Source organism: Lissotriton helveticus, chromosome 8, assembly GCF_964261635.1.
Source record: "Lissotriton helveticus chromosome 8, aLisHel1.1, whole genome shotgun sequence".
NCBI classification, from domain to species: Eukaryota; Metazoa; Chordata; class Amphibia; order Caudata; family Salamandridae; genus Lissotriton; species Lissotriton helveticus.
Genome location: NC_136069.1, coordinates 256,569,413 through 256,857,770, shown reverse-complemented (window position 1 = coordinate 256,857,770; position 288,358 = coordinate 256,569,413). Strand labels below are relative to the sequence as shown.

The 288,358-nt window shown below is 46.4% G+C and overlaps 1 protein-coding gene across 2 annotated transcripts; it reads left to right on the top strand.

Annotated features, from left to right (window-relative positions):
* Window positions 1-63,307: 63,307 nt before the first annotated feature.
* On the top strand, window positions 63,308-195,441 carry DCUN1D5 (defective in cullin neddylation 1 domain containing 5). Of its 2 annotated transcripts, none has more exons than XM_078657017.1 (9): window positions 63,308-63,683; window positions 89,855-89,976; window positions 96,844-96,932; window positions 120,862-120,932; window positions 121,325-121,416; window positions 128,980-129,088; window positions 129,167-129,271; window positions 191,704-191,806; window positions 195,093-195,441. In XM_078657017.1, exons 2-9 carry the CDS (start codon window positions 89,906-89,908, stop codon window positions 195,146-195,148), a joined length of 696 nt encoding a protein of 231 aa, XP_078513143.1. In that variant the 5' UTR covers window positions 63,308-63,683; window positions 89,855-89,905; the 3' UTR covers window positions 195,149-195,441. The 2 variants fall into 2 exon arrangements, with proteins under 2 accessions (XP_078513143.1, XP_078513144.1); XM_078657018.1 differs by lacking the exon at window positions 63,308-63,683 and adding an exon at window positions 63,946-63,967.
* The last annotated feature ends 92,917 nt before the right edge of the window (window positions 195,442-288,358 follow it).

The following is a 288,358-nucleotide window of genomic DNA, read 5'->3' as shown; positions in this document are numbered from 1 at the left end:
GGAACAGCTTTAGTTTTAAAGACATCTTGCACTAAACAAGTAAAAACATAATAAACTCTCTGCAGATTTCAAAAAAGTGTATTTTATTAACATGCATGAGCATTTTACCTTAGTAGATCAGATTGTATTACTACATTTAGAGGCATTTATTGGGAGTAATATTTTATGAACATCATCTAAGAAACATTCATGCAATCCCCAGTTAAGAGAACCATGCCTTTAGTGAACCAAGAGGCAAGTCCTTTGTCAGGTGTGCCTTGTGTGTCTCCTTGGTTGTTATATAATTGAAATACCATTATAGTTTATTAAATAAAACAAAAGAGAAGGTTTTGTATAGCACACATCCTGAACTTGTATAAGAGGCTCTCTTTTTTTATCGCGGGGACTCAAGATGGCGGACTTAAGACGCCACGGAGAAGCAGCGGCTAGTTGGCGCTCCCTACCTTTGACCAGCATGAAAGAATTTCGAATGCAGGCAACCCGATTGTAGCTGCCCCGGACTCAATCGTGAACTGTTCCACCTCAGTGAGCGGAAAGCGGAGAGCGGTGTGTGGTGTGCGGAGCTGAGCGGCGAGCTGAGCAGAGACGGAGACTGAGAAAAACGGATGCAGCGGCTGTTACGGTGTTGCTCCCTGATCGCCCGGCATTCCATTTCGCGGCTGATCGTGGGTTCGGCGCTTGGCTGGTCTGGGCTAGGGCTTGGGATCGTATCTCAGCAGTAACCCGCACAGGTGCGCTCGGAATTGCAGGAGACGAAGAGGTCGGCGTTTCGCACCGGGCGGATGATGGCGCCTAAAAATGTACCAAGATCTACACGGGCAACCAAGAACTCGGTGCTGGATGTGCCGGTGCCCTCACCTGTCTTGGACCCTGGGAGCATCACTCTGCAGGCTGCTGTAGGATCGCTGCAGGCGACAAAGGAGGTACTTTTACCTTTGGATGCACCTGGTGCGGGAAAACCGGTTCTCCGCCCGCCCGTTTTGACAGTGCCCGCTCCTGGTGAGCGGAAAGTGAAGGTACAGGGAAATGCTACTAGGGAAACCCCTGAGGAGGTGATAGCACTAGAAGTGGGTCGTGTTGATTTACTATCCCCCGGGCAGGGATCAGAGATGGGGGAGCACGGTATAATTATGACTCCCACTGATGTTTCGGAGGAGGATGTCACTGTGGCTGGACTATTGGGAAGCATACAGGATGCGAATACAGTCGCAAATGTTACTACTACCATAAATCTACAATTGGAGGAAGAAGCAGTAGGGGGGGAAGGGGTATCAAACGATGAGTATGAAGATGATGATAACTACTGAGACTGGTTCCCCATTAGGTACAGCTAAATATGTGGCGAAAAGGAGAGAAAAGGCAAAGCCAAAGTTAAAAAATAAAAATAAGAAGGGAAAAGGCCTAAGCCCTGGTCACACAGGGGTTCCCCCACTAATCTCTGCTCCTCCCGCAAAAAAATTCTTACTGGTGGAGAAAAGTCCCCTAAGGAAATGGATCCAAGCCTAGGGACTGGTAAAGAGTATGAAGCTAAGGTTATCTGGCACCAGTCCGCCTGATCAGGATGATTCTCAGGTACTTGCCGGATTACCAGTAAACGTTTTACCTACTGTAGGTCAGATGCATTCTATTGCTACAGACTTTGCTCCTATAACGTTATCCCCGGAACTGATCCTTGAAGCTAAGCACCCAGAAATGGGCACACCAACAGAGGCTGTCCCCTCGGATACCTTAATGTCTAATGATCTTATATATGTTGCAGAGTCAATACCTTTAACCCCACCTATGTTATCAGCCCCTATCGGATATTTAATATCTGTAAAAACGACTGGATTAACATCAATGGGAGAGCAGGGATCCGCTAACTCATCTTTTGACATTATCCTGCAAACATTGACGAACCATCGGAAAGAAGCTCAAGAACATTTTCTGTTGTTACGGGACGATAACACTAAATTACAGAGCAGTTTACAGGACATTACCCTCAAGATTGGGGGGCTTTCTCAAGAAATAGATGAGTTACAGCAGCGGGTGGGCAAGGTGGAAGAGGGATCGACACAAACAGAATCAGTTATTAGCAGGGGTGGTGGGTGAGATTTTAAAGTGGTGGGGCGCAAAGTGATTTGCATACAGCACCGTAGCGAGCGACCGCAGCGAGCGACCCCGAACCCCAAAAAGGGAGTTTGGGAGGGTTACCCCCCCCAAGAAAATTTTGGAAAAAAAAAAGAAAAATCGTGCATTTTCAAGCAAATTTGAGAAAGCAGGAAGGTTAATAAAGCAATTGTGAAAGTGCAGTTATTACATTAATAGATGGCATAACATAGGTAGCTGCTTATTCAGTATAACCACAGAGCTTCATACATTCCGTCCTATTATGCTCAGGTGCTGAATTCAGACTATAAGACTTTCATGGAAATCTCAGCTCTAAGAGTAGAAGAAGTTGCACAGCAGTGTAATGGTTGCCAGGCTCGTTCCGCAGGAGCGTCAGGAACTTGAAGAAAAGTCCACAGTCTTCCCCTACGGCCTTCCGACAAAATGACTGCTAAAATACAGCCGTACTGCCTCCTGCCTCTCTGTGCCATAGTGGTTGCTGGAGGCACTGAAAGAGACACTGCTTGAGGGCCTGGAGAGTGACCAGATACATAGCCCTAACTCCCTTGTGGGGACTTGAAAGACGCAGCATGAATGCTCTATTTTCTAACTGGTAATCCCATAACGCCGATTTTACCTCCAACAGACCAAAAACCCAAAAGAGAAATGGCACAGCCAGTGTACCCAGAGAAGCAGGGCCCCAACCGAGGAAATTACCAAAATAACAAATCCCAAGTCAGCAGAAACACAAATCCACAGCCAAAAGCACATGGACATAAAAGCTGCCACTGCCAAGATGGACAATAGGGCAGCAGAATGAAGACCGGCCAGCAAAGCAGGCATATTTCAGCCAAAGCAGTTCATAGTATACATATGAAGTGAACTAACTGTGAAGTGAACCACCTGCAAGTGAAGTGACGAGTTCAAGGAAAGGCCTGGCCTGCTCCCTGCCTTGAGCAATGAATCATGCAGTCGGCCGTGTGCAACTGCAAGCACAATGCACCGCCCGGGTCAGGACTAGCCTAGGAGGCTGGAATGGCGGGGCCGAACAGGGTCTTCGGGTCTTCTATTTATTTATGCGTTTTTATATAGCGCAGACTTTACCCAAAGGCGGCAGAGCGCTTCACAATAGGAACAGTAATGAAACATGAGGAGAAAATTACAAGTGAACAAATTACAAAAGCAAATGTTAAGTTACAAGAGGCAAAAATGACAATTGTGAGCAAACAAAATACATGAGGTTGCACACGGTGCATTACAGGAGGAAAAAGTGACATGTGTGCACACAAGTCCTTAAAAGATCCCTGAATTTAGCCAGCATGCATTATCTGTTTTGGTCACTGCAGCACACAACACGACCCTTAGAAGCTGCGTGGAAGACGTGGGTTGTCAGACCTACTCACTGAGAATATCCTCCACTGTCACCAAGCCCCGCGCTCTTTGAGGGCGTTGCTGTCAGACCTCTGGCTTTCTCTCCCTGCGACCATCAGGCTTTACCCTGTCTAGTCGCTGCCTCCCATTTCCCCACCCTGCAATGTTATTTCTGGGCTTAGCGCTGGGACACCCCGATGCTGGGGTAGCCATGCGCTTTACAAATCTAGTAACATAACATGCCATGGTCATTATGAAAGCTTTCCGGGCAGTGTGTACTGAATGATGCTTCGTGAACACTCGATAAGGTGGTAGCTGGGGCATTATGGAATATTGCACAGTGTACTATGATTAAAGCTCCAAGTTTTCCATTTTTACTGATTTTTACAGATAAATACCGACAGAAAACCACCTATTTTCCAGTCCGTATTTATTTTTAGATACAGATAAATACAGGTAATAGGTATTCTTTTGAGCGATACTCGCTACTGTCAATCATGAGTGCTAGGACAATAGCTGTACAGGTTGAGAGGCATGGAAGCTAAAATATCTTTAATATTTTCCAATGAAGCTGAAACAACTGCAGCAGTGCCGCTGTCTGCGCTGCTCTGCAATGCAAATGGTTTCAAATGATTATGGTACTGTAAACAGCTAAAATCCATTAGACATTCAAACATGAGTAAATAAATGTGAAAATATACCCACTACAGCGTCATTTTTTACACTAAGCACAAACTAAACATGGACAAATACAGATAAAATCGACCAAAAATATGGATAAATACAGACTGAAATGTAAACAAAACACCCTGAAACCAGGAGCCCTTATTATGATGCCAGCATTAATATTTTGTGCATACTTACCAGACTAAGTACTATAAAATGCGCTTTTCCCTAAAGTACCGACCCAAACATGCTTGGGAAGAAAAATACTCCCCTCTCCCCCTTCTAAATAATGTGGTCTTCGTTTCCAACCAGATTCAGACCAGAGCAATGAACTGTTTTCGTCTAGATGTGGTGGAAGGTCCATAGGGAGAACTCCCCCCCCCCCCTCCAAAGGCAGTAAGTTTCAACCCTCCAAAGTTTTGATCTGTGCTGCTGGGATCACAGTCCTCGTCCGTATCATTTGCCATTTAGAGCCTCGTTGGGACTGTCCTGGAAGAGGCGTCAGTACTGAACGTGCCCCATGAAAGAAACCATCACAGCCGTCAGAATTCATCTGGTGCGATAAGCGGCTCCTTTTACAACTTTTTGCAGAATGAAAAGTGGATTCTGTTGCTTCTAACAGCAAAAACCGTGTTTCATTAATTTGCAGTCACTTCCTCTCTTAAGTTCCAGTTTGTACCGCTTTTGGCCGCCATAAGTATGGCAGGGTATGCTCAGACGTGAGTCCCTTACTCACTTTGCCACTGGATTCAAGCAAGCCGGGCTGAAGACGGCTGGAATGCCAGAAACCGGTCCTCGGAAGCTTGTTTCCGGTCCAGGGAAGACATGGCTTGGCAGTTCGGGCTGGACTGTTCCCATGAGGCACAGGGTCAGACTGATTTGCATATAGACATGTCTGAACTGGGGTGGCAGAGTGGGCTAAAGAACGGTGATGGATTAAACCCAGATCTTTTGACTGGGTGTGAGTGTTTGATTGATTCAGATGCTCCGTCCATCACCACCCCCTTTTGTACCTCTTTTGGCCGCCATAAGTGTGGCAGGGTATGCTCAGACGTGAGTCCCTTGCTCACTTTGCCACTGGATTCAAGCAAGCCGGGCTGAAGACGGCTGGAATGCCAGAAACCGGTCCTCGGAAGCTTGTTTCCGGTCCAGGGAAGACATGGCTTGGCAGTTCGGGCTGGACTGTTCCCATGAGGCACAGGGTCAGACTGATTTGCATATAGACATGTCTGAACTGGGGTGGCAGAGTGGGCTAAAGAACGGTGATGGATTAAACCCAGATCTTTTGACTGGGTGTGAGTGTTTGATTGATTCAGATGCTCCGTCCATCACCACCCCCTTTTGTACCGACATTTAACAGCGCAGGGGAACCAAACATTATAACACCCAGTAATTAATGGGTGTAATAACATTCACATAACGTGTAACTCGGATCTCTGGGCAGACAGGGGTTCTAATTATCTGGGCCACTTGTAATGAGGGGGTAAAGTGCGACAAGTCTCTTTGTTAAACTGTATTTAAATCCAAAACATTTTGTACGAATATTATTGACCTAAAGTGCTGCAAAATGGAACATCTGTCAGTAATGTCCCAAACATCTGCATGGGGGAGCAGGCAGCGACCTCGTAGTCTAGAGTGTCTTTAAGTAATGCCAGTGTTGGCTAGCTTTCATGGCACAATATTCTTTAAAGTTCAAAATGTACTGGCAATCATAACCCACTAAGGAACAGGCCACATGTTCTATGGTGGACGGAGTGAAGGGCTGGGCCACAGTGATCTTTGGAACCCTAGCTAAATATCATCAACCAATTACATCGGAGCAGGAGAAGATGTTTAACCACTAAAACTGCATGCACAGGTCCGCCACAACTCATTTGAACAACTCTGGGTCATTGGGCTTTGCAAATACTGTTTAAAAATGTCTACACTTTCATTCAAAGTACACAATACAAACAAACATACATTTCAAAATCTGAAAAAAAACAACAGAAGCAGTCTGCAGATGGTCAAAACTTCATTCCAAGCAGCTGGAATCACCCACTGGCTAATAACGAAAAGATGCAAAGTCAAGGATTCACCTCTTCCCTTGACCAGAGACTGTCATGGCAACAAACAAACATTGTCGTTCAACTTTTTCTCCATCCCGCTCTTCCAAAAAATTTGAGTGAACTTTCAGGCGTGACAATTTGTTTCTCCTCTTTATATACTCGTCGCAGCAGGTCTCTTAGTAGGGGCCGCCGCCTGATATACTCACTCACTCTCACTCACCAGCTAAAAAGAAGAAGTCAGTCAATATACTGGACGGCCCACGGGTCGAGCTGCCGGAAAGAAAGACAACGACGAACAGGCAGCAAAAGGAATAGGCAGCAAAAGGCTGCCGGCGGTGATGCGCACACAGTACTGTCTCCACTCCACACGAGCAGCACAAAAGTCGACTCACTCCACACACAAGTCGGACTAGTGAACCTTTACTGCGGCGCTTACCGGATCCAACGTACGACGACAGCAGCGCCGCGCGCCAATGGCCAATCACTGCATGACTACAAGAAGTCAGATACAGTGATTGGCCATTGTGCACTGCGGCTGAGCCACCCACGCGCGGCATCCAATATGGATTGCCCCTGCTCTGCGGCGCGGTGACCAGCCAATCCTGGCGCTGCATGCAGCGCCAGGATTGGCTTGGAGGGCACACTAACTGCTCGCCCTGTCGCCCTTTTAACGCATGGGCTGCCGCACGCGAATAAACCTGCACCCCCCCTAGTCACTATAATGTGGGGCAGCCTAATATGCGCATGCTCGGGCAAGTTTCTGCCCCAAGCTGTGATGCGCGTTCTGACTCGTCTCGTCTTGACTGACTCTCCACTCGTCGCCTGTCAATCACTCACACCAGCCCCGCAGCCCGCCCCCCTGCGCACTCCCGTTTCAGTCGGGTGCTGCCGGGCGTCGCTCGTAAAAATATCATGATGAGAAAAGGAGTCAGGAACATTTATTTAAATTATTTACTTGGCAGCCGCGGGTCCATGTGCTAGTGGGGCTACGCCCCTACGCCCCAATGGACGCACCGCGGCTGGTTATTAGCCAGCATAATGCCCAGCTTATAACTTTACAATTGAAAGTTGAGGATTTGGAAAATCGTCAACGACGATCCAATCTGAGACTCTTTGGTATACCAGAGGGGGCCGTGGGGCGGACCCTAGGGCATTTGTTGTGACCTTACTCCAGAAGGCTTTTACAGACCTGTCTGATTGGGATTGGGACTCCCAACTTCAGAGAGCACATAGGTTACCTTTAGTTTTGAGGAATAAACAGAGCAAATTCCCCCGGCCTTTCCTTATACATTTTGGGAATTTCCTTTTAAGACAGGCAGTCTCTTTAAAAGCTAGACCAAACACTCCTGTCATTGTAGGGACCTGGTCCTTCTTTGTTAAATCGGATCTTAGCAAGGCCACCATGGATAGACGCTGGCAATTGCGTAAATTAATTGATCCGTTTAAATCCTTGGGCGCCCAAGTGTTCTTACAGGAACCTGCTCGCCTAAAAGTTATCAAAGGAGGACATACATTTCTTTTTGTGGATGTAAAGGAAGCCGAGAGGGTATTAAGCACATTTTCTTGAACTAAATAGCTAGATAGCTAGGGAAAATGTATTGCTCTGGCTTATATACACTCTTAGAGATTCTCTCTCTTCTTTTTTTTTTTTTAAGGTTGTCTCTCTTTTTTCTTTTTTAATTGTTTAGGAAAGCTGGTCACGGGTAGGTCGAGCCGATGCTGCTTCTCCAGTTAGCTGCCAATACTTTGGCAGTAGGACCTGGGGGCTGCCCCTTTTGAGGGAGGGGAGGGAGCTGGGTGTGAGGGGGGTGGGGTTGTGGGGGGGGCAGGGTGATGGGGTTTACTTTGGAAAAAGGCTCTCAGGATGGAAGGTTTTTCTTTGAAAATGATTGAGGGAGGATTGTATAAAGGAATATTACAGAATGAAAAGATTAATTTGATTCCTAATTGTACATGTCACTACTATTAAAATGCCTAGCATGGAATGTTGCCGGACTTAACAATAAAAGCAAAAGACGTCTGGTTAGGGAAGAACTAGCACTGTATAAACCTCATCTTGTCTTTTTATCAGAAACTCATACTGCTTATAAGGATAAAAAGATTTTGGGACATTTGGGATATGAGGTTATAATCTGCTCTAATTATAATGCTTCTATAAGGGGGGTCGCCATTCTTAAAGACACTCGTTTCAAGACTGAAATTTGTAAATCCATATGTGACAAGAGGGGTCGGTGGGCTATTACTCAATTAATAATAGAGAAACGTAAATTTGTTTTTTGTGTGGTTTACGGATCTAATACTGATGAAGCCTTTATCTTTGACCAACTGAATATAGAACTGCTGGGATGGGAGGGAGAATTAGTGATGATGGGTGATTTTAATTGCATTATGAATTATCAACTTGATACTACCAGGCGAGATGCCTTTCAACGTATGCGACGAACTCGGGCTGCTATTCTCGAAATAGGACGCATCCACGATGTTAAGGGCGTCTGGCGTAGTATTTATCCTGATGCACCTGGTTATACATACTATTCGGCCCCTCATAGACTCTGTTCACGCATTGATATGGTTTGGTCATCAAACACTCTTCTGAATTCTTGTTTTATAGAACTTCTCCCTCGTGTCACATCAGATCATAACCCTATCCTATTCTCATTTAATATTGAGCACAATCATCCTACACCTCGGGCATTTTCTTTCCCTGGACACTTGCTTACTAACACTTTATTTATAACTCAACTTAAGGCACATATTTTAGACTTCATTGAGCTCAACATTAATTCTACCACATGTATTACAGTGTGGGATGCCTGTAATGCAAGTATACGGGGGTTCACTCAGCAATTTCTTTTTAGACAGAATTTCAAATCTCGGGAAAAGGATAAATTGCTGATTAGTGAGATCCTATCGGCTGAGCGTATGTTGGCTGAGGCACTTAGGTTATGCTCGCCTAATGCCTTTGAATTAGGATTTCAACTAGGGAGGTTAAAAACGACTCTTAAGACCATTTTTTGGGAAAAAAGCAGCATAAAACTGAATAAATATCATATCACTCATTATGAGAGTGGGGACAAAATTGGGAAACTATTAGCCTATAAGGTGGCGGATGAGAAAGCTAACACCCGGATCAAAAAACTGATTGGCCCAAATAATACTATATACGAAGAACCATTACAGATATTGGATCAATTCTCTAAATGTTATCAGAAATTATACACCCCTGAAACTTACCCGACATTGACCTGCATTCAGGATTATTTATCTGATAACACTCCAGGTAACTTAGATCTACCTGAGCTACACCAGCTATCTGATCATATTAACCAGTTAGAGATTAGGCAGGCAATTTGTGCTTTGCCTTCTGGAAAAGCGTCTGGGGAAGACGCTATACCCCTTGAAATTTATAAGATCTGTATTGAAGAAATATTACCTCTTTTTTATCAAGTTGTTAACTTTATTGGTGATAACGGAAAAGCTCCCAGGTCTTGGAACGTGGTTAAACTGGTTTTCTTTTTAAAGAAAGATAAGCCAGCAGAGGACTGTGGTTCATACCGTCCTATTTCGTTAGTTAATGCTGGCGCTAAGGTTTTTGCCAACGTTTTGGCTACTCTTTTGGCTCCGCTCATCACTAAAATAGTCAACCCGCAACAACATGGGTTTGTAACAGTTAGAGACACTACAGCTCATATTAATATGGCCATTATTGCTTTTGATATTGCAGAGACCGAACCCACCCCGCTCGGTATGATTTTGCTGGATGCAGAAAAGGCTTTTGTCCGAGTGGGGTGGGATTACCTATGGCAAGTAATGACTAAATTTGGCTTTAGTGGAAAAATTTTAAGCTGGATGCAGTCATTGTATGATAACCCAACCGCGAAAGTATGCTATGTGGGTCTGACTTCTTCTAGTTTCTCCATATCACGGGGCACTCGTCAGGGGTTTCCTCTGTCACCACTTTTGTTTGCTTTATCCATGGAACGTTTTCTTTATGCTTTACAGTCACAATCTGATATCATTCCCTTTAAGCGGGTCCTCATTTATTGAAGAATACGGCATATGCCGATGACATAGCCATATTTTCTACGGATGTTTTAAAGGCATTAAAGGGAATCATTGGTGAAGCAAGCAGATTCGGAGATGTCTCTGGCTACAAACTAAACTTAAACAAAACCCAAATTATTGCCAATTACAAACCGGCAACAGTAATATCTGGACTGTGTAAGACAGCTACATATTTAGGGGTAAGAATCTCAGCCAAAATTAAAGATATAATAACAATCAATTATGATGCTCTCGTTAAAACTACGATAATGATGCTAAAAAAATGGCATAAAATTCCCCTTAATATTATAGGTAAGATCAATCTGATCAAAATGAAAATACTACCTAAATTTCTTTATTTATTTCGCTCTATCCCTCTGTCATTGAGTAATTCTTTTTTCAAGAAGCTGGACGGAATTTTTAGCAGCTTCATCTGGGGTTATTGTAAAGCCCGGCGGTCTATGGAGCTGCTGAGGATGGTGGGCTGAATTTCCCAGACTTTAAGTTATCTTTTTGGGCAACTTTCTTAGGACGCTTGCGGGGCTTACTTGGTACTGATAATAAACCTTATTTTTTTATCTTCATGCTAAATATAGACTCTAATTTATTTTTGTTAAGGACTAACGACCCTAATTATTTCAAAAGAGTGACATTTAAGACGGTTAAGGATTTAGTCAAAATCTGGCGCAACATTTTGGTTTTTTGTCACACTTCCTTTTATCATCCTAAACTCTTATTATGGGGGAATCCTGGTCTTCCTGGAATATTCAATGATGGGGGAACTAATAGTTGGGGCATATGTGGTATAAAAACACTTGGGGACTTATATGGGGCTCAGGGTTTTTTGAGTTTTGAGTCACTAAAGGTTATATATAAGGTCACTGAACTAATGAGGTTTAAATATATACAGATGTATGATTTTTTTATTCGGAAAATGAAACTTTTTGAGTTATCGGACTCAGATATTTGGGATTATCTGTATTCTGAAAAGAATAAATCTTTAATTAGCATTGGATATAAAGGATTCGGGATGTATAAGGTAGCTGACTGCTCCAAGCTAGCTGTAAAGTGGAGCCAAATGTTGGGGACTAATACTACCCCGATTATGATTAGTCAATCTCTTCGGAATAGCAATAGCTCCACTTCTTCTTCTAGCTTGAGGCTTCAGCAATTTAAAACTACTTGTATGTTGTATCACACTCCCGAAAAGATCTCAAAATGGTCAATAAATGTCTTATATACTGAACGAACTAAATGCCCCAAGTGCGCTTTGGCCGCAGCGAATCTGGAACATATGTTATTTTCGTGTCCTAAGTTATCTGAATTTTGGACGGCCTTAGACAAAGTAATGAAACAAAAATTAACACATCCCCCGTCTCTCATGGCATCTTTAATCTTACTGGATATTTGCTCTGTTAATATGCCCCAACAAACCTTAATCACGATTATGTTGTCATGTGCTAAGCTAATAATCGCCCATGCATGGATTTCTCCCATTCCTCCATATATCATGGAATGGTGGTCTCTCCTTAACGAAATTTATGTGATGGAAAATGCTCTGGCCAAACAAAGAGGCACAAAATCGCTAATGAAAGTTGAGAAAATTTGGGACTCCTTTTTGTAAGTGGAATCTTGTAAGTGTCCTAATTGTTGTTATCATCTGTAACATCTGATTTTGTTATTTGGCTTCTGTGTTCGGATTTATATGTATGAACTTTGTACCAAAAGTGACTTTTATTCTGTCTCCCTCTTCTTGTGCTAATTCCCTTTTTGTTATGTGTATCTTCTGATCCATTAGATGCAATAAAAAATAAAAAAAGAGGCTCTCTTTTGTGGATATGAAGAAATGGGAGGCAAATTGAAATTAACCAATTGCCTAGGATCGCACAATTTCGTTAAGTAGGAAAGCCAGGACTGATACCAGGTTTTCTGGCTTCACATTTCGTAATTCTGCCACCAGATGAGTATCTCTTTCCCTCTCACATTTTACATTAGAAGTTAATGCTTTGACTTTAATTTTTAATTCTTGGTGCATGAGAATAGAGCGTTTGTGACATATAGAAGTCACATAAAGGCTTGGTTTGTTGTCCACACCATGCATCTGCTTCACGTCCCCCTATACCCACCTTTCATCTCCCTGACCCTTGCATTGCTGGCATCGGTATTGCCCAAGGGCATGCCACAGACAGTACTTTGTGGCCCCTGGGGAAATGTTTGCGAGTACCCATGTTCTAGGCAAAAAGAGGATGTTCCAGACTGTCTCTCTGTAACAGGATCTTTGTGTGTACCAATTGCCATGTTCTTCTGCAATCTATGAGGCTTTTCCCACCCATCAGTTTAGTCTCAGGATGTCTCCCGAGGCTGGAAAAAGTGTGACTTTCCATCTCTGATACTACTGAGTTTGTCCATGAACAGTAGCATTTATTTTGCGTTCTGATCATTTAGACATCTTTTCACTGCATCAAGGGATTTCATGTGTGCTGCACCCAATGCATGTATTCAGGAACAATCTGTATCGATAGACCTTCAAACTGGGCTACAACTTTCCTCTTAAGCTCTGTAAATTGGTCTCATGAGCCCTATAGTTCAAGAAATTGGTTATAATTGCAGGAGGCGGGGCATCCAGCCTCGGCTGGGGTGCAAGGGCTCTATGCACTCTTTCATTGTGAATAGTTTTTAGAGACCCCTCGATTGCAGGGTTTCAAGGAATCACTATTTTAAAAAATATTCAACTGAGAGGCCCTCATAGTGCTCCGAAAAGTCAAGAAATCAAAGTGTAGGTTATGATGATGGTACTTTCCATCAGCCTCTTCAACTCATGCCTCCAGTGTATGGTTAGAATCCTAGAATCTAAATATTGTATCATGCAGTTCTTGCACCTGGGACATAATAGTCTCAACTGTTTTTTCTACGGGCTTTGTCACGTTAGGTATTTTTCAGAGTTCAGGTCTGATGACGTTTATCTCCATTGAAATAGTATCCATGTTGTGTTCTACTGAAGTACACAAGTCTTTGATCGCAGATAACATTTCTGCTGGGGGCGGCTCTAGGAAAGGCCCCCTTTTTCTTGGGAGCACAGTGTAAGAGGATCATCGTGCCTGTCTCTGAGTCACAGCGTAATGGAGAATCAAGACACATAAGTTCACAAAGCAGAAACCACGCACAATATACCCAAACTATATGGAATGACAATGACAGTCCATAATGGTTACACCATTTCCCCTATATTAGGCCATGAGCCACACAAACTGGCTTTTCCTGAGGTGGACACCAGTCTAGCCCCTTGCGGCAGTACCTGAAAGTCAGTGGAGCTTGCTGCTTCCAGGCACGGGCTAGGTCCCTCTTTGCGACCAAACAAGCCAGCCCCAAGAAGGCCCACTCCGCCCAGGGGCCCTCAAAGTCCTCCACCAATCCTAACAGTACATTACGAGAGGTGACTTCCACTGTGCCGCCCAGGACAGAAGAAAGCTCTCAACCTATTCCCTCCCAATAGGGCCTCAACACTGGACAGTCTCATGCCATATGGAAAAAATCCACTGCCGGCAGTGCACACCTCGCACACACAGCAGGGGCGTCAGGAGTTAAGCTCTGAAAACGCTGGGGGTGTGGTATGGTGCGTGTACATAATTAAATTGGACCATACACAGTCACGCTGAAATTGACAACTCACGGGGTACCATGCAAGCCACCCTCCATTCATCTTCATCCAGGTCTCTCACTCGCACCTCCCATCGCTGCTTAGCACGTTCAAGGCCATCAGAGGTGTGGATGACCAGCGAACGATAACCTTGGAGATGATTCCTGTAGGAAGCTGGCTCTGTATATACTATATCAAATAAAGGTGTAGTATGCACAGAGTCCAGGGGGAATCCCCAGAGGTATAGCAGAGGCTATATTAGGTAAATGCTAACAGCTCTCTTTGTGGTAGTGTGGGCGAGTAGTTAGGCTTATACAGAGGTTGGGTTAAGCATTTATTATATTCACCCAATCAAAGCTGATAGCACTCACTCAGAGACAGAATCCAGACCAATTAGGTAAGTATAAAAAAGGTATACTTATGTTTCATTTTATAACCAAGCAGGACTTGGCACAGATAAGTAAAATATAATTTCAAATACCACACTGTTAAAGGAAATGCAGTTATGCTAGAAATTGCAATTGTTACAGGTTTGTATATGCTTTTGTAAACAGTTGAAATTACACAGAAATTACTTTTCATTAATCTTGAATTCGTTTTTGATTACTTTGATTAATGGGGTTGGTATGCCTAGATACCACACCTTGGGATCTCTCAATACAAGGTAAGCACAACTTTTTATACTTTGCAATTGAGTTCTGTTTTCTCCATACAACAACAGTTCAACACTTAGAACATTTTAGGGCCAAAATCTCATTACATGGGTTCCTATAGGGAAAAAGTGTTATAGGTTTCACAGGTAAGTACACGACTTATGAGGGTAAGTTGTGGGGGTTAGGACCAAGGTTCCCCAAGTTCTAGATGTGCACTCGAGTTGCACCACCAGCAGCACTGGGGAGGCCGGGTGCTGAGTGCAGGGGCCCAATGTTAGCCAATGGGCCTAAGGGGGCCTTCGGTTAGGGACTGCTTACGTGCAGGCAACTATAGTGTGGGAGCAAATATCCTGGGGTTAAGGTCAGCACAGCTAACAACAAAACGAGGAGTGGAGGGTCTAAGGGAAGTTTAAAGACCAAGCCCAGGTTATCATCCCCTAATGACCAACCTATAAAACTCAATAAACCTGGGGGTCTGACAAAGAGTAAAGAGGAACTCAAAACAACTAAGATTTAAAGCCTCAGTAGGTGCAAGGTTAAGATACCTTTCAATCTTAGTGGTGCTACTAAAAAAACCAACACATGTAACCACCAGCAAACGTAGGTGAAACCTAATGTCTAGAGATGGATTCCCATCAAAAGTTTTAGCAGTGCTCTAGTTGTTATCATCTGGTCATCCTAAGGTAGGGATAGGTAGTCTCTAGAGCATCGAGACATATCCAACTCCCACCTTAACAGACTGGGTAACAGCCCACAGTTACTTGTAGACCAAGTGTTAGAACACTGATTGGGAAAGTGCAGTGCAAAAAATAATAATAATACCGTGAGTGTGTGACTAATATTAAAAATAGAATAGAAGACTTACAAAAACTACTTTAATGGTTGAAAGTCTCTTTCTCAATTAAAAACAAGAACAGCGCAAATCAGCAGTTTTAACAAATAGCTGCACATGGGCCGACATGTTTCTGCCTAAAAAGGGGGAAAAAAACTCCCAAGGCTTTCCTCAGGGCCTCTGTTCTGATAAGTTCTTTGTCACTGCAAGTAAGTGTTAACTACCAAACCATATACAAACTGTGAATAAGTCAAATCATAAAGGATATCAATTAAAGTTCCTCCATGTCAAATGGTTTAAAATTCACCTACAATAAAAAGATGAATGAAAGTGGTATAAATATATTGATTATCTTGTAACACTAAAAAATGTTTTTACAAAGTAACAGCCGTTACTACTCACCCATAATGACAGGGGATATAGCCTCACCTCACCTGGACCTAACTCAGGATGAAGGAGGCCACGCACTGTAGGAAATAAGTAAGGATGCTTAGTGTTAGTGGAAGGCAGGAACTTATCATTACCTTTCCTCAACCACAATACACCCTATATTGTGCTTAACCCACAGCACTCTCATTACTCAACTCACTGGAAGCGGCTCACCCTCCCGTGGCCTAAGTATAGACACCATCATTAGATGTTACTTATTTAGAGATTCATAGAGAGAGCAGACCTCCTCTTACATACCGCTCTCTCTAGACCTCTTCATGCCCAAAAGGTAAGACCGTTCCTTACCTCTCCGTCGTTACCCCGGACTAAGCCTGAGTAAGGGGGAGGCAACGCGGTAGAGGAGGCGGGTCACATAAGTAGGCGATGGCAAAATGGGCGTTACTCACTTGTGGAGTAGCCCGTATTCTGCGGTGCGTTTGATGGAGTGTTTCAAAATGATGATCGTAAATGTCTCAAGTCACTAGCACCATCTGGTGTATAATTCCGTAGAAAAGAAAGTTTAAACTAATTTCTTTAGACCACGAAACAGCGTACACCATAACATCCCGGGCACTATCTCATAGCGTGTTCTCGCGATAGTATCGCGGAAAAAGAACTACCGAATGACGTCATAATGGACGGAAATGTAGTTCAATGGTGTCGAATCAGTACTCTATGCAGTGGTATAAAAGAGTAGCTTGCAACTCACCAAATAATATTGAAATCAATATTAATAATAGCTGAAACGAACTCAAGGCTTACGCTGAGTAACATCGATGTGTAGCTCCAACATAGATATTAACTCAGAAATTACCGGCGTCTTCTCGCGGGAAATACAGCGAGACAAAACGAACTACAAGATGATGTCATAATGGCCAAAGTAGTAGTTCAATATGTTTAAGGATACAGTTATCGGTCATTATGGCTTAGTTAAACATGCCACTAATCTATATAAAATGTCACAATTACAGACACGTGTATTTTAAGCTCATATCTCATTAAACAAGCACTGTCCCCAAGCATTAAATTTCATCTTGTACTGCAATCAATGTATAGCTCAACCAGATATAGTTGTTATGTAACTACTGCTAAGGTAACGCGATCTGGAGATTTACAGTGTGGTCCCAGGGATATCGTCATTTAGTCCTCGAGTTTCAGTGGATAATTTAAATATCCATTTCTGTTCCTTTGCAAAAAGGTATTTTGATACATCCCTAATATGAGATGGAATATAGGGTTTTTCCAGAACCGTCCACTGAAAATCAGTCTCACTATGATTGTGTTCAAGGAAATGTTTTGTCAACTTAGAGATATTTCTTTTGCATCTAAAAGCACTTTTGTGCTCTAGCATTCTGGTACGTACCTTTCTAGTGGTCATGCCTACGTATTTTTCTAGGCAAGGACATGTCAGCAAGTATATTAAATGCGAACTGTTACAATTGGAAAACTCTTTCAAGATCCAAGGGCGATTAGTTCCTATCTCTATTTGAGTGACCTTTGATGTTTGCGGGCAAACGGAACAATTACCACATGGATGGTGTCCTATTACAGCCGATAGGTCCCATAGTGTCCCCACTGCTCTCTTAGGGGTTTCCCTCGGTCTGGTATGTACTAGACGGTCCCTCAGACTAGTGGATCTTTTAAAGGCAAACAAAGGTTGTTCGATTCTCTCATTCCCACAGTTAAGAACTCGCCAATGATGACGTACAATGCGCTGAACCTGGTTAGATTTAGTATCGAACGTGCTAACAAAGGTTAAGCGTTCTAGTGGAGCCTTTGGACCTCTCACTTCCAAAAGAGCCTCACGATGATTATTTGCCGCTCTTTTCCAAGACCTTTTAATCAGTTGTTTAGGATAATGTCTGGCTGAGAGCTGAATGGACAGACTCTCTGCATGTTTGTCAAAAGTAGTGAGGGAGGAACAATTACGCCGCACTCTGAGAAACTGCCCGTATGGCAAATTGTCTCTTAAGGCTTTAGGGTGTTGGCTTTCATATAGCAGAAGTGAGTTCCTGACCATTGGTTTTTTGTACAACTCAGTTTGCAAGCCTGTAGGGGTCACAAAAATGGAAGGATATTCTCTCTTTGCTGCTCTCCATGGTGAATCTAAGGAACTGGTTGCATGAATTGAGCCATACCTGGAACGATATTATTGATTCCATATCACCTCGCCATACGACGAGGATATCATCAATATATCGCTTCCACCATTTTATATGTGAGTAAAATGGATTAGTGGTGGTAAGGACATGACCTTGCTCGAATGTATGGACATAGAGATTTGCTAGGCTCGGAGCAAAAATGCTTCTCATGCTTGTCCCTGACACCTGCAAATAGATGGTGTTTTCATACTTGAAGAAGTTCTCTTTCATCGCAATTCTTGCTAATGCCATGATGAAAGGAACTGGCGTAATAGTCCCCAAATTAGTGCCCTCCAGAATGGAAGTTATAGTTTCTAGAGTCTTATCCTGGGGGATAGAGGTATAGAGAGACTCGACATCAAGTGAGACCAGAAAGTCTGTCTCTACATTGAAGTCGATCTCAGGAATTACCCTCAGGACATCGTTAGTGTCTTTCAAGTAGGTGGGCATGGTATGCACCAAAGGTCTTAAGAAGAAGTCTACAAAAGCAGAAAGAGGCTCCAGGAGTGAGCCTTGACCAGAAATTATAGGTCTGCCTGGAGGTGGTCTAAGGGCCTTATGGACTTTGGGCAGAGTATAGAAATAGGGCACTATAGGATTCTGAGCTTGCAGAAAAAGTGCCTCTTGCCCAGTAATCCACCCTTCATTCAGTGCTTCTTCTGTCAATTCTCTAATCTCAACTGTGAGTCTCTCGGTGGGGTCAGTGGTTAGGGGGACATAAGAATAATGTCCCTTAGCTGTCGAATGCATATCTCTCGATAAGTTTCTGTGTCTTGAATCACTATGGAGCCCCCTTTGTCAGCGGGCTTGATGGTGATCAGAGGATCTTGAGCCAGGGATTGAAGGGCCTGTTCTTCCAATCTAGATAGGTTCTTAAAAGTACCAGTCTGTCTGGTCCATAATTTTTCCACATCGTCCTTTACAGCCTTCTCAAAAGTCGCCACCTGCGGTGGTACAGTATGTACAGGAGGAAGGAAGGTGGATTTAGTTCTTAACCCTGTATTGTTAACCAGCTCTGTGTTGTCAATATTAGTTTTGTCTCTGAAGAAGTAGTGTAAATGCAATTTTCGGAAAAATTGCGCTAGTTCAACCTGTAATCTGAAAGGGTCGCCATTATTGGTAATGACGTACCCTAGACCTTTGTTCAAGACTACCTCTTTGATGGTTGACAGAGTTTTTTTACTAAGATTGATGACTAAACTGGGTTCAGAGTTTTCACTCACTCGCGAGGGGTCCCCCGCGTGTTGCTGCGTGTCCCCGAGTGAGGCCCTGATGTGTCTTCCCAGTGTACCTGAGGTTGGGTGTTTCTTCTTTTGCCTCTTGATCTGCGTTGGCCAAACCCTAAAAAAGGCTGGCCATTAAAATTCTGGTAACCTCCAAAGGGAGCCATGGGTGGCTGAAGAGGGTATTGGAAGTTACCTGGCGGGCCCCAAGGGGATGGAGGCCACCATGGCTGAGATTGTGAATGCTGTTGTTGTCCTCTGTAGTTCTGGTAACGATTGGAGCGCCCTTGTCCTCTGCCTGTGTATGATGAGGGACCTGCGTTGTCAGAATCACTCCCAGAGTCTGTACTCGAACCAGAATAGTTGGAGCCATAGGCCCTGCCATTATTACGAAACTCAGGTGCCTTATAAGAGTCACTTGTATAAGGGTACACTCTCTCCATTTTGAATTTATCCAGATCTTTCTTGAATTTTTCAATTTTTGTATGTAAAATGGAGTCCTTGAAGTCCTTGTTGTTTTTGTTGGACTCATCTAATTATTTTTTAAATAAGGCAGGTGTAATAGTGGTCCTTATCTGTCCTTCAAGGACCTGGATCTCAATGAGGATAGCATCCGCTATCCTTTTGGCGGTGCTAATAAAGAGGATTAGCCAATCTCTCGTGCATCGCCATGCAATCAGGGACCAGTCCGTGAGGAATAGTTTATCTGTCAGAAAAAGGCGAGGAGCATTAGTCACAATCAGTCCTGGTGGGGCCTAGCTAGCTCTTAAGTATTCTGCCATAATTATCCCATGCGTTGTAGTACGGGAGTAAGATTTTTTCAACGTCAGTACCTTAGCCCATTCATCCACTGACCCTGTGGAGGGTGCGGAAACTGATTCTAAAACACTCGGCATATTGTCGAGTATGGATTGAAACATTGCATCGTCATATGCCAGACCTGGACGTTCAGCCATGTCGGTAAGATGATGTCCTTTGTTAGGCATACCAGAAAGGGAGCCACAACAGGAGCTGGAAACAAGAGTAAGAAGTGATTTCTAATTCAACCTAGTGTAATTAGACCAAACTACCTATAAAGTATAGTTGAACATTTGACCCGCAGCAGACAGCTGCTCTAACAAGCTAACAACAAAACGAGGAGTGGAGGGTCTAAGGGAAGTTTAAAGACCAAGCCCAGGTTATCATCCCCTAATGACCAACCTATAAAACTCAATAAACCTGGGGGTCTGACAAAGAGTAAAGAGGTACTCAAAACAACTAAGATTTAAAGCCTCAGTAGGTGCAAGGTTAAGATACCTTCCAATCTTAGAGGTGTTACTAAAAAACCAACACATGTAACCATCAGCAAACGTAGGTGAAACCCAATGTCTAGAGATGGATTCCCATCAAAAGTTTTAGTAGTGCTCTAGTTGTTATCATCTGGTCATCCTAAGGTAGGGATAGGTAGTCTCTAGAGCATCGAGACATATCCAACTCCCACCTTAACAGACTGGGTAACAGCCCACAGTTACTTGTAGACCAAGTGTTAGAACCTTATTTATTTATTTATTTGTCATTTTTAAAGCGCGGCGAATACCCGTAGGCGTCTCGGCGCTGGCTGAGGGCATAGGTCAACATCCAGGAGAACCAACAGAACCTTCCTAACTATTGATCAAACAACCAAGTCTTAAGTTGTTTACGGAATATTAGCAGGGATGGGCTAGTCCTGATATGAGAGGGTAGGGAATTCCAGAGTTTTGGGGCGGCAACCAAAAAGCGTCTGTCGCCCCAGGTGACTGTTCTAGTGCGTGGTACTACTAAATGATTGTGATGGGTGGAGCGGAGAGAACGAGTTGGTATGTAACGTACAAGATTATGTTTGAGAAAGTGGGGGCCATGATTGTTAAGTGCCTTGTAGACAATACACAGCGATTTGAACTTAATTCGACTGCGTATCGGGAGCCAATGAAGTTTCCTGATGGTGTTGGAAACAGGTGCAAACTTGGGAAGTCCCGAAAGCAGCCGGGCTGCTGCGTTTTGAATTGACTGCATCTTGTTTGTCACTCGATTTTGGGCATGTAGGAATAGGGCGTTGCAATAATCCAAGGCGGACAGCACCAATGAACTGATCAGGGTTTTCCTGGCTGAGTCCGGTAGAAAAGGTAGAATTTTCCTTATCATTTTAAGTTTCATGTGAGCCGTGGCTGCAATTTTGTTAGCATGCGCCATGAAATTGAGACCCACATCGAAGGTGACGCCAAGATTCCTAACTTTAAGAGCTGGGCTGGGAGGCGTTCCAAACGATGTTGGCCACCAAACTGATGACCAGCCAGGAGAAAGGTGACCGAAAATGACCACTTCGGTCTTTTCTGAATTAAGCTTAAGACAGTTGGTGGCCATCCAGTCACCTATGGCCACCATCCCTCTTGTGAAACGTGTGGCCACCTCCTCACCGTCCCCTTTAATCGCCAATACCAATTGGGTGTCATCGGCATAGGAGGTTAGGCTCATCCCAAATGCTTTGATGACAATAGCAAGGTCCGACACATAGATATTAAACAGTGTCGGACTTAGGGATGAGCCTTGCGGAACCCCACAAGGCAGTGACACCTTAGAAGATTGGTATGGTCCTAGGGATACCGCCTGCGTTCTGTCAGCCAGAAACGACACAATTAGATCCAGCGCAGTTTTCTGGACACCCATCCGTCCGACCCGGTCGGCCAAGATCTTATGGTCGACCGTGTCGAAGGCCGCAGAGAGGTCCAGCATGACCAGAACTGCTGTCCCCCCCTGATCCCGTATGGCTCTGATGTCATCAGCCGCTTTTAGGAGGGCGGTTTCCGTGCCGTGGCATTTACGGAATCCAAACTGGGTGTTATCGAGCAGCTGATTTTGCTCTACAAAGTCCGACAGCTGCTGATTCATGGCTTTTTCTACGACTTTGGCCAAAAACGGGAGACTGGCAATAGGCCTGTAGTTTTTTAAGTCATCTTTATTAAGGTTGACTTTTTTTAATAATGGTTTTACCAGCGTATGTTTCAGTGAGTCGGGAAAAATCCCGGAACTGAACATGACGTTACAGACCGAAGTGATGGCCGGAATCAATGTGTCCATGACTGGGGCAAGAACTTTAAGCGGGCAAGGATCCAGTGCTGAACCGGTTTTAATCCTAGAGATAATGATCTTTGTCTGATCCATAGAGAGGTTGGCAAAGCGTGTCAACGAATTATCCAGCGGGGGAAGGGAGGGGGACCGATGACTGGTTTTAGTGTTCAGGGCAAAGGCCTGATAAATGTCATTTACTTTTGTAAAGAAGAAATTGGATAGGGCATCGCACAGATGTTGTGAAGGGGGAGGTGTGAGATCCTGCATGCTGCCAGAGAGGAGCTTGGTGATGTCAAATAACTCTTTACTTGAGTTTTTTGCCTTTTCAATTTGTTCGGCGTAATAAGTTCTTTTCGCCTCTGCAATCATCTGTTTATACTGAGCGAGTGATTCCTTGTATATTATTTTGCTATCAGTGTCGTACAGCTTTCGCCAATGTCTTTCCCTGTGTTTATTAAGTTGTTTCTGCTTTTTTAATTCCTCGGAGAACCATGGTGCACTGGGGGACGTTCGGTTCCGGGAAATAGTTTTTGAGGGAACTAACTGGTGTGTGGCCTGACTAAGCCAATTATGGAACTGATTTGTCGCAAGAATGGGGTCATCTGACAACGAAGGCAGTGTTCTATCCAGACGTGTTTTCAGTTCTCCCTTATTTATGTCATTCCAAGCCTTCACCGATTTGGGGGTATGGTCAAGGAGTCTAGTCTTGGAGCTGTCAGGAATAACTAGCTTACTTAAAATGGCATGGTGATCCGTCCATGGAATGGGGAGAACAGCTGAGATGTGTAGCATCTTTGTATTGGTAAATATGCCATCCAATGTATGACCAGCCTCATGAGTAGGGGCGGAGACCAGTTGTTGCAGACCTAACGTTTCCATGTCAGCCATAAGACATGTTGTGTCGACGTCACTGCCTGATTCAAGGTGGAAATTAAAATCCCCTAGCACTGTAAAGGAGTCTTCAAGTGCTATGGATTCTAGTATCGACCCCAGACTGAGTAGAAAAGGGGCACGGGCTCCTGGTGGACGATATATCAGCACACCTTTAAAATTGAGAAGGGCGGTGAAGTTGATACCGAACATTATCGCTTCACATGAGGTGGATGGTATAGAGGAAGTCCTAATCGGCAAATTATCTCTGGTGATAATGGCAATCCCACCTCCCCGCTGGCCTATTCTATCCTGCCTATGTATCGTATACCCACTCGGGACCGCTATGACCAAATCTGGGTCAGATGCCCCGTCCGTCCATGTTTCCGTAATGAACAGTGCGTCCAGGTCAAAATCTGTTATTAAATCAGCGATTTCCTGCTTATGTCTACACATGGAGCGGGCATTAATGAGCGCTAAATGAAAAGTAGCAGCGGGAGAGGTCACATTCATCAAAGAGTTGATCTTGGTGTCAAGAATCGGTATCCTAGAGGTGCAGTGCGGGCAGATGAAGAGAGAGGGCGCATGACAGTGAATATATGGGTCATATTTGTGACAACACTTACTTCCTAAAGGACGAAGTGCTCTTAGGGATGAAGGCGGATAGACCAGTCTTGATAATTGGGCAGGGGGTGTGGCAGGAGGCACGGATCTGGCTCAGACGGGCGCAGACGGGCTGGACTTTGGCGCGACTTCGGCGCGCATCCGGCGCGCCCGCTGCGCCAGCCCGCTGCGCCGTCTGGTATTGGTGCACATTTATAGGCGGCTGAGGAGGGTAGGAGGCAGCCAGCGACTAGAGCGCTGCCCTGCCTTCCTCCAAGATGGCGGCCGTCTATCGCCCCAGCACCTGAATCGGCTGGGCGAGAGAGAACGGCGTGAGCAAGGCAGAGGTAAGCGCTATGAGCGCTCGAGGGAAAGTACACAAAGGTCCTGCACAATTTAAAAGTTAATTTCAGCAATAAGCAGAATTATACAAAACACGTTACAAAATGTGCAAAATAGCAAGAAGCAGCCTTGATTAGGAAAGTGCAGTGCAAAAAATAATAATAATACCGTGAGTGTGTGACTAATATTTAAAATAGAATAGAAGACTTACAAAAACTACTTTAATGGTTGAAAGTCTCTTTCTCAATTAAAAACAAGAACAGCGCAAATCAGCAGTTTTAACAAATAGCTGCACATGGGCCGACATGTTTCTGCCTAAAAAGGGGGAAAAAAACTCCCAAGGCTTTCCTCAGGGCCTCTGTTCTGATAAGTTCTTTGTCACTGCAAGTAAGTGTTAACTACCAAACCATATACAAACTGTGAATAAGTCAAATCATAAAGGATATCAATTAAAGTTCCTCCATGTCAAATGGTTTAAAATTCACCTACAATAAAAAGATGAATGAAAGTGGTATAAATATATTGATTATCTTGTAACACTAAAAAATGTTTTTACAAAGTAACAGCCGTTACTACTCACCCATAATGACAGGGGATATAGCCTCACCTCACCTGGACCTAACTCAGGATGAAGGAGGCCACGCACTGTGGGAAATAAGTAAGGATGCTTAGTGTTAGTGGAAGGCAGGAACTTATCATTACCTTTCCTCAACCACAATACACCCTATATTGTGCTTAACCCACAGCACTCTCATTACTCAACTCACTGGAAGCGGCTCACCCTCCCGTGGCCTAAGTATAGACACCATCATTAGATGTTACTTATTTAGAGATTCATAGAGAGAGCAGACCTCCTCTTACATACCGCTCTCTCTAGACCTCTTCCTGCCCAAAAGGTAAGACCGTTCCTTATCTCTCCGTCGTTACCCCGGACTAAGCCTGAGTAAGGGGGAGGCAACGCGGTAGAGGAGGCGGGTCACATAAGTAGGCGATGGCAAAATGGGCGTTACTCACTTGTGGAGTAGCCCGTATTCTGCGGTGCGTTTGATGGAGTGTTTCAAAATGATGATCGTAAATGTCTCGAGTCACTAGCACCATCTGGTGTATAATTCCGTAGAAAAGAAAGTTTAAACTAATTTCTTTAGACCACGAAAACAGCGTACACCATAACATCCCGGGCACTATCTCATAGCGTGTTCTCGCGATAGTATCGCGGAAAAAGAACTACCGAATGACGTCATAATGGACGGAAATGTAGTTCGATGGTGTCGAATCAGTACTCTATGCAGTGGTATAAAAGAGTAGCTGGCAACTCACCAAATAACATTGAAATCAATATTAATAATAGCTGAAACGAACTCAAGGCTTACGCTGAGTAACATCGATGTGTAGCTCCTACATAGATATTAACTCAGAAATTACCGGCGTCTTCTCGCGGGAAATACAGCGAGACAAAACGAACTACAAGATGATGTCATAATGGCCAAAGTAGTAGTTCAATATGTTTAAGGATACAGTTATCGGTCATTATGGCTTAGTTAAACATGCCACTAATCTATATAAGATGTCACAATTACAGACACGTGTATTTTAAGCTCATATCTCATTAAACAAGCACTGTCCCCAAGCATTAAATTTCATCTTGTACTGCAATCAATGTATAGCTCAACCAGATATAGTTGTTATGTAACTACTGCTAAGGTAACGCGATCTGGAGATTTACAGTGTGGTCCCAGGGATATCGTCATTTAGTCCTCGAGTGTCAGTGGATAATTTAAATATCCATTTCTGTTCCTTTGCAAAAAGGTATTTTGATACATCCCTAATATGAGATGGAATATAGTGTTTTTCCAGAACCGTCCACTGAAAATCAGTCTCACTATGATTGTGTTCAAGGAAATGTTTTGTCAACTTAGAGATATTTCTTTTGCATCTAAAAGCACTTTTGTGCTCTAGCATTCTGGTACGTACCTTTCTAGTGGTCATGCCTACGTATTTTTCTAGGCAAGGACATGTCAGCAAGTATATTAAATGCGAACTGTTACAATTGGAAAACTCTTTCAAGATCCAAGGGCGATTAGTTCCTATCTCTATTTGAGTGACCTTTGATGTTTGCGGGCAAACGGAACAATTACCACATGGATGGTGTCCTATTACAGCCGATAGGTCCCATAGTGTCCCCACTGCTCTCTTAGGGGTTTCCCTCGGTCTGGTATGTACTAGACGGTCCCTCAGACTAGTGGATCTTTTAAAGGCAAACAAAGGTTGTTCGATTCTCTCATTCCCACAGTTGAGAACTCGCCAATGATGACGTACAATGCGCTGAACCTGGTTAGATTTAGTATCGAACGTGCTAACAAAGGTTAAGCGTTCTAGTGGAGCCTTTGGACCTCTCACTTCCAAAAGAGCCTCACGATGATTATTTGCCGCTCTTTTCCAAGACCTTTTAATCAGTTGTTTAGGATAATGTCTGGCTGATAGCTGAATGGACAGACTCTCTGCATGTTTGTCAAAAGTAGTGAGGGAGGAACAATTACGCCGCACTCTGAGAAACTGCCCGTGTGGCAAATTGTATCTTAAGGCTTTAGGGTGTTGGCTTTCATATAGCAGAAGTGAGTTCCTGGCCATTGGTTTTTTGTACAACTCAGTTTGTAACCCTGTAGAGGTCACAAAAAAGGAGAGGTCCAAGAAGGATATTCTCTCTTTGCTGCTCTCCATGGTGAATCTAAGGAACTGGTTGCATGAATTGAGCCATACCTGGAACGATATCATTGATTCCATATCACCTCGCCATACCACAAGGATATCATCAATATATCGCTTCCACCATTTTATATGTTAGTAAAATGGATTAGTGGTGGTGAGGACATGTCCTTGCTCGAATGTATGGACATAGAGATTTGCTAGGCTCGGAGCAAAAATGCTTCCCATGCTTGTCCCTGACACCTGCAAATAGATGGTGTTTTCATACTTGAAGAAGTTCTCTTTCATCGCAATTCTTGCTAATGCCATGATGAAAGGAACTGGCGTAATAGTCTCCAAATTAGTGCCCTCCAGAATGGAAGTTATAGTTTCTAGAGTCTCATCCTGGGGTATGGAGGTATAGAGAGACTCGACATCAAGTGAGACCAGAAAGTCTGTCTCTACATTGAAGTCGATCTCAGGAATTACCCTCAGGACATCGCTAGTGTCTTTCAAGTAGGTGGGCATGGTCTGCACCAAAGGTCTTAAGAAGAAGTCTACAAAAGCAGAAAGAGGCTCCAGGAGTGAGCCTTGACCAGAAATTATAGGTCTGCCTGGAGGTGGTCTAAGGGCCTTATGGACTCTGGGTAGAGTATAGAAATAGGGCACTATAGGAATCTGAGCTTGCAGAAAAAGTGTCTCTTGGCCAGTAATCCACCCTTCATTCAGTGCTTCTTCTGTCATATCTCTAATCTCAACTGTGAGTCTCTCGGTGGGGTCAGTGGTTAGGGGGACATAAGAATTAATGTCCCTTAGCTGTCAAATGCATTCCTCTCGATAAGTTTCTGTGTCTTGAATCACTATGGAGCCCCCTTTGTCAGCAGGCTTGATGGTGATCAGAGGATCTTGAGCCAGGGATTGAAGGGCCTGTTCTTCCAATCTAGATAGGTTCTTAAAAGTACCAGTCTGTCTGGTCCATAATTTTTCCACATCGTCCTTTACAGCCTTCTCAAAAGTCGCCACCTGCGGTGGTACAGAATGTACTGGAGGAAGGAAGGTGGATTTAGTTCTTAACCCTGTATTGTTAACCAGCTCTGTGTTGTCAATATTAGTTTTGTCTCTGAAGAAGAAGTGTAAACGCAATTTTCGGAAAAATTGCACTAGTTCAACCTGTAATCTGAAAGGGTCGCCATTATTGGTAATGACGTACCCTAGACCTTTGTTCAAGACTACCTCTTCGATGGTTGACAGAGTTTTTTTTACTAAGATTGATGACTAAACTGGGTTCAGAGTTTTCACTCACTCGCGAGGGGTCCCCCGCGTCGGCCCATGTGCAGCTATTTGTTAAAACTGCTGATTTGCGCTGTTCTTGTTTTTAATTGAGAAAGAGACTTTCAACCATTCTTGTAGTTTTTGTAAGTCTTCTATTCTATTTTTAATATTAGTCACACACTCACGGTATTATTATTATTTTTTGCACTGCACTTTCCCAATCAGTGTTCTAACACTTGGTCTACAAGTAACTGTGGGCTGTTACCCAGTCTGTTAAGGTGGGAGTTGGATATGTCTCGATGCTCTAGAGACTACCTATCCCTACCTTAGGATGACCAGATGATAACAACTAGAGCACTACTAAAACGTTTGATGGGAATCCATCTCTAGACATTGGGTTTCACCTACGTTTGCTGGTGGTTACATGTGTTGGTTTTTTTAGTAACACTTCTAAGATTGAAAGGTATCTTAACCTTGCACCTACTGAGGCTTTAAATCTTAGTTGTTTTGAGTACCTCTTTACTCTTTATCTGACCCCCAGGTTTATTGAGTTTTATAGGTTTGTCATTAGGGAATGATAACCTGGGCTTGGTCTTTAAACTTCGCTTAGACCCTCCACTCCTCGTTTTGTTGTTAGCTTGTTAGAGCAGCTGTCGGCTGCGGGTCAAATGTTCAACTACACTTTATAGGTAGTTTGGTCTAATTACACTAGCTGGAAATAGAAATCACTTCTTACTCTTGTTTCCAGCTCCTGTTTTGGCTCCCTTTCTGGCGTGCCTAACAAAGGACATCATCTTACAGACATGGCTGAACGTCCAGGTCTGGCATATGACGATGCAATGTTTCAATCCATACTCGACAATATGCCGAGTGTTTTAGAATCAGTTTCCGCATCCTCCACAGGGTCAGTGGATGAATGGGCTAAGGTACTGACGTTGAAAAAATCTTACTCCCGTACTGCAACGCATGGGATAATTATGGCAGAATACTTAAGAGCTAGCTGTGCCCCACCAGGACTGATTGTGACTAATGCTCCTCGCATTTTTCTGACAGATAAACTATTCCTCAAGGACTGGTCCCTGATTGCATGGCAATGCACGAGAGATTGGCTAATCCTCATTATTAGCACCGCCAAGAGGATAGCGGATGCTATCCTCATTGAGATCCAGGTCCTTGAAGGACAGATAAGGACCACTATTACACCTGCCTTATTTAAAAAAACAATTAGATGAGTCTAACAAAAACAACAAGGACTTCAAGGACTCCATTTTACATACAAAAATTGAAAAATTCAAGAAAGATCTGGATAAATTCAAAATGGAGAGAGTGTACCCTTATACAAGTGACTCTTATAAGGCACCTGAGTTTCGTAATAATGGCAGGGCCTATGGCTCCAACTATTCTGGTTCAAGTACAGACTCTGGGAGTGATTCTGACAACGCAGGTCCCTCATCATACACATGCAGAGGACAAAGGCGCTGCAATCGTTACCAGAACTACAGAGGACAACAACAGCATTCACAATCTCAGCCATGGTGGCCTCCATCCCCTTGGGGCCCGCCAGGTAACTTCCAATACCCTCTTCAGCCACCCATGGCTCCCTTTGGAGGTTACCAGAATTTTAATGGCCAGCCTTTTTTAGGGTTTGGCCAACGCAGATCAAGAGGCAAAAGAAGAAACACTCAACCTCAGGTACACTGGGAAGACACATCAGGGCCTCACTCGGGGACACGCAGCAACACGCGGGGGACCCCTCGCGAGTGAGTGAAAACTCTGAACACAGTTTAGTCATCAATCTTAGTAAAAAAACTCTGTCAACCATCGAAGAGGTAGTCTTGAACAAAGGTCTAGGGTACATCATTACCAATAATGGTGACCCTTTCAGATTACAGGTTGAACTAGCGCAATTTTTCCGAAAATTGCGTTTACACTACTTCTTCAGAGACAAAACTAATATTTTTTTATTTTTTTTATTGTTCAAACTGTTGTATTGCAAGTTTAATTCGATACACCGCTTCTTTGCCTACAACCCAGAGGCCGGCAGCACATCAGTAACAGCGCATGATTGGTATTAAACAATGTAACACAGCCTCTATACCGACAACCCGGAGGTCCGGTGGCGGTCTGCACAATGCAATGCAACGTTTCGTGTAACTAGGGCTTGTTAATATTGAACATATCAGCACAGTATGACATTTTCTATTGACTTATATAAAACCATTTTAACCCTCTTTTAACCTTATAACTATCACTGCTTCACAACATTCTCACTCCTTTCGTGTGCTTTGTTCTTTGTCAGATTATTCGGTCACGGTATCTCCCCGCTCCCTCTAGTTCACTCAGCACTCCCCAACATTTTCTGCATCTGTCTGCTGTCCACCCTGTACATAGGCAACCAGGTACATCCAGTAGTCACGGGGTCTAGAGCCTGCAGGTAGTTCCTCCTCATATGTATTCAGTGTGTCTTTGCAGTATGTGAGATCTGACAGCCAATCTTTTAGCTTGGGGCATCTCCTGCCTCCCCAATGTAGCGAGACCCTACGTTTAGCCATCAGTAATGCGATCACACAGTATTTACGCTTGGTCGCGCGTAATGTCGGAACCAGACCCAGTAAACACGTTTTCACTGAGCACTCTACAGTTGTGCCCAACATAACACTCAGTGCATCCGTGACTTCCTTCCAGTAGTTCTCTACCCTAGGGCAGCTCCATGCGAGATGTATAAAATCAGCATTGTCTAATCTGCATCTCCTACACTTAGAGTCGTCCCGCAAACCATAGCGATGTAACCTGCTCGGTGTATAATATACTTGATGCAGATATTTATAATGGATTAGTCTCAAGTTGCCATTTGGGGTCAGCATATCTGTAAGCATACATGCCCTAGACCACTCTTCAACTGAAAGTGGATCATGCATTACCTCATTCCATTTAAGTCTCATGGTGTCTGTGTCGTTTGCTATGTCGTCCTGCAACCTGGAATATAGCCGAGAGACCATATGAGATGCTGTGGGTGCCGTTAGAAGATATTGCAATGTGGTCATTTGTTCAGGTTCCTCGGGATACATGTTGAACAGTGAACGCATTGCCCTCTGTAACCTGTAATATGTGAATGTGAATAGTGCCGTCTGATTACTTATATAGGTCAACGTCTCAAGTTTTTTGAATTGCCCGTCCTCATAGAGATCCCCCATTTTACCTATGCCCGCCTGTTGTAGCAGTGTCATGCCTACTGTGTCTTGTGTAACTGAAAGATCTGGGTAATGTGCTAGGGGCAGGTCCGGTGCATACAATGGGAGTTTGTTCGCTTTTCTACCCATCAGGTGCCATGCTGTGTTAGTAGTATCAATCGTGTTTATGTCCCGTGCATGTAGCGGTGGGCGTTTGTGTGGAAGTATCGCCGCTAACGGAATGGGGAGTGCGTCTCCTGTTTCTATCGCCACGTGTGACATGAATGGTATCTCGTGGTACCAGAAGAACGCAAATTGCGCTTGTGCGCACAGGTAGTAGAGATAAAAGTCTGGTACCTTGAAGCCGCCTTTAGCGTATGGTAATGTGAGTGTACGAAGACGCAGTCTGGCCGTCTTCCCCGCCCAAATAAGATTCAGAACCAATCGATTGATATTACGGAATACTTCCGCTGGCGGTTTAATGGGGATATTATTAAATAAGTAAAGGAACTTGGGCAGCAGTACCATTTTCACTATGGCAGTCCTGTCTGCAAGGGAAAGAGGTAGTTTGTTCCATCTGTTTATTTTCTCCTCCAATTCCAATATCACCCTCCCATAATTTGTACGAATGACCAATTCAGGATCTCGGTGGAACCAGATGCCTAGGTATCTTGTGGGTTCCTCTCGCCATTCTAATGGGTAATCTAATTGGAATGGTACTGTGCTATCTGACAGCGCCAATATTTGGGATTTATTCCAATTGATTTGCAAGCCAGAGTGCTAGCCAAATTTAATATACTCTCTCATCAGAGGGTTGAGGTTTTGAGCGGGGTCTCTCACATACAGCACCATATCGTCCGCGTAGAGCGATATGTGCAGGGGCCTCGTGGGAAATTGAAGGGCCGAATAGTGGTGGTGTTGTCTGATTTTACATGCCAGAGGCTCCAGCACTAGTGTGAATAGTAGGGGGGACAAGGGGCACCCCTGTCTAGTCCCTCTGCGTATCTCTATGGGGTTCGATATGTAACCATTGACTCTTATTCTCGCCGACAGCCCAACATAGAGCATCGTCATCCACTGAGTAAACATCACAGGAAAGCCCATGCACCTCAAAACAGCGTGTAAGTAATCCCATTCGATTGTGTCAAAAGCTTTCGCGGCGTCCAGTAGGATCGCCGCGGCCTTAGTTTCCGGCGTCAAGTAATGTGAGAGGGCAAACAGCGTTCTTGTATTGTGCATTGTCGACCGCTCAGGTATGAAGCCCGCTTGGTCCGGTCGTACCAATGACGGCATCAGAGGTTTAAGACGTGTGGCCAGTAAGCTGGTAAGTATCTTAGCGTCTACATTAATGAGCGATAAAGGTCTATAGGAGTCGCATAGATCTGGGTCCTTTCCGGGTTTGAGCAGTGCTATCAGCATTGCCTCCCGAAGGGTAGCCGGGAGGATTTGCTTCTCATGTGCCTCACCATACATCCTCACCAAATGCGGGGCCAATTGGTCCACAAATGCCTTGTAGAATTCCCCCGTGAAGCCATCCGGCCCTGGCGCCTTACCGTTAGGTAGAGCTTTAATTACCTCGGTTACTTCCTCAATCGTGACCGGTCTGGACAAGTATGCTCTATGCCCATCCGAAAGCCATGGGAGTTCCACATCAGCCATGTATGTTAATACATCTTCAGGTGGCACGCAGAGGTTCGAGTCGTATAGACGGCCATACGTCTTGCGGAATTCCTCCAATATTCCCTGCATGTCGTATCTATTCGTCCCCGTGTCGTCACGGATCGTGTTAATGTGCTGTGGAGCGTGACCTGTACATATTTTTTGCGCTAGTGCTCTACCTGGCCTTCCCCCCTCACCATATGCTCTAGCCACTCCTCGTTGTGATATGTATTTAAGTTCTGAGTTGGCGTACTCCTGGTGTTCAGTCAGCACCTGTTTGATAGTCCCTAGTATGGTGATGTCTTGAGTACGTTCGTATTGGAGCTCAAGGTCTTTCAATTTAGACTCTCTAGTTTGTATCTGTTGTCTAATGTCTTTCAGGATCCCTGCTGTCGTGCTGATGCATCTCCCCCTAATCGTGGCTTTAAATGCTTCCCACAGTACCCCTTTGTCATCGGTTGTTGGTGCATTTATGTCAAAATATTCTGCAATAGCTTCGTGTATGGTGTCAGTGAACACCGTATCCAGGAGTGCCTTTGCATTAAAGCGCCATGCGAAGGGTGGAGGGGTGTAATGAGGCAGTGTTAGAGATAGTAATACTGGGTTGTGGTCTGACAGTGTGCGTGGGAGGCGCAGGATATCAGACGTCCACAAGGACACATCCCCAGAGCCCAACCAATAATCAAGCCTCGACCAACTATTATGCATTGTCGATACATGAGTAGCTGCTGTGAGTCCGGGGTTACGAGTTCTCCAGATATCATGTAAGCGTAGCTCTTCTATCGCATCAGTGAATGCCACACGTGCCTGCCTGTGTGTCTCAGTGGTATTTGGCGATCTGTCTACCCCATCTTGCAAGGCGATGTTGAAATCTCCACCCCATAACAAATGTGGAATGTGTAGGTCAGAGATTATGTGCCATAATTTAGTGAAAAAACCGGGATCATCTGTGTTTGGCCCATACGTGTTAATTAAAGCTACAGATTGCTGTCTGATCCGACCAATCACTATAACAAATCTGCCTTCTGGATCTTTGATCGCCTTAGCCACTTGAAAATTGAGCCCCTTTCTAATGAAAATGCTGACGCCTCTGGCATACGAGGAGTAATTAGAGCTGTGAGTGGATTCCGCCCATCTACTCCCTATTGCCGTTGTGGAATGCGCTGCGATGTGCGTTTCCTGGAGGAAAGCAATATCTATTTTGTGCCTGGTAAGGTACGTGAAGATTAGACGTATTTTCTTGGGTTGATTCATACCCCTAACATTCCAGGTGAGAAGATTTAGGGTAGCGTCTCTTATATTGTCAGTGTGTGTCCCTGGTGCAGTACAGACTCTCAACGCTATGAAGCACATTTGGGGTGCCGTGTAGTTCCATATCTGTAAGCAGGGAACCTACCAATTTTAAAAGATAGCACATTTCGGAGTTTGCAATGTTTTTCAGATACAGTGATGTATAACAAAATTCCCCAACTGTTTCACTGTTCCCCCCTCCCACTTCAGCAACCCAACCATGCCAAAGCCATAAACCCAACTCAGTTAAACTACAAAACAAACGTATGTTGGGGGACACCCGGGTAGGGGGTCCACTAGGTGCACACATCTCCATCCACATGGTGGATGTGGATAGGTAGACTACCTCATTTGTCGTAACGTATTCTTAATGACAATAACCCATATTTGCTGCTGAGTACCTGCTGTACCTTCCTCAGATGCGATTGGGCCCACTTCCCACTTCCTACTGTTACATGCTCAAAACACGGCCATCAAGACCAGTCCAGTCATCAATTCACCCAAGCAGTCATGGTAATTGTTCAGTATCAATCAGAGTTTCTACACAGGTTCGGTTGGGCCAGAATCGTGACTGCTGTTGGAGCCAGAAAAATCCCACCCGTCCCCGTACCATCCTGCTCACCTCCAGAATACCAATGCGCCATCCACACCGTTACCTGTGCATTACAGGGGCTACATCTTCGCAGTCTCTCGGGCGGGTGGCGCCGTACCCAAATCAATGTACCTTAGCAACTCCGCAGGACCTCTCAGCTTTCGTCGTCCTCCTGCAGGTCTCGCTCCGGTGACTTCCGCCGCCGAATCAGTTTTTTGATGAATTCATGAGCCGCCTGAGGGGTTGCCAAAACCGTTGATCTCCCGTCCTGGTTTACCTTGAGTTTTGCAGGGTAGAGCATGGAGTAGTCCACGCCTAACTCTCTGAGCTTCTTTTTTGCCGATTGGAACTCCTTTCGGGCCAGTTGCACAGCCACAGTATGGTCCGGGTAAAAGTCGAGCTTATTCCCTTGGTGGGTAATTACACCCTGTTCACGCGCTTTACGTAGGACCATGTCTCTGTCTCTGTAATTCAACAGATGTGCTATTATGATGCGGGGAGGCGCCCCTGGTTTCGGGGGTGGCGCCAGGGAACGATGAGCCCTCTCCACCAGGAACACCTGTGAGAATGCTTCCGCACCAAAGAGTTCTTTCAGCAGATTCTCCATGTACAGTTCCATCTTACCAGTGTTGGTCGTCTCCGGAAGTCCCGCTACGCGGATGTTGTTGCGGCGGGACCTCGCTTCCAAATCCTCCATCTTGTTGCGTAACGTGTTTATCACTTTCTCCATGGTGGCACATGTTTTTGTGTTAGTGCTAGAGACATCCTCCACTGCCGATATCCTAGTTTCCGCCTCGACTAGTCGTTCCCCATGTTTGTCCATTTTAGCCGCCATACTGTCAACTCTCTGCGTAAGAGTATCCAATTTTCCATTCATTTCCTGTAGGCTGCGCTGAATGGCCCTCAGCACCCCTTCCATTCCGGTGCCCTCCACCATCTCATGCTCAGTCTCCGTTTCGGAGCCACCAGTCGTGCCTTTGGTTTGCTTTTTTGCTTCAAACTGTAGCTTGGTCTGCTGTTTTTCCGGTTTGCCCATTTCGCCAGTTATGTCAGGGGAACCCCGGTTACCACGTGGTTGGCTGAGAGCGGCGTGTGCCTTTCTCGTTACCGTCGACATCCGTTGGTTGTGGTGCGCATCAGTATCCGGGGATGCAACTCTGCAACCTCCGTGTCAGTGTCCGTTATAAGTGCGCTGAGCAGTCTGTTCCCCACTGTAGTGCTGTGCTCCGATGTTGTTTGTGTACTGGAGCTCCAAGGTAACCCCGGTCTTCACTCTGCCATCCCCGGCCAATGCGTGTCCACAAGGTTCTTTGCTGGAGTGACAATGTGATCAGATACGTCCGTCTCCTTCCCTAGCTGGTAGCGTTATGCCTGCCGCGCGTGGCGTGTGTCCATTGTGTTGTCCTCGGGTATTTGCCGCTATTAGAAACATCCAGGCTGGCCCATGCTCCTCTATGGTACCATTCTCCTGCTGCTGTCGCTATCCCTCGCTAGCGAGATCGCGCCACAACTGCTCTGCTCTTGCTCTCCTCTGTATTGCTTTAGACCTCAGCCTCCACTTCGTAGCTGCAGGGGCTCGCAGACCTGTGCCCTCGCGCCCTCAGCGTGTGCGTTTGAGCAAGCCTGCTTCCTACTCCTCCACCTCCCTCGCGCAAAAACACGGTTGGCACCCACAGACGTCTCATTAGGGGTCAGAGGAGAGTGTTGAATGCGCGATGGGCTGCAGCGCGCCTCACCCGGTGACGTGAGTCGAGAGGGCCGTACAAACGGTGCGTTGATCGGGCATTTGCTTATTGCGCCGGTATGCGTTTCACGCAGTCCACCATTTTGCGCTCCGTGGAACGCACAGCATATTTACTCACTATCGGCTATATAGTTTGCCGCTTTGCGAGATATCCGATCTGCACGCTTGTTGGCCCCTACTCCGCCGTCGCCACATGTCCGAGGGTCACAGATGATGGCCCAGGGGCGTCCGTGCGAGCAGCTCCTTCAAACTGCAGTCGCCGCCATTTTGGCCGATCGTCCACTGTCCGCTCACTTTTCCCCCCGGTTCTTGGTCATTCCGGGTCGTGTAGCCTTCGGAAATCCTCGCTCGGTGGTCCTCAGATATTCTGACAGCCCTTGCTGTAAAAATTCAGCATTTTAGGGTCATTGGCACAGCGCTATTTCTCCCGGTAGTCTCCCGTCCGGCGGAGCCGACTTAGGCGCCAGCCATCCCGCAGTGCGCCCTCTAGCGCCCTCGACAAAACTAATATTGACAACACAGAGCCGGTTAACAATACAGGGTTAAGAACTAAATCCACCTTCCTTCCTCCAGTACATTCTGTACCACCGCAGGTGGCGACTTTTGAGAAGGCTGTAAAGGACGATGTGGAAAAATTATGGACCAGACAGACTGGTACTTTTAAGAACCTACCTAGATTGGAAGAACAGGCCCTTCAATCCCTGGTTCAAGATCCTCTGATCACCATCAAGCCCGCTGACAAAGGGGGCTCCATAGTGATTCAAGACACAGAAACTTATCGAGAGATATGCATTCGACAGCTAAGGGACATTAATTCTTATGTCCCCCTAACCACTGACCCCACCGAGAGACTCACAGTTGAGATTAGAGATATGACAGAAGAAGCACTGAATGAAGGGTGGATTACTGGCCAAGAGGCACTTTTTCTGCAAGCTCAGAATCCTATAGTGCCCTATTTCTATACTCTGCCCAAAGTCCATAAGGCCCTTAGACCACCTCCAGGCAGACCTATAATTTCTGGTCAAGGCTCACTCCTGGAGCCTCTTTCTGCTTTTGTAGACTTCTTCTTAAGACCTTTGGTGCAGACCATGCCCACCTACTTGAAAGACACTAACGATGTACTGAGGGTAATTCCTGAGATGGACTTCAATGTAGAGACAGACTTTCTGGTCTCACTTGATGTCGAGTCTCTCTATACCTCCATCCCCCAGGATGAGACTCTAGAAACTATAACTTCCATTCTGGAGGGCACTAATTTGGAGACTATTACGCCAGTTCCTTTCATCATGGCATTAGCAAGAATTGTGATGAAAGAGAACTTCTTCAAGTATGAAAACACCATCTATTTGCAGGTGTCAGGGACAAGCATGGGAAGCATTTTTGCTCCGAGCCTAGCAAATCTCTATGTCCATACATTCGAGCAAGGACATGTCCTCACCACCACTAATCCATTTTACTCACATATAAAATGGTGGAAGCGATATATTGATGATATCCTCGTGGTATGGCGAGGTGATATGGAATCAATGATATCGTTCCAGGTATGGCTCAATTCATGCAACCAGTTCCTTAGATTCACCATGGAGAGCAGCAAAGAGAGAATATCCTTCTTGGACCTCTCCATTTTTGTGACCCCTACAGGCTTACAAACTGAGTTGTACAAAAAACCAATGGCCAGGAACTCACTTCTGCTATATGAAAGCCAACACCCTAAAGCCTTAAGAGACAATTTGCCATACGGGCAGTTTCACAGAGTGCGGCGTAATTGTTCCTCCCTCACTACTTTTGACAAACATGCAGAGAGCCTGTCCATTCAGCTATCAGACAGACATTATCCTAAACAACTGATTAAAAGGTCTTGGAAAAGAGCGGCAAATAATCATCGTGAGGCTCTTTTGCAAGTGAGAGGTCCAAAGGCTCCACTAGAACGCTTAACCTTTGCTAGTACGTTCGATACTAAATCTAACCAGGTTCAGCGCATTGTACGTCATCATTGGCGAGTTCTCAACTGTGGGAATGAGAGAATCGAACAACCTTTGTTTGCCTTTAAAAGATCCACTAGTCTGAGGGACCGTCTAGTACATACCAGACCAAGGGAAACCCCTAAGAGAGCAGTGGGGACACTATGGGACCTAGCGGCTATAATAGGACACCATCCATGTGGTAATTGTTCCGTTTGCCCGCAAACATCAAAGGTCACTCAAATAGAGATAGGAACTAATCGCCCTTGGATCTTGAAAGAGTTTTCCAATTGTAACAGTTTGCATTTAATATACTTGCTGACATGTCCTTGTCTAGAAAAATACGTAGGCATGACCACTAGAAAGGTACGTACCAGAATGCTAGAGCACAAAAGTGCTTTTAGATGCAATGCAAAAGAAATATCTCTAAGTTGACAAAACATTTCCTTGAACACAATCATAGTGAGACTGATTTTCAGTGGACGGTTCTGGAAAAACCCTATATTCCATCTCATATTAGGGATGTATCAAAATACCTTTTTGCAAAGGAACAGAAATGGATATTTAAATCATCCACTGACACTCGGGGACTAAATGAGGATATCCCTTGGACCACACTGTAAATCTCCAGATCGCGTTACCTTAGCAGTAGTTACATAGCAACTATATCTGGTTGAGCCATACATTGATTGCTGTACAAGATGAAATGTAATGCTTGGGGACAGTGCTTGTTTAATGAGATATGAGCTTAAAATACATGTGTCTGTAATTGTGACATCTTATATAGATTAGTGGTATGTTTAACTAAGCCATAATGACCGATAACTGTATCCTTAAACAGATTGAACTACTACTTTGGCCATTATGACATCATCCTGTAGTTCGTTTTGTCTCGCTGTATTTCCCGCGAGAAGACGCCGGTAATTTCTGAGTTAATATCTATGTAGGAGCTACACATCGATGTTACTCAGCGTAAGCCTTGAGTTCGTTTCAGCTATTATTAATATTGATTTCAATGTTATTTGGTGAGTTGCCAGCTACTCTTTTATACCACTGCATAGAGTACTGATTCGACACCATTGAACTACATTTCCGTCCATTATGACGTCATTCGGTAGTTCTTTATCCGCGATACTATCGCGAGAACACGCTATGAGATAGTGCCCGGGATGTTATGGTGTACGCTGTTTTCGTGGTCTAAAGAAATTAGTTTAAACTTTCTTTTCTACGGAATTATACACCAGATGGTGCCAGTGACTCGAGACATTTATGATCATCGTTTTGAAACACTCCATCAAACGCACCGCAGAATACGGGCTACTCCACAAGTGAGTAACGCCCATTTTGCCATCGCCTACTTATGTGACCCGCCTCCTCTACCGCGTTGCCTCCCCCTTACTCAGGCTTAGTCCGGGGTAATGATGGAGAGGTAAGGAACGGTCTTACCTTTTGGGCATGAAGAGGTCTAGAGAGAGCGGTATGTAAGAGGAGGTCTGCTCTCTCTATGAATTTCTAAATAAGTAACATCTAATGATGGTGTCTATACTTAGGTCACGGGAGGGTGAGCCGCTTCCAGTGAGTTGAGTAATGAGAGTGCTGTGGGTTAAGCACAATATAGGGTGTATTGTGGTTGAGGAAAGGTAATGATAAGTTCCTGCCTTCCACTAACACTAAGCATCCTTACTTATTTCCTACAGTGCGTGGCCTCCTTCATCCTGAGTTAGGTCCAGGTGAGGTGAGGCTATATCCCCTGTCATTATGGGTGAGTAGTAACGGCTGTTACTTTGTAAAAAAATTTTATAGTGTTACAAGATAATCAATATATTTATATCACTTTCATTCATCTTTTTATTGTAGGTGAATTTTAAACCATTTGACATGGAGGAACTATAATTGATATCCTTTATGATTTGACTTATTCATAGTTTGTATATTGTTTGGTAGTTAACACTTACTTGCAGTGAGAAAGAACTTATTAGAACAGAGGCTCTGAGGAAAGCCTTGGGAGTTTTTTTCCCCCTTTTTAGGTAGAAACGTGTCGGCCCATGTGCAGCTATTTGTTAAAACTGCTGATTTGCGCTGTTCTTGTTTTAAATTGAGAAACAGACTTTCAACCATTAAAGTAGTTTTTGTAAGTCTTCTATTCTATTTTTAATATTAGTCACACACTCACGGTATTATTATTATTTTTTGCACTGCACTTTCCCAATCAGTGTTCTAACACTTGGTCTACAAGTAACTGTGGGCTGTTACCCAGTCTGTTAAGGTGGGAGTTGGCTATGTCTCGATGCTCTAGAGACTACCTATCCCTACCTTAGGATGACCAGATGATAACAACTAGAGCACTACTAAAACCTTTGATGGGAATCCATCTATAGACATTGGGTTTCACCTACGTTTGCTGGTGGTTACATGTGTTGTTTTTTTTAGTAACACCTCTAAGATTGAAAGGTATCTTAACCTTGCACCTACTTAGGCTTTAAATCTTAGTTGTTTTGAGTACCTCTTTACTCTTTATCAGACCCCCAGGTTTATTGAGTTTTATTTGTTAAGGTCAGCACTGCAGGGGCCAACGACCAACACAGGAGTTGCACCACCAGTAGTGACCATTCATCCTAGTCAGGGTAAGGGGGGATACACTAGTAAAATAACCCCTGCTCACACCCTTGGTAGCTTGGCACGAGCAGACAGGCTTCTCTCAGAGGCAATGTGTAAAGCATTTGTGTTCACATACAGTAATACAATGAAAACACTACAATTGGACACCACAGCAGTTTAGAATAATACGTAATCTTTATCTAAACCAAACAAGACCAAAACGACAAAAATCCACAATACAGTAATCAAAATATGACTTTTTAAAGGTAGAAACAAATCTGTCCATAGCAAACTATAGTTGTGACACTTTCAACACAAAGTACCTTGGATCGGTCACAATCGCAAACATAACCAGCCACAGGGAGGGTGATGCATCTGCCTTACGCCCAATGAAGATGATGCTTTGGTTCCTTAATAAAGGGGAGGTGATGCATCAGTTTCTTACTGTGCGGGAAGAATATGCATCAGTTTCTTACTGCAGCCCCGGCATTCTTGTAGACTAGGCACCGTGGTGCGATGCGTGAGCATCAGGGATGCATCGGTTCTCAATGCAGCTGCAGCAACGGCGCTGCGTTGGTTACTCCAGCCACAGTCCTACGATGCCTCGGTTCTTGCAGCCACACAGCAAGGCCTGCGTCAGAATTGGTGTGGAGATCTCGGACTTTGGAGATGGTGCACGGCAGGCGATGTGTCAGTTTCTTTGGCGATGTGTCGGAAACAGGTGCTGATGCATCATGCTTCAATCAATCAGGTGTTTGTTAAGCGCGACTACTCACTCCTAAGGGTCTCAAGGTGCTGGTGGGGGTTTCGCAGGTTTCAGTCCATCAAGGAGGGGGTCAGTTGAAGAGCCATGTTTTGAGATTTCTTGAGAAGATGGGGAGCAATGATTTCTGTCCGAGGTGAAGAGGAAGGTCGTTCCAGGCTCTGGCCATGAGGAAGGAGGAGGAAGAGCGGCCTCCCGATCTGATCTTTCTGGTGCGGGGGACCACAGTGTAGGAGAGCTGGGCAGATTGTAAGGTCCTTTGAGGTGCGTGGAATTTGAGTCGGCTGTTCAGGTATGCTGGTTCAGTGTCGTGGAGGGCCTTTTTTAATGTAGGTGAGCATCTTGAAGGTGACTCTAGCTTCAATGGGGAGCCAGTGGAGTGTGCACAGGTGCTGGGTGGTGTGGCAGTGTCTTGGCAGGTTGAGGACCAGTCTTGCGGCGGTGTTTTGGATGTTCTGTAACTTGCTTCTCATAGTTGCATAACTTTTCCAGCTCCCAACAGCAGGTGGCAGGACGGGTCAAGCAGCGCCTACTATCACCAACAAAACTACACTTCCCATGATCCTTGCCCGGAAGGAAGTATTTCAGGCATGAACGCGCATCGGCTGATGCGCGTTATTCAGGGCATTGCTGATTCGTTGTGGACGTGTTCCTTATTTTCGACTCTTCGGTTCCTTGGAGCAAGTGTGGAGGTAGATTACCGGCATAAGTGGATCTTCTTTCCGGTAAGAGGAGTTCCTTGCATTCAGGTGAGCTGAGCGCGGTGGGAGTGGCCACGCGTTACTGTTGCACTTGTGTATTTACTTTTGGGAGTTTAAGCGCAGCGCGGTGGGGGTCACAACCGCGCGCTGCCGTTAATCGTATTTGGATTTTCCTGGGATTTAAGGCGGAGCGCGGTGGTGGTCACAACCACCCGCTGCCGTTAATCGTATTTGGATTCTCCTGGGATTTAAGGCGGAGCGCGGTGGTGGCCTCAACCACGCGCTGCCGTGTTTGATATTGTGTTTACTAAAGCGGAGCACGGTGGTGGTCGCAACCACGCGCTACCGTTCTGAATTACTTTCTGTATTTTCCCAGAGTGCGGTAGTGGTCGCAACTATGCGCTACAGGGATTATGCTGTGATGTGACTTTTGTTTGCATCCTGGACTTACAGCATACAGGGTTCCTATTGAAACTGCCTATTTACTTCCTTTGATCAGTTATACTTTTCTGATATTGTGCATTTGGGAATTGAATAAGGGACCTTGAACAATACTCAGATACTTTCTCCTATTTTGGGTTGTTGGTATGAAAGGATTTATAGTTTGCTCATTTACTAGAAACCCACCTTTATTGGAGAACTTTCATTCTCACTGTGGTATGTGTTAGGCAGAAGCAAATAACATACAATACATGTCCAGGGTATAATTATTTGCGATGCATTGATCTATCGCTTCATTCAGGTGTGCGAGGAAGAGAGAGACGTTTGACTGCAATGAGAAGTCATGTTATGTTTATTATCCCAAGCAGGTATATACTGATCTAGTGAGACCTAATGAGAGTAGCTTTACTTGTCAGGCTTTATTTATATTTTGTTCTTTTGTTGTTTCATGTTCCCTTCCATGCAGTCCCTTCCCTTCCCTTTCCCTCGCCTGATAGTTCGAACCCCCTGTGTCTGTTTGCAGCGTGTTGGTAATATCAGGAGGTGGACCATTACTTGTGGCAACCGGATCCTGCAGAGTAACCCCTGACAGCAGGAACAACCACCAGAGGCCCAACACAATCAAAGGCACCTCTTGGCAGGTCAGAACTCACAGCAAGGAAGTTCAGGGGAGCTTGTGGTGAAGTTTGTGTATCCCTGAGACTTCAAAACAGGAGGCAAGCTCTACTTCCAGCCCTTTGAGATCTTACTCAAGCAGGAGAAACAGCACACAGCAAAGTTTGTATCCTCTACTTGGCAGAAACAGCCACTACAGGCTAACCCCAGACAGCACACAGCAAAGGGTCAATACTTCTCCTTCAGTTTCCTCAGCTCTTCTCCTTGGCAGAGGTTCCCCTTGAATTCCAGAAGTGACCTAAAAGTCTGAGGTCTGAGCTCCACTTTTTATAGCACAAATTACTTTGTTCTCTGGTGGCAGAGAAGCTCTTTGCCCAGCCAAAACCAGTTATGTCCTCTCTGGTACAGCTTACTGGCAGGAAGTGGAGACAGCATTGTCCAAGGCAGACCAGGCCTATTCAGGTGTGAAAGAAATCTCCTCCCCCTACTCTGAATGCAACCCAGGTCTATTTAGCCCAGCCTTGCCTCGCCCTGGAAAAACAGGACACACCTCACCTACCCCAGGTGGCTGTCTGAACAGAATGAGAGAATGTGGCATGACAGCTAGGGCGGTCAACCTCGAATCTGGGGAACCGGGTGCGAGTCTCGCAGGGACGCTCAACATTCTGTGATTCTGGGCAAATCACTTAATCGCCCTCTGACCATCTGTAATGTAACTAGAACTCACGTAAAGCGCTCTGATACCTTTGGGTCTAGTTTGCGCTATATAAAACTCCACAAAAAACACAGGGGCCAACAACCAGCACAGGAGCAACACCACCAGCAGCACTGGGGCGGCCGGGTGCAGAGTGCAAAATGGACATCTGGGAACCTGTGCTTTGCAATGTAGACCTTTCGTTCTGTGAAGTTGTTGCGGGCTCAGGCAGGGAGACTTCCTGAAGGCAACCACCAGCTGGAGAGGTAAGTTGGGCTCTTGGGGGATGCCTGGATACCATCGGTTGGGCCTCCCAAGGTCGTGGGGAGTTGGGCGCAGGAGTGTCTTCTGACATTGGGTTTTCCTACCAGCTCCTGTCGTGGTTTGGGGGACCCTTCAGGTTGAGGCTCCAGGCGTACTCTTGAGGGAGGTTGGTGAATCACCAGATCCTAGGTCAGGATCGCTGGGGAGAGCTCCTTGTGGTGTTGGGCCACTTGAGCTCGGGCAGTGGGTATCGGAAGCAGAATGGTGCAGAATCACAGAGTCGCAAGAATCCGGATTCTGGAGGGGAGTGTTTGTTTGAGCAAATCTGGTGCTCATGGGAGACAGAGTCTGTAAGAGGGTCACAGGGCAGGTACTCCGGTCTCTGGGGGTTGCTGGCTGCTAGACTCGCCGGGGTTCTTGCTGTAGGCAGGTCGTGGGGCTGGGCCGAGGCAGTTTGTGTCCTCTTTTTCTTCCTGGGTGAGCACGGCTCTTAGGTCCTTCTTCCTCGAATCTGAAAATGCAATGTTCAGGGTTGACCCTAAATACTAAAATTAGGGGTGTTAAAGGGGTGTGGAGGTCGGGACCAATGGGTCCCTTCCTTGGGGTGGGTACCCCCCTATTATGCCACCCTCCAGTGGGAGGGGGCATGAGCCTCTTCCTAATTGGCTGAGTCCCCTCACCTTCAAGATAGAGGGGACTGAGATGTGAGCTTCACCTCGCCTCCCTCACCTGAGGGGTGGGGTTGGCAAAGGTGGGCACACCTCTCTTCCTAGCTTGGATTTCCCACCGATTCTCCTGCCCAAAGTGGGTGCGAGAACCGGTGGGAGCCAGTTACTGGGGACAGCAAAAGGCCGGGACAACTTCCAAAGGCGGCAGGCCTTTGAAGCTTTCCCTTTCATGAACCCAGCCAATCCGAGGGAGGAAGCCTGACACCTTTGCCCAGAATGGGCTTTGTTTCTGGACCCAGAGAGCGGAGGCTATCTACCCAGGGGTTCACAAACCTGTCTGGTGGTGGCAAACGGTGGGCAGCCATTCAGGAAACACACCAGGGTTGGTAAATTTTCAGGGGGCATCTCTAAGATGCCCTATGAGTGCATTTTACATTAAATCCCAAAATGGCATCAGTGTGGGTTTAAAGTTCTGAGACGTTTGCTACCAACTTCCCAGTTTTTAGAAAAGCAATTATGGAACTTTAGAATTTGTAATGACCAACTCCCAGCCCATATACTCTTTATGGATTTACTACACTTACAATGTCAACAAATGAACTTAAGACACTTTAGGGGTACAGGGCTCATGCCTATGTGCCCTCACCTCTGGGCTTGTGTACCCTGCTAGGGGAGTGACTTACCCAGGCCTCAGGCAGTGGAATGCAGGAATGGCACACAAGGACCTGTGCCATTTCGACTCTTCACTTTTTCTCTGCACCAAAACATGCAGTCTGCAGCAGCAGTGTGTGGGTTAAGGTGCAAACCTTAGATGCCTTCCTTGGTCACAGTGCCCTTGATACCCATGGTACCTTTTCCAAGGGGCTTACCTGTGGCCAGGGATGTTCCAATTGTGGCTCCAAAGGTACAGTCTTTGGAAAGAACCCAGGGAACCTTATTGGCAGGGACCCAAGGCACATCAAGTCAGGTTGCATCAAATGTCAGGCAAAAAGAGGGGTATAACCAGGCAAAAGGGGGACCTTTCCCGCAGTTCCTATACCCGGAGCCCAAAGAAAATCTTCGCTTCGAGCGGACTGTATTCTTGAAGGGATGTGCCTGGGAAAGCATGACCCCGCAAGAAGTGGCGTAGTTGGAAATACTGACAAAACTGAGAGTTGTGAAGGGAATAAGGAGTCTGCAAATCCTGAAACGTCTTGAGGTAGTCCCCTCTAAAGACATCTCCCAGGTAAAAGATCCCAATCCTGTCCCAGGGGGCAAAGCCCACCAGAGTCTAGAGCTGACACAGCCATGTTCTTCGCCACAAAGGTGTCAGCTCGGTGAGCCAATTCTCCCTGCCGATGAGCCAGAGGGCCGCCCTCTGGTGGGTAAGAGACACCCACTTACAAGAGGGCAGTGTGGTGGGCAAACGCGCTCCATACAGGAGATCAAGCAGACCATCCAAGCTCAGGAAATACATTTTCAAGTGGTATGCCTGGTCGTCCCACCCACCTGTAAACCATTCATTAAACGGTACCAAGTGCGCTGCAAGGCAGTAAAGATATATGTCCAATAGACCGAGACCACCATCAAAGGGGTAATCGTGCAGTGTCGGAAAATCCCCCCTGAGCCTGCCACCCACCCGCAAAAAGTTGGTGATCTTGGCGTTCAAAAGAATAAAACCATTTGCGAGGGGTGGGGGTAGTTACCCAGAACATATAAACAAAGCAGCAGGCACACCATCTTAAAGATGGCAGTACACCCCATAGGATTCAACAGAAGAGTCGCCCGCTGATAGGTTGTCCTCAAGCATTGGGGTCAGCACATGGAATTCAGGCCCGGACTGGTGAGTCCGGGCACCGGGCAATCCCCCGGTCGGCTGGAGGGGGGTGGGGGCCGGTTTTCAGAAAGGGGGCCGGTTTTGTGGCTGGGGGCCAGGCCCGGACTGGTGAGTCCGGGCACCGGGCAATCCCCCGGTCGGCTGGAGGGGGGTGGGGCCGGTTTTCGGAAAGGGGGCCGGTTTTGTGGCTGGGGGCCGATTTTCAGTCCGACCGTGACGGTCGGACTGAAAATCGGCCTCCAGGCAGTGCAGGCACAACAGCGTCACTCACTTAGTTCAGGGAGGGAGGAGAAGTTAGTCAACATCCAGGTCTAGGTATCGTGTACTCGTGTTGATGTCTGAGACTGAGACTCTCACTCACTCTCTCAGACTTCCAACTAACTTTCGATTCCGAAGCAGGCCTGCACCGAAGCGCCAGCTAGCCTGATTGACCGTTGCAACCTAATTTACCGACGTTTCAGGGAGGCGGAGGAGGAGGTGCCTGTGCGCAGCGCGCAGACTTAAGCCCTGTCTTCTCCTCTGCCGCGTCTGCGCGCCTGTCTAGGGTGCTGGTGTAATTCCCCCGCATGCGCATTGGGCATTAAATGCGCGTGACTGGCTGCCTGGGAGTGACGAGAGGACGAGCAGAGAGAGGTGCGCACGGTACTTGAAGCGGCCATAATTTTATTCAGCGCCATAGCCTGCAGCCCGACCCCCCTGTGTGCTGTGTGTCTGCCCACCAACAGCAGTCAGCAGTCAGCAGGCCTGAGGTGAGTGAGTGACAGGCCTGGTGAGCGAGTCCGTTTTTCCGCCCCGAGCCGAGAGGTTATATAAAAAGGTACATTGTGATTTTATTTTGTCTGCGATCCGCTATTTGCATTTCTAATTGAAAGAAGTACGACAAGACTATGTTACATAGTCAAGTCGCGCTGCTTCTTTCAATTAACAAGCATTGGAAATGCAATAGGTCTCGCAATAACGCAAGTCTGAACTATTAGCATTGTAAATGATAATGCCCTTTATTTTTGCGTTCTGGTTTTTGGAACATAAATAAAAGGCTTTGTCATTTACAAGGCCTATAGCTCAAATTTGCGTTAAAACGAGACCTATTGCATTGCAATGGTGGTGGTGCTGCTGAGTTTTCTCTGAATCTGCACTCTGAATCTGCACTCTGAATCTGCACCCACAATCTGCACCCACAATCTGCACTCTGAATCTGCACTCTGAATCTGCACTCTGAATCTGCACTCTGAATCTGCACTCTGAATCTTCACCCACAATCTGCACCCACAATCTGCACCCACAATCTGCACCAATCTGCACCCACAATCTGCACCCACAATCTGCACTCTGAATCTGCACTCTGAATCTGCACTCTGAATCTGCACCCTGAATCTGCACCCTGAATCTGCACCCACAATCTGCACCCACAATCTGCACCCACAATCTGCACCCACAATCTGCACCCACAATCTGCACCCTGAATCTGCACCCTGAATCTGCACCCTGAATCTGCACCCTGAATCTGCACCCACAATCTGCACCCACAATCTGCACCCACAATCTGCACCCACAATCTGCACTCTGAATCTGCACCCACAATCTGCACCCACAATCTGCACCCACAATCTGCACTCTGAATCTGCACCCACAATCTGCACCCACAATCTGCACCCTGAATCTGCACCCTGAATCTGCACCCTGAATCTGCACCCTGAATCTGCACCCACAATCTGCACCCACAATCTGCACCCACAATGTGTGAGTGGCGTTGCGTGGATGAGTGGGGTTGCGTGTGTGAGTGGGGTTGCGTGTGTGAGTGGCGTTGCATGTGTGAGTGGCGTTGCGTGTGTGAGTGGTGTTGCGTGTGTGAGTGGCGTTGCGTGTGTGAGTGGCGTTGCGTGTGTGAGTGGCATTGCGTGTGTGAGTGGCGTTGCGTGGGTGAGTTGTGTTGCGTGTGTGAGTGGCGTTGAGTGTGTGAGTGGCGTTGCGTGGATGAGTGGGGTTGCGTGGATGAGTGGGGTTGCGTGGATGAGTGGGGTTGCGTGGATGAGTTGCGTTGCGTGTGTGAGTGGTGTTGCTTGGGTGAGTGGCGTTGCGTGGGTGAGTGTGGTGTTGCGTGGATGATAGTGGGCTTGCGTGGGTGTGAGTGGCGTTGCGTGTCTGTAAGTGTTGCTGTGTGGGTGAAAGTGGCACAGAGCCTTTGATGTGGCCTGGCGCAGGAGAAATGCTGCTGCTGCTAATTAAATACAAGAGCGGCCGGGAAGCGGCCGGGAAACACAAGTACGGCCGGCCACATAATTAGGGGAGGAGAAGCCGCACAGCACACGCTGGGAGAAGCCCTTTGATGTGCTGTGCGGCCGCGATGCGCGCTCTGTGCTGGGGGAGGGCCATTAGCCTGAACTCACGGCAAGATCAAACGAAGGGTGGGAGGGACATTGAGGAACAGATGGCCATGAAAGTGTATGGGCCAAAAGCGCGTGCCTGTGGCCACGTGCACTCGAAGAAAACGCCACGAAAAAAAGCGGTGGTTTGACAATCAGTTCGAGCACTTGAATTCTCGCCATTTCCCATTCCTTCGGAATGGTAAAGGACGAGACCTAAAAATGCAATTATCGGATCGCAGACAAAATCCCACACAAGCTGTAACTAAGCCTAAAAAAAAACGGAAGCACTGCCACTGCCCACTGAGAAATGCATAATGCATTTCTCAGTGGGTAGTGGTGGCAGTGCTTCCGTTTTTTTGAGGCTTAGTTACAGCTTGTGTTATTATGCATACCAGCCCTCTGCCACTTAGATTGATGCCTGGCCTTCATATCGCGAGAGGTCACCTTGGAAGACGCTGACGGAGTGGGGAAGGTGTTAGCAATTTATTTCTGCTGGAAGGGGTAACGTCAAAACGATTGCTTGTAAATGAGTCTTTTGACATTCGTCACAATAAATGGCTAGCCAGCCACCTGCTACTATACTGTTCTGCTTCCAAAGATTATAATGTAGACAAATTATAGGTAGAACAGGATAACGCATTGTCTGTGGGGAGAGGCCGGGTATATTTTGGCTTGCCCTACTCTGCGGCCACGTAGCTCAAGGCCCACGGGGCTAGTGATTTTACAAAGCTAGTCCAGTGATTAGAGCGAAAATATATCTTCATATTATATCAACTAAATCATCTCAGTTGCGCCTCATGCAGACCTCTGTGGGAATTTTTATGAAAGGTTTACAGACTTGAGGGTGTTGGAGGCCTGTGTGCCAACTTGTCTAACCAATTGTAAAGCGCTCTGAAACCCTACTAGGGTCTAGTCCGCGCTATATAAAACTTTATAAATGAAAAACCTGTTGGCAATTTTACTGCAGGTCACCTCCTAACAAGGGAAACATGAAGATAGTAGATGACCTCAGTAATAGGTCAGCAAATTTGCAGCAAATCTTCAATCGTATAATTTTCATTACTGCAACTGGTATACGTCACAATATTGCAGCTTTCGATGTACATGGGAAGTTATGCGTTGTTACAGTGTTCCTACATGTTATACTGCAACTGCTGCTGCACACTTATCAGCTTTTTTCTGGTGCAAGTGGGCACAGATAGCCACGCATCTACATTTAGCACACTTTTCCTGCCTCCAGATCTTCTTTACATGGGGGCCCTGGGGTCAGTGAAAAGGAGAGACTCTGTCTCTGGTAACTCAAAATTCCCCTAATTAAACCCATCTTTGTGATGGTGGGTTGGCGCTGCAGACACAATCAGGATGCTAAACCAAGCTAGACTAAGAATGTCTGCATATCCTCTTCCTCATAATCAGGACAGGATGATGTTACGCAATCCTGGGTGCAATTATTTCATCCAACTATAAGCACAATTATCTTTGGAGAAATCAAAATAATGCACCCTTAACTTGTCTTCTTCTATTACAGTTAGTAAAATTGTTTACTTTCCAATCACTAGCCACTGCTGGGGAAAATCGAAGACACATGCTTTACCCAAAAGTGCACAGAGGGCCTGCAATGAGGCTTTTTGAACTACATTTCCCAGAGGACATGGCAGGGAGGGGATGGAATGCATGCAGGCACTGCAGCTACTCAGAACTGCCAAGCCTTTTGCATAGCTGTCAAGGTTTCAGATTGGTAGGAGTGTCATTTTTGTAATTTCAGAGAAACTTTGAGTGACATTTCAACTACTATGAGTGACAATTGCTCGCAAGCAAAACCAAGCAATGAAGACACAGGAAACATATAAATATCAGAAGTTATACCACTCATTTGAGCAACATGAAACTCTAATAGCTTTAAAGTGTTGCAAAGCTCCAGAAACTGAAATACATTAATCGGAGAAAGACTGCGTGACTGCAGTACTTAGTAACAGAGGGCATGCCATGCAGGCACTGCAGCTGCTCAGAACTGCCAAGCCTTTTGTGTGTTAAATTAAAAGGATGCCACCTTGGTTTGGGCCATACAAACATACCTCTGTGCTGGACATTTGAGCTCTCCCACGTCTGCATCTGGTGTGTCTTCCCGTCTTATAACTTCTCCATGATGTGGCCCAAGACACTGCCTGCAGAGGTGCCCCTGAAATGCAGTAAGTGGAGAAAACCGGCGCTAGCAGTTTAAACCACGGCAACAGGCTTTAGACACTGTGAAGTGCAGAGGATTAGAATATTGGAGGCATGGGGCAACAATGAGCCTGCAGTGTCATGTACTCTGGAAGGAAGGCTCAGGTAATGAGCCTCCTTGGTTCAGTGCGTCCCGCGCTGTCCTGATCAAGGGTGCCCACAAGTCACATCGCCCCAATTCGGTTATTATGAAAGTGCTGCTGTGAAAGACTTAACTAGGGATAAATAAGAGGTTTTTATGATGTGCACTCTGAGCGCTGCTGCTTGATATTGTACCCTGTAAAGGGAGGAGTGTGGGCTGGCAACAGGGGATAGATTCAAGGATGGGCAACCAACCAGATGAAACAAGCTACAATGCTACAACTGCGGCTCCGGGCCTCAGCTCTAGAGGATCCATCCCACAGCAGCATTGCAGTTCAAAGGGACCCTGAACGTAGGCAAAACACAGACAAACACAGGAGTTGTATTGTGCCTCAGGTGTCGCCCACTCGCATGGCACAATACAACTCCTTAATACATCTGTGCCAAACCATCGCATTCAGTATTCATACCTGTCGCATCCCCTGCACTCACCGCGCCAAGCCAGCCTTCTTCATGATGATCCTCGTAACCAGCATGATTAGGATGACCAACTGGCATGAGTGCAAATTCAGGACGGCGAGTGTAAACATTCAGGACAAAGGGTCAAGATTCAGGACAAAAATTCAGGACAGAATGTCAAAATTCAGTACAAATCTTTGGTGCAAAAGGTACGTTTTACATACACATCAGAGGAGGTCCCGCAATAATATATAAGTAAATTGACAACCTACATAAGTTCAAGTCAAAATATGTTTGTATTAGGTTGAGACAATTGTGGATTTCAAAGTTTTTCACGCAATTTAGAGCAAATGTGTAAGTCTTTTGTGGTATTTCAAATGTTCATGGTCTATTTATATGGTCACTGTGCTGGTTTGTCTATATGTAGCATTAGTGAATTTGTCAAGGGTATCCCATGTGTTTCCAATACATATAACAAGTCTAGCATTTTTCGGTTGCATTGTAGATGCTGCTTCTCTTAACTGCAATTTTTTTCTTTTTCTCAGTCCCAGTTATTGTTTGTTACTATACTTTTTGGCCATGCATGCACTCTCCTCAGATCATCACTTTGAATAGCTCCTATTTATTTGCGCTGTATTATTTAGCATTCTCCTTCAACCTTCTCAATAAGGCCCGAACAGTGAATCTCCATGTTGGGATCTTAGTTCTGCCTTGTGCCTGACTTTTACCATACCTCTGGTCTGGAATGGGACAGCTGGAATTTGGCCTAATATGCAGACTCTTCATATTTAAATAGGAAGTCCTTCGTAATAATGATGTATTCCAGGTAATTAGGAGTGCCATCTATTCACAAATATTAACAGGTTGTTGTACCCTTCAGAAGTGTATCACACTTATTTTATCCATATTCTGCTACAAAGGACTCACCACCCCTGGCTTAGCGCTGTCTCTTGGTGGAATATTCCAGCCCCATGTCTGTCCAGAACAAAACCTGTATTTCCCACCTACACCAGTTTTGTTTCTATATAAAACATGATAATCTAGAATTGATTCCCAAAAAGGCTAGCATCTACATTCGGCACATACAACTTAATGAGACATATTTCCTGACCGCCTAACGTCCCAGTAGATATCGGCCCTTCGTGTCTACCTTACCCTCTCTCATCTGCAGCGAAACTAGGGCAGCCACATGTAAGTACACCATATGCTTAACTAGAGAAAGTCCCAACATGCACTAAATGTTCCCATTTTTTGCGCACTTTACCTATTTCCGCTAGAGGTATATTCTTCTCTTGTAACACTGGGATTACGATTCCTTTTGTTTTCTGGTAATATTGCACCCTTGTGCCTTTTTGTGTAGCTAATCGTACCCTTGACATTATGTGCAACGGTCTTCCATGTATTCCTTTTGCCACTGACCTGATCCCTACTTTCCATCTCCCTTGGCCAAACATGATGCCCCCGCATGATATCCACACCTGTTATAATCTCCTTGGACCTTTCTTTGCCCAAAACTCCAGAAAAAAATGCCCCCTTACACAAACACAGACACACAGGCAACCAACCACAGCCTATTCTACAACTCTGGTGCAACTTGTAACAGCATGTCAACAATAGTGCATAGAAAGTAGTCCCATTGTTTGCACATTGTCTTGTACACTTTTTCCTCTGAACCTTTGCACAATTGTTTGAAGTTCAGTGTGTTTTTAAATGTCTTTATGCTATTTTATATGAAGAATAAATTGGTTATATTTACATTCATGTTTCATGCTCGACATTTCATTTTTTTGTGTTCTCTGTAGGAATGTCTGTGATTTATGACTGGGTATCCTGGTGCTCTATAAGGTCATTATTTACTATGCTTTAAAAGTTAATACAATCTAATATGTAATGAGAAATGTGTTGAAAAATGCTTTGTTTTGGCCTTTCTGTCTCCCAAATTTTCTTGGGGTGGGAGAAGTTCAACTCCCCAAACTCACCCTGGTAGTGGTTGCTCACTGCGCTTGCTCGCTACACACCGTTTGGGGGCTGGTCTCACTTTGTTCTCTCTGATTCACTACTTGTGTCTATTTTTGGTGCGCTCTAAAAGAATGCCTATGGGTACATATGACTGGGTGGGTAACCTGATGTTCTTTAAGGTCATCATCTACTATTTTCTGTGCTTTGAAAGTTGATACAATTTGAATATGTAATCAAAAATGTGCTGTAAAATTCACCATTTTGGTCTGTTGTTTTCCAAAATTTTCAAGGGGGGAGATCCCCCCCAAACCCCCCTAGTGGCGGTCGGGCTCGCTCGCTGCGCTCACTCGCTGCGCGCCGGACGGGGGCTGGTTTGCCAAAATTTGCCAGGGCTGCTTTCAGTTCCCAGTCCGGCCCTGCTGGGGGCCGATTTTCAGTCCGACCGTGACGGTCGGACTGAAAATCGGCCTCCAGGCAGTGCAGGCACAACAGCATCACTCACTTAGTTCAGGGAGGGAGGAGAAGTTAGTCAACATCCAGGTCTAGGTGTCGTGTACTCGTGTTGATGTCTGAGACTGAGACTCTCACTCACTCTCTCAGACTTCCAACTAACTTTCGATTCCGAAGCAGGCCTGCACCGAAGCGCCAGCTAGCCTGATTGACCGGTGCAGACTGCAGTGCTGAATCTGCGTTGCAACCTAATTTACCGACGTTTCAGGGAGGCGGAGGAGGAGGTGCCTGTGCGCAGCGCGCAGAATTAAGCCCTGTCTCCTCCTCTGCCGCGTCTGCGCGCCTGTCTAGGGTGCTGGTGTAATTCCCCCGCATGCGCATTGGACATTAAATGCGCGTGACTGGCTGCCTGGGAGTGACGAGAGGACGAGCAGAGAGAGGTGCGCACGGTACTTGAAGTGGGCAAGTGGCCATAATTTTATTCAGCGCCACAGCCTGCAGCCCGACCCCCCTGTGTGCTGTGTGTCTGCCCACCAACAGCAGTCAGCAGTCAGCAGGCCTGAGGTGAGTGAGTGACAGGCCTGGTGAGCGAGTCCGTTTTTCCGCCCCGAGCCGAGAGGTTATATAAAAAGGTACATTGTGATTTTATTTTGTCTGCGATCCGCTATTTCCATTTCTAATTGAAAGAAGTACGACGAGACTATGTTACATAGTCAAGTCGCGCTGCTTCTTTCAATTAAAAATCCAATTATCGGATCGCAGACAAAATCCCACACAAGCTGTAACTAAGCCTAAAAAAAAACGGAAGCACTGCCACTGCCCACTGAGAAATGCATAATGCATTTCTCAGTGGGTAGTGGTGGCAGTGCTTCCGTTTTTTTGAGGCTTAGTTACAGCTTGTGTTATTATGCATACCAGCCCTCTGCCACTTAGATTGATGCCTGGCCTTCATATCGTGAGAGGTCACCTTGGAAGACGCTGACGGAGTGGGGAAGGTGTTAGCAATTTATTTCTGCTGGAAGGGGTAACGTCGAAACGATTGCTTGTAAATGAGTCTTTTGACATTCGTCACAATAAATGGCTAGCCAGCCACCTGCTACTATACTGTTCTGCTTCCAAAGATTATAATGTAGACAAATTATAGGTAGAACAGGATAACGCATTGTCTGTGGGGAGAGGCCGGGTATATTTTGGCTTGCCCTACTCTGCGGCCACGTAGCTCAAGGCCCACGGGGCTAGTGATTTTACAAAGCTTGTCCAGTGATTAGAGCGAAAATATATCTTCATATTATATCAACTAAATCATCTCAGTTGCGCCTCATGCAGACCTCTGTGGGAATTTTTATGAAAGGTTTACAGACTTGAGGGTGTTGGAGGCCTGTGTGCCAACTTGTCTAACCAATTGTAAAGCCCTCTGAAACCCTACTAGGGTCTAGTCCGCGCTATATAAAACTTTATAAATGAAAAACCTGTTGGCAATTTTACTGCAGGTCACCTCCTAACAAGGGAAACATGAAGATAGTAGATGACCTCAGTAATAGGTCAGCAAATTTGCAGCAAATCTTCAATAGTATAATTTTCATTACTGCAACTGGTATACGTCACAATATTGCAGCTTTAGATGTACATGGGAAGTTATGCGTTGTTACAGTGTTCCTACATGTTATACTGCAACTGCTGCTGCACACTTATCAGCTTTTTTCTGGTGCAAGTGGGCACAGATAGCCACGCATCTACATTTAGCACACTTTTCCTGCCTCCAGATCTTCTTTACATGGGGGCCCTGGGGTCAGTGAAAAGGAGAGACTCTTTCTCTGGTTACTCAAAATTCCCCTAATTAAACCCATCTTTGTGATGGTGGGTTGGCGCTGCAGACACAATCAGGATGCTAAACCAAGCTAGACTAAGAATGTCTGCATATCCTCTTCCTCATAATCAGGACAGGATGATGTTACCCAATCCTGGGTGCAATTATTTCATCCAACTATAAGCACAATTATCTTTGGAGAAATCAAAATAATGCACCCTTAACTTGTCTTCTTCTATTACAGTTAGTAAAATTGTTTACTTTCCAATCACTAGCCACTGCTGGGGAAAATCGAAGACACATGCTTTACCCAAAAGTGCACAGAGGGCCTGCAATGAGGCTTTTTGAACTACATTTCCCAGAGGACATGGCAGGGAGGGGATGGAATGCATGCAGGCACTGCAGCTACTCAGAACTGCCAAGCCTTTTGCATAGCTGTCAAGGTTTCAGATTGGTAGGAGTGTCATTTTTGTAATTTCAGAGAAACTTTGAGTGACATTTCAACTACTATGAGTGACAATTGCTCGCAAGCAAAACCAAGCAATGAAGACACAGGAAACATATAAATATCAGAAGTTATACCACTCATTTGAGCAACATGAAACTCTAATAGCTTTAAAGTGTTGCAAAGCTCCAGAAACTGAAATACATTAATCGGAGAAAGACTGCGTGACTGCAGTACTTAGTAACAGAGGGCATGCCATGCAGGCACTGCAGCTGCTCAGAACTGCCAAGCCTTTTGTGTGTTAAATTAAAAGGATGCCACCTTGGTTTGGGCCATACAAACATACCTCTGTGCTGGACATTTGAGCTCTCGCACGTCTGCATCTGGTGTGTCTTCCCGTCTTATAACTTCTCCATGATGTGGCCCAAGACACTGCCTGCAGAGGTGCCCCTGAAATGCAGTAAGTGGAGGAAACCGGCGCTAGCAGTTTAAACCACGGCAAGAGGCTTTAGACACTGTGAGGTGCAGAGGATTAGAATATTGGAGGCATGGGGCAACAATGAGCCTGCAGTGTCATGTACTCTGGAAGGAAGGCTCAGGTAATGAGCCTCCTTGGTTCAGTGCGTCCCGCGCTGTCCTGATCAAGGGTGCCCACAAGTCACATCGCCCCAATTCGGTTATTATGAAAGTGCTGCTGTGAAAGACTTAACTAGGGATAAATAAGACGTTTTTATGATGTGCACTCTGAGCGCTGCTGCTTGATATTGTACCCTGTAAAGGGAGGAGTGTGGGCTGGCAACAGGGGATAGATTCAAGGATGGGCAACCAACCAGATGAAACAAGCTACAATGCTACAACTGCGGCTCCAGGCCTCAGCTCTAGAGGATCCATCCCACAGCAGCATCGCAGTTCAAAGGGACCCTGAACGTAGGCAAAACACAGACAAACACAGGAGTTGTATTGTGCCTCAGGTGTCGCCCACTCGCATGGCACAATACAACTCCTTAATACATCTGTGCCAAACCATCGCCATGAGTATTCACACCTGTCCCATCCCCTGCACTCACCGCGCCAAGCCAGCCTTCTTCATGATGATCCTCGTAACCAGCATGATTAGGATGACCAACTGGCATGGGTGCAAATTCAGGACGGCGAGTGTAAACATTCAGGACAAAGGGTCAAGATTCAGGACAAAAATTCAGGACAGAATGTCAAAATTCAGTACAAATCTTTGGTGCAAAAGGTACGTTTTACATACACATCAGAGGAGGTCCCGCAATACTATATAAGTAAATTGACAACCTACATAAGTTCAAGTCAAAATATGTTTGTATTAGGTTGAGACAATTGTGGATTTCAAAGTTTTTCACGCAATTTAGAGCAAATGTGTAAGTCTTTTGTGGTATTTCATATGTTCATGGTCTATTTATATGGTCACTGTGCTGGTTTGTCTCTATGTAGCATTAGTGAATTTGTCAAGGGTATCCCATGTGTTTCCAATACATATAACAAGTCTAGCATTTTTCGGTTGCATTGTAGATGCTGCTTCTCTTAACTGCAATTTTTTTCTTTTTCTCAGTCCCAGTTATTGTTTGTTACTATACTTTTTGGCCATGCATGCACTCTCCTCAGATCATCACTTTGAATAGCTCCTATTTATTTGCGCTGTATTATTTAGCATTCTCCTTCAACCTTCTCAATAAGGCCCGAACAGTGAATCTCCATGTTGGGATCTTAGTTCTGCCTTGTGCCTGACTTTTACCATACCTCTGGTCTGGAATGGGACAGCTGGAATTTGGCCTAATATGCAGACTCTTCATATTTAAATAGGAAGTCCTTCGTAATAATGATGTATTCCAGGTAATTAGGAGTGCCATCTATTCACAAATATTAACAGGTTGTTGTACCCTTCAGAAGTGTATCACACTTATTTTATCCATATTCTGCTACAAAGGACTCACCACCCCTGGCTTAGCGCTGTCTCTTGGTGGAATATTCCAGCCCCATGTCTGTCCAGAACAAAACCTGTATTTCCCACCTACACCAGTTTTGTTTCTATATAAAACATGATAATCTAGAATTGATTCCCAAAAAGGCTAGCATCTACATTCGGCACATACAACTTAATGAGACATATTTCCTGACCGCCTAACGTCCCAGTAGATATTGGCCCTTCGTGTCTACCTTACCCTCTCTCATCTGCAGCGAAACTAGGGCAGCCACATGTAAGTACACCATATGCTTAACTAGAGAAAGTCCCAACATGCACTAAATGTTCCCATTTTTTGCGCACTTTATCTATTTCCGCTAGAGGTATATTCTTCTCTTGTAACACTGGGATTACGATTCCTTTTGTTTTCTGGTAATATTGCACCCTTGTGCCTTTTTGTGTAGCTAATCGTACCCTTGACATTATGTGCAACGGTCTTCCATGTATTCCTTTTGCCACTGACCTGATCCCTACTTTCCATCTCCCTTGGCCAAACATGATGCCCCCGCATGATATCCACACCTGTTATAATCTCCTTGGACCTTTCTTTGCCCAAAACTCCAGAAAAAAATGCCCCCTTACACACACACAGACACACAGGCAACCAACCACAGCCTATTCTACAACTCGGGTGCAACTTGTAACAGCATGTCAACAATAGTGCATAGAAAGTAGTCCCATTGTTTGCACATTGTCTTGTACACGTTTTCCTCTGAACCTTTGCACAATTGTTTGAAGTTCAGTGTGTTTTTAAATGTCTTTATGCTATTTTATATGAAGAATAAATTGGTTATATTTAAATTCATGTTTCATGCTCGACATTTCATTTTTTTGTGTTCTCTGTAGGAATGTCTGTGATTTATGACTGGGTATCCTCGTGCTCTATAAGGTCATTATTTACTATGCATTAAAAGTTAATACAATCTAATATGTAATGAGAAATGTGTTGAAAAATGCTTTGTTTTGGCCTTTCTGTCTCCCAAATTTTCTTGGGGTGGGAGAAGTTCAACTCCCCAAACTCACCCTGGTAGTGGTTGCTCACTGCGCTTGCTCGCTACACACCGTTTGGGGGCTGGTCTCACTTTGTTCTCTCTGATTCACTACTTGTGTCTATTTTTGGTGCGCTCTAAAAGAATGCCTATGGGTACATATGACTGGGTGGGTAACCTGATGTTCTTTAAGGTCATCATCTACTATTTTCTGTGCTTTGAAAGTTGATACAATTTGAATATGTAATCAAAAATGTGCTGTAAAATTCACCATTTTGGTCTGTTGTTTTCCAAAATTTTCTTGGGGGGAAAACCCCCCCAAACCCCCCTAGTGGCGGTCGGGCTCGCTCGCTGCGCTCACTCGCTGCGTGCCGGACGGGGGCTGGTTTGCCAAAATTTGCCAGGGCTGCTTTCAGTTCCCAGTCCGGCCCTGATGGAATTTAGGATTCCATGCCAGGTCTAAAAAAAAAGGGAACATATGAATCCCTAAATATTTGAAGGAGTTGCGCCGGATGAGAATGTTGGGGCACCACACCCGTCCCGAAGCATTTCCCCTCACCTCCACTAGGCAAGGTGTACTGGAGAATCTTACTCAACTACGTGGGTCTCCTTGGCTTATCCAATTTCTTGGCAACAACCTACATGGGCCCAATCAGCAAGAACAGGGAGAATAGCTACACATTTGCTCTTATTAGCATTTTAACAATGGCTGCATTGGGTTATCCAGCATTTGTGCTGTGCCATTATCCACTCCAATATGTCAGCAGTTCAGAGGTAATTTCTGCTGCACCATGACAAACACACCTCAAGGTATTGCAGCAGTAGGGTCTGTCCTCAGGTGGTGCAAATTGTGATGACTCCATGGCGCAGACTAGACAGTTCTGAAGCCACTTAACAAGCACCTATCAAGAGGCTGGTATGCCCCCTATAAATTGCTGTCACATCATGATGCATATGTGCATATCAGTATTGATGAAGCGCGTGTACACGTCATTGCGCTGTGGTGGCTATATTTTTTTTGCCAATATTCTTTTGCAGTGGCAAGCAAGCATTTTTAAGACTGGCCTTTGAGATAGCTTTAACTGTCTCTCCAGACTTTTGTTTTTCCAAAAAGTCAAACATACTATACATATAGAGAAGGGCTTTTGGTCAATGGGCATCACCCATTGGTCTGTTGAATTGTCATTCATATTTTGCTTCCACCTGCTTACAGCATACTGAATAGGGTAGCAGGTGAGCTGATTCTCCTATTGACTCCCTGCACTTTGAGTGACTACATAAAGCGTGTGGACTTTGTTCACATTGGTCTAAAAATAGTTACTTTCTCTTCAATGGTATAGCTGGTTTAAAGTGTGCGTTATTTTTTTTAGATCAACTTTAAATGCTGGCTACTTATGTTGCCTGCATTTTGGTGAGTTATTGTCAGTCTCCTTTTTAAAGTTTGGTAACATTACAGAGGCTTGAAATTTGAGTGTTTGGTTTGGTGGTGATTTATTCTTGTCTTCTTGGCAAATAATGATAATAATAAAATGCATGTCACAACTAAAAGGACTGTTATTTTAAAAAAAATTGTAAAACAGACACGTCAATGAATGTTTGTAATGTAAACAAGCATTTGCAATGCAACAGGTCTAGCAATTACATGAGTTTCAGCTCTTGGCATTGTAAATGACAATGCCTTTTATTTAGTTTTTTCAAACGTAAATAAAAAGCATTGTCATTACAATGCCAATTGCTTAAACTTGCGGAACTGCTAGACCTATTGCACTGAAAATGCTTTTTTTTTTTTTAATCACAACCAGGAGTGAATTATTGAGTCCTCATGTCCTGAGCAGATGACGACTAGCGTCAGTTTTGAAGGGTGGCGGTGGCGGTGGCAAAATCCCAAAGAGAGAACAGGATTCAATCTAGAACCTTGCTCTTGTAAAAGAGAAAGCCATCTAAGAGTGACAAGAAGAACGCTTGATTACTTGTGTGAATCATATATCAGACAGACACACACTGCAAGAATTCAAGTGACTGAGAAGACCTTGCACACCACTATGCGACGATCAGGAACCCTGAGATGGGTCATTAGGGTCTGACACTGGGAGAACGAAGGGAGTGAAGGCTCAGTGACAGTGCAAGTCATGCTCTGAGGGAAAACCAAGGTGACTGATATTCATGCGATACGCACATAGCAGGCATAAACCCAGGGCATCCTTGAGGTACACTGAGAGATGTGTGGTGCCCATTCAGCCCTAGAATCAGCTGGTGCCGGTGGTGATAACGGAGACAGAAGAATACAGGTTTGGTTATTTATTCCCCTCCCTCCTCAGTCACAATTTGGGACGCCTGTCTCAGCTAGCACTGAAAACACAGATTTTCCTGTTATCTGATTAAACTAGAGATGATCCCGCAACCATGCTCCGTGCTTACACAATCGTCTGTGGTGTTTGGAGGGAGGGGTGTACGGCGAGGGACCGAAGGGGAAGAGGTATGAATGAGCTCAGGAATGTCAGAACAGCGATTGCAACTCAATATAAGAGTTAATTGGTTTTGCGTCCCTTTTAATAGAGACACAATCGCTCCTTTGAAAAGGAAGATTTTCTGTGGAGGGGAGGAGGGGCCAGGCTTCCATTGTGCCGCTGCCTCAACTGCCAGATGCTGATAGCGTACTTACATTTTTAAGGTTTATAAAACCAGGCACTATGTCCCTGAAGCGTGTGCCGCACTCAGTATTAAAGTTTAAAAAAACAAACAGAGCGCAGTGTCCCTGCAGCAGGCGACGCACTCAGTAGTTAAGTTACAAATAAAGAAATAAAACAAAATAAAGCAGCCGCCATTGTCCCCATCAGTGTCAATAACAAAAATAGTGCTCACTCACAATATAAAGTCTGTGTAACGTGCTAAGTAAAAGGTCCAGTCCTTGTGGGCGGAAACAAATGGAGACAAGGCGGTAACAAGGAGGGACTAACAAGCCTCATAATGAATCGGAAGCCAGTATTACAAAGTACAATGACTCCAGCCAATGAAAAATATGGGAGAAGAGTGGGCGAGGCTTCCACAGCATACTCTACTACCGCATGCCTTACAGAGCGAGCAGCGCATACGCACTGCTGCTAGCCTCGACCTAAAAATTATATTACAAGCATATGGCAGCCAAGTTCAGGTGGCTGCGTGGCTTATTTCTACTTTATTTTTAGCATTGTTCGCATTAAAAAAAACATAACCATCACACCAGAAAAAGCCAGACCTATTGACTTTGCCAATTGCTCGATTCTTTTGTGGATGTCAAACAGTATTGCAAGGAAAGGTGTGACCTATTGGCTCTGTGAAAGCTTGTTGAATGTTTGTGGTTCGAGAATAAGAGTTTTGCACAACGCAACCCTCATTGACCGCCGAAGACTGTCGATTGTACATCTTTTTGTCCAACAACATGGCACACAATGATGACGCATTGACTTAACGAGTTAGTACTCCAGCTCTTCTTGAACTTCTGCGACATGTGTTAGTCCTTTTGTTATGACAATGGCAGCTTAGGAAGGGGAGGCGAAAGCTCTTGGTACGTCTTCTGTTTTCATAGCCACAGAGGGTCACTGGGCTCTCTGACGCACTACGTTTCCTCTTGTGCTAGACTCCAGCCTGTACGCGCGCAACCCCGAGTCTGCAGTTAGCGGCCATCTTTGCTGGAGCCGGTCGGTAGCCGCTGAGGCGGAGCCGGGGTTGCGGGACAGGCAGCAGACAGAGCTGGGGGCACGCTCCTTACCGGCCTTGCCATCGCCACCCTGGCTAGCCGTGAGTGCCGCTGCTTGAGTGTCAGGCCGCTCCTTGGCGGGCTGTCTAGCGGTCTGGATCCAGTACACCCTGGCTATGCGTATCCACCGGCCCCACACAACGCCTGCCAGGAGCCGCTAGGGGAATCCCCGGCGGCTGCCTCCCTTCCAGGATCTCGAGCGGCCCTGTCCGACCTGGTGAGTGTTCATTTGGCTCTGGTGCATGGCGTCATGTGTGTGTGATGCTGTACCGGCTTCTGATGTCATTTCCGTGTCTGACGTCACCAGCGCAGTGGCGTGCTGCGGCAATAGGCTGATTAACATTTACTCTTGCTTTCTCTTGGATGAGCTTTCTCTTGTCTTAAGTTGGTTGTTTGATTCCTGACTCTGGCTAGAGGTCTCCTAGGTGCTAATGCACTGTGACATTCCGTGGCCGTCGCAGGATGCCGCTTACGTGACTGTAATGCAACAAGTAATCACAGGTACGTGTAATACGTCTGGTGGTGTTGACTACGTTTTTTCTCGGCCTCAGGAAGTGACGCCTCTGTCGTGATTTTCATGACTGCATTAAAGGTGCTGTGGGTGCCTCCCCGTTCCTCTTAACCTATTCATGCGGATTGCAAGGGAACCAGAAAGTGCACTTTTGTCAAACAACGCTGTCCTGGTAACGAAAGCTATGTACGCATGTTGGCCGTAGTCTCGTGAGTCGACTGGCGAGTGAGTGTTAAAAGACTTCCCCCAGCTGGCGGTAGAACCCACAGAAATGTTCGGCTGTTCGGCTATGAAATATGTTGCTTCTCGACAACGAATGGGCGATCGCACTCGTCCTGGTACCCTAACTAACCACCCTTTGCCTGGTGGTCTATTTATCACGGAAAGATGGTTGTATTCGTATCTACATCTAGCTCCAATTCAGTACTTAATGACGATGCTCTTTTGACGCCCAAACGTAACCTCTACACTTTACATACAGAATCTTATCACCGAAATTCATATATATATTTTTTAATTTATTATTAGTATCGCATAGATTCCGTTTTCAAATCTATTTCTGTACACGTTTGCCGGAGTGCAGGCTAGTCCTTAATTATTCTAGAACGTTTCAGATTTTTTAAATATATGGAAAAACGAGCGCAATGGCTGAAATTGATTAGGAATGGTAACACATCAAAAAACATACCCGTGAACCACTAACTGTAATGTAATCTTCTCTTTATTACCTATGCAGTCCTAATCTTCAAGTTAAGTACCTGTCAAACCTGGGTGTAATATCGTTTCCTTCTTATAACTTCAGTTCTTTAAACACCTGTTTCTAGGTCGCAAGTAAAGCCTTCTGCAGCCAAATGTGCTTATTTTGTATGAATTCAGATTTATTTTTGATCATATGAAAACTTTATATTTATGAAGAGGAACCACCATGGTAATATTTTGCTACTTTATTTATAAGCCCCATGTGCCTACAGACTGTGGGTGCAAAGGTGGGGGTATTATGGGCTGAGTGGGGGACCTGGGTCGCAAGAGGTTAATCAAGGTAGTGGGTATAGATTAGGACAAAGAGAACTTATGGGCACAGGAGGGTTCTTTGGGAGTACCAGAGGGAACATCGCTGGAGAGGACGGGGAAAAAGAGTGAATGAGAGGTAAAGGGTCCAGGGATGAGGGAATCTGTTTGCCCTAATAGGGGCATGGGAAGCATGGGCATTGGGTCAGCAAGTCACAGATTGATTCTCAAGCCCAGCGGGAGATGAGGACTCTAGAGTGGATGGGTTTAAGTAAGAGTTTAATGCATTGTGCTATATGTTCAATGCCAAACATGGCTTAGCGCCTCCATAATGCAGGGACTGGTTGGTTACTCCTATTCCCCTAATCGTCTCCCTAGAGATCTTTGAGCATTGCGCTATTTTCCATACCCAGTATTTGTTTGATTTGTATGAACTGCTGCTCCTTTGCCTACGAGTTCTTGAACTCTTGGACTGCCTGTCTTAGGAACTGCAATTCCTTACTTGCTTTTCGCAAGAACTTGAAGCCCTGAATGTGGCTGACCCGGGGACAACATATCTGCTTCTATTCTGTGCCGGGAAAACTCTTAGGGTAGCTGTGCGCACTACAAATCTTTCAAAATAAAATAAATTTGTCAAGCAAGAAGGGGTGGTAGGTGGATGTATGATTTTTTTGTTCACCACCTTCTTGAGGATAAGGAAGTTCTCAGCCTCTATTGCTAGTTTGTCGTTCGAGGATTGCATTCAAATGTTACTATTGTATAGAGATATGGTAACGTTACCCTGCAGCAGGGCGAAGGAGAGACCGATAATCTGAGAACACGAGGTGTTTTCCTGGTGTAGGTGATTTGAAGCATGGAATATATGATAGTCTTCCTTTGTGCACGTCTTTTTGATGTCGAAATTAGGTAAATAGTTAATGTACTCTTGCTAAACATAAGTATGGATCTGACATGAGTGTTTCAGGGTGAGTTTTGAGTGTTTTTGATGCAGTTTTGGAGAGATTGGGAGGGTATTTAATGGTGAAGCCATTGAGACCTGTAGATTCTAATTTTATGTCCATTGTTTGATGAGAGAAGGGATCCCAGATAAGTGAATGGGTCCATCCAAACGTAGGGCTAAATGAGCAAGTGGGGTGGGGTCTTTTAAAACTATCTCCAACATCATAAGGTCAAGGAGAGTGTAGCAATTGGGGTGGTCAGATACTTCTGCCTCATGACCCATGAGACTGAATGTTGGTCTATCTGACAGTGACATCCACAAACTCTTCCTCTTACTCCCACATGAAAGATACTAATAAGACGCATTGATATCATATCCAAACCATTCTGGCTAACCCTTACAGAGAACCTAGCTACAATCACAGGGCTGTAAACCGCTACAACCTCAACTGTATTAACATCTCTCGGGCTGCCACTGTCCACAGCAATAGCCAACTGAAATGCTTACTCCTTAACTGTAAATCGGCTAGTAAACATGCACCCGATATTTATGACCTCATCCTCATACATGAGCTCGATATAGTTATCCTCACGGAAACTTGGTTAAACAGCTCATCTCCTCCAATTAACAGACTTACTAGCCCCCCCACTTCCCCAAGTCACAGCATCATTCAACTAGATCTAAGAAACCTAGTGGGGGAATAGCCTGCATGTACTGCAAAACATTCTGTGTTTGTCACAAACTGCCACCCTGTCTGCCTGTGAATATCTTTGCATCAACATCGTTGGCAACACTAGTCTCATTTGCAAACTACATACACTCCATCACCCTTCTGAAGACAGTCTGCCATTCATTGAACAAATCATGGAAGTCATCACAACTAACGATGACCCTCCAGTGGCCCAGATCTTCCTTGGGGTCTTTTATCTCCACCGGAATGACCATGCAACAAACCGACTTAAATCCTTTCTATCAGACCACGAGTTGACCCAAATCTCTGACAGCCCTTCTCACAACAAGGGTGAGACATTGGACCTTATCATTTCTACAATGGACATCCATCACATTGGAGTCCATTATCCCCTGCGACTGGACAGACCATTACTGTACCACCATCTTCATCAATGGGGAGGTGACCCTGAAGAGCACTCCACCTTAGAAAACAAAACAATGGAAAAGGAGTCTTTGAAACCTAAATCCTAATGACTTATCTACCTGCTGTAACAACACCTTGACTACTCAGATGGACATGGTAGATGTCTATGACCACACAGAGTTATACAATACATCCATTTTGGATTTCCTTGACTCTGTCACCCCCTTCGCCAAAAAACATCCACCAAAGACTCTAAACCTTAGTTCAATGACAACTTCAACTCTGAAAGATGCAATATACAATTAGCAGAAAGAGCTTGGAGATCCGTGCCATTCATTGAATACCTAAAACGCTTAAAATAGTAAGGAACACCTACAACAGAAAAATCTAAAATGTGAAGGCCATCTTCTTTAGAACCCAGCTAAACCAAGCCAGAAATAGACCTCAAAAACGTTTTGAAATAGTCAAGCAACAATCGCTCAACATACCAAATCCGCTTGGCTTTGGGTCCGCGACTCTACCAAACTGTGAGACGTTGGCTTCCTTCTTCTTGGGAAAAACTAAAACCATTGGAAATTATCTACAATCAGCGAGGGCACCACTTCCTGTTACCTCACACCTCTTTCCACTTATTCCCAGGCCACTGAGCGGGTTTGTCCCCCTGGTCAGATCCCCAAAAACAATGCCTCCTGGCACACTTTTATACCCCTCAATGAAAGTGACCTTTATAACATTCTTTTAGCTTTAAACCCATCTAATCACTTAATTAACCCGTTGTCTCCGATCTTTAAGGAGATCACAGCATCTTTCTCACCTTCTGGTCTAAGATTAATGCCTCACAACGGCAAGGCACTATTAGCCATTCTAAAAACAACCTAGTGCAGATTGTTCAGATCTTAACTTTCACCCTATCTCTAACATTCCCACTATGGCGATACGTCTGGAAAAATGTGTCCAGATCCAACTTTACAACCACATAGATAACGTTCAACTGCTTAACCAACACCAGTCTGTCTTCCGTCAAGATTGCAGCACTGAATGGACACTCACACACATTGTGGATGACATATTAAATTTTTTGGACCTAAATGAATCGTGTCTTCTGATACTACTTGACTTATCCTATGCTTTCAACACTGTTAAAAATGACAGTCTGTTGAACTTACTTTAATGGAGGATGGGCTTATCAGGACCTGAGCTGCAACGGTTCACTTCATTCCTCCATAACAGAACCCATAGAGTCAAGGCAAATCAATCCATTTCTTAGCCTTCTGTAGTCACCCTTGGTGTTCCAAAGGGATCTGCCCTTTCACCCATTCTCTGTAATTTATTCTTGGAATCTCTAGCAGACGCCTAGAAATCTGGCAGCATTCATTATCGCATGTATTCAGATGACACTCGATTTGTATTTGAAAATCTCCTCCCCAGAAGACATAATTTCCCTCAAATCTACTTTACAAAACACTCACCATTGGCTCACTGGCAAACATCTCAAGCTCAACACTGCCAAAGCGGAATTCCTCCTCATTACTCCTCCGAACCACTGTCCCAAGATCCTTTAGATGAAGCAACTGACAGTCCTCAACTGTTCTCCTCACATTATTGACTCTGCTAGATCCTTGGGAAGTACACTAGACATACCTAAATATGCAGGATTACATCTGTACTACCACCAAAGGAGGGAATTACTAAATGAGCATTTTAAGGAAACTTAAACCCTTCCTCCCACAGGATGACCTTAAGTTTGAGGACCGAGCTCTGTTGCCCAGGCTGGACTATGGAAGTACCACCCTATGGGGCTTACCTAGATAACGGGTGGCCCCTCTAAGGGCCTCCCTTAATGCTGCTGCCAGACTTGTCTCTGGAGAAAAATAAATCGCATCTCCCGGGCTCTAAATTTCCTGAACTGGCTCCCTTATAAGGCAAGAATACAACTAAAGATTGTGTGCATGACTCCTAAAGCTCAACATTTCAAGACTCCCAGATATTTGGCACAAAAGTTATTGGGGGGGTTGGGGTTTGCAGGTCCTCAAGGAGGGCTAGCTCCCTGCTACTGAAACCAGATTTTCCACAAAAAGTAAACATGCTACAGAGCTTTCTCGGGTGTCGCCCTGAAGATTTGGAACTCTCTGCTGCTGTATATCCGCCTAAGTTCGTCTACTGCCTCCTTCAGAAAATAAGTGATAACACTTCTGATGAACAAGTTTTTGCCCTAAGATAACACTTTTTTGTTGTATTGATTGTATACCTGCCTGTGACTCATTTATTGATTTTGACTACTACATAGGTGTCCCCTATAGAGGTCAAGCTTACTATTTTGTTTATCCTCGGTGTTTGTTCTCCGTTCATATATGTGGCTAGATTTTGTTTTCACTTCAATATCCTGCTTTCTTTTCTTGTACAGTGCTCTGATACCCTCTAGGGACATTTTTGTGCCCTCTAGGGACATTTTCGTGCTATAGAAAACTTTATAAAAGAATAAGTGCTTGGAATAACAAACTCTTTGCTAGGTCAGTTGCCTCTCCCTGTTCACTAAGCTCACCCTGTACAAGAACCTCGTCACGTTTATCAGCAGTACTTCACTCTTTGTAGAAATTCCTCTCCAATTCCACGGCTTTTGGACTAACGCACGTTTTCTACGATGAGTATTATGGGAAGTTTAAAAAAATTGTTGTTTTTTTTTTAGATCACTTCCATTGCGTTACATTGATCATTATATCCATAGTATGTTGTATCATTGGAAGAAGTAGGTGAAAGTGGTGGAAGCAAATAATGTTCAGTCTCTTAACCAGTTGATGGTGGCTGAGTGTATTTCACTCGGGCAGTATTTGTCTGTTTTGAAAACGGGAGAGCCAGAAAAACTATTGAGAGACAAGTGAAGAGAGATTAACCAGGGTCTGAAGGAACTTGGTTCCAAGTCCAAGGGGAGAGAGTTACCTTCTAAATAGTAGTGGAAGGGCCAGATTTGATTGACAAGATTTTGGCAAGGATAAAAGCCTAATGGGAGCTAGGTTACTAATTCGGCCAGGAGGCGGTTACCTCCATGCCAAGTTGGTGACTTGTTTTAAGTGCCATGGGGAGCGATGTTACAAGAACTATTTTTAACAGCAGCAAGTATGATAGGCAGTATGCTATCCTTGGGTAGGTACCAGTAAAGGCTGTATATCTGTGTACATTTGGGAGGGCGATATTCTGAAGCATAGTTACCCAAATACCATGGGGTTTCTTCTGGAGATGGGTGTTAATGGAAGGAAGGTTCCTGCCGTTATGTATACTGTGCTTAAAGAACTATGGTTTAGAGGAAGTATCTCTAACCTGAGGAGGTTCTGCATGGTTCCACCGATTGCAGACTAGTGGAGACTACATGGTGTACCTTGCTTGCCTGGGTTGAAGCAGAATTCAATGCCAAGATAACTGTGGGAAGAAACATGGTACTAGATGCCTTAGGAGCTGACTTGATAGCAACTGGGTTAATCCCTGGGATAGTGGCCTACATTTCGTGGACCACATCAGCTGTGCTTTCTAGGGCTCAGGCTGCACATTAATGCCAGATGGAAGCTGCAAGCAGCTGTGCAGGGATTGATGGAGGCTAATATAGAAGACACTAGTCATGATGCCCTTGACTTATGTTCTAGGCAGTGAGGAGGGTGACGTACCCTGAGGAAAACTGTGTGTTGGGTTTGTGTCGCTTCCAGAACTTCAGGGTTTGTTAACTGATGGAAGAACGTGCTGGTAAGAGTTTTGCTTGGTGCAAGTTGAGAACATACTCTTGCGGTACTTAGGAAGAAAGCGCAGGATCAGGTCAGGAAGACTTGCTTGGCAAACATGTGGTCTTGGAGCATGGACTGCTGTAAACTAAGCCTCGGAATCCTTTCACGGGTACCAGCAAGAGGCTGGAGGTTTCTGTAGTGCACAGGAATTTCATGTCACTGCCACATGAGATTCCCATAGCGAGGCATTTGTGCATTGAAACACCCTGGACAGGTTGCACCCTCTGTGCCGAGTGGTTCTGTAGACCCTATTCCTCTTGCCAAGTGAGTTGTAAGATGGGAAGGCACATCACAGTTGGTGCTGCTGCCTTTAGTGGGTGTTCTGTTTGAGCAGTTGGGCCATTGACATCCTTGGGTAGTTACGAGGATATTCGTCCGATTTAAAGTCTCAATTTGCAAGATGGACATTTCTGACAGAAAAATGTATTCCATCTCATAAATGAGAGATGGTGTAACATACAACTCTCAGAGCACACTGCCTGGAGACCAGTGGATTGTTGGAATGATTTAACAAGACCCTTGATAGCATGGCTGGTACATAACCTGAGAACCACAGGAGTAAGTGGTTTTTTTTTTCGTTTTTTTTTCTGCTGTCTCATTTATCTTCAGTTTGATTCTACACGACTGTATGTAATTCAGCTACTTGAACAGTTTCTATTTAGCTATCCTGTCTGTGCTCCAGTGACTTTGGCCCAAGGTTGTTGGGCATAAACTCCTGAGTCCCCTACGAAGGAAGCGGATTGCATGATTGGCCTCCGAAATCTGATGGTTCAGTACCTGGGTAAGTTTAATAAAACCTTCAAGCTAACCAGTAGCTGATGGAGAATTAAGATCAGAAATAAACTCTGACTGGGTACCAGGATAGACTGGACGTACTGCTGTTAGACTACTTCACACCAAACTTTGGTTGCCAAATAGTATCGACCTTACATACTTTTAGCCAGAAAGGAGGCAAGATGGATTTTTTCTGAGAAAGCGGACCGTATAGGCCTGAAAGACTCCACTGAATGGAATAAAATTGGTAGACAATGAAGCAATTCTATACAGTCGGGTGCATGTCTTGGGTGACTGAGGGGCCTAGATATCCCGTAGCTATCACTGTCTTCAACCTTGATGTGAGATAACAATAACTGGCTTTGAGGTTCTGTTATCGACATGAGGCGTCTGTGGGTGAGCTTCTAGCACCTTCATACAGGGTATATTGTACATATGTTTCCCCCTGTTTTCTTAAGTCCACTTGAGTATACGACTACGAGTACAGTAAAGAAAAAGCCTAAGTATTTTTCTAAGTGACAGATATTTTGAAAAACGATTAGTAGTGGTAACATTACAATGCAGGGTGCAATGAGCATGGGGTTTCCGTTTTTTCATTTTCCCTCCAGTATACGAGTCTGTAAGTATTGAAGTAGTGAAAGGATTTTGTATTTGAAAAATATTCAGTATTGGTAATTATATCCTATTAGTACTTCGATTACTCCTTGGAATAAACCTGCTGTGATTAAATATTTTGAAGACCTGTATAGGCTTAAAATAAGTGGTTCTGCTTGTATAGTTTAAAATATAGCAGGCATCCCTAGGGTGAATATGCAATTTCACTCCACTCAAATATGGCCACCCTGTAATAACGCAACGTGATGGGACCAGGAAGGAAACTGGGGGCGGTGGCTTCCGGTACACATGGACCCTTGGGTGAGGGCAGGGTTTAAATTCTTAGCGCCCACGTCCCTTGGAGAGCTTCTGGATGGATTTTGAGACTTCCAGCTATATGCGGTAGCTGTAAGGGTTTGAAAGCGGGAGTTGGTCTTGAGTGCAGGGGTGTGGATGAGGATGCTTGCTCTGTTTAAGCCCCCACAGCTCTAGTCATCTGGAAAATCTGGTTTGTTCATAGTTGCTGGAAGGTATGGGAGAGGCACATAGGATTACGAGGGTGTATAGTAGTTGTGTATGGGTGGGTTTTAACTGTACAAAGAGCGGAAAATGGCAAACAAAAAACGTTGGCAATACACTTGAGAGGATCTTAAACTGGGCCACATAATAAGTGCATTTTTATTCTCGCAATTTGGGCTATAACTAACAAGCATGTAATTTTAGATGACGCTGACTGTAGTAGTCGTTACCGGGATACACGACCAGTCGGCACGTGATCCCTTGAAGAGTAGGTTGCAGGTATGAAGGAAAACAGCAACCACTCGTTAACAATGCATACGATTGAGCAGTTTTGAGATAACCCGCAAGTGCATTTGAAAGTATGGTGATCTTTACAATTGGCACGTCCTTCTTTTTAATGTCCTATAACCACAGGTCTGGTGTGAGTCAAGTGAGGTGAATACTGGTTACCCTGTCAGCCCTGATGAAGTTGCATAAATAGGCGGCAACAAAATGTCTGCTTTTGGTTTATGAAAATGGCTGAAAATAAACAATTTTTTAAATTGAGGACGCTCACAGCATCAAATAAAATTAAATTCAGCAAGTGAGTTGTACCTCATTTTAATTTTGAGAATTTCATTTCTTTTCTCACGGGGACCAGCGGGCACTTGAGTGACATAAGCACTGACAGTACACACGTTCGTTCAGTTTTTAGGTCTCGCGACCTATCGATATGCGCATCGAGCGGAGCGAGAATTCAAGCGGCGAAAACATCATGAAACCACCAGCTTTTTGCTGGCGTTTTCATGGCGTTTTCATGCAGTTCATGTGAACCACGTGTTCAAACACGAACGCGCATCAGCCTCCCTCCCATTTGCCGCACAGCACATCAAAGGGCTTCGCCCAGCGTGCGCTCTGCGGCTTCTCGGCTTCTCCTCCCCTAATTAGTCATTTTCGCATTTCTCCTCCCCCTCCCCTTCTCTGCCTTCCTTTCCCGGCGCACGCATTAACATGACCTTTTTGCCGTTTACATTCTTTCCCGTCTCTTCCTCTTTCACACAAGTTCCTCCCTCTTCTTTCTCCTCTGAGGTCTCATGATGTTGGAATTTATTTCCATGTTGCATGTATTCGTCGCTACTGAAAGGCAGAGGTGTGACAGGCCCCTCCCTCGCATGTGCCATTGTTCAAAGTGTGTAATTGCACCCTCTTCGTTTTCAGATTTCAGCCATCTTATTTCAGCGTCGTATACGAGGGACACCACACACCTATGTAGTCTTAATCGAAACTTGGCGCATATTCCATTTTTGGCACCTGAGTGAAATTCACGGCGGGCGTGATACTCTGATATTTTCAGAACGTGCCACGGTTTACTTTGAACATCAGGGTGTCATTCGACAGAGGGACTTGCATATAATCCAAATTTTTTAGGTCTATTTTTGTGATTGTGTTGATTTTGTGGACCTTTTACAACTCGCAAAAAACAATCGTGTTCTGTGCTAGTAACACCTGCTGGCTCACAGGTCTCAGGCTGAAACACTGATCCAATTTACCCGAGTCCCGCCGGCTGTGCAGAGGGGTGTACACTGGCCGTGCACCTCCGGTGTTCCAAACCCGTGGGATACATTTAAGACTTCAGTTCCACGGAGCACAACGGTATATACGCCCGTCAACCGACCTAAATTATTTTAATGTTGACAATGGCTGGCGCTGCCTTGCTAAAGGCTTTAAATAGCAGACGAGGCTATTACCAGGTTTAATTATACGCGTGGGAACTGTGGAAAGGTACCTGCAGGTTTAATTGGCGCGCAAACCGTTTGTAGACTCGAACTGCAACAATAAAATCGCACTAGGCAATTTTGGGTCGTGACCAGCATCAGTTACCTAACCCTCTTCTCGGGGTAGACTCGGAGGGAGGATTGTCATTCTTCTAGTGCTCGCAAAATTCAGTGTCCGCCCACGTTGTCTTTATTAATACATTTTATTGCACGTTTTTGCTACATGCTCAAAATCCGCGGAACTCGGTTAATTAATTCCCCTGGCGTTGTTGGACAAATTACAACAGAATGCACAGAGGCTTCATCTTTTAAATGCATCAAATGCGACCGGGTAGATGTAATCCACGCTAACTCCATAAACGCTTCTCTTTAGTTGGCAGTTGATCCTTTTCGTGTTCTATTTCAGACATTTGAATATTTCTTCGTATTTTCTGTTGGTTTTGTCTTCGGTATTAGTCGTATCCCTTCGGGTAATTGAATATGTGAACATTAGTAATGTTCTTCTTAATAAAATGTAGTAAAATATCCAACAATCCTCTATATAGCTGCGTTTGTCGGTAGTTCCAGAAAAAAAACCAAGCATTGGCATTGCCAATTGGTCTCGCTTGTGGGACCTTATAAGTATTTAGTTTTGCAGCACAATATCCGATTATGCAACAAGGATATTGTGCTGCAAAACTAAATACTTATAAGGTCCCACAAGCGAGACCTATTGGCAATGCCAATGCTTGTTTCTTCTCTCACCTCTGAACACTATGAAAAAGTACACCTTTGTTTTTCTTTCTGGGTAAGAAAGGGGCCTATGATAAGTGGGTGAGCTAGTGAGTTCCAACCAACAAGCCTCCCTTGGTGTTACTACCCTGAGACACTTTCTTACTTTTCCCACACTTTTTCACAAACTTTGTATTGACACACATTTTTTTTCTTCTTTTTTGAGGTGTGGTGTATTGACTTTTTTTCGAAATTGAACAATTTGATACTAGACTAATGGTAATGTGCGGTGCCTTGGAGGAAGTTTTAAAATTTCTTATAAACTCCTCGGATGCCTTCTGAATAGATTTAGTTGTTCAGAATTGGTCAGGTCTACTTTTGTTTGTAGACTGAGTGGGGGGTGACCTGACTGTATACCCCCTTGTGCTTATCCTTTACAAACTGCCTACCCAAGGTGACCAGGCATCACGTGAAGGAGTTTCCCACTATCTACTGGAAGAAACTGTGGGTCTGCCTTGGTAAAAGAGCTTACCTTGCCTACTGAGAAGATGGATGGTGTTGTCCCTGCAGGAAGAGTCTGTTCAGAAAAAGCCAAGCTGCACCTACTTGATGGACGAGCTTCCATGGTAGACTTTCTTCCTGAAGAAATAACCAGCTTGTATCAAGAGCATTAGCTCCCTGTTGCTATGGCGGTGTCCCAGTAACAGTCATCATGTCATGAGGCGTTTCTTATCCTCCTCAAGGTTATGTGCTGCACTTTTTTTTACAAAACTGGTAAATACATGAATTTACTGTATTGAATATTTGAATGTCTGGATGTTAATGTAGGAATTAGTCTTATTGTTTTTAGACCTGTTTATCTTCCTTTGTACTTGACCTTTTTTGAGGGGTTTATAGCCGTAGGATTCCTAAAGGTCTTCATAAGGAGAACATGTTAATTGCTTTGATGCACATTAATTTGCTTCACAAACTACATCATTCTAAGTAATGCCACGTTTTGAGGTAACTGTATTTTTCTAAACTCTGTGGTACAACATCTGGCGCACAGCACAGCAACAGATGGCTAGGGACTGCAGCTTCTGGCAAGCATGGATAGCCAAGAGGCGTTCAAGATTTCTGTGGTGCCTGTCATTGTTATGCTGCTGATGCAAATGCCAAACTCCTCAATCTCTACTATGCAGCCTACCCATGGCCCTGGTACTTGCCTCTATTGAGTGGAGCACAGTGACTTGTTTTTTCTTAGTCTATTCTGCCATGAACTATAGCCTTGGGTTCAATCCACCCTCCATTCCACCTTTCCCCATCTCCTGCTATCAGATCCTAGGCCCTAGTGGGTGAGATGATTATGGGATAAAAATACCCAGCTAGCATTGGTCCTTGAGTCCCTTCCAAAAATGCAATTATATAGTTTTACGCCAGACAGTTAGCTGAACTCCCTGGTTGATGGCTTCGCGTTATACCTGCAGTGTTTTAGACCCTGACTCTATGGATTTCTCAAGCCTCCACTGACTTGAGATCTGCAGACTGTTGTCACAATGGGCATTACTCTGTTCCTCAAATGTCTTCAGTTTAGAAGGGTGGGAAGAGTACATAAATGCAGTTTTTTTTTAAATGTATTACTTTTTAGCTTTAGCATAGTACAATACTTTTCCATTGATGAGTCTTCCCATTAGGCCTACTTTGATACATATCCCAGATCGAGATTCCATTTCTCGTGGGTAACCTAGTGTACCCTTGAAGTAATTTTATGGAGTCCCGCCTCAGGAGGCAGTGTGGAAATGTAGGCGATATTTAGTGGTTTGAATTGTTTAAGCTGTGCAGCTGTATACATGTTTTTATAACGTTCTGCGTGCCTTAAAGTAATTTTAGTAATATTTTCAGAAACCTTTAAGTGATTCTTAACTTTGGTAAGCCCACAGGAGCTGCCACCTGTCTTTAAGGTTCCTTTTTTCTTTATCATGGAAGGTGTGGGAACCCACTGTATGACTTTGCACCCAGGAGCTGTGTGCACTTTTTAATGCATATAGTTCTGTGCATATAGGGCTATGGCCGTTGCTAGAATACTATTGTACTTGTGAAAGATGACTGCCTAGTATTGTCCTCCCACCCTCTCCACCTTCAACCAATGCTGCCCTTTTATCCACAACCAGAGATGCAGAGCTTTTCCCTAACATAACTTTGTTCTCAGAATTTTTAAACAAGCATTGGCATAGCTAATAGGTCTCACCTTTGGGACCACATTAGTGTTTAGCCATGCAACAGTTGATGCTGTTGCACCAAGGATATTGTACTGCATAACTAAATACTTATAAGGTCCCAAAAGCGAGACCTATTGGCTATGTCAATGGTTGTTTGGTAATTTTGTAGTAGGAGAGTGCCTCTTGTTCTGTGGGTCATATAAAAAGCATGGTTTATAGTTTTAAGGGCAAACAAATTCTGATGTAAAAAGACATTCCAGATGTCTTGTTAGAGAAATTAACCCAGCTAAGTTGACGAAGAATAACTTGTTCAAACAAATAGTTGTAAAGCCGTGGGTGCTACAGAATTGTCTCATGTTTCAGAATGCATTAGGCATCCATGACTGGGTTAGGAGAGCCGTGCTACCACCAAAGAGGACCGACCAGTGTAGTTGCTGACCAACAACCCAGTTATGCTTTCTAAATTTTCCCTGGGCCTGTATGAATGAATGAATGAAGAGGTGAAGATTGCAAGGTATGAAGCCCTGCTTTCAACCATCAGCTCACGAAAGGTTCAGACAAATGCTGCAGTCCTCCTACTCCATGGTCTCACCACATAGCTGGAAACCTTAAGATTTGAGTCATCCTGTGATGTGCATAGGGATGCTGCTTCACAGTTGGTATTGCATCATCTTTTCTCAGAGCACATCCCTTTTCTTTTATAGACATGATCAGACAAGATCACTCTGGGTAGGAGTCCCCTAAACAGTAAGACCAGTGTAATTGTGCGCATTTTTGCGTTCGGCTTGTCGCACAAAATTCTTGAAATTATGCCCTTGTGCCATCATAGCAACATTTTAGAGTGGGATTACAGAAAGAACGCGACCACCCAGATCACAAACTACGGAGGTTTGTGGGACTAGTGGCTTTGGACCCATTTCGCACAAAAATATAACCATAAATGCCAGATCCGCTTTGTATCGAATTTCGTGTAATTACGAGAGGAAGCGGTGGCTAATTGTGCACATTTGGGATACCGCTACTTAAGTATTATAACCCTAGAGTAAGGACTCCATGTGAAGCTGAGAACTGAAATGTACTTGCATTACACACAATAAATTAAGCTCACATGACCACTTTATAAATAGTGCCTTAAATGCGCAACCCATTAAATCATGATTGGAATTCTCAAAAAATAATTCCCTTGCATGGATTCGTACCTGCTTTCCCAGTTCCCGCGCACATTTAAGTTGACATAAGGATAGGCCACCTTGGGAGTTATTAGTACAAACCACACACATTTGGCACCCCCAAGCGGCTGGTTTTATTCGATGTACACCGTACAAGCAATAAACAATGAAAAGCCAGCTTTTACCTTATGGTAGGGCGCGATAATTGCAAACGCCGCTGCTCGCTCCCGCAAGGTAAACGCCGCACATGCACGAGGGCTCATTGGGAATAATGCAGTACATGCACGAGTTTCCTAAAAAGCCCTGAGCGATCCCAAGAGGTCCTCTCCTAAGCAAAGCTTGTGCGCTGCATAGGCGAGACCTAAACATTACATACATATTGAATGCAACACTACGCAAAAATAAAATGACTGACATACCTGAGGCTTATTCATCTGCCCAGTCTATCTTTCTTTTAGTATCCACATAATTAATCATCTTTTTCCTGGTACTCCCCCCTCAAACCCCCCCCCCCCCCCCCCCCCCCACACCCTATATCTGCTTATGGCTGCTACTCAGTCCAAGATTTCCCCGGACAGATGACTGTAGTTTCATAAAGTAACTTGCTAAGATTAGGTTGGTAACATGATACATTTTTGTTCTTTTTATGTGACTGACAAGTCAACAGGAAATATTTGCACGTGTGAAACTGGGTTGTTGGTCTTATAAGTGGACTTAACCTTGAGCGCCTGCTTTCACACCTGTAACTGCCTTATCATAAATGTAATCTTCCTGTCTGGATGTATAGAATGAAAAACCAAAGGGGATGATGGACGGAGCGTTGACAATACAAACACTCACCCCCAGTCAACTGATCTGGGTTTAATCCATCACCGTTCTTTAGCTCACTCCGCCACCCCAGTTAAGACATGGCCATATGCCTCATGGGAACAGTCCAGCCCGAACTGCCAAGCCATGTCTTCCCTGGACCGGAATCCAGCTTCCCAGGACGGCTGTAATGCCAGAAACCGGTCCTGGGAAGCTTGATTCCGGTCCAGGGAAGACATGGCTTGGCAGTTCGGGCTGGACTGTTCCCATGAGGCACAGGGTCAGACTGATTTGCATATGGCCATGTCTGAACTGGGGTTGCGGAGTGAGCTAAAGAACGGTGATGGATTAAACCCAGATCAGTTGACTGGGGGTGAGTGTTTGTATTGTCAACGCTCCGTCCATCACCACTTTGGTTTTTCTTGGATGTATATATTTCGTGGTTATATATATATATCAGACTAAAGAGACAAATATTTGTAGTTAGTGGTGGATGTTTGGTAACCTCCCGCCCCCAACCTGGCCGAATAGCATGAGTGTTTGCCCATTGCTTAAAGGAAAGAGTGGCTGTTAGCCCATGCTTTGCCTGCGGGTTCAGGGTTGGTGGGAATGTGTTTTTGCCTCCTTTTGCATAAAAGTTGAAGTCTATTTTCGTAGGACTCCTACCTTCTTTGGAGGAGGAGTAGGACAACTGTCAGTTAGTTGCCCTTGTTCCATGTTCTCAGTTAACATGCATCGAAACGGCTATTCTACATAACAACAACAAAAATTGGTGTCCTGGATGAGCGAGGCATTAGTTAGCCGCCTGGTTCTTTTTTTTGGAATTCCTTTCAAGGTGGTGGGTCTAGCCAAGGCAGTAGGTGGTGAGTTGCCAAATTCTCTATCACTCAAGCCCTGGGCAAGGGCAAAGATGTGCGCAAAATCTCCCACATCATCATTTTGAGCATGGCATGATGTGCTTCATCCAACACATATGGCCCCTTGGACAAGGGGGCAGTTGCTCAAAATACCACCTCTTCCAAGGTGGGGGGGCTATAAAATCCCTGCTGCCCTCACATGAGTGATGCAGGGGCATGAAATATCCCCAACCTTAGGCAAGTTGTGGAGCTACACAATTCTCCCCTTAGGAAAGGTAGAATTAGATTGGGCCATAGCCAATAATTCTTTGGCTACTCAGCAAGGTCAGAGAGAGTTTTATTCTCTCACTTTTTACCCTGCAAGGTACTTCTTTTGCCCCACCATCCAATCTTAAATGCGGTCTTTAGTTTCTTTTGCCTGTAGATAGCTTTCTGTTGTCGAAGACCTTTTGTGTACAGTACCTATAGATACAGTGACGTTTGGCTAGGACCATTGCTTATCATTTGTTGATGGACTTGTCCATCTAATTGGTTTTCTCCTTAGTCTTCTGTTTTCCTTCCCCTTTTTGTTTGTCCCTCTCCTGGCCCAAAGTTTCTTTACCATCCTTTTGATTAGATGACTTGTATTCTTCAGCTCCTCATGCAAATGTGCTGCTTCCGCCTCACATTCCTGTTCTCACTGAGCTCTATGGCTCCCCTTCTCTCTCAGCTCATCTGTAAAAGCATAGCAACAGGTATATTTTAGCCAGGTTTAATTTAAATTCCACACTTAATGGGATTGCTTTTATGTCTCGTATCTTCTGCTTGTTGCAGGCCAGGGCACAAAAAAAGAGCAGTTGAAGTGCTGAGGGGAGGGGCAGTCTGATGCACTTGGCGCATGCTTGAGGCAGAACAGTGGCTGGAAAGATAACTCTTCTGAAGGGCAATGAATTTCCTTCTTAGGTTTCTGCAGAGCACCAACTGGCTGGAGCATTTTTCTCCAGTTCCTGGTGGTGTGCAAAGTAAATGGCTAGATTTTTCCTTTAAATACTGACACTTAACAGTCTAGTCAGACATGTTCTTTTAAATACCTGCTACTACTTCTCTGACCCTTTGTATTCTGGATCTCTTGCACTAAATGGTGGACTAGTTGGGACGCCCAGTATTCAAGGGGAATTCGTTCCCCCTCTGCAAACGCGCCGCGGGGTGCGTTTGCAGATTGCTGTAAGACGGGGGCTTGGCCTCCGGTGTGATGTCTGTCTTCTTTTTTTTGTTTTAAGAAGGGGGGCTGTATGGCCCCCCCTTCTTTTCCTAATATTTTGGCCCTGGAGACCCCCTCCCCCAGGGCCTGGCACTTGTTTATTTATTTTTTATTTTTAAATGTCATTTTTGAAGGGGGCCACATTGGCCCCGGGAACCCCATTCCCCGGGGCCTGGCCTTTTTTAAAGTTCTATTTTAATTTTAGATGGGGGGCTGGTCCGCCCCCTCCTTAGGCCACTTATGGCCCCGGGAACACCATCCTCATCTTGAGGAGGGGGGGCCGCATGGCCCCCCTCCCGGGCCACTAATAGCCCTGGCGACCCCATCCCCTGGGGCTGGTCATCTCCGTTGGGGGTGGGCCCAATCCCCCCCACGGTCCTGCCAGCTCCCCGCCTCCTGCGGGGAGCTTTTCCACATGGGGAGCTGGGAAGGTGCAGCTCCCCATGTGGAAAAACAATCGTCTTTGGTATTTGGAAGAAAGAGCAGGTTTCCCTGCTCTCTTCCAAATACCAAAGCAGTTTGCTATGGCAGGGCAGGAGCCATGAGGCTCCCGCCCTGCCATAGCAAACTACAGTGTCCCGGGGGTGTGCACCCCAAGACACTGCAGAAGCTGGCCCTGGAGGGTGGTGGTCCCCAGGACCATCAAGGGCTCCAGGAGGGGGGCCGCGCGGCCCCCCTCCCACCATTTCTAAAGCCCCGGGGGTGGTGGTCCCCGGGGCTGGGGGGTCCGTTGAAGAACCGGGTTTTCTTAGAACCCAGCGGTGCCAGGGACACACCCGAAGTCTTCGGATTCTCCTTTCTTGGAATGCAGAGACACGGAATACTTCTGGATGGCGTCAAAGATCAAATTTATTAGCTGCAGCTAGTAACAGTAAACCAAGCAATACAACACGGTGTACAACTCAGGAAACTGCTCAATTTTCATAGAGCAAGACATCACTTTTTATACACCATATTCTCATTACAAATGTACACCCACTGCGCAAAATTCTGACCAATAGGATAAATTTTCTAACTATCACATTAACAAAAACCCAATTTACAGTAACCCAACCCAAAGTTAATTATTAGGAATGTCCCAAATTCAATTTCCACAAGCCGGACAAACCCATAATTGAAAGCACTACCCATGAAATGAAAAGTCGTAATGAAAGAATCAATTCAAATGTTGAGTAGGATAAGATATGTGCAAGAAACTAAAAGTTAACGATTTTCCTGAAAATTGATTGGCAATTTTAGACAACGATCAGCCAGAGAAATTGGCTTTGTGTCAGTTTCAGGTGACGGGGTCAGCGTCTTTGCAATTCACTCACGTCAGAAACGGGCATGTTAATGCATACATAAACAATGAGGCCTATGCAACTTTGTTAATTCGGTTACCTCCACGGCCTACGTGAGGGCAACACAAAAATGGCGTCACGAACAACTCAAACAAAATGGAGTCTGGTTCGAAATCACGGAACCTCACCGTCACGGACCCCCTTATTTTGAATATTAGAGCCCCGGGGAGGTGGCGGTCACCTGGGCGTGTGAGGGGGCTCTAGCCCCCCCACAGGTTTTAAAAAAATTTAATTTATGCAAAGAAGCCCAGGGGTGGCGTGAGCCTCACCGCCAATATTGTGATAAAGCGGTCCGCGAGGCTTGGGGGGGGGGGGGCCTTTGAGCCCCCCCCAACCCATTACTTCTTTTAAAAGCCCCGGAGTGGTGGTCCCCACATTTTCTCATGAAGCCCCGGGTGGTGGTGGTCCCTGGGGATTTGGCCCCCGAGGGCTAATTACCACTGAAGCGCGGGAGCCTGCACTTCTCTTTTAATTTCATCCGAAATTCGCGCTGAGCCATAGATATGTACTTTTAACTGTTATTTTCTCAGGAACTACTTAACGTATTTACACCATTTAAGCAAAAGGCACGAGTCTGAACCAAGGACTACCTCTTTGCCAATTTTGATGTAATTCCGTTCAGCAGTTTGGGTTGTAGCCGTGATGAACGGTTCCTATGGAAAATTGCATTGATAACGTTTTGGGACCCCCCTTTTTTCTCTGCCCCCGCTTCACGAATCACCCTGAGACTTTCAGGATAGGAGCGGACCAGAGCACCCCACCAGTTTTGAAATTTTCGTGAAGATGCGTCAACCGGCGCCAAAGTTATTCCAAATAGAATGTTGCGGATTTCTTATGGAAAATAAGTCCTAACTATACCTACTGGCGACCGCCAGTAGGTAATGCATATAATGAAATTAAATGCTTATATACACAGGGACATGCTGTACTTCTGTGTCCGAGTATGTTTATTGTGCCGGGAAGAGCTAACTCTGGAGTAGTCTTCTGAAGATAAGATAGTTATCTTATGTTTGGGGTAATGAATTCCATAGTTGGCTGTATGAACAGAGAAGGATGTACCACCTGTGTTTTTAGGTCTCGCCTACGCAGCGCGCATGTGCTGCATAGGAGGGGACCTCTTGGAATCGATCAGCTTTTTGGGCAAAAACTTGCATGTTTTGCATTGCTTTCTATTGCAACACATGCATGTTTGGCGTTTCGCTTGCGGGAGCGAGCTTTGGCGACATCTGTTTGTAATTATCTTGCAAACAGATGGTGCCCCTGCTCGCTTCCGCAAGGGAAACGCTGTGTGGCCGTGTCAGTTGCCTTTTAATTCGATGCCACGCCGCACGCTCCCTCTCTAGCGTTTCTCTCGAACTGCCCGCAAGCCCTCTCAATTTAGACACAGCAAAAGCATTGATTTGGCCCGGGTGAAGTTTTAATCAATAACTCGTAATATGCCAATTTCGAGTTCCTCAACAGAGGCGACATGGCATTAAGCGACAAGCATGCAAGTAGTCTCTTCTTTTTTTCTAACACCCCTCCCTTCACCGTTCCCTAGCAGCCGCCACTAATGCCACAGACACTCCTCTCTCCTCCCGTGGTCTGTCGCTGTTCCAGGGGTCGCTTGTCAGTTATCCCCTCGTGTGTTATTGACTGTATGAGAAAAACAGAAAGATTGGTAAACAGAAGGATAGAAAAGCAGCCCTCCGTAATGAAGCGCGTGTTGTCTTTCACCGCGTGCCTTGGAGTCTGGTGGGGTTTGAGTGGCCCTAGCCAAATGTTCTAATTTTTGGTTCTAATTATTGCATCTTACCCGCGCTTTGTCCCTCGGATGCTCCCAGATCAGTGTGCGCGACCTGTGCTCTGAAGTGTGATTTATTGAGTGGCATGTGGCTGTGAAGCAGAGCGAGCTCCATGGTACCTGATAGAAGTATCCAACCTAGCAAGGGGGCAGGGGCGGCGAGGTGAACCACCACTGCAGCAGCAACGGCACCTTCCTGATGCGCTGCCATGAATCGGCTAGAAACATTTCAGATGACGCGCACTTGTTGTTTTACACAGAGGGCACTGCCGCAGTCTCAAAGTATTGATTCTCTTCTCTGTGTGGAGACATAAACTGTAAGCCCTAGCAGGCTGACCTCGACACCGCTCGGACAACTATTCCCCACCCTGCCTACTTGACGGAACCCCCACAGGGGAAGTAAAGGCAAGCAAATGCCAGTGTCCGCTGCACACGAACCACACAAAACCGGTGCCTCGCAGTCCACCCCTGCGCAGCAGGAGGTCCTGGCAAGCAGTTGTGAACTACATTCCACGTGATCAGAAGCTTCTATTTGTTGTTTTCTTTCTCGAGCTCTCTCAAAAATGCAAGAACACCTACTGCACATGATTTGAACGGCCAGGTGATTTTGTTGATAGAAAAATGTAATTTGCACACTGGTCTAAATTATGCTTCTCACCTTTGGGACCTGCTGCATAACTAAATACTTATAAGGTCTCAAAGGCGAGACCTATTGGCTATGCCAATGCTTGTTTTTTTTCCTTGTACGGTAGGATTTTGAGGCGAGGTGCCAATCTGGAGCGGAGATTTTGACTATATTAGTGATTTTATTCCTGATGAAAAGCGGCTCTGTTCCATGTATTGCTTTATGGGCGATACAAAGCAGCTTGAAAGTGGATCTTCAGGCAACATTGTAGAGTTCTCAAGGCAGGGTAAATGTGGGCTTGTGGCTTTACATGTAGGAGTAGTTTGGCAGCCGAGTTCTTAATCCCTTGTAGTTTTTTCATAGTTGATAAAGGTGATCCGTGGTACAGAACATTGGCGTAATCAAGTTTAGACCGTACAAATGAGATAGTAGCCTGGACCTTGTGTGGAAATCCCAGGTGTGGAAATCCCAGGTGTGGAAATCCCAGGTGGTGGGAAATGCGTCGCTGACTTTTCATAGTAATGAAGCTTGATCTTGCTTGTATGTCCACTTGGGTATTCACTGATAGGCTGGAGTCCATGGTAATTCCAAGGTTTTTTTAAATCCTTAGGTACTTTAGGAGGTGTTCCCAGATTGTCAGGCCAGGCGGCGAGTGGGTCATAGTTTTTCCAATAGCAACATGCGAATATTTCTGTTTTGAGAACATTCAATTTGAGATGGCTCCATACCATCCAATGATCAACAGTTCAGAGGTCATTGACAATGTGAGAGATTCCAATGTCTTTGGAGCTTTCCAGTTTAAGGAGTATTTGTGTCATCTGCATAGTTATAGCATGTGAGGTGAAATTCATTAATCATTGCCGGTAATGACTTTATGTAAATGTTGAAAAGCTTGGGTGAGATTATAGAGCCTTGCTTTTGTGATGTTTGGGTGAGGAAGGGGGACTAGGATTACATTTATTCTGTTTTGAAGGTAGATTGGGGTTCAGTCAAGACAGTCCCTTCTAGCCGACTTTGTAGAGTCTTTGTATTACAGTGTCATGGTCAACTGTGTCAAAGGCAGCTAAGAGGTCCAAGATAAGTAGTGCAGCCACCCCGTTCCGGTCTACAGTGTTCTTGAGGTCATCCCAGATGGCGATGAGAGCAGATTCAATACCTCTTTCTGGACGAAATCCTGTTTGGAAGTCGGAAAGTATGAAGTTATTTTCAGTGAATTGTGACATCTGGGCGAATGCTACTCTTTCTGTAAGTTTGCCCAGGAAACGTCCATTTTTAATTGGTCTGTAGTTGTCGGGATCAAGCGGGTCTAGGTTAGTTTTCTTTAATATTGGGCGTATGTATGCCTTTTTATAGGTCTGAAAGATTCCTGTAGTTAAGGAATTGATGACGATTCTTCTTACTAGAGTGGCAGCAGAGGTAGTTAGTAGAATGTTCTTGAAGATTTGTGGTGGATAAGAGTCAGAATGGCTGCCTACAGGCCTGCTTGCCTTGACTTGATCCATACATTCACTTTGTGATATTTGTTTGAAGGAATGTGGAGACTCTGTAAACCTGGAGTTTTTTTTTTAGAAAGGGGCTGGTGCAAGTGGTTTCCCTTTGTCCACCGTGCCTGCTTTGGTTGTGTAGTGATTTGCCAGCTTGTCCGTGAATTCTTAATTAATGGGATGAGTTCTTTTATGCTTTTAGGTTTATGAAATTGTTCTAGAATTTTATACAAATCTTTATTTGCACATTTTAGCATTTTGAATTCTGTCTGAATGGCACTTTTTTTAATTTAACTTTTTTAGCTTTTTTGGATTGCTAACTTGTATAATCTTAAATTTCTCTAGGTGAAGTTTGTCTTGATTGCAGTTTGTTTTGCGTTGCAGCTTTCTAATTTGCTATTTTCTCTTTAAGGCCTGTATTTTTCCATGGGGCCTGTTTTTCTTTTGCCCTGTTTTGTTGTTCTGAGTGCTATTAGGATATCAAAAAATTCCTGTAGCCACTAGTAGTTTTTTAACTAAATTTATATTTTCAAGATCTGTGTTCAATGTTAGTTGCATTTCTAATTGTTCAAAATTGAGTTTGTTCCTTGGTTGATCGTTGGATGATTGATCGGGGGTTTTAAGGGTGTTGCTTTTTGGTTTTATGTTGAAAAGTTAGCAAATGGTGTTCTGACCATGTGACTGGATTAATCGTTTGAGGGGCATCAAGTTCTACATTTTCAAAAATGACATCTAGGATGTGCCCAGCGATGTCGGTTTGTGGACGATCTGATGTAGGTTCAGTGTGTCTAGGCCAGTGAGGATGGTTTATGGTTGGGGCATATTGGGTTTGTCAAACCAAATGTTTAGGTCACCAAGAATGCATAGGTTGGAGGTTAGTGTTATCTGTTTTGAAACCGTGTTTAGAAATGTGACTGGGAATGTTGCATTGAAAGGTGAAGGTCGGTAAGGGAGGAGGAAGATGGTGTAGGGTTGTCTCTGGTGAAGAGGGCTTCACAACCTTGTATGAAGGCGTCATCTGGTTTAGTGAGATTTGTTTGCTCGAATAGAACAGCTAGCCCACTTCTTCTCTTGCCTTTACAATTTTGGAGCTATAGAGCTGTGGTTCTCCTGATGCTGCATCCAAACAAACCACCATGTGATGGCCTGGAATCCTTTGAAGGGAATAGGGAGAAAGGGCAGCTAACTAAAATTCTTCTTTACTTCAGGTTTTTGCCAATGTTCTCAATTTTTACTGCTCAGTACATAAGCAGCAAATGGGCAATGACAACTTGAGTTGTAGTTGATGTATTTAAAACAGCTGATCGAATGACCAAGTTAAAATGGGAACCGGTCCTAGGATGCTTGTTTCAGTCCAGGGAGAATTTATTAACACATCTTTTAGGAAAGGTTGTTTTTAAATCCTGTGTTTGAGAACCGCACTTTTAGAAAGTTGCTGTTCTCTTGTCTGACCCTTCTGTGTGCCTGGGCCTGTTTGTGTATTGACTGTCTAGTTTGAGAGTGACAGGGGCTGGGGATTCCCCAGGAGGCTGGCTGAGTCAGCCCTAGGCTAAATGACTGCATTTGCAACTGGAGTGGTGGCAGGAGTTAGGACCTGGGCCTGAATAGGGCTGTGCCTGCCTTCCACAATGCTGGCTCCACCTCCTGCTGGGCGGCTGACGACCCTGCCCCTCACTCTGAAAGGAAGGAAGAAGCCAGCAAAACAAAGTACTCAGGAAACACCCAGACTGGTTCAGACCGGGCCCACATGCACAGAGAGAACAAAGATTTTAGGGGTACAAGTACAGGACCCCTGACAACTGAAAATTAGATCATCCTGGAATCAAGAAGGAACCTCTGCCAAGGAGAAAGCTAAAACTGAAGATGAAGACTGTCCTGTTGCTTTGCTGGACTGACCTGCTGTTGCTTTGCTGCCAAGGAGAGGTAAAGGACTTTGCTAGTGTGCTGGGTCCCCTGTCTTGAAGGAATCTCCAAGGGCCTGAGAAGAGCTGGCTCCCTGTTTTGAAGTCCCAGGAACAAAAGGACTTCACCCCCAGCTTCCCTGAACTCTGCTGAGAGAGTTCTGTCCTTCCTAGAGTGCTTGATCCAATTGTGGGGCCTCTGAAAGTTGTACCTGTGCTGGGAAGCTTGAAACTAAGCTTGAGAGACTTTTGCCATTAAAAAGTGTTGCATCGCTCGCTTGCGGAGCGCATCCCCGACAGTGCAAGAAGTTTCCCGCCGCTATGAAGGTCGAGATCGTCGCATCCTTCGTTTGCGGGACGCACCAGACCGGTGCGGGAAAGTCTAACATCGCTGCGAGTATCGTCGCAGAGCCTGTTGTCGCTGGGTGACCTCGCCGCACCGCTTGCTTGCGGACCGCATCACGTCGCTGCGAGCATCGTCGCAGAACCATCGCATCGAGGAGCTGCGAGAGAGAGGATAACCGCTGGATCGCGCATCATCGCCCCGGAGATCGTCGCAGCCCCTACAAGATCGTGGCATCGTTCCTTTGCGAGAACAAACTTCCTATGGAACCTACGCACCGGAATCCATACAAGTGGCCTTCCTCCCCATACAGACCGGATTCGTCGCAACACGCCCGCTGCTGCAGCGGGGCTGTAGCATCGCTTCCCTAGGGTCTCAGGAGCAACTCATCGCTTGTTTTCCACCGCACCAGCTTCTGCTTTTGGAACTTTGTTGCAACTAAAAGGTACTGTGAGTAAACGTGACGCAACTGTGAACTTTTCACGCATCTGTAGAGAATTCTATCGCAAACCTCAAGAACTCTTTGGAAACCATATTCTTGAACTGTGTATGTTGGATTTTTGTCGTTTTGGTCTTGTGTAGTTTAGATTAAAATACCTTTATTTTTCTAAACTGTTGTGGAGTCAGTTTGTGGTGTTTTCACTGTGTTACTGTGAGTGTTAGTACAAATACTTTACGCATTGCCTCTGGTTAGCCTAGACTGCTCGTGCCAAGCTACCTGGAGGGTGAGCAGGGGTTATCTCAGAGGGTTCTCTCCTTGCCCTGACGCAAGGGTCCCTATTTGGACAGTGGTACCTACCTCTGCCAACTAGAGACCCCCAGTTCTAACAGTATTGTTTTGATAATTTGTTAGCAAACTTGATTTTACTCGCACTTGGAGAAAGTGAATTGCAATATTGATGTCACTGAGGATTGTACTATGGCATGTTTATTGAATCTAACTGCTGGTAACTGTATTTTTCAGAAACGTCTTCACAGTGCAGCCATTCGAAATTTATCATCATATTGGGAAAATATGCCTGTGAAAAAAAAGAGAAAATCCTCTGGTTCTGAAGATCTTGGCTTAAAGAAATGCAAACTCACAAGGTAGTGATATATTCAGTCGGATACGTTGTAAATGTTTACTTTGTGGCCAGCTGTTCATGTACCAATAATAAATTCATGACCGTTCTCTGTCAACTCTTACTAGTACTGTAGCTTAAAGACTGCTGTGATCTGGGTTCCATCTCCATAGTTTGACGTTGTAATCTTAAATAATTTTAATTTAACAGTCGACAAGTGAATTTTTTTAGCCAGTATGGCAGATTTAAAAAAGATTAGGAAGGGGATAAGTTAAAATGGTGTAATCCTCCAAAGCAGTATTCGAAGCTGTCGTGACCCTGCAGACTGGTGCACGGTCGGGAGCAGGGACAAGAGACAGGAAAAGGAAAGGGAGGGATTAGTAGGGGGTTGGAGGAAGGAGAGGTACGATTGCTGCAGGGAGGTCTGGCCCAGTAGAAGAAAATAAATAAAGGAAGTTACTGCTTCGGACCTGTCATCATTATTACGGGACACAAAAACTGGCGACAAGGGTGGTAGAAATCCGTGACCTTCTCTTGCCTGCAATGCAGCTGCCTGCTGTATGCGCCTGCTATGTGCCATTATCCCTCTGCGCTACCAGCGTCACTTTCCCTCCTTATGTAGCAGGTGCTCACTCTGCTCTTCGCCTGGAGGAATCCACTCTGCCTTCCACCGGCTCCCTCTTCTTGCCTTTCAATCCACATTTAGAGCCCACCCTAATAGACTCTGGGGAAGCCTCTAATGCTATGAGAGAACGCCCTACCCCCCTTGCACCAATGTCTCTTTTCCCTGCTCACGGCCGTACCCCAGTCTGATGATCCTAGCACTGACATACATGCAGGCATTACAGATGAGGTAACTGCAGATTTGATTCCAGGCGACCTAGTGGGTAGGTAACTGAATTCAGTAGATCTGTTCAACTTGTTGGCATAAAAGGGGACTATTTCTTATGTATGCATGAAAAGTTGTTCTTTTCTTTTCAGACGGCTATTCGGTCAAAGAAATTCCTACCCCCTTGAAAAGTAATCAAATCCAGCCTCTTACCTAATGACTTTAATTGCATTACATTGATAAAAGGGCTTGGAGAACTATTAGTTCTTGCTGTTTTTGAACATTTACAAACGGGCCAAAGAAGGGTTAAACAGACATCCCAAATAAATCCAAAAGGTTAATCTGTTTCAGGGCAGTCAACTACCCTTTATGTTTCCTTGAACCCCTTCGGTGCTCAAGGCTGAACCATTCTGCCGTATGAGGCGCACTAATTCCCTCTGCTGCAAACAGCAGAGGGATTTCTTTTTTGTCTGGAGGAGAGGGGGGTGGGCTTCAGGAGGTGGATAAGAGCTTCCCCAACCTTCCATGCCTTTTTTTCCCCCAATGTAATGACCGTGCGCATGGCACGCTGCCGTCATTACATTGAAAATGAAATTTGGTTTCAGTTTCACTGTTAAAGCGCTTGTGGTGCTATCTCATCCCTGAGTTCCGAACCACATGGGAGAGGGGTCGTTGGAAAGAGGAGAATCTTCCCTTGCCAGTGGTACCCTTCCCTAGTGCATTCCTGCTTGGGGATCGCCCCACGCAGGTATCCACCCACTGGGCACCAGGGAGGGCGGAGCGGTTCCTTGGGCAAGGGCTCTTGCTCCCCCCATCATTGAATTATCACATAATCAGTCTTTCTGAGGGGAGAAGGGGTAGAAAATATCCTAGACACCAGGGATAATTTGTTTATAGGCCTTGATGGGAGAGCTACCAGCTGCCTGATGAATTTGTTTTCCGTAATCATCAGGTTTTGGGCAGAAGTATGGCCCCACAATTCTCCCCCATAGGTAACTGCCCCCCGTGCCTGAGATTTATAAATTTGAATGACAGGGCCAAGTGGACGATATGTTGAATTGTTCACCATCCTTGAGATACCACCCACTATCTGCACCAGTTTCATACTAGCCTTAATCTGGTGTGTCCCCCATGTCATGTTCTCATTTAGGGTTACCCCTAGGTACTCAAATGTAGAGACCCTCTCTAATCGCACTGTGCCAAGCAAGGGATTAGGGCGTGTTGAGGGAGTGGGGTTTAGGATCATGTATTTTGTTTTAGAGGCGTTGATCTCAAGGCCCCTCTCCGTGCAAAATTTAAAAAACCCATCCAGTACCCGTTGTATTCCCATGGGGGATTTCGACAGCAGCAGGGTGTCATCCGCAAACATGATAGCGGGCACCCTGCTGCCATACAATTTGGGAGCGTCAATGTCACCGATCCCGGTCAGGTGGGCGATAACCCCGTTCACAAAGAGGCAGAACCGGGTCGGTGCCAGCACACAGCCCTGTCTCACCCCTCTGTCAACGGGGAATCTTTCCGTTAGGTTCCCATTCCTGCCACACCTAACACGCGCAAAATTATTCTGATGTAATTTCATCAGAATGGAAAGAATGTCTGCCGGGACACCTAAGTCAGCAAGCACACTCCATAATTTTGATCTTGGCACCAGATCTAAGGCGGCTCGCAAGTCCACGAACACCGTGTACAAGCTGCCCCCCTCGATTAGTGCGGTCCTCCAATAAATGAGGTTTAGGCGAAATATCTGGTCAGTTGTAGACACCCCCTTCTAAAACCTGCCTGGTATGGGCTCAGAATAGCAGTTTCCTCGAGCCAGTTCTGGAGGCGATCTAATATAAGCCTCCCGAAAAGCTTCTGGGACACATCTATAAGGCTGATGGGCCTGTAATTGGCTGGGAGCAGAGGCGAACCCTTCTTAAATATAGGAACAACCTCTGCGCCCAGCCAAGTACAGGGCACTTCCATGCCCTTCAAGACAGCCCTTCAAGACAGCATTAAATATTGCCAATAAATAGGGGGCCCATACATCAGGCTCTTGTTTAAAGAGGTCGCCTGGGAGGCCATCCAGCCCAGGCGCTTTGCCTAATGACCGGCCCGCAATGGCAGCTCGCACCTCCTTTTCTGTAAAGGGGCCCCCTCTACATGACTAGTTGTGGTTTGGGGTAAGTAGCATGTGGCCCCAACTTCCACTGTATAGAGGCACTGAAAGTTCTCTTGCCATACCCTTGGTGCAATATTTGGTTCTATTGCCGATGCCAAATCCTCGGATCCCGTGTTAACAATTCGCCAGAACTTACGGGATTCCCTGGTGGCTAGAGAACTAGAGAGATCCTCCCATTTGTCTTGATCCCATTCCATCTTGGCGTGGGTAACCAATTTCTTGTATTCCCGTCTTCTGGCCTGTAGCTCCAGTCTGCTTTTGCCCTCCTTGATGCAGGACAAGAGATCACCTTTCGCCTTGCGACATGCGGCATTATACCCAGTTTTCAGAAATGTACAGCTTTCCGGGATCCATTATTGCTTTCACATCAATTTCTAGCACTAACTGGAAGGAGGTTGAAAACACAAAAAATAGCAAAAATAGGCTATGTCCCAGTAAATATCCATAGTGTGTGAAAAATGTTGGTTTTCTGATAAAAGTCTGCCTGTCCCTGAAAGCTGAGAAGATCCCCCCCCCCCCCTCCTCCAAATATTTTGCGGTATTTTGGTTAATTTCTGGGTTCCCTCCGGGGGAATCCTCAAAGCCTGGGTACCTTCAGAATCATCAAGTTGTTCTAAGAAAAGGACGTACATTTGGTGTTGATACCAAAAGTTAGAGGGGCTTAAGTGCAAACTACCCCAAATAGCCCCCCAAAAAAGGCTTTGCACAGCGGGGGGAGGGATGGGGGAGGCGTAGCAGCAAAGGGGGATAAAGTCCTGGATGATTATGGTCATACTTTCATTTTAACCTTTAGTTGTCTGCTCATGGGACTAGCAGTGCAGAGAAAGTTTCTTCTGGTGAAGGAGTGTCCATTTGCCAAAAGTAGACGCTTAGTGTCGATCTTGTTGCTTCAGAATACCAGCTGATTTTTATTTTCCTGGGAGTGATCATCGACCTTCTTTGCAGTTGTACTTTTCAGAGACCTTATGGCCATGTATGTGCCTTTGCATAAAACTATGTGCGGTGATCGCCTCACTATGGAAGAACAAACAATGTCTTTTGCAGTAAGTTTCAACGCTTGTTTGTTCCGTAATGAGCTGCCACATTAAAAACGTACTGCAGCTACCCCTCCAATTAGCTTGGAATACTCAACCATTATTCTAAGTCTTAAATCTAGCAATTGAAATCCATTACATCACACTGCTATCAGACCCAGTATGTGCCAGGAACACTGCATTTACTTTTCCCCTTGGGAATAACGAAAAAAAAAACAACTTAACAAAATGAAGAAAGAAAAAAACCCACTAAATAACCAAAATAATAAATTCGCCCCATAAACAACGATCTACAGCCGTATTATAAACAGAAACACACAAATCGAAATATTTCAGAAGAACCTTGAAAAAATAAAAACATATTGAATCATGAACCCCAGGCTACTTCTGAATCTATGAAGAATATTAGAAGAACCCTGAAAAAATAAAAACATATTGAATCATGAACCCCATGCTGCTTCTGAATCTATGAAGAATATTAGAAAACGGCACACTGGCAATGTGGGCTCCAAACGGCGCACTGGTGTGTAATTAATACAAATTCTGGTTCCTCTCATGCTCTACTTTTGTGACCCCATTTCCAAGAGGCCACCCCAACACAAGGTCAAGAAATAACAAATTAACAGGAGCTTTCAATTCTATACAGGATTATCTATTACAAAATCAATAGATGGTTAAACTGTTCTCCAGTAATAGATCAAGTAGTCTTGATGTGATGAATAAAAGTTATTTGGGGGTCTTGCAAGTTACTTTGATTCCAACTTGCCAATTTGACAGAAGCAATCCATTCGACCCAGCCAACTCGTTTCGTCCCTGTGGGACTTCGCCAGGGCTTGCTCAATATCCCAATGTTATCATCCATCCAGTGTTGGCTCCAGTTGTTATCTCATAAATTTTCATTGATCCAATTTTGTACCACTAGATGGTGTGATGCGCTCCCATCTTATCTTCATTGTTTCTTCTACCTGGTTCGAATGTCCTATGAGATCACACCTACTATGCTTAGTGGTACAAAATTGTATCAATGAGCAGAGGTAAGTTGGGATGTGGGGTCGTTGTAGGGGCACCATCGGTTCAGCTCACAAAGGCCCAGGAGCTTCTGTTGTAGGGGTGCCTTTCGACGTCTGAATCTTCTTGCCTGATCTGGGGGGAGCGTCTGCATTCACACTGCAGGCGCTGTCATCCCAAAAAATGAACAAGTAAAAAATGTTTGTGAAATCCAGATGACAAGAGAAACCGTCATAGCAGGCTTGACGCATGCTCCCAGGCCCTACTACCAAGCCAAGAATGCATTTATTTAAGGGGTGTCATAGTCAAGTCAAGTCAAGTTTAAATTTGTATAGCGCACTACTCACCCAGAGGGTCTCAAGGCGCTTGAGGGAGGGGGGAGCTTTACTATATCCAAGTTTTTCGTTGTTTTCTGAAGGAGAGGTGGTTCTGTGTGAGGCGGAGGTACGACGGGAGGGAATTCCAGGTCTTGGCCGCTAAGTAGGAGAAGGATCTTCCTCCCATGGTGGATCTTTGGATGCGTGGAATTGCGTCGAGGGCTTGATTGGATGATCGAATGTTGGCGGGTGGGGGTGTAGAAGGATAGGCGCGTGTTGAGGTATTCGGGTGCTAGGTCGTAACCCAAACACCCCCCCGCCCCATCCTCCCCTTGGGGCTGTGCCCCTGATCCTCTTACCCCAAATTGAGTGTGCCCTTCCTAGTATTGGTTCACATATCAGTAAAGTCACAGAACAAATTACTGTTTCTGAGCGAGGCTGCCTGGCTACTGAATACTTCTGCTACCTGTGCTAAGCTGCAAGGCTGTGAAATTGTCTTGCAATCTTTCGCTGTGGAGTGGGAAAATGCGCAGGCACCCTCAGGACGGACCGTATGAGTACAGATTTGACTTTAATGAATTATTTCCCGTGGTAGAACAGGAAAACTGACCCTCACGTTTTCCTGATGTAATTCTAGCAAAGCTTTTATGCATTCCATTTTTGTACAAGCAGGCATGCGTGTGTAGATTTGCTCTTGCGAAAATCTGCTAAGCATGTGTGCTTGATACCTTTCTTTTGTTTCTCCACGTTCAAAGGGTTCTAAAAAGTGAACCCTGGAATAATTGCATAACCAAAACCTCCTTTGAATCCGTATTTATGCCATATTATAAGCCAGACTGGTCAGAGCTCTGACATGACAGTGCTACCATAATTTGTCATCTCACTGTTTTGCACCAAATAGGAGAGGTAGATTTGTGAAACATTTTGTACCTTCTAGTTTATAAAATGTCCTATTTGGCTATGCTTGCTGAAAGTTGATCATGTATTACATTTTCACCATGTTTTCGGTTTTTTTTTCGTTTTTTTTTCCTTTTTTCGGATTGTATAGTTTCGGTATTCATTGGTAAAAGAAACAAACATAATCCTGTCCTCGTGCAGACCGAATTGAAAGTAGCTACTAATTACTATTGGTGTCTACTGGTGTTTTTAACACCTTCTATGCTCATGACGAGCTGAGCTCGTCATGAGGCACGGTGCTCGTGTGCCCATGACGAGCTGAGCTTGTCAAGAGCCCTGGAACGCTCACACGTGGGGATAATAACCCTGCTGTGCTGAACGTTCCACGGAAACGGGTGTGGTCATGACGAGCTCAGCTCGTCATGAGCATGGGGGCGCTGTGCGCGCGCCCCCAGCACAGCAGGGGAATTACCCCCGCTGCGAAGGGGTTAAAGGTTAATTTGTTTGTTGCGGAATGTCCTGATATTCCATTTGTAATATCACTCTTTGATTCAAAACAAGCTGTGTAGCAGAATTATATTATTTATATTGTGGGTCTCCTATAATGTTTTGTTTGGGTTATTGATGTCACATTTTTTATTTTAAGCTACTACAGGTTACAGACTCCAGACAGAGTAATAGGAGAAGATCATTTTTCAAGCAAGAAGTGCCTAGCTTGGTTTTACGAGTATGCAGGTTTGTAGATCATTTTTTCCCAATTAAGTCAACTTTATTTTTCTGCTACTCTTTGTGTGTGTTCAAACCTTAAAATATGCTGTCTCTGTAAGATTGTGTGAGATTTCTGCCCTTCCTCTGAGTTACTTCCCTTTTGGTACCTAAGACTTCACATTTGTAAATCATTAAATTAAGTGAATTTGAATATACATTTTCTGCAACAGTTTTTGGGTCTCTACCATTCTGTCCAGCTTTTGCTGTGCACATTTTTTACTGGTTTCCAAAATATCTTTTTATGTGGCTTGTCTTTGTGACCTTGACAGCCAAAGGTAAAACGATTGATTTATTTTAAATTTAAAGTGGTGCAATACATCTGAAGCCAAAGTTTCTTACAGGCACGCCAAAAGAAGAGAAAATATTTTGTGCTATAGAAGCTAAAATCCTAGTGCACTCATTTAAAACCTAAAGAATCATGTATAGTATAGTTCTGAAATATTTCCATGGAACATATTAAATGGAATTTTAAAAAATAACTTTTGAAATGAAAATGTCCAGACTCCCACTTCTTCAAATGGATCATAGTTCCTTTTGGGGTAATATTAGCTGTACCAACCTTATTTAAGTCTCAATGAGTGCAGACATAACCACTCTGCCTGTATCCCTCACTAATAGTTATACATGTGTTGGTGCAGGGGTAACCTAGGATGTAGATTGGAACTTTGAGGCTTGCATAAGCATTGTAGTTCCTTAAGCATTCTGTTGCCTACGGCATTCAAAATTAACATTGACATTCACATTGAAATTTAACAAAGCATAACCAGCTTTTAATATTCAGGGAATGTTCATGTGCATTTAGTACAATGAATGCACGGTCTTCTCCTTGGACTTTTACTTATAGGGGTTTGGGTGTTTTCAGGCAGATTCACAAAGGTACTTCTGTAGTGCTGCATCCTTTACTACTAAATGCTTTGGTAAATTGGCTTACAAGTGTTGAATCATGATCAATAAAAAAGAATCTTTGTCTGACTTCTCCTTACTGTACGTTTGAGCTTGTGTGTTAACTAAGTCTAAATGGCATGGACCCTCCTACCTATATGTAAAATCCCCCTCCCCCTTTTTAATTTAAAATCCAGTTCTTCATGGCACTTAATCTTGAAGGGATGTTTTTCCTGTACTGCAGAATCCTCTGAGGCACATAAATGACTTGTCAATCATGATAACAATCCATGAGTTAACCCCTCTGGTTCCAAATCTTGACCTATTACAAGTGACTCAAGGAGAGATCAAATATGTGCTTTAAGATCTATATGCGGACCTCATACTGCAACAGCAGTTTTCCCTAATATGACAATGGGCTCCTGAAAAAGCTGCACATTACTTGTTTTTATAACTAGGGATTGACTTGGTTCTTTTAATTCCCTCTTCCCCACCTGGTGCGCTTTAACTTGCTACACTAACCACTGTCGTCTGCACTATTTGTCTATGTACTGCTATTCAAAAGTTAACTATTTTTAATACATTGATTAAAAACATAGGAAAGCTCCCTTCTGGCCTTTGTGACTTATCCTTAGGGGTTCCTCGCTCTCACTTTTCTCTTTAACTTGCTCATGGAACCTTTAACGGAAATTCTGAGATCCTCCAACATCTATTATGACGTACGCTTATAGGGCTCAATTGTACCTGAAAGTCTCCTCCCATGACTATATTGGTTCCCTCAACTTAATGCTACCAAAAAACCCAAAAACTGGCAGACCGGCAGCCGCTTCATACTAAGCACTCTCAAGATGGAATTCCTCCTAATCGCCTGCCCAAACCTGATATTGAGGAATGGGTAACTAACAGCTATTAACTTCTTGCCACACTATATAGATTCTGCAAGATCCCTGGGAATAATTTTAGACAGGAACTTGAATATGCTGAAGCACATCAGCGCAGCCACCGAAGGACCAAGCCTCTAAATTAACATCTTAAAATAAAACCCTTCCTCCCCATCAATCTCCTCTGGCCATAGGGTGTTTAGGCCGGGCATCCAGTAGAAGAGTGGATGGTTGAAAGCATCTGAATATGGCATCATGTCTTATTTGGTCCCGGAAGGGGCATTAGTCCCAAATATTTGCCACACTGCTTTCTATTCATAGCACCTAACATGGGTGGACTTTTGCTCTTGGTTATAATTTACATGGCACACCAGTGATCTGGATCTCTGTCGCTGCTAGATAGACTCTAAATTGCACTCCTTTTTGGATTTAACAAGATCAGTGAGTGAGCGAATCTTCGGTGGTGAATGTTTGCACTCACTTGGTGGCTCAACAATAACTTTGATGGCTTGGCCGATATAATGTAACAATGTGGAATCCATATACCCCATCGGACACAACTGGTGCACATCAATAGCAGTACATTTGATACGGTGTTCGCTGACCTTTTAAGCGCCTGCATGTATGATTGACTACTTTCACACTTTCACCCAATGCCAATGCATTGGGGCATTGGCTGCAACTTGATTATACCACCTTATAGACCTACACTAAATCTAACATCCTACGTAGGCCAAACTAAAAAGGATACAAAATGGCACAGGCAGAATACAGAGAAAGGGTATGGGCAGTGCTTTATAAATGGATGTAGGTCTTTACGTAGGTCTCTACATCACATGAAAGTACATAAGTAGTCACGACATTGCAGGACTATATTGGGGGTATGATTACATCACAACTTTGTAGTCAAGTTAATTATTTATGTATGTAACTTTTCTTAAGGGGGAAATAAACTCCTATTTCCCTATTTTAATGTCTAATTTGTAGGTAACTTGTCAAGATTTGTTTAATTTTTAGGGTAAACCGCAGCAACCCCATTTTTCTTAGACCTACATACAGTCTATTTGTGTGATATATCAATAAATTTGTTTTTTTATTTTATAGCGATATACCACCCCTTCTTTTTATAGATGTAGCTTTTCAGCACAGCTTTCACCGTATCTTAAGTCGGCAACCGATAAGGCTTTCCGAATTACTACTCAGGGGCTTAGGCGCCACCCAAAATGGGGGCAAGCCTATGAGCAAGTCTACAGTCCTGATTTGTTTATTATGAAAGTTATGGTAAAGCAGGGGTGGGGAATTTAATAAAATATCTACTTAATAAAACTACTTGTCCTTTAACAAAATCCACTTACCCCTTTGGTGCCTGTAGTGTGGCAACACATTATGGCAGGAATCTCACTATATAATAGCTTTACTTTGTATTGCTTTATTTCGATATAAAAACATATCATAAAAGCATTGCATTACAGTATAACAATTTGATAAAAACATTTAACATTTGGTATTAAAAAAGAAGCTTCGGAAGCAAATTGGCAATACAAAAAATGAAGAAGCTACAGATAGGCATAGCTTTGCAAAGGTAGGTTATTAGCCGGATCATAAAACTCATACAAGTAAAAGGGACTTTACTGAATTAATAGCATCTTTGCAGACCTTATTCGCCAAACCCAACCCAAGAATTTTGCCATACAACAGGCTAAAAAGGGTCTGGCATCAGAACATAGAATGCGTAGGGCTACCAAGTGTGATCTGGTGCCCAAGCTCTTACATAGTGGCTTGAGCCATCTCGACCTGGGGGCCGCATACGCATAGCACTCGAACAGCAAATGGGCAGTAGACTCTACCTTTGAAACACAAAAGGGGCAATATGGTATGGTTTGCAATGGTGGTTTCCAGGTGGAAGTAAACAGCCCCACAGGCAGGACTCCCACCCTGAATTTAAAATACAATGATCTATCTCCAGGATTGTGGATCAGGTCCAGGTAAGGTTCTCTAAGTGGGAGCTCCTTAATTAAAAGAAACTGGGCAGCAGATTTACAGTGGTTAGGGTTGCACCTTCTCACATTAGCCGCCCACAACCAATAGATCTTCTTTAACGTTTGCTTAGGAGGAGCTGTTTTATTAACCCAAGCATCGCCTAGACCCAATTCATAAAGGAGCCGCTTAACCTCCTTGAGCCAGATAACTTTATGCCAGCTCGGAGAAGATAGGAGTTCTCGTAGGGCATCGGCATAGCTACACAATTCTGGAACATTCCATATCCTTGCCCACAATAGAAGGGGACGAAGCCTAGCTTGCTCACCTATGGGGTATGTGCCTGCATCAAGCAGGAGGGGGAGTGTAGGGGTACTGTGGGGTAACTTCATGAGATCTTTATGGAAGTTGTTTTCGAGGCAGGTTAGACAGTCAACTCTCTGTACACACCACAGTTCCGCGCCATACAAAGCTGCACTCACCACCCTTGCCCTATAGATGTCCAGAAGTGCCCCAATAGGTTTAACAGATGAGGCACGTTGTTCTTTGAGCAGAGCCCCTGCAACCCTTTTATGGGTCAGAAACACCTTTTGCTGGTGTGCCTTCCAACTCATAGTGTCGCAGAGTCTTATACCCAAGTAGTCAAACTCTTTGACTCTTTCGAGTGGAACAAGGTCCAGAGCAGGGGGGAAGACAGATTTCCTAGGGGGGTTAATGACAAGGAATTTGGTCTTGCTTATATTTATAGAAAGGCCCCTGTTGTCGCAGAAGCCCTTGAATCTAGAAAGCAACTTTTGGATGCCCGATGGAGATTTAGAGATCAGAAGGGTGTCATCAGCAAATAGGAGCGTTGGTATCTTCCTACCTGCCAGGGAAGGTGCGTCAGATGGTTCCTGAAGAAGATGCTCCACCACTCCGTTCACATACAACGAGAACAGAGTGGGGGCCAGCACACAACCCTGGCGAACGCCCCTATCTACAGGGATACGAGATGTTTTTTCCCCCTGGAGACCCCATCTGATCTGGGCAAAATTGCTTTCATGAAACTTAATAAGCAGGGCCAATAAATAAGGGGGTATGCCCAACCCATCCAGGACTTTCCACAACTGGGCCCGCGGGACCAGATCGAAGGCAGTTCGCAAGTCTATAAAGACTAGATACAAGCTGCCTCCTCCCAGTACCACCACTTTCCAATATAACATTAAAAAGCGGAATGTCTGCTCAATTGTGCCTGTCCCTTATCTAAAACCCGCCTGAAAATCTGAGAGAACCTGATTGTCCTCCACCCACTGCAAGATCCTACCCAATACCACTTTACCCGCAACTTTTTGGGTTGAGTCCAGCAGGCTAATTGGGCGATAATTTGCTGGGTCGTCCCGACTGCCCTTCTTAAAAATACGGACGACCTCTGCGCCCCGCCAGGAGTCAGGGAGAGGGGCTCCCAAGACAGCTGCCTTCAGGAGTGAAGCAATTAATCTACTCCACAGTAGTGGGTATAACTTCAACAAGTCACCCGGAATTCCATCTGGGCCTGCAGCCTTATTGGTTACAATGCACTTAATCGCCCATTCAACTTCCTTAACACTAAAGGGACAGTCATTAGTTGTAGTAGTGGCTATGGCTGGGGGACTGGCCAAGGCACCCATGCTTAATTGGGGTTCACCCAATGGGATAGAGTAAAGCTTGGAAAAATGAACAAACCAAACGTCACCAGGAATGTTACAGGTAAGTTGTAGATCGATGGGCTTGTTCCTAGCTCTCAATAGGTCCCAAAACCCCTTGGAGTCCTTCATACAGCTCGCCTCCTATAGTTCCCTCCAAAATTTATAATCATGTGCCTCCTTGGCCTTTGCCACAATTTTCTTGTAGGATTGCCTCGCAGATCTAACATTGGCTGTGTCCTTGGTCTTCACTGCGGAAATGAGCGCCCCCTTAGCAGCCCGACATTCAGTAGAATACCACTTGTCTCTTGACTTAGAAGGGCCTTTCACTGTGACCCTCACACTGGTATGGGGAATAAGAAACAAATCACTAACAGCAGCAGTAGTTTCTGAAAATATCGTTATAACAGCTGCAGTGTTGGTTCCTGGTTCATCAAGGCGTAAACCCACCGCTGTCATTATGGACCCTGCTTGTGCCATCCTTTCCTCATCCCTTGCTACTTTGGCCCATTTCAAACGCCTGCCACAGTTGGAGGGAACAACTTCATGAGATGTTTTCCACAGGTGGGCAGACTTAACTGGCTTCCTGACATGCCAAGGCGGGATGAGGGTTAAGGATAGAGGGTTGTGGTCACTATCACAGGATGCTATGACTTCCATGTCTTGCAGGAATGGCCACAGGTTGTAGTTCAACAAGGTGTAGTCTATTCTGGAAGTGTGTTGCATTTCTGTTATAAGTGTGGGCACCCATAAGGTCGGATTTAGATCGACCATTGGTTGGTCTCAGATCATGTTCCATACAGAGTGCGTTAATGTCTATCGCACTCTGGGACCATTTACGAATTGGATCAAGAGTCAGAATAGGAATGCCTCTCCTTGTATCCTCATCCCATGAGTCAAGGATGTCCTCCCTCGCGAGTGGCTCAAAACAACAATTAAAATCACCTGCAAGGAGGACATAGGAGTCAGTGCTACAGGCACTTAATTCACCATTTAGCCCTGTGGCAGGAAGCGATGAAGCCCCACCCCTAGCCCCCCTTAGATAGAGGTTAAAAACCTCTAGCTTCCTTCCCCCTTGGCAGCGTATGGATATCCTCTGCAGGTCTGGGGAATGAGTGAACTTTTGGCTTACGTTTAGACCAAGTGCGATGCTGACCCATATTAAAAGGCCGCCAGACGGGCGACCCTTGCAACCTAGAGGTTGAGATGCTGGGACAAAGTAGGATGTAAATCCTACTCTGTGCCTGGTTCAAGGCACCAGGTTTCTTGCAAAAGACAGATGTTATAGGAGTCCAAAAAAACATTCCACTCAGGGATGTCGATGTTACGGGCAAGTCCTGCCACGTTCCAACGTAAATTTTTTATCAGAGGGTCACCTGGGGTAGGAAGCCTTGGCGAATTATCAACACCAGCCGGAGAGCGTGCAGGGGTGACCGGTCCTACAGCCGCTATGGGTAACCTTTGGGGAAACTTGGCCTGCTGTTGGTTAGGAGCCCTTATAGCACCAGTTGAATTCTTATCTGTGAGAGCGATCTGCATGGGTAGCAAGGGGGTCATAGGCGGTGGGACCAACAAATGTATTGCAACATGGGATTCTAAGGAAATCGGAGTGGGCAATCCCTCCTCTATAGATGGAGCGTCTAGAATTTCTTCCAGAACTGGGTATGCAGTAAGACTCTGATCAGACAATGAAGGGAGATTATCAATGGGCCCTCGGGCCTGGGGTAAGGAGGCCTTTGCCAATACATCAGTGTTAGGTTGCCTTGCAAGTCAATCTACCTCCTCAAGGCCACCAAACCTGTTAGAGGTAGAAAGGCCACTCCAGCACGCAAGAGGATCTTGATAGGTAGTGGGGTGGCTCCTCCATGCGTGGCGCTGCACTAGGGACCAATCATTTTTCCGTGTGTTATTGGGGAGTGGCGGATAAAAGAAAGACAAAGGCCTGGGTATAACACGAGAACCTTCAACGGTGGGACAGGAGCAAATGTGGTGTGCTGTAAGTGGGTCCTCAAAGGTCACCACTATACAGTCCCCAACCACGGTTTTCTTTGTGGGGCCCACCCAGGGGACACGACGCACCATCAGGACTCTGCTCTTCCCACCATTAGGAATTGGACGGTTCGCATTAAGCCAGTGCATTGTCTTATTCTTCAGGGACCAGTGATTCTCGTAGTGACCGATCTGGGAAACGCCCGTCAAAACAACCACATAATCATTGGCCTCTGGGGGAAGATCGATATAGCCCCCTCTAAAATTATTCTTGACAGGAGGGGCCCGAGAGTGTTGGGGGCGAACTTTACTAGGGAGAGGTCTAAGAAGAGGGCCTATAATAGGCTTTAAGGGTGGTTGGGGGGGGGGGCGGGCGGGAACCTTAGATTTAGGAACAGCAGTGACTTGGTTCACACCCAGGGTTCGTGGCTTAGGAACCGGGCGTGCAGGCGCCGGTATGGGGCGAGGGAGATGTGGTGCTTGTGGTATTGGGTCCTCTACACCGAAGCCCTGGTTTTCAAGACTTCTCAAGCCAAGAGTAGCCAGAGCGATAATGCTTTTTTCCATCTCCAGCAAGCTGTTTTCGATGCCTGAGAGTCTGAGAGCAAGGGGGGAAAGAAGTTTCTTCAGTGTTTCCCAAACTATACCTATAAATTCCCCATCCTGCCCTTCCCGACCCTCACCATGTATGCCCCCATCCTGAGCAGTATTAGTAGTAGGAGCAGGATCTGACCCCTCAATGGCCCCCTCTCGATGTGGCTGTTCCCTGACAATGGTCCCTTCTGTTGCATTAGGTAGTAGTGCGCTGGGCAATTTCGATTTCTGAACCACCGCAACTCTTGCCTTCTTGCGATAGTAAGTATACCGGGAAATCCTTTTCCTTTTGGGTAGGTTGCCCTTGCTAGTCTTGAACTTATATGAGCCAAAAATTACCGGGGCAGGGAAGTTAGGGCTGGCATCATATTTGCCTTTGTGTGAGTTTAAGGATGCCGGGTTGGAAAAATTGAAACTGACATTCTGCATGGAAGATAACACAGGTGAATTCGGATCACCGGCGTCATCAACAACTGGCCCTGGGGCTGGAAAAGGGGGTTGTGAAATCGGAACCTGATGGACTTCTGCCTGCAAGACTAGAGAACTGGAAGGGGCGGGTCGCTCCGGGGTAACAGCAATAGCTATGTGGCCCAATGAGGATTTTTTTTGAGACTGCAATCACCTCCGATAGTCTTCTTGCGGCAGCCAATTCCAGAGAGACACGAGTCTGCAATTTGGAAATTTCTTGGTCAATCGCAAGATTAGTACGAGTGATGAAATCATCCATTGGACCACTAATTGATGGGCCTCCCTTAACCGCCTTACTACGAGTTAACCTGGTACACATAGTGAGACAGGAACAGGGACCGGGGTAAACCTCCAAATACAATGCAAAAGATGACGAATTACAACCCAGTTAGTCAGTGATGAGAGGTGGGCGAAAGAGGGTGGGCCAGTCCAGACCTCAAACGGCCCGCTCTTTGCCCGGTCTTCGCCCCGGTCGCTCCCGCGCAACGGCAGCCCCGCCCAGTTATGTAGGATGTTGACAGGGCAGGGGGCGTGTCCGGCAGGGAGAGCGGCCACAGGTGTTCCGCGCAGGGACTCCTGGTCAACGGAGTCCCTGCTAGGCTGCTCGCAGCCCTGCCGGTGCGGGAGGGGTCAGTTGGTCTTCTCCTTTGCTCCCTCGACGGCTACTGGTGCAGCGGGACCCGCGGATCGGGTCCGGCAAGTTACAGCGTCTTCCCCTCAACACGGGGCACCACAGCAACAGGCGGTGATTCGGATCCTCAACAGCACGCAGACAACAAGGTTTCCCGCAGGCTGTAAGCACAGAGCAGCTTTTGAGCTGTCAGGGGCGTGTCCGGCAGGGAGAGCGGCCACAGGTGTTCCGCGCAGGGACTCCTGGTCAACGGAGTCCCTGCTAGGCTGCTCGCAGCCCTGCCGGTGCGGGAGGGGTCAGTTGGTTTTCTCCTTTGCTCCCTCGACGGCTACTGGTGCAGCGGGACCCGCGGATCGGGTCCGGCAAGTTACAGCGTCTTCCCCTCAACACGGGGCACCACAGCAACAGGCGGTGATTCGGATCCTCAACAGCACGCAGACAACAAGGTTTCCCGCAGGCTGTAAGCACAGAGCAGCTTTTGAGCTGTCAGGGGCGTGTCCGGCAGGGAGAGCGGCCACAGGTGTTCCGCGCAGGGACTCCTGGTCAACGGAGTCCCTGCTAGGCTGCTCGCAGCCCTGCCGGTGCGGGAGGGGTCAGTTGGTCTTCTCCTTTGCTCCCTCGACGGCTACTGGTGCAGCGGGACCCGCGGATCGGGTCCGGCAAGTTACAGCGTCTTCCCCTCAACACGGGGCACCACAGCAACAGGCGGTGATTCGGATCCTCAACAGCACGCAGACAACAAGGTTTCCCGCAGGCTGTAAGCACAGAGCAGCTTTTGAGCTGTCAGGGGCGTGTCCGGCAGGGAGAGCGGCCACAGGTGTTCCGCGCAGGGACTCCTGGTCAACGGAGTCCCTGCTAGGCTGCTCGCAGCCCTGCCGGTGCGGGAGGGGTCAGTTGGTCTTCTCCTTTGCTCCCTCGACGGCTACTGGTGCAGCGGGACCCGCGGAGCGGGTCCGGCAAGTTACAGCGTCTTCCCCTCAACACGGGGCACCACAGCAACAGGCGGTGATTCGGATCCTCAACAGCACGCAGACAACAAGGTTTCCCGCAGGCTGTAAGCACAGAGCAGCTTTTGAGCTGTCGGGGGCGTGTCCGGCAGGGAGAGCGGCCACAGGTGTTCCGCGCAGGGACTCCTGGTCAACGGAGTCCCTGCTAGGCTGCTCGCAGCCCTGCCGGTGCGGGAGGGGTCAGTTGGTCTTCTCCTTTGCTCCCTCGAAGGCTACTGGTGCAGCGGGACCCGCGGAGCGGGTCCGGCAAGTTACAGCGTCTTCCCCTCAACACGGGGCACCACAGCAACAGGCGGTGATTCGGATCCTCAACAGCACGCAGACAACAAGGTTTCCCCTATATAATAGCTATGATTATAGCCGCTCTGATTATGCCAGAGCTCATACCATAGTAGGCTTTGAATACTAGTAATTCCCTTATTTGACACTTTTCCACAGATCTACATACCCTGGGGCTGGAGGTAGTGGTAAGCAATAGTTCCCCCCTGCCCCCCACCCCATGGATGGAATGCCCTTTTGAGTTTGTGCAAACCTACTAACTTGCATGTTTTATGGGTTTTCATCAGCTTGCTCTTATATTCTCACATGTAGAGAGAGGTTGGAAATTTACTCTTGACAAGGGCAGGAGTAAAAATTATTCGAGGGATGGGATAAAAGTAGTTGGTGGGAAAGTAAACTTGTTACCATGCAGCAGATTTTCGCATGAGATCTGCACATGTATATTTGCCAATACTAACATGCAGTTCACATATGTTCGAGGCATATGAGCTGCAGATTGTACACTTAGCATTAGATCGCCACCTGGTGTTGTTCTCGGATGATTGCAGGTAGTTGTTGTCTTGGAAGAAGTCTTTGTAGTCACGAGATAGGCGACTCCTCCCTTGGACAATACTCCGCATGGGCATTGGCTCCATCCTTAGATTGTTTTTTTCCGCCACAGGGTTCGGATGAAAATTTCTCCGCTCTGGCTAGAAAAACACTTTTTTCAAGCACCTCGAAGCGCAAAACTTCCTCAAACTTCTAAAAACTACCTTCGACGTCGACTACAATAGTTTAGACGCCATCAGTTCTATTCCGGTCATCGACGCGGGCCGTTGGGCCTATCGACACCGTGCGGACTACACCTCATGGACAGGACTCCGTTCAAAAGATGCCCGGTATGTCGAGCAAAGTTTCCACATAGCGATCACCACGGGGTCTGCAACCTCTGCCTATCGCCAGAACACGACGAATCGACCTGCACAGCCTGTGCATCCTTCCGATCAAAGAAAACCATCGGGGAATAGGAGGGCCCGTCTACACGAAATGAGATCAGCCCCGGAACCAGAAGATATCTTTGATGAAGAGGTTCCGCTCGTTCCCGAAGAAGATTCGCCTGATCTCCAGATGGTATCATAGGCAGACTACTCAGATGACTCCGCTCCATCGGGTCAGCGCGTGAGTACTACTGCCCCTGCACCACATACAGTTCCCAAACCGAAGGCAAAGGTCAGCACTCCACCCGCTGGGCCCAGTCGAGACCGAACACCCGCTTCTAAAGCCCCGCCTTCGAGCCCGGCTCCAAAGAAAACAACTAAGCCTTCTAGTGCCTCGGCACCAAGCAAGCCGCACGTGCCCATTCCACCTCTTCCGTCTGCACCAAAACCCAAAGCTGGCTCGGCACCGAAACCAAAGGATGGCTCGGCACCGAAACAGAAAGACCTCTCGGCACCGAAGCCTAAAAGTATCGGCGCCGAAAGAAGTACCGGCTCCGAAGCCGTCCACTTCGAAATATAAAAGTGTGAAGCCATCGTCCGACGCCTCGAAGCCGACGACACCGGCCCCCACACCGAAAACACCTTCTTCAGTGCTGAATCCCACAAGGCCCGATTCCGATATGCCCGAGCCCTCGAACCTGACTACCAAGCTGAAAACAACACCTTCGGTACCAAAAACTATGCCAGAGGACGTTATATCGCCTCCCAAGGCTAAACATACAAAACAACCTTGGCTGGAACCGAAAAAATCGACGCCCAAGAACGTTGTACATGAGGAGGAACTTTTCTTGCCAGTTCCTCGACAAAAGATCTACATCGACCCAAAAACAGGTCATGTAGAAGCTACACCTCAAAAAAAGAGACCAGCTGATGCACCATCCACACCTATGGTTCCTGTCAAGAAAAAGGCCTGTGCAACATCCCCTATGCACTTTTACTTTCCTATACCTCCTCCTCGTTCTTCTCCTACTCCTCTTCACATACCACCTCAGATCTCTCCCGCACATTCTCCACTTTTATCATCACATTCACCTCAACATGATGATCATCAATATAGTCTGGGTGGAGGGGATGATTTAGATGAGCCTTTCCCATGCCCCGTGGATAACGTTATATGGGACTTGCCAAACCCACAAAATGCGCCTGATATTCCTGACCCGCAGTTATACCCTTCAAAACCTTCCCCTCCAGAGGATAACATTTTTTTTGGTGATTTGTTAAACAGAGCTGCTGCTTACCATAAAGTCACTATGCATTCTGATGAGACTGAGGTGGATTTCCTCTTAGATACCTTTGAACAGTCCAAACGGTCTGTTCAAATTCTTCCCATGATTAAAGGGGTCATCAAACATGCTCCAGAGGTATTTAAAGACCCTGTACGCACTAGAATTTTGAACCCCAGAATTGAGAAAAAATATAGGCCTGCACCCACAGACCCAGTCTACATCAAAGGGCCCCTACCATTAGATTCTTTAGTTGTGTCCAATGCTAGGAAAAGGGCAAATTCTCAAACTTCTGGCGAAGCACCCCCACCTGAAAAAGAATCCAAAGTAATTGATGCGTCAGGTAAAAGAATAGCTGCACAAGCCACTAACATCTGGCATATAGCCAATACACAAGCCCTCCTCTCTCGTTATGATAGGGCTCACTATGATCAATTAGAAAAACTACTTGAGCACCTACCAGATCAATATAAAGCTCAGGCAACTGACCTCATACAGGAAGGCAAGTTAATCTCAAATGCCTCAATAAAATGTGCACTAGATGCGGCAGACACCGCATCTAGAGCTGTGAATACCAGTGTCATACTTAGGAGACATGCGTGGCTACGCATTTCCGGGTTTAAACAGGAAGTACAAACTACCATTTTAAACCAACCACTTAATCAGAACCAATTATTTGGCCCAGAAGTGGACACTATACTCGAAAAGATGAAAAAAAGATACGGACACCGCCAAGTCTATGGTGGCTTTACAGTCTACCCCAGCTAGAGGTTCCTTTCGCCGCTACTTCTACAGAGGAGGCTCCAAACAAACTGGAGCAGACACTACAACATCTTTCAAATCTCACACACAAGGCTCCTCTAACAAGGGATATTTTAGAGGAGGATACAGAGGCAATAATAACAATGGGAGAGGTCGCGGTAACAACAGCAATCGATCCTCTTCCGCCACAAAACAGTGACTTCCCTCTGCTCCCCCAACAGCATTCCACTGCTGTAGGGGGCAGATTAACACAGGTCCTGCCTGTCTGGAACTCCATTACAACAGACAAGTGGGTGAGACAGACTATCCAACATGGCTACTGCCTAGAACTTACAGTAACCCCTCCACACATACCTCCCAGGCAGCGTCTAATGTCTACAGACCACCTGGCTCTGCTCCAACAAGAAGTTCTGTCACTTTTACAAAAGGATGCCATTCAACTAGTTCCTTTAGAAGAACAGGGAACAGGGGTTTACTCGCTGTATTTACTAATTCCCAAAAAAGACGGGCCACTGAGACCAATTCTCGACCTCAGGCCCCTCAACCAGTACATACAATCAGATAATTTTCATATGATCACTCTGCAACAAGTACTCCCATTACTGCAACAAGGCGATTTCCTTTCAACCCTAGACCTAAAGGACGCCTACTTTCACATCCCTATACACCCTGCTCACAGGAAGTACCTAAGGTTTGTACTGGAAGGACAACACTATCAGTTCAAAGTCCTTCCATTTGGGGTAACAACAGCACCACGTGTGTTCACAAAATGCTTAGCAGTAGTAGCAGCACATCTCAGAAGGCAGCAGATACATGTCTTCCCTTTTCTAGACGATTGTCTCATAAAAGCCAAGTCATTCAAACAATGTGTCCAACACACCCTCAAACAATTAAAACGTTGCACGACTTAGGGTTCACGCTCAACTACACCAAGTCGCACCTGCAGCCTTCTCATGTACACCAGTATCTAGGGGCTACAATAGACACATCTACAGCTGTAGCGTATCCCTGTCCAGCAAGGATACAAAGCATTCAAAACTTAGTCACAGTCTTCCAACAACAACAATCTCTGCAAGCCAGCCAGAGTGTTCATGAGACTAATAGGCATGATAGCATCTTCATAGTCCCACACGCAAGATTGCAAATGCGCCCGTTACAAGAGTGCCTAGCACAACAGTGGAACCAGGCTCAAGGTCAACCAACCGACCTGGTGTTGGTGGACAACCGCACGCATCGCTCTCTGCAATGGTGGAATACCAAAAACTTGACAAAGGGGCGGCCGTTCCTCGAACCTGTTCCACAGTTAGTGCTCACAACAGACACATATCTCACAGGATGGGGAGCCCATCTCTTACATCATACAACTCAAGGTCAATGGAACAATCAACAAAAACTGTTCCATATCAACCATCTAGAGCTGCTAGCCATATTCTTAGCACTCAAGACTTTTCAACTACAAGTACAAAACAAAGCGTTCTTAATCTGGACGGACAATATGACAGCCATGTACTATATACAAAAACAGGGGGGGGGGACACACTCTCTGCAACTGTCCCAGCTTGCACAGAACATTTGGAGATGGGCCATTCCTCAAAATATAAATCTGTCGGCAGAACACCTTCCAGGAGTTCACAATCAGATAGCAGATCTTTTAAGTCGGCAGTTACAACAGATTCACGAATGGGAACTACACCCACAAGTTCTTCAGCCATTCTTCCAGAGATGGGGTCATCCACACATAGAACTGTGTGCCACCCACGAAAATGCTAAATGCCCAACCTTTGCCGCCAGGTTTCCACACCCATTGTCCAAGGGCAATGCGATGTGGATGAACTGGTCCGGCAGATTTGCATACGCTTTTCCGCCTCTCCCACTAATTCCATTAGTAGTGCGCAAGCTCAGACAACAGTCTCTCAAACTGATCCTGGTAGCTCCCACATGGGCACGGCAACCGTGGTTCACCACACTGCTGGATCTCTCTCTCTGGTTCCACATCAAAAGTTACAGCTCACACCCTCCCTGTTAACACAGAACCATGGAGAAATCAGACACCCAGACCCAAAACAACTGAATTTAGCGATCTGGCTCCTGAAGTCTTAGAGTTTGGTTATTTAAATCTACCACCAGACTGTATGAACATCATTAAAGAGCTAGGAAACCCACTACCAGAGCGTGTTATGCCGCTAAATGGGAAAGATTCGCAATATATTGCAGAAATAATCAAATTGATCCCCTGGATGCTTCCATCCAGAATATCATTTGTTACCTTTTACATCTGCAAAGGTCTAATTTAGCATATTCTTCCATACGCCTGCCCCTTGCAGCAATTGCAGCGTATTTACAAAACAGACAACATCTTTCTCTCTTCAGAGTGCCTGCAATCAAAACATTCATGGAAGGATTAAAAAGAATAATCCCACCCAGTTGCCACCTTCTCCTGTGTGGAACCTGAACGTTGTCCTTACAAGACTCATGGGACACCCTTTCAAGCCTCTACATAAATGTGAACTGCAATTCCTAACATGGAAAACAGCTTTCCTTGTTCCTATTACCTCTCTTAGAAGAGTAAGTGAGATACAAGCTTTCACTATACAAGAACCATTTTTTCAAATACATCCTAACAAAGTGGTTCTTAGATCTAATCCAAAATTTCTTCCAAAAGTCATCACTCCTTCTCACTTAAATCAATCCGTAGAGTTACCTGTGTTTTTCCAAAGCCCAGACTCTGTAGCGGAAAGGGCTTTACACACTCTAGATGTTAAAAGAGCTCTTCTATACTACATAGATAGAACTAAATATTTTAGGAAAACAAAACAACTGTTTGTATCTTTCTCTCCTCCACACAAAGGCAACCCCATCTCTAAAGGTGGGATCGCAAGGTGGATTGTAAAATGCATACAAATATGCTATCTAAAAGCTAAACGTACATTAACAGTTCATCCTAGAGCGCACTTTACTCGCAAGCTAGGAGCCTCTATGGCATGGGTACTTACAAACTTTCTGCCGGGGGCCAAAATTACAGTGTGGGTTGTGGCTGAGGGCCGCACCAGTAGGGGCGGGGTCAGTGGGGGCAGGATCAGTGGGGGCGGGGCTAGAGTAAAAAAAATCAAACCTGTTTCAAAACATTAGACAATGTGAGAATGCTATATTTCAAAAGCAGATGTAACTACAAAGAGCACATCTTAAGAGGCATTGCACAGCTCCATACACACTTTGACCCCAATTCCATCAGTCTCTCTCTCTCTCAGTCAGTGTCTCTCTCTCTCAGCTAGTAAGTCTCTCCGTCAGTCAGTCTCTCAGTCAGTCTCTCTCTCTGTCAGTCTCTGTCTCTCTCTCAGTAAGTCGCTCAATCAGTCACTCTCTCTGTCAGCCTCTCTCTGTCAGTCAGTCAGTCTCTCTCCCTGAGTCAGTCAGTCAGTCAGTCTCTCTCCCTGAGCCAGTCTCTCTCTCTCTCCGTCGGTCTCTCCCTCTCAGTCAGACTCTCTCTCAGTCAGTCTCTCTCATAGCCAGTCAGTCTCTCGCGCTCTCTCTTTAAATAGCAGTATTTCTCTACTATTAACAGACATACAGCAGAACCTAAAAATAGATTTTTAGATCGAACTACGGCGATATTAACACATAACTGACATGGATTGCCTGGTTACAGGGCTTTTAGTGGGATGAAAAACCTGAGGGTTCTCTCAAAGGGCCATGACCGATAAAATTAAGGGGTTGGTTTAAAAACAAAAATCTTTGTTTAGCATAGTGTGCCACCCTACTGGTATGTTGCTGTTTGTCATTGGATCCAGATAATCAGATATAACCAGTAACATTGTACCTGCAACAAGTCAGGACTATTGGCTTTGCCAATAGTTGTTAGTTGCATGAGATAAATAAGAAACAACTATGGCTTTGTTGTATATAAATTAGAATATTGAAAATGTGTCGGTTCTGAAAAGATGAGACTGTGAAAGAAGTAAAACCAGTCTATTTGAAATTACATCAAAATCTTTGTGCAATGATGTAGCTACTGAGATGAGATTTTTTTTCTTCACCCAGAGGGCGAAAATGGAGTTCCCAATAGTTAGTTGCATAAGATAAATAAGCAACAACTACAGCTTTGTTGTATATAATATATAACATTGAAAATCCTTCAGTTCTGAAATAATGAAACTGAAAGAACTTAAACGAGCCTATTTGGAATTACCTCAAAGGCTTTGAGCTGCTGTTGAGTTGAGATTTATCTATGGGCGAAAATGGAGACCCAAGTGGTTGTTAGTTGCATAAGATAAATAAAACTATGGCTTTGTTGTATATAATAGTGTAAATGCTTCAGGTCTGAAATGATGAGACTGAAAGAATGAAAACATGTCAATTTGAACTGAGAAAGGCTTTCTCAGCAGTAGTGCTGCTACCGAGTTAATATATATATTTTTTTTCCACCCTGAAGGCAAAAATGGTCACAACAGCACCATTTTTTTTTTATTTTGAAGACACCTTATAATAGTCTAACTTGATGCTTGTTGCATTATTTGCAAGCCATATATTTTCAAGACTCCTTGCATGGGCTCTTAAAGCCAGAGAGCCCACTCTTATCTCCCTCTCCCTGTTAATTTGAGGCTCGCCTACCTCTACTTCATCACTCGAGTTCACTCAGTCTATCCGGAAGTAATATCAGTGAACTGCAAATTAGGACATTTATTTTCAGTTAATAGTTCTCTCCTCGAAGAATATTTTGTGTGGCAAAGTGTGTTGGTGCTACTAATGTTTCATGTTGGTACAAGGACCCTAGATTATTCGGTCTTACAGTGTGTATGGCTTAGTAAAGACTACTCCTGCAGGGTTTTTGGACAAACAACCAGGCAGGACAGGCACAGTGATGAAAAACTCGCCAATGAAGATTTTACCACTGAGTGTTTCGATTCAAAAACGACCAATGCTAGCAGCCTGGAATATAGTGACATGGCTGATCTTTACAATTCAGGGGAGCTCAGGGTGAGGAATATAGGCTACATAACCTCACATTCCTACCTTCCTGTTGCACAAGATAAATAAAACTATGGCTTTGGGTATACAGAATAGAAAATGCTTCAGGTCTGAAATTACGAGACTGAAAGAATGAAAACTTGTCGATTTGAACTGACAAAAGCTTTCTGAGCAGCACTTCTACCGAGTTAATATATATATTTTTTTTCCACCCTGAAGTCAAAAAATGGAGCCCCCCGACCGTCTAAGCATCTGCTTTAAAGCACCTGGCCCACCAAAAGCCCCGCCAGTTAACTCCTTGAGAACAAACTTGCATAAAAAGTAAATTTAGCTAATAATTAACTCACAATTGGTCACAACAGCGCCATCTACTGTCGCATTCACGTACATTAATCTGCAAAACCACTCGCAATAAATAAGGGTAAATAAAGAAAGGCAGCAACTTGCGTGCCTTCTTTTAAAATCCCGACCTGTAGTGAACCAAGCCTATGACCTCACAGGGTCAGATGAGGGCGGGGGCCGCAGATGAGCATGCGAGACACTACATGTCTGCGCATGCCCCTTTTTACCTCTTCTCAGCAAATGCGGCCCCCGAGGAATCACAACAGCAGTAATGGCGCCGAGTCCCTGACTGCTGTGGTTTTCCATGGGGGCCGCAAGGGAAGGTCTGGCGGGCCGCAAATGGCCCGCGGGCCGTACTATGAGTACCGCCGCTCTATGGCTTTCTTACGAAACATACCCCTAGAGGACTTTGCAAGGCAGCAACTTGGTCTACACTACACACCTTCACTAAACACTATTGTGTTGATGTGCAAGCCAAGCAGCAAGCTGCAGTAGGCCAGGCTGTCCTTAAAACTCTCTTTCAACCCACTGCAACGGATACAAGCGACCACCGCTAGGGGAGACACTGCTGTACAATCAATGCTAAGTGTACAATCAATGCTCATATGCCTCGAAAGGAAAATGCTACTTACCAGTATGCATCTGTTCTTGGCATGTAGAGCTGCTGAGTTGTACACGGCCTCCCGCCTTCCCGGGACTTGTATCCGTTCCAGTTTTTTTACTTAGATGCACACGCATGGACATCCTTTTTTCTTTTACTTATACTAACTCCATCATTTGCCATCATGGCGAAAAACAATCTAAGGCTGGAGCCGATGCCCATGTGCAGTATTGTCCAAGGGAGGAGTCACCTATCTCGTGACGACAAAGACTTCTTCCAAGACAACAACAACCTGCAATCATCCGAGCCCAACACCAGGTGCCGATCTAATGCTAAGTGTACAACTCTGCAGCTCTACATGCCAAGAACAGATGCATACCTTTCTAGGAGTACAATTTCCTGACTCAATGAATTCATGAAACCCATAAATCTGCACTACTGTAAGGACATATACCATGGGTGTACTTTTAGAATTGATTACCTTTTTAGGTCTGGCATTTTTGTTTTCATAAAAATTCTATCCATCAATTGGCTGGCTGCACGGTCAGTGACAACATTATGCTCTTTCACGAGGAGCATATTAGCACGCAAAGTAGTTTTGTTCAGTGCCAGGAACTAATGTGGCATATTTTTGCTATTGGCAATGTTTGTTATAATGATGACGGCTGCACCCACAACAATAAAGCTTTACAAAACCCATGTCAAAACAAGATATACATTGACCTAACCAAAAAGCTGACCACCAAGGTCGTACCTAATGGCTTTGCCAATGCTCGTTTATTTTTATATTGCCTATAATTTTGTTGCAACTGGTTACACTGATTTTCCATTATGAATAATTTTGGGAGATACTCGCATTTATCAACACATTTTGCTAAACGATGCTTAAAAGAAATGGTATCTAAAAGTTCACAGTAGTTTAGCATTTCTTTTTTCCTAGTTGCATATTTTTTAATAAAGATTTTATTTTGAAAGCAAAGAATAGTCTTGCCTTCAAGCTTTTGCATATATTTGCATCTAATCAGTGAGTATCCTGGAAGCATCATACATTGCCTTACATTGCCAAGTGTTTTGGTCTTATTGTTCTTACTAACAAGCAACTAAGTTGATTGCTGGTCGGTTTGAGATTTTTTTTTTATATATCATTCATACCAGTCATGGTCTATAGCTTGACATCTGCCTCCTTGGTAAAGATGCTTCTTAAATTGGTTGAGGTGCTTCCCTGATTCATGAGCTACTCTAATACATTGTGCCATTATAGGTTTTCCACTCTGACTGGAGTACTGTTACAAATTAGGGGTTATTTCACTGTTTGTGTTTTTGAGGTGACATTTATACTTTTCAATTGGTTTTTTTCTTGCACATCAGACGTGTACACATCCAACTCTAACCACATAGAAAAAAATCAGTCTTTTAGACCTATCCGGTTTCTGTCCGATTCATACCACTGAATCAGTTCTGACATACCTAATTGGCGATGTGTTAAAAATGTTGAATCAGAACGAATCCTGCCTTCTAATCCTCCTCGACCTTTCGTCAGCGTTCGATACAGTTAAACATGACAACCTACTAGACTTGCTCAAACCTAGGATGGGGTACTAAGGGTTTGTTCCAAACTGAGCCGCCTCATTTCTCCACAACAGGTTAAACAGTCCCTGTCTAAGTCCACTCTGGTCACATTAGGGGTTCCTCGCTCTCACTTTTCTCTTTAACTTGCTCATGGAGCCTTTAACGGAAATTCTGAGATCATCCAACATCTATTATGACGTACACCGATAGCGCTCAATTGTACCTGAAAGTCTCCTCCCATGACGATATTGGTTCCCTCACCTTAACGCTACCAAAAAAAAAAAAACTGGCAGACCGGCAGCCGCTTCATACTAAGCACTCTCAAGATGGAATTCCTCCTAATCACCTGCCCAAACAATCACCTGATCTCGAGGAATGGGTAACTAACAGCTATTAACTTCTTGCCACACTATATAGATTCTGCAAGATCCCTGGGAATAATTTTAGACAGGAACTTGAATATGCTGAAGCACATCAGCGCATCCACCGAAGGACCAAGCCTCCAAATTAACATCTTAAAATAAAACCCTTCCTCCCCATCAAAAACTTAGTCTGCTGTGCAAGCCCTAGTGATTCCCAGTGTTGCAACCCTCTGTGGCTGACCCAGATCCAAGACTGCTCCTTTAAGGGCCTCACTTAATTAACATTGCTGTAAGACACCCCGGATTTGGAATCCCTAAACTGGCTCCCTTATGAAGCAAGATTATATTTAACACCTGCCTGTTTGACACATAAAGACCTCCACTTCAATACCCCGAGATACCTCGCAAAGAAACTGAAGATTTCTGGCAACTTCAGATCCCCTAGAAGTTGTAGCACCTTACTGTTAAAACCACAGAAATTGTAAAAAAAAAGAAAACTTATTACCGAGCCTTCTCTGGCATCGCCCGGAGAATTTGCAACTCCTTGCCTCCCGTAACCAGACTGAATCCCTCAACTGCATCTTTCAGGAAGGAAGTTAAAGTACTACTGATAAACATATTTCTGCCCTGAAACCCAGAAACAATACTCTCCAGACCTGTCGTGGCATGTTGACTACACCCATGTTTATTATTGCTACCATAGTGTTTTTGATCTGCGGATTTGACACGGAGGTGGTCACGCCCACTCTTCCCCCTCAGCTGGGGAGTTACCACATACGGTATTGGCCTCGATTCGATCGGAGAAGTGTGGCTCAATGGTTAGAGCAGGCAGACCTTGATGCAGAGCTCTGGCCAGGGACCAGGGTTCGATTCCCGCCTCGGTGGGTCTCCGACTCATTAATTCCCCTGACTGGATATTCTCACCTCAGTGCCTGTTCTGATCATGGGTCCCACGCTGCAACTTTGGGCAAAAGCTTTCTTAGTCTCCACAATGGCCCCAAAAGCGCTGGGATGCCTGGCTGCACCTGGGGGGTGCCCAGGAGTGGACATTTCCCAGGAAAGCCAGGAAGGGTTCCTAAGCGGTATACGGACAGCGCCGGGACACCTCCGGTGGAGGTAGCTGTGCGCTTTACAAATTCCAACATTTACATCTATATAGTCTCTTTCTGATCAACTATAAAGTGCTTTGATACCTTCATGGGTCAATTTCACGGTATATAAAACCTTTTAAATAAACCGATATGTACATTTATTCTGTCTAAACATAGATTCATTGTGTTAACCTAGTTTAAGGAGGAAATTTGTTTAGGTGTTCAGAGGTCAAAACTTTCTTATGCCCTGAAACTCGTCTTGAAAGCTGATCACAAAAAGTCTTATAAAACAAGTTACTCTTACTGATCCAAGCCTATTTGGGTATTGTACTACTTCTACTACTGGATAGGGTCTCGCTGTGTTTCCTCCTACAGTATTGGCATTTTTGTGACCATTTCATTAACGATTTTGATACCCACTTTTGCTTTAGCTAAGATCTGTTCCCACAGCGGAAGCTGCTGTTCTATACTCCATAATGTTGACAACGCCATTGAATGGTTTTTAGTTTTAAAAAAAATATATGCCTGGGACCTTTTTAATAATTCCTTTCCATTTTGACAACCTTAGTATTGTTTGTTTTTGATGTGAAATGAACTTTCAGACCTGAGTTACATTTGGACTTTTTGCATATTAAAAAGTAACGTCAATTAGCGAATACTGTAGCTAGATGTTCCTAAAATGATTTGGAGATTTATAGGGCATAGTAATCACCCGTGAGTCTATCCAGGCGCTTCAGCTGTTAAGTGGGCGTATGGTCCCCACAGAGTTATTCGAAGAGCCATGTCTTCAGCGTCTTGCAGTGCTGAGAGAGGTAGTTCCATATTTTGGGTGCCATGTAGGAGAACAAGTGACCACCTGCTCTATTTTTGTGGATGCAGGAAACCAGGGCACAGGTGTCTGGTCAGCTGGTGAAAATGTATGCGGCTGCTCGCCCAATGTTGTGTAGGGCTTTGTATGTGTGAATGAAGAGTTTGAATTGGCTGCATTTGTGAATGGGGAGCCTGTGTAGTTCCTTGAGGTGCGAAGTGATGGGGTGCCGTACAGTGGGTCCACTATGAGTCTTACAGCAGCATTCAGGATGGTCTGGAGCATTTGTAGGAGCTGCTTTGAGATTCCAGCATAGAGTAAAGTGTGTTGCCATTGTCAAGCCTGCGTGTGATGAGTGCTTGCATGAGTCTGTCTGGTATTCTGTGGTAGCCACTTGAAAATCTTTCAAAGGATGTGGAGGCAGAAGGCACTCACTGTGACTTGTGCCGTTATGTCTGTCATTTAGGATGAACCCCAGTTTTTTCTTGTGTGTTTGGTGGGTGTTAATCCTAGCTCTGATGGCCACCAGGTGGAGTCCGATGGGGAGGTCTTGTTTCCAAATATCTGAATGTTTGTCATGTCGGAATTGAGCTTAATGCAGTTTGTGCTCATTCATTCATCTACCAAGGTCATGGAGCTGGTGTAGTTGATTCTAGAGGTGCTTCTCTTGTCCGTGAGAGAAAGTATGAGTTTGGTATTTTCGCTGTAATTACACCCCTTGCTAAAGGTGATTTCATTTTTCACAGCTCCCCAGTCCCCACCCACACACCTTTTAGTCAGTAAAACGTGGGTATGTTCTCTTTTGGTAAACATTTTTTTTTCCTTAGGTCCTGATGATGTTTTAGGCCCAGAAGCAATGGAAAAGTTTTGTGAAGACATTGGTGTCGAACCTGAAAATGTAAGTTTCATTACCAAGGAGTTTGCTGTTTGTGCATAAGTTACAACTTTTCAGTTGATAAAATATTGTATTGTTGGTGCCTTAAATCCGATGGAAAACTGTTGCCTATGAGTCAATGGTTACAATTTAATGAAGTCCATCTTTTTGAAATTGTTCTCTCATGCTGTACATTCCTACCTCCATCATTTAATATCTGACAGTTCTCATCTATGCTGTTTACATGTTAATTAGCACCGAGGTGTATGGCCCGAAGGTTTGCTTATTTTTTTTTAATTAGATTACCACTGATGGTCAATTGTACATATGTAACTTTTCTGATTTGAGTACGCACTCATAGGATTTGTGTTGTTGATTATGTATTTTTAATTTGTTGTTACATATTTGCTTTTCAGATTATTATGTTAGTTTTAGCCTGGAAGCTGGAGGCTGAAAGCATGGGATTTTTTACCAAGGAAGAATGGTTGAAGGGGATGTCCTCTTTGCAGTAAGAGCCTTTTTTTAGTTTTCTTGTATGTCTAATTAAATACATTTTGGTTTACTGTTAACATATTTTGGCTATTAGACTAGGTGTTGAGTGCAAGACTGAAGAATGTTATGCTCTTGATATTGCTTTGTCATAGAAAATCTAAATACGGTGTTAAATGCAGTTATTTGTTGGGTTCCCTATTGTTTACCATAAAAGGGGAGATCAGGTATCTCTTCAAATTTGAACTACATGTAGCCCTGCAAGTGGAGATACAAGACTATACATGTATTTGAGGGATAACTGATTTTTAAGGAAATGCAATCAGGCGATTTTAAAACTATTTTAGAAAAAATGCTAAGTTTTGTGCAAGATGTTTTTGAAAGATGTTCGGTGCTTGCGCGTCCCATCTGCTTTTGTGTATATGCCTTTAACATTTATCATAATTGCACTCTTTCTATTGCTCACCTTTTGAACATTAATTAATTTGGTAATCAATTTATTTGTAATTTTATTTAAATTTATAGCTGGATTACATTTTCTATCATTATTTAATTATTTAATATTGTGGTTCAAAAATTTGAGTGTGCCTTATTTTGCTGACATTTCTCCACAGTTGATGCAGTACTTAGTTTTTAGGTCTTGCATAAGCAGCGCTTATGCTGTGTCTTCGAGACCTGCTGTATTCAGGCATGGACTTGAAGCTCCGCAGACTTTCTGTCCATCTTTTTAATTGGCTCCTGTCACAGTCCTTCGTATTTGGTGGCTTTTCAATGGTCAATAGGCTTAGTAGTCCCTCCTTAGTATTGCCTTTTCTCTTCTTGTATCCTCCCATGAAGACACACCCCTGTTGCTATTACTCTGTAGGCTTTAATTACACCCTCTGAGCACAATTTGTTTTTAAATGGCTTGCTCCTGCCTGCTATGCAGAACATTCTCTCCTGCAATGTCTTTTTTCTATTTAACCAGCGCAGCAGCTTCGGCTGGATTAATGGCGGACGTGCCCTTAGATTTATTTTTGACGTTAGTATTTTGAAGAAAAGAAAAAAAATTGCCTTGAATAGTGCAGTGTGTTAAGTGAGAACGTTTTCATTTATTTATTGAATTTTGGACATGTAACCATAAGCTTAACCAGCAAGCATTGCCACGCAACAGTTCCAATACAGCAGATTATCTAAACGTACAGTGATGGAAGAGAATTAGCACATTGCATTAATGGACATCAATATTCCCATCAGCATAAATAGTGTAGGGTCAACATTGCAGACAAAATCAGGTCTGGTGTGAGCTAGGCTGAATCCCATGTGTGAGCGCCGTCACCCGTCAATCGGCGTTTCTGCTTCAGTGTCATTAGGGACAGCTTGCACTAAGAGGTACGATTGGAGGGGAGAGCAGATGTCGCGTGGGCGAGAGGAAGTCGGCAGGAGTTCAGCATAGGTGTTTAATTGATCTTGACAAAATATAACGTGAGAGAGTCAAGATTTTTAGTCCAGGTTTAACCCCTTCGCTGCGTGGTAAATTCCGCCTCGGTGCGAGAGGGGGGCGGGGCGTGGCGCTGCCGTACTGAGGCCGGCTCCCGGCCGTCATGAGTCACAGTAGGCGTGTGCTCATGACGGCCGAGTAATTCTCCCGCACATGCGGGGTATTAACCGCACGATGGGCGGATCGGCAACGTTCAGACGGCTCCCGGCCATCATGAGCACTCAAGGTGTTAACATATTTCAGGCCCATGGACTCAGGAATTCATCTGTTTGTCTGTGGAAGTGAAAGCCTAAGTGCTTTCCTACGTCTCGCCACTTCTCTTGCTGGTTGTGGTTTTTCATTCAACCCGAAAATAAAATCAGAAGTCCGTGCTGTTGCTGATCCCACTGGAATACCACCACTGCTGTCATAATAAGACATTTCTTCCAACAGTTGGGACCATTTAATTTCATGAACAGTTGAAAGGGATAGAAGGCCCTTTTTGTTCAAAATGTTTGTCAATAAATATTACATGCCCTAGTTTTTACCTTTAACTGTTACTCCATGGTCCATGCTATTTCAATAGAAAGATTTTTCATTCTTGTAATGGTTATTAGAGCCCATGGTTTTATACTGCTGTTCACAACCCCACTTCCACTCCCACCTTTCAGCACTGCGTGTTTATTTCGAAGTGATTTCACTTTGAGAAGGATAAAAGACAACACAGGAACGTCCGTGAGATATATGGGTAGTCATGATTTGCCTCGTAGAATTTGGGACGATCAAGCAGAGTACATCTAAAACACTGAAAGCTAACAAAACAAAACCTTTCCAGTGCTCTTCAGTTTGAAGATATCTATGCAGCTGTTTTTGGATTGTACAGAAGGGTATATTTTCACTTTCGAATCTTGTGTGGAGATTTTTGACTGCATTGCTTTTTTTGTAATGCAAATAAAATGTAGCTAAAATAAAATTTTATAAAAACTACAGTGCTAGCCATTCAATTAAGCGAAATATACCTTTTTTTCGTTGTCATTTTTATTAAGTATTATGTTTTTACCATTTCTCTGGTATTCTAAATTATAAGTGATTTGTTAGTTTGAGGCAATGGTATTTGCTATGGATACTTTTTTTCAAAAAAAAATTCTGCAAGCATTATGCACTCTGCATATCTTTTCAAAATAGGTTCCAAGGTCGCCATGGCTTGAGCAGTTTTTGCCAATGCTTGTATTTCTCGAATATCTCACAGTGGAGGATTGCACTTCTGAGACCAGCCGCAAATGTCGAAAGTCATATGCTTTGCAGACACTGCCCCAATAAGGAGTGCAGTATTGTGAAAGCAATCCTTAAGCAAAGTAATTTATTCTTGAGTTCTTGCCACTTCTGAAGTTTTTGGATAACAGTTTGACTAGAATATCAAGCTCAGTTTGTGGCAACTTGAGAGAGTTGATCCGCATGAGTGCATGAGTGGGGCATGACATGGATACTGGAATGTAATTGCAGATTAAAGATTCACTAAACATACTTTCGGCCTAAGAGTGCCAGCTGTGAACACAAAGGACTTTGCTACCAGATGATCCCTCCAAAGACAACTTGACCTGCTCAGTCGAAGCTCTTATCTCTTTAAAACTCTTCACTCCCTCCTCAACATTATGTAAGGCATAAATGTCTGAGCAATTTGAAATCACCCTGCTCCTCTATTTCACTTGCTCTTACTAGTATTCCGCTTCGGCAGATCCAGTCAGCTAGCTGAACTTTATTCCGTAAAGTTGGGGACAGGTTAGTCTTTTCTTCGAGCTCAATATGAAGTCCTCAGTCCTTTTAGACTTCAACACCATCTAACTTGATTGATAATAGGACACCAGCAGTGGTTACTCTGTGTCTTTTGCGTTGTGCAGGTCTGGAATTCAATAGGGCATAAAATATAGAACTATATTGGTGCCAATAAATAACTAGTTTATGGAGAGATTCTAAGTGACTTAAAATAGACAGCAAGAGCAAAGCTCGAGTTGGTTATGATGTCACAATGGTAGTTACCCAAAATTGAATTTCATGTTTTTATGCGACTAATGTGTAATTTTCGATTGTTTTACAGTATGTGGCATAAGCCACATTGACAATTCTGCCCATTGCATTGTGCAGCAATGGCTGTTCTTAATAACAATCTAAATGTAATTTGTGTCTTGATAGGATCTGCTATTATTGCATTAAGTGTCCTAGTGTGATCTTTAATTAATTAGGCAAAGTCCTTACTTTGCTGGTGTCAGTATTGGACATCAAATGGAGTTTTGCAGGGTGTCCATTTTAAATCTTAAATTGGCTACCTAAGTCACCCTCCTCTTCAAATATAATTTTGAAGTCGGGAGTTTTTTATTTATTTATTTATTTTGAAAGTTTTATATAGCGCGAACAAGATCTTTGCAGATAACAGAGCGCTTTACAAAGGCAAGGGGTAAGTAAGTGGTAGGGTGGGTACACGAGGGAGCATAGTTAGGTAGGTAGGTCATCAATGCAAGTAGTACAAATAAGAGGGAGCATGGACAATCCGGTATTAGCAAAGACGACAGCATCAACAACTTGCATCTGTCAGAGGATCTAGTTGGACCTGTAGGTCTATCTTGCTGTGCTGTTAGAATGAGGAATTACCAACTGGACCAGAGAAGCATCTAAGTCCTCTAGGCAGTTCTGCTAGATGCTTCTCTGGTCCAGTCGCTAATTCTCATTCTAAATACTCTAGAGTCTAGACCGTCCTTTTGCTGTGTCTGTTTCCCAGTGGTAATTCCCATTCTCAATTCTCTAGGCAGTGTTGCTAGCTGCTTCTCCTGCCGTAGTTAATTTATCATTCTTAGTCCAATACACTGTGCTGCAACTGCTTCTCTGGTCTCGTCGGTAATTCCTCATTTTAAGTCCTCTTGGGAAGTGGTGCTAGCGACTGCTCTGAGCCTGTCAGTAATTCCTCATTCTTAGTCTTCTGGGCAGTGCTGTAGCTGCTACTCTGGCCCTGTAGGTAATTCCACTTTCTGAGTCCCCTAGGCAGTTCTGTAGCGGTCTGTTCCCAGTCGTAATTCCTCATTCGAAGTCCTCTAGACCGTGCTGCAGCTGCTTCTCTGGTCCCAGTGGTAATATCTCAGTCTAAGGGGTAGATGTATCAAGATTCCATTTTGCGATTTCTAAATAGCGATTTTTAAGGAATCGCTATTTAGAAATCGCAAAATGGAATGTATGTAGAAAATCGCAATTTTTTTAGCGATTTCTTAGTCTTACTTACTTGCGAATTCGCAAATAAGGAATAATTTCCCATGCATTCCTATGGGCCAGGAGGCTCATAGGAATGATTGTGAAATAATTCTTAATTTGCGATTCGCAATTTGCTAATCGCAAATTGAGAATTATTTCAAGGGTGCAGGGGTGTCTCAAACACCCTGCTGCACCCCTGAAATTTACATGTGTCCATATGGCGCGCATACATGCCACCTTCACAAATGCCAAATAGGGCATTTTTAAAAGAAATCGCAAATTACCACCAACTACAAGTTGGTGGTAATTTGCGATTTCTTAACCCAAACTCGCAATTTCTAAAACCTACATACATCGCATTTAAGGAATCGCAAATTTTGCCATTCCTTAAATGCTTAAGCAAAATAAGGAATCGCAAATTTTTGCGGTTCCTTATCTTGCGATTTTTTTTAAATACATATCAAAAAAGGCAAAAAAGCCTTTTGCGATTCGAAAGGCCGAAATTCGCATCTACCCCTTAGTCCTCTCTGCAGTGCTGCAGCTTTATCTCTGTTCATACATCCACTACGCTCCAAACCAAAACACAGATAAAAGACATTGACTTTTGCAACACCATTAGCTAATTTATTACAATCTGCAGCACTATACTGATACATGATCAAGAAATATGGTTGGTACTGCAGCGGCCTTTATCTGACAAGGATTTAGGTAACAAATTGAATTACAAAATCTAGTTGGCAAAGTGCTTCCCAGAGGGCTGGTTCACTTCGGAGTTAATGAATCTACCCACAACTCTGACAAGGCAGTACAGGGGGGGGCACCAGTCCTGGGGGTGGAGGGGTGCCTGGTTGCACGTGTTGGAGAATGCCAAACCTCACTCTGCTTAGTTGCTATTCAGTACGCGTCCACTGATCCTTAATATTCTCAATCCATGCCTACATTGCAACACTGTTAGACTCAAGTATTGCACAGGTTCAATCTATGCTTTTGGACTTTAGTTGACACAGACCTTGTGTAATCTTTGCTTACAAACAAAAACACATTGGTACTGTATAAACTCATTGAAATATTCAGATGATGGACATATTTGATACTTCTGGTCTTCCTTTGAGTACAAGGACTCCATTACGGGAGACACATGCAAAGCTTGCCTAAGTCTTAGAAGCATCTTGCCTGTGGGCACCTCATCAGAAAGGAGAACAAACCCACTTTCTGCTCATCTTAACGATTTGTTGAAAAGTTATAGAAAGGTTGCTGTTCATAATTTGACACCTTTTCTTAAATCAGAAGCACCATAACAGGCACTGGGGTAGCGTATGTAAAGCCTTCAAAGTTGCTGGACCAACTTCAGTATATTTTTGTGGTTTGGGTCCGAGCCTTCAGCATAGCCACAGAACGGGAAGATTTTAATACTGGAGCATTTTGTGTACAGTGAGTGTTAGAAGCAGAGTCAGGAGCTGTCCACGATTTTGAAAGGCTTAGCTTGCATTGTCTGTTTTAGCACACTCATTGGAGAAAGGAAAATTCAGTCTGGTGGCACTGGGCCTTCATCACTGAAATGGTTTTATCTGCGAAAGATTAATGCGAGTATTACAATAAAGTGTTCAGCTGTGGCTTTCTGAACCATGCCTTAAGGAGGGAGATATTGTACTTATAACTTTCTTGGAGTGAGATGAGTCCTCCAAGCACTCTGATGAATGACAACTGCCTGAGTGCAACTATCATTCCTTCTTCCGTGCCTAACCCCTTGATGTTATGTTAAACTCTTTTACCTAAATACTTATTGGTTAGTGTTATGCCTAAAATTGGTGATTGATTGCCATCTGAGGTGGACACTTGCTTCTCCCAACATGTCTCTCCTTTAAGGATATCTGAAACACAGTGAATGCGAGGGAATTGTGGTACTGACCCACCCACCATCAGGCTTTGGGTGTGTACACGTCTCAACCACTTTCCTGGTTTATATCTGGTAATGAAAAAATGTAAGGTTGTGTAGTGGGCACTGGCACTCATTTTTGGGAACTGGCATGTGTTACTCATCAGACTTTGATGGAGGACAAACAAGAGAAAGAGGAAACTAAGCAAGGAGGGCAAAGAGATGGTTAAGGAAAAAGCAGGAATTTAAAAAACAACTTATAATGTGCTAGTAGGGTTGTGGAAGGAGGCGGCACGAGGAGGACTCAAAACTAGGCAGCACTGGTATTTAATACTGATTGTCTGGTTCCTAAGAAAATATTTATTTATCTAACTAATGTAAACTTTAGGGAGTCTACTAATCCTCTCTAGTTCTGGTGGAAACTGAGGCTTTGAGAACTAAAACTATTTGGAGCAGTAGTTCTCTAACAAGGGGCTCAGGGATATGTTTTCATATCTTCATGCACAGACTACCAAGCCTTTGTTTTAGTAACGTGTTCTCATCGTAGCCTGTTTGCCATTTAAAACTTTTTTGTCACCTTTTATTAGAACATTGGAATGTTGAGCTGCATTGAAGACAATGGAGTAACTCTGGGCTTATAATGGTGGGTATGAGCCCGGAGCTTCAGCATTCCAATGTTTGTCTCTAACGTTTCTCCCTTTTTCATTTAGAACATTCTACCATTAGTTGGTTGAATGTTCAAATGGCCTTATAGTCCTTCTGTCTCGGGCTATACCGGTTGTCAAAGGCCCTCTCCCTTGTTGTAGGCCTGAGTCACATAACTCTGGTTCCGGGCATTTAACAACTGGTATAGCCCTCGAAAGTGGGCTATAGTAAAACTGCTTGTGATATAAATATTTCTGCTACACTAATGTATATTTTTTTGTAAGCCAAAAACCTACTTGTAGTGGTGATAAATGTTTTAACCATCTGAAGTGTTTGAGTTACATACCAATTTTTGTTTTCTTAAGGTGTGATTGCACAGAAAAGTTACAAAACAAATTTGATTATTTACGTTCGCAACTGAATGATATTCCATCTTTTAAGAACATATACAGATATGCCTTTGATTTTGCCAGGGTAAGTTTATTTTCTTGTTACGTATTTTAGTATTTTATAGTGTATTGCAATTTTGTTAATTTTGGATTTCCATTCTAGGAAAAGGACCAACGAAGCCTTGATATTGATACAGCAAAGTCTATGTTGGCTCTTTTGCTTGGAAGAACATGGCCACTTTTCTCAGTATTTCATCAGTACTTGGAGGTAAGGATATAGTGACATGCAAATCCCTGACTGGATTCTATTCAACAATAGTGCATGTTACTAGTTCATCTATGTAAATACTGAACTATATGGATTAGTTGCAATGTAAACAGAAGATATTGTTTTCATTCTGTTATTCAGAAGGTGGAGTTTTGTAAGGATTCTTCTACCTGCAGATTCCTCACCTCTTGAATCTCTTCCAGGTTCCAAACTGCATCCAGAACACCGAAATAGCTCTGTTGTGCCGGTAGGTGGTACAGCAGTTCACTCTTGGTTCTGGGATTCACCCCGGATATGACCTGGAGTTGCACAAGATGCAATACCGGTGCACTCACGTCTGTTGAGATTTATTTATTTTTGCTTTTTTTCTGCACTCTTTGTCTCAAATCAACAGATGCTTTCCTGAGACCTTTTTTTAACCAAATTATTGAATTGCAGTGTTTTCAGAGATTGCCATGAAAGTTTCAGGTTTTAAATGCTGTTGCACTTACCACAACCAGATGGCACATTGGGAGCCCCAGGCACAACACCAATTTGTATGTGTCCTCCTGTACACTAAGGCCATTAAGATTCAGAAACTTACTCTTCACTGTGCAGATTTGGGATACACTTCAGTCTTTGTAGGCACAGGTCCTGCTCTTGATCCCACTGTGGCTGTCTTTTGACTATAAGATCATTGAACAGGCTGCTCCCAAGGACAAGTCCTCAAGGGAAAAGGTCCAGATCTGTTGCAACAGAGATCTTCTGCTTCTCAACATCTATTTTAGTTGAGGGGTAGTCCTTTGTGTTACAGAGATTCTGCTGCCAGCATTCACTTCTGTTTGGATTACTGGGAGAAAGCCTTCATCTGCCTCAGTGGTGAATCGCCAGGCCATTTGCATCCCTGTCCTGGGAATCCAAAATATCTGTCTGCTCACCCCTCACTGGAGAGTCTTGTGGTCCAGGAGTCATTCGCTTCCAAACAAGAGACCTGACTTCTTTTCTTTTACTCCTCCTCTTAGGGAATGGAAGAGGATCTAGGTAGTGGGGAAGGTGGTCTTCACTTCAAGGACTCTCACCTTTTATTCCATGAAAGCAACTTCCCTCCTGGCTTATAAATCCATTGTCCTATGGGAGATAGTGCATGTTGGTCCCAGACCTTCTTGACAATTTACGCAATCATTAATTTCACAGATGATTGTCATCCCATGCAAGGCTCAGCCAAGCAGATCCTTTGCTCTGGCCTAAACTCGGTGGCATTGCCTGTGAGCCATCCACCACAATCGCCCTTGGTCCTGGCTTTTTGGGTGATATCCCATAGAATCTTATGGACCAGCCTTGTGATAGTCTGCCTCTTTGGAGGGACAGTTGATTTAGTGCTGAAATTCTTAATGGAAGGTCCTTGGGGCTGACTTAATCTGCTCGCTAGCCTCCTCACTAGTTCAGGGAATAATCTCTAGGCCTGCCCTTTCAGCAGCTCCAGTCCTTTCACCCAGTGCAGGAACCAAACAAGTTATTTCTGAGCTAAGCTAGTGTTTCTGAATGCTGTTGAAGGCCGAAATAGCAGTCACCTTTCTCCTCTTCACTGACCCTTCCTGCAAAAACCACTTTAATCTGCCCTTGAGTGAGTGTGTACAGCCTCTTGGGGGCAGGGAGATGGGTGGCAGTGTGTCCTTTAATTTAACACACTGGCAATCCAATACCTTGGACTGTTGGGTTCTACAGATTGCAGAACAAAGCTTGGCCCATCATAGAAATGCCACCTCTCATCCCTCTTCTGTTCTTTTTGTCACATTGGAAAACTAAGCACACATTCTGCTGCTGAAGGGTATTTCTCTGTTGAGCAAAGGGTCCATTTAGTTAGTTACAATGAATTAAATCAGCAACTGCTAATCTGGCTATGTTCTCGTTTCCAAGAAACTTTTGCCTCTTTCCTATTCTGAACATTTGCGTTCTGACTTCTTGCTCTGGTAGGAGAAATTCAAATGCTTTCCCTCTCGCCTGTCTTTCAGGTTCTAGGGCTGGAAGACTGGATGGTATCCATTGACTTCCAGGTCACGTATTTTATAGTGAACCGATTTTTCACGATTGGCACCTCCAACTTGCCGTTATCACTGCTTCTGTTTTGGCTAATATCAGACCCCTGTGTTTTCACAAAGGTGATGTTACTGGTCATAGAACATCAGAGGATGTCTGGAGTCTACATTTCCAAACCCTCATTACTGCTGATCAGCCCCCACTCCCCTCCAAGTCCCACCTCCAAACTCCCCTCCGACTCCCGCGTTCTCCAACCATACATCTTGTCTCTTAATCAAGGTGCAGCTGGACACCATGTCCCTCAAGCTCTGTTTTGGGAGTGCTCTCTGCTTCTTGACCAAACAGTCCTTTTCTCTTGGGCCTGTCCACCTCTTGCAGTCTGCTGGTGCCTCATGCTTAATGGCAGATATTTTCATTTCAGTGGCGTTTCCATTGTCCTCATTGGGGAAGCCATGATGTATAGCTGCTGGATTTCCCCGGATGCAGCTTGAGAACTGCAGTGGTGGCTGGTGCCAGATCACCTCGCATTCTGGAAGCCCTTCTGCCTCCTGCCAGCAGTGGTTACAAATGTCATCTTCCTCTGCTGAGGCAGACCTCTCTATACACTGGGGATCAGAAGACTGTGATTCCCTTCAAAGCAGAAGTTGCCTGGTGACACATTGTGGTTCTGCCTTCCATCTCTGGTCGCCCAATCCAAGTCCTGATTGACAATCTGTGGTATGGCAACAAAGTGAATGGGTGTGGGCTTGTGCCCCCAGTTTCGGGAAGCACTGAAGATGTGGTCTTGGACTTATCTCACAATGTCTGGCTGGTCGTGAACTATCTAGTAGGCTGCGTGACCATTTCAGCGGTAGTCTCACTTAGCACATTCATTCTGATCACAAACTTGTGATACTCTGATCTCCCTTACCTGTCATTGGGCCCTCCTTTGTTGGCTTCTGTTCAGGGCAGGCCTCCTGCTCTGCGAGGGGGAAGTCCTGAATCTTAACCATCAGAGCCACCTCCTTCATGCTTGGACACTTAAAGGGGAGTTGTCTCTTGTCCCCTCTAGTTTAGCATTTTCAGAAGTTTTTCTGCCTTCATTTGTAGTAGAACGTTAACTAGGTGCTGTTATTACATGTGTTTTCCCTAGGAGCCTAAGCACAGTTGTCCATTGCGGTTGCTTAAGTCTTTGTTCATCACCACTACCACTGCTCAAAGTTTCGGCAAACTGCAGTCTTAGTTAGCCTTCCTTTCACCACATTTTCACTCCCAGGCTGTTCAGATGTTCAATTGCCACGTTTCGCCACCAGCGCCTAAACACTACTGCCTTATCCGTTCACACGTTTAGGCACCAGGCGCAGACCCACGAATCCATGTGGTTGATTATTGCGTGTTTTTAAACAATATGTGTCTTCTGTTTGTCCAGGTCTTGTCTCCTTTTTATTTCCCTACAGGTACAATCTGAGAGGAAACACCTCTCGAAACACCTCTCACATATACAAGCACCTTAGTGGGTGCTACACATACAGGGCATTGACACACATATTTATCCCTGTAACACCCCCACACATAAAAGGTCCTGATGAACGCCAGTTTAGTAAGAAGGCCTGGCTGAAACTAGTCGACCATACTGGACGTGGGAGACCATAAGTCTTCCCCCACACATCCCAAGCCTTTGTTTTTAATTACTACCTGGGGCCCACCAATAAACCATTTTCTTGGGACCCCAAGGACAGTATCTTAAAACCTCACGCAACACACCAGCACAACACACTCGCGTTCCAAAACCCGCTCCACAGTAGTCTGGCGTCGCAGCACACTTGAGACACACTCGGTGCCTCGGGTGGGGCCCGATGATGAAGCATGCCACCAACTAGGTTGGTGGGTGAGGGCCTTCATACAAAACCAAATGGTTTCCAGTGCAGACACATAGAACGCAAACATTATCCCAATAGATAGTTCTCTTCGTTTATACATTATACCCCAGGGGAAACGAACTAGCCATTCTAGTTCCTCTCTTTCTCTTCTTTGATTACAAGACCTGTCGTCTGCGTATGACACAATGTTGAGTCCGTAGGTTCTGGCGATGGGGGCGAGCCAAGCCATGTTGACGTTGAAGTGCGTGGGGCTGAGGGAGGACCCCTGGGGGACTCCGCAGGTGGTAGGTGTAGGGTCTGAGAGAATGAAGGGAGTCTGACCCCCTGCGTTCTGCCGGAGAGGAAGGAGCGGATCCAGTCGAGGGCCTTGTTGTGGATAATGGTGTGGCTGCAGTCCTTGTGGACCTGACTGCTGTGTTCCACAGCATTGACCATTCAGTAGTGATTTTCAGACTTGAAGTATGAATAGCGCACCCTAATCTTACTGATCTGTACCAAGTGGTAGCAATTTGATTGAACACGTCAGAGCCAAAGCTCTCAACTGCAGGGTTCTGTTCTTTCATCATTGCTCTCAAATGTATAAATATATGTGCCCTTTAGCTCAATTGGTATTGAAAACTGGGGTGAAATTCTATATGTATGTAAATGACACTCATTTGGGCTTTGCCTTTGAACAGAGTTTACCCATTTTTTTTTAATCTTGCCTCCTACCCTCCACTTGGCCTCGATGGTGAATGACCAAGACTGAATCCCTCAAAGACTGAACTTCTTTTGGTAGTAGGAGGCACTTAATCTCATAATTTCCTTAACTTGCTATCCATAATAGATCCCCTCACTTTTTGATTTTCTCTACTGTTTGAAATTCTGGGATCGTCTTCAGTGCCAATCTCTCACTTTTCAGTTGCTACATCACATCTGTGAAATCTTTTACCATGATCTTCACGCATTGAACCATCTTTGCTATTTTTAGACCACAGCTTAAGACTTAAATGTTCCCTCAGTAACTCTGAAGGTCTTGGTCATAGTCAGGGTGCAACATTGTGTTTTAATAGCTCTATGAAGCTTCATATATGTGCACTGTATACATACATTCAAAATGTAACTTATATTTGCTACACGTTTACCTATTTTTATTCAGAAACGGTTTAGATTTCGAAACCCATATTTTGAAGGCAAATTGAATTATGTGAGAATGCCATTCTTGCGATATACATATTTGATTCAGTAAGAGGCCTGCTCTCACCCTGATTCTTACCTTTTGTGAAATACAGGTTCGAGGCATGTGGGCTGCTAAATTCATATCTATTGCATAGATCGCCGCCTAGTGTTGGGTCCGGATGATTGCACCTTGTTGTCCTGGAAGAGTCTTCGAAGTATCACGAGATAGGTGGCTCCTCCCCTGGACTACAGTGCGCATGGGCATCGACTCCATCCCCAGATTGTTTTTTTCCGCCATTGGGTTCGGATGTGGTTTCAACGTCTCCGTGTCGGAACCGAGTATATTTGTTCTTAAGGCCAAAAGGCCTTCGTTACCTGCGTCGGTATTGTTTGCGTACGGTCTCGAGCATCGTCCGGCTCTCTGAGTCGGATTTCTGCGGAGTCGAGGAACTCTTCAGACATCGAGGCCCTCTCGTCGCGGCCAGACCCCGACGTACTGAATATGGAGCGGAGCCCGTTCAAGTTCTGCCCCGTCTGTGGATCCAAATATCCACATATCGACGTGCATCCGGTCTGTAATAAATGCCTCTCGCCGGACCACAACGAGGATAACTGCATGGCCTGCTCTAAGTTCAGGTCAAAGACGACGCTCAAGCATCGGCGCGCGGCACGCCTCGAGGCCCAGCGAGCGACTCCGGCACCCGACAACATATTCGACGACCCCGCAGAAGAAGGCCGTAGCCATCATCTTCAGATTTCACCACTGTCGACGGAGGTGCAGGCCGATCCCGAAGAACACGTCGACGGACAGGCCCAAGACCTTGAATACGTCGAGGAGGTAGGGGACGACGAAGAAGTTTATGGGGCCGCGGAAGATAGCTCGGAGGAAGAGCTATGCCCCGAAAGCTACATGACTCAGGCTCAGGTCACGGGATCGCCACTCGGCCTTACCCACGACCCTGCCCCGCTATCCCCGGCCCCGCCTTCTGGCCCGGCCACGGACACTCAAGCGGAGCCGCCATTGCCCGTATCGAAACCGAAACCTTCGGATTCGACGGCACCAAAGATGGCCGACGTCCAACCAAAAACAAAACCGAAACCATCGGATTCGACAACACCTAAGATGGCCGACGTCCAACAAAAAATATCGAAGCCTGCTCCTTCATCGACTCCGTCGCCCTCCGGCCCACAGAAGTCGAAGAAGGCTGTCGAGTCGACAGCGCCGCAAAAGGTGCCCAAGGAACCATCCTCTAAGAAGGCCGTCCATCAAGTGTCGAGCACGGTTGCTCCGGCGCGGACTTCCAAGACTGTTGACGCGCCTTCGGAATCCACTGCGGCGCCTACAAGTAAACGCACGGTCGAGTCAAAGTCGACTAAGAGCCACGACCCGAAGACCGGAGGCACTGCGCATCGGCACAAAGATGCCGGATCTGCAGCAACGGCGTCGGTGCCAAAGGCTACAACGGAGACGCGACCCGTTAGAGCCGAAGATTCGTCCACGGAATACTCGTCAACACCGAGGGATTCCGACACTACCGAACATCGGTCGTCGGTTACAAAACCCTCTGCTTCCTTCACAAAGCAGGTCACCGACTCCCTCAAACATATTCGGGAGAAGACTTTGTCGTCAACGGCTCCCACGCCGTCGGCTCCAACATCGGTGGACACACCTCCAAAGGCCTCGACCAAGCTTCTCTACACTCTGCCACCTAAGGTGGCACCGAAGGCGTTTGCACCCAGATCGGTGCCGAAAATCGCTGCCACGTCGGAACCTTCAACGCAAAAAAGCCGCTTGGATCGACATCAAGCCTCAGAAGACCAATCTGAGCATTACATCGATGCCCAAACGGGGCAATTGACCCTCTACAAGAGGAAAATCACTTCCCAACCACTGGAATCCTATGTCATTCCACTAAAAAAAGAAAAGGCCGGCACAAGACATTCCTGCCCTTGTTGAACCTATTCTCACAACACCAAGAAAGAGTCCATCACCTTCCCCCAACCAATCAGGAGGAGAGGATGAGGGCCAAGATGACCAGTACAATTTCCCAGTTGACAATGACCCTGATGTTCAACAGGACTCATATGACGACACTGGGGACCAAGGTGGACATCGGGTGGTACAAGATCCACAGGGTTTTGGGGCACGTACATCACCAACAGAGGATTCTGCAGCATTTAATGCTTTGATAGAGCGGGCAGCTGCAAATCATGATGTGGACATGCATGCTGACCCGGTGGAGGAAGATTTTTTGTTTGACACCTTCTCAGTTTCGGAAAGAACAGTTAAAATACTTCCTATGCTCAAAGGTGTCCTTAAACATGCCCCAGAGATCTTTAAGGAACCTACCAGGGCGAGAGTGGTGAACCCACGTATCGAGAAGAAATACAGGCCAGCACCTGGGGACCCTGCATATATTCGGGGACAGTTGCCCCTGGATTCGTTGGTGGTCGCCAATGCCCGCAAAAGGGCGAACTCCCAAACAACGGGTGAAGCTCCTCCCCCAGACAAGGAGTCGAAAGTGCTTGAGGCATCCGGCAAAAGGGTGGCTGCGCAGGCTGCCAATATCTGGCGTATAGCAAACACACAGGCACTATTTGCACGTTACGATAGGGCGCATTACGACACCCTAGAACAGCTCCTTCAACACCTACCTGATGAATTTAAGGAAGCAGCCGAAATGCTCATACAAGAGGGAAAGCTCATCTCAAACGCTGCAATAAAGTGTGCACTTGATGTGGCTGATACAGCGGCTAGGGGAATTAAAACTAGCGTCATGTTAAGGCGACAAGCATGGCTTCGCATATCTTTATTTAAACCCGACATTCAAACAACAATACTCAACCAGCCCGTCAATCCTGACAGACTGTTTGGTCCAGATGTTGACACCACCCTTGAAAAGATTAAAAAGGACAATGAGACTGCTAAGTCCATGGGGGCGCTTCAGTCTCAACAATTCAGGGGAAGCACTTTTCGTTGCTCAGGAGCACGTGGTGTTACCAGAGGACACTTGGGTCAACAAACACAATTCGCAAAAGGTGGTGCACAATCCTCGTACCCCAAGCAGGGTAGAGGGGGTTACAGAGGTAACAGTGCCAAGGGCAGGGGCAGAGGGAACAACAACTCCCGTTCCTCTGCCGCCAACAAACAGTGACTCTCTGTCACTGCCCCCCGACCATCCAACACCTGTCGGGGGGAGACTCCAACAGTTCCTGCCAGTCTGGACGTCCATCACCACAGACAGGTGGGTGAGAACTTATCCAGTACGGTTATTGTTTGGAGTTAACATCCACTCCTCCCAACATTCCCCCAAGACACCGTCCTATGTCGGCAGAGCACTTGCACTTATTGCAGCAGGAAGTTGTTGGGATGCTGCAAAAAGGCGCAATCGAACTCGTACCAGTGGAGGAAGGAACAGGGGTCTATTTCCTGTACTTCCTCATCCCAAAAAAGGACAGATCCCTCAGACCCATTCTGGATCTACGCCCCCTCAACCTGTATATACTGTCAGAACACTTTCACATGCTCACACTGCAACAGATTCTTCCCCTGCTAAACCAAGGGGATTTCCTAGCAACCTTGGACCTCAAGGATGCTTACTTCCACATCCCACTCCACCCCTCCCACAGAAGGTACCTCAGGTTCACCATTCAAAACAGGCACTATCAGTTCAAAGTCCTACCCTTCGGGGTGACTACTGCCCCCAGAGTGTTCACAAAGTGTCTAGCGACAGTGGCGGCGCACCTCAGGAGGCAGAACATACATGTCTACCCGTACCTAGACGACTGGCTTGTTCAAGCAAAGTCGGCACAACAGTGCGCCGCGGACATGTCCCACACTATTCACCTCCTTCACAGTCTGGGGTTCTCGCTAAACTACCCGAAGTCGCACCTTCAACCAGCCCATGTGCGGCAGTATCTGGGCGCGACAATAAACACCCTGACTGCTATGGCTCAGCCAAACCCAGTCAGGATCGACAACATTCAATCGCTGATCCGGAGGTTCAGACCGCAACACTCCCTACCAGCGAGAGTGTTCATGCAGTTGATAGGCATGATGGCCTCCTGCATCTTCATAGTCCCGCACGCGAGGTTGCACATGCGTCCGCTCCAAGAATGCTTGGCAAATCAGTGGACACAGGCTCAAGGACAACTGACAGACCTAGTGTTGGTGACCGGTCGGGCTTACAACTCTCTGCATTGGTGGAATCCACACAACCTTTGCAAGGGACGACCGTTCCAAGAGCCAGTGCCACAGATTATCCTAACAACGGACGCATCTCTCCAAGGGTGTGGAGCTCATGTGCTCCACTACACTGTGCAGGGACTCTGGTCTGCTCAGCAACAGAAGTTGCACATCAACTACCTAGAATTGATGGCAATCTTCATGGCGCTAAAATCCTTCAAAGTACATCTGTGCAACAAAGTCGTGTTGACCTGGACGGACAACATGACAGCAATGCACTACATCCAAAAGCAGGGAGGTACTCACTCGCCACAGCTGTCTCATCTGGCTCAGAGCATGTGGAAGTGGGCCATTCAGAGGAACATTTTCCTCATGGCGGAACACCTCCCGGGCAAGGACAATCAGATGGCGGATCTGCTCAGCAGATACAGCCATCAAATGCACGAGTGGGAGATACATCCATCAGTACTCCACCCGTACTTCCAGCAGTGGGGTCATCCAGAGATAGACCTGTTTGCCACAAGGGAAAACGCAAAATGCCAAAGCTTTGCCGCCAGGTTCCCTCACCCGGAATCGCAAGGGAATGCGATATGGATGAACTGGTCCGGCAAATTTGCGTACGCTTTTCCCCCAGCGCCTCTCATTCCGCTGGTGGCAAGAAAGCTAAAGCAACACTCGATGACTCTCATCCTAGTTGCTCCAACATGGGCACGCCAACCATGGTACACCACGTTTCTAGAACTGTCCGTGGTACCGCATCAAAGGCTGCATCTCACATCCAGGCTCTTGACGCAGAACCATGGCGACATTCAGCATCCGGATCCGCAACAGCTCAATCTGGAGATCTGGCTCCTGTGGTCTTAGAATTTGTCTACCTCAACCTGCCTCCAGAATGCATGGACATCATCCGGGAGGCAAGAAAGCCCACTACCAGAGCTTGCTATGCGGCAAAATGGAAGCGGTTTGTCATTTACTGTACAAACAACAATATCAACCCGCTAGATGCATCCATTCGTAACATCATCTGCTATTTGTTGCATCTTTACAAATGCAATCTAGCGTACGCTTCCATTCGGATACATTTATCCGCCATAGCGGCTTATCTCCAGAATAGGCAGCATCTCTCTGTTTTCAGGGTGCCTGCCATTAAAGCCTTCCTAGAGGGACTGAAGCGAGTCATTCCTCCAAGAACACCACCAGCTCCAGTGTGGAACCTCAATGTGGTCCTCACTAGGCTGATGGGCCCACCTTTCGAGCCACTGCACTCCTGCGAAATTCAATTTCTAACATGGAAAGTGGCTTTTCTCATTGCTATTACATCGCTCAGACGCGTTAGTGAGCTGCAAGCGCTCACAATCCAAGAGCTATTCATCCAAATACATTCTAACAGGGTGGTGCTCCGCACTAACCCCAAATTCCTTCCAAAGGTGGTGTCACAGTTTCATATCAACCAAACTATTGACCTGCCTGCATTTTTCCAAAACCCACAAACGGTAGCAGAAAGAATGCTTCATACATCAGACATTAGGAGGGCGCTAATGTACTACATTGACAGAACACAACCCTTTAGGAAGACACAACAACTTTTTGTTGCCTTCTCCGCACAACACAAAGGCAACCCCATTTCCAAAGCGGGAATAGCCAGATGGATTGTTAAATGCATTCAAATCTGTTATCAAAAGGCTAAACGCACTTTAACAATACCCCCAAGAGCGCACTCCACACGCAAATTGGGGGCCTCCATGGCTTTCCTGGGGAACATTCCTTTAGAAGACATTTGTAGAGCAGCCACATGGTCTACACCACACACATTTACCAAGCATTACTGCGTAGATGTGCATTCCAAACAGCAAGCAGCTGTGGGACAGGCTATTCTCAAGACACTTTTTCAAGCTTCTGCAGCTGGCACGGGCAACCGCCCTTAATGGAGGGACTGCTGTGTATTCTATGCACTAGATATGAATTTAGCAGCCCACATGCCTCGAACTGAATATGCTACTTACCAGTATGCATCTGTTCTTGGCATGTAGGGCTGCTAACATTCATATCGCCCGCCCTCCTCCCCGGTGCCCGTAGCGGCTGCAGACACTCTCTTGCATTCATCATTAGCATGGACATCCTTTACACTATTTCACTCCATCTCTGCCACAATGGCTAAAAACAATCTGGGGATGGAGTCTATGCCCATGCGCACTGTAGTCCAGGGGAGGAGCCACCTATCTCGTGATACTTCGACTCTTCCAGGACAACAAGGTGCAATCATCCGGACCCAACACTAGGCGGCGATCTATGCAATAGATATGAATGTTAGCAGCCCTACATGCCAAGAACAGATGCATACTGGTAAGTAGCATATTCATTCTCTTCCAGGGGATCCTCATCAATAGTCATAGGCATTAGAATATTCCCGCCCATGTGCGGGACCCCGGAAACACTATATTATATGTGCCCCACATATATATACTTTATATATATATATATATATATTTATATATATATATTATATATATATATATATATATATATATATATATATATATATATATATATATATATATATATATATATATATATATATATATATATATATATACACAATAGCAGCCAAATAAAATCAGAGCTGAAATATGCTGTGTAGAATTTCCACCATACATGAATAATAAGCATGAGAAACAACAACAAAGTTTGTTTAGAAACTGTTTTAATGCTCAGAAAGCAGTAGAAATTCTCATAACTCAACTCACTGGAAGCATAGAAAGCTCCCAGGCTGCATTGCAAACACACAGTCTAAAAAGACTGAAGAGCTAACCTGTAGCTGCATAGCAATAAACTGACACAGTGCCTTTAAGGCACCCATGACCCCCAGTATCCCATCATGCCTCAGGGGTGACAGTTAGGTCAGTTGTTCTTTCCGGCTCCTTCAGGAAGGATCCTGGTTACACAGCTCCACTAGTTTTCTGTTTTCTGACAGAAAAATACTTCACTTTTGTCTATTTTTACACTTACTTTGACATTTAACAACTAGTCAAGTAAGATACTGTCTTTTTTAGTCAGTTTAGTGAACATTTTCTTCTGAGAATGCCTTCACTCTTTGACAAATGTTCATCTTGTGGCAACACAAAGGCAAAATCAGACAATCACGACGTCTGTATCTTGTGTCTGCCTGAAGATCATGATCCAGACACCTGTCCTCACTGTGAACACCTGTCAGGAAGAACTCTTAAAGACAGGGAGAGGATTCGCATTTATGGCCTGGCTCACAGGTCATCCAGAGGAAGATCTCCGGTGAAGAAGGGTTCCAAGAAGACTCAAACATCTTCAAAGAAGAAGTCTTCACATCCTTCAACATCAGCGTCGGGCTCGGCGCTGAGAAAAGAACCACCGGTGGATCAGCTCTCGTCTAAACTACCGTCGACGGCGGGCTCGCCGTCGAAGAGAAGACCAGGGACGTCGAAGGATCCAGTCCCGTCGTTGAAATCCCCTCTGCCGTCGTCAACCGGGCGACGATCGGCGTCGAGGAATGCGACTCCGCCGCCGTCAACCGGGCGACGGTCGGCGTCGAGATCAAAGGCCCCTCCGCCGTCGTCAACCAGGCGACGATCGGCGTCGAGGGAGGTCACTCCGCCGTCGTCATCCAAGCGACTTCCGGCGTCGAGGTGTGACCCCTCCGCCGTCGTCTAAGAAACGACATTCGGCGTCGAGGACCAAGACCCCTCCGCCGTCGACAGGGAAACGTCGATCGGCATCGAGGACGCAGTCTCCGTCGTCGTCTCGTCGACTCTTGGCGTCGAGGGTGTCCAATACCCCTCCGCCGTTGTCGCATAGACATTCGACGTCGAGACAGAGGGCTGCGTCGACGGCTGGTCATCGCCGTTCGACGTCTAGGCAGAGGGCTCCGTCGACGGCTGGTCATCGCCGGTCGATGTCGAGAGACAATAGATCCTCGCATCGGTCGCCGTCGAGGCATTCGAAGTCTAGATTGTTCGACCCGCCGACCCCCCAGAGGCGTTCGGCGTCGAGAAAAGAACGCTCGACGTCGAGACATTCAGAAAGAAACTCTGTTATCATGGTTACGGAGTCATCTTCTCGTCATTCCACTTCAGTCTACTGGTTCCTCAACAGCATCCTCAAGGTCCAGAAGCCCTGTCCGCAGATCTCCTGTGCGTCAGCCAGACCCTTCGGCTGCGGAGATCAGACTGTCACCTAAATGGTACAGATCATTGGACCATTGGCGAAATTCAGGAGCTGCCAAACGTATGTATGAGTATGCCAGCTCTCAACACGGGTCTCCTCTTCAGAATCTGGTGGAGGAGATGGACAAGCTTAGTCCTCCCAGGTGCAAATCACCTGTGAGAACACCAAACAAATCTCCCAGAAGGTAACTTCCGGTTAGACCCCGATCTCCCAGAAGAGACAGTCCGGTCAGGCCTCGCTCGCCCAGAGGGGAAGATCGGGTCAGATCTCGCTCTCCTAGAAGGGAAGAGCATTCGAGAAGATCGCGTGAGAGGAGGCACAGTGCTCACCGTAAATGTCAAAGGACTCCGTCTACTTCATCTTTCTCTTCGACCAGGTCTTCCAAAAGAGATTACTCTCCTACGCTGACAGATAGTCCTACCTCTAGATCTTCTCCAGTGGATGGCATCGGCACTTATCTGGATGTCCTACAAAGAGGAGCTCAGAAGCTGAGCATTGAAATGTCTGTCCCTCAAGTTACTACGACAGTAATTTTTGAAACTTTGCACTACAAATCTATCTCTTGTCCACTGCTGCCTTTAGTCCCGGGGATTATGGATCCTGTCAAGGACGTTTTCCTAACCCCAGCGGCTATCAGAGCGGTTCCAGCCCGCATACAGAAAAAATACAAACCGGCTTCTTCTGACCCAGTTTTTGTAAAATCTGACCCTCCAGCAGACTCTGTGATAGTAGCAGCGGCGAGAGACTCATGCAGTGGCCGCTACCTCTTCAGTCCCACCAGACAAGGACAGCAAATCTCAAGACTCCTGGGGTCGCAAGGTTTGCAATTCAGCTGCCTCCACGCTGAAGGTCTCCAGTGCGGCTGCGCTGCTGGGTAGATACGACCGAGCCTTATGGGACTCCATGGAAAGGTTCAAGTCCAAACTGCCAAAGGAAGACCAGAAGGACTATGAAGAGACTATGACAGAAAGATGTCTGGTGGCGAACCAGTTAATAAGCACAGCTGCGGATGGTGCAGTGCTAGCGGCACATTCCTACTCACATGGGGTTTGTGCCAGGAGATCGGCTTGGTTGCGCCTTACAGGGCTGAAGCCGGATGCGCAGCATCGCATCCTCAATCTTCCCTTTTCGGGTTCCTCTCTCTTCGGGGAACATGCTGACGAAGAGATGACCCGTATGAAGACAGAACTGGACACAGTAAAAGCGGTGGGTTTGGAAAAAAAAAAAGAATTCAAACGCCGCTTTAAGACCAACAGGGGGAGAGAGGCTCAACAGAGGGTTCAAACCCCTCAGTGGTCCCAAAGTAAGAACCAGGGAAAGACCCAGTTTCGAGGCAAAGCCAACAGAGGTAGAGGAAGTCACCAACAATCCTCTAACACCACGAGAGGAGGAAAGGCCTGAGCAGTGGCTTCCTCTGGCGCCGTTGCCCACTCCAGTGGGAGGAAGTGCTTCACAACACCTGGCAGAGTGGGTCAGCATCACAAAAGATCAGTGGGTGCTGAATATACTGCGCAATGGATACAAGCTTCGTTTCCGTGCTCTTCCAAAGAGCATTCCTCCAAAGAACTCTTGCCCTCACCAGCTAAGCTCACTCCGAAGAGAGGTGAAAGTTCTACTACAAAAAAGAGCTATAGAGGAGGTTCCTCCCTCTCAAAAAGGAAAGGGAGTCTACTCCAGGTACTTTCTTGTCCCCCAAAAAGATCAGGGAGACAAGTTCAGACCAATACTCGATCTGCGTCTCTTGAACAAAGTCATCGTCAGAGAAAAGTTCCGCATGTTAGCTCTTCACCAAATATGCCCACATCTTCAAACTGGAGATTGGATGTGTTGGGTGGATCTGCAGGATGCATACTTTCACATTCCGATTGCTCTACAGCATCGCAAGTACTTGAGGTTTGTAGTGGGAAGCAAACACTACCAGTACAAGGTGCTACCCTTCGGTCTCAAGTCCGCACCACGAGTCTTCACCAAATGCATGGCAGTGGTGGCGGCTTTTTCTTCACAAAAAGGGTCTCTTCATCTACCCATACCTGGACGACTGGCTCCTAAAGGGCTCGTCTCCGGTTCAGGTAACGCACGATCTGCAACTTTGCCTACACCTGTAGCACAGACTCGGTCTCCATGTCAACCTGGAGAAGTCAGTCCAGCGGCCGACACAGTCCATCCACTACCTAGGCTCCGTTCTGGACACAAGATTGGGAAAAGCGTTTACTTCGGAGGAGAGACTTTTTTCCATGAGTCAGAAATGCGAGATTCAGCTATAGTCTCGGTTTCCAACAGCCCGACAAGTAGCATCCCTGCTGGGTTCCATGGCGTCCTGCATTTTCCTCATTCCAAACGCCAGGCTGAGAATGCGTCCTCTGCAACAAGCTCTAGAGGACCAGTGGGACTAAGCGACAGGGCATTGGGAAGATTGTATTACTCTTTCCCAAGCGACGAAGGATGCCATCAAATGGTGGACTCGGAAGAATGTGCGGGTAGGAATACTTTTTCACTAACCTCTTCCATCCCAGTCTATAGTGAAGGATGCCTCTCTGCAAGGCTGTGGAGCGCACATGGGTCCTCTTCAGATACAAGGTCAGTGGTCTGCGCAGGAGCAGACATACCACATCAACATGCTGGAGCTCAGAGTGGTTTTTCTAGCTCTCAAAGCTTTCTTTCCAGCGATCGAGTCCAACTCAGTCCTAGTTCAGACGGACAATACAACCACCATGTTCTATCTGAAGAAACAAGGAGGCACACGATCTCGCCCGCTCTCCCGAGAGGCTCAAACAATCTGGCACTGGCTTCTCTCTCGAGGCCTCACAGTAGTGGTGGTGCACCTTCCAGGCGAGTTGAACGTAAAAGCAGACGCACTCAGCAGGCACTTCGAAGATCAGCCAGACTGGGTGCTAAACGACGAGGTGGTAGAAGAGCTTTTTCGTTGCTGGGGTCGTCCAGCCATAGACTTGTTTGCAGACGACGAAAACGCCAAATGCCACACCTTCGCGTCCAGATTCTACCTACCAGGTACGCAGGGGAATGCTCTTCTGATGGATTGGTCGGGAACATTCGCTTACGCGTTTCCGCCCCTGGCTCTGATTCCGAAGGTAGTGTCCAAGCTCCTCAGGTCTGACATGGAGATGATCTTAATGGCTCCGGATTGGCCACAGCAGTGGTGGTACCCGGACCTTCTACATTTCTCTGCGTGTCCACACAGACAACTTCCTTGCAGGCCGGACCTGTTGAGCAAGATGGACGGGAGGATACTGCATCCCAACCTCCCATCGCTGAACCTAACAGCATGGCACCTGAGGTCCTGCAATATGGACATCTGAACTTGCCTCCCGAATGCATGAACATTTTAAAGGAGGCTAAGAGGCCTTCCACGAGAGCGTCTTATGCGTTCAAGTGGAAGAGGTTTTACTTATGGTGTAGGGATCATCATCTGAATCCTACTAAAGGGCAGGAGGAGGTAATCCTGCCATACCTCCTTTCCTTGGCAACTTCTGGATTGAAATATGTTTCCATTTATTTTTATTTTTATTTTTTATTTTCAAAGTTTTATATAGCGCGAACAAGATCTTCACAGATATCAGAGCGCTTTACATAGAGGGGTACATGAGGGAACATAGTCAAACAATAGATCAATAGATCACATAGTACAAATATGTGGCTGCAAGCCATCACGTGAGTGATAAAACAACTCATACAAATAAGTAAATGAGTCAATCATGCAAAACAGATTGGTGCAAGGTGTTGACAGAGTTCGAGATGATAGATCAAGTGTATTTAGCCATGAGGATAGCTTTTACTTCTTTTTTAAAGAGTGTAGTGGAAGAGATAAGCCTGGTTTCGGGAGGTAGTGAGTTCCAAATCCTAGGCGCCAATCCTGAGAAGGAGCGCTTGTAAGTTTTTTTTCCTTCCGGAATCTTCGCAGTTTCAGCAGAAGATTGTTTGTGCCTCTCGTGTTTCTAGTTCCCCCAGAGATTGTCAGTTTCTGAGCGAGGTAGCCGGGTGAGTTTATGTGTACCGCCTTGTGTGTCATGCAGGCGATTTTCAGCTGTATTCTGGCTTCAAAAGGCAGGCAGTTCAGGGATTTCAAGTCAGGGGTAATGTGGGAGTGCTTTTTTGACCCAGTGATGAGTCTCGCTGCAGCATTCAGAGAAGCTCTTAGTGGTGCGGTAGTAGTTAGGGGGAGTCCGCAGAGGGCGGTACTGCCGTATTCAATACGTGGGATGACTAGCGATTGTACTGCTGTTTGGAAGTCTTTGGCTGGGAGGTAGGGTTTAAGTTTCCTCAGAGTATTGATCTGGAAGTTCGCTCCCTTTGTTGCCTTGCTGATATGTTGCTGCATGTTGAGGTTGGTGTCAAGTGTTATGCCTAAAGATTTTGCTGAATCCACTATGGTCGGTTGGACATTGAGTGCTGTTAGGTGCTTAAGCCATGTTTGTGTGGTAGATATTTTCGTGGGAGGTGAGATCAGAAGGAACTCAGTCTTCATAGCGTTTAGTTTGAGGTGGTTATCAGCCAGCCAAGATTGGGTGCTCCTGATCGTTGAGTTCAGACGTAAGATGTCTTTGGGGGATTGTAACTTGAGATATAGCTGAGTGTCATCGGCGTACATGTGAAAGTTTACGTTGGATGCTTGTAGCAAGGAGGTGAGAGGTTCCATGACTAGGTTGAACAAAGTTGGGGATAGGGAGGATCCTTGGGGGAAGCCTAGCGTCACAGGTATTGGCGAGGACATCAGGTTGTTACTCTTGAATTTCTGCGACCTGTTGTGAAGAAAGGAAGTGAACCACTTGAGAACAGTTCCAGATAAACCCATTCTTGTATTTAGTAGTTCTAGTAGATTCTCCTGTTTAAGGGTGTCGAATGCTGAAGAGAGATCTAGAAGGATGAGGAGGCAGGTGTCGTTTTGGTCTAGCATTTGAAGTGCGTCGTCGATTATGTGAGTCATAGCAGTCTCTGTACTGTGTCCTGCTCGGAAGCCTGACTGATGGGCGTTGAGGAGATCGAATTGCTCAATGTGTTTAGTCAATTGTAGTTGTGCGCATTTTTCCAGTAGTTTGGCGAGAGTAGGAATATTGGTGATGGGACGATAATTGTTAAGATCAGAGGGGTCGGCTGTAGGTTTCTTTAGTAGAGGTGTGACCTGTCCAATTTTGAGAGAGTCAGCTCACTCCAACAAGGAAGCATTCCTGTTGATAATTTTAGTCCAGAGAGGGAGAAGCAAAGGGTAAAGTCTTTTCCTGCGGAGGCAGGGAGGGGGTCCGTGAGGTGATTGGATGGTTTCAGGGTGCTGAGCAGTTTGCCAATTTCTTCTTCCGAGTATGTGCCGAAGGTTGACCATGTAGCATTGTTTTTTGGTTCAGTGGGTGCTAGGCGTTGGGGTTTGGAGTAGAGGCTTGCATCAATGAGGAGATCGCTTTTTATTTTGTCAGTTTTTTGGATGAAGAAAGCAGCGAAGTCTTCACAGGAGGGTGCCTCACACCTAGTGTTGAGCGGTTGGGGTTGTTCCTTGGATTGTGTTTTGATTAGCTCAAATAGTTTTCTCGGGCGGTTTTTTGCTTGGTCGAGTTGGAGGCTGAAGAAGTCTGATTTTGAGCGTTTTATTTTCCTGAAGTAGGCGTTTCTCTTTTTCTTCAGCTCTTTTAGGTGCATTGCAGAGGGGTCTGATCTCCAGGTACGCTCTGCCATTCGCATGTCTCGTCTGTCCTCATTGAGACTCCCATCGTACCATGGTTTGGAGATTTTAGTAGAGACTCTTTTCAGCTCCATAGGTGCAGCCTCATTAATTATAGATGTCATAGCGTTGAGATAGTGGTCAGTCAGAGTTTGGACGTCTTTAGCGCTTGTCGGTGGCAGTAGGAGGTTGCAACTGTTCGGGGGCAAAGAGCCTGGGTTGAGCTTTTTCGAGTCTCTTTTCCAGACTTTGGGCTTGGAGAGTTGAGCCGGGTTGACTTTGACTTTTTCATTGATAAAAAATGTGACAATATGATGATCTGACCAGTCACAGGGTTGGATGGACTCGAGTTGGATAGAGTCCTCTTTGGAGATGATCAGGTCGAGGGTAGAACCTTTCTCGTTGGTTGGGCCGTTGCATATTTGGGTGAGGTTAAGGGCATCAAGGAAATTTTCAAGACTATTTACCACTGCGTCGTTGCGATCGTTCCAGTGGAGGTTGAAGTCACCAAGGTATATTTGGGTGACTTGCTGTCCGGAATTGGTTGAGATCAACTCCATTATTTCTTGGGAAAAAGTGAAGTTGTCCCTAGGAAGCACTCGGGAACTCGGGAGCCTGGGTGGAGGACTGCTGACCCCTTAGACCCACGGGGATTGCCGCCTGTCTGCCGCCTGCCTGCCTCACGCTGCCCGCTCCCATTGCCACCTGGGGAAGCGCTGGCCTTTGCGTGAGTGCAGGACAGGGAAACTACAAGCCCCAGCAACCCAGTGAACCACGTGAGGAATCGTAGCGCCAGGAGGCGCTTTAAACTTCCGTCAGCTCTGCTGAGCGGGGGAAGCACTCGGGAACTCGGGAGCCTGGGTGGAGGATTGCTGACCCCTTAGACCCACGGGGATTGCCGCCTGTCTGCCGCATGCCTGCCTCACGCTGCCCGCTCCCATTGCCACCTGGGGAAGCGCTGGCCTTTGCGTGAGTGCAGGACAGGGAAACTACAAGCCCCAGCAACCCAGTGAACCACGTGAGGAATCGTAGCGCCAGGAGGCGCTTTAAACTTCCGTCAGCCCTGCTGAGCGGGGGAAGCACTCGGGAACTCGGGAGCCTGGGTGGAGGACTGCTGACCCCTTAGACCCACGGGGATTGCCGCCTGTCTGCCGCCTGCCTGCCTCACGCTGCCCGCTCCTATTGCCACCTGGGGAAGCGCTGGCCTTTGCGTGAGTGCAGGACAGGGAAACTACAAGCCCCAGCAACCCAGTGAACCACGTGAGGAATCGTAGCGCCAGGAGGCGCATTAAACTTCCGTCAGCCCTGCTGAGCGGGGGAAGCACTCGGGAGCCTGGGTGGAGGACTGCTGACCCACGGGGATTGCCGCCTGTCTGCCACCTGCCTGCCTCACGCTGCCCGCTCCCATTGCCACCTGGGGAAGTGCTGGCCTTTGCGTGAGTGCAGGACAGGGAAACTACAAGCCCCAGCAACCCAGTGAACCATGTGAGGAATCGTAGCGCCTGGAGGCGCTTTGAACTTCCGTCAGCCCTGCTGAGCGGGGGAAGCACTCGGGAACTCGGGAGCCTGGGTGGAGGACTGCTGACCCCTTAGACCCACGGGGATTGCCGCCTGTCTGCCGCCTACTGCCCGCTCCCATTGCCACCTGGGGAAGCGCTGGCCTTTGCGTGAGTGCAGGACAGGGAAACTACAAGCCCCAGCAACCCAGTGAACCACGTGAGGAATCGTAGCGCCAGGAGGCGCTTTAAACTTCCGTCAGCCCTGCTGAGCGGGGGAAGCACTCGGGAACTCGGGAGCCTGGGTGGAGGACTGCTGACCCCTTAGACCCACGGGGATTGCCGCCTGTCTGCAGCCTGCCTGCCTCACGCTGCCCGCTTCCATTGCCACCTGGGGAAGCGCTGGCCTTTGCGTGAGTGCAGGACAGGGAAACTACAAGCCCCAGCAACCCAGTGAACCACGTGAGGAATCGTAGCGCCAGGAGGCGCTTTAAACTTCCGTCAGCCCTCCCTCGCGGGACGCGAGCGGGACGCCGGGCTAAGCCCGGGCAAAGGGCGTTCCATCTGTGGCCCTCCGAGGCCTGAGGAGGACGGGACGGGCCACCCCCCCTGGCCGTGCAACTAAAAGAGGTAAAAGAACTTGCGTGAAGACATTCCCTGTCTCTGTAGGTGCCTGCTGCTACTTACGCCATGTCTTTTAAGGGGGACCGGAAAATTCCTACTTTGACAAGGGACATGGCTAAGGGGACGATGGTCCACTATTTAATCAAGACAACACCACCTACTGTCCAACATCCTATAAGTATAGAGCGAGAACGATTGTCTATTGACTGTTCCAATAGTGATTTCACTCCCCCACAGTCAGCTGCCGCATCACCAAATCTATCTTTTTTGGAGGAACTTAATAGTTTATGCAATTCCAAGTATGCTGCTGTTAAGTCTATATCAGAGCACATTAATGCATCCTTTTGTCCTACAGTCATCACAAGCCCCCAGCCCAGTATATTATCCCCAGCCCATAGAAACCTCCTGGGTATTTCCCTCTATCCACCTGAAACAGGTAACACAAATCCCATAATGTCTCCCCATGACCTTTCTGGTAATAGAAAACGACCAGCGGATAAACACACAGGCACCCAAGCAAAGCAGAGAAAACTGTCTGCACCCCCTACTCCACCAACCCTGTTGGCCCAACTACAAACTATGATTAACTCTCTGATACACCCTTTAATAGAAAGATTGAACAATCTTGGGGATAGGATTGTGGCAATAGAGGAAATGACCAAGACAAACTCGCTACTCCTAAAAAGTATGGCAGGCCCCAATCATTTACAGCCTTTATGCGACACTGTAATGCCTTTAACAACTCCCCAAAGTAATATTCATCAACTTCGACAGGCAGCCCCAGGTATGCTAACTCCACCCATCGAGAAAGTTGCCACCAAATTAATAACAACACATAGTTGTTCCTTTGAAACGGGGCTGAACAAAGTAACCATACCACCCAAAGGACCACTTCCCAATACAGGGAAGATGCTACGAAAATCAAATCACATCCATTTACCACCGGAGGCTGCCCCGTTTGTGTGTGTCCTTTCTGGTGTGCCTGAGCTCACAAATGGGAAAACTGAAAGCCATCAGGAGCTAAGAAATAAGGCATTGTTTTGGTTAACAAAGAACAGACCCCTGCCCCCTGACATCAACGGTAGAATACAATGTGTTAGAAGGGTGGGATGGTTAGGTCCGCTTCGAAAAGAGAGACCTGGCGATCTGGTGCTGATAAAGTTTGTAAATAGCAATGTTGTCCCATACCTCCAGACTTGGAAACCACAGATAGGAGATGGACCTATACACACCTGGGGACTATCTGACTTTTATCCCAGAGAATCACTCCCCTCCAATACAAGATTAGTGAAGAGAGTAACTTTTGGTTGGGCTGAAACGGCTCCGGGGTGAGGGGAATTGATATCTAGACTGACTTGATATACTATTGATTTGGTACCTGACCTCTCTTAAAGATTTTATGTTATAATGTTATATACTGTGATATGAATTGAAATGTAACGGTGTATATATTTTGCAATGTGCTTTTATGATTTTAAACCTAAAAATCGAATAAAGCTAACGAACGAACGAAGTTGTCCCTGGGTGGGTGGTAAATGCTGTGAAGCGCGCATATCGGTTTGCCCTCACTCATAATGTCATGGCAGATGTATTCCCAGGATGTTGGGGATGGTAGGGAGGTGGAGTTGACTTTCTGAACAGAGAAGTTGTTCCTGTAGATGCATGCGATTCCACCACCTATTTTGCCTGTTCTGTCGAGCCTGATAATGTGGTAGTCGGGAGGAACCAATATGTCCATTATAGGTGTCGAAGATTCAGTTAGCCAGGTTTCTGTCAAGATGATTAGGTCAAGGTCCTGCGATAAGAGGAGGTCAGCAATGGCGGCGGAATGTTTCTTGGCTGATCTGCAGTTGAGAAGAGTGCATTTGAGACGGGGTGTGTTGAGGGCGGTAGATGGTTCTAGAGAGAGAGGGACTTTTCTCAGGTTATTCGGGATGGAGAATCTGCTGTTTAGTGTGGGCGGCCTAAGGGGATTTGAGTGTATCGTGGGAATGTTGAGGTGTGGGGTGGTTGTGTTATTTTGGGGGGCTTGGTCATAGGAGCGGAGAAGGGTGAGTGTGTCGAGGTCAGAAGAAGAGTTGTGCGTGCGACGAGGGCGGTTGTAGCGATTACGACCTGGGATTGAGGTCAGATTGGGGGATAGCTGAGTGAGAGAGTTAGTCGGAAGGGTGGGGGACAAGTTGGGCGGGGCGGTGTAGTTGCGTGGGGCGTTGCAAGGGTGATGCGGGGGGCCGAGGGCAGTTGCTGCGCCTATGAGCAGGGATTGACGCCCGGTGTGGGGCGTGTTGAGTGAGGGAGTCAGCCGGCGGAGTAGGGGACAAGTTGGGAGGGAATGTTGGGGTGGGTGAGGGGCGTATAGGGTGTGTAGAGAGTAGTTCTTTGATGGTGTGTATGTCTTCTTTTATCTGTGTGAGGGTGGCCATGATGTAGTCCATCATGGGGGGGTGGTGGGGGTGGTGGTGGCAGTCAGCGGTGATTGGCTGACAAGGGAATTCGTGTGCAGCTGGGGGAGAGGGCTGGTGTTCGAACAGGTCTGCGTTGTGTTGGTGAGTGGGATGGATTTAGGGAGGGGAAAGCTTTTGGGTGGGAGGGGTGTGGATGAGGTAGGGAGGATGTTGGTGGTGAGAGTGAGGGCGTTGGTGGTAGGCGGGGGGGTCAAGGTGTAGTCTGGGAGACTGAAAGCCGTGGTGGGGGTGCAGGGAGGATAGTGGGGGCTGAGAGTGGGAGGGGAAGCGTCATTGGGGATGATCCTGTTGAGGGGGGTGGGGGTTAAATTCAGAGAGGAGGTATGTTCTGCGTAGTTGGTTAGAGGGTAGTGGGGACTGAGAATGGGGGGGGATAAAGGGGGGGATTTGTCGGAGTGCGTGTTATTCTGGTACTGGACTAAGTTAGGTGTGTTAAGGGTGGGAGCTGTGCTGTTAGCCGTGAGCGGGGTGTTAATGCTCGCTATAGGTGTGATAGGAGTGTTGAAGGTATGTGTGGAGGTCCGCGAGTTGGTAGAAGGGGCGGGGGTGTGAGTGGTGTATGAGGGGGAGCGATCTGTGTCTATGCTTGAGAGCTGAGTTGGGATAGTGGGAATGTGGGTGGGGGATGGGAGGTCTGGGGTGGTAGGTGTGCCCCTGATTGAGGAGTATGTAGCTGTGAGGTCCTGGTTGGTGGGACTGGAGGAGATATGAGTGTTGGTCCGTGAATTGGAGAGGTGTTCTTTGAAGGTGTCGAACAAGTTGTCTAGCAGTTCCAGGTTCCTGTCTGTAGCTTGTGCTAGGACAATCCCGTTATTGTAGATAGTGATGGTGGCTCTGCCTGGAAAGACTAGGGATGGTGTGATGGAGAGAGTTAGGCTATGAGCTGATTTTCTGGTGGAGGAGACGGAGAGAAGGATGAGGAACGCCTTTCTCCATTGAGCTCTGCGTGTGGTGTGGAAGATGATATCAGTGTTCAGGGATCCATTGACCGGTGAGAAGTAGTTGTCAACAAAGGGAGTTTCAGGGTGTGACCTAATGAAGTTGTGTTTGAAGCGTTTGGCGGCTTTTTTGGTGAGTGATGGTGGGTAGTTGATTTTGTATGTGTGTTTGCCGATAGGATCCATGTTGCGGTGATGGATTAGATGGGTATGGGGGGAATGCGCTAATGCACTATAGTGGTACACATGTGCAGAGAAACAAATGTCTACAGTAGGTTACACAGTAGTAAGTTATAGGTTACAAAGTGGCATTAGTGATCAACCAGCATACCAGGATATAAGAGTGTGCAATAAAGCAAATACATACGGTAAATGACAAAATACACGGTGTAAATATAATACTGAAAGTATATAAGGGCAGGATAGGAGTGAAGGTATAATACTGATAGTATATAAGGGCAGGATATACCTGCAAACAGCAAAAAAAAAAAAAAAAAAAAAAAGAATTTACATGATTCAAAAATCACAAATCAATGTGTCATTAATTAGCAACCAAAGTACAAGGTGTACGTGTAGGTATAGTACTGATAGTATATAAGGGCAGGGTACACATGCAAACAGCAAGTTACATGAGTCAAAAATCATACATCAAAGTGACATTAATTAGCAACCAAGAAATATGAGGTAGCAGTCTGCGCAGTACCAAAATTAAAAATACAGGTAGGAGTGACACTAGAAAGAAATCAAAATGTATGAGGTAGCAATCTGTGCGTTACAAATGTTCAAAATATAGGTAGACATGACCCTCGAGAGCAGCCAGACGTATATGAGGTAGCAATCGGTGCATTACAGGAGAGGAGAGTGAGAATGGATGCAGGTTGCAGAGCTGTGTAGAGTAGTGCGGAATACAGAGGCGGTATGCGATATATGAGATAGCAATCGGTGCGTAACAGGAGAGGAAAGCGAGGATGGGTGCAGTTGCGGAAATGTACAGAATAGGAACGACTGTAAGAGCAGAACACAAATAAAGACAGTAGAGTACATGAGTCAAGAATCAATAATCAAAAATCAAAAATGGCATTAGTTAGAGACCAAGGTATCTGAGGTAGTAGTCTGTGCATTGCCAGTGTTAAAAATACAGGTAGAAATATAATACTGCACTAAAAAGGTATATGAGGTAGCAATGTGTGCATTACAATTGTTCAAAATACAGGTAGAGGTGTAATGATCCAATAATAGACAAACAGTCATCCATAAATGAGGTAATCTGCGCACTACAGATGTTCACAGTATAGGTAAAAATATAATATTGCAATAATCGGCAGGCATTCTTTCCCAAGAGGGTGTAGATACATCACTGCGCAAAGTACTCTGTAATTGGGATTAGTCTAAAATGACAAAGTACTTAGTCTGTGTTCCGATAGTGATGAAATGACTAGTCCAGCATGGCCGCCCACAAGGGAGACTGGTCTAAAATGGCCGCCAAATAGGTGAGATGTAGACAGTAGTCCTCTGTTTGTTGCTGTTACATAGATAGCAGGGAGGGGCAGTTTCCCCTCAGTCATGCAGGCAGGGGGCCTGGAGATGTTAGTCCTCTGTCTGCTGCTATTACTTTGAGCTTAGGGGAGGAATTTCACTTTCTATTTGAGCAAGCCATGCACAGTCTAGCTGGGAGGAATTCTTATCTCTGTGTGGGGGAGTTAGGCTGAGGAGCCTCGTGGATATCAGAGGTAAGGGAGGGGGGGGGGGAGATTTATTCCTACAGTTTTATGGCCCCAGCCATTTTGAACAAAGGAGGTAGTTTTTGAAAGTGAGCAGGCGGGTGGGAGGGTGCGATGGGAGAAGTAAATACCTTAAGACTCTGTGTGCCTGTTGAGTTGAGTTTGCCAGCAGAATCTTGCCAGTAGACTTTTGCAGAAGCAGTGATTTTGTCCGAGGTTGGCTCGGTCCCTTCCTCTTCGTAGATATATGTGTATTGTATGAGCACAAACCAGGGCTCCAAACCAGTATTACCCCGCGATGCCAGACAACTGATTACCGGTTATCCACCGATACCAATGGGGGCAGGCTTCGGTCTTCTGTCACCCCTGCAGCTCTTGCTGAACTTAGGGCTCATTTCACTCGCTCCTCTGGGCAGGCAGCCCTAGCCTCCGGTCGCATCCAGTCTCCGGTGATCGTGTCCAGCCTTCGGTGCGGGGGGGGGGGGAGCGTCTCTTTGCGGTCTCGGTGCAGCGGCCAGCGTCTTTCACCGTGGAGCGGGCGGGAGGGAGGGGGGGGCTTTTGGGACCCTCCGACGCCGCTGGGGCTCCTCTGCTGTGGCGCAGCCGGTCTTATTAGCTCTCCGTAGCCTTCTACATTCTCTGCTTCACTGTTGTAGCGCGGGCGGGCGGCGTCCGTTCGTCAGGCCCCCCGGAGCTTCAGCCGCCACTGCGACGCGCCGGGGGTGTACTTCTCAACCGCCGTGAGTCCTCTCTGCCCTCCACCAATGCCTTTGCAGCTCCTTTGCAGCTCACCGGTGCCCCGGTCCACGTCTCTGCCTTCCTATGCTTTCCAGCTGGCGGGTGGCGCGGGCTCAGCAGGCACCCGGAGCTTCAGCCGCCCCTGCTGCACGACTGGGGTGCCTTCAGTGCCGACGTGAGACAGTGCTGGGGTGCTGGGCTTGCGGCAGGATGATCTTGTGCTGAAGTGCTTGCTCAGCGGGCTCCCGGTGTTTCGCGATGGCGGTGTCTGAGACGTGTGGCTTTTCAGGCTCCAATCTCTGAAATCCGGACGACGGGCAATCCAGTTACTTGTGTAGCTTTTCTCAGCTTTCGTTTCCGTCGTGCTGGTGAGGGCTTTTCAGGCTCCAATCTCTGAAATCCGGACGACGGGCAATCCAGTTACTTGTGTAGCTTTTCTCAGCTTTCGTTTCCGTCGTGCTGGTGAGGGCTGGTGGGTGCTAACAGGGATAATGCCCACTAAGGGATCCCAAGCACTGGGAGCTCTTCACAGGAGCTAGAGTGCATCTGTCAGCCATAGTGGCGTACAGGAAATCGCCTCATCAGATTTCTTTCTTTCAGGTTCCGGTGGTTAAGGACTTCCTCCAGGGGTTGAAGAAAGTCTATCCCCCTGTGCGAAATCCTTCTCCTCCTTGGGAATTGAACCTGGTTCTGTCCAGGTTGATGTCACCTCCTTTCGAACCTATCCACAAGGCTTCTTTGCAACATCTATCTTGGAAAGGAGCCTTTTTAGTGGCAATCACATCAGCGCGCAGAGTAAGCGAGATACAAGCTCTCTGTGCGAAGGAACCATATACTGTTTTCCATCACAATAGGGTTGTCCTGAGGGCTCACCCATCCTTCTTACCTAAGGTGGTTTCTGATTTTTTTGAATCAGTCCATTTCCCTCCCTTCTTTTTTCCCAAATCCAGCAACCCCAGCAAAGCGGTCGTTGCACTCATTAGATTTAAAGAGTGCTCAAGTTCTATTTGGAAAAAACCAAGGGAATCAGGAAGTCGGATCAGCTGTTCGTGAACTATGGTTCGATGAGAACAGGGTTTCCGGCGGCCAAGAGGTCCATCTCTAGATGGATTGTCTCTTGCATTAAATTGGCCTACCAGCTTGCAGGCAAGCCTTTATTGGTGTCACCCAAAGCGCATTCCACTAAAGGGAAAGCGCCACAGTAGCTTTCTTGCACGCAGTGTGCCAGCTGCATTGCTGGTCGTGGACCAAGTTAATAATTGAACACAATGCGCCACCGTGTTTTTTTTTTTTATTTAAATGCTCGTTGTGAATGGAGGCCCAGCCGCAGCTCTCACTCACCTGTCTTGCGGAATTGCTTAAGCTCTCAGCTGTCTCGTGCACTGGCGGAAAGAATGACTCGTGCATCTTCTGCCTTGTTTGGCTCCGGGTCATTGTTGCAGTGGATGGAGCTGATTTTAATTAAAAACAAGCATTGGAAATACAATAGGTCTCGGATTTATTGGAGTTAGAGCTAATGGGATTGTAAATGGCAATTTCTTTTAGCCATGTGTTGTGGAGTGTATGCATGTGGTGTGTAGTGGAATTATGTGGGTTGGATTGGAATTGTAGCAATGGTGGCATGCTGCGCTTTAGATGAATATGTTTAAAAGTAAAGTGCACCATACTGCGATTGCTACAATAGTTAATTGTGGATGCGTTAACAATTGATGTGTGCTGTGCGCTGGTGGTGTGTGTGCCTGTAGAAATTTTGCGCTGGTGGTGTGTGTGTGCCTGGTGAAAGCGTGCACTGACGTCTGGTGGTGTGTGCCTGGTGGAAGCCTGCACTGACGGCTGGTGGTGTTTGTGCCTGGTGAAAGTGTGTGTGTGGTGAAAGCGTGCACTGACGTCTGGTGGAAGCCTGCACTGACGGCTGGTGGTGTTTGTGCCCGGTGAAAGCGTGCACTGTCGTTTGGTGGTGTGTGTGGTGGTGGGTGTGTGTGTGTGTGTGTGTGTGTGTGGTGGACTTAGTTCGAGTTTTCGTACCCTGCACGCTCACACACTGCCCCTACACACTCACACACTGCTCACCCTGCACGCTCACACACTGCTCACCCTGCACGCTCACACACTGCTCACCCTGCACGCTCACACACTACCCACCCTGCACACTCACACACTGCTCACCCTGCACACTCACACACTGCTCACCCTACACGCTCACACACTCCTCACCCTGCACGCTCACACACTCCTCACCCTGCACGCTCACACACTCCTCACCCTGCACGCTCACACACTGCTCACCCTGCACGCTCACACACTGCTCACCCTGCACGCTCACACACTGCTCACCCTGCACGCTCACACACTGCTCACCCTGCACGCTCACACACTGCTCACCCTGCACGCTCACACACTGCTCACCCTACGTAATGCGAAAGACCTAGCTCTGCCCTTTGGCCTGTGTTGTAATCGTACAATCGGTTGAGTAGTTGCACTTGATTGTTTGGGGCGTCCCCTTCTGCTGTCACTCTCACTCTGCTGTCACTCACTCTGCTGTCACTCTCCAGTCACACTCACTCTCTAGTCACACTCACTCTCTAGTCACACTCACTCTCTAGTCACACTCACTCTCTAGTCACACTCACTCTCTAGTCACACTCACTCTCTAGTCACACTCACTCTGCAGTCACTCTCACTCTGCAGTCACTCTCACTCTGCAGTCACTCTCACTCTGCAGTCACTCTCACTCTGCAGTCACTCTCACTCTGCAGTCACTCTCACTCTGCAGTCACTCTCACTCTGCAGTCACTCACTCTGCAGTCACTCTCACTCTGCAGTCACTCTCACTCTGCAGTCACTCTCACTCTGCAGTCACTCTCACTCTGCAGTCACTCTCACTCTGCAGTCACTCTCACTCTGCAGTCACTCTCACTCTGCAGTCACTCTCACTCTGCAGTCACTCTCACTCTGCAGTCACTCTCACTCTGCAGTCACTCTCACTCTGCAGTCACTCTCACTCTGCAGTCACTCTCACTCTGCAGTCACTCTCACTCTGCAGTCACTCTCACTCTGCAGTCACTCTCACTCTGCAGTCACTCACTCTCACTCACTCTCACTCTGCAGTCACTCACTCTCACTCACTCTCACTCTCACTCACTCTCACTCTGCAGTCACTCTCACTCTGCAGTCACTCACTCTGCAGTCACTCCCGCTGCAGTCACTCTCCCTCTGCAGTCACTCTCCCTCTGCAGTCACTCTCCCTCTGCAGTCACTCTCCCTCTGCAGTCACTCTCCCTCTGCAGTCACTCTCCCTCTGCAGTCACTCTCCCTCTGCAGTCCCTCTCCCTCTGCAGTCCCTCTCCCTCTGCAGTCCCTCTCCCTCTGCAGTCCCTCTCCCTCTGCAGTCCCTCTCCCTCTGCAGTCCCTCTCCCTCTGCAGTCCCTCTCCCTCTGCAGTCCCTCTCCCTCTGCAGTCCCTCTCCCTCTGCAGTCCCTCTCCCTCTGCAGTCCCTCTCCCTCTGCAGTCCCTCTCCCTCTGCAGTCCCTCTCCCTCTGCAGTCCCTCTCCCTCTGCAGTCCCTCTCCCTCTGCAGTCCCTCTCCCTCTGCAGTCCCTCTCCCTCTGCAGTCCCTCTCCCTCTGCAGTCCCTCTCCCTCTGCAGTCCCTCTCCCTCTGCAGTCCCTCTCCCTCTGCAGTCCCTCTCCCTCTGCAGTCCCTCTCCCTCTGCAGCCCCTCTCCCTCTGCAGCCCCTCTCCCTCTGCAGCCCCTCCTCTGCAGTCGTCCCTCTCCCTCTGCAGTCGTCCCTCTCCCTCTGCAGCCGTCCCTCTCCCTCTGCAGCCGTCCCTCTCCCTCTGCAGCCGTCCCTCTCCCTCTGCAGCCGTCCCTCTCCCTCTGCAGCCGTCCCTCTCCCTCTGCAGCCGTCCCTCTCCCTCTGCAGCAGTCCCTCTCCCTCTGCTGCAGTCCCTCTCCCTCTGCTGCAGTCCCTCTCCCTCTGCTGCAGTCCCTCTCCCTCTGCTGCAGTCCCTCTCCCTCTGCTGCAGTCCCTCTCCCTCTGCTGCAGTCCCTCTCCCTCTGCTGCAGTCCCTCTCCCTCTGCTGCAGTCCCTCTCCCTCTGCTGCAGTCCCTCTCCCTCTGCTGCAGCCCCTCTCCCTCTGCTGCAGCCCCTCTCCCTCTGCTGCAGCCCCTCTCCCTCTGCTGCAGCCCCTCTCCCTCTGCTGCAGCCCCTCTCCCTCTGCTGCAGCCCCTCTCCCTCTGCTGCAGCCCCTCTCCCTCTGCTGCAGCCCCTCTCCCTCTGCTGCAGCCCCTCTCCCTCTGCTGCAGCCCCTCTCCCTCTGCTGCAGCCCCTCTCCCTCTGCTGCAGCCCCTCTCCCTCTGCTGCAGCCCCTCTCCCTCTGCTGCAGCCCCTCTCCCTCTGCTGCAGCCCCTCTCCCTCTGCTGCAGCCCCTCTCCCTCTGCTGCAGCCCCTCTCCCTCTGCTGCAGCCCCTCTCCCTCTGCTGCAGCCCCTCTCCCTCTGCTGCAGCCCCTCTCCCTCTGCTGCAGCCCCTCTCCCTCTGCTGCAGCCCCTCTCCCTCTGCTGCAGCCCCTCTCCCTCTGCTGCAGCCCCTCTCCCTCTGCTGCAGCCCCTCTCCCTCTGCTGCAGCCCCTCTCCCTCTGCTGCAGCCCCTCACTCTGCTGCAGCCCCTCTCACTCTGCTGCAGCCCCTCTCACTCTGCTGCAGCCCCTCTCACTCTGCTGCAGCCCCTCTCACTCTGCTGCAGCCCCTCTCACTCTGCTGCAGCCCCTCTCACTCTGCTGCAGCCCCTCTCACTCTGCTGCAGCCCCTCTCACTCTGCTGCAGCCCCTCTCACTCTGCTGCAGCCCCTCTCACTCTGCTGCAGCCCCTCTCACTCTGCTGCAGTCCCTCTCACTCTGCTGCAGTCCCTCTCACTCTGCTGCAGTCCCTCTCACTCTGCTGCAGTCCCTCTCACTCTGCTGCAGTCCCTCTCACTCTGCTGCAGTCCCTCTCACTCTGCTGCAGTCCCTCTCACTCTGCTGCAGTCCCTCTCACTCTGCTGCAGTCCCTCTCACTCTGCTGCAGTCCCTCTCACTCTGCTGCAGTCCCTCTCACTCTGCTGCAGTCCCTCTCACTCTGCTGCAGTCCCTCTCACTCTGCTGCAGTCCCTCTCACTCTGCTGCAGTCCCTCTCACTCTGCTGCAGTCCCTCTCACTCTGCTGCAGTCCCTCTCACTCTGCTGCAGTCCCTCTCACTCTGCTGCAGTCCCTCTCACTCTGCTGCAGTCCCTCTCACTCTGCTGCAGTCCCTCTCACTCTGCTGCAGTCCCTCTCACTCTGCTGCAGTCCCTCTCACTCTGCTGCAGTCCCTCTCACTCTGCTGCAGTCCCTCTCACTCTGCTGCAGTCCCTCTCACTCTGCTGCAGTCCCTCTCACTCTGCTGCAGTCCCTCTCACTCTGCTGCAGTCCCTCTCACTCTGCTGCAGTCCCTCTCACTCTGCTGCAGTCCCTCTCACTCTGCTGCAGTCCCTCTCACTCTGCTGCAGTCCCTCTCACTCTGCTGCAGTCCCTCTCACTCTGCTGCAGTCCCTCTCACTCTGCTGCAGTCCCTCTCACTCTGCTGCAGTCCCTCTCACTCTGCTGCAGTCCCTCTCACTCTGCTGCAGTCCCTCTCACTCTGCTGCAGTCCCTCTCACTCTGCTGCAGTCCCTCTCACTCTGCTGCAGTCCCTCTCACTCTGCTGCAGTCCCTCTCACTCTGCTGCAGTCCCTCTCACTCTGCTGCAGTCCCTCTCACTCTGCTGCAGTCCCTCTCACTCTGCTGCAGTCCCTCTCACTCTGCTGCAGTCCCTCTCACTCTGCTGCAGTCCCTCTCACTCTGCTGCAGTCCCTCTCACTCTGCTGCAGTCCCTCTCACTCTGCTGCAGTCCCTCTCACTCTGCTGCAGTCCCTCTCACTCTGCTGCAGTCCCTCTCACTCTGCTGCAGTCCCTCTCACTCTGCTGCAGTCCCTCTCACTCTGCTGCAGTCCCTCTCACTCTGCTGCAGTCCCTCTCACTCTGCTGCAGTCCCTCTCACTCTGCTGCAGTCCCTCTCACTCTGCTGCAGTCCCTCTCACTCTGCTGCAGTCCCTCTCACTCTGCTGCAGTCCCTCTCACTCTGCTGCAGTCCCTCTCACTCTGCTGCAGTCCCTCTCACTCTGCTGCAGTCCCTCTCACTCTGCTGCAGTCCCTCTCACTCTGCTGCAGTCCCTCTCACTCTGCTGCAGTCCCTCTCACTCTGCTGCAGTCCCTCTCACTCTGCTGCAGTCCCTCTCACTCTGCTGCAGTCCCTCTCACTCTGCTGCAGTCCCTCTCACTCTGCTGCAGTCCCTCTCACTCTGCTGCAGTCCCTCTCACTCTGCTGCAGTCCCTCTCACTCTGCTGCAGTCCCTCTCACTCTGCTGCAGTCCCTCTCACTCTGCTGCAGTCCCTCTCACTCTCCTGCAGTCCCTCTCACTCTCCTGCAGTCCCTCTTCTGCAGTCCCTCTTCTGCAGTCACTCTTCTGCAGTCACTCTTCTGCAGTCACTCTTCTGCAGTCACTCTTCTGCAGTCACTCTTCTGCAGTCACTCTTCTGCAGTCACTCTTCTGCAGTCACTCTTCTGCAGTCGCTCTCACTCTCACTCTCACTCTCACTCTCACTCTCACTCTCACTCTCACTCTCACTCTGCAGTCGCTCTCACTCTCACTCTGCAGTCGCTCTCACTCTCACTCTGCAGTCCCTCTCACTCTCCTGCAGTCCCTCTCACTCTCCTGCAGTCCCTCTCACTCTCCTGCAGTCCCTCTCACTCTCCTGCAGTCCCTCTCACTCTCCTGCAGTCCCTCTCACTCTCCTGCAGTCCCTCTCACTCTCCTGCAGTCCCTCTCCTGCAGTCCCTCTCCCGCAGTCACTCTTCTGCAGTCACTCTTCTGCAGTCACTCTTCTGCAGTCACTCTTCTGCAGTCACTCTTCTGCAGTCACTCTTCTGCAGTCACTCTTCTGCAGTCACTCTTCTGCAGTCACTCTTCTGCAGTCACTCTTCTGCAGTCACTCTTCTGCAGTCACTCTTCTGCAGTCACTCTTCTGCAGTCACTCTTCTGCAGTCACTCTTCTGCAGTCACTCTTCTGCAGTCACTCTTCTGCAGTCACTCTTCTGCAGTCACTCTTCTGCAGTCACTCTTCTGCAGTCACTCTTCTGCAGTCACTCTTCTGCAGTCGCTCTCACTCTCACTCTCACTCTCACTCTCACTCTCACTCTCACTCTCACTCTCACTCTCACTCTCACTCTCACTCTCACTCTCACTCTCACTCTCACTCTCACTCTCACTCTGCAGTCGCTCTCACTCTCACTCTCACTCTGCAGTCGCTCTCACTCTCACTCTCACTCTGCAGTCGCTCTCACTCTCACTCTCACTCTGCAGTCGCTCTCACTCTCACTCTCACTCTGCAGTCGCTCTCACTCTCACTCTCACTCTGCAGTCGCTCTCACTCTCACTCTCACTCTGCAGTCGCTCTCACTCTCACTCTCACTCTGCAGTCGCTCTCACTCTCACTCTCACTCTGCAGTCGCTCTCACTCTCACTCTGCAGTCGCTCTCACTCTCACTCTGCAGTCGCTCTCACTCTCACTCTGCAGTCGCTCTCACTCTTTACACCCCCACGAACAGTAAGCGACAGGCAAGGACAGGAGAGGAGCCCAGATCAGCCGCATGCCTTTACACTCCCATGGACAGTAGGGTGCAGGAACGGACTTTGCAGTAGCGGAGTGCACACATCAGCATGTCTTTAAATGCCCGCGACCAGTAAGGACACCCACGAGGGGGACCCCCACCCACACAGGGACAGTGAGGGGCCCCACTGAGCGTACAGGTGCAGAGGATCACAGCCCCGCGAACTTGGCTGCGTCCCAGCTCTGCCCTAGATTCCTGCTCCCGCACACACGGAGCGCAAGGGAAGCGCGCAGCATATTAATGCACGGTCGGTTCAGCAAAACCAGGACATCAGACTAGATCTGCCCCCATGGGAGGCACGCGGATCAGTAGCCAAGGCACAGCTGGAAGAGGCGAGAAATCACCAAAGGGAAGAGTTTTGCAAAACATTGTGGTGGGGTGATTGCACATAAAAAGGCACTGGATAAACATGATTGTAGAAGCCGCAGACGATATAGTGAGGGCAGAGAAGTGCGCAGGGTTGTGTTCACGATAGCACATACACCATAAATAACACAAAGTGAGGGAGCGTGATAGCCAAATCCACAGCTCGGGCTTGTTCACGAGTTGTTCAAGTTAACTTTAATTACCAATATAAATGCGAACAAAGTCATGCCCCCAGGAGGTGAGAAACCACCCAGTGCCTCCCAAATACACTCACACACACTTCTTCTTTTAGAACATCGGGTCCGGTTACACGGGTTAATTCAAACTGCAGAAACCAAAAGTATTTCATACAGGGGTAAATAAAATTTAGGCAAGGCGCGAGTCCACTTTAATGCCGCTGCATGCTTTATCCATGGCCCATGGGCAGACCTTAGCGTTCTCGGTCTCCAGCTTTTCACCCAGACACTAACGTGAAACGACCATGGCGGCTCTGGGCTGAAAGCGAGTCTGGGAAAACAAAGACTGCCACAGAGGGCACTGCAATTGGATGAATCCCGGGTTTACGGCAGGCGCTGCTGGAGAGAAGAGCGAATTCTCCACTATACAAGAAGTACCCATTTAAAGCACTGCCCATCCCTCAGTAGCTTCCTGAGTGACAAACTGCAGAGAGTAAAACGGTGGTCTGAAGACCCTGTTTACTTACTGATGTTACTTATAAGATAGATGGCCCCAAGGTACTTGCTAAAGGTCACAAACAGCAAGCCACAGCAGTTGCTGCTGCTACCCCTAAATTACTTGCAAGCCCTTTGCACCCACGCCGCTCCCTTCACCGACAGGTCAGAGCGCCCCTTCCAGTTCAATCTGCTGCATGCTCGACGTTGTTTCCTCGTAACCCGCGCGTGTCGTATACCAGTGCACAGCCCGAGAGATGTTATCGTCACGCCGCGGTGCCTTTCAATTTCCTGCGCCGCCCGCTATGAAACATGGCTGTCTCCCTTATCGGCGGCGCGCGGTCGTCCCTGTGTCAGGCCTGATAAGCGTGCACGAGAATCCGCAGGCTCCCCGTCAGGGTGACTACCGCCGGAGGTGCTTGACGGCCCTGTAAATGCCGGATTGCGTTTTGATTTCTGGTTCGGTTTGAGCCTGGAAGGCTCCCATCAATTAAATCTCTCTGAGCTGAAGTAGTGGAGCGTGACAGCAGCTTAAGACGCACACGCAGCTTTCTTTAGCAGAAGCAGAGAGGCATTAAAGCTGGCTTCCTCCGTGAATTCAACAAAACAGATTTGTTTGTAAAAATCCTCGGAGGAGGTAGGGGAAGGACAACGAATGCCGGATTGAGGGAAAAGAAGGCCCTCTGCTGAACTTTTATTTATTTTGGTCTATTTAGCAAATTGTTCGATCAGGCATTATACTGAAGACTGGCTGAGTGGATAGAGGGAATTCACCCCGGGTCATCTGCAGAGAATTAGAGGCTTCATATTTAAGCTGTTCAGCCTCATGAAGCAATATTGAAGATTTTCTGCTTTCAAAAGTGTTAGGCTAAAGTAAAACAAAAACGGCGAGTGGTGCACGCGCGTGCGCGCCAGCGACACTGCCAGCATTTGACGGCCTCGATAATTGAAGATATATGGCCTTTGGTGCGCGAACAGACACCAATAAGCCATGGGCGGAGCTACCCATGACCTATTGCGTGTTCTGTTTTAAAAACACACGCACTGAAAGGCCAATAAATGGAAATAGGAAATAACACGCACTAGTTGCGTGGAATTTCTAGGTCCATTTTCTAAACCCCGGGAAAAGGACTCTCGCTGCGCGGCACTGCATGCGCAGTGTACGCTAGGCCAGAGCCCTAAAAATGTATAATGCACGGCACCCGGGCGCCGCACAGCAGCAGGACTACTTGACTTTCTGTTTCTGTTTAATGTTAAAGCAATGCGCTTCATGACACAGCATGCACACCTTTCTTTATGTCAGCACGGTGCATGCAGCCTCTTGTAATTATGCCTGGCACCCATGCGCCTCACAGCAGCGTGACTACTTGCATTTCTATTTCTGTTTCATTTGTTAACAGGAATGTGCTTCTTGACATATCATGCACACCTTTCTTTATTTCAGCGTGGCGCACGCAGTCTATTCCACCTCTCCCCACTGCCAAAAATTTACAGCACGTCACCCACATCCTCTTTCAGCTCTCCCCACCACCACAAATCCCCAGCATACCGCCCGCAGCCTCTTCCACCTCTCCCCAGAGCCACAAATCCCACTCGCCACCCGCTACCTCTTCCACCTCCCCTCACCACAACAAATCCCCAGCGTGCCACCCTCAGCCTCTTCCACCTCTCCACACCACTACAAATACCCAGCATGCCTCCCGCAGCCTATTCCACCTCTCCACACCACCACAAATTTACCACAAATTTACAGCACGTCACCTGCAGCCTCTTCCACCTCTCCCCAGTGCCACAAATCCCACATGCCACCCGCTACCTCTTCCATCTCTCCCCACCACCACAAAACCCGGCATGCTACCCGCAGCCTCATTCACATCTCTTTACTACTCTCTACTACCACAAATCCCCCAGCAAGCAGGCAGGGTAGATCCGGGGCCCCTCTGTTGGCTTCTTTTGCTAGCTGTAGTTCAACAAACACAAAACCAAAATTGCCCGGTCAATGCCAAATCATTTTTAATATGTCATTGGCTAAGGTGTGTACAGAGCATGCTGCTAGTTAATGCGTGTGGTGTTTTGCTCACTATAACCGGATGAAATTTAGTGCTTTTATGGTTTTGTGATCACTGAACCATAACTGACCGTTAAACTGTTTTTTACCAGTGTATTTAATTTTTGTTGGACTTTTTATGTGCTGCATTCATTTGCCCGCGTACCCATAGCCTTTGGTCAAACCCTGAACTCAACCTATTTTAACTTTTCACAGCGTTTGGTACTAGGGATTTCCTGATCTGGCGCTGGGCTTAGTTTCCTAACAACCACATTTTTTTATGCAGACTCCTCAAACAACTGCTTGAAATTTGGGAAATCAAGGACAGGCTAAGCATGCTAAGTCTCTGCCAAATTGTGCGCAGTCATCAAAAAGTACCTAGGTTATTAGTATATCAATGCCGCAACCCCTAGTGGATCTGCATCTAAACTGGATATACATGCACTAGATGTAACTTGGTCTCACTGGTTGCAACATTTTATGCAGATTGATCAAACTGTGCAAAAGCACGGTGTGATAAATTAGGTTGTTGGGTGAAGGGGGTGAAACCCTACTCAAGCAATAGCCGCAATCCTTGCCAGAGTGAACAACCAAGTCACCAACTTAACTCGTGCTTAAACTTCAGGCAGCTTGGTGCAAAAACTTCTAAGCAATGTATAAAGTATTTATGCAGCCTTCACAACACCAAAATCTCACACTAATTTCGAACAATTGAGTACATTTTAATAAGCGATTTGAGACCAAAATGGCATAAATCCAATGAGAACTGAAAGGTTTAGACAAAAAGTAGCGTTATAAGGTATGAAGTACCAACTGAGGGTTCTGGTCGCGCTGGACTGGGGCAAAGTCACAATGGAGCGCATGTCTGGCATAGGGCCAAGTTTGGTTTGCTGAGGATTGTACCTTATGTCCTTGGTGCGCAGTTTGCACAGCGTTTCTTTGGAACTGACTGAGCAATGCGAAGCCTTGCAATGAGCTGTGTGGCGAGGCTTAGTGCTGGTTTCCGTTGGTCCTAAGTAAGGTGGTGGCTGTGCGGTGAGGCTTTCCGTTGCTTGTCCTCAATTTAGATGAGGCTGGCAACTGTGGAATGGCTTTGCGGGGCTTCGTGCCGGATTTCGTGCAATCTTCAGTTTTGCAGCGTGAATCTTTCAGGATTTTTTTGTAGCCCAGGTGGGCGTCGACGTCCCACCTTCTGGTGTACTTTCTGTGACGTCGGCACGCTTCCTGCGGAAGCTCCCACCTTTGGGCGCCATCTTCAGATTCTTTTTTCCGCCGTTGGGTCTGGATCGTCACCGAGAGGCTCCATAGTTTTTGGAGGAAAGAAGAGGGAAAATACCGAATTCTACACGAAAAGGATTGGAGAATACATCGAGATACAAGATCACTGAGCCGGGACGGCGAAGAAGGAGGAGAACTTCGACGCCCAACGGAGAATGCGCATACATAGGGCCCCCTGAGCGCAGGAATGGACAAAACACCTTTTAAATTCTGCCGTAACTGCCACCACAAATACGCGCAGAAGGACCAGCACCCGGTTTGCAACCTCTGCCTGCTGGTCGACCACAAGAACAAAGATTGTAACGCCTGCTCCTTCTTCACCCCGAAGACTCTCAGGGTTCGAGAGAGACAGAGAACAGCCAACTACAACATACAAGGCAAAGGCCAACCTCCGTCGCTTTGGGACCTGGGCCTTCCAGCGACAAAGAGGAAAACCTCGCCGAGGGTCCAGATGACTACACGGTCATAGAAGACCGATAAGGAGACGTCGACCCCTAAACCCGCCAGACTCTCGAAAGCCTGAGTCAGACTCTCGAAAAACAGTCAAAGTCCATAAAAGGAGCACGGGCGCCGAAAATCTCGACGGCTGCAGCTGCATCCAGGGACAAACAGCCCAGCGGATCCTTCGAAAAGGACTCCCAGATGGCGAAAACAATCAAAGCACAGGTCGTCGAAGCACATCCCCGAAAAGGAGCGCTCAACGCCGAAGGAAAAGGACTCGAAGGCTACTTCAACGTCGATGACTACGTCTAAGAGACCGGCCGAAACACTCTACGCCGAACAGTCCGCTGTAATGGAAAGAAAAAAGACGGCTCGAGGCCGAAATTTATAACATCCTGCAAAGGAAAAGAGTTCGATGAAAAGGTTCCCGATTCCGTATAAGCCGGTGATGACTATCGTCAAAATCGAGGAAGAAGAGGAGTTCGACGCCGAAGAGCCGCCGAAAACTCCCGAGCCCCAGGAACACCAAGAAGAAGAGGGCCTATACTCTGAAGAGGAAGGCGAGGAAGACCAGCGCACAAGTTTGGGCTCGGCATCCTCGGTGGGACAGGACCAGAATTGGCAGGATCTCTAAGCCAAAAGCCCTTCGAGGCCTTCGCCGCCAGATGACATTGGGATCTACAACATGGTCATCAGGAAGGCGGCAACAGCTTATGGGGTGGAACTGGAGGAAGAAAAACCAAAGGCCTGCTTCCTCTTAGAGACCCTGCTCCCCACTCAAACAAGGAGTCCATTCTCACACCTAGGACAGAGAAGTACAAACACTCCTCTAAAGACCCCCCTAAATCCAGGGCTCCGTCACAGCTGACCAACAACCTCAGGACCACCACCAGACAAAGAAAGTAGGAGGATGGACCTCACTGGGAGGAAAATAGAGAGGAATGCAGCAGTACACTGGCGCATTGCAAACTCTAATGCCCTAAACAGACACACGTACCAGCATTGGGACGAGGTCGGACAGCTGCGCAAACACCTCCCTGTGTAATACCAACAAAGAGCATCACACCTGGTGGAGGAAGGCAAAAATATAGCAAATTTGTGCCTTAAATCAGCCTTGGATGTGGCAGACACATCCAGCAGGATCATGATCATCGTGGTCACAAAAATAAGGCATGCCTGGCTGAGGATCTCCGGTTTCAAGCCGGAGGTACAAAATAACATCCTGAACACCCCCTTCAATGGATAAACCCTGTTCGTAGCACCGGTGGATGAGAAAATGAGACTGCAAGGTCAATGGGGGGCCTTGTAATTCAGAGGAATGAGAAGAGGTACCCCGACACGAAGACCGAACGGAAAAGGGGGAAACCAGCCGGGAACGTCTCATCAGACATTCCAGCAGACCTACCAGTCCGACAATCAAGCGCAGCAGGACAAACAACCAACAAAAACAAACCTGGCAGTACCAGCCTCTGGGCCAGTCCTTTCGCGGGAGGGCAAATGGACGAGGGCAAACAAGAAGAGGGGGCCAGCAACCCACCTCAAAGTGACTCTGTACCAACAAGCGTGCACACCCACATGACACCTCTAAGGGTGGGGCACAACAAGTTTAACAAAAGAGGGTTACACGGACTAAGCACCAACGAGCATATAACACCAGTAGGAGGCAGGCTAAAACATTTCTTCCAGGAGTGGAAGAAAATAACTACAGACAAATGGATACTCAACATCATACAGTTTGGATACTGTATAGAACTGGAAAAGAAACCACCAAACAGGAAACCAAAAAGAAAGGCGCACTCCTACAAAAGGCCATTGAACCAGTACCATTCAAAGAACGAAACAAGGGAGTGTACTCTAACTACTTCCTTGTACCAAAAGTGTACAAAAAAAGACCCATCCTGGATCTGCGGTTCCTAAACCAAACACAAAAATTCTAAATGACATCCCTACAAGAGGTCATTCCTCAGATAAGGGACGGAGACTTTATGTCCACCATAGACCTCAAAGATACCTACCTACACATCCAGATGAACAGGCAGCACAAACATCTACTGAGATTTGCGATCGACAAAGAACACTACCAGTTCACAGCCCTGGCCTTCGGACTAAAATCCGCACCAAGGGTGTTCACCAAATGTCTTGCTGCCGTAGCAGCGCACCTACTGAGGGAAGGGATTCACGTATATCCCTACCTCGACGACCGGCTAATAAAAACAAGTTCCAACAAAGCGAATTACATGCGAAGCGGGTCACAGAAACGCAGACAGATCTGGGGTTCTCAATACACTGGGGAAAATCCTCAATGGAACCAGAACAAGTGAATATCTCCCTGGGTGCACAGATCACCGCCATACAGAGCAAAGTATTCCCCACTGAGAAGAGGACACTTGCCCTGCTGAAGGAGACACGTCCGTACCGGAAGGGGCGAGCTCGGACCATGAGGACAGTGAGAACTCTGGGGTTGATGGCGTCATGCATGCACCTAGGCCCCAATATACAACTCTACATGAGACCATTCCAGCAATGGCTCCAACAACAATGGTCACATGCTACAGGGAGTTGGGAAGATCTAGTGGTTGTAACGCACACAGTGCAAGAGGAGATAGCGTGGTGGAACAAGGAGAACATAACAATGGGGAGTCCTTTAACATCACCAAACCCAACAGTGACCATCACCACAGACGCATCCCAGAGCGGATGGGGAGCACACATGAACCAGCTCAAGGTGCGGGGTCTGTGGACCCCAACAGATGTGATCAAGCACATCAACTACTTGGAGCTAAAGACCGTGTTACTTACCCTAAAAGCCTTCCAGAAACAACTGTACAACCAGAGAGTGTTGATACAAACCGACAACGATGTTCTACATCAACAAACAGGGAGGAACACAATCAGTCCCTCTATCAAACCTAGCGCAGGAGATATGGAGATGGGCCATTCCACTCAGAATAGACTTCCTGGCCATGCATCTGCCAGGAAAGGACAACGTGGAAGCAGACAGGCTCAGCAGACAGACACCAGCATCCCACGAGTGGGAGCTCAATGCACAAGAAACACTAAGGATATTCCGAAGGTGGGTCACAACAACAAAATACCTATTTGCAACACACCAAAATGCCAATACTTCGCATCCAGCCAACCAGGGGAACAATCCCAGGGGAATGCCCTATGGATAAGCTGGTCGAAAACATTTGCCTACACTTTTTCCCCGATACCACTGATACACAGGGTATTCAACAAGTGCAGAACCAGCATATGACACTGATCTTGGTGGCACCACAATGGGCCAGACAGTCATGGTTCTCGCAAATAGTGGAGATGGCGCAGGGACCACCTCACAAATTCGGGAAAAGAAAGGACTTACACTCCATGCAAAACGGAGAGGTGCTCCACCCAGAGCCAGAGAGCCTCTGCCTAGCGGCATGGCTTCTGAGGACATAGAGTTTGCACACCTGAAACTGCCGGAGAGCACACTGAAGGTGCTACGAGAGGCGAGAAGACCTACCACACGAAGGTGCTATGTGGCAAAATGGAAAAAATTCACACAATGGTGCATCAAGCAAAAGCTACAGAAGAAGATGACAAAGGAATCAACTGTGCTAGCATATTTAACACACCTGCTAAAAGCAAACCTAAGTTCAACCTCGCTGAGAGTTCACCTAGCAGCGATAGTAGCCTACACAAGAGGAGAGACTGGAAAGAGCTTCTTTACATCACAAGTAGTAAAAAGATTCCTAGAAGGGGCTAAAAGGATTGCACCACCAAAGAGGATGCTGCCACCAGCATGGAACCTCAATTTAGTCCTAACAGAGCTTATGAAACCGCCTTTTGAACCCATCCATAAGGCCTCACTACAAATGCTCACAATGAAGGCAGCATTACTAGTGGCAATCACATCGCTACGCAGGGTAAGCTAACTACAAGCCCTAACGCTAAAATAACCTTACATCTAAATACACAATGACAGAGTAGTGATGAGAACAGAACCACACTTTATGCCAAAGGTGGTGTCAAGGTTTCAAATGAACCAGACAATACAGATACCAAGCTTCTTTCTGAAACTATCCACAGGCGCAGAGAGGGCACTGCACACTCTGGACGCTAGACGAGCAGTAATGCATTACATGGAAAGAACTAAAGAGCACAGGAAAACAAAGCAGTTCTTTGTGTCCTTAGCCAGCAGTTTCCTGGGTAGACCAGTAACGAAGGGAACCATCGCATGATGGATCGCACATACTATACAATTCTGCCACAAACAGGCAGGACAAGAACTAACAGAGGGGTCACGAGCCCACTCTACCAGGAAAAAGGGAGCAACAATAGCCTTCCTGGCTAACCCACCCATTCAAGACATATGCCTGGCAGCTACATGGGCTTCAGTGCACACGTTCACTAAGCACTACTCTGTGGATATACAAATGAACAAGGAAGCACAAGTGGGACATAAAGTGCTTCAACATATATTCAACAATCAACGCTCATCTTCCACCCAGCCGCCACTAACATAACAAACCGCTACAAAGTCTATGCACAGCATAGTGAATCCAGAAAGATTCACGCTGCAAAACGAATAGTTGCTTACCTGCCAGTGTAGTTTTGCAGCTTGAAGATCTTTCTGGATTCACTAGCGAACCCACCCACCTCCGCCAGAAAGATGAGGCAGGAGAGGAAGGTGGAAATACAAGGACAATATGCGAACAGACACCTTAAAAGACCAAGCGAAAAAATCATTTACTTTGAGGAAGAACTAGAAAACATTGCCAAAGGATTGACATAAAAACAAGAAAAAATAATCTGAAGATGGCGCCCAAAGGTGGGAGCTTCTGCAGGAAGCGTGTCGATGTCACAGGAAGTACACCAGAAGGTGGGACGTCGACTCCCACCTGGGCTAAAAAAAAAGAGAAAAGACTACGATTCCGGACCCATCCACTAGACAGCGGAATAATGCACAGCATAGTGAATCCAGAAAGATCTTCAAGCTGCAAAACTACACCGACAGGTAAGAAACTATTCGTTGGCCCAGGTGGAGCACTCTCTTTGATGCTAACCAAGTGCCCAGGACCTGGGTCGCCACCCCTTGGGAATCGGAAACTCACTCTGGCAGGGCTCCGGCAAGTCCCGTGCATTAGGTCAGTTGGGCAGTTGCAGGGAGACTCCTGGAACTACTTGTGTCCCTGTAGCTTAGATCAGTCAATCATACGACCCTTAGAGCCACTCTGATAGCATGGTAAGAAGGGTGCGGGTCCAGTCTTCATTCTCAGACAGCAAGGCAAGTTTTAGGCAGCAGGGCAGTCGTTCTTCTGTAGTATCCAGATGTTCAGGAGTGTCCTGAAGAGTGGATCTGAGAGTCCTCTGTGGAGGGTGTAGAGTGGCTGTTGAGGTGACGCCTTACCTTGATGCATGTTTGACTATAGGGTGGTGTTCCCACTCTGGCCCAGAGTTTGGAGAGGCTAAAATGACTCTGGTACGCATCATGAGTCTGTCTATGTAAAGGCAAGTAAAGCTACATATGGGGCCTGTGATTCCAGTTTGAAAAAAGCTTAGAGCAGGGGTCTCCAACTGGTCGATTGGGGGCTACTGGTAGCTCGCTGTGGTCCCGTGATTAGCTCACGCACCGGTAGCATCTCAATTTAGTAACCCATTAAAATATTTAGCCTTTTTAGGTCTCGCCTGTCGATGCGCATGCGCATCGAGCTTGCGAGCCTATTGCGGCCTAAACAAGCTTTAACTAAGAAGCAAGGAATCGTGGCGATTCCTTGCAGTGCCCGTGACTTTTAAGCTCAATGCGCATGTGCATTGAGCTTAAAAGCGCGTGCACAGCCGCCCGCATTCCTCCGACACCTTTGAAGTGAAGCTTAGCTTCACTTCAAAGGCCCGGCTTCTTCACACCCACATGCCGCTCTGCCCCGCTCCGCCCCCTCCCCTGAGTCATCCTGCCTGCCCAGACTTCTCCTCCCCCCTAATTACATCCCGCTTTCACTTGTTTTTTGTTCCGACTCGACGTGCACAGCTACCCTCCCCCCGCCCCCTCCCGCCACGCAATGCCGAGAGCTTGTTTGGAGCTGCAAACAATCTTGTCATCTGTTTTGTTTTGATGGGTCCCCGTCTAGGCTGGCGTTTCTAAAAGGCTGACTTGGTTTGTTTTCCTTCGGTTAATAAACAAAATAAAAGTAGAACTACCTCCATGCTGCTTATGCTGCCTCTTAAATAAGGTCTAGCTGCTAGGGCTTCTGCTTTCAGCCTCTACCCTCTTCTAAATAGTGCCTCTTAGAGCGTGTCATACGGGCTCGCTCCCTCTGACAGCATTCCTTGCATCTCTTAAAGGGGCAGAGACAGCTAGCGTCTTGCAACCCGATTCGTTCCGCGGACGGGACTCCAGCGGAGCTAAATAACTCCCTAGTGCCAGTTCAATTCACAGTTGCGTCACATCATTCATCACATCATTCATAGAAAGACTTGTCTTGGAAAACAAATGCGTCATATCATTCACAGAAAGACATGTTTGGGAGAAAAAAATGAACCATTTCTAAAAGTTTACCAACTGCTTTGCTTGTGGCATGCCCAGTTAAGTTTCAACGGAAAAGAGAGCGAGTGCGTGTGAACTGAGCTTCCGAACGCGCGCTAGTGATCGTATTCTCGAGTCATTTATTTATTTATTTTTGCGGCTTTATGAAGCGTGAGCATTGCCAAAAGGCGTTAACATGCTTTACAAAGAAGAGAAATAAATTATAATGAGTGATAATAGATGAGCGATAAGGAGGTGTCGAAAATGAATCTAAGGCAATAATCAGTTTTACATTTAAAAGTAGTTAAATATATGGGTGCAGATTTCATTGAAACTTAAATGAACTGTTGGTTCTAATCGCAATTCACATATCAACAAAACAATAAATGGTAGATGGCGATAACAAGATGACAATTTGAGGGAAGTTAAGCATTTTAATGTAATCTCTTCAATCAAGCCACTTCGTCTAATTCATGACATTGCTGATTTAGGTCAATGACGACTTAACGTCATTTTTTTTTTTCTCCCCCAAAAGATATTTCACAAATCAGCAGCGAGTTGTTAGGGGTACAAAGGAAATCTTCACACTCTTTTTATACACTTCACTTTTGTGCTAGAAATGCCTGGATTTGACAGACACCTTCCATGGTTTCGTGTAGTGTTTGCTGTAGTGTTATATTATGTTGTTATATATTTATACAGCGGGATCACCAATTCCTTGGCGTCTTGGCGCTCTGTTCAAACCCCAGTCTGCAGCTGTGATTCATCCATCACAGTTTCTGCATTGCAGATTTTGTTGCACGGCCACATTGCTGTGGATAGGTGATTTGGCATAATAAAATCATGTTTTAAAAATATTATTTTATTCTGTGCCAATTGATTGTAGTTTGCACTCGCCACAGGCAGCACAGTCACACACCCAATGCCACTCACACATGCAACGCCACTCACACACGCAACGCCACTCACACACGCAACGCCACTCACACACGCAACTCATCCACGCAACCCCACTCATCCACGCAACCCCACTCATCCACGCAACCCCACTCATCCACGCAACCCCACTCATCCACGCAACGCCACTCACCCACGCAACGCCACTCATCCACGCAACGCCACTCATCCACGCAACGCCACTCATCCACGCAACGCCACTCATCCACGCAACGCCACTCATCCACGCAACGCCACTCACACACGCAACGCCACTCACACACGCAACGCCACTCACACACGCAACGCCACTCACACACGCAACGCCACTCACACACGCAACGCCACTCACACACGCAACGCCACTCACACACGCAACGCCACTCACACACGCAACGCCACTCACACACGCAACGCCACTCACACACGCAACGCCACTCACCCACGCAACGCCACTCACCCACGCAACGCCACTCACCCACGCAACGCCACTCACCCACGCAACGCCACTCACCCACGCAACGCCACTCACCCACGCAACGCCACTCACCCACGCAACGCCACTCACCCACGCAACGCCACTCACCCACGCAACGCCACTCACCCACGCAACGCCACTCACCCACGCAACGCCACTCATCCACGCAACGCCACTCATCCACGCAACGCCACTCATCCATTTGCAAAACGAAAAAAGTTAAACTCTTCTATTGCGAGACCTATTGCATTTTCAATGCTTGTTTTTTTTAGGCGATGTTGCCCATCCTCACTCAAACCAGCAGCTCAGATTGGTTAAAAGGAGCTTAGCGGGGTCTGGGCAGACCGAAAAGGATGACGTTATTCCTCCCAGGCATCTCGTCTCCACACCACCTGCCTTTCACACCCTAGCACTGCGCTTTTCATCCTGTGCTAAGCAGCAGGTGTGATGTTGCAGGAAAGCGTGCAGGTGGCGCAAGCCGTGTTGAACTGCTACCGGGACCCGTACCACCTGCCTTTTTCAGCCTTCCACCAGTTAGTTTGACCAGAGCTGAAGGGAAGCCTAGCATAAGGAGCCTGGTGCTGGATAGAGCTCCACACCCATAGTGAGCCCCTGCCCTGATAGTTGTTTGGGCGAGGCGGCTCATTTATCATCTGTAAGCTCTCAGTGCCTGGGTGTATTCCGAGCCACCTTGCACCCTCCTAGAAGCGAGGAGCTGGCAATGGCTCTTATGGTAGATGCAAATGCATCCTGCTGGTGGTTGTGGTGTTAGTTGGGGCCGAGGAGTTTGAGGGCTCATTTATCTGCTGTAAAGATCAGCTGCATTGGGGCCAAATCACGCTAGCCAAGGCTTCAAACCGCCAGACCCACCCCCTCAAGTACTCTTCCCTCTGCCCGTACTGTGGAGAAGTCATCACTCTGCCTGGTCTGCATAAGAGAGACCAAGCAGAGGTGAGAGGCACTGTACCCGGTGCTGCTGCTGGCTCCTCTGAAGGCCTGGGTGTAATTCAGAGCCATCCTGTGACCTGCTGGAAGCGAGGGGCTGGTGATAAGACTTATGGCAGAGGCTAGTGCATCCTGCTGGTGGCTGTGGTGTTAGCGGAGGCTTGCAGGCTGGGGAGGCTGAAGGGGGTGGATGAGAAGACCGCTACTGGGCTGAGAAGAGAAATACAGAGGGACACCAGCCCCTACTTAAATACAGGCCTGTGGCATGGCAGCCCCTGAGTCCTAGCAGCCTTTAGCCAGGTAAGGTGGTCCGCAGTGAGCCAAGTGACCAGCACCCCTAAGAGACATGAAACCCTGAGCCTCTCGGGCAGTGTCAAATGCCAGTAAAGATCCACAGACCCGGGCTCAGCAGGGTGTGAGAGAAGGCTGATTCTGTTTTGGAACGATTGAAAGCACCTTTACTATAGCATGCTGCAGCATGCTTCTTGCGTCTATCTTCTGCAGCTCGGTAGTTCCACCAGCAGTCCTGGAAATGCAGAGATTATTAGCTGGGTCTCACCACCGAAGGCAGCTCTTGCAACTTGTCTAACACCCAGCTTATCCTTTTCGCACCTCAAGGGGGCGCAATGGTGATGGAGGTCTCGCACATTACCAAGGGCAACAATCTTGCTTCTTATCTACCTCAAGTGCATGACTTCTTCCTCCATGATCATACTCGCACTGTGGGGAGTTGGATCCATTTTTTTCCCTATCTTTCTGAAATGCCATTGCATCGGATCACTTGGTGTTGCAGTTATTTTTCAAAGGTTACACTCTATTCTTCACATTCTGTCACCAGTGCCTTCCAACCCCTAAAATGCCCCACCTGCTTTCATACTATATGTACGCCTTGCCACCTTTCTTCTGCAGGAGGGTCAATCGTTTTTGGCAAACAGGGCCATAGAGGGAGGGGTCACAGAGGTGGAACAGGGCAAGGGTGTTACTGTTACTCCTACTATTTGTTGGAACCCAAAAAGGGTGAAGCTCCTCATACTCTTAACTCCTTTTTTGAGAAAAGATTGAAAATGCTGCCTTTAACCCAGATCCTCTCTGCCATGTATCTGGGGGATTGAACGCTACGTTTGGTTCATGGGGTTTTGGAAGCATTTGCAGTACATAGGTATGTCATTACCCCTCACTTTTTCCCTTTGGGTGCCTGCAAAGCTGATGACTAGTGCAGTGCTCCATTTTTGCAGACCTCGAAATAGGTCACCCAGCAGGGTGTGAGGGTACTAGTAAGGAATCACAGGCCCTGAACACTGCAGGGTCAACCATTGATAGGAAACCACAGGCCTGAGCAGTTCGAGAAGTCCAAATAAGCAATCAGATCAGCAAATGAAGTCATGTAAATGTATAAACTAGAACACATTTAAAAGTGCTTTCTGTTTAAATGTGTTGTTTGTAGTATGTACAAAGGGCTCGCTAAAAATACCACCTTTGGGTGGTTTTACTTTATTTTTGTACTGGCTTGGACATTAAAATACCCGTATAAAACCGGTCAGATGGCAAAGCTAAGTGAAAACCAAGGCAAATATAAGCAAAACATAAAAGTAGGAGCTTATTAGGCTTATAGTCAATAAAGCTGGGTGTGGGAAGTTTCTCGGAAAAATGTGAGTTGCTAAGCCTTTAGTAGCTCATGATGATTTTCACTGATCAGAAGTAGCTCTCAGTAAAGAAAAGGTTAGAGACCCCTGGCTTGGAGGAACTCTGGTCATAAAGAGGGATCAGTATCCTGAGGAATGCCAGTGACCCATTAGGATGGTAGAAAGTGGCTGAATCATGTCAGGTCAGACAAAGGGGGTAATGGAGATGTAACTCCTCCTACATACCCAATCTTAATTTTTTAACCCTGTCAAGGGGAGCGGGGGGCATTAATAAATGCACAGGCACCCTCTTAGACCGTATTTGAATTAAATTGTTTCTTCAATGGGGATTTCTCCTAAAAGAAATACTGGGTTTTTCTTTATATCTATATAAAAAAATATGCGCTCCACCCTGAGTTTTGGTCTGCACCTGGGTGTGTTGAAGCATGTCACGATGTAGTGGATGAGAGCAATCATAAAAACTTCTTGGATTTTCCAGTGAGTTTTTGTCAGTTTTTCTACTTATCCTTCCCCTTTACCACCCCCTTTTTTTTAGTTACATTTTCCAGCTCTTTAATATAAGAGTAGGGATCCGTCCTTCTTGTGTAGTGAGGTCGATAGTCCTATAAGCTCGCGCCCTGCGTTCCACTGCACAGCAGTGCTCGCGCAGGCGAGAGCCCTTTTGTCTGGGGTTTAGAAACGGACCCTGAAATCGCACACGCTCGTGCGTATGCTTTTCCTGTTTGTTTCGGCTATTGTGCTTTGCGTGCGTGTTTTTGTAACAGAGCACGCAATACGCCAAAGGCGGGCGCATTGCTCCGCCCATGTCCTAATGGTGTCTGTTACAAGCACCAAGGCCCATGTGTTTTCAATTATCGTGCCCAGGCACGGGCACAATAATTTAAAACATATGCCTCGCAGTGGCGCGCGCACACCACTCGCAGGCGTGTTTTAACTGCGACGGATTTATCGCACAGCTAACTCCTCCAGTCAGAAACACGAAAATGAAGTAACAGGTGAGGAGAGGTAATGTAGGATGTTCATGGATCAGAGACAGCCAAGAAATGTTAAGCGCTCTCTCTAATAATTAACAAATGAAAGCAGCCCTACGCTTCCAGGCTATCTCTGGACATTGAACCCTCTGCCTCGTGTCTAAGTGTGTTTGTATACCATGAGTATTTTTGCTACTGGAAGGGAGGTGGTGCGTTTTGCCGGTTTGATTGTCCCACAGACCAGCTATTCCCACACATAACAGCTAAACGCTCCTTGCCAGCTCAACTTAGTCATTTTTCGAAGTAATCCGCAGAGCTCGAAGAACTGACACTGACTGAAAACCTTTGCTCTTCAATTATTTTTTGTTTTAAATGGTAATTGCCCAGTCAGACGTTGTGCGTGTGTTTTGCCCCTTTGTCGAACGCATGACCTTCCTCCAGTGACCCTGCACTCCGTTCCAAGGTCCAGCATATCACCCATTGTGGACTCCTCTGCTCTGAAGTGATGTCTCATTAATACCTGCAGCATCAAGGCCTGTCAGAAGCTGAGTCATGCTGATGTTGAAAAACGTTGAGTAAGAATCGACCTCTGCCTCATTCTTGTCTGCTGTCATTCATGACTATCCAGGCATCGCTCAGGTCAACTTCAAAATGAAGGTTAGATCCAAAACTGGATTTTTAGATGAAATGGGAACTTAACAGGCTGACGTTATTTATTACAGGAGTTTTGTCACATGCTGGCACGTCGCCTCCCGGTTATCTCTTAAGGCTCGTGGCATATGGAATAGTTCCTTTTTCCAGGGTGTTCGCCTTTTAAGGAGTCCCACCAAAGGGTCCTGATATGTTTGTTAACAATATCCTTTTTTAGGGAAGGGGACTGTGCAATGAGGCCAAACTAATGGAAAGTATAGGTGGTCTCCCTTTCATGGGAGTGACTAGTTTCAGTTACTCTGCGGGTTTCACCCGCCTTTCGCCAGAGCACAACGAAACTGCTGAACAAAATTGGCGAGTGCGCTCTGATCTCTTCATCTGACCATGGGGCAGAGAGGAGACCCCAATCGACCGGAATACACGACTGTGACCGTCCAGGAGCCGCGTCCGGGACCCGAGGGTCCCCGGGTTGAGGAGTTCCTGCTGCCCCTGGAGAGTCTGTCTGAGAAGACCCCAGAGCCAGGTCCGCACTGCTGTAAGTACACCGGGCCCCCAAGGACTCTACTCCTGTACTATGTGCGCCTCGGGAAGGGGGCTGTGGTGACTGTTGTGTTCGAGGCATGTGGGCTGCTAAATTCATATCTAGTGCATAGATCGCCGCCTAGTGTTGGGTCCGGATGATTGCACATTGTTGTCCTGGAAGAGTCTTCGAAGTATCACGAGATAGGTGGCTCCTCCCCTGGACTACAGTGCGCATGGGCATCGGCTCCATCCCCAGATTGTTTTTTTCCGCCATTGGGTTCGGATGTGGTTCTCGACGTCTCCGTGTCGGAACCGATAAACTTTGTTCTTAAGGCCAAAAGGCCTTCGTTACCAGCGTCGGTATTGTTTGTGCACGGTCTCGAGCGTCGTCCGACTCTCTGAGCCGGAAATCTACGGAGTCTAGTTACTCTTCGCACTTCGAGGCCCTCTCGTCGCAGCAAGACACCGCGACCTTAACATGGAGCGGAGCCCGTTTAAGTTATGCCCCGTCTGTGGATCCAAATATCCACACATCGATGTGCATCCGGTCTGTAATAAATGCCTGTCACCGGACCACAACGAAGACGACTGCATGGCCTGCTCAAAATTCAGGTCGAAGAAGACGCTCAAGCATCGGCGCGCGGCGCGCCTCGAGGCCCAGCGAGTGACACCGGCACCCGACAACATATTAGACGACCCTGCGGAGGAAGGCGGTAGCCATCACCTCCAAATTTCGCCACCGTCGACGGAGGTCCAGTCCGATCCCGAGGAACAGGTCGAAGGACAGGACCAGGACATTGAATACGTCGAGGAGGTAGGGGACGAAGAAGAAGTTTTTGGGGCCGCGGAAGATAGCTCAGAGGAAGAGCTATGCCCCGACGTCTATATTACACAGGCTCAGGTCACGGGATCGCCACTCGGCCTTACCCACGACCCTGCACCGCTATCCCCGGCCCCGCATTCTAGCCCGGCCACGGACACTCAAGCGGAGCCGCCATCCAACGTATCGAAACCGAAAACTTCGGTTTCTACTACACCCAAGATGGCCGACGTCCAGGCAAACTCGAAACCGAAACCAGCGGATTCAACGACGCCTAAAATGGCCGACGTCCAGCAGAAAATGAAACTGAAACTAACGGACTCGACAACATCTAAGATGGCCGACGTCCCACAAAAAATATCAAAGCCTGCTCCTTCATCGACTCCGTCCACCTCCGGTCCACAGAAGTCGAAGAAGGTTATCGAGCCAACAGCGCCGCAGAAGGTGCACAAGGACTCATCCTCCAAAAAGGCCGTCCGTCAAGAGTCTGCCTCTGTTGCTCCGGCACGGACGTCGAAGTCTGTTCACACGCCTTCAGACGCTCCTACGGCGCCGTCAACTAAACGCCCCGTCGAACATAATTCGACTACGGGCCACGACCCGAAGGCCGCAGCCACTACGCATCGGCACAAAGATGTCGGAAACGCAGCATCGGCATCGGCGCCAAAGCCTACAACGGAGCCGCGCCACGTTGCAGCTGACGAATCGTCGACGCAAATACCGTCGACACCGAGGGACTCCGACGTCACCGGACACCGAACGTCGGCTTCGACACCCTCCGCCTCCTTCACTAAACAAGTCACCGACTCCCTGAAAAGGATTCGAGAAAAGACTTTGTCGGCGACGGCTCCCACGCCATCGGCTCCGAAAGAGGTTGACACTCCTCAAGAGTCATCAACCAAGCTTAATTACACTCTTCCACCAAAGGTGCCACCAAAGGCATTTGCACCTAAATCGGTGCCAAAGACTTCGGCTCCTTCCACGCTTCAAGCCTCAGAACAAGACTCTGAGCATTACATCAATGCCCAAACAGGGAAACTGACCCTTTACAAAAGGAAGATCACTTCCCAACCACTGGAATCCTATGTTATTCCACTGAAGAAAAAGAAGCCAGCACAGGACATTCCTGCCCTTATTGAGCCTATCCTACCACCACCAGGAAGAAGTCCATCACCTTCCCCAAACCAATCAGGGGGAGAGGATGATGAGGAAGACGGCCAATACAATTTCCCAGTGGACAATGACCCTGATGTTCAGCAGGACACATATGACGACACTGGGGACCAAGGTGGCCAGCAGGTGGTACAAGATCCACAAGGTTTTGGGCCACGTACATCTCCAACGGAGGATTCTGCAGCATTTAATGCTTTAATCGAACGGGCAGCGGGAAATCATAATGTGGACATGCATGCTGACCCGGTGGAGGAAGATTTCCTGTTTGACACTTTCTCTGTCTCAGAAAGAACAGTAAAAATTCTTCCTATGCTCAAAGGTGTCCTTAAACATGCCCCAGAGATCTTTAAGGAACCAACCAGGGCAAGAGTGGTGAACCCACATATCGAGAAAAAATACAGGCCAGCACCTGGAGATCCTGCATATATTCGAGGACAGTTGCCTCTAGACTCGTTGGTGGTCGCCAATGCCCGCAAAAGGGCAAACTACGGGTGAAGCTCCTCCCCCTGACAAGGAGTCGAAAGTGCTTGAGGCATCTGGCAAAAGGGTGGCTGCGCAGGCTGCCAATGTATGGCGTATAGCGAACACACAGGCACTGTTGGCGCGTTACGATAGGGCGCATTACGACACCCTAGAACAGCTCCTTCAACATCTACCTGATGAGTATAAAGAAGCAGCAGAAATGCTCATACAAGAGGGAAAGCTTATATCAAACGCTGCAATAAAATGTGCACTTGATGTGGCTGACACAGCGGCTAGGGGAATTAACACTAGCGTCATGCTGAGGCGACAAGCTTGGCTTCGTATATCTGGATTTAAGCCTGACATCCAAACTACTATCGTCAACCAGCCCGTCAATCCTGACAGACTGTTTGGCCCAGATGTAGACACCACACTTGAAAAGATTAAGAAAGACAACGAGACTGCTAAGTCCATGGGGGCACTTCAGTCACAACAGTTCAGGGGCGGCACTTTTCGTCGCTCAGGAGCACGTGGTGTTACCAGAGGACACTTGGGTCAACAATCACAATTTTCAAAGGGAACTGCACAATCCTCCTACCCCAAGCAGGGTAGAGGAGGATACAGAGGTAACAGTGCCAAGGGCAGGGGCAGAGGAAACAACAACTCACGTTCCTCTGCCTCCAATAAACAGTGACTCTCTGTCACTGCCCCCCGACCATCCAACACCTGTCGGGGGGAGACTCCAGCAGTTCCTGCCAGTCTGGACATCCATCACTACAGACAGGTGGGTGCGAAAACGTATCCAATACGGTTACTGTTTGGAGTTAACGTCCACTCCTCCCAACATTACCCCAAGGCACCGTCCTATGTCGGCAGAGCACTTGCACTTATTGCAGCAGGAAGTCTTGGTGATGCTGCAAAAAGGTGCAATCGAGCTCGTACCAGTGGAAGAGGAAGGCACAGACGTCTATTCCCTGTACTTCCTCATCCCAAAAAAGGACGGATCCCTCAGACCTATTCTGGATCTACGCCCCCTCAACATGTACATACTGTCAGAACATTTTCACATGCTGACACTGCAACAAATTCTACCCCTGCTAAATCAAGGGGACTTCCTAGCAACCTTAGACCTCAAGGATGCTTATTTCCACATCCCACTCCACCCATCCCACAGACGGTACCTCCGGTTCACCATTCAAAACAGGCACTATCAGTTCAAAGTCCTACCCTTCGGGGTAACTACTGCCCCCAGAGTGTTTACAAAGTGTCTGGCGACAGTGGCGGCGCACCTCAGAAGGCAGAACATACACGTCTACCCGTACCTAGACGACTGGCTTGTTCAAGCAAAGTCGGGACAACAGTGCGCCGCAGACATGTCCCACACTATTCAACTCCTGCACAGTCTGGGGTTCTCGCTCAACTACCCAAAGTCGCACCTTCAACCATCCCATGTGGGCGAGACAATAAACACCCTGACTGCTATGGCTCAGCCAAACCCAGCCAGGATCAACAGCATTCAGTCACTGATCCAGAGGTTCAGACCGCAACACTCCCTGCCAGCGAGAGTGTTCATGCAGTTGATAGGCATGATGGCCTCCTGCATTTTCATAGTCCCGCACGCGAGGTTGCACATGCGTCCTCTCCAAGAATGCTTGGCGAATCAGTGGACACAGGCTCGGGGACAACTGACGGACCTAGTGTTGGTGACCGGTCGGGCATACAACTCTCTGCATTGGTGGAATCCACACAACCTTTGCAAGGGACGACCGTTCCAAGAGCCTGTGCACGGATTATCCTGACAACGGACGCATCTCTCCAAGGGTGGGGAGCTCATGTGCTCCACTACACGGTGCAGGGACTGTGGTCCACACAACAACAGAAGTTGCACATCAACTACCTGGAATTGATGGCAATCTTCATGGCGATGAAGTCCTTCAAGGTACATTTGTGCAACAAAGTCGTGTTGATCCAGACGGACAACATGACAGCCATGTACTACATCCAAAAACAGAGAGGTACTCACTCACCACAGCTGTCTCATCTGGCTCAGAGCATGTGGAAGTGGGCCATTCAGAGGAACATTTTCCTCATGGCGGAACACCTCCCCGGCAAGGACAATCAGATGGCGGATCTGCTCAGCAGATACAGCCATCAAATGCACGAGTGGGAGATACATCCATCAGTACTCCACCCGTACTTCCAGCAGTGGGGTCATCCAGAGATAGACCTGTTTGCCACAAGGGAAAACGCAAAATGCCAAAGCTTTGCCGCCAGGTTCCCTCACCCGGAATCGCAGGGGAATGCGATATGGATGAACTGGTCAGGCAAATTTGCGTACGCTTTTCCCCCAGCGCCTCTCATTCCGCTGGTGGCAAAAAAGCTAAAGCAACACTCGATGACTCTCATCCTGGTTGCTCCTACATGGGCACGCCAACCATGGTACACCACGTTTCTGGAACTTTCTGTAGTACCGCATCAAAGGCTGCATCTCACACCCAGCCTCTTGACGCAGAACCATGGCGACATTCAGCATCCAGATCCGCAACAGCTCAATCTGGCGATCTGGCTCCTGAGGTCTTAGAATTTGGCTACCTCAACCTGCCTCCTGAATGCATGGCCATCATCCGGGAGGCACGGAAGCCCACGACCAGAGCTTGCTATGCTGCAAAATGGAAGCGATTTGTCATTTACTGTACAGACAACAATATCAACCCGCTAGATGCATCCATTCCTAACATCTGCTATTTGTTACATCTTTACAAATGCAATCTAGCGTACGCTTCCATTCGGATCCATCTATCCGCCATAGCGGCTTATCTCCAGAATAGGCAGCACCTCTCTGTTTTCAGGGTGCCTGCCATTAAAGCCTTCCTAGAGGGGCTGAAACGAGTCATTCCTCCTAGAACTCCACCAGCTCCTGTGTGGAACCTCAATGTGGTCCTCACTAGGCTGATGGGCCCACCTTTCGAGCCACTGCACTCTGTTTCTAACGTGGAAAGTGGCTTTTCTTGTTGCTATCACGTCGCTCAGACGTGTTAGTGAGCTGCAAGCGCTCACTATCCAAGAGCTATTCATCCAAATACATTCTAACAGGGTGGTGCTCCGCACTAACCCCAAATTCCTTCCAAAGGTGGTGTCACAGTTTCATATCAACCAAACTATTGACCTGCCTGCATTTTTCCAAAACCCACAAACGGTAGCAGAAAGAATGCTTCATACATTAGACATTAGGAGGGCGCTAATGTACTACATTGACAGAACACAACCCTTTAGGAAGACACAACAACTTTTTGTTGCCTTCTCCGCACAACACAAAGGCAACCCCATTTCCAAAGCGGGAATAGCCAGATGGATTGTTAAATGCATTCAAATCTGTTATCAAAAGGCTAAACGCACTTTAACAATACCCCCAAGAGCGCACTCCACACGCAAATTGGGGGCCGCCATGGCTTTCCTGGGGAACATTCCTTTAGAAGACATTTGTAGAGCAGCCACATGGTCTACACCACACACATTTACCAAGCATTACTGCGTAGATGTGCATTCCAAACAGCAAGCAGCTGTGGGACAGGCTATTCTCAAGACACTTTTTCAAGCTTCTGCAGCTGGCACGGGCAACCGCCCTTAATGGAGGGACTGCTGTGTATTCTATGCACTAGATATGAATTTAGCAGCCCACATGCCTCGAACTGAATATGCTACTTACCAGTATGCATCTGTTCTTGGCATGTAGGGCTGCTAACATTCATATCGCCCGCCCTCCTCCCCGGTGCCCGTAGCGGCTGCAGACACTCTCTTGCATTCATCATTAGCATGGACATCCTTTACACTATTTCACTCCATCTCTGCCACAATGGCTAAAAACAATCTGGGGATGGAGCCGATGCCCATGCGCACTGTAGTCCAGGGGAGGAGCCACCTATCTCGTGATATTTCGAAGACTCTTCCAGGACAACAATGTGCAATCATCCGGACCCAACACTAGGCGGCGATCTATGCACTAGATATGAATGTTAGCAGCCCTACATGCCAAGAACAGATGCATACTGGTAAGTAGCATATTCATTTTCTTATAAACAGTGCGCTAAAGGGGCAGGCGCAGTCTGGTACTAAATGTCTGCACTTCTTTGTAAGAGAGGAGAGTCCCCGCACTTTCGCATGGTTTTATAAGTTTATAATCCTAGTACTCCCTCAAATTAGTGCATCTGTAGACATCCCATAATAGACTTCCTGCTAGAAAATATCTCAGCTCCTGGAGACACCCCTTGAGTACCTGCAAGGACCAGATGTAGCATCCCCAAAACAGTTACAGACCCCCCCTCCCCTCCCCTCCCCCCAAGTAACAAACCGGCCCCCACCCTTCCGGCCCACGGGGAAAACGCATCGAGAACTCGTTGTGGTGTAAAACGGAATTTCCATGAATGCTGAAACAAAATATTTTAACTTACAAATTAGTAGTTTTGTGTTGTAGCTTGTCTGAGTAAGATATAACTTTGTAAGGTGTCTATTTTGAGCTAGTGAATCTGACTCTCCCCAGTTACTCTTTTGGGATATTAATACCATCTTGGTAACATTATCACCGGTTGATTTTTAAATGCAGCGATCACCAGCAGATGTCGAGTTAACGTTTACAGAGTGTTTGGCGCAGCATTGCCTTCATTATTCATTCTGTTTAGCAACTTTTGCTCTGCTGCTACTTGAAATGGTTTTATTGGTGGAACCTGCTTATTATTTAGCAGATGGTGGATTATGTGGCAAGTGTGGAAAATTCCATAATGCTGTGGCTAGCCTATAGGCATTGAGGCATTGCAGTGATTCTGGTTACGATTTATGGTTATCCTTGGGCTTGCTGTTTAACCAGGTCTGTGCCCTGATGTCCTCTTTTGTAAGATTAGGAATAATGGGTGCATAAACCTTGGCTGCCTCTAAATGTGTTTTTGTCAGAAATGGACGTTTTCTTGTTTTGAATAGATTTGCGTGGCAGTCTTCTTCTGGTGCTGCAGGAGACAGGGATCTACTACAAGGAAACACTAGATGGGCATCATGGGTCTTTCAGACTGTCGTATAAACATTTGTATATAATCTACACTAAAGCCCTGTCACCGCTTCCACTCCCTTTTCGCATGTCAGTGTGCGCCTTTCTTTCGCTACTGCCGTTGTGCTCCACTTTGCACTTCTGCACTACTGATGGACCGGCAGTCCTGTTAATCCCTTAACAGATTATGGTGCTTTTTGCTAAACTTGCTTCTCTTTAAAACATTCTAAATTACAATTAAGACACATAGAACCTATTTGGTCCGACAAAAATAATAGACAGGAATGGCTCTAATGGTTATCAATCGCATTGAGATGAAATCTAATTACTGAGATTAGCAGATACTGAATTTAAACAAGCATTTGCAATGCAATAGAACGCGAGTTTGAGCTATTGACATTGCAAATAACAATGCCTTTTATTTGTTTTGGTTTTTAAAACCTAAATAAAAGGCATTGTCATTTACAATGCCAATAGCTTAAACTCTGTAAATGCGAGACCTATTGCATTGCAAATGCGTGTTAAGTCTGGTGCAAGCTTTGATGTGGGAGAAGCTTTCAAACTCCCCCCCACCCCCTTCAAATTTCCCGCCTACTTATCATGGCTCCACTGGGTCTGTGGTCACAAAAGGCTAGTGTGAATTTCTTTGTGTGGGCTGAGGCACCTTTGAAGGTCATGTGACAGGTGACGGCTTTACACCTTCCATCAAGTCAGGATGGCCCATTCTGCCAACACCCAATCCCTGTATTGTGTGACTGTCTGGGAGGAATACACAGAGGCCAACATAGCCATGTGACCCAGGAACAGTCTGCTATCCTAGCACCAAATGGTTCGGACAAATAAAGTGCCAACTTACTAAAAGTTACTTTTTCTGAATTGTGACTTCAAATCTGACTTTACCATTAGAGTATTTTTAATTACAATTCGTCAGCCGCCAAACGGATGTTTCTACTTGCTCCCAAACAAATGTTTACACTTATTTAATGTAATATGGTAACCCAGTGTTATCTTATGGGAGTAGTAGTAGGCCTCGCAGTAGTGAAACACATTTTTGAGTTTTTCAACACCAGGACATGTATCACTTTACAGCACATGTCCAACTTTTTAAATACACTGCATCCTGACCTGTGGCCTGTTTAGGGCCTACATCAGGGGTGACTTGTATGTATTAAAAAGGAAGATTTAGGCCTGGCAATAGGTTTGCTTTACCAAGTTGAAATAGTTGTTTAAAATTGCATTCTGGCTGCAATAGCAGACCTAAAACATGTTTTAAAAGGCATCTTGAATGAGTGCTGCAGGCCCACTAGTTAATTTAATTTACTGACCCTGGGTTTGCTAAGGACTAAATCCAACAAAAGCAAATTCAGCAAAACCGGATGGGAGAATACATGAAGTTTGGGGGTGACCCTGCAGAGAGACAAGTGCAACACACTGCTTATAATCAAATTAAGAATTTTACTTACCACCCCCCACCAGTTCTTTGTTTGCCACCCCTTCCTCTAGCTACCAATGGATTGGCGCAAAACCTTAACAGAGAAATAGCAAACTAGTCCTTCCAAGCATTTGCCAAATCAGTGTTAGCAAATGAAACCTTTTTGCCATCCTCCCCTAGCCCCATATGATCGATCTGCATACTCTTAAAATGGCAAGCGAATGGTAACCAGGCTAAGTCTCTGCTAAATGATGTGCATATTTGTCTAATATTTCTGACGCCCTCACGTACTTTCTGTTGTAACATCTTCCCCATTGAATCTTTAGGAAACCTCAAATAACTGCCCTTGGTGTTACTTGATATCTCCTGCCACATTTGATGCAGATTGATCAAGAAGTGCCAAACAATGGCAAATTAAACTTTTATTTATCCCCTCCCTTTTTAAATTTGCCCCGCCCCACCATGGACAGGCTCAAAACTTGACATTCCAGTTGAAAACTGATCCTTTCAAGCTTCTGCCGAATTTTGTGCAGATTCATCACACCGTTCTAAAAGTTATTAGCAAATTAATATGTTTGCCCTCTCCCCTTTTTAACTGACCTCTTCCCTGTGATGGATAGTAACAAATTTATAAATACTAAGAGTAATCTCAACATGGTATCTTGCAAATTACTTGCCTATTTTATCAAACAGTGCCACATTTATAAGCAGATCAATAAATTGCAATTCACAAGAAGTAGAAAAGTGTTAATGGTTTCAAGCTTATTCAGCACCTTTTCCAAACGCTAATATCTCAAGCTTCTGAGCAGATTTACACCAAAGCAGTAAAAGCACACTTTCAGAATAATGTTCTACATGCAAACCAAGTTTAATGTAAATCTGTTTAGTGATTTTAACTGTAGGTGGGAGGAAATATTTTGCATGATAGTTAAAATAGTGACTCATCATATTTGAGGCTTGGTCTCACTTTTTTTCTCCATGCGTTAAATTGCACACAATTTACCATGCCGGACCTTCGTTAGCTAAGCGAATCCTAAATTTGGTGCATATGGTTTATGCTAGGCCAAAGTTATTGGCAAATATATCTTTTTAATTTCAGTGGGAAATTCGATTGATTAGTAACTACACAGTGTAACATTCATTGGTTACCAGTTAAGTGCTCTAGTTTTGTTGTGTGTACAGTCGAAGTCCTATGTTTTGATGCAAATTATGTGAATTGGATGTCTCTTAAATGCAGTTTTTTTATGCAAACACATGTTTTTTTTCTTTAGCAATCAAAATACAGAGTCATGAACAAGGATCAGTGGTACAATGTGTTAGAATTCAGCAGGACTGTGCATGCGGATCTTAGTAACTACGATGAAGATGGTGCATGTAAGTGTAATGTTTTATTTTCCATTTGATTGATGTATGCTGACAAAATAGTACAGAACCCTCAATTAATTAATTAAAGATGTGCATGTGGATCTTCGTAACTACGATGAAGATGGTGCATGTAAGTGTAATGTATTATTTTCCATTTGATTGATTTACGCTGTCAAAATAGTACAGACCCCTCAATTAAATAGATCAGTTAAGACAATAAAAAATATTTTGTACATGTTGATGAATTACTCTTCTACAGCACCACCCAGTTTCACCTCAATGACTCCCTTCCCCTTCTGCTCGTATATCTCTTGGTAAAGTCCATTTAGTATTGAGGAACTGAACTCAAGAACTATAGTTGACAAAGGTTCACCCTTTGCTTTGAAACTGACAGTATTGCACCAAGAGTAAAAACATCTATTTTTGCTTTTGAGATGTAATAGTTTGTCCTAGTGAATAAAACCGGATATTTCACTCTTTCGCAAAATACGGTGTGTGTGCACCTTGCACCACCATGTTAAGCAACGTCCCATGGTCTGGTTCTTTTTCTTTTTCACATGTTCCGTTCACTGAGTTTTTCTGACAAACATAGAGGTGAAATTGTCTCTTTCCATTTTTCAGAATCAGATTTCTGCTACTAAACACCTGCCCTGTTAAACAGCATGGGCTTGTTGGTGCTTGCCAAATGGTACCGATATTTTAGTTCCATGGGTGAGTTGTTCAGCATGCCAGTGTTACTTGAGCCCTGCATGGGATAAGAGAAACTGGTCTACTGGATAACTTTGTTTTTTTTATCGTTTTGAGATTAGAGCAACTGATCTCCGATTCATAGGACTCTTTCAGAAGGGGAAAATGCCCTTGATGATAAACACCTGGGTTCCTAGGTTTGTGGAGTTATGTTTACATTTACACATGTTACTAGGTATTTACCTGACATTTGCACTCATGTGTGTACTCCTCCTGAGGTACTAAGGTGTACACTGCTCTAAATTTGAATCATAAGCTGTGTTTTTTGTTCATATGGCCTGGAAATTATGCTTAATTTGTGCTTGTGTGCCTGTGTATACGTTGTATGTTGTCTGAGATGTGCTATAATAGTGTGTTACAGTTTACAAAGTATGTGAAAGAAAAGGACAGTGATGCAAGCCAGGAGATTGTGATGTCTTCTAGATGTGATGTGATGCAGAGTGCCAAGTTAAATGGAAGGCTTGGAAGTGCAATGTGGTTAAAAAGAATGGTGTTGACTTGGTCCTCATGTGACTGGAGGAGCTAATGTCTTCGCTTTGTTTTGCTCCTTTACTGCCATTGTCAAATTGGCAATATGATCACACAAAACGGAATTCAGTGGATAGTCTCTATTCCAGTGCATATAGTAATATATTGATTGACTTAGCCTTTCTGGTTTTTTTTTTCTGTATCTCCCACAAAAATGGTCAAAGTAGGTCACCGCGCATATATGGCAAGGCAGTGTTCTCCACATTGCTTCGAGCATCAACCATCTGTTCAATGGTAAATACGGTTTATTCCAGATTGAAATAGGTTTCCTTATTTCATCCTCGTTTAATATTCCCTGGTATTGTATGTGATACAGGTGACCTGAAGTTTCACTTTAGTCACTACAACCTTGAGATAGCAACTTTCACTTTGCAGTCAAGTCTACCCCATAAGCTTACCCTGGAAAAGTTCTCTTTGGGAACTGGTGACTGCAATGAGTGTCCCTGGTCGCTTGGAATTCCCATGCGCTTCTGATTTTCCCAATCTCTCGGAAAAGTCTTTTGTGCAGCGAGACGTATTGTTTACTATGCACTGGTTTTACATCCCGCCCCTAGCATACTGTTGATTGTTTTCGTGTTTACTCATTTGCGTTCTTTCAGTTGCTTAGCTCCCTTAGCCTTCCTGTCCTTTTTGTGTTGTCTCTTCCCTGGACATTAGCAAAGTACACGTGTTCTTTCTCTTCCTTTTGCAACACACGTTTTTGTGTGTAATAAGTGTTTTAGTATTTCGGGATGTGCAATATGCTTTCCTGCTTTTATCAGGCATTCGGCTTCCTATTTAATTTACTTTCACCCTATCTGCAAGTGTTAATCAACATTTTTGTTGGGTCACATCCACAATTGCACTACTCTAAGCCACTCTATACCACACAGTGCCACTCTGTGCTGCTCTATTTCACGCCATGCTGCTTTTAATCCATGCCACTCCATTTCACTGCTGCGCGCCACTCCATTTCACTGCTGCGCTCCACTCCATTTCACTCCCTGCGTCATTCCACTTCACTGCACCAGTTGTTCACCCACTCCCTCTACGCCACTCCACTCGTCTCCTCAATGCCACACCACTAACATTTAGCCATACTGAAAAGCAGCAGCCATGCTGCTGTACAACATGGCTAAAAGACATTGGCAAACCAGTATCTTTGCCAATGCTTGTTTAATATGAGTCTCTAACTGCCCACCACCACTTCCTGGAGTAAGCTTTGACTGTTGGCCCTAGTTTCCCAGAGAGATACATGCCCAAAAGAAATAACTTGACTATTTAATTGGATTTAGTTCCTACTGTACCTTCAAATCCCAATGGTAAATGACAATATCCAGATAGGAATCCGCCCACAAACCAGCGACTGTCCAGGACCCCTGGTGTTGCAATTTATGATCACATTTTCATGATCAAAAACATTTACAGTGTCCACTAGCAACATTAAAAAAGCACTTAAAGTCACAGCGTTCAGAAACACTTGCAGCAGCTTGAGGCAAAACCGCAAAATCGAACAGTCTTGGCTTGTGTACATCGAAACTATGTGAATTGGGACTGGGGCGTTCACTTCCCTCATTAGACTTGAGCCTTTCTTCCGTCATACTGGGAACTGCTGCATAACTACAGCATATGATGTGACCAAAAGGCGGGTAGCAGCACTCTATAAAATGGTTTAATAAATGTTGGATATTAGATTTTGATCCAGATCAGTAACATTCCATAATTCTGCATGCTGATAATGGAGAACCTCTGTAGTAAGGACAGTTCAGTTTTCCTACTTGGACAATGGTTTGCATGTTGATTGGTTAGGGCAGTATGTATGTGCTCACTGGTCAAATGGACTAAGGCAGTATTTTACTTTCAGATGATATAAACCGAATTTTATCCAGGTTATTTTTTGTCAAACCAATGTTCCGCCTCAGCTTAAAAATATGAACTATGACTGCAGTAAAGAAATAGCGGCCTTTCCTAGAAGGTAACGGATAAAAAATAAATTTCTCTACAAGCATAATATATATATTTTCTTCCTTCTTAATTGCAGGGCCTGTACTCCTTGATGAATTTGTTGAATGGCAGAAAGTTCGGCAGCCAACATAGCAAAAACAATTTTGCAGATTTTGAGCCTTTTCAATGCCCATTGAGTCACAACATAGTATGAAATGAGAAGGAACCGAAGATCAAACTTTCATCCTTATTGAAGACTTCTCATGGCATTTTCCTTTATTTTAAGGAGCTGAAGATTTCCTATTGCATATGTGATATGGGCATTGGAACTACATCCTCTTTAGACAGACTGAACATTTGAATTTTTGTTTTGAGTCTAGTGATGCTTACAACACATTTCAAAACAATAAAGAAAGATTTGCAACAAGGTCTACAAACTGAAGTCATCCCCTGAGCTTCGTGTCTATTTTCTTTTCTCATTTGGATGCAGCTAGAAGTATACATCTTTACGATTAGCATAGCTGTTTCATGAAGCACCCTTATTCCTGTCAACGAAGGATTACCATTTTTTTCTTCAGAAGTCTACTTAATCCATTTTGCTGTCCAGGTTACCAAATATACTTTGTGCATATCTCTATAAGTCAATGAACGCTTTTACTCTCACATATTCTTCACAATTAATTAAATGATTTTTCTGTCAGTGGTATACACATTGTTTTAATAGTTACTTTAGAATGTATTTGTTCTCTTGTGGGATCCTTTTCAATCCAAGTGTAAGAACCATTCCCTCTGTTGGAGTGGTACCTCAAACATTATAAAACAATTCTATTTTACAGGGCTTCTTTGCCAGCAGTGTATTATTTACATAGAAACCAGCAGCTATGTTCCTTAATGTTACTGGCCCTTTAAAATAGCATTGCAGGGAGATGGCTCTTTACTCTTCTTTGTTGAAGGAACTGCTGAAAGGCCCACTCGCCATCCTCTTGGAGAGGTAGGTCATTTAGTGTTTGGATATAAGGTTTTCTTTAACATAAACTGCTCAGCTCTTCCTCACCCAATTTCTCCGTACTGGTTTGGAAACTTTTCCGCAGCAGTAGCACTACAATGTTGCCAATCAATCAATTAATCAGGGGGCTTTTAAAGCACGCTACTCAGTGCTTGGGGGGACAACAAGGGATTTACAGAAATGTACAAATATTTGCAAACTATTGAGCTGATGAGGAGGCTTGAACACTTGAATTGTTGTCAGGCTCCCTTTATTACTGTGGTAAAGTTGCTTGTTGTTTTCTGCAAGTTGCGTTCTAGCCCGTAATATATACTTCCTCGAACGCAACTTACAGAAAGTGACAACCAGCAATTTCGCCATAGTAATGGCACAAAACAGGTGTTGCTTCGCTCCCCCCACCCGATGTTTTGTCTCTTCCCTGTGTTGCTTTACCTAACCCCCTTTGTGTTGCTTCTGGTCCTGCAATTGCTTGCCGTCCCCCACCCTTTTGCTTTAATGTAAATTATGGAGTGGACTTCTTCCACTTCAGCAGGAAGGATGGTTTTAGATATTGGGTCCGGATTGTAGAGAGACAGTTCTGGTGTGTTCCCAAAATAGGACTGCAAAAAAGTTTCCCCGGGAACTCTATATTTGCCAGACGAAAAAAAAAACTGTAACCTTTTCGTCCGTCTTTGGTGCTGTTATGAAAGCTCCATGCATGACACGTTTTTCCAAAGAGCGTTGACATTCCTTGATTGGAGTGAATTTGAAGAGCGGTGTGTGAGGTAAGTGACAGTTGCATTTGTGGAATATTTGAACACGGGTAGCTTGTTTAGTTAAATATCTAAATTAAATTAATTCATATCTGTACTCGGCAACAGAAGATCTCAGTGCTAGTATCATTTGCAGAGAAAACAGAACTTGCTGCTGTGAGCAGTGTAATTGGAACAGTATTTCTACTTCCCTGCCACTCGTGTATAATCGGTCGCAGTTAGCCACACCATAATTGCATTACAAAATAAAACAAGCATTTGCAATGCAATAGCAGTTTGGGGTATTGTAAATGAGTGCCTGGCAGTAACTGCGCCTCTTTTACTGCCAGCCTTGCTTCTCGTAAGTAAGTACCATAAATACATGTTTATGCACTGCTTGCAGGTTTTCAAAACGCATAAATAAAAGGCATTGTCATTTATAATGCCAAAAGCTAACTTTCTCTCAAATGCGAGACCTATTGCATTGCAAATGCTTGTTCTGTGTCTCATTGACATGGGTCTGAAGTTCTCTATGCTTATTGGACTAAATTCCTCAACATTTTTGATAGTTACTAGATCAGATGTCTAGATGTCTCTTAATACATCTGGGTTTAAGCTCTTCACTGAGGGGTTTCTGGAACCTGTTCTGGCTGTCTGGGAGAAACTTTCTGTCATCACACTCTTCACTAAAATTCTAGTGGGTCAAGGTTCGTCTTCGAAACTGAACCCAAATTGCTTTTCCTTCGCACCTCCAGATGGCAAGATGAAACATCTGGACTTTATGGGCTGACCATTCTTTACCTGCGGCAGCCTTGCCATATATATATATGGTGCATGTCACCTGTTGCCTGTCCTGCTCTGTCTATGCTGTGTGGGAACGGATATAGTGGGAACTGATATAACATAGTTATTAATCTTTCAGGCCACCATAAAATGCCTTTTTCTTAATTGGTCAGTGACCGTTTGGGCTCCTTCCAACAAATCCTGAAGTGCTATCTGGATTCTGGAGGCACTGACTTGGACCGTGGGCACGGCTGTCATGGTGCGTCTCCATACTTGGATGCATTCCAGTGGTTCCTCAGACATGCCCTTTTATGTTGCATGAGTATTGGGGAGAAGGCTGACTTCATCCTGAAACATCTGAAAAATGAATGTGTGGTTTGCTTGCTGGATCGTGTTTCACCAGTGAGGCAATGCCACCAGCATTATAGACAGTTTGGAGACTCTGGTACTACCCGCATGGCAGCACCAACCTTTGCCGCTATTACACACACTCCCAACAGAGCACTAGCCTCTTTTCTGGCATTGGTTGATGTAGGAGGCACCATCAAGTGAAGCAGCAGATCCAGCCCGATCATGCTCTGCTGCTTGAACCTTCTTTTTATCTACTTCTACCCTTTCTTTCTTCCCCTCCTCTCCATTGGACCACTCTCCTTAAACCAAGATGTTCTATGTTTTCCTTATTCCTTTCCAGAACATGGCCTGGTAATTAGCTTTCTTGAGCTAGAATACCTTGGCACTAAGGACTTCACCAATGTGCCACCCTGAGACAGAAAGCTGTATGACTGTTAACAACCGTCAACCCACTGACCATTACTTGAGTGAGATGCATCAATCCTGTAAGATATCAAAGGGATAGTTCAGTGAAACCCAAACCCTCTTTCATCATGAAAAGGAACATTCAAGAACACTCTGAAACCAAGGGTATATTTCTAGATGTATTTGAAATCAAACTATTCTAGTGCATACAAGGTGAGTAATAACTATTATAGAACCAAGCAAACTAGTGACAACTATTCTTCTCAGGAAGGTAAATACTAAAAATCATGAAAATTGTCATGAAGCTTATTTAGATTGTTTCCCGGCCTCCCTTACTTTCAGCTAAATAGGCTAAACTTTGCACCAAAAGAGACCTATTTTGGTTTTGTTGCTCATAAGAGGATAGCAGATGCGTACTATCTCAGAAAACTCTATGCACAAGAACTTAACATTGTCTGCTATTCTCATCTGCAATTAGGCATGCAAGAAAGCAGCCCAAGTCAAGGCTAGGTGCACAACACTGCAGCCTTCTGCTAAGGAAATTGATTACCGCTCTTTATGGCCCTGTTTGCTCTTGTCTGGTACTAAGTTTATGCAGTATTGGGGTATCTTTAATAGATTCACATGCCTGACTCCTTCCCCGTCGCCGTGGCAGGAGTCCCACGGTAAAATACAAAAGTAGTGCCATAAATAAATAGTAGGCTATAAAGAAAAAGCTTGAGGCCTAAATCTTAGTAGCCTATCTACATCCTTATAGTAAAACGAACCAAAAGTCGGCTCCAACCAATCAGCTACCCGCACCCTCTAGAACATTCAGCAGAGGCAGTTATCATCAGATTTTCACCGCACGTCGTGTGGAAGTGTCTCCCTGAGTGCCACTCATTTTTTTTTCTCTTCAACTGTTAGAATGTCTGACAGGAAAGCTCTATTCAAATCCTGCAGGTCCTGTGATAAGAAAAGGGTCCATGTTGATGACCAGCATTAAAATTGCATTTATTGCCTTTATCCGAAGCATGAGGCCAAAATCTGTCGTACTTTACCTACCAAGACTCTTTGGGATAGAGAGGCAAGACTGCTTTTATGGCTTAAATCCTCTTCGGCTGAGGAGGAAGACTGAGCCTCTACTTCTAGCAAGAGAGCTAGATCTCATGACAGCTCTTCTAGTGATGGAAGAAAACACCACAAATTTTCCCATGATGTCACTGACCCTTTACAGAGGTCACCTAAGCATTTTTTTGGGTAAACAGTCTCCACCCTCTACATCGGTCAAGGAGTCTAAGAAAACATCTTCTACAAAAACTGAGAAAAGGACATATTAAGTCTGTCACGTAGACGCCCTCGTCGACGACGATTTGTGTGACCTGCCACATCGTCAACAGCAACTGTGTCGACGACAGTCCTTACCTCACCTAGTCTGTCTACCAGAATCTCAATCCCAACTAAATCCAAGTCTGTTCTTGAAGAATCGTCGACGAGAAAGTCATCAACTAAGTAGACGTCGAATCCATCGACTGCAACGTCGACTAAGCCTCCACCGTCGGAGAAGGCGCTAAAATTGACTAAGTCTACTACATTGTCAACATCTGCCCTGTCTATGAGGAGTCCGTCAACGACGGATATACCGATTCAGGTCAACGAGTCAACGGTGATTACTATATCTTCACAGTCGACTCCCATGTCGTCTGGACTTTCCCAACTCAAGACTTTCCGAAGGCCCCTTGCGAAACAGGATTATAGTAAGATTTCTCTGCTTCTGCCTTCACACCTCTTAGAAAGTTACGTAGAAGATGATGATTATGAGGAAGAGGACCATGAGGGACCTTATGGCATAGCTCATCATCCTACTGAACTTAACATCAAATGTCAGGATGACGACTATCAGGAAGAATATTATCAGGAGCTACTGATGGTTCAACGTCATAGGTATCAGTTTCACAAAAGGGAGTCACTCCAGAAGGAAATGAGTCCCCTTCCTCCAACGCTGATACAGGATCTTCAAGCTATGCTGGTGGATTACATTCAAAGTTTTCCCCCTCAGCGGGCTGTCTCGGAACATCCACCCCGACCAGCAGTGATTCCTGATCCTTTACCTGAGCCTGATGCTCCTTTTACACCGGCTCATCCTTCTGGTCCTTCGGATCAGGTGCAGCATGACACTTCCTCCTCTGAAGACGAGGTTGAGGAAGGCAAATTACCTGACCATGTTCCCATTCCGTATCCCTTGGACGATAATATAATTCCAATGCCTTCTCCGCCTCTTCCGCTACCCTCTGATTCTCCTGAGGACATCGGGAGCTTTCATAATTTGATACAGCGTGCGGCCGCTAGATTCCAACTGCCTGTTACTGTCTAACAGACAGACTGTTTTTTTACATGATTTCAAGGAGTGAAGAAAAATCACGTGAGCTATACTTATCATGGACTACATCTGGCAAGAGGGTGTTAAGATAATGAAGACTCCTGCATCCATCCCGGCAGTGCTTCCTCGCAAAGAGACGAAATACCGTGCCCCTAAAAATAGCCCATCTTGTCTTATAGGTCATCCACGACCAGATTCAGTCATTTCGCAAATCACCCAACGGCGATCAAAGAATCCTGCAACGCCTATCACCACGCCACCTGACAAGGAAGGACTTCGTCTGGACCTCACAGGCAAGAAATTTTTCTCCATGGCAGTGGCCTTTATTAGAGCGGCTAATGCGTTAGTGATTATCGGCCGCTATGACCGACAAATGTTGTCAGATATGGCGGGTCTCATTGACCTCATCCTAGAAGACCATAGACAGGAGGCCAGGAAGATCCTATTGGAGGGTGAGCATGCTGCCTCAGAAACAATAGATTGTGCACTGGACATTGTTAACACCAATTTCCGTCAACTTGCTGGAGCTGCAGTGCTTAGACGCCAGTGGTGGCTTAAAGCCACTACTTTCAGACCTGAAGTCCAAACAAAGATTCTTGTCATGGCCTACGACGGGGATTCTTTGGAAAACAAATTGAGGCCCTGCTAGCTATTAAAACTAGCACTGATACCGCTACATCTTTAGGCGCCCTTCAGTACAGGCACAGATCTTTCAGAGGCGCAAGAGGAAGATACCAATCAAACCAACAATATCGGCAGTATCAATCTCAGTATCTACAACCTTACAATCAGTCATTCCGCCAATCTTCAACGGCAAGTTTCTCCCGTCGGGGCGGTCGAAAGCGATCACAGAATCAGGGCTGAGACACTAACAGGTAACAGTGATCTCACCAGGGCACCAACCAAATTGCCCTCCATACCCGTGGGCGCAAAGATTTAAACCTATGCGCACAGGTGGCAAAAATTACTTCAGACCTATGGGTTCTGGAACTGGCCACCAAGGGCCACACCCTGAAATTTCTCAAACGGACACCTACTATTCCGCCCAGGGTTCCCCCTTGTCTTATTATTCAAAGAAACCTAAATGATGCTCCTCAAGAAAGCAATAGAGAAGGTTTCATTATCTCAAAAAGGAACAGGTTTCTATTCTAGTTTCTTCCTTATCAGAAAGAATTCAGGGGAATGGCGACCGATTCTAGACCTCTGCAAGCTCAACAAATTCCTACAAAATGCAAACTTTCAGGATGGTCACTCTTTCCGACATTTTAAGCTGTTTAAACTAAGGAGATTTTATGACTACTCTGGATATGGGCGACTAGTATTTCCACATCCCTATCCACCCCAAACATCACAAATATCTCCGGTTCACAGTGGCTGGCGCCACGATCAGTACAAAGTGCTTCAGGTTGGCCTGAAATCAGCACCAAGAATTTTCACGAAGTGCTTGGCACCAGTAGCAGCAGCATTGAGATCTTGAGGAATCCAAGCGTTCCCTTAGCTGGACGATTGGCTGCTCAAAGGTCCTTCGGAACACAAAGCCAACATTGCCACAGCAACCTGTATCCATCTCTTCGCCTCACTAGGGCTGACGCTCAACGAGAGCAAATCCAGTTGCATCCACTTCAAGTCATTCCTTTTCTTGAAGCGACACTAGACACGGTCCAGTGCAAAGCATTCTTGTCACACGACCACCAAATACGCCTCCAAAAATTAACCTCTGTCATTTCAAGAAGGTCGGTTTCTGTCTGGATGTTTGCATTACTCCTGGGGATGTGCTCTTCTGCAATCAATCTCATACCCATGGCACGGCTCAAATTGAGGCCTCTTCAGGAAGAACTACACCTTCAATGGCAACAAGCCTTGGGGTCTTTCGACGAATCCATCAAGATCACGCCGCGCATGATAGATTCTCTGCATTGGTGGTCACAAACAGCGACTCTGGCCCATAGTCTCACATTTCTGCAAACCATTCAGACTTTGTCTTAACGACTGACGACTCCATGGAGGGATGGGGAGGTCACCTGCAGGATTTGCAAATTCAAGGAAAATGGTCTCAAGTGCAGAAACAGCAACATATCAACAGATTGGAGCTCTGTGCCATCGTTCTATCTCTGCAAGCTTTTCTCCCAAGGATTGCGGGCTCCTCAGTGCTGGTCTGTACTGACGATACAACCAGCATGTATTACATCAACAAGCGGGGACAAACAAAATCCACTATGCTTTCGCAGGACGCACAGGAGTTGTGGGAGTGGATCACGCTCCACAAGATAACCCTGAGAGCCGAGCACGTCAGTGGTCTCCACAATACTCTGGCGGATACACTGAGCAGGTCCCAATAAGTCTGTCACGAGTGGGAGCTGGAACAGGCGCAGATAAACAGAATATACCAGTCTTGGGGCAAACCAGCCCTGGATCTATTTGAGCAACGAGGGAGAACAGGAAATACTGAAATTATGCCAGTAGGTTCCCTCAGCAGGGCTAAAGGGGGAATGCCCCGTCCATGCGATGGTCAAGGATTTGTGCATAGGCTTTTCCCCCAATACCATTGATCCCGAAAGTGATCCGAAAGATGAAGCTAGAGGCTTGCCAACTAATTCTGCTTGCCCTCCTGTTGGCCAAGACAGTATTGGTTCCAGGAACTTCTGCTATGGTCTCAAGCCAAGCCCATTCGCCTTCATCCAACACCAACGATGTTGTCACAGGACATAGGCCAAGTGCTTCATCTGGACCCACGGTTGCTGCAATTTGCATGCATGGCTCCTGATTTCTTAGATTTCAGGGACCTCAACATTTCGCAAGACAGTCGTGAAATTTTGGCTAAATCTCGTGCTCAGAGCACAATCGACTTATCGCCTTAAATGGAAGCGATTTTGTTGGTGCAAAGCGAATAACATTCACCCAGTCCAAGCTCCTGCGGAACAAATCCCCCTTTATTTGCTTTGGCTAGCGGAATCTGGGCTTACCTTTTCAAAGCTCAATTTCCATCTGGCTGCTCTTTCCAGATTCAGAAAATGCGGTAAACTTCCTTCTCTCTGTTCGTCCTCACTTGTCAAACAATTCATGAAAGGACTTTTTCATGCATTCCCTTCGGTGCGAGCACCCGATCCACAAAGCTGATCTTAAATTCCTCACTTGGAAGGTCGACCTTTTACTGGCTCTGACTTCCGCAAGAAGGGTTAGTGAAATCCAAGCTTTCACGATTAAGGAACCCTTTTTACATTTTACTCAGGACTATGTAATTCTTCGAACAAACTGTAGATTCTATCCCTAAAGTACCACCACAATTTCACCTGAATGAACCGGTAAGGTTAAGAACTTTCTTTCCCAATCCATCTGAAAGAGCATTACACTCTTTGGATGTTAAGCGCTGTTTAAAATTCTACTTACGAAAGACTAAAGATATCAGACGTTCAGAACAACTGTTAGTGGCCTATGTTCAGGCAACACTTGGAACTGCAGTGACGAAGGCTAGTCGCCAGATGGCTTGCCTCTGCTATTCATTTCTGCTATAAAAAGGCCAACAAAACTAAGAAGGAAAGCCAAGGCACATTCTACCAGAACTGTGGCAGCTTCTACCGCATTGTTTGCTAGAGTGACTCTAGAAAATATCTGCCGTGCTGCGACATGGAAAAATGTCCACACGTTCACAAGGCATTACGGTCTTCAATCTGCACATTAGGAAGATGCAGCGTTTGGACAGGCTGTCTTACGCCATCTTTTTCACTAAGGTCAGATTCCTATAGTTTTTTCTTTGAAGTTTATCTTTCATCAGTTTCTCTTTCTGTGCGGTTATATTTATTTCAATATTTATGCTCCTATGTTTCACAGATCATGTGTTAATTTGCTTTAAAGACTTACATATTTATATATATATATATATGTGTGTATATATATATATATATATATATATATATATATATATATATATATATTATACTTGTATATTCATGTTTTATTTCTACTGTCTTTTTAAAATGACTTGATTTTCTCAAGGCTTGGTCATTGCAGTTGTTTTCAATGTTATGGATGTAGTTTGGGAGTTTACGAACACTTGTCTCCCACAATCCGCTAGCGACAGTACATTTGGCATACTGCTTGCTACTCTGATTCAAGCATGGGAATCTATGAAAGATACCCCAATACTGGATAAGAAAACAAGTTGCTTACCTGTAGCTACAGTTATCCAGTATTGGCATCTTTCATGCTCCCACCCTCCTCCCCATCAAGTCAGTTCTCAGTGAATTTGGGATACTTACTTCCCACTTGTGCTAAGAAAATCTGAGAACTGCCTCTGCTGAGAGTGTTCTAGAGGGTGCTGGTAGCGATTGGTTGGAGCTGACTTTGTTTTTTTTTACTATAAGGATGTAGATAGGCTACTAAGATTTAGGCCTCAGGCTTTTTCTTTTTAGCCTACTACTTGTTTATGGTGCTACTTTTGTATTTTACCGTGGGACTCCCGCCTCGGTGCCAGGGAATGATTCAGGTATGTGAATCTATGGAAGGTACCAATACTGGATAACTGTAGTTACAGGTAAGTAACTTGTTTTCTTATCTCAATCCCATTGCACACTGTTCCTAGCTTATAACTTGTATCTAAACATTTTTGAACATTTTCAGAATGAACAATTAGCAGGAAGGTCCTGGTACACTTGCGCTTAAAGAAACCTTGCCTGTTTTTTTTCTGTTGAAACAATAAATGAGATGTGAAGTTATCGGTGTCTATGAAACCTGGTCTATTATTTAAAAACTATCACGGATATTTCAGTCCATACCAAACACACATGAATATATTCAAGGAAGCTTACTTATCACATTGCAATTAATAACTATAGGAGTAAATGTGTATTTATATTTGACACTTATACCTAAAAAATCCAGCATATACAATTCAAAAAGGGGGTACCTCAAAAAGAAAATACACTTTATAACCCATTTGGACTCCATCTGCACCATTTAGGAGTAGATGTATTTGCATGCTTGGACAACTGGCTGGTGGAAGTGGAGTTCATGGTGTTAGTTGAAAAACATAATAACTCTGACTTGAACTTTACGAACAAAGTCTAGAAACCTCACATTACTCCTACGCTGTGGTTAACCTTCATAACAGGAGTGCTGGGCATGGCCCGCATGAGACTCTTCCTCCTCATCCAAGTAGTAATGCCATTTGGGATTTTCTCAAGATCGTGTTGCAGGGATTCTGCACATACACAGAACTATGCTCAGGAATACGGGACCTCCGTGTATAGGGGCTAAGCCTTCCTACCACCTCAGTACCCACAATCCCAATACTTACTAGCTATAGTGTCTCACTCGCTCTCCTAAACCTTCACGAAAATACAAATGATTAGACACCCCAGACCACAACACTCCCGACTACTGAACCGTGGTAGCAAGACGTACCCTTTCGCTCACTCACTCGAACTTATCCACAAGAAGAATTGACAGACAGTTTTAGTTTTAAATGTTTATTTTAACTATCGTGCTCTATAACTCAGTATACGAGCCACTACCAGCAGCAAAACGCATAAACCTAAAACAGTATTGTAGCAAGTCCATATATTATAAAGGGAGATGTCATCTTATATAGACCGTGGATAAAGGACTATAAGGCCGAACCACCCTCCCCCTTCGTAAGACGAAGTATTATTAGATAATAGAAGATCTCTGGACTATGTCTGCAGACCCCATACCTTAGTGCCTAGATGGTATATCTACATCATAGGACCAGCATGGCTCTTCTCCCTGGAAAGGTCCCTCTCAAGTGTGTGTTAACCAAACATGCATTCTCATAATATCATAGCACCAGTGTTCAGCAGCCGCAATTGTGTTAGGTCTAGGTGCTAGGGACTGACCAGAACAACAAGGGGCATTGTCTATCGACCTTTCTCACCGTGTTCAGACTTCTCTCCAGGAACAAACCGAGAACGTGCAAAGCAGACGGTTCTCATGTGAAAGGCATTAACAGAGTATTGTAAGATAAAGTCATATAGAATTTTGCGCAAAAGCAGCATCATGACAGAGCTCATGCTAACTTAGCGATGTCGAAAATTACCCTACCGGCCATATGACACCCGCCCCTTGGCCAGGTTGTAGCATATAGATAAAAGACTTAACTAGACCAAAGATAAGCAGTCAAGTAACGCTTGAGAAGAAGAGGGGGAAAAAAAATGTGGAAAAATTTGAGCAAAACCTATTTTTTGTTGAAAACGTGACTAATGTGTATCAGGATAATACATTAAATCCTGTGAACTGAAGAGTGCAATTTGAGAGAAAGTTAGCTGTAGATTCCTTACCATAGAATTATGCCCAGGCGTCGGACTGCATCCGGAAAGTTATTTGGCTGCAGTACCCCTGCGCGTCGGTAGGTGGCGTCGGTCAACTCTGCATCCGTGTCGTGGTTGCAGGGATGGCGTTGCGGAAATTACTTGGAGGCGCCCTCGTGTGCTGACGTCAGTGCTTTCTTTTTCTGTGCCAGCAAGCGTGGATCCGGAGAGAGCGGTACCCCCCAATCACTTTTTGACTAACTTTTGCAACTTTGTCAACTTCTTTTCGAGTCTTACATCGACAACTGGTGCCTAAGGGATGCCCGGTTTCAAGGCCTGCGGTTCCTGTACTCTACTGATGTCGGTGACAAATCTGCACCGCATGTGCCTCTACAGCCTGGAGTGCTACCATGACCCCAAGTCGTGCGCCTGACTGCCGAACCATGGCCCACAAGTCTTTGCAGGAGCGGTCCCGAAAGCTACTTGAGGCCTGGCAGACAGCTCCGAGTCGTTCAAGGTCACGGTTGCGTGGGAGGTCAAGGGACGGATCGTGCAGGCATCATCATTCCTCAAATAAGTCTTCGCACTCTGGTCAGGCAAGTTGAAGCACAAGAAGTTAAAGAAGCTTGGTCACTCTTCGACTTCCCCCACGTTTGTCGGCCGATTCAACGAAGGCTGCGGGTGGTGCCCCTCCCGGGGCTCAGCGCGCGGAGCCTTCAGAGTCGACTCCAGCCTTCCCTTCCCTCCTGGCACCAGGAGCGACCCCTGCCCAGCTTCGTCAGTTTAATAGAATGCATGCAATCTATGGTGTGCCTTTGGACCCTGTGGGCTCGGCTGATGATGCCAGCGGCTCCGGCCTCCGCACCGCAGGGCCCGCTTAGATCCAGGCCTGGATCCAGATCGGCACCAGTCAACCTAATTACACCTCCACCGGTGCTGATACCACCGGCACCATGTCTGAAGCCAGCACCGACTGTACCTCCAACCGGCGTTGACCCCGGCTTCCACCCCGATATGGATACGGAGCCGGGGATCCAGCGCTGATGGGTACTTTTGTGCCTGCATTACTTCTGGCCATTTTCAGCAAGTTTGGTAGCCAGAGGAAGGTGAGGAAGACTGGGAGGGGTCTGAGGACCCTCTCACTGCCCTGCTGGAGTAAGATCGTGACTGGAGAGGACGTGAGGGATGCCAGTGGTTTGGACACCTCACCAGACCTTTGCATCATGTCTCCTCCTGCCACGGCTACGGAGGAGTGAGCGTCTTATGCAGTGGTGATGCATAGGGCAGCCGAGGCCCTACACCTCAAGCTAGCTACTGTGGCAGTCAGGACTAACCTCCTGACTGAGGTGCTTCAACCGGCAGCAAGCTCATCGGAGCCCCTGCTGCCGTTCAATGAAGCTCTCACGGACATCCTTTTGGGCACCTGGCCCAGGCCCAACACAGGGGCTCCTGTGGATAGGATAGTTGCACGACGCCACAACCCGGGTGACACCCCCCTTTCCTATCCCAACATCGCTCCCTCGAGAGCTTGGTAGTCAAAGCCTCTACATCCCAAAGTGCATTCCCTACCGCACCACTGGACAGGGAATCCAAGAAGCTGGATCAGCTTGGGAAGAAGCTGTTTTCTTCCTCCAGCTTAGGGCTGTGGTCGGTGAACACCGCATGCCTCTTGGGCTGTTATTCCTACACCGTGTGGGATACGGTGGCGCAAGTGCTGCCTCAGTGTCCGGGGGAGGCCCGGGCCGTGCTCTGCCGTGCTGTTGCCAAGGGGAGTATGCAGCAAAGTTTGCCATTTGCTGTGGACTAGAGACTGCTGACTCACTGTGTAGGACAATTTCAACGTTGGTGGTGCTTTGCCATCACGCCTGTTTGAGAAAGACTGGCTTTTCCGGGAATGTCCAGAACACTTTGATGGACATGCCCTTTGAAGGCCGTCGTCTTTTTAGTGAAAAGGCAGACAGTGCGCTAGAGCGCTTCAAGGACTCTCGGGCTATTGCCAAGTCCTTGGGTCTCTCCACCATGCACCCTGCACGGTCTGCCTTTCACACCTTTCTTGGCCACGGAAGGGGTGCCCCAACACGTTCCTTCTTTCTTGGCCACGGAAGGGGTGCCCCAACACGTTCCTTTCAGAGCCTCAGGCTAGCGCAAGCTGTTCAACCTTAGTGTGGCCTTGGACGTGGAAACCACCGACATGGTTCTGGGGGCCAGCGGGCTCGTCAGTCCACCTCTGTAGCAGCCTCCAAACCCGACCTTTCAAACCCATCATACGCAAGTAGGCGGCAGGATCCACCATCACCTCCTCCACTGGCGCAACATCACGTTGGACAGGTATGTTTGCAGATAGTTCGAAGGGGCTACTCCCTCCCCTTCAAGACTATCCCTCCAGCCATGCCACCCTAGTACCATCGCATGTCAAGGGATCACCTGGCACTACTCCAATATGAAGTTTCGGCCCTCTTGGCCAAGGGAGCCATCAAGCGCGTTCCTGCCCCAGAAGTAGGTTGTGGTTGCTATTCCCACTACTTTCTGGTGCCCAAGAAGGACCAGGGCCTGCGTCCTATCTTGGATCTCGGGTACGTTAACCGCTTCCTCCGGAAGGAGAAGTTCAAAATGTTGACCCTGGCTGAGGTCTTGTCTTCCCTCGACCCTGGAGACTGGATGGTAGCGATTGACTTGCAGAACGCTTATTTTCACATCCCCGTCCTGCCCGCCCACTGGCGTTACCTGCTGTTCACAGTTGGCCACAAGCACTTTCAGTTTACTGTGCTCCCCTTTGGCCTCACCAGCGCCCCTCGAGTGTTCACAAAAGTGATGACGGTGGTCATGGCTGATCTGCCTAGATCAGGGGTTCCAGTCTTCCCCCCCTATCTCGATGACTTGTCGAAGGCGGGCTCGCCCCAGGCAGTAGTCTCCAAACTACGGCTGACCTCCTACATTTGCTGGGGTTCTCCATCAATGTGCCAAAGTCACTCCTGACCCCCTCTCAGAAGCTCTTCATTGGAGCGTTTCTGGATATGATGCAGTTTTGGTTTTATCCTCCCGAACAGCGATCTTTCAGCCTCTATTCTGGGTATCGGTCAGGATGACCCAGAGGCTGCTGGTCGATCCTGCCAGGTGGCATATGCGGGCTCTGCAGTGGGACCTGAAGTTCCAGTGGGTGCAGCAACCGGAGAATCTGACCGATTGCGTCCATATCTAGGATGGCACTGCACGACAATTGCAGTGTTTGCTCACAAACCAGGATTGGTTCAACGGCAGATCCTTCTCTCTTCCCCAACCAGGACACAGTGGTGACAGATGCATCCCTTCTGGGATGGGATGGCCACATGGAAGAGGCAGAGATCAGAGGCCTCTGGTCTCTGGCGGAGTCCGAGCTCCACATCAACCTTCTGGAGCTTTGGGCGATCAGTTTTGCACTAAAAGCATTCCTTTCCTCTGCCCGGGAAAGAGTAGTGCAGGAGTTCAAGGACAACACCACCGCCATGTGGTACTGTAACAAACAAGGCGGGTGGGGTTGTGGACCCTATGTCAAGAGGCCCTCCGTCTCTGGGCATGGCTGGAACATCAGGGCATATCCCTGGTGGTGCAATACCTGGCATGTTCACTGAACGCCAGGGCGGATGAACTTAGCCACAGATGCATGATGGATCACGAATGACGCTTCACTCGGAGGTGGCGCAACATCTCTTTCAACAGTGGGGAGAGCCTTGGTTAGATCTATTCGCCACCGAAGAGAACGTGCAATGTCAGCAATTCTGCGCATTGGAATTTCCAAGGCGGCACTCGCTGGGTGGCGCTTTTCATTGCGAGTGGAGTTGCGGTCCGTTATACGCTTTTCCGCCTATACCACTTCTGCCCAGAGTGCTGAAGAAGATCAAGCTCGACCGGGCCCAAGTTATACTTGTGGCTCCGGATTGGGCACAAAAAGTCTGGTATCCCGAGCTGCTCAACATGGCCATCAATCTCCTGATCTCACTGCCTCTTCGGGAGGATTTTCTGTTGCAGCAGCAGGGGACGGTCCTTCACCCGAACCTGTCCACCCTCTACCTTCTTGTGTGGAGATTGAGTGGCAGCAGTGGATGTCATTTGACTTGCCTCCCGAAGTCTGTTATGTAATCTTGGCAGCCAGGCGTCCCTCCACTAAGACAGTATACGCCTGCAGATGGAATACATTTGTGGCATAGTGCTCAGCAAAGGCTGTTGATCCCCGTTCTGCCCCTCTTTGAGGTTCTCTTGTTCCTTCTGTCTTTGGCCCAGCAGGACTCTGCTCTGGGCATTCTTAAGTTCTACCTCTCGGCCATTTCAGTCTTCCTTAGGCTTCCTGATCAGCCTTCTCTTTTCAAGTCCCCTGTTAATAGATTTCTCAAAGGCATTACTCATCTGTTTCCTCCTGTTCACTTTGTAATTCCTCAGTGGGACTTGAACTTGGATTTTACTTATCTGATGTGCTCTCCCTTTGAGCTGCTACATAACTGTCCTCTCAGACTCCTCACTCTGAAAACTGCTTTTCTGGTGGCCATCACCTCTGTGCGCAGGGTGAGTGAGCTACAAGCTCTGTTTTCAGTCTCCCTTTCTGGCTGTTCATCTGGACAAGGTCGTCCTCAGAACTCAACCTTCTTTCTTCTAAAGGTGGCCACTTCTTTTCATATAGGCCAAACCATCACTTTGCCCACCTTCTTTCTGCATCCTTCAAAAGAGGAAGAGAGGCTCCACTGTCTGGATTCAAAACTTGTGCTCTCATTTTCTTTGGATCGAACCAAACCATTCCGGGTGGACGACCAGCTCTTTGTGAGTTACGAGGGCGCAAATAAAGGTCAGGCCGTGCACATACGCACCATCTCCAGATGGGTTGTTCATGCATCAAAGCCTGCTATTCTTTGGCAAAGAAGGAGCCTCCAGTGGGGTAGCGCGCCGACAGCTACTACTGCTTTGGGATGGGGAGTCCCCCTGAATGACATCTGTCAGGCAGCTACGAGGGCATCACTGCACACGTTCACCAAGCACTACTGCCTGGACAGCCAAGTCCAGAGAGATGGCTTGCTTGGCTGTTCTCCAGGACTTTCTGGCGTGAACGAAGTACGCAGACATACCTACGGGGTTGGTTTTGCTGGGGTATCTATTCTAAGATAAGGAATTTGTAACTAACAGTTTCTTTCAGATGAACAATTTACTTACCTTCGGTAACAATAGATCTGTAAGAAACAGAGGCTAGTTATAGATTCCTTACCGCCCCACCCATCCTCCCGTTCTGCGAACTGATTTCTAGGGTTAAGGACATCCTTTCAGGGCCCTAGTTTTGTGCACCAGTGGTCAGTGTCTTGCAAGGTTCTTTGTTCCTGGCGCGGAAAGTCGTGTACAGAATTGACGTCGGCGCACAAGGGCAGCAGCTAAATAACTCCTGCAACGTCATCCCAGCGACCACAACGCCGAGGACTGACGCGGAGTAGACCAACACCACCTACTGATCCGCAGGGGTATTGCTGACAAAAAACTTTCCGGCTCCATTCTGATGCCTGGGGGTAATTCCAAGGTAAGGAATCTATAACTAACCTATGTTTCTTATATCTATAGTTTCTGAAGGTAAGTAACTTGTTTATTTGTTCCAAACGGTCATCCCTATCATTCATAGCAAAAAGGGATGCCATCCAGTTAAGCAGTGCGAAGAAATACACGTGTTCCTCGTAATCTGATGCTTCCACAAGCATATTTGGGCAACTTGTATGATATTCAATGAAACGTCTTTTTAAGAGGCGCTGTGCAGCCACACAGGTATTCCACTCAGCCAACACTCCAAGTGCAGCAGCACGCTTCATCGGCCATCCCCAAAACAGGCCTGGTCATGGGCCAGTAATGGACCCACCAACAGATCATAATCCGGGTCTGCGCATGACTTATTGTAGAGGCACAAATCCAAGGCCCAATAGAAAGGGCACCGCCGGCAGTAGAGCACAGGTTGCACACAAGTTAAGTAGGGAAAGTGAAAAGTTAGTCCATAACTTATGCCGAGCGTCGCTAATGGCAAGCATCCAAAAAGTTGTTGCATTTGGTCACTGTACAGGTGCAATTGGCCGGGTCTGCAGTACCACAAGATGGACAGCCATTGCGTAAAAGGAGTAGAAGTGCCAGCACGCCACTCGGCCGCGCTAGAATTAACAGAAACCCTCAGAAGGCACTGGAAAATATAGAACGGATAAAGGCTGGTATTACTCCAAAAATCATCTGAAAAGAAGTCACAAGGTCAGATCCCACAAACTTGAAAAAAATGAGCCAGGCCTTCTGTGTCAGAGGCATTAAATATTTGATGTATCCATTCCCCAAAATGAAGTGCGATATTTTTATTCAGGAGGGACTGACTCTCACTATATGTTCTTGCCACCTGTAATTCGAAGGTCTCTCTAGCCAAAGTGAGAGCCACCTCCTGTTGAAACAATAGTGCTTTGAGCCTGCTTAGTTTATTGAAATCTGTTTTCAAAGTCAGAACGGAAGGCCAAAGGGAACGATCTACAATCCCATGCGTGGGTGGAAAAATCACATTTCTGCAAGTAACACGTTGTGAAACGGTTACCATATACAGGATACCTGACCGTAAGCCACGGCAGTTGTATTTATTCAAAATAAGGTAACTGCCGTTCCAAAGCAATGTAAGTGTGGGAATTATTGTTGGGACAGGTGTAACTTTCAAAAAACAAGCCAGATTAGTGGCGGACACGTTACAAGCGCTGTGTAATTTAACATGTTTGCAAACTAGGGAATGTCCTACTGTGGAATCACACTCCTCCCCTGTTATGAAAACTTCCTTCTCTTCCCAGTGACATCTATATGTGAAAGGCAAGGACCATAATTCATGAAAAAACGCACTATCCAGGGGTTCAAAACGGCCTATCGGGAATTGTTTAATGCAAGATTCAAACTGAAATAGCGTGAATTGCAGAGCAATAATGCCATAAATTAACCATACTGCTCAGTCAGTTTCTGCTACGGAAAATGGCAAATGTTCTAATTGTTCAATGTGTATGTAATGTCTTTCATGGACATGAACCTTTGTTTATCAGTTAAGTTAAATGGCTTAAACAATGGACAAGCGTTCAAATAATCCCATGGTACTTTTCCCATTTTGATAATTTGCAATGTCCACACAAATTGCATCACAGATCATAATTGATTTTGACCACTGTACAACACTGATCCATCACTTTGAACAATATAAATGACTGACGAAACGACATTTTCCAACGTACATCTACGGAAAGACAATGTGATGATGTTGACCACGCACGCAACCTGGGCTTCATCCTGGACCCCTCCCTCTCGATGACCAGACAAGTCAACGCCGTCTCCTCATCGTGCTTCAACACCCTGCGTATGCTTCGCAAGATCTTCCGCTGGATCCCGACCGAGACCAGGAAGACTGTCACCCAGGCACTCGTCACCAGCCGACTGGACTACGGAAACGCCCTTTACGCCGGAACCACAGCCAAGCTACAGAAAAGACTCCAGCGCATCCAGAACGCCTCCGCCCGACTCATCCTGGATGTCCCCCGACGCAGCCACATCTCCAGCCACCTGAGGAACCTGCACTGGCTCCCCGTCGACAAGAGGATCACGTTCCGGCTCCTCACCCACGCACACAAGTCTCTCCACGACCTGGGCCCCAAGTACCTCAACGACCGCCTGACCTTCTACACGCCCACCCGCCAGCTACGGTCCACCAGCCTCGCCCTCGCAGCCGTACCACGCATCCGAAGAGCCACCGCCGGAGGAAGATCCTTCTCTTACCTGGCTGCCAAGACTTGGAACTCCCTCCCCATCCACCTTCGGCTGACCCAGGACCATCTCGCCTTCAGGAAACAACTCAAGACCTGGCTGTTCGAGCAGTAGCATACCCCTCCCCCCAAGCGCCTTGAGACCCTCCCGGGTGAGTAGTGCGCTATACAAATGGCATGATTGATTGATTGTTGACAACTGCAATACATTTCTCCAAATTTGCTTGGGCAATTTAGCGCAGACAGAACACTGCTTCCATCTGCGATAGTTTCCAAAATTCATTATAAGCCTCAAAGATAAATCTTTTTGATCTTGGAGATTTAGGACCCAAGATAAGATCCGCTAAATTAATGTCGCTCGACGGGAGACAGGTGTTGTTTTACTGACGACAGTGTAGAGTGTTCCAACCATTGCTGACACAATTTCCCCACCGAATATGTGGTGACTGAATGTGAATGCGGGACACTTAGATCAGGTCTAGTTTGTGTGAAACTGATTGTTGCATTATGAAAACACAGTTGACAGGCATTGGTGTGCCGCAACAACCATCCTGAGGGGTGAACTTCAGAGATACTTAAACTGCCATTTCGAAACCGTGCTTGTAGTTTGTCGAATGTATGATTGGTGTGTTTATGCCAATTATCATACTCTGCCAATGAGGGAATGGACGGAATATTCACATTTTTGGCTGCAGCAAAACCAACGCGAGTAGTTTGGTGCACTGTGTCATTTAAAAATAATAATTGAGTTGGAATGAGACCTGCACGATGCAAAGCTTTGGCTGCCTGGACTTGCCAAGCTTTGGTACACTAAATCGATTTCAAATTAATGCTTTCTTTCCAGTGTTCGTAACCCTGTAAGGCTAATTCAGTTCTAACTGAATTCGAATAAATAAACTTTGTGTGGGTCAACATAAATTTAGATTGTGACAGCAATTTCAGTTTAAAGAAATATGGGACGATGTATGGGAGCCAGAATTCCATCAACCAATTTCACAGCCGAGCGTTCTGGCAAGTAATGACCATTGATTAGCAAGAAGAACACTGTCCCAAAACCAATCGACATGAAGAGGAAAATCAGTATATGCACCAGCCAGATGTAGGTCCAGGTTGGGACCAGATAAGTCTTTTTGAACCAGGAGATGAAAATACTGTGTTGCGTCGGAGGAGTTGTCACAGTTGATGACGAAGAGTCCTACGAGAGGCTCTTATGGTCCCCAAAGTAACCGCTTGCTCCCACGTTAATTAACGGAGGCAGTGCAGCATCAGCTTGATGATGTAAAGGATTGTCTGGTACTTCATCATGACAGTCATCTGCAGGATAAGCATACTCAACATCCGCGTTGGAGGAGGATGAGGGCACAACAGGCAGAAAGTTTATTGAAGTCTCCATCTCACCCTCGACGATTTGGGCATTAGTCGAAGAAGCAGAAACCATGGGATTCAGGGAAATAGTGTTGCTTGTAGCACTAGGAGTCACACTATTCAGAATCGGCCAGATGGTGTAGTTTGACATTGTTGATTGAAATAGATCTGTGTTCCTTGTGACCAGGCAAAGTTTGTAGTATCAGTGTACGAGTACCCTTTAATCCAATAACTAGGACCTGTGCACCAAAAAGAGGGACCACATTTGTTTTTGTTCTCCAGATTTTCTTGTACCAGAACTCCAATCTTAGGAAGCCAGCCGGTGACCGGGATCAGCATTGCTTTTTCATTGGAAGACGGTGAATGTTTTGTAGCGAAGCTTTCACAGGTCTTTTGTAGGTCCTGTAACATAGTAGAGTAGTTATCTATGTCAAATGTTGCAGCTGCCGCCACGACATCTAGACCATCAAGGTCTGGCACAAACCTATTGATGCCAAAGATCATTTCATATTGGGTCCGCCCACCCAGAGATCTTCACTGGAGATTATTAAGTGCACGTTGAACTCCACTCAGGCCTGTATGGAGACGAAAACTGCACGGTAGAAAGTTTATTGAAGTCTCCATTTTCCTCAACGACATGGGCATTAGTCGAAGAAGCAGAAACCATGGGATTCAGGCAAATAGTGTTGCTTGAAGCACTAGGAGTCCCATTATTCAGAATCGGCCAGATGGTGTAGTTTAACATTGTTGATTGAAATAGATCTGTGTTCCTTGTGACCAGGCAAAGTTGGTAGTATCCGTGTACGAGTACCCTTTAATCCAATAACTAGGACCTGTGCACGAGAAGAGGGACCACATTTGTTTTTGTTCTCCAGCTTTTCTCCTACCAGATCTCCAATCTTAGGAAGCCAGCCGGTGACCGGGATCAGCATTGCTTTTTCATTGGAAGACGGTGAATGTTTTGTAGCGAAGCTTTCACAGGTCTTTTGTAGGTCCTGTAACATAGTAGAGTGGTTATCTATGTCAAATGTTGCAGCTGCCGCCACCACATCTAGACCATCAAGTTCTGGCACAAACCTCTTGATGCCAAAGATCATTTCGTATGGGGTCCGCCCACCCAGAGATCTTCACTGGAGATTATTAAGTGCGCGTTGACTCCACTCAGGCCTGTATGGAGATGAAAACTGCACCAGCAACCCCAAAGAATTCATTGCGTCCTTGTACGCATTCAAGGCGAATGCTGGACCTTGGTCAGAATGGAAGGTGCCACAGGCAAACGTCCTGACAAAGACACGCAAATCTCTAATTACATTTCGAGAGTCATCACTGCGTTGTGGCCAAACACATAGGAATCTAGTGTACGAATCAACTGCAATAAAATATATTTATATGCAGTATCAGAAGTCAATGGACCGCAATGATCAAGATATATACAGCCAAATGGCTGATTCCATATATATCTATGGCTGTGTTTGTGGTGGAGTGAAATTGTAGATGGTTCGATTTGTTGACAAATGTCACAAGAAAGCACATAATTATGGGTTTGTCTATATAAACCACGCCACCAATAACGTTGCTGTAAAATAGAAACAGTCAACGACACTCTGGCATGTGCAGAAGCCATGCCCTCATGAGCGGCTATGATCAAAGGAAGTCTGCGGTGCATGTTGGGAACCAGCCGATCTCCAACTGACTGTTTTGCAGCATAAGATACTTGTTTGGGTGACAAATGATAAGAATACTTAGAAGTAAAGCCCTGTGGGAAACCCATTCCATCCTTCGTAGCAGCTATAGCTGCCAGGATTTCATTATCTGTTTTAGTCATGGACCTTGTAACCGCTGCATTTAAACACATGGCTACTGCAGATTTGGCTGCCTTGTCAGTGAAAGAATAACAGACCGCATGTGTTCCCACATGCTGATGGCAAAGAGTATGTATAACCTGTGTGAGTGGCAGATGTTCTTTAAGTTCCACCACTCGGACTCAAAGCATTTTATGCTTTATTGCACTGCCTTTAGAGTCTCAATCATTTTGAGACCAAAAGAATAAGTTGTCATTAAAAGACTGGACACAGTAGTAAAAATCACACAGTAAGAGTGTTCACATTTGGATCAGCGAACTCCAGAGATAAAACAAGGGTGGACAACCATTACTTCGCATCCTTTACTTCGCACTTCTTTTACTTAGCATCTTTTACTGAGCATTGTCTTTTACTTCGCATGCTTTTACGTAGCATGCCTTTACTTCGCAGGAGAAGAGTGGACCACGGGCAGAGAGAGGTAAGCGGGGCAGTGTAGTTAGGGTAGTGTAGCAGTGTATGTGTAGTGTAGGGGTTGTGTTGTAGTGTAGGGGGTAGTGTTTTAGGGTTTAGGGTAGTTATTGTGTAGTGTCGGGGATAGTGTTTTAGGGTTTAGGGTAGTGTTTTAGTGTATGTGTAGTGTAGGGTAGTCTTTTCGGGTTTAGGGTAGTGTAGTGTAGGGGGTAGTGGTTTAGGGTAGTGTAGTGTATGTGTAGTGTAGGGGGTAGTGGTTTAGGGTAGTGTTGTAGTGTATGTGTAGTGTTTTATGGTTTAGGGTAGAGTTGTAGTGTATGTGTAGGGTAGTGTATGTGTAGTGTAGGGGTAGTGTTGTAGTGTAGGGGGTAGTGTTTTAGGGTTTAGGGTATGTTGTAGTATAGGGGGTAGTGTTTTAGGGTTTAGGGTAGTGTATGTGTAGTGTAGAGTAGTGTTTTAGGGTTTAGGGTAGTGTTGTAATTTATGTGTAGTGTAGGGGAAGTGTTTTAGGGTTTAGGGTAGTGATGTAGTGTATGTGTAGTGTAGGGTAGTGTTTTAGGGTTTTGGGAAGTGATGTAGTGTATGTGTAGTGTAGGGTAGTGTTTTAGGGTTTTGGGAAGTGTAGGGGGAGTGGAGGGTAGTGTTGGTGTGTAGGGAATTAAAAAATAAAAATCTTTATGCGTAGTCAAATCCTGCGAAGTAATGTACTGCTAAGTAATGCCAATTTAATGCTTTGAATTGATTTTGCGAAGTAAAGGTATGCGTAGTAAAAAACGGCTAAGTATAGGCATTTGCGAAGTAAAAAATGCGTAGAAAAGGCATGCTAAGTAATAGCATGCTAAGTAACGTCATACATTCAAAACAAGAGCACGCAGCTACGCCAATTGCACCGTACAGTCCCCCAGTGCCTGTGTATGCGCAATGGAAGGCTTAAATTCACCATTTACAATTGAACCAGCCACAATTGTGCAAGCTGCTGAATAAGCATGTTTGGACCCGCTGGCCAGTTGAGCGGAGTAGTCGATATAAATGATACCTTTGTACTGATCCAAAGGAAGTAACGACCACAGAGGAGGATGAACATGTTCATACTGCAAAAACTCCTGTGTCTGCAGAGCAGGATCAAAGATAAACGTGATATCAGCTGATGTCAAAGAAGTAGCCCATAGAATCCAACGGGGATGTAAAGCTTTTGAATTCGCACGCTCACCATAGTCCCTGCTTCTAAAGCCGGTATAGGCGAAACCATAAGAATGTGTTTGCCCAGTGCCAGTGATCGTTCTTTCAGGATGGCCATTTGGACCGCAGTTAAAAAAAAATAAAAAATAAATTTGGAAAACTGCATTTCCGCCGATGTGCACAAATGTGACTTTTATGCAATTGGTACTGTCTCCTTCATTAAATGTCAAGTAAGTGAAACCTACCGTCCCCGGCACAATGCATATGATCAGGTTCGTAGCATTATCACGTGTTAACAAGAAGTTAGTCACAAGCAGATCGGACGGCAAAGACTAAAGAATAGAGGTATGTTCAGGAATCCAGTTGGCAGAAGAATACGAAGGTTGTATCAATGCATAAGGTGGTTTGAAAAGCTGTGCATAATCAGGAATGTAAGTCCTCCCAAAATTAAAAAATCCCAGCAAGGATTGAAGTTTTTTCAGAGTAAATGGAGGCTGCAATTGGGCACATTTCTCCAGAAAGTTGGGGGCCAACCCCCTGACTTCATTATTGAGCTTGTAGCCCAAGAAAAGCACTGCTAAACAAGCGGTGTGTGATTAACCCAAGTTAAACGCAGCTGGAACACTGCTAGCTGCGGTGGGCATATTTCGCTCTCACTTTGTTCACCATTACTTTTGCCTGCAAAAACTGTTTTAAAACTGTTTTTATACTTGCACTTACTTAATTCTTGATCCCCGGCCACGGTCCAACGCGGCAAGTGCCGTTTGATTGGAGGGCCCTGGGAACAGCACGCACGACTTCCGGCTCGGTCAGCGGACTAGTTGTCCCGCCACGACCACTACTTAGGTGGACCCAGATGCTCACACGCAGCGGATGTGCACAGCGGGTGCGCCGGCAGCGCGCCAAAGGCAAGCCCGTCTGCGCCCGTCCACGCCTGGACCGGACCCAGGGCCCCCTCCGGACCTCTGCCCCCAGAACGTAAGAAATGAAGCTATTCACGATTGGAACTCCTAAAGCTACGTCCACCACCTAAAAACGATTGTACCTGCATGGTACTGGATACTCCTTTCAGGGCACCCCTCAAAGCTTGTCCCCATTGCTATTTTAAACCTCATAACTGTTTAAACTTAGACCCCATTGACACACAATGTCTTCACAATGAGAGAACTATCACAGTAGCCCTCATGAACGCCCATTCACGGTGTAAACACAAATACGAAATAGCATACCTGCTAGTTGATAAATGATAAATATCCCTAGTGGCCACCCACTCCCTCACCATCAGACCCCGACCCAGCTGGTGCACTCAACCCACCGCCCTCACTGTCAGATTCGTCATGGGTGGAAAGCTCCCCTTCTGCTAGCCCTGACACACACATGGCTCGCCAGGCGAGTAAGCCGTCCTGCAGTTTCTCGTCTCTCTGAACAAGTTGCATGTGAGTTTCCTCAGCCAGGGACCACTCCCGGACATCCCTAAGCCAAATGGGCACTTCCGGCGCCCTCTGCCCCATCCAAGTAATCGCCACTCTGCGTCTGGCGAGCACCAACATTAATTATAAGTGTTTATATGAGTGCTTCCTTTTCTTGGGTCTGGGGGCTAACGCAAGCAGACAATACAGGGGGTCCATCGCTATCTGAAGGGCTGTTGCTGTCACTATGCTTTCCATCACCCCCACCCAGAAACGCCTGACCGAAGGACAGTCCCAGGGTAAGTGTAGGAAGCCCGCTCTCTCTGCGCTACATAGAGGGCATCCGTCTCCTCTATCTCCAGAGATACGTCTCTGGGAAACTGGGGTTAGGTAGGTGCGGTGTAAGAAATTAAAATGTATCAGTTTAAACCGTGCATTGCACGAGACCTTGCTCGTAAGAGAGCCTATGCGCTTCCACTGCCCCTGTTCCAGTGCAGTACCGAGATCTGCCTCCCAGGCCGCCCGGGACGGTGGCACCGGGGGAGTGGAATCCTGTTTCATGGCCTTATACAGAAGAGAGACCAGTTTGCGACCCTTGCCGCAGGAAAAAAGGATGTCCAAGGTGTGAGTCAGTGGTGGTGCGTCTGGGTACTGGGGCCAAGTAGCCTTTACTACATCCTGGAGTCCCCGATAGTGCAAGTATTGTCCCCTCCCCAGGCCGAAGGCCTCCTCCGCCTGCTCATAAGTTAGGAAGGACTTGGGGTAAAGGTCAGCCAGGACCTTGCAACCCCCCTCCCGCCAGGAGTGGAAAGACCTGTATTTCCCCACTTGGACGAGTTCTGCACTTAATGGCAGAACCTCTCCGATACCTCAACCACGGGGAGCGGCGGTCGGTGAATAGGCATACTGGCAGATGCTACAGCCCTGGCACAGTGAGTACTTTACGTGATGAGAGTGAGCCCCATTCCTGCGGCACCGGGCTATGCCCATTCCTTTTTTTGACATTGCGGCTCTGATTCCAGAACTGAGGTGCTGAATGCCCTTACTTCCTTTTCTCTCCACCACATCAGATTGTGCTTCAGGAGTAGCGGCATGAGCCCGACTCCCATGAGGCGCTGAACACTTAGCATTCGAGTAAGCACGATTCCGTCCCTGGATCCCCCCAGCTCTTTCGGTATCCTACATGACGACGCTTTGTCAGATAGCATGCATGCAATATCGATTACGCCCGCACTAATGTTATGAGAGCGTATACAGCCACCTCTTAATAATGTATGTAAGTGGTGGGTTAAAATATACTCACTGGTGCTCCAATATTGATACCGTGTGAGTTTGACTGACAATGCAGTGTTACTGCAAATTTTGCCTTTGTGCACAATCCATATATTGTGTTTCCAACCATTTTCCTCTGATGTATTTGGTCACAAGATATAGAAATGCGCATACTATGACCACTCCACTGGCTTTTGCTAACACAGATAGCCACCACGACCATAGTATGCATTGAAATTGCTCGTGCACCACGCATGACGGGGAGAGCATGGAGCACTCAATCACCCAGAAACCACGTAACAGGAACGTAATCTGTATGTTTGTGATTGTGTTTTTTCTCCACAGGTTTTTTTACTTTCACTAATTTGGACGAAAGGACACCAACTGTAAGTACGCAGTTAGGTAACTGTGGCCGAGGGTTGGGTACACCTTAGCGTGTGTATACCGCCCAGGTCACTCACACTTGGTTCTGTCGAAAACCTCGCAATTCCCAACACAGGTTGAAACATGTAGACCTTTTTATCCTTTTGCACCTACACAGATACTGTCGGTCAACCTAACCAACGCAAGTATCGAACAATTGTTTTAACATTGTCCAGTAGCTTTAGAATAAAGTTTTTTCCATAAAGTTATATCTGGCCAATTTTTAAAACACTTTTTTGCACTTCACATTCACGAAAAAAAAGCCGCTCCACTGTAATCAGGTATCGCAGCACACCCGGATGGCATTCGGCTGTCCGGGTGTGACCCCAATGATGAAGCAGGTCACCAACCAGGTTGGTAAGTGAGTTGTCTTTTAACAAAAGAACATCTTTCTTTTGTACTCTCCCTCTCCCCACACTCCATTGAGACCTTGACAGATTGTGTGGTGGTACACCTTCTTTTGTTTGTTTATTTCAAGGTCAAGGGGACCAGGAGTATTCACCCACGACACGGAGGAAAATCCCTCGCTCTCTCTTTGTTTTTGCACAAGACATGTATTTCTCCATGTCAATGAAGGGGGCCAGTATCCAGACCGGACGCTCCCTAAGAAAGGGTGCCCTCCGTAAGACCCTCTCAAAAATTCGCTGCCAAGTGCCGGCTACATGACGCGCAACATAAGGAAGAGTCACATCCGCCCCCCTCCCCTGCCTTATGGCGACCTGTAGCAGCTGGACGTCCGCCCTACCCGCAAGGAGGCGCGTCTCCCAGTTGTCCGCGTCCGTAAACCAACGGGTCGCATGCTGCAACTGTGCCGCATAGTAATATAAGTCCCCCCTCCTCGTAACTGCGGACAACAGTGTGGAGTGTTACCCTACTGCGCCGACCCGCCCAGAGCAGAGACGTGAGCAGCATATTGAGAGTGTGGAAAACTCGTGGGGGTACAGGACACAGCGAGTTCTGAAGGACATATAACGTCCGAGGAAGCATCACCATCTTTGCGACGGCCAGCCGTCCCATCAGAGAGAGTGGCAAAGAGTTCCAAAAGGACACCGACTGCTGTAAGGATGTGAGTATGCGATCCACATTCCGAGCCAGCAGCCGTCGGGCCACCTGTATTCCGAGATAGCGGAACCCCGATCGTTCCCAACGCAGCCCGAGGTCTGGTAAGTCTCCCAAGGGCACCTAGGCCCGCGAGCGGAAAAATCAAAGACTTACTGCGGTTAAGTCGCAACCCCGACGCCTCGCCAAACCGATCTAAGTTGTGCAGCAGTATCGGCAGTGCCTCCCGGGGAGCAGTCAGATAGAACAATGCATCGTCCACATATAAGGAGATGACGTTGCAAGTGTCCCCCACCCTGATACCCCATTGTTCCATATCCGTCCGGACTCGGACAGCAAAGGGCTCTATGGCCAGGGCAAACAGGAGAGGAGAGAGGGGACACCCCTGGTGTGTACCCCGTCCCAATTGCCATTCCTCAGACCGTGCACCCCCAAGTTTCACCCTAGCACAAGGGGCCGTATACAGGATGCAAATCCAATGACAAAAGTTGGGGCCCAGCCCCACAGCGTGGAGGACCTCTAGTAAGTGCCCCCAGTCAACCGTGTCGAACGCCTTAGCAAGGTCGATGGACACCAACACCATCTGCTCCTCCCGACCATGCACCTCATGAATAAGGTGGTTCAACCGCCACAGGTTCATGGCTGTATTGCGCCCCGGAATAAAGCTGGTCTTCGTGGACCAAGTGAGACATATACGGTACCGAGCGCGAGGCCAGCACCTTAGATAAGATCTTTACGTCCGTGTTGATCACCGTGATCGGACGATACGACGAAGGTTCATGAGCGTCGCCCCCGGTTTCAGGATCATACATATTTCCCCCAGAGTCATACTCGGTGGGAGAGTCCCGCTCTCAAATGCCTCGTGGAATACCTGCTATAGGGGTTGGGAAAGTGTACCCTCGAATGTCTGGTAAAATTCAGGAGGGAATCCGTCGCTACCAAGGGACTTAGCCCGCGGTAGGCGCTGCAGTCCGGTACGCACCTCACCCAACGTCAGGGCTTCGTCCAGGTCCTCCTGCGCAGCTTTGGGAATAGACCGCAGGGTTAACCCTTGAAGGTAAGGGAGATAAGAGGCCTCGGAAATGGCGGGGTCTGCGGCGTACTCGGAAATGGCGGGGTCTGCGGCGTACACCTGCTGGAGGTGAGACTGGAGAACTCGTAACAGACCCATTTCTGAACCACGCCCCCTGTAGGCCCCCGCAGGGCCACAATTCTCTCAGGGGCCTGGTCCCATTGGAGAATCTAGGCCAACAGGCGACCGGATTTATCGCCCTCCCTGTGAAGGCACTGTCTATATTGTGTGAGGGTATATCTGTTGAGCCGTTCCAGGATATCGTGAATACGAGACAGAGCATCCTGTTCCCCCCTCTCGTGACAGAGCATCAGGAGTCTCAGCTGTCTGCAGTTCTAAGAGGCTACACTCCATGTCCTGCAGGTCCCGTTGAAGCGGTCTCCGAACCCCGTAGGTGAGGCCCATGCACGCCCCTCTCACCACCGCGTTTAAGGCGTCCCATTTTGTAGCCAAGGTGAGCTACCTCTCCCTCCAATTAAGATCCACGTAGTCGTTGATGGTGGTTTCTATGTGATGTTTTCCCACCTGGTCCTGAAGGATCTCCGTTGGTAACCTCCAGGACCGGGGGCGATATAACTGAGCCCCCCAATTCACCACACATGCTACAGGAGAATGATCCGATAGAAAACGTGCCTGATGGGTAACCTCAAGTGACATGGTTGACTCTGTGTTGGCGACTAGGAACCTATCCAAGCGACTATGGGTATTGAGTAAGCATGGGCGTAAAATCCGTTCCGCTCGCTTTTTTTTTGCTTGGTCGCGCTTGACAAATACAATATTGCCGCGTTCACTTACCGTCATTCAGCGTTTGAAGAGTTGTTTTTCTCCATGTTTGCGTGTGCTGCGCCATTTTGGATCTTGCTGCGTGATCCCGCGGGAGTTTGGCGACCGCGATTACGTCATTGCGCCGGCCACCTTGCACAGCCAGAGTTTGTCAACGCGAGTACGTCATAAAGGCTCGTGATCACGCATCGCGGGAGTAAACAATTGCGAACACGTAGATGCGGCGGGCAGCAACAATCTCACACTCGCGAAATTGCAAAATTTGCAATTCTGCACAAGAAATCCACCAGCAAGCAGCATAAACCTTCTGAAAATGATGATTTTTATCAGAATAACTCCTTAGGTTGACATTTGCCTGCACTTTTTTTTGCAAGGAGTCCATTTTGGGGGGGGGGGTGGGAGGAAGGAAGTGCCCCACAGTCTCCAACTTCCTGTTCCTGTCCAGCAGGCTCCTCCCAGTGCTTTCCTCATGTGCTGGTCACTTTCATTTGGATCTTGACCTGGAAGGATTACTTTTTGTGGATGCTGCTGGATATTTGGATTTGAGGCCTTTTTGACTTTCTTTGGATCACTTTTGGATTAGAAATCAACTTTCACAAGTAAGTTTGTTTGGGGCATTACAGTTGCTGAAACTACAATTTTGGAACTTTTTCAGAACATTAAATAAAATATATTGTGGGTAGCCACAGTATCCAGTAGGACCAGGGTTAGTTATGGGTGCATGATACAACTGTTTTGTTGAATTTAAACATCATTGAGGGCATGGATGGCCTGGGATTGTGATGAATTTTGTGGGGTTTTTCAATTTTTTGGGCTGCTGTTGGGGCCTTTTGCCCAGGGGTAGTGAGTGGTGCATGGACTGAGTCTGTCTGTGGGGCCTCTTTAATGTAAACATCCTGGATGGCATTGGATGTGGTGATTTTTGTGTGTTTTTCGGTTTTTTCGGGGTGTACTGTTGATGGGGACTGGCCATGTGGGTGGTGGCCATTTTGAGTGCTGGTACAGGCAGGCCCTGGCCATGTGCTTGGGGTGCAAGGGGCCATTTTGAAGACAGGCAGTGTTCTGAGGCCTGCACCCATTTTGCCTAGCTTTCATCCATTATGCCCAGGGGTAGTGAGTGGTGCATGGGCCTAGTCTTTCTGTGGGGTGTCTTCTTGAATTTAAACATCTTTGAGGGCAAGGTTGGCCTGGGATTGTGCTGAATTTTGTGTTTTTTTTCGATATTTTGGGCTGCTGTTGGGGCCTTTTGCCCAGGGGTAGTGAGTGGTGCATGGACTGAGTCTGTCTGTGGGGTCTCTTTAATGTAAACATCATGGATGGCATTGGATTGTGGTGATTTTTGTGTGTTTTTCTGGGGTGTACTGTTGATGGGGACTGGCCATGTGGGTGGTGGCCATTTTAAGTGCTGGAACAGGCAGGCCCTGGCCATGTGCTTGGGGTGCAAGGGGCCATTTTGAAGACCGGCAGTGTTCTGAGGCCTGCACCCATTTTGCCTAGCTTTCATCCATTATGCCCAGGGGTAGTGAGTGGTGCATGGGCCTAGTCTTTCTGTGGGGTGTCTTCTTGAATTTAAACATCATTGAGGGCATGGATGGCCTGGGATTGTGCTGAATTTTGTGTTTTTTTCCGATTTTTTTGGCTGCTGTTGGGGCCTTTTGCCCAGGGGTAGTGAGTGGTGCATGGACTGAGTCTGTCTGTGGGGTCTCTTTAATGTAAACATCATGGATGGCATTGGATTGTGATGATTTTTGTGTGTTTTTCGTTTTTTTGGGGTGTACTGTTGATGGGGACTGGCCATGTGGGTGGTGGCCATTTTGAGTGCTGGTACAGGCAGGCCCTGGCCATGTGCTTGGGGTGCAAGGGGCCATTTTGAAGACAGGCAGTGTTCTGAGGCCTGCACCCATTTTGCCTAGCTTTCATCCATTATGCCCAGGGGTAGTGAGTGGTGCATGGGCCTAGTCTTTCTGTGGGGTGTCTTCTTGAATTTAAACATCATTGAGGGCATGGATGGCCTGGGATTGTGCTGATTTTTATGTCTTTTTCGACTTTTTGGGGTGTATAACTGATGTTCATCTGTCTTCCATTGCTTTTAGGTGCACAAGAGAACCACCAGTGCCAGGAAGAAGTCCTGCTGCGGCGTGTGCAGCACAACGTCACGTGTGGCCACAGACAACTCTGCAACTTGTGCAACTGCGGCCTGCTGTTCTGACATCTGAAGAAGATGGCCCCATAAAAAGCTGCCCGTAGCTCCTCTAGCAAGAAAGTTGCCAGTAAGGAGCAGAAGAAGCAAGTGGCGCCACTTACCAAGGAGACTGGTGTGACGACCGCCACATTTTTTGGGGAAAAAAAAGTACGCCTGCAGCAGCATCGGGGTCTGCTGGGGACCAAGCTGGGAGCAGCACCTCCGCTCCATTGGGCTCAGTGCCACCACCACCACGCCAACTTAGGTCCAAGCCCTTGAGTGCTGCAGAGGCAGCCAGTATAGTTGTTCAATCACCATCGACCAGTGATGTTGGCTCATCGCAGGAAAGTAGCAGCAATGTCCCTCAATCAACACAGGTTGTTGTAACTCATCTGACGAGTGTTCAACAACCACAGCCGCAACCACATGTGCAAGTACAAGCCCAAGTACATGTGGAAGCAGAGCGGCGCAAGGAGAGGCGCAAGCAGAGGTGCATGGAGCGGCACAAGTGCCCACAATAGTTGTTCCTCCCGAAGTAGGGGCACATCAGGAAATCGACATTCAAGCCGAGGTATCACATGAGGAAGCCACTCCTCCTGATGATTCATTGTCTTCCAGATACCCAACAAGGAAAAGATCAAGGATGGTGTCTACTTCTTCTTCAAGCCCCCTTCTTTCTGATGATATGGATGAAAATTGGGAACCACCACTGCCGTCTGAGAGTGAGGCACACCATGATCTGACAAAGGTAGCTAAGCGTAAAAGGAAGGTCCCCGAAAGTCTCAGAGTTATGGAGTGTGATGATGACGCTGAAGAAGAAGTGGTGTATACTCCTGCTGATGAAGACTCTCCTGACAACGACGCAGTCATCATAGGTGTCACTTCAGCCTCAGCGGGCATGCAGCAAACAGACATTTTTACCCTATCCCGAAATGCTGCTGAGCGTGATGATGGTGACGTGACAACGGGACCACCACAAATGCAGTTAACTAGTACACCACCACCTACCGCTTCCATATTTTCTCGCCAGAAGGTACCTCCATCCACCTCCACCTCAATTAGTGGTGATGCAAGTGCACAACGTAGTAAAGTTCGGCAACACACATCCTCCACTTCATCTGGCATTAGCAGCATGACCAGCAGTATCGCCTCCTCCGCCCCCCACAGACATTTGAAGTCCGCAGTTTGGGACTTCTTTAGTGTTTGCCCAAAAAGGGAAAACATAGCCATTTGTAGCATTTGTAAGCTTGCAGTTAGTCGTGGTAAGCTTGGTACCAACTATGGTACCGGAGGCCAGAGAGGTCATCTTAAGAGACAGCACACTGTCCAATGGGTTGCGCACCTAAAGGAGATCAAGGAAGCCCGAATTGGAAGTCAACAAACTGTATCCGTTGATGTTTCATCTGATGATGACGATGAGGAAGAAGCGTCAAACATTTCTTCACCTACACCCAGTACCCCTGTCAGCAGCACACCCCCTGTGCTCCACACTAAGAGTGTGGGAGAGAGTGAGACACCAATGCGAAAAATGTCATCATCACCGAGCGTAACTGGGTCGAAGAAGTCATCATCTTCCCGTAAAAAAATGGTCCAGCCCACCATTAGAAGCATGTTCTTTTCAGATGCGCCATTTGAACGCAACCACCCAATGGTGCGTCTGTATAACACTAAGCTGGCTAAAATGCTAGCGCTGGACCTTCTCCCTTTTTCTTTTGTGGAAGGGGTTGGTTTTCTTGAATTAGTGGCAACGCTCTGCCCTAAATGCAAGGTTCCTAGCCGGTACTATTTTGCCAGAGTTGCGGTTCCAGCACTACATGCAGATGTGCTGGAGGCGATTGGGGCAGCTTTGAAGAAGAGTGCTGTTCACACTATACATCTGACAACAGACATGTGGACCAGTGGCGCAGGCACTGAGTGATTACATGTGCATCACTGGACACTAGGTCTCTTTTTCAGGAGTTACAGCAAAGATAAGGGCAGGTGTTGACACGCACAACGTTTTTAAAGCTGCTCGGAAACATGCAACACTAGCCATGTTTGGCATGGAGACAAGTCATACAGCACAAAACATTTTGCAGGAGTTTAACACAAAGGTCTTTAAATGGCTGTCCCCCAAAAAACGCATGATTGGTTATGTTTCCACGGATAATGGCGCCAATGTAGTTAAGGCCATGGATAAGGGTAACTATTTCAGAGTGCCGTGTTTGGCGCACTGTATAAACCTGGTTGTTAAAAAATTCTTGAGTGAAGAAAGTCCAGCGTGCGAGTTACTGACCACTTGCCGAAGAATGTGCACACATTTCAGCCATTCTTTTAAGGCCCGGAAGCATCTGAGGGGCCTGCTACATGAACGTCGACTGCCAGTGAAAGCACTCATCCAGGAGATGGCAACACGTTGGAACTCAACCTTCTACATGCTTGAGCGTCTGTATGAGCAGTTTATGGTACTCGATCAGTATTTCCTTACACTGGGTACAGCTGCGAAGGACCTGAGGTTACATGCGGAGCAATGGGAGCTAGTTAAAAGCCTGACAGACATGCTTCGTCCTTTTGAGGTCTTCACGCGTGCAGTCAGCAGGGAGGACTGTAGTTTGGGAAAAGCTATCCCATTGTTGCGCATGCTAGAGCACCAACTGAAGGAGCTGTCTTCTACGTTTCAAAAAGATGAAGAAAAGCAAGAAGCTTTTGCTTTGGCGGAGAAATTATTACAGCGCCTACTTTGCGATGAACGTCTTCAAAAGATCAACACAGAACAGCATTACATTTGTGCTACTATTCTGTATCCATGCTACAAAAAGGCACTGGCAGCCAGAGCATTGCTTGCTTTTGGTGACGAAGAAGTTCCAAAGTACAAACGTTGGCTAGGTCTGTCAGCCATGAGGTTTGAAAGAGAACGGCAGCAAATTGAAGGAAAAGGCAGTACATCAGCATCAGAAGGCCATCTGGAGCCCAAAGAATCCACTTCTGCACCTGTGGCTGTGGCAGAAGTGACCTCTCAGCCGTTAAAGACACCAGCAACCGTATCATCTGCACCAGACACAACAGTAACATTGTGTGAAGAAGACAATTGGCTAACTCAGCTTGGGTTTGCTTCTGAAAAGGTCCCAGCAAAAAGTAAGCAAAGTAAGAAAATGAGCCAATGAATCAATAACTTTCTTTTTCGTCCTTATTCACTTTTATTCCTGTGTGTATGTCTTTCTTTGTTTTGCAAAGTCAATATAAATAAAAAATGTAATCACCTAATCAATCACAAATAGAAGCCCATGAGCAGAACTGTCTTCACTTATTTGCCTATTGATTTGAAGGAGCCGCAGTCTGCATTCCACAGGTTCACAAGTTCACAAGAACATGCTCCTCTATCCTCCTCCTCCAGACTCCTATTTCCCTCAAAGCAGATGGCTGGATTACGCCCAATGAAGAAAGACTCTGCACTTGTGGGGGTGTTCTACTTCTTTGGGGGTGAGTTGACGGCTCTGGGGCCATTGCTGGGAAGGTCTAATACCGGATAAAAGTGGTTTGAAGAAAATCGGAGCAAAAAAAAAAAGTTTTTGCCTTTTTGCTCACTATCATGTTTTCGGTGGCCTGTTTGGGGGGGTTCCTGGTGTTTGTGGGTGGGTTTCGGGGTCTGGGAGCAACGCTGGCACAATCTAATTTTGATTGCATTTGTTTTCCAGGACATCCATGGTGGAAAAGTCGAGTTATGACCTTGCTGCACAGCGCGTTTGGACAGAATTGAAAGAAGGCCCAAAAATATTCTAAGTATCAGATTTTCCATTTTTGCTTTTTGACTGTTTGGGGGTGTTGTGCTTTTTTGCGGGTGGGTTGGCGGGTCTTGGGGCATTGCTGGGAAGGTGTAATACAGGATAAAAGTGTTTTGGAGAAAATCCATGAGGAAAAGCGTTTTTGCATTTTCTGACATTTCGCTCACTACAGCTTTTTTGGGTGCCGGTTTGGGGGGCTTCCTGGTGTTTGTGGGTGGGTTTCGGGGTCTGGGAGCACTGCCGGGTATGGATAGTTTTGATAACAAGAGATTTGAAGAAAATCCATGGAGGCAGAGGGGAGTTAGGGCCTAGATGCAGAGCGCGCGCGGAGTGATTAAGGAAATTGCCCCAAAAATGACAGTCCCCATTTTTGTACTTTTGCTTTTTGGCTGTTTGGGGGTCTTCTACTTGTTTTCACCTGGGTTGACGGCTCTGGGGCCATTGCTGGGAAGCTCTAATACCGGATAAAACTGGTTTGGACAAAATCCATGAGGAAAAAGTTTTTGCTTTTTCTGACATTTCGCTCAATGTAGCGTTTTCGGGGGCCGGTTTGGGGGGCTTCCTGGTGTTTGTGGGTGGGTTTCGGGGTCTGGGAGCACTTCCGGGTATGGATAGTTTTGATATCAAGAGGTTTGAAGAAAATCCATGGAGGCAGAGGGGAGTTAGGGCCTAGCTGCAGAGCACGCTCGGAGTGATTAAGGAAATTGCCCCAAAAATTAGTCCCCATTTTTGTACTTTTGCTTTTTGGGTGTTTGGGGGTCTTCTACTTGTTTTCGCCTGGGTTTACGGCGCTGGGGCCATTGCTGGGAAGCTCTAATACCGGATAAAACTGGTTCGGACAAAATCGGAGGCGAAAACTTTTTTGCGTTTTTGCTGACTTGCTTGTCTTTGAGGTGCTCTTTGGGGGCGTTCCGGTGTTTGTGGGTGGGTTTTGTGGTCTGGGAGTACTGCTGGCTCAGTCTAATTTTGATTGCATTTGTTTTTCAGGAAATCCTTGGTGGAAAACGGGAGTTATGGCCTAGCTGCACAGCACGTTTGGACAGAATTGAAATAAGGCCGAAACATATTGTAAGTATGAGATTTGCCATTTTTGCTTTTTGCCTGTTTGGGGGTGTTGTGCTATTTTGCGGGTGGGTTGGCGGGTCTTGGCGCATTGCTGGGAAGGTCTAATACCGCATAAAAGTAGTTTGGACAAAATTAAGCATGGGCGGATTTTGCGAATCCACGATTCACGAATTTGCGTATTCACGGATCGGCGGATTTGGGGGCGGGGCTTCCATGCCAGGACCATCGTGCCAGATTGAACCCTGCCCTTCATATTGATTCAAGAAGACGCCACCGTTTTGTGCCATACCTCTACTGAACTGGAGTACTTTCTACTGGATAATCAGTAAGTGCTACCTCGTTGGGTAAATGTATAGTGCTTTTACTACACTACAGCTACCTAAAGTGCCAGAGAGTTGTCAACAGCGACCAGGTGTGTGTTACTATGCAATCGCGCCGAAGGGCGCAGGGGTCCCTTGAGTGACCTATCATAGTGGGTAAATGGCGGGAAGACGGTGCACACCTCGAGTGTGTGGGCGGGGCCAAACGGACGGGGCTTCCATGCGAGTGCACATGCCTCTTGTGTGTATAAAAGGTCAGAGACCGATCAGAGCAGCAGATACAGATACAGATACAGAAGCTCCTGGCCACAGGAACAGCACGAGGATTGCGCTCGTGAAAGTCAAGGATGCAAAGGCCTATGTCCAGCATCACAGCTGATTTTCGATGGTATATCTGGGAAGAAGGCACATCTGCCCAGCCTTGACAACGCTCACGATTGTTTTTGGGGCCGATGAATGAGTCACTGAATTTAAGCTTCAACTAGGGCACATGCTTATTTCTGTAAGTGCTTGCGGAAGAGGTTTAATTTTTGTGCCAGGACCGTCGTGCCAGAATGAACCCTGCCCTTCATATTTATTCAAGAAGACACCACCGTTTTGTGCCTGTTGTAACTAATTTACGATGGCGCCGGCAAGCTGCCAGCGCCATCCTAAAATAGTTACTAAATTAGCTTCAACAGGAAGCTCTAATTGGTAAAATAAAGCAGGCGCTCGAGCCCCTGCTTTATCTTATCTATTAGAGCTTCCTGCTGAAGCTAATTAAGTAACTTTAGGATGGCGCTGGCAGCTTGCCGGCGCCATCGTAAATTAGTTACAGACCAGCAAGGCTTGAACTTTTGACCGAGGAATCCGCCGCTCGCGAATTGCGAATTTTCGGTAAATTCGCGAGAGTTTGCGGATCGCGGATTTACCGAAAATCTGCAAAATCCGCGATCGGAGCGGATTTTGCGCTCATGCTTAGACAAAATCCATGCTGAAAAGCCTTTTGCATTTTTTGTAACTTAGGGTTCGTTAGGGTTAGCACTAGCAGCAGTATTCCATGTGTTTTGCAACTGGGTTCTGGGGTCTTACAGCACTTGTGGGAATGTGTAATCTTGGTTGGAAGTTGTTTGAAGAAAATCCATGGTGGCACTGGCATTTTTTGTAACTTAGGGTTTGTTAGGGTTAGCACTAGCAGCAGTATTCCATGTGTTTTGGGGTGTTCTAGATTTTTGCAACTGGGTTCTGGGGTCTTACAGCACTCGTGGGAATGTGTAATCTTGGTTGCAAGTTGTTTGAAGAAAATCCATGGTGGCACTGGCATTTTTTGTAACTTAGGGTTCGTTAGGGTTAGCACTAGCAGCAGTATTCCATGTGTTTGGGGGTGTTCTAGATTTTTGCAACTGGGTTCTGGGGTCTTACAGCACTCGTGGGAATGTGTAATCTTGGTTGCAACAGTGGTTTGAAGAAAATCCATGGTGGGAAAGGGTGGATTTTGCCTAGTGAAAGAAAGCGTTTGCCACTATTCTTAACGTAGGGCTCGTTAGGGTTAGCAGTATTGTATTGCATGTGTTTGTGCGGGGGATATAGATTTTTACGACTGGCTGGGTACTTGGAAAACTTGTTGTAATGTCTAATCGTTTGAACATAATCCATGGTGGGAAAGGGGGGTTTTGGCCATACTTTCTGAGTGCGTTTTGACACGATTTGAAATTGGGCCTCTGTGAGGTAGCAGCAGTATTCTGCACGTTTTTGGGAGGGTAATGTGGGGTGTTCTAGATTTTGGGGATTGTCATCTCTGAAAGTGACAGTATAAGTTTTACACCACACAGCGTGCCTTACATATTTTTTTCTCCGAGGTGTCTTTAACACTTACTGTTGTATTTTTCCATCATCAATTACAGGCAGGCTTTTACCCTGTGCCATCGATGTACTACTCAGGCGTACAATTAGCGATCCGCAAATCCGCATCAGGCAGGCAGTGGACAGTGTGTCTGGTCACCCAGATTGATCGACGGAGCATCCGATGGAATGAAGGAGTACCGCGAGTAAGAGGAATGGCTGGATGCATCGACTTCACAAATTCAATGGGACCACTACAAAAAACAGTAACAGTATCCAAAATTCTCCTTATCTTTTCAATGATATTCTGGTGAACTTGAACTTACTTCCACGAGTGTGACTCTGTGCGTTTGTTGGATCTCTGCTTCAAATTCATCCCTCCAGCTATTTGATACGTCTTTGCTATGTTTAACACTAATTTAATGTTCTAAGTTTTTATTGTCTGAGGGCCGAGAGGCAAGTGAAATTGCGTAATGACTGCAGCCCTGTACTGCAAAGTTTGCTAACTTGTTCCTTCGTAGTTACTAGTAAGTTGCAGTAAGTAGTAGTACTACTTTTCAGTAAGCTAACCATCCATTTACCAACAAACAACTTCTCGCATGCAGTAGTGCACTTTCTTTATGTCTCTTTAAAGGTTTATCGATATCTTCAAATCCAAAGATTTGTTTCTCTTCATTTGTTGTTTTACTGACCATGTTGTGTTTTTTTTCCTCTCTACCAAACTTTCCCAAAAAAAAAACCCATTCCCATCCAATTTTCAAACCCTAACCCTCTTCCCCCGGGCTGTGTGGTATTTCATTGATGTGTGACTGACAACAACAATAAATTCCACACACTTGCTGGGGAGGATAAGGTCAAAGGTAAGGTCAAAGCAACCAGAAGTTCATGTGCGCCATCCTCAGCCGTTTCTAATTCCGACCCGGCTACCGGGTACTGTCGAGGTTCTAGCTGATTCGTCTCAGCCATCCGTGTGATGGTTAATACCAAAGATGCGACACACCATAGGAGTATCCGTGTGAGCGGCAGGTTAAGACGTACTGCTTTCCAGCGTCTCCGCGTGTAAATGCGGATGTCATTTACAGTTTACACGCGGAGACGCTGTAAAGCTGAGACGGTTGAGACAAATCAGCGAGAACCTCAACACTACCCGGTAGCCGGGTCGGAATTGGAAGCGGTTGAGAGCACCTAGCCATTGTGGCAATAGCTTTGGAACCGCTGCCCGCGGGAGCCCTGATGAAGTCGCGGGCTACTAGCCCTGACGAAACACGTGTTGGCTGGGCGTGGTGGATAAAATCTGAATTGAAGAAACACTTCTATCAAGACTACTTCCACATTGTTTGTCTATTGGTTGTGTTGTTTGATTACCTACAGCATTTACTCTGTAAAAGGCGACGTGTGCACAGATACCTGTTGTAACAGTATAACATTTTGGCATGTATCTTTCCGCCGTCTTTGTAAGCCTGTGACATTACTGGGAGTTTCAGGAATTCCACTAGCAACACTATGGGTGGACTCACTACTACTTACATAGTCAGAGAGTACTCAAAAAAGGCCTTTTTTTACTTCATTTCTCTTGGGTTGCAAAAGAAATCACTGGTACGTGAACTTGTGCTCGCCGCCATAATGGCAGCTCACTCTGCTTTCACCCAAGAAATACAGACACAGGCCATGATGATGCAGACCCGCAGTACTTTAAGCAGTACATGCAAGTGGGGATCTGAATGTCTTACTTTTCTATAGGGGTGGCACTGCCACTGGCCATAATTCTTCCACTCAGCGTCTGCTCTACTACATCATACACCTCTGCTATCGACGAGGAGGATAAAGAAGATAACATCCAGGCTTCGAAAGTACGTCTATGATTCTTCTTGATGTCTCAAATGTACCAAAATGTATTTTTGTCAAAAACCAACTAACACCCTTTTCATTATATTTTGGTAAGCTCTGTCTCCTTATGTTGAATTGCATTCAACAAAATCATTCTTTACAGTCATAAATATTAAGACTCGCTCGTCCTTTGTTTCACCCTTCTTTAACTTTTCGTTCTTCACATCCATAAACTTCATCTGATATGACTTGGCTTCACAAATCACAATAAAAATTGGCCAGCTGAGTTGAAGTGAAATAGAGGGGGCCATTGGTTACCAGAGAAGTACCGCAGCTAATGCTATTAACAGTCAAGGTTGACTGTCTTCTACGTGATAGTCCAAAAAGTAGTTCTAAATTAGTAAATGTTCTTGACAGTACAGTGTACTTATACTAGTGTACTGTGTACTACTGTACAGTACATCATACACTCCTTTGCGAGGCTACTCAAAAATATTTCAATAAGTAAGGAGTATAATAACTTACCACCGTCCGCCGCCGCTGAGTCTCCCCAAAGCCCCCCCCCCCCCAGCTCCTCCTGTTTGCGCCGCCCCATCCTGAGTGGACCCCTCCGCACTGCTGGCCCCGGCACTGGTTGTCATCTGTGCCGCGTCAGATGTTGTGACGTCTAGGAAAAACATGTCATATTTTCAGATGCCATACACAACCCCCTATTTTGTCTCGTAACGGAAGAAAATGTTACATAACACATTTTTTTTATTACTGGGATTGAAAAAAAGTAACGGTTTTGGGGAGGGTGTTAACCTTTTATATGCTTATTCCATTAAATGCTACACTTGTTCTTATGACAACTGATGAATGCTTGCTTAACGGGCACCATTTTTCTCATTACAGAAAGAAGATTACATTGCCCTTCTGCCAGACAATTCTCCAACTACTAGTAAGTCATCACCAGCAGTACTGTGTTTTCATTTCTTAATTGAAAATAAAACTTTAAAACTAACAAACATTGTGTGGTTTTTGTTTACGAGTGAGTGAGCGGAAAGGTTTGAACTACTGCACTTGGCAGTCATGTTTCAGTGACTCAGATAGGCCGGGACTCGGAGGTAGGCTTCTTCTGTTCTTCTGGGTCGTAAAAATCATTGGTCAGACATTCTAGATAGTCGGTCAGGGGATTGGGGGTTCAACTTCTGTTCGGACTGAGGCATGTCGAAAGACGAACTGCACCTATCATCTTGTCCATACTTCTTTGTGTGCAGAATAGTCCCCGAAACACTAGCGGTATGGGATGTGCTCCTCTCAAATCAAAAAGGACACTGCTACCTTTTACTTGGTGTAAACAATTACATTTTGTTGTTGCAAATTGTCAAAGCACTTACATTAACCACTTGGCTGCTAAGGGGTTTTCCCCTCCCGTGCTGCAGATTTATGTTTCCCATTATACATGACAAGTTGACCTTGTCATGAGCACAGATTCAGTGTGCCTCATGACGAGTTCACATTGTCATTAGCATGCAAGTGGTTAAGAAGACTGGAATAGACAGCAAGGGCAACCCAGAGGACTACACTCAGTGCCTAGAGCTATTGCTGTATCAGAGTTTTGTTTCACATCGTTTGCCGAATGGGCAAGCTTAGCTACCTACACAGACCGACTCATAATTGTAAATAGTAGTAGCACAGAGAGTGATGGTAGAGGCAGGATAAGAATGTAGAAATTAGTCTACATTAGAAGAAGATCCAAGACTATTTTGTAAAACATAGAATAATTAGGAACCAGTTTATAATAAATAGGGGCTGTAAAAGTTAGGGAAGTATAAGTATTAAGATAACAATAAGACAACTTACTGGGGCCAGCAGAAGAGCCTGGAAGGGACTGCTCCTGTCCAACTTCTGCCACCGGAGTCTCTGTCGCCGCCGTCGCCTTGCCCCTGGGAGTTGCTGCTGGTGATCATGAAATAAAGAAACACAACATGGATGATTGTTTTTTGGGAAATATTTGATTTCTTTGTACTCAATTTAAAATTATGTCGGGAAACAAATTAACATCAATTGCATCTGATCTGGTCAACTAAGAGGATAGTAGTACAGTATTGCAGGATTCGCAGACTGTCTAATAGGAAAGTTATGTAATTCACTAACTACATCAACAACAAAAAGGTTCTACTACGACTGCCATCACTCAGCAGCACGAGACGTCGCGTGACAGACACAGTCCGTCATCATGATTGCAGACCACTAACAAATGTCCTAGAACAAGTAATAAATAGTATACTCAACGTATCAATCCACCACTATCTCTTCAAAGTGGCAGCAGCAGGAGTACAAAGAAGGACTAGACTTGAGTCTACTGTCTCTAGCATTACGTAGTAATGCTCTCAAATGACTAAAAAGTTGCAAACAAGTAAGCATAGTAGCAACGCCAATAACCAGGCGAGCACCTGCAATAACAGAAGCTATTTAAACATTAATTTACCTGCAATGTAAACTAATCAACAGCATTCGTACTCTTCAGGACAAAATATAGATTAGCAATATAACAGAGCAGAAGGAAAAAAAGTAGTTATTAAATAGCTACTTACAAAGCCCAGGGATCTCCACACCAAGCAGGTCGACCAAGTCCTGCTCCCGGTCCAAGATGTCACTCCACCGGTGCGTCACTTGGTGGTAGGTGCGCCGGACCCCAGACTCCTTATGCATGCGCCGGCACACCTTGTCCCACAGCTGGCGATGCTCCCGGAGGCCGTAAACGGAAGCAATCCGCCCACCTGCTGCCATGGTCTTAGGGAGGTGGACCTGGACAAAAACCAGCAAGGCGGCCACCTCCACCGCAGAAAAGATCTCCCTAGGCTGCACTTCCTCCCCCCTCCAACGCCCGCAAGGGAGCCGGGTACGTGGGGCTGGGCCCTTCCCCTTGCCCTTGTTGCCTCCCTTAGCCATGGTCCTGGGCACAAGAAGAAGGAAAGAAGAATAGGTGTGAAAAAAAATGAGAGAGAGCAAAAGAAATAAAGTACGTAATAAAGTAACAAAAAGTAAAAAAAAAACACAAAATATAGATGTAGGAAATTGAAGAGAGAGATAATAAGCAAAAAACCCCCCCAAAAAGTTCAGAAAAACATAGGATTGCAAAGATGTAAGGTGGATAGAGAGGTAGCATTCCCAAAACCATAGCAGTGAATGAAAAACAAGATGGCCGCGCCCATAGAGGACCGCGTGGGTAAGTTTGCGCGATATTTCCCCCGCGAGCACGCAAAACGCTCACGAATACGTAATCGCGCGCTACATACGACGCGAACTCGCAACGAGCGGCCGGAAACGGAAACACGTCACGCAAACAAGATGGTCGCGCCCGTACATGACCTCATGGGCAACCTCGGAGTCGGTGCGCTGCAAGCGGCCCGCGAAGAAGCAAAAAACCGCCCGAACACGCAAAAAAAATGAAAAAACGCCCGAACATGCAAAAAAAAAGAGAAATCAGCAAATTCGCACGGATTTGCGGATTTGCAAGTTCGATTTCGCGTCCCGCAAATCGCGTGAAATGGAAGAAAAACAAATTTTGGAAAACTGAAAGCACTTAGCAGGTGCAAAAGTTCAAACTAATTTGTAACCATTCCCTGTAGTGCTTCCTGAGGGGCCCCTCCAGAGTTCAGTTGCCTACTTTCAACTATTCTCTGACCCTGCTCTGACACTCAAAGCAGGGTCAGAGAATAGTTACAAGTATGGCACATTGCTCCTGTAAAAAAATAACCAACAGGAAGGTCTTACAGCTAAGGAAGCAGGTGCCAGACTTGAAGCACAAATTCAGTGACACATTAACCAGCCCCAAATTAATTCATCTCAGTTGAGGCTGGGAAGGTGTGCTTTGCTTCCCCCCCATAATCTACAGTGGTGAACAAGAGGATGGCAGTGGCAAATGAGAGGGTGGCAGTGATGAACCAGAGGGTGCTGTGATAAACCAGAGGGGGACAGTGATGATCCAGAGGGTGGCATTGGAGAACCAGAGGGTGGCAGTGATGAACCGGAGGGTGGCTGCGATGAACCACAGGGTCGCTGACAGGCTGGACGCGTAGAAACGACATGATCGCGTTCGCGAACTTGTACAAAACCCTCGCGAACTGGCAAAAACAGCAAATTCGCACGAATTCGCGAATTTTGCGGATCGCGAGTTCGCAAATTTGCAAATTTGCGAGTTCGCAAAATTCGCCCATGAGGAAAAACAGGTATACACCTTCTGAGTCGGGTTTCTCTGGCGCCAAACATCAAGAGCACCTTTATTCCCCATGACCTCCCTGAGTTTCGCTGTCATTCGTGGTTTCGTGCCTGTGCGTCGTGGGAACCTATCAAGAGTGGGGTCCAGGACACAGTTAAAGTCCCCAAACCAAAGCACCGGTACCTCCAGGTCTGGGATCAAGACCTCTTGCAGGGACTGAAAAGAAACTGGGTCATCTGTGTTTGGTGCATAGGAATTCAGTATGGTGATATCCCTGCCATCTAGCTTCGCTCTAAGGAGCAGGTACCTCCCCTGAATGTCAGCTTCCACGTATTGGACAGCAAACGGGACTCCCGGGGCCAACCAGAGTAGGACCCCCATGGCATATGTGGAAAACGAAGAGTGGTACACCTGACCCCGCCACTTTTTCCCCAATTTTTGGGCCCCTTCCTCTGTCAGGTGTGTTTCCTGGAGGCACGCGATCGACACCTTGTGCCTGCGAAGGGAGGACCGGACCCTATACCTCTTGGTGCATGTACCCAACCCCCTCACGTTCCAGCTCAGAAACTTATACCCCATGTTAGGTGATGTGTTTGAACATGCCGTATTCCACTACCCATGAAGCCACCCTGATCCCGTGCCCAAAGTGTAATATATACGATGCCTGCAACGAACCCCCCAACAACTCCTCCCTAAACATCAACCTTCCACGAGCAATTTACTGATAACAAAACATGCAGAAATGCCCTTCCCATGCTGGTGCCAGGACGTGCACAGCCACCCCATGCGCCCAACCGGGCTGAACCACCCAACAAGTGGAGAAGAGCACTTCCCTCCCCCAAACCAGCTCCCGACACGAACCAGCTGTTTCAAGGCAGTACGTAGGGACTCGAACCATCAGAGGATGCGCATGGGCTACTCTCAGGACCCCCGCATCACCAATATCAGTGCACACCCCCGTCCAATCACCCCCAATATACCCTCACTGTCTTGAATGGCCCCAGGCAGGTCACCTGAAGCCCTGGGGGCTTTGCATTCCAGGACACAGCAGGACACGTTCTTTATGGCAGAACTGTGGAGGTAGTTACTGAGCCCCTGACAGTTTCAGGAACCGTAGCAGTCGTGGGTTGAAGGGTTTCCCGGGACCAGTTCTTCATCCGGAAGAGGATCCACAGATAGCGCAGGAGGGCCGGCGGCCCCCGCAGACTCCAGGCGGAGGGCTCCATTGTCTCCCACTGTGATTCGCTCTCTCTCCCCCTGGATGGCGTCCACTGCTGAATTTCTGCACCGGTTACGCGCCTCCTTGGAGGCCGTGTCCCCTATGCGCTCTGGGCTCCCCCACGCTCGCCCGGCGGGAGGGCATCTCCCCTAATCTCCAGCCACTCCCACACCTCCGAGGCGTCAAAGAAATGTGCTTTTTCCTGGGATATGACCTTAAGCTTGGCAGGGTAGAGTAGCATGTATTGCAGATGTAGATCCCGAAGTTTTTGCTTAACGGCTAGGAAGGATTTCTGCTGTTCCTGTACCTGGTGGGTATAGTCTGGGTAGATAGAAACTCTGGCATTTTCAAAAGTGAGGTTCGCCGCTTCCCTAGCCGCTTTCAGAATGCAGTCTCTGTCCCGATAGTTCAGGATCTTAGCAATTAGGGCTCTCGGTGGAGCGCCAGGTCTTGGTGGCGGGACCAGTGCCCTGTGGGCCCGCTTTATCACGAAGACCCCAGACAGGCCTGCGGGGCAGAGTGTCATGCGGATCCAGTACTCCAGGAATCGATCCGCATTGCCCATCACCGAGCGTTCCGGAATGTCAAGGACCCTGATGTTACTGCCCTCCCTTCCACGTCCTCCGCCCTACCCTCCAGTGCCCCCGTCGTGGCGGTAAGCTGCAAAACTGTCTTCTTCAAGGAAGCCACCTCCCCCTGCAGCTGGACGATATCTCCTTCCGCAGTAGAGACCTTATCCGTAACTTTCCTCAGGTCTGCCCGCAACAAGTTCACGTCAATGGAGATCGCCTCAATTTGTTTCTCCAGGGCGGAATGGGACCCCTGTATCGCCTGCAGGAGCTCCGCTAGGGAAGGTTCTTCGGGTGCTTCCCTCCCCTATCCAGATCCACCTGAGGCGTGATCCATTGCGAGGGGAGGCGCTGTGTGGCGTATTGCGTTATGGTGTTAGGCTGAGAAGCGTGGGGCAACCTGTCCTTACCCATCGTAGAAGCGTGGGGAGACCGTTCTGAGGTCCTCGAACGGCAGAGGCGTCTCTAGGCAGCCTCAACCAATGCGCGCGCCTCGTTGGATAGCCCGGGGAAATGTCACAGGACCCCCACCGGATAAAAGCCAGGGGCTGACCCCCCGGGCGAGCGCAGGCCCCGTCTCTGGTCTCGTGCAGCTGTGGCCCCGTGTCCCCGCGGGCCGCCCAGATCCACGAGCTCGAGCGCCGCCACCCCGCACTCACCACAGCGTCCTCAGAAGGGTCCCCGGGGCATGAAATGGAGGGCCCCCGCTCCGGGCCTCAGAGTCCGTGTTACTGGGCCCCAGATGCTCTGCGGGGAGCAGAGGTGATGCAGGGGCTCAACTCCCCTCCGAGAGCCCCCAAGGATAGTGGGTGCCTCGCCAGGGCAATAGATGGTCCGGTTTCAGCATCCAGGTGCGGGGCGCCTCCACGCACGCTCTGAATCTCGTTGCAAGCCACCCAGGAGCAATCAGGGGCCGGGACGTCCGCCCCCGCCGGGAATGAGTCGGCACCGAGCCCCGGGTTCCCCGAAGTCTCTAGTCTCCTCCTCCGCTCACCTGCGGGTGCTGGGTGAAATATGAGGGGGCAGCTCCTCGCGGGGGGTCCCTGATGACAGTAGGCACCTCCCCCGCCGCTGTCACACGTCCAGACAGCTCGCAGCAGGAGCCAGCTCCGGGCTTCATCCTCAGCAAGGCAAACCGCCGCTCTGGCCTCGCGTTGGGCCGATCCCCCAGTCACAGGGACCCAGCGGTGCACCAGTCATCCGCGAGCCTCTGGCCCGGGCCACTGTTGTCTAGGGCACTCACCCTGCTCTCGGGGACCAGGGCACCCTCCCGGGATCTGGTCCTTACTCCACTGCAGGCGGGCGAAGCTTGGATGGCAACCCCCGGGGGGTCCTCGCCGCCCCTCGTGTCGTCCGCTGTGTGACTGTAGAGCTGGACGCCCTGAAGGATCGTGTTCCTTCACGGGAGGCCCCCGATGGCAGTAGGCGCCTCCCTCGCCACAATTCTTCACCCAGGGCAGGCAAGCACCAGGAGCGCGCCACCCACATCGACACAGGCCGCAGCCCCGGCCTCACGTAGGGCCGGCCCACCACTCGCGGGGGCCCGCCCTGCTGCAGTCGACTGCGAGCCTCCGGACCAGCTCACCACCGTCTAGGGCATTCCCCCTGCCCCCGGGGACCAGGGCACACCTCAGGGACCTGGTCCGGACACCACTGCAGGCGATGAGGCCCCGGGGTCCTCGTCATCCCCCGCGTCACCCGCCGTGCACTCGGAGAGGCCGGCCACGCTTCAGGGGCATGTGTCTTCATGGGAGGACCCCGATGGCAGTGGGCGCCTCCCTCGCTGCAGGACTTCACTCAGGGCAGGCCTTGGTGAACACCAGGATTGCTCTCCACTACGCTGTCACAGGCCACAGCCCCGGCCTCGCGTAGCTCCAGCCCACCAGCCTCGCGTCCATGCAGCAACGGGCGGTTGCAGGTCGCCGGTCAGGAGCACCGCTGCGTAGGCTGTAGCCCTCGTTTGCAGGGACCCACACCCCCCCGCAAATCCGGTCCGAGGACCCTAATGAAGGATAAGTAACAGGATTTCAGCGCTGGCCTGTCGGGAGCCGAAGGAGCTCACGTCCTGTCAGCCATGCTGCTTGGCCACGCCCCCCTCGTGCATCGCCTTTAAGGTCTCGCTTAACTTTGGGCCTCAATTTCTAATAAAGGAGTTAGCTATGTACACTCCTAATCGGGCCCTTCGCTCAGCCACTGCGCTTTTTTTAAAACAAACTTTATTCGTCATGTTTCACATACAGTGCAGAGCTCCGAAGCCCCGAAGACCGCTGCAGACATCTAAATCACAATAGCCAATGACAATGACTTTTGATATTAAAAAAAACCAAACAGAACACCCCCCCACCACCCCCAGTGGCACTTCCACCCCCCCTGAAACCCCTAGCTGGACGCTGGAACACTTATAAACCCTCCCTCCCCCCTGCAAGGTCCCATCTTCTGCACACACATTAGTCTATCCGAGGGCCACCTCGCTCCGCCGGGGGATCCAAGTCTAGTCCCCGGTAGTCTGCCCATCGTTTCCATATCATATAATGTTTACGGGGACACCCCCTGGCAGTAAATATCGGCAATTCTAGACTCATGCAGAAATCCAACCCGTTTCTCCATGCTGTCAGCGACGGGGCTTGGGGTGCCTTCCACACCCTTGCTAAATCCCTCTTTGCCAAGGTGAGACCAAGCAACAATAGGTTTCGCTTATATCTATTACCCCCACCCCCTCCAGGACATGTAGCAGTGCCAGACGCGGCGAACAAGGAAGCTCCCAACCCAGGACCTCTGATAAGCAGGAAAACACCCCACTCCAGAACCTGTGTAACGAAAGACAGCCCCAAACGGTATGTAAGAAGGTGCCCTCTTCTGAACCACATCGAAGGCACTCGGGAGATACAATCATTCCTGCTTTCCACAATCGCACCCTGGTGAAGTACGCCCACCCACTGCGCTTTTGATGAAGGTTCCACGCGTCAAAACTGCTACATGGGGCGATAAGCGATTTATTGTCTCCACTGCAAAACTTTGGAATTCACTTCCGCTACACATCAGATCATGCCAGTCTCTGCTAACCTTCATAAAAATGCCCAAAACCTGGTTATTCAACCTATAACTCACTTCGCCAGCATATGCTGTTGTCCGTAGCGCTGGGACACCTTCAGGTATTTGAGCGCTTTTTAAATCTCAAAAATAAATAAATAAACTTATAACCAAAGTTGGCAAACGACAGGATGATCCGATCCACGTGGACTAGGTGCGGAATCAGTTCCTCATCCGTCAGATACATGTCATCCACATTTGAAAGCACATCAGGGTCAATGCTATGTAACAAAGACACAACACGTGCAGCAAATGCCCCAGGGCTGTTCTTATAGCCCATAGGCAAACGCGTAAACCTTTTTTTGGTTGCCGACCGCGCTAAATGCGGTCAAATCCTGGCTCTCTTGAGCCAAATTGTGACTGTAAAAAGCATTGGAAATATCCAACGTTGTTTTGAATTCTTTGAGAACAATGTTATGCACTAATGCTGAGCTGTGTGTTCTTTACTGCAAATGTACGCACATGACTATTTAAATTTCGATAATCTAATGCAATGCAATTTGAACCATTGGGTTTCGATATCGGAAAAAGAGGATTATTCATCGGTGATACAGGGTTTAATTACACCTTGATATTCCAACTGGGACAAAATGTTGCAGACGGACGCTTTAGCCTCTCGTCTGATTGGATAGCGTGTTTGGGGCTGCAGCGTAGATCACAAAGGTAGCTCATGTGCAGGCGAATCCCTATCCCATCCCTCTTGATTACGATACAGCGCCGGAGCCAGGGCCATATCCCACTCCGTTGCATGAGCCTGTTTAGCTTCCTCAGGGGCGTTACGCGAAAAACTCGAAAGTATCACGTCCTCCCCATGAGAAGGAGCAAGAACAAATGATGAGGCCAATCTGCCTCTGCCAACAAAATTTCATGCGAGGAGGTGAGATTTTCCCAGAAAACCACAGTAATTGTACACTGTATCACCTTCAATCTGGAGGACTATTTTGTACAGTCTATCAGGGGGTGCAACTCGTGTAGCTGCTGTTTCTACTGTAATGAATGTATCAGTTGCTCTCGCCTCCAGACAGGGACGCAGTATGGTAACTTCCGCCGCTCTGTCGAGGAGTATCACTGTCCATATCCAATCTAAGAGTAGCGTTCTCACCGTCTGAGTCATACTTCGCTTTTAAAGCGGCAACTTTCTTCTTTTGATCTGGGGGTTTAAAACGAGGCAGTCCCTCCTGTTTGGCTTTGACATCAAACTGGCGAGGTTGATCTCGTCCCTGATGAGCGGTCGCGCCTTTGCTGTGATCCTGGTGCTCTCCACCACCGACTTGAGAGTCTGATGTGTCCTGCAAAGAATAAGGAGAGCACTGATCAGGGACTTGAAATCTGTCTGAAGACTTAATATTCACGCGGTCGCGCAAATCATAAGTACGCCTAGAAGAATGTGGTGTCAGTGAGCCAGCATGCGAACCTTGCTTCTGCTGCCTCTGTGTTTTTTTTACTCCAGTTCTTTTTAGGAAAGAACGGGAGCCTATCCTTTCAGTTTGGGCTTTTTGTTGAGTTTGAGTAAAGGCTTAATTCCCAGACTATTGCGCCCTAATGTTATATAAGCTTTAGCAATAATCTTTGGTAATTCATGCTGTTTGTCTGTGTTGGCAACAGCCTCCAAGCACTGAGCTACTTGTAAGCTTACAGCTTCACCCTTCACATTAGCAAAGATCAGATCTCAGACAATGTCGAACACTCCCACCAGTCTCATTCCCAACTCCAGGGCGCTTAAGGCCTGTGTTCATCCTGAACACATTTTTATCATGGAAGGGAGAACAGTCATTGAGGGGGTGCCAAAACATATCGAATATACCGCTGCAAACACTCTACCCCAAGTGTTACAATCAGCTAACTCAGGAACAAGGCCTTTAGGTAAGCTCATAGTCAAGATCCTCTTTTTCCCAAAAGGAGGGGTGTTTGGAAAAACAGGTTTGAGTTGCCCACATTTTTCAGCAAGCCAATAAGGAAATTCATCCTTATTTTGCGGACATTTGCCCATATCCGAATTAATCATGAGGGGACTTATAACCAAACCACCGTGTCCCGGCGGTTGCGCAGCAACTTCAGGTGCCACCTCTGTAGCGCGACAGGAACTGTACTACAGTCCTATGGACACGTATCAAGGATGTATGTAATACGCGTAGCTCTACTACAGGAACATTAAGGTAATTTGGATGTGGGGTATACCCAGTCAAAACGGGCCACGTGGCCCCGTCAATTGATAAGGGGCCTAAATGGACCGATGTCAAAGGGTGAGGAAGGGCGCCATTAAACCAAATTGTATGCTAATGGAACTTCAAGAGATATATAAGGTCAATAATTCTGCGGAAGCGCAGTGGCAGTATATTCGTGAAAGAAATTATCATTTCCATCCACCGCAGGAAAGGTGACCCAAGAATAGTATGCCTCGAAGCAGTGAGCTGCATCCGCTTCAACAACAAAAATAAGAGCAGCAGCAGCATCAGCATTAGGCACTCCATGTTGAGTCAAATAAGCTGTGACAGGAGCGCGGTTTGGAGCCGTTAAGGCAACTGCCATAATGAAAATTATAATGCAACAACCTACGAGCGGCAGCGCAACACTGGGCTATAGAAAGTGAAAGACCTTTTAAATTCAAGCTTGAAAAACCTCTATTTCAATAAAAGGAGGCTACACTGTCCCATCCGTTTTCGGAAACAGAAGTGAGGAGATTGTGGACAAGCCCAAGCACTACTCGGGAGTCTGGCAGGTAAGTACCAGAATGTTGGTGGCACCATGTTGCAGGGATTCTGCACATACACAGAACTATGTGCAGGAATGCAGGACCTTGGTGTATAGGGTCTAAGCCTTACTACCACCTCAGTACCCACAATCCCAGGACCGGCTAGTTATAGTGCCTCACTTGCTCTCCTAATCAATCACGACGATACAAATGATTAGACACTCCAGAACACAACACTCCCGACTCTCTTAGGAATCGTGGTAGCAAGACGCACCCATACACTCTCTCACTCATACTTGTCCACAATAAGAATTGACAGAGACGCTGTTATAGTTTAAAATGTTTATTTTAACTCTATAATGCAGTATACGAGCCACTACCAGCAGCAAAACGCATAAACCTAAAACAGCATTGTAGCAAGTCCATATATTATAAAGGGAGATGTCATCTTATATAGACCGAGGATAAAGGACTAAAAGGCCTAACCACCTTCCCATTGGTAAGAAGTATTATTATATAATGGAAGATATTTGGGCTTTGTCAGCAGACCCCAAGCCTTGATGGTATATCTACATTATAGGAATAGCATGGCTCTTCTCCCTGGAAAAGTCCCTCTCCAAGTGTGTGTCAACCAAACATGCATTCTCATGATATCAAAGCACAAGTCTTCAGCAGCCGCAGCTGTGTTAGTGTGTTATGCCTAGGTGCTAGGGACTGAACAGAACAGAATAACAAGGGGCATTGTTTATCAACCTTGCTCACCGTGTTCAGACTAAACTCCAGGAACAAACCGAGAACGCACAAAGCAGACGGTTCTCATTTGAAAGGCATAAACCGAGTATTGGAAGATAAAGTCATGTAGTAACGTGCGCAAAAGCAGCATCATGACCGCAGAGCTCATGCTAACTTAGCGATATCGACAATAACCCTACCGGCCCTATGACAATTGTGCTGATAATAAGTGGATCTCGTTTCAAATGCCCATAACAGGAAGTATCCTCAGTTTTGTGCTAAACACTTCTTTCTGAATGGTTCCATAGTTGATGCCTTTAGGTCCAGTTTGTCTCCGGGCCAGCTCTACCCATTTTCCTCACATTCTGTTAAAGGACCTGTGATTATTTAGCGTTGGGTGTGAAATGGTCAGTATAGGAAAGTGCCTCTTTTTGCATGGTTATCCCTCCACTTTCTGCCTGACATCTGATGCAACTTGACTTGATGTGCCCTGGGTCCCTGACAATCAGGTTCCCAGAGCCTGTGTTCTTTCCCAAAACTGTACCTTTGTGCCCACATTTGGCACATCACTGGCCAGAAGTAAGCCCCTTATAAAAGGTTCCATGGGTTCCAAGGGCACTGTGATCAGGGAAGACCTCCAAGGGCAACAGCAACTTTGGTGCCACCCTTAGAGACCATATACCTTAACACCCACACACTGCCTGCTTTTGTGCAGAGAAAAGTGAAGTGTCAACATGGCACACATTCCTGTGCCATGCCTGCACCCCACTGCTTGAGGCCTTGGCAAGTCACCCCTCTAGCAGGGTCACTAGCCCTCTGGTGAGGGTACAGTGCATGAGCCCTGTACCCCTACAGTGTCTAAGTCCATTCTTAGACACTGTAAATGTAGTAAAGCCATAAAGAGTATATGTTCTGGGAGTTGGTCATTATGAACTCCACAGCTCCATAATGTCTTTAGTAAAACCTGGGAAGTACAGTAGCAAACTTCTCAGCACATTAAACCCACACTGATGTCGGTGTGGGATGTAATGTAAAATGAACTCAGAGGGCCCTAGTGTGGTTCCATTACGGCTGCATGCTATTTGCCACCACCAGACAGGGTTCAGGACCACTGGGTAGAGAGCCTCCTATCTCTGGGTCCAGAAACTAACCCCATCCTGGTCAGAGGTGTCATGCCTCCTCCCCCAAGATGGGCCACGAAAGGGAAGCTTCTAAGGCCTGCCGCCTTTGTAAGCTGTCGCTGCCTTTTGCTGCCACCCACCAACTGGCTCCCACCGGCTCTGTCCCCCACTATGGGCAGGAGAATCTATGGGAAAATCAAGCTAGTAAGAGAGGGGTGCCCACCTTTGCCAATCCCACCCCTCAGTTGGGGGAGGCTAGGTGAAGCACCCATCTAAGTCCCCTAAATCTTGAAGATGAGGGGAGCCAGACAAATAGGGAGAAGTTTCCTGCCCCCTCCCATTGGAGTGTGGGATAATAGGGAGTGTCCACACCCCAAGTAAGGGACCCATTGCCCTGACCTGCACACCCCTTTTCACCCCCCTAAATGTAGTATTTAGGGGCATCCCTGAACCTGGTCTCCTTAGATTCGATGAAGAACTGATAACCGAAGAGCCGTGCTGACCCAGGAAGAAAAGGACACCAAGTGCTTTGGCCCCAGCCCTACCGGTCTGTCCCAACTCAGACTTCCCTACAGCGAAATTTGGCATGTCGAGCAGCCCCCAGCCTGGAGGACCTGCCCTGCAACCCTTTTTAGGACGGTCTCCCATGAGCACCGTATTTGCTCAAACAAGACTCGCCTACAGAATCCAGATCTAGACGGCACCGCAATTGTGCAGCACTCTGCACCCAAAGGCCCATGTCAGAGTGGCCCAACACCACAAGGAGGACTACGCAGCGATCCTGACCTCCCTCAAGCTTCAAGCTGCCACCTGTAGCGTCCACCTGAGGGTCCCCCTGACCGCATGTGCAGCTGGGAAGAACCCAATGCCAAAAGACACCCCTGCACCCGATGCCCCATGGCCTTGGATGGCCCAACCGACGGTGTCCAATCATCCCTCAAGATCCCAACTTACCTCTCCAGCCGGTGGTCACCTCCAGGAAGCCTGCCTGCCCAAGCCTGCAGCATCTTTACCTAACCGGAGATCCTCATTGAAATCCACAGTGCCTCCAACGTCGCCTTGGAACCCTGCACCCGGCTGCCCCTTAGCCACAGGTGGTGCAGCGCCTGTGCTGATTGTTGGCCCCTGCAATGATGGGAAACGATCCTAACCCCCAAAACTTCGAGTTGTAAGACGTTTACTAACATGTAAAACTGATAACCATTTGTCTCCCATAGGAACCAATGTTACGAGTTTTTGTTCCAAAAGTGTATCGAACTGACTTTGTATGAAAGAAAAAGTAACTAAACTGCAAACCCTAAAAAGTCTAACTTGCCTTGTACTGTGAGATCCACGTTGTGGTATCTGGCATACAATCCTGAGTAGTCGATGTAATCCAAAAGTAAAAATATTCCAATAGTAACTACAGTGTAAATTAAACAGCTTTTTGAACCCAATACAAACCGGTAACGATTACAAATCCATTCCCAATTGCACTTCTTGAAATGTTCTATGATTGAAAGTATATTTTGCCTACCTGTTTTAAGTCCTACTTGGTTCTAGAAAGTATACTTTTTTTATACTTACCCAATTGGTCTGGATTCAGTCTGAGTGTGTGCCTTCCGTATTGATTGATTGAATACAATAAATGCTTAACACACCCTCTGAATAAGCCTAACCGCTCGACCACACTACCACAAAGAGAGCTGTTGGTGCTTACCTAATTTAGCCTCTGCTATACCCCTGGAGACTTCCTGGACTCTGTGCACACTATACCCTCCTTTCGTATATTATTTACAGAGCCAGCTTCCTACATTGGTGGATCAGCAGTGGGATGTGAAGTTGTGCATTTATTGGACTAACTTAGTCAACCTCTGATCACATGACAAGAATCCAAAAATTTACTTTAGTGCAACTCCTTTCTTGAATTGCCTTTTTCAAATTTCTAAATGTCTTGTTAGGGCCTTGTGTTAAGTCCCTGTAGTAATTATTTTAGTTTGGATGATGAGGTCTTAAACCACCCATCTCAACTACTTAGACGATGGGAACTTTGTGTCCAACCCTCCACACCCAAGAGATACAGGGTCTGGCTCCTACAGAGGTAGAGCTAACTGTCTACTAGTCAGCGAGGACAAGTTTACTGAGGAGAATCTCCTTTTTAGAAAGGATGACCAAAATACTAGACCTAGAGACCAGGCTCCTAGCTCTAGAGAAAGCGGGAGCACAGATGGGCCTAGGACCCATCAACGGTGGCAGCAATTTAAAAACTAAAGCGAAAGAAGGATCCTATGATCAATTCCCATAGGGATTGTCCCCAAATTAGAGGATGGTGATGGTCTCACCGAGTGGTTCACAGCCTTCGAGAGGGCTTGTGAGGCCAAAAAGGTGAGGGGAGCACACTTCTTTGGGTACTGTTCTCTGGTAAGTGCAGAGACAGACACCTGACCCTTACTGGGGCAGACGCAGAGTCTTATGAACTCATAAAGGGTGCCTTGATTGAGGGATTTGGACTCACTACTGAGGGGTACAGAATTAAATTTAGGGGGGCTCTGATATCCAGGAGTCAGTCCTGGGTGAAATTTATAGACTACTCAGTAAAGACACTAGGTGGCTGGTTAACTGGAAGTAAAGTGCTTAATTATGAGGAACTTTATAATTTGTTTATGAAGGAACACATTTTAAGTAACTGCATCAATGAAAAGTTGCATCAGTACCTGGTAGACCTAGGTCCAATTTCTCTCCACGAATTGGGGAAAAAAAGATGACCACTGGGTCGAGACAGTGGTGACCAAGACCGCCACTGAGGGGTGACCAAAAGAAAGGGGTTACAAAACTTCCCTAGGGAAAAGAATGAGAAACCCAAAGATAAAATACAAGGGTCTTCTAAAGGCCCCCAAAACCGTGTTCAGGGGGCTGGGCCCAAGAACTCTTCCCACCCAACTAGTGGGTAAAAGGGGAAACATTTTGAGCCTCCTAAGGCCTGGTGCCTCAAGTGTAACGAGCACTGAACTGGAGATCGTGCCTGTCTCAACTAACCATCCCCTAGTACCCCACCAATCTCTACTGGTATGGTAAATCAATAGTGTGCCCAGAAATAATCAGGGTTCAAACTGAGGCTGTTTTAGTCTCTGAAGGGGAGGGAAAGTTAGCCACTTTCGCTGTCTGCCCCCAAATTTCAAGAAGTATCTACAGTACCCCTTAGTGAATGGGACTAAGATAGAAGCTCTGAGGGATACCCTTGTTTCCCCAGAGCAAACCTTAACTGGAAAGACTTACCGATGCTGACTGTGTCCCCTCTAGCCATGCCATGGCTATTGTGATATTAGACTAAGGGGGAGGGGTTGCTGGCATGAAACAGGCAGTGGTGTCTCCAAAGCTCACAGCTGCCTGTCTGCTTGGAAATGATCTGGAAACATCTGCATGGGCTGAGGTAGAAAGAAAGACATGCAGTCATGCTGCAAATCCCTGCGATAATGTATGTGAAAACAAGAGCACATTGCCTAGAACAGGGTGAAATAGAGTTGGAGCCTGAACTGATGGCACAACCTCCTAAGAGAAAAGGTAGGAAGACTGGTGAAACAGCTTCCACACAGCAAAAAGATCAAAATCTGGCTCCTCGGGGAAAGGACTTATCAGCGCCAGAGGGAGCTGAGTCCATGGAACTTTAACCTTACGAGGTAGACCTCTTTGGTCCAGGGGGACCCTCTAGGGAACAGCTGTGCTTTGGGCAGCACGTCTGTCCCACTCCTAAAGGCCTGAGGCAGCAAGCTGCTGCACAGGAGCAGGGAGATGTCAGTGGCTCCCACAAAGTCTATTGGGAGGAAGTGCTCCTGTACAGTGAGGCCAGAGACCCCAAACATGGTACCACTGGGAGAGTGGTAGTACTGCAGCTGTATTGTGTGTTTCTCTTCACTCTAGCCTATGAGCTCCCCTAGCTGGACATCTGGGCCAGAACAAAACTTCGAAAAGATTGGTCACCATCTTCTGTTGGCCCCAGATGTCCCAAAAAGTTAAGGTGTTTGTAAGCTTCTGTGTTACCGGTCAAGCCAGTAGCAAGACGGGGGACCCCCAAAGGCCCCCTTAATTCCACTAACAGTTGTTGGGGTTTAGTTTGAGAGTGTAGGAGTGTATATAGTGGGTCCATTTGAACCTCACAGCCCCTCAGGAAACAAAGTCAAACTGGTGGTAGTGAATCATGCCACCAGGTATCCCTATGCCATTCACCTTAGGACCACTACAGTCCCTGTGGAAGCCAAGGCCCTCATTGGTGTCTTCACCAGGGTAGGGTGTCCAACGGTGGTAGTATCAGTCAGAGGTTCCAACTTCATGTCTGCATACTAAAATCATGTGGGATGAGTGCGGAGTGATCTAGAAGTTCACAACACCTTACCACCGACACATCAATGGCCTTCATTGAAAGGTATGATAATGGGAATCGATGGAAAACTCAAAAGGAGATGGGATGTTCTGCTACCCTGCCAGCTGTTTGCCTACATAGAGGCGCCTCAGAAGGGAGTGGGGATTTTACCCTTTCAACTTCTGTTTGGCCACCCTGTAAGGGGATCACTCTCTTGCGAGGGAAGGATGGGGAAAAAACCCCATCATGTACCATAGCAAGATGTGGTGGACTAAGGACTAGGCCTTTATTCCATGATGGCAGAGTACATGCAGAAAACATCCAAACACCTTGAGGCCAGCCAGGAGCTCCAGAACCTCTGATATGACCAAAAAGCTGCATTGGTACGATTCCAACCAAGGCAACAGGTGTGGGCTTTGGAGCCAGTGTCACCAAGGGCTCTCCAGGACAAATGGAGTGGCCCTTACCCTGTCCTGGAGAAAGAGTGCGGCCACCTACTTGGTAGACCTGGGTACTAGCAGGTCCCCCAAAAGAGTGATACATGTGAACCGCCTCAAACTATATTGTGACAGGGCTGATGTAACCATGTTGATGGTTACTGATGAGGATCAGGAAACAAAGTGAACCTCTCCCTAACCACCTCTCCTACAGCCCCTAAGATGGGTCAGTAGATGGGGTTGTCTATTCAGACACCCTCTCTGCCCAACAGCAGGCTGATTGCAGACAGGTTCTTCAACAGTATGCACAGTTCTTTTCCTTAATTTCTGGTCAACACTCTGGTGTACCTATGATGTGGACACCCGGAGACAGCTTGTCTGTCAAGACCAAAATCTATCCCCAGTCTGATCAAGTTAAAGAAAGCATCAAGACTGAGGTCAGCAAGATGCTGGAGTTGTTTTTGTTAGCCTTCTGAGAGTCCCTGGCCAGCCCAGTGGTCCCAGCCCTTAAACCTCATCCACATGATGGAAAGAGAGAAATTAGGTGTGGTGTGGACTACAGAGGCCTCAATACTGTCACCAACACAGATGCACACCCCATCCCCAGATCAGTTGAACTGATAGATACGTTAGGGGCTGCCAACTACCTAAGTACCTTTGACTTAACTGCAGGCTACAGGTAGATTTGCATGGCTGATGGAGCAAAAAAGACTGCATTCCCCACACCTGATGGACAATTCCAGTTCACAATGATGCCCTTCGTTCTAAAGAATGCACCTGCGACCTTCCAAAGGTTGGTGTTAATCAAGTCCTTGCTGGGTTGGAAGGCTTCAGTGCAGCTTATCTTGATGATATTGCTGTGTTTAGCTCTTCCTGGCATGATCACCTGGTCCACCTGGGGAATGTTTTACATGCCCTGGAAACTGTAGGCCTAACTAACAAGGCATCCAAGTGCCAGATAGGACAGGGAACTGTTGTGTATTTGGGCCGCCTTATAGGTAGAGGCCAAGTCCAACCTCTCCAGCCCAAAAACTATACCATTCTGGATTGGGAAGCTCCAACAATCCAGACCCAAGTCTGGCATTCTTTGGCTAGACTTGGTACTAAAGGAGGTTTGTGAATGAATATGGGCCCATTGTGACTCCCCTCACAGAACTCTCCTCCAACAAGATGCCCCAGAAAGTGAACTGGACAGTTGGCTGCCAAAGGCTTTTGACATCCTAAAAGAGGCAATGTGCTCAGTGCCTATTCTTAAGGCTGCAGATTACTCCAAGCAGTCATTGTGAAGACTGATGCCTCTGAGCTAGGGATAGGAGCGGTCCTATTCCAGACAAATGACGATGGACAAGGCCAACCTGTTACTTTCATAAGCAGAAGGCTAATTCCCAGGGAAAAGCGTTGGAGTGCCATTGAGAGTGAGGCTTTTGCTGTGCTTTGGTCCCTGAAGAAGTTGAGACCATACCGGTTTGGTACTCACTCCCTGGTTCAAACTGACCACAGGCCTCTCAGACGGCTGTGCAGATGAAAGGAGAAACCCCAAAACCTTTGAGGTGGTCTATTAGACTCTGCGTGTTTTGGTGTGTTTCCCCTGTCTTTTTGCTTTCTGACCTCCCGGTTTTGACTGTTTTTGCTGGTTTAGTGTCTCTGCGCACTTTCTCACTGCTGTTCTGTATTAAAGTGCAAGTGCTCCTGTTGTAAATTATGTTAAGGATTTGTGTTTCCATGATTGTCATATTTGATATACTGATGAGGCCCTAGTAAAGTGCGCTGAGAGTGCCAGGGCGTGTAACTTAAATGCTACTAGTGGGCTTGCAGCTCTGGTTGTGCCCCCCACAGAAGTAGCCCTGAAAAGGTAACTCAGACCTGCCACCGCAGAGTCTGTGCGCAGTTTGTAACTGCCATGTCGACCTGGCAAGTGCACCAACTTGCCAGGTCCCAACCTCCCCCTTTTTTGACACATCTGTCATCCCTAAGGTAAATCCAAGGTACCACTGTGGGCAAGGGGCTGTGTATGTTAGAGGCAGGACATGTACTGATGCGTGTGACATGTCATGGTGGTGAATTACAGTGTATTTTCTTTTTGACCATTGCAAGGTGCCTGTTCCCATAGGACAGAATGGGGAGTTTGTTTATACCATCTTATAAACGGGAGTAAAGAAGTACGAACACATCTCCCCCGCTCTAAAAGAGCTTAAGTGGCTTCCAATAGAAATGCGGGCCAACTTCAGAACTGCTTGTCTCACACACAAAGCTCTGCACACTGGCAAACCCACCTATTTAGCTGCCAAACTCAAAAAAGCGGGACAGACAAGAAACCTCAAAAGCACCAACTCTCTGCTTTTCATCCCCCATAAAACCTGCAAACAAAAGACCTTATCTAGGTCCTTCTCTGGAAATGCAACCAGAATTTGGAATGCCATCACTATACATATCAGGACTAACCCCTTCTTCAAAGCATTCAAGAGCCAGTTCAAAGTGTTCTTCCTCAATCGAGACCTCACAAAGTGACAACGGACCTATATGAACATTCTGCCTCAAGACAGAGGACCCAGTGACTACGAAAAGATCACTCCTTACAACACCTTCCTCCTGTCCCGCACAGTACTCCCCCTACTTTTACCACAAACTTTACAACTCTGCATTGAATGCTACTGGACTTATACTGATTAATAAACCACATTGGAATCACTGTATTTTCTCGGACACTCTTTGTATACTAGACTGTTATTGACAAATGTTATAAAGCGCTCCGATACCTCCGGGTCTGGTTAGCGCTATATAAAACTCTAAAAAAATAATAACTACCCCTGGGAACAAGGTTGAAAAATAAAGTTTAGTATGTATTTTAGTGAAGATGATTTTTACATTCTGTGTTTGAAAATACCACTTTTAGAAAGTAGATATTTTCTTGCATAGCCATCCTGTGTGCCTCTACTGGGGTTGCGGATTGACTGTCTGGCTTTAGAATGACAGGGGCTCCAGAGAGCCTGATGGTTCAGGGCTGGGCTGAATAGACCTGGGCTGCATTTAGAGTAGTGGGACGAGATTTCCTTGCACCTGAATGGGCCTCGTCTGCCTTGCACAATGCCGTCTCCACCCCCGCCAGGAAACTGCACCAGTGAGGACAGAACTGGTTTGGGCTGGGTACAGACAAACTCTGCCTTCAGAGAACAAAGGATTTTGTGGTATAAATATTGGGGCCAAGACCTCAGAACTTTAGAACTCTTTTATACCAAGAAGACTGCCAAGAAGAAGAGCTGGAGAAGCTGTGAGGAGGAACAACCACTTTGCTGTGTGGAGGAACAACCACTTTGCTGTGTGCTTTGCTGTGTTGGCCTGCAGTGGGTGCTTCTGTCTTGGGCAGTGAAAGGACTGGACTTGAACTTTCGGAAATCTATTTTTGTGAGTTTCTTCAAGGGCTCAAGGTAGAGCTTGCCCCCTGTTCAAGAAGTCTCAGGAACAGCAAAAACGTCAAGTTCTTCTGCACTCAGCACTGGGGACTGTGTGTTTTGTGCTGCAACAGAAGAAAAAGCAACCCAACGCCCTCTACGGCGCTGTTGCCGACTCTGTGTCCTGAAGGCACCACAGTGGGCGCTGCCGCACCGCAACCCTGGTCTCACCGACAATGCCTGCTGATGCCACCACAAAGCCGCTGCTTGCACTGCGACCTGTAGGCACTGCACTCCGCACTGCCTCCCTTCACATCGTCTCTCTATTATCCCAGATGACGACGCTTCACGAGCGACATCGACGCCACTGCTTGCACTGTGGTTTGAGGGCACAGCTTGTAAGCTACTGATGAATCGTCCCCATCCTGCACCGCAGCCTTGGTCTACTGCCGACAGCACAATCGACTCCAGTACGTCAGCCGACAACAGCGCTTCAGCAACGACGACTACGACGCTGCTTGCACCGTGACATGACAGCACACCAACGAGCACCATTGCACTTTGCACTGCAGCACCCGACGCCAGCGTTCCTGCCTTCAACCGCGAGGAGTTCGATCTGGATTGCATGTGACTTCAAGGGTCTGATGACTCCTGCACCGACCTCCGGAACCGAGGCCTGCAGACGCCGTACTGTTGGAGCTCAACGAGAGGTCACCGATGCCCTGCATTTCGAAAGGTGCTGTTTTGCGGGTCTTCCCGACACCGTGGCTGGCCCACGATGCCACGGTCAGCCAGAACTGTTTGGAATTTGTTGTTCACGACGCTGTGATAGCCCCAGACGGAGCTATCAACTTCAAGGAACTTTATTTCAAGTTTATTTTGATAACTGAAGATTTCTAAGACCTGTATTGTGTATTTTGTATCGTTTTTGGTCTTGTCTTAAGTATATAAAAATATTGGATATTTTCCTAAAACTGGTGTGGTGTCCTTTTGTAGTGCTTACACTGTGTTACTGTTGGTTATGTACAAATGCTTTACACACTGCCTCTAAGATAAGCCTGACTGCTCGTGCCAAGCTACCAAGGGGGTGAGCAGGGGTTATTTTAGGAGTGTAATTCCCTTATCCTGACTAGGAAGAAGGGTCCCTACTTTGCCAAAGGTACCTACCTCTGCCAACTAGAGACCCCCATTTCCATCCATCTCCCTACAGGGAATGGACTTTACAGTGGGACATAGACCTGGGACTACCCATGCCAATGCAGGTAGCCTTTCCAGATTTTTCCACTTAGCCAATCAAGACTCTCTTGGGAAAGGTTAGTCTCATCATGTTTTATTTTTTTGGAGAGGGGCTGTAGGAAAGTGCCCATTTTTGCATGGTTACCCCCACTTTTTGACTGACATCTGTTGCAACCTGCCTTGATGTGCCCTGGGTCCTTGCCAATCATGTTCCCAGGGACTGTGTTCTTTCCCAAAACTGTACCTTTGTACCCACAATTGTCATATCTCTGGCCACAGGTAAACCCCTTGTAAAAGGTATCGTGGGTTCTAAGGGCACTGTGACCAGAGAAGGCCTTCAAGGGCTACAGCACCTATTGTGCCACCTTCATAGACCCTGTACCTTAACACCCACACACTATCAGTGGATGCTCCGTGTTGGTGCAGATAAAAATGAAGTCGCGTGTCTCAAATCTTGGTGTGCCATGTCTGCACCCCACTGCCTGAGGCCTAGGTAAAGCACCAGGGTGCAGTAGCCCTTGGGTGAGAGTACAGTGGCATGGGTCCTGTACCCCTACAGTGTCTAAGTCCATTTGTAGACATTGTAAGCGTAATAAAGCCAAAAAGAGTATATGGGTCATTACGAGCTCCACAGCTCCATAATGGCTATACTAAAACCTGGGAAGTTTGGTAGCAAACTTCTCAGCACATTAAACCCACACTGATGCCAGTGTGGGATGTAATGTAAAATGCACTCACAGGGACCTGGTGTGGTTCCATTATAGCTGTAATGTAATGTAATGTAAGGCGTTTTTGTAAAGCGTGTGGTTACCAGAAGGCATCCCAGCGCTGCGATAGAGTCAGACTCGAGAGGGGAGAGGAGACAGGGGATCATTTAGGAAAGAGGAAGGTTTTCAGTGTCTTCCGGAAGCGCATATGGCCAGGTTCCGCACGTAGTTTCAGTGGGAGGGAGTTCCAAAGCGAGGCCGCGTTCACAGAGAAGCGGCGGCCTCCTGTGCGTGCTTTCTTGACTCTCGGCACAGTCGTCAGGAACCCCTTGTCTGAGCGCAGGGGTCTATTAGGTTTGTAGGGCGTGACTAGGCTTCTCATAATTGGGGGTCCTTTGCCTTGCAGGAGTTTGCCACCACCAAACAGGTTTCTGGACCCCTGGGTAGAGAGCCTCCACTCTCTGGTTCCTGAAACAAAGCTCATCTTGGGCAGAGGTGTCCTGTTTCGCTGTGTTCACTATCTGCAAGTTCCTGGGATTTTGAAAGAACATTGTGAGCAAGGTCGAACAACAATGCCCCTTGTTATTTTGTTCTGGCCAGGCCTTAGCGCTTATACAAAACATACCGGTGCAGCTGTTGTTTGGTCAAACACACTTTGGTCTTATTAGAATACATGAATAGGTGGTACACATAAGGAGAGGGACCTTTCTAGGGAGAACAGCGAGACCGCACCTATGATTTAGATCTCCTCTCTATAGGCTAAGGTATTAGGTCTGCTGACAAAGCCCAGAAATCTTCTATTATATAATAATACTTCTTCTAGGCAAAAGGCTTTAGCCTTTTCTCTATTGTCTTTTCATGATGACATCTCCCTTCAGGATATATGGACTAGCTGCTATGCTGACTGTATTTGTACTATGCATTTTTCTGCTTGTTGTGACACGTATACTGCATGTTAAAATAAATATTTTGAACTGTTCCGTGTTTCTGTCAGATCTTACTGTGGACAAGTACAAGAGTGTGAGCAAAAGGATGTATCTTGTTACCGCGATTCCTTAGAGATCTGGGAGTGTTGTGTTCTGGGGTGTCTAATCACTTGTTTCTCTGTGAGTGAGTAGGAGAGCAAGTGAGACACTATAGGCTCCTGGGCACTAAGGTGGTAGGAAGACTCAGTTCCTATACACCAAGGTCCTATAACCTTGCGCATAGTTCTGTGTTTGTGCAGAATCCCTGCAACAGTGGCCACCTCCAGGAAACCTCCCTGCCCAAGCCTCCAGCATCTTTACTAAACCGAAGATCCTCATTGAAATCCACAGGGCCGGATGTTTCCTTGGCACACGACAGCTGGCTGCCCCTGAGCCACTGGTGGTGCAGCTCCTGTGCTGATTGTCGGCCCCTGCAGTCCTGATCATTACCCCAGGAGCTTTGCTCCCACAGCCAAGTGGCCTGCTTGTAAGCAGTCCCTGACCGAAGGCCCCCTTTGCCCCATTGGTTAACAGTGGGCCCCAGGACTCTGTACTCGGCTAGCCCAGTGATGCTGGTAATGCAACTTTGGTGCCTACCTAGACCTTCGGGAACCTTGGTCCTAACCCCCAGTGTTAAACTTACTTTTTATGAAAGAAAAAGTAAGTATATTGCAAACCCTAAAGTCTTACTTTACCTTGCATTGTAAGATCCCCGGAGAGGTTTCTAGGCACACCATCCCGAGTAGACGATGTAATCTAAAAGTATTCCAAAAGTAATTACTGTGCAATTTAAACTGATTTTTGAACCAATGCAAACCTGTAACAATTGCAAATCATTCCCAATTGCACTTCTTGAAATGTTCTATGATTGAAAGTGTATTTTACCTACCTGTACCAATGCCTGCTTAGTTCTAGAAATAAAATAAAAGTATGCCTTTTTTTATACTTAACCAATTGGTCTGGATTCAGTCTCTGAGTGTATACCTTCAGAAATGATTGAGTGAATGTAATAAATGCTTAATACACCCTCTGTATAAGCCTAACTGCCCCCCGTCTACCACAAATAGAGTGTTAGTACTTACTAATTTAGCCTCTGCTATACCTCTGGGGACTTCCTGAACTCTGTGCACACTGTACCCTCCTTTGATATAGTATATACAGAGCCAGCTTCCTACGGTCAAGTCCTCCACCCCAAGCTCCAATTGCTTCAGCTGCACATTTGGAGATGTTATAGTTATATACTTTTTGTCTTCCTCCTGGAGTTGAGGCATAATCTTGGCTGCTGCAAAACTCTGAAATCTATTAATGTAGATCATTGGAACACATGTGTCCAATGGTGGAGTCTGAAGGCTGAGTCGTTGTTCTTGCCCTTCAGACATTATTCCACTTACACTGCCTCTTGCTCAGAGGGACTGCAGGTGGCTACAGTTAAGGGCTATTTGGCTGCAGTGTATACCTTCATGTGTCTTCCGGATGCTGCAGAGGTCATCTTTTTGGCTGGAATGTGTTTGTTTAATGGTCCAAATCCTGCCTTACATCTTACGATTCACATTGTACCTCGCTCAGCAGGGCCTGGTGGTGGATGCAGTAAATGACGTTCTGGTGGGCCTGTCTTTCATATGTCTGCCCAATTGACGTTTCCTTTATGGATAGCCACTAATGGCACATTTTCCAAAATACTTACTGTTAGAAATGGGGGTCTCTAGTTGGCAGAGGTAGGTACCTTTGTCCAAATAGGGACCTTGCTTCTAGTCAGGGTAAGGGGGATACACTTCTAAAACAACCCCTCCTTCACCAACTTGGTAGCTTGGCACAAGCAGACAGGCTTATCTCCGAGGCAGTGGGTAAAGCATTTGTGAACACATACAGTAATACAGTGAAAACACTACAAATGGACACAACAGCAGTTTAAAAAAAATAAGTAATCTTTATCTAAACCAAAACAAGACCACACGACATAAATCCACACTACAGTAATAAAAGTATAACTTTTAGATGATAGAAATAGTTTGATTCAAAACAAATTGCAGATGCAGTGCTTTTCACACAAAGTACCTTAGATGCGTCACACAAGCAAACAAAACGGTTCTGCAGGGAAGATGATGCGTCGGTTCCTTACACTCAGGGAAGGTTATGCTTCAATTCCTTGCTCCAGGTAGGTGATGCGTTGGTTCCATACTGCCGTGCTGGGGAGGTGATGCATCGGTTCCTTACTGGAGAGGAGGTGATGCATTGGTTTCTTACTCCGTGGGGAGGGGATGGGTCGGTTTCTTACTGCGTCCCCCAATGATGCGACGACTTGGCGCCTTGATGTGATGCGATGATTCGGGATGATGCATGGATTCTTGCAGCCGCACAGGAGGGCTTGCAGGCCAACCCCAGACAGCAAACAGCACAGGGGCAGTATTTCTCCTCAACTTCTCCGTCTCTTCTCCTTGGCAAAGGTTCCTCTTGATTTCCCAGAAGTGATCTAAAAGTCTGGGGTCAGGGCTTCTCTTTTTATACACACAAATCCTTTGTTCTCTGAAGGCAGAGAGTGTCTGTACCCAGCCAAAACCAGTTCTGTCCTCACTGGTACAGCTTCTTGGCAGGAGGTGGAGACAGCATTGTGGAAGGCAGACCAGGCCCATTCAGGTGAAAGGAAATCTCCCCAGCCTACTCTAAATGCAGCCCAGGTCTATTCAGCCCAGCCCTGACTCATCAGGTTCTCTGGAGCCAATGCTCCCCCCAGCCCCTGTCATCCAAAGCCAGACATGCAATACACAAACCTAGCAGAATGTAACAATCACCCTCACTAAAAGATGTATTTTAACAGTTCAGGCATATCAAACTGTATTTTCTTACCTTGTTCCCAGGGGTGGTTATGTTTATAAGATGTTATAAACAAACTCCCTATTCTATCCTATGGGAGCAGGTAGCCTTGCAATAGTGAAAAACGAAATTGGCTGGCCTGTAATTCACTATCAGGACATGCCACACAAATCAGGGCATGTCCTACCTTTCACATACAATGCACCCTGCCCACAGGAGTACATTGGGCCTACCCTAAGGGTGACCAATATGTAAGAAAAGGGAAGGTTAGGGACTGGCAAGTGTGTGCACTTGCCAAGTCGCATGGCAGTACCAGAATGCACACAGGATCTGCAAAGCCAGGCCAGAGTTACATTTACAGGCTGCTTATGTGAGTGGCACAATCAGTGCTGCAGCCAACTAGCATCATTTGATTTACAGGCCCTCGGCACACACAGTGCACTGTACCAGGGTCTGACTAGTAAATTAAATTTGCCAATTCTGGAATCATCAATCCATAACAACAATTTACAAAGGGAGCACTTGCACGTTGGCCCTGAACAGCAGTGGCAAAGTGCCCAAAGCATCTATACCATCAAAACGGAGTCCAACACACAGCAAAAACACAGGAGGCAAAGGCAAAAATACAGGGGAGACCCACGCCAATGGTGCCAGGTCTAACACTTGCTTCTTTCCTCGCACTCCTTTCAATGTACCCCGATGGGATTTTAATGTGGTGGTGTGTTTCCCAATGGCATCCCCATTTGTACTGATGCACCATTGTCTGATTTAACTTCATATTGGATACAGTTTAGTTGGTGGTGATCGCCTCAGCCTTGGTTGACAAACTTCAGTCCTATTCAATTTGTCTACCATTCATGTTTTTTTACTCACATAACATGTACTTGCCCATCCGTCCTACTCAAGGTGGTGTTTGCCCTTCATATGGGCCAGTCTATTAATCTTCTACGTCATCCCACCACCCCTCTTCCTTTCTCATCCAACCAAGGAGGAAGATTGACTAAACCATTAGCATGCGGTTTCTTGGTATTCTAACAGGACAGACTGTATAATCTGCTTTTTGTGGCTTTATTTAGATCCAAATAGGGCAAGGTGGTGACCAAGCTCAGCATCTTGGGATGGTACGTCTGTATCAAGGTCTGCTAGGCCATAGCTACTTTGCAAAGTTTTATTATTATTATTATTATTATATAAAATTTATAATGCGCTCAGTTACCCAGGGGCATCGCGGCGCAGTACAGAACAAGAAGAAGCGCACTTTATCACTACACTGGAAACAAATAGGTCTTCAGAAGTTTCCTAAAAGGTAGGATCTTAGGCTCTGAACGGATCTTAAAAGGAAGGGAGTTCCACAGTGCCGCCACTTGCACTGAGAACCGCCTCCCCCCAGAGCGAGCTCTCTTTACTCTGGTTGACTGCAAGAGATGTCTTTGGTCCGACCGCAGTAGACGTGTGGGCTTATAGGGATGAACCATGGGGGCAAGGAGCGGAGGGCCCTTACCATGAAGAATTTTATGGGCCGTACACAGCGCCTTAAATTTCACCCGTTCCCTAACGGGAAGCCAATGAAGCATTTTCAAGGCCGGGGCAGCTGAATGTCTTCTGGGGACATCCATCAACACTCTAGCAGCTGCATTTTGTACCTGTTGGAGGGTCTTCAGAGTTGCTTCGGGGGCGCCAAGAAACACCACATTCCCATAATCAAGCCTCGACAAGATTAAGCCACGAATCAGGAGCTTCCTCGCTAAATCAGGGAGCAGTGGCAAAACCTTGCGAGCTAACCGAAGCAGGCCGAAGCACACCCCTGCGGTCTTCCTGGCGTGAGTCCTCAGGGACAAGTCTTCCTCCAGCCATATTCCCAAGGTTTTGATCTCCTTCTTGGGAGATGGAGGATCACCCAGAGACCGGGGCCAGCAGCTAGCAATAATAGAGGGACTGGACTTTCCCAGGAGCATCAGCTCAGTTTTCTCCCCGTTCAGCTTGAGGGCGGAGTGGGACATCCAACGATGAACATTGGCAAGGCAGTCATGAAGGACTTCAGGTTGTTCCGCCAACTGGGTAAGCCCCACCACCAGCTGTGTATCGTCAGCATAGCTGATGATCTTGACTCCTGAAGGGGCGACCACTCTTTCAAGCGGAGTCATATAGGTATTAAATAAGGTAGGGCTCAAAGATGAGCCCTGTAGAACTCCACATTGAAGAGGGAACCTGGCTGACTGCTCTCCCCCTTCCCATACTTGGTAACAACGATTAGAGAGGAAGGATTCGAGCCATTTCAACGCCAGCCCTGTCACGCCAACCTCTGACAGTCGTTGGAGGAGCACCTGATGACTTACGGTGTCAAAGGCAGCACTCAAGTCCAGGAGGATCACTGCCACTGATCCTCCTGAATCAAGAATGCTCCTAGCTTCCTCCACTACAGCCAGTAAAGCTGTATCTGTTCCCTGACCAGGGCGGAAGCCCGTCTGGGAGCCTCCCAGGAGATGCTGGGACTCAAGATGGTGGGAAAGCTGACGATTGACCAACTTTTCGGCAATTTTAGAAAAGCCGGGCAGAAGTGAAATCGGCCTATAGTTGGCCAAGTTAGTAGAGTCTAAACCTGGTTTCTTCAGTAATGCCTTTACCACCGCCTCTTTCCATCTCTGAGGTACTGTGCCCTGAGAAAGTGAGAGATTAATGAGATCCGACAGCGGGGAGGACAAAGAGTCTGCCACTAATTTAAGATATTTCATGGGCACTGGGTCGCTAGGGGACCCACTCTTCATCCCCTTCAAGACGTTTGTGACCTCTTCCTCTGAGAAGGGGCCAAAGGAGGTTAACTCAACAGGGCATATTGCCGGTCTAAGGTCCAGCTCCGGATGTTGGGAGGTCGTCGGCAGAGAGAGTAGGATCTTCCCTATTTTCGAGTGAAAAAAACCCGCAAGTTCTTCACATTTTTCCTGGGGGTTATTGTGAACAACTGGGGGGACAGGGGCCTTCAAGAGTTCCTTAAAAATTTTAAAAGATTCCCCTGGACAGTTGCTTGCTTTCTCGATCCTATCACTGAAGAAGCTCCTTTTGGCATTCTTCAGCGCATTTTTGTATTTCCTCATCGCTCTCTTGTAATCTGATCTAAAGTCTTCCGTCTGCTTCCTTCCTTTTAACCAGATGCTTTCTGGTGGCTGATATGTAGTACCTGACAGTAATGTGGTAGTCCTTACATAGTTTTGCCAAACATTACTGCCACACAGCTCAAGCACAGAGTTGTGGATATTTTGCCAGGGCTATGTTTCATGCCTTCTTAGGTTAATAAGCACTGCTCAGTCCCACCTCCCAGGAGGTATGCCTTAGGACTCACTCATAAGGTGTTGAATCTGCAGGAAGATGTTCTGTAAGAAGAATATTAATTATTTTCAGTAATAATATGTTTATAGCATATGTGTGTGTAGATATGCATGCTGTACATATACCTCTCATCTATTATTGGACTCAGACATAGCAAGTTGTTTTCCTTTGATCAAGTCTTTAAAAGCCATGAGGACTTGTTGACGATTCCTCCGGGGATAAATGCACGTGGTCGCCGACTCCATTGTTTTTCTCCGCCGTCAGTCCAGTGTGCTCCTGGTCTCGATGAGTTCATAGATTTCCATTGTAGGAGTCCACTGACTTCCACTCCATAGCGAGTACACTCTTCAAAGCATCACTTTCTACTTGCATATCGGTTCCATCTGCCGATTCCTTTGATGGCCAGCATTCGGGCCTGCGTTCTCCCGCCTGACTTCGGAGAAGGGCAATGCTCTTAAGGTGATGAAACAAACACCTTTCAATAGATGTGCCCAGTGTCGCGCTAAATATCCCTGCTTCAACTCCATGCTGTTTGCAACTTGTGGCTCTTGCCGGACCACGACAGAAGCCACTAAAACTGCTGTTCTGCAGCAGAAAGACTCTCCACGTGTAGATCAATGGTGGGCACACACACTAGGATGGCCCGTCTACATTTTAGATGCCCAACATCTTCTAGGAAGTTGACCCACTGGCAGTTGAAGAGGTAATAGGTGAGTCACCCAAGCTCCCTGAGTACATCATCCCCAAAGCTTGAGAGTCTGTCGAAGAGATCCTCCGTGAGGAGGAAGATGCCCCAGAGGACACTGCATCCACCTTGGTGGCCTCATGTCCACGTGTCAGACAACAATATGAGTGAGTTCTGTAGACGTCCACGTATCAGTCACCCCTCATAAGCCGCCACATGTAGAAGCTGAACACTGCCCCACCAGGGTTTAGGCATCAAGCTCATTGCCGAAACCTCAGTCATCTTTAGGTGTATCACTGCCGCCCCAGCACTGGTCAACACTGCAGCAAGGCCTCTGAACCAAGGATGGACTCTGACAAAGCCATCTAGCTTTGACACTGAAGTGCATCTGCACTGAAGACGCAGACTTCCCAGCCCCAATTGCTGCTGATGGGGCAAGGTGAAGAACAAGATTTTGTTCAAACTTGTGAAGTTAATCTCCCATAATTGTAATCTAATTAATAAGCTTGTGGTGAAAATTACTAATCAACTTAGTATAAGAATACATGCATCAATACACGCGGGATAAACTAATGTGCTTTATGTTGCAAATGCAAAAAAATAAAAATAAATAATAAACTAACCTTGTCTATTGTCTTTGTCAGCATTAAATGCGGCTGTTTAACTAATGGCATGTGACTATTTTGTGTGCTTATGTTATGTCTTTTCTGTGATGAAAGCTCAAGGAGTTTGTGCAGTTCCCAAAGGAGAAGTAAATATAATGCTGCTTGTCTGTGCTTCCGCTAGGTAACAATTAACAGGATTAATTAGTAAAGGGGGTGGGTAACAGAATGGGTCTCAATTCTTTAATTAATTGATGTCTTGTGTTTGTTTAATAATAGTTTCCAAAGTGAGGCCTAAAGGTGGTTCAGAAAACATGGCTGACAGAACTGCAGACGCGAAAGCTTGTCCAGAGCGATGTCTTTACACATGCGTGGTTGTGAAGATTTTTACTGCACTGTCATCATTAATTAAAGAAGCAGTTCTTTGGCTGTGTTGAATGTGCTCTCGGAGAAAAATGTCAAGGACAGAAACTTAAAGTGTCTGCCAAGGTTAGGAAGTAAATGTTCCAAACTCGAGGAAAAGTATCTTTCTTGAGGAAGCTGAAAGATGTGGAATTGAAAGACAATAGGGCTTATGTGAAGCCTGGACTTGGTCAAGAAACGGAGATGACCTAATGTTTTATCATGGACTGACACTGGACACCCAATGAAAAGCTCGGATTTGCCTAGAAGAATGTAAAATGTAGAAAGTTTAGCTAGAAAGAAAGGTATAAAACCTGACACCATGAGCAGGAAAAAAGCTTGCTTCTTTCCGATTCCTGATTGACGTGACATGCTGTCGGACTTTTGGCGCACGAAAGGACAGCAGACTTTAAATGATTTTTCCTTTCTAGGTGAAGTGAGAAAATAGACAGGGAAATAGGTTTAGGGAATGAAAACTGTTAATCTGCTAATATTTCATGTTTCTGAGCTTGCTATGAAAATGTCAGTTTATTAATTCATTTCCTTATTAAAATGCTGCTTTCTTATTTGCTTATAAAATAAAGATTCTAAAACGTTAATGCTCTTTCTTTTTGAAAAATGAAGTTAATAAAATCAGATTTGAAATGACAAGCTGGTCTTGTTTATTCATGATCTAATCACCATCAGTTGATCCAATCGCCTTGGTGGTCTGATTAATAAATAATAAATGTTAAAACCATGATAAAAATAGATAAACTGCAGTTGTATATAATTTTGTAAATAATTTGTGAGTAGTTTAGCTAATCATACCACCTGATTCAGTCACTCAAAAGTTGTCTCATTGGTAATATGGGCCTTCATATGTGTTTCATGATTAATGGTGAGTATTGAGGTGATAGGTAGCGTTATTGAGACAGAGGTGATAGGTAGCGTTATTGAGACACTTTTTCAATAAGAGCGCTGGATCAATTCCTTGGTAGCAGAGTTCGGTTACTATGGTGATTAGTATGTTATATGGTAAATGCATAGGATCGATGTCTAAAACATGTTAAGTTTGTTCAGTTGTTATATGTAGTCAAAAGGTTTTTTCTAGCAGTGTGAAAATTCCTGGTTTGTGCCGGCATGAGAAGTGTGACAGGTGAAGTTACACAGTGCATTTGTTCTGTTTCAAAATAGTGGTATCGCCGTATATCACAAGTGTTGTGGACGTACAGCACAAGTTTAGGGATTTTAGGTGTGTAAGGTAGAATGAATAGTGAGGATTGTCTATGAAATCGTAGCTTTCGAGTATAGGGAATGATGTCCTGTTTTAAAACTCACTATGAAAAGAGTAGTAGAATTATCTAAGCTTGAGTGAAGGGTAAGGAAGCGTCGTCTATCTTACTGGCGAGTGAGGATTTCTATTGGTGGGTTAAAGTCCTACTAAAGATTTATGTAAGCATGGTTAGGAATTTTTCTGTCTGAATGTGCGTAAATGAATATGTAATGTACGATCGAGTTAAACTCTGAATTGTCTCTAAGGAGGTGTAAAATATCTCTGTATGTGCATTTAGAGAGAAACAAGTTCGTTATTACCTGCTAGAAGGGTAAAGTAGCCTTACTTTATCGACAAATTTAATATTCTGTGAAAATAGCGTTGTCTATTTCACGTAAAAGAATACTTGAATGACTGGGAAAGCTATCACTTTATTTTAGCGAAACAGACAAATGGTTTGTTTTTTGTGGAGTTATTACAGAATTCAATTGAAAGATTTGTAAATATGGCGCTTTAAAATTGTAAAGGAGGTGTTAGTTTAAGGAGTGAGGGACAACAGCTGCAGCGGCAGCATATGTCACAAGTGTCGCGCTGTGATTGGCTAACATACGTCACAGTGTTCGCGCACCGATTGGTTCACGTGACTGAGGCAAGCTTACAGCTGATTGGCTCATCCTGAAAAGCAGTAATTCTATTGGTTGAGCAAAATAGTGACGCAGCTGAACTGGATTGGCTTGTTGGTGAGTTTCGCGCATGGATTGGTTGGTGTTGCGGAATAACAAGGAAGTTGTTACGATCTTTACCGAAGTAAGGGAATTGTTTTTAAAACATGGATCATTATTACATAAAGAAGAAAAAGAACCTTTCATGGTTTCAGAAATTGAAAAACAAACTTAAACCTGACAAGAAAATTTTAACGCGTGGTGGAAGATTAATTCATAAGTACAAAACACCTGCAGCGTATATGTTGGGCGAATATGGTTATCATACTTGTCTTTGGATTGAGAATTGGATGAAGTATCCCGATAATGATGGTGTATTAGCATGGCCGGAAGATGGATCATTTAACATGGCAGTTTTGAAAAATTTAAGAGAAAAAATGATGAAACTTGTACCAAAGCTTAGACCTACTCAATTTGAAGCTCTAGTTGAATGGGAAGATGAAATGTTTGAATTACAACGAGAGAGTAGAGGATTATCAAGGAGAACAGGATTAGGTCTTAATAGAGAAACACATGAGGATAGAATGCGTCGATGGAGAAGTGGAGACATGTGTGAAGGCTTGTACCCAGTGAGACTAATTGGTGAGGTAACTGGACACAAGAGTGCCCAAAAGACAAATAGAAATAGTGAAGAAAGTGATTCAGAAGATGCGGTATTAGAAGAAATTTATACTAGAAAACCGCCACTTTATCAACCAGTTTGTTCATTGACTTCTCCAAGTGCCCCTCCAAGAGAAATTATTGATGAGATATCTCCTAAAACAAATCAGAATTATAGAAAAACACCTGAAAGAGTAGAAACAAGATGTAATTCAAATATATCAGGAGAAAATAGAAATTATATTGACACCCCAGTTCAAAGTAATGAAACCCCAAGAAATGGAAAAAGAACAGAAAGATATGAGGAATTAACAAATACTTCAGAAAATATTTGTTCTACGAATGAATTAATACAGCAGTTAACTAAAAGCATGGCAGCGGTAACAGTACCTGTAATGATTGGACCTGTTCTTCCAGTATTTGATCAAAAAGAAATTAGGCAATCAGCTTTAACTGTTCCATTAAATTCGGAAATACAGCAAGTGACTGAAAGTTTTTATTCAGCCTTGTCTGAAATACAGCAAGAGAAAATAATGATGCCTGACTTAACTTTTAATCAAAGTTTGACAAGTAAAACTACATCTGGTGCAGAATCTGACTCTGGAACTCCAGAAAAGAGTCTGAGTAAAATAGATTTAACACAAACCCCAGAATGTAAATTACTTGATGTTGCAAAATTGAAAGCAGATTTGGAGGAATTAATAATTGGAACGATTGGAACTGACAGTTTGAAGGCATATCAGGATGATTAATTGTTATTTATTTGCAAAAGCATAACATGGAAAACGAAAAACAAATATGATCAATTAGAGGAGATGGCTTCTTAATTAGAAATAGATTTAAGCAAGCAGAAGAATTTGCAGAAAACGTACAGGGTGGATTTTTCTGAAAAAGATATTGAAAATATGAATACCACAGGAAGAATAGTTCACATAAAAGACTTAATTGTGATTTTGAGAAAATGGGGTGAACTAAGAAAATGGAGAGTAAAATGGACAATGAAAAGAGATGAGGACAGAACAAGCTTAGCTTTTCCTATCAGAGAAAAGAAGGAGGGAGTAGTAAATGAATTTCCAATGAGAGAAATACCAGGAGGAGGGTATGTGCATGTCCCATGGACAAGACAGGACATTTTAATGTTTACAAATGATTTTCCTCCATTAAGAGAAAAACCTGTAGAATGGTATCGGCAGGTAGACAGATTTGTGAAAGTTTCAAAAGTTTTGTGGATTGATCTTGATGGATTCTTTGATATAGTTGTCCCATCAGATCTTTGGGTAGAATGTAAAATTACTATAAATTGGCCTAGAGAAGAATACCCTCGACATAAAGTAACAGGTGCTCCTTCACCAGAGGTAATCAGAAAGTACGATCAGGTAATTGTGTTTTTGAAAAACAAGATTCCCCCGAAAGAGATAGATTGGGTTAAAATAGATAGAACAACCCAAGAGCCAAAAGAATCAGTACATTCATTTTATGAAAGATTACGGCTGGTATTCAAACAGTACAGTGGTTATGAAAATTTAAGTGAAAAAGACATGAGTCAGAGGTGCTAGGGGGCGCACAGCGGAATGGCTGCCTAGCTGTGCGGCTCCGCCGGGCGGATCGGAATATCGCAGCAGAAACATGCAAAAAACGGATCACAGCGGGTCAACGCACATACTAGCGTGGATGGGAACGCTCCGAGCGTAATCAGGACTGTAGAAGAAGAATCCTGAGTTATGGGTGCCAACGCTACAGCTGTAAGACTCGAGCGGCCGCGCAGTCCAACATGGCGGATGGTAAACTGATGGACTAGAAGGGATGCGGCGGGCTCCGACAGCACTGTAAAAGGAGGCTGACTACTGTGCCCCGGAGCTGCGGGAGTATGGGTCGGATCGGGGATTTGGTCGGACTGACATCACGGCAGAAGAGCGGGTACCGGACTGGATGAATGAAAATATACGGCCAGGACCCCCACGTTCAAAATTGCGGCATTACAGGTATGAAGCTGGGCCGACAGCTAACAGCCCCCTCTGGGCGATGATCAGACCAACGCGCACCCTGCATACCTCTGGGGGCACTTAAACACGCTCAGCTCTCGACGTGGTGACATTTCCCCCCCCAACCTTGCGAAGACTGCTCTCTGTATGCTGCGACAATGAGAGACATAAAATGGCGGCGCCCATGTCCGGCCCAAAATGATGCGCTCTAAATCACACACTTGGGCATGGGAAAGTGATTGAGCATATGAAACCCATCAGCGCTTACTAACTGGACAATCCTGCAAGGTATGGTGGCACAGGAGTGCTCAGCTACGTGTTGTGCCTCTGAATCTGCGCGAACAGCCTTCTAAACGTGAGTGGTTGTAAACGCACAAAAAAATGTTAAGGACTATAAACGCACGCAACAGCGGCCGAGCCAGAGGGGGACACGGGCTGCCATCTTGGTATATTGAAGTGCTGGGGTGCTGTGTGGAAACACCATTGTTGCTGATAAAGCCCGGCTAACGGGGGCGCTGGTGGCAGCTCACGGATCTATTACATTGGTGCGGCCGGTCACACCATCGTTGGGCAATGCAGCGGGACTCTGCGAGAAGACCAATACGGCAACCCTAGGATTGCACCACCGATCTGGGAAGTGGATACGCGGAAATCCGGACTGATAACTATAACCCGGACCTGCACTGATTTCCTAACAAGGGAAGACACTGCACGTAAATCACACACAAGGTCTATGACGGCATCTGCACATCGCAGGACCACACTGACGTCTATTACCACCAGGTAACGCCCACCGGACGACAGACGAGGAGCCCAGAATCTGCGAGAGATCTACCAGACATTGATAGTAGGGGGAAAAATAACGGACAGACCATAAACGATCCAAGACCACGCGAAGCACACTTCTGTTCTGTGCTTGCAGCAACGTTGCATACGGCATTGGTGTTCCTATATATCACTCTGCGCCATGCATCATGGGGAAACCTGATAATAAGCAGCCTAAACTCACCTTCGAGACGCGGAAAACGCCACAAGGCCAAAATGGAGCAACGGAGGAAGACCCGGACACAGAACCTCAAGAAAGGAAAATATCCTGAAAGCCATACAAGCAAACCTGCAGGACATTAATGGCAAACTAGACCATCTAACAGGCAGAGTCGACAACATGGCGGCGAAACTCGACAAACAGGGTGAAAGACTAGACACGGCGGAGCTCAGGATCTCGACTGTAGAAGATGAATCGCGCACCACGACCACCAAATGTGCGGGCATGGAGAAGGTCCTCGAAGTGATAAAAGCCAAGTCAGAGGAGTTGGAAGCCAGATCGAGATGCAATAACATACGAATAGCGGGGCTGCCGGAATCAACCGACACAGGCCGGTTGGAGTCCTATGTGGAGCAACTATGCAAAGACTTGTTTGGCGCTGATAACCTATCGTCCATCTTCATCGTTGAACATGCACACAGATCCCTGGCTCCGCAGCCGAAACCGGGAGCACCACCCAGAACTATAATAGCAAGAGTTCTAAACTACAGAGATAGAGATGCTGTGTTGAGGATGGCGCGGGAAAAAGGTGACCTCCAGCACCAGGGTAACAAATTAGAATTCTACCCAGACTTCACGTTTGCAGTACAACAAGCGCGTAAAGAATTCAATGTCGTCAAAGCCAAACTGCGTGACCTTCAGATCCCCTACGCCATGCTGAATCCCGCGCGACTAAAAATTACGTGGGATGGCAAACCGGTCTTCCTGCCCACACCCAAGGCTGTAATGGAATTCATCAAGACAACGGTAACCAAAGGTAAAAGGTCAAATCGTAAAGTCAGACACACAGATTCAGACTAACGGTAAGATTTTGGGATATAATGTATGCTGACATTAACCGACTGCTGTCACAACGAAACCTGTTTGTAGGAAGGTGATGTCTTAGTGGCCAGACACTGCCAATATGGCCTTGTGACACCTACTGGTAATGTGGGAGGTGGACGCTGAAGCACGTTGCTGTGCTGATGACCTACTAACGATTGGCATTGTTTATTTACTTGAGAGGATGCCCGGTTAGTCCCGCTTGATAGGAGGAACCATAATGCAAGGATATGTAGACGACTCGTACAGCCCTAACTATCACCTAGACAAACTGTTTTGGAGGGCTAAATGTCTCTTGTCGTGGACTTTATGACTTTAATGGACGACACAAGCGATGGAAGAGTCTCATGATGTTAACATTACTATGCGGCCCGCTGTGGTCTGTTTACAACTTATAGATCTGCCCACGTCCTTTAGTTAGGATGGTGCAATGCGTCCTCGGCGGACAGAGATAATCTGAATCTATTAACCTGGAATGTCAGAGGCCTAACAAACCCTAAGAAGGTTCGACAAATATTTGCCTGTCTCGACAGACACCATATTGATATAGCGTTACTACAGGAAACCCACCTGGACCCTAAAATGCGCAGAACTATTTGTACACGCTGGGCGGAGTCGTGCTCCTCGGCGGCCTAATCCTCATACTCTAGGGGGGTCATGACATTGGTTAAGAAAGGCACTGATTATAGGATTGAACGCACAATTGTAGACAAAAACGGTAGATATGTAATTGTGTCGGGGAAGCTAAAAGGGCAGATGATCACGATAGTGAATGTATATGGGCCGAATATTGACTCCCCGGAGTTTTTCCAAGAACTCTGGGATCACCTTTTGGAGTTCAATGACACGACCCTGATTTGGGGGGGTGATTTCAATGTAACATTGCGTAGCGCTGAGGATCGATCCGCAACATCCACAGAACCTCATAAGAAAGCCAGGGAGAAACTATGGGACATTATGGAAGAAATGCAACTCAGGGATATATGGAGGGTGAAACGTCCAACTACACCGGGAGCAACACACGTAAACATGGCACACAGCAGTTGGTTGAGGATAGACTTTTGGCTAGGGACAGATACAGCAGTATTATGGGCTACAAAGAGTATAACGCTCCCTCGCACACTGTCTGACCGCAATCCCGTTGTGCTCTCACTAACAGTGCCTCACCATGCACCCCCCCTTCAGCTGGCGCTTTAACGCACAAGCGCTGTTAGACCCCATGTATGTCGCTGCTGTGACAGCTGCCATTAAAGAATACTTCCATTTAAACGTAGGCACGGTTGAGGACCCCTGGGTCATCTGGGAGGCATTTAAGGCAACACTTCGGGGGGTATGCATCAGTACCTCCGCAGGGATATTAAAAGATATTAGAACGCAGATAACCAGACTTGAACGCAAACTGACGGGCCTGGAACAGGAGTATGCACGCACAGGACGAGTGGATTTACTGGGCGAGATTAAACTGACACTCACTGAACATCAGCAATATGCAGATGATGAACTGAAATATATCACCAAACGCCCGCAAGCTAGACAGTTCGGGGAGGGGGGACGACCCGGAACAATATTGGCGAGGAAAATCTGTGGGGGGAGAGGGGTACAGACGATTACTCACATTCGTGACAAAGATGGTGAATTACATACTCACCCTGAGGGAATACTTGGCAGCTTTGTTCGCAACTACTCAGACCTCTACACTTCTCAGAAACCGGCGCCATCACAGGAAACACTTAGTTATCTACAAGACATAGAAATTGCTTGGCTATCAGATCATCAAAGAGAATACTTGGCGCAACCCATAACAGTAGAGGAGGTGACCGCAATTATACTTGCGCTCCCCAATGGGAAAGCACCAGGGCCTGATGGGTACACATGTGAATTTTATAAGAAATTTGTAGACCTACTAGCCCCCCACATGGTTGAAATGTATGGCGCTGCCTTTGATCAGGCGACACTACCCCCGTCCATATGGGAGGCGATGATCATCACCCTCCTAAAACCAGGTAAACAACCGGACCTCTGTGATTCATTTCATCCGCTGTCCCTTTTAAATGTAGACTCAAAGATCCTGGCCAAATTGTTGGCTGAGCGCTTACAACCCCTGATGACGAATCTGGTACTACCAGATCAGGCAGGATTCATCCCTACGAGAGACACGTCACACAATACAAGAACGCTATTTGCACTATCCCACTACTTGACTCCTCAGACGAAAGCGGTAGCGGTGATGCTCGACGCTGCCGAAGCCTTCGACTCCATCGAATGGTCCTATATACGTATGATATTGCAGAGAATGGGATTTCCGGTGAGGTTCGTAGCCTGGGTGACACTGCTATACACGAACCCACAGGCAAGGGTAAGGGTAAATGGATATATTTCGGAACCATTCAGTATAGCTAGAGGAACGAGACAAGGGTGCCCACTGTCACCATTGATATTTGCCCTAGTATTAGAACCGCTTGCATGCATCATTAGGCAAACACATAACCATTCGGCGCTGCACTTCCCTGGGAGACCCTTACACATCTCGTATGCTGACGATATGCTCCTATATGTGCGGGACCCTGAACAGAATCTTAGCCCGTTATTGCGTGAATATGTGAGGTTTGGTCGCCACTCAGGATTACAAATAAACTGGGAGAAATCACTAATCATTCCGCTTACGACTCCACCGAACCACATGTCCCTGACTTCCCCTTGGACTGGCAAACTGACCCTACGAGATACTTGGGAATTTGGTACAGTCGGAATCCTGAGGAGGTGATAAGGACCAACTGTGGCAGGGTACTTACAGAACTTGAGGGAAAAGTGGCAAGATGGATACAACTTCCACTATCCCTGACGGATAGGATAGCAATAGTCAAAATGAACATCCTACCCAAGTTCCTTTATTTATTCAATAACATACCAATTACACCGCCTAAGGCTGTCTTTAAAAATATCACATCCCTGGTGTTGAAACTCATCTGGGCAGGCAAACAAGCCCGTATTGACCTGCGTACACTAACGTTGCCCTATGACAAAGGTGGTTTTTGTGTGCCGGACGTCAGGCTCTACTACTTGTGCGCACAGGCCCAATATGCGGCACATTGGTATCACCCTACCCCTTACATAAACACACACAAGGAAGGAGATGCGTTACCGATACCATTAACTGCGATAGTAACACATGAGAGACCACCCTTACATTCAAGGGACATTAACACAATAGACACCACAGTCCGAGCGTGGAAGACACTAGGGAGGATGGCTCACAAGCTACCGATATATGCCCCGGCACTACCACTACATCACCACCCTGCTCTGTCAGTGACAAACGAACAAGTAGGCATGGGCATACTGAAACATGTAGGCATAGCCACAATGGGGGATCTGTATCAAGACGGCACTTTTCGCAGGGAGGAGGACCTGTCTTATATAAGTAACCCCACGCTACTCTTCCGATTTACGTATTATAGACTGCAGAGGGCTATCCGAGAATTATATACGGACTATCCAGCGGAGCCACCAACTCTGCACACACTACAACTGATTATCACGTCACCTAACACATCCCATCTGGTATCTAGACTATATAAGGTAGCTCAGAGCGAAATCCCATATAATTCGGATAAAGCAATGCAGCGGTGGAATGCTTCCTTACCAGAAGCGCTAACAAAGAAGGAATGGTCCGCTGCCTGCACACTCCTTAAATTGCTCACCCCAAATGGAAACCTACGTATCACACATCTAAAATACCTACATCAAACGTACCACACACCACTAAGACTGCATAAATATGGATTACGTGAGGATGCCAGGTGTAAAAGGTGTGGACATAATGAAGCGGATTTTGTGCACCTAGCTTGGCATTGCCCCAGGATACATGCCTATTGGAGGGCGGTCACAGCTCTGCTGGGTAAGATGGTGGGTGTTGACATAGTATGTACCATAAAAATATGCCTACTGGGTCTGTTGTCAAATGTGAAAGCGGGAAAACGAAAGTTCTGTTCAATAGCTCTATCACTAGCTAAGAGGCAGATATCTAGGTGCTGGGAGGAGAACAATGTACCGAATCTCAAGGCATGGCTCAATGACATGACGTATTGCAGAGACAAATTGCACACATATGAAGAAGAATTACCCAGCAGGTCACGCCCCAAAGACTACTGGTGCTACTTGTCGGACTACTTACTGAGCATTGAGGAGGGTGAGGATGCTGTATAAAAGGTTGTTGACGACAATGGTCGACTATGTTACCGCGCGAGTTGACCGCACTTAGCACAACATGATGAATCAGACCTAAAATAACGTACTTAAAGTTATGAAGCGCACAGGTGGCGACAGAGTGCAGTATTGTCCTGGTGTTCTTAGGTTTACTGTTTCGTTTGTTTGCATCAAAATTGAAAAACAAGAAGTCAAATACAAACAACATGGACAATTGTGAATATTCCACACGGTATACGGCCATCTCATTGTTTCAAGATCTGCCGCCGGACCCCTGGGTTGCCGGCTGAAAGGCTGTGTTATAGACAATCCTGTTTACTTACAAAATGCGGCCGGCCCCAGGGTTGTAGGCCATTGGCTGTGTTCATTTTAACAATTATGTGACAATAAAGATTTTTGTTGAACTTCAAAAAAAAAAAAGACACGAGTCATTTTATTTACAGATTTGTATATGGCTTGAAACCTGAAATTAGTGAAATGGTAAGACCTGGACTAGTTGGTTGGCAATCACACACAGTAGATAATATCTTAAGAAAAAAAAAATACTGCAGTGATGAAATAGATGCTAAACAAAAGAAGTTGAAAGAAAAGGCTATGTGGGCACAGGTAAAAGTGGCTGAACAACAAATGGGAAATTTGGGAAATAAAAATGTTGATCAGAATCAAGGGAAATTTAAAGGTAATTATAATAAACCAAAATTGATGGGAAATATAGAAGAGTTAAAACAGAAACTCCCATGTTTTAATTGTGGCGAAATTGGACACTGGAAGCGCGCCCAGAAATTATTTATAAAATGCATCATTAAATCCACAGATGCAGAATGAGATAAATCAGCAGCAACAGCTACAGCGACAGGTAGTGATTCAGCAAAGTCAGTTACCACAACCGCCACTTCCAAACTGTCTAAATGTGCAGAGATACAGTGCAGAAGCAGGATTCAGCAGAGGTGAACAGGTAAACAGATCGCCAAGAGTGAATGTGTTGAATGTGTCACAACAATATTGGTTGAAAGAAGAAGGAGGGAGTGATTCTGAAGAATACTTCTGACGGTGCCTGAGAGAGGAGGAAGAGTGTGTGCTTGGAGCCACTCTTGAGGTAGATCAATCTGGTCCATTTGTAAATGGTAAAGTGAATGATGTAGAAATTACTTTCCTAGTGGATACAGGTGCTACTGATAAAAGCTCTTGAATCAGATTTAGTAGGAAGAGCTGGTTTATTAATACAACCATCAACAGCAGGTTTCAGTAACTGACACAGTCTTAGGAATGTAAACACTCCATCAATGATGTAGTACAGGCAGTGTTCTATTAAAGAGACAGTGACCATAACACATCCCTTTACCAATATAAAAGAAACGATAAATAAGATCTAGAACAAAACAACTTGAATACAATAGTATAAAAACGGAATAACTATTGCATAAGGATAAACAATATACAAAAAACTTGAGACAGTGACCATAACAGCTACCCGTTCTACTGTTAGATCAGTGGAAATAGAAAACCTTCCTCTCTCTGGAGATAAAATCCAAGTAGTAGGTGTAGCTAATCCGCAAATAAAAACAGATCTAACTGAACCAGTTGAAGTTGAGATAAGTACATTTAAAGACATGCATAGATTTATAGTTTGTGATAGCAGTCCTGTAAATCTATTAGGTAGGGATATCCTGTGCAAGATGAATTGTGCATTATATTGCTCACCGGATGGTATTGAGCTACAAACTCCAGAAGAAGATGGGCTTTACAAATTAACAATGTTAATGATTGAGGCAGAAGAAAGTAAATTATTTCCTGTGTTTGATAAGAATAACCTACCTGAAGAATTAAAAGATACAGTGAATGTTAAAATGTGGGATTTCACTGGAGATGAAATGGGTTTGATGAAAAATGTAGACCCAGTAAAAATATCAGTAAAACAAGGAGTAGATTATCCAAACATTCCTCAGTATAAAATGAAAGCAGAAGTAATTGAAGGTGTAACTCCTGTAATAGACAAATTCATAAAACAAGGTGTTCTAAAAGAAATTGAGAGTAGCCCATGTAATTCACCGATTATGGGAATTAAAAAGCCAAACGGAACTTTCAGAATTGTTCAAGACCTGAGAAAGGTTAATAAGATTGTTGTTCCATGTTGCCCAGTTTTACCAAACCCAGCGGTAATTTTATATCAAATTCCGCATGATGCAGAATGGTATACGGTTATTGATTTGTGTAATGCATTCTTTACTGTTCCATTGCATCCAGAAAGCCAACAAATGTTTGCGTTCCGGTTCAAAGAGCGTATTTTAGCATGGTGTCGAATCCCACAAGGGTACACCGAAAGTCCATCTATTTTTAATCAGCTGCAAAAGAAATCATTGGAAAATCTAGATTTACCTGGAAAATTTATGTTGGTGCAGTATATTGATGACCTCCTTGTGGCTGCAAAAACAAGAGATAATTGTGTAACAGATACCATTATTCTTTTAAATCATCTGGCAGATGAGGGACATAAAGTATCTCCTGCAAAATGACAGTTTTGCAAATAAGAAGTAAAATATCTTGGTCACAGAATTGCAAAGGGAGTTAGACAAGTGACAACAGAAAGAATAAAAATGATTCAAGCAATGCAACCTCCGAAAACACAGAGACAAGTTAGAATGTTTCTGGGAATGGTAGGTTATTGCCGTCAATGGATTAGTGGATTTTCAGTAATGGCAAAGCCACTGCAGAGACTGACAAAAGCAGACATAAAAGACCCAATTAGCCTAACAAAAAATGAATTAGAAGCTTTTGAACAATTAAAGAAAAGTTTGTGTGAAGCTCCAGCATTAGGAATGCCTGATTATGAAAAAGAATTTGAGCTGTATTGCAGTGAAAGAGAAGGATGTGCATGATCAGTTTTGATTCAGAGACATGGAAGACTGAGAAAGCCAATAGCATATTTCTCAGCTGTTCTTGACCCTGTTGCAAAAGCATTACCAGGTTGCTTAAAAGCAGTAGCTGCAATCAGTGTAAGTTTGGAACAAAGTGAAGGAATAATAATGGGATTTCCTGTAAAAGTATATGTACCACACTCAGTTGATATTCTCCTCACAAGAAGCAGAACACAACATTTGACAAACAGTAGGCTAACAAAATATGAAAAGGTTATCCTTGGTTCGGACAATGTTTGAATTGCGAGATGTGTGAATTTAAATCCTTCCACATTATTACCTGACACTTCTGAAACAGAAATCAGGGATGAGGCTGTTGATCATGAATGCCTAGATGTATTGGAGTATTGCACTAAACCAAGACAGGACATAAAAGATGTCCCGTTAGCTGAATCAGATTATGTTTTATTTGTTGATGGTTCATGCTTAAGAACAGATGATGGTGTTATGCGTGCAGCATATTCGGTGTGTACAGTTGCAGATGTAATTGAAGCTTCCTGTCTCAAAGGAATTCATTCAGCTCAAGTAGCAGAATTGATTGCTTTGATTCGTGCATGTGAATTAGGAAAAGAGTTAAAAATAACCATAGTGACTGATAGTCAATATGGTTATGGCGTAGTCCATGACTATGGCCAGCTCTGGTCTCAAAGAGGTTATTTAACTTCTGCGGGGTCGCCAATTAGAAACGCACAGTTGATTAAAAGATTAATCGATGGAATTCAGCTACCAGAAAAAATTGCAGTGGTAAAGTGTACAGCACATAAAAAAGGAGAGGATTACATAACAAAAGGAAATTCATATGCTGACACGATAGCAAAATTCTGTGCAAAAGAAAATGTCTCTGTTAATCGGGAAAAAGAAAATGAACATTTTTTGAACTCACTTATGCTAACATCTGTAGTTGAGACTTGGCAGGGAGTAAAACAGTTGCAAGATGAGGCAGATGATGAAGAGAAAAACACATGGTTAAAAGCAGGATGCAGACAGAGAGAAGAAGATGAGATTTGGGTTTACAAAGATGACAGACCAGTAATGCCAGACAGTATGATTTCTGACATGGCACGCATGTACCATGGTCCAGGACATATTGGTAGAGATTCGATGATTAGATTATTTAGACAAACATGGTACAATCCAAAATTCAGAATAATTGCAGAATCCCTTTGTCAGAGGTGTCTTATCTGTCAACAGATCAACCCAAATAGAAAAACTGTTGTGAGCATGGGAACCATAGGACGGGAGGGTGGTCCATTTACCAGATTACAGCTTGACTTCATTGACATGCCACCTCACAACAAACTCAGATATGTCTTGGTGATAATCTGTTTGTTTTCAAGATGGGTAGAAGCATTCCCAACACTCCGCAATGATTCAATTACTGTGGCAAAATTGCTTTTGAGAGAAGTCATACCAAGGTATGGATTTCCGGTAACGGTCGAGACAGATCGTGGCGCACATTTTGAAAACAGATTGCTACAATTGGTTTGTGAAGCACTGGATATAAAGCAAAAATTACACTGTGCTTACAGACCAGAAGCATCAGGTGTTGTTGAGCAAGTGAACGGTACAATAAAAAACAGAATAGCAAAGATGTGTTTAGCAACAGGAATGAAGTGGACAGATGCACTTCCACTTGTTTTGATGTCTTTGAGAAGCATTCCAGATAGAAAAACAGGTTTGAGCCCTCATGAGATTTTAATGGGTAGAGTCATGAGGCAAGCATGTGTTCTAGTTGATAAACTATTGAGCATTAATGATAGCATAATTATGGATTACTGCAAAAATCTATCTGATGTGGTGACTTCTGTGTTCAATCAGGTGGGAACTGAAGTAATTACAAAAGAGAAAGAACAAGCTCATGATCTGTTACCAGGTGACTGGGTAAGGACAAAAGTACATCGAAGAAGAAACTGCCTAGTACCAAGGTGGCAGAAGGCAAGACAGGTGATATTAGTCACATCAAATGCAGTAAAGTGTAGGGGATTGAAGAGATGGATTTATGCTAGCCACAACATACGTGTACCAGCACCTGAGAATCCTGACGAAGGTGATACAACAGCTGATTCAGATTCAGAAGAAGAACCTGAAAGAAATCCAGATCTTGAAGATCGACAAGAAAGTCGACATCTGGAAAATTCAATTGCGAATGAGGTATTGAATGAAGAAATTGTGATACAAGACTCTGAAGAAAATGAATATGATGAAGGTCTGCTAGATCAAGAAGCAGAAAAAGAAACTGAACAAGAAGTGATTCAAGATCAAGATCAGGAGAGTATTGAAAAGCAGATTGGAAGCTCTGGAAGAAGGAATGAAAATTCTGAAACTGGTGAATTGGAAGTAATTGAAGAAGAAGAAGAAATCCCAAGTACCAGCTATAAGGATGATGTTCCTAACAGAGTGAAACTGCCGAGTAAAGAAGTTCCTGAATCTAAAGAAAGATCTGATACAGTAAAACTGATTATCAATGAATCAGCTGATAACACAGAAAGTGAAACAGATGAAAGTGGAGATGAATCAAAAGTGAAAAGATCAAGGAAAAGAGCTTGGAGAGTGGAGTATAATTTGGCAGAACCGAAAAGGAAATTATCAAGAAAAGGAGATAATTGGCCAAATGAAAACAAAAGCCTAAAGTTTAAATTAGCAATAGAGCAGGTGAATGAGGTCACAAGTCAAAAAGAAGAAGACTCAAATAAAAAAGATCAAGCAGGAAAGAAAATAGAAGTGATAAACAGCAGAGCAAAAAGAGTAATAAAGCCAAATCAGAAGTACAAATCACCTGAGTGGACCTACATCATTATTCCACCGGTGGTAGAAGTAAATAGTAGTCAAAGAAATTTTGATGATGCAAGTGATAATGATTGATTTTGTTCATTAGGTGACACAAGGTTGAAGATATTGTGTTAGGTGACACAAGGTCGAAGAAATTGTGTTAGCTGGAAAAAATATTTATGTATGACATAAGGTCGAAGAAAAGCTGTTAGAAAATAAAGTTATCTGTTAAAAAAAAAAGAGGGTCGTATATTCAATAATTTGTAATTTTATTTTTTATTTTTAGGTCTCTTGTTTGAAAAGTAAAGATACCTTATACTAATAATAATTCGAGATGCTCAATTTTTAAAAGATGTTGCAAATTGTCTTCAATATGTGTAATCTTGATAATTTTAGTTTGGTTAATTTTAGCTGTCATTTTTCCTTTTGGAATAGATAAAGAGATGTATAAAACTAACATGACTAGTAAAGTTGTGGTTAATCATGATAAAGTTGATAAGACTGATAAAATAATTGTACATAAACCAGAGATTCATCAAGATAGATCTGTTGGAGATTTTTCAATTAATACCTTTTCTAGACTTTTATCTGAACATGTTAAGGTGATGGATGTAAAAGATTGCTACATTTGTGTGAAGTTACCTACTTCTGTGTCTGAAGGTGTTACGTATAATATGCTTCCTCTTACTTATGGAATAACATGTAGTGTAATACCTAGTTTGTTTTATCAAACTGGTCGTTTAAAATATTATTATTCAGATTTTGATGAGATTTTTGCAAATGTAAAGGTTGAAGATAGCTTGAATAAAGTGAAATATGCTAAACAGATGAGGGATTTTTTTCTAGTGACTAATGAGCTCACTTATGAGTACGCTTTTAGAAATAATTTAACATGTACATTGAGAACAGAAGAAAAGACGTTCTTAAATATGGTGGAAGAGAGAAGGGCAATTTACAAGCGAAATGAGATGATGAAACAAACTAAGTCTAAAATTTGGCAAATGGAAGACGAAAAGCTCAATGGTAGAAATGAAAATGTTGCAATTCATATAGATAAAACTGTTAGTGGAAAATTATGTATAAGAAGAGATAATACTTTGTTTGATAATTATTTTGTTGGTGCAAGTCAATGTGAAGACACTTATCATATTATAGGGGGTTGGGGATTTAAAGGAGGCAAAGATCCAATTTTTCCTGGAATTTATTTTGTTTGTGGGAATAAAGCTTATTACAATCTCCCAGATCACTGGTATGGGACATGTTATGCAGGTTTAGTTTTCCAAAAAATGTTCATGTAGCTAGAAATGCAAAGGGTTGATTTGAAATTAGCAATCACTTGAATATATTTAGAAGAGAAAGCTTATCAGAAATAATGGGAGACATATTTGGTGCAAAAATACCTATGGTAGGTATAACCCTGAAAGCGAATAAAATCAGAAAATTGTCTACAATTGTTGATAGATTGTCAACTGATACGGCAAGTGGATTTCAATTAGTGAATACAGAGCTTATTGCTATGAGGACTATGGTAATGCAAAATCGTCTTGCTCTTGACATTTTGCTAGCAAAAGAGGGTGGAGTCTGTGGAATTTTGCATGCTCAACATTGTTGTACTTATATACCTATTATTTACAACAAGGGGTGGTGATGGACAGAGTCTCCGAATTAAGCAGAGTACTCTCACCCAGTCAAGAGATCAGGGCTAGATCCAACACCGTTTTTTAGCTCATTGCACCATCCCAGTTTCAGAACCTGGCTGTATGCAAATTAGTCTGTCCCTGGCCCAGTGCATCATGGGAACAGGGCAGACCAGACTACAACAGCCAATTCTTACACTGGGAAGGAAACAAGCTTCCGGGGACCGGTTTCTGCCATTTCAGGCGTCTTCGGCCCGGCTTGCTTGAATCCTGATGGTGCAATGAGCAAGGGACTCACATCTGAGTATACCCTTCCACGCTTAGGGTGGACAAAATTATTTACAACAAGGGGTGGTGATGGACAGAGTCTCCGAATTAAGCAGAGTACTCTCACCCAGTCAAGAGATCAGGGCTAGATCCAACACCGTTTTTTAGCTCATTGCACCATCCCAGTTTCAGAACCTGGCTGTATGCAAATTAGTCTGTCCCTGGCCCAGTGCATCATGGGAACAGGGCAGACCAGACTACAACAGCCAATTCTTACACTGGGAAGGAAACAAGCTTCCGGGGACCGGTTTCTGCCATTTCAGGCGTCTTCGGCCCGGCTTGCTTGAATCCTGATGGTGCAATGAGCAAGGGACTCACATCTGAGTATACCCTTCCACGCTTAGGGTGGACAAAATTATTTACAACAAGGGGTGGTGATGGACAGAGTCTCCGAATTAAGCAGAGTACTCTCACCCAGTCAAGAGATCAGGGCTAGATCCAACACCGTTTTTTAGCTCATTGCACCATCCCAGTTTCAGAACCTGGCTGTATGCAAATTAGTCTGTCCCTGGCCCAGTGCATCATGGGAACAGGGCAGACCAGACTACAACAGCCAATTCTTACACTGGGAAGGAAACAAGCTTCCGGGGACCGGTTTCTGCCATTTCAGGCGTCTTCGGCCCGGCTTGCTTGTGGTGAAATTACTAATCAACTTAGTTTAAGAATACATGCATCAATACACGCGGGATAAACTAATGTGCTTTATGTTTCAAATGCAAAGAAAAATAAATAAATAATAAACTAACCTTGTCTATTGTCTTTGTCAGTATTAAATGCGGCTGTTTAACTAATGGCATGTGCTTATTTTGTGTGCTTATGTTATGTCTTTTCTGTGATGAAAGCTCAAGGAGTACGTGCAGTTCCCAAAGGAGAAGTAAATATAATGCTGCTTGTCTGTGCTTCTGCTTGGTAACATAATTAACAGGATTAATTAGTAAAGGGGGTGGGTAACAGAATGGGTCTCAATTCTTTAAATAATTGATGTCTTGTGTTTGTTTAATAATAGTTTCCAACTCTGGGGCTCTCTATTGCCGGCAGCAAATGTAAATGAACTATGGGAAACATCCTTCACTGTTCTTTGGGACAT

Bases quoted from the DNA above. Each gene is read 5' to 3' on its own strand.
- DCUN1D5 (XM_078657017.1), top strand. From the start codon at position 89,906: ATGCCTGTGAAAAAAAAGAGAAAATCCTCTGGTTCTGAAGATCTTGGC. The intron at 129,089-129,166 runs GTAAGTTTATTT...TTTCCATTCTAG, and splicing joins ATGCCTTTGATTTTGCCAGG to GAAAAGGACCAACGAAGCCT. The intron at 129,272-191,703 runs GTAAGGATATAG...TTTTTTCTTTAG, and splicing joins TATTTCATCAGTACTTGGAG to CAATCAAAATACAGAGTCAT.